Source organism: Muntiacus reevesi, chromosome 17, assembly GCF_963930625.1.
Source record: "Muntiacus reevesi chromosome 17, mMunRee1.1, whole genome shotgun sequence".
NCBI lineage: Eukaryota > Metazoa > Chordata > Mammalia > Artiodactyla > Cervidae > Muntiacus > Muntiacus reevesi.
Window position 1 is genome coordinate 29176997 of NC_089265.1, and position 288358 is coordinate 29465354.

A 288358-nucleotide genomic window follows, 5' to 3' on the forward strand; every position below is an offset into this window, starting at 1 on the left:
CCTTAAAGTCAGAATAACCTGCATTGAAGCTGGATTAAACTTTAAATTACTGTTCCTTTTTTGATTTTCTTATCCAGCTGCTCCCCTATCAGACCTTATCTTTTTTAATTTTATTTTTTGTTTACTTCCCTCCTTTTATTCACACGTTCATCTGAGAAGACTTAAGCTCTTCCAGCTTTAGACAATAATGGCTTTTAGAAACTGTAAAGTAGTTACAAGAGAAGAGTTGCCCAAGATTCAGAAGCATGTGTATTATGTATATGTGTATGTGTATTATGTGTATATGTATTGTGGAGCATGTGTATTATGTGGCCAGTGTCTTCACTCTAACTTGGTTATGAGACTAAAACCATTCCACACTGCTCTAACATCCTGAAGAATCATCTGACAGGGAGAGAGATGGATGCTGAGTTGTCAGATCAAGGGAAGCAGCATCATTCTAGCAGCATCCATTCTGGTTTAAGCCTTCCACTGTTAGGGATTTGAGGTTACATGATATACTTTACACTCATAACTGATGTGCCTGGAGAATTGGTATTGAATTTATAACATCAGCAGAACAGAAAATGTGATGTATTTTATGCATGTCAGTAAAGGAATGAACTGTTCTTGTTCTACAGAGAATGGAAATTGGAAGTCAATCACTCTTTGTATTCCAAAATAGGGTCTCAAAACATTTTAAAACTTTCACTTAAATTGTTAGGAGGCCTGGAGCTATTAGTTAATCTATCTTCCAATACCCTGTTTAATATATCACTGAATAAATGATGTAAGTTGTCAAGGGATGAATGATCAACTAATAGCTCTGCTAGTAACTGATTTATTTTTCTTCAATAAAATTGCATAAACCAAAAACAATTAATACAATCTGTATGTATTTTTCTCATTGCTTGAACATGTATTGTGTCAGTTGTATTAAGTACTTTCATATCTATAAACAATGCTTTATTTAATTTTATATCCCTTCAAGTTGGGGTTTATTAACTGCACATATAGCCTTTTCTCTGCCCATAATGACATGTATTTAGAGGTTTTATTGAAATATATTTCCCTGATTAACTACCTCCATATATTTAAGAAATTGATAAATTTGAAACTTTCCAAGGAGAAGGGAACTGGTTAGATAGAGCAAAATGACAGAGAAATTCACCATCGGCCCTTTTCTACATTTTTAATTTTGAAGCAGATTTTTTAAATCATAAAACTAATGCTCTGGAATAATAGGAAAATGCATGGAAAAAATAATGGTTGATTATAAAAGTGAAATATTGTTAAAGGAGACAGTAAAATACAATGGTGGCAACATTAATGGGGAAGCTGGGTAGAAAAAGATCAAATGAAAGCATTCTAGCCATTACTGCAATTAAATTAGCAATAAATTATATTTTTTAGTTTGAACATATTTTTGAAACTATGAATCACATACACAAATAACTGACAAGTCAAGTGGAAATTATAAAATATACAGAATAAATAACAAAAATTAAAATTGAAAAACTAGAAAGAAAACCTATAGAAGATAAAAGAGCAAAACAATCAGAAACAGAGCAAAACTGATAAACTAGTAAAGAGTCAACTGAATAAAGAAGCAAATTTTAGAGCAATTTATTTGAAAATGTCAATGCAATCAGAAAATAATTCAGTAAATCAACCAAGAAAAATAGTTTATACAAATAACAAATTTTAGTAATTAAAAGAAGCATGGTTCACATACAATGAACAATTTTATGTCAAGAAAACTTCAGACAATGGAAATAAAAGTTCTCTTCACAATACTTATTAATGTTGACTTAGAAAGAAATTCAGAAACCCTGAATCATCAACTACTAAACAATAGGTAGTCAAATCCTCTTGCCTTACCATGTGCCTTTGCAAGATAATCTGTTTCAGTATTTTTAATAAATCAAAAAAGAAAGAAGGAAAAGTGTGAAAGAATAAGAGAGGGAGGTAAAGCTACCTAATTCATTTCATGAGACTAACGTTAAAAACAGGCAGTTGTAATAAATAATAAACTAACCTCACTTATGAATACAGACATAAACATGTTAATATAATAGTAAGACTCAACAGTAAACTCAGAATAATAACAATTTATCAGAATCATATAATATATATGATAATGATATGTGGGTGCATTCCTAGTCATGTCCAACTCTTTGTGTCCCCATGGACTATAGCCTGCCAGGTTCCTCTCTCCATGAAATTTTCCATGCAAGAATACTGGCGTGTGTTGCCATTTCCTACTCCAGGGAATCTTCCTGATCAGGGATCGAACCCACATCTTTAGAGTCTCCTGCATTGGTAGGCAGATTCTTTATCACTGGTTTATTTCAGCTATATAGCTGCTGCTGCTAAATTGCTTCACTTGGGTCCAACTCTGTGCGACCCCATAGATGGCAGCCCACCAGGCTCCTCTGTCCTTGGGATTCTCCAGGCAAAAGAGATGCCTTTACATTATAAAATCATTAACTGTGATTTGTATTAAGGGAGTAAAGGAAAAAACCTCAATTGTCTCTATTGATGCAAAAACAATCAGTTGATAATATTTTACACACATTCACAATAAAAATTCTCAGAAAACTAAGAGTAGACTTCCTTAGTCTAATAGAGAATATCACCAAAAATCCATGGCAAGCATCACATTTAACATAAATCAGGAAAAGATAAGGATGACCCTACAGCTATTCAGTAATATACTGAAATTTCTAACCAAAATGAAAAGACATAGAAAAGTAAAGATAAGATGCATTATTTGTAGACAACATGAATGTCTACCTAGAAAATTCAAGAAAATCTATAGATATTAATAGAATTTGTAAGTTCAACAAAATTGTTGGATATAAGATCAGCAGACAAAATCAATGATGCTTCTAATCACTATCACTAACCAAATAGAAAATTTAATAGAAAAAAATCTCATTTATCATAACAACAAAAACATAATATGTTAAAAAATAAATACAATAAAATATATGCCTGATCTTAATGAGGAAATTACAAAATGTTGTAGAAAGAGATTAAAAAGCCTGGAATTAATAGCAAGAAATGATGGGCAGAAATAATTGGCATCTTATGACAAATACATACAAATTCTAATAAAAATTATTAAGCAATCTATCTTGGCACTTGACACACTTTTACTAAAAGTTTTATGGAGGCAAAGCCTAAAGGCTAGCCAAATACACTTTGACAAAGTGGAACATTTACATTGAGACATACAAATCTATATTGTTTGATAAATAGTACTCTCAGTACTATACAAATAAATGGGTCAATGAAACAGTAGAAAGCTTAGAATTATCAAGGAGGCCTAATATATGATGAAAATGTTACAAATCAGTAGAGGAAACACAGATATAGCAATACATAGTACTGGAACTATCGGGTTGCCATATAGATTAAAAAATAAGAGTAACTCTCTGCTACAAAAAGCAAAACAAAAATGCTTCAAATGAAAAAAAACAACTAAATGTAAAGATACATACACATTTTTTAAAACCACAGGAGGAAAATTATCTTAGTAATTTGGATCAAGGAATGGTTTATTAACCAAGATACAAAAAGCCCAAAACCTTAAAGAAAGATTGGTATACATAAAAATTTATGACGTCTAAACTGAAAACTACCCAGGATATAATGATAAACTTAAAAATGTGACAGATGAATTATATTTAGTATCTACACCTCATGGTGACTACAATAAGAAGACCAAAACAATAAAAAGCCAAATAGGAAAATGATCAATTCAGAGAAAAGAAAACCCAAAGCCTATAAATACAAAATATTCATCTTCTCTAGTAATCAAAAAATACACATTTAAGCATGATACATTTCACATTCATCAGACTGACATGGAATTCAAAGTTGACAGTATATAGTATTGATGAATTTGTTGAAAATGGAAGCTATCATATATTTCATGAAAGATATGAATAATTCAACCATTTAAATATAACTGAATCACTCTGTTGTACAGCAAAGATTGGTACAACACTATAATTCAACTACACTTCAATTAAATAAAAGGAAATTTATCAATATCTAGTAAAGGTGAAAAACAAATTTCCTATGACCTAGCAATTTGGCTTCTAGGTAAATATTCTCCATAAACAAGGAAATAAGCCCAAGAAGGTTGGGAAGGGAAGACTAAAGGAAATCGGTCCTGAATAGTCATTGGAAGGAGTGATGCTGAAGCTGAAGCTCCAATATTTTGGCCACCTGATGTGAAGAACTGACTCATTGGAAAAGACCCTGATGCTAGGAAAGATTGATGGCAGGAGGAGAAGGGGATGACAGAGGATGAGATGGTTGGATGACATCACCAACTTGATGGACATGAATTTGAGCAAACTTTGGGAGTTGGTGATGGACAGGGAAGCCTGGCATGCTGCAGTGTATGGAGTCGCAAAGAGTTGGAAATGACTGAGCAACTGAACTGAACTGACTGACCTCAGGAAGGTCCCCTGGAGGAGGGAATGGCTGCCCATTTCAGTATTCTTGCATGGTGAATTCCATGAACAGAAAAGCCTAGCAGGCTACAGTCCATGGGATCACAAAGAGGCAGACACAAATGAGCAACTTACACTATCATTTTTACATTTGTGAATGTTGTTTATAATAGTACATCTTGTAAATGCTTCAAATCTCTACTGTTACAAGCCAGGATAAATAAATTTAATCACAATTAAAGTGAATAGCTGAGAAAAGAAGAAAAGCAAAAGGCAAGGAGAAAAGGAAAGATACATCCATTTGAATGCAGAGTTCCAAAGAATAGCAAGGAGAGATAAGAAAGCCTTCCTCAGCAATCAATGCAGAGAAATAGAGGAAAGTATTAGAATGGGAAAGACTAGAGATCTCTTCAAGAAAATACAAGATACCAAGGGAATATTTCATGCAAAGATGGGCATAAGAAAGGACAGAAACATTATGAACCTAACAGAAGCAGAAGATATTAAGAAGAAGTGACAAGAATACACAGAAGAACTATATAAAAAAGATCTTAATGACTCGGATAACCACAAATGTGTGGTCTTTCACCTAGAGCCAGACATCCTGGAATGTGAAGTCAAGTGGGTTTTAAGAAGCATCCTATGAACAAAACTAGTGGAGATGATGCAATTCCAGCTGAGCTATTTAAAATTCTAAAAGACGATGCTGTTAAAGTGCTATACTCGATAGGTCAGCAAATTTGGAAAACTCAGCAGGGGCCACAGGACTGGGAAAGGACCAGTTTCATTCCAATCCCAAAGAAAGACAAAGACAAAGAATCTACTAACTACCGCACAGTTGCACTCATCTCACAAGCTAGCAAAGTTGTGCTCACATTCCCAATATCTGTTGGATCATAGAAAAAGCTAGAGAACTCCAGAAAAACATCTACTTCTGCTTCATTGACTACACTAATGCCTTTGACTTTAGTATGGATCACAACAAACTGAGGAAAATTCTTCAAGAGATGGAAATACCAGACCGCCTTACCTGCCTCCTGAGAAATCTGTAAGCAGGTCAAGGAGCACCAGTTAGAACCGGACATGGAACAACAGACTCTTTGGAAATTGGAAAAGGAATATGTCAAGGCTGTATATTGTTACCCTGCTTATTTAACTTGTATGCAGAGTACATAAAAAACTAAAGATCTGGTCCCATGGGCCAGATGATGGGCATCTGGTCCCATCACACCATGGCAAATAGATGGAGAAACAATGGAAACAGTGACAGACTTTATTTTCTTGGACTCAAAATCACTGTAAATGGAGACTACAACCAAGAAATTAAAAGGTGCTTGCCCCTTGGAAGAAAAGCTATGACCAACCTAGACTGCATATTAAAAAACAGAGACAAGAGTTTGCCAACAAAGCTCCATTTAATGAAAGCTATAGTTTTTCCACTCGTCATGTATGGCTTATGAGAGTTGCCCCATAAAGAAGGCTGAACACTGAAGAGCTGATGCTTTTGAATCGTGGTGCTAGAGAAGACTCTTGAGAGTCCTTTGGACTGCAAGGAGGTCAAACCAGTCAAACCTTAAGGAAATCAACCCTGAATATTCTTTGGAAGGACTGATACTGAAGCTGAAGCTCCAATACTTTGGCCACCTGATGCAAAGAGCTGACTCAGTAGAAAAGATCTGATGCTAGGCAGATCTGAAGGCAAGGTGAAGGGCATGACAGAGGATGAGATGATTGGATGGCATCACCATCTCGATGGACATGAGATTGAGCAAGTTCCAGGAGTTGATGATGGACAGGAAAGCCTGTTGTGCTGCAGTCCATTGGGTCCCAAAGAGTTGGACATGACTGAGCCACTGAACTGAACTGAAAGTGAATAAGCAATTCACATCTCAAAATATAGATGTTTATAGGATGAAATATATGTGAATATATGAAAACAGAACCTGGGTATGCTTTGAATTCATGAAAGGATTAGTTTTGGGGGCAGGTCAAGAATTTTTCTCCACAATGGGAGAAGAAAGGTTTCATCTTTGTAATGGCAAATCACTTAGATTATAGCAAAATGGCAAAAATATCATCATTTGCTAATTCTGCGTATGACTAACAGAGTATTAGATTAGGCCCTCCAGAAAGAAAGTGGAAAATTGCTATCTTCTTCTGGATTTCATATACTGAATTCTTATGTTGAAACAGCTCTCCTTCTTCTGAGGAGCAATTTTAGCGTTTTGTTTTTAAATCAGTTCAGTTCAATTCAGTCGCTCAGTCGTGTCCGACTTTGTGACCCCATGAACCGCAGCACTCTAGGCTTCCCTAACCATCACCAACACCTGGAGTCCACCCAAACCCATGTCCATCAAGTGAATGATGCCATCCAACCATCTCATCCTCTGTCATCCCCTTCTCCTCCTGCCCTCAATCTTTCCCAGCATCAGGGTCCTTTCCAATGAGACAGCTCTTCACATCAGTGGCCAAAGTATTGGAGTTTCAGCCTCAATGTCAGTCCTTCCAGTGAACACCCAGGGCTGATCTCCTTTAGGATGGACTGGTTGGATCTCCTTGCAGTCCAAGGGACTCTCAAAGAGTCTTCTCCAACACCACAGTTCAAAAGCATCAATTCTTCGGTGCCCAGCTTTCTTCACAGTCCAACTCTCACATCCATACATGACCACTGGAAAAACCATAGCCTTGACTAGACAGACCTTTGTTGGCAAAGTAATGTCTCTGCTTTTTAATATGCTGTCTAGATTGCTCATAACTTTCCTTCTAAATTTAAATTAATTTTGTTGAGACATAGAGGCTAATTCTAGAGATTACTGAAGAAATAGAGGCTGAAAGTCATCAGTTAGAAATTAATATTAAACATTTCATTCTAGCTTTTGGAAGTTTAGTATAATAAAAAAAAATAAATATGCTAAGCATATTTTTAGGATCTATTCTTTCATACCTATAGTGATAAAGCCTTTTCCTATGTCTATATTAATACAAAAATAGTAACGTATACTGCACTACAACCACATATTTTGCTAACTGTTTACATGAAGCTTATCATTTAATTCTCATAACATCCTATAAAAATACACTTTCATCACAGTCTTAAAGATGAGAAAACTATTCACATCTGTGAAATGAAGATGCTAATAGCTTGTTTATAGATTTGTTGTAAAGATTGAATTGATGTATATAATAGTAGTTACACATAGTAAGTTATTTATATTACTGACTTGAAACAAGGAAATAAGATTTAGAGAAGTAAAAAACATGCCTGAATGCACAATACTAGTCAAACTAGTGAGGAGTGGGATTAAAAGCAATCAGGACTGATTGACTATGCCTATACACTCTTAGGAAGATCACAGTTAACCTCTTTGCTCTCTTAGTGCATAACAATGAAATAACAATGTTTATTACTCTCACAAAGACCAACTATTTCATTTAAAGATATACATAATGTTGGTGAGGTTTAGAGAAGCTAGCCACTCGTTATAAGGAGTATAAACTGGTATGATTTCTGGCATGGGAAATTTAACAATCTCTACCCAGATATAAAACTCACATATCTTTTGACCCAGTAATTTCCCTTCTCATTTTCAGCTTTTATTGAATAGCAAATGCACAAAGATACTGACTACATCATCATAGTACTAAAAAGACTAGAAAGAAACATCAATGGTCATCAGTGACGGACTGTTTTTAAAATATGGTACATTCATGCAACAGAATACTCTAACTAAAAGAATAAAACAGACCTGTGATCCTGATATGAAATTGTTTCTATTGTATATCACAAACTTTTAAAAAGCAAAATGAGAAAGAAAATATAAAGCATACTAGCATTTGTATGAAAATCATAAATATGCTTATCTATATATATGTGTATCTGTGTGTTTGTGTGTATGTGCTTAGTCAAGTTTGACTCTTTAGGACCCCTTGGACTGTCCCATGAGATTTCTCCTCTGTCCATGAAATTTCCAGGCAAGGATACTGGAGTGGGTTGCCATTTCCTTCTCCTTTATATATATATATATGTATATATATATATCTTTTATATATATGTATCTTTTTTTATATATACATATATCTTTTTATATACCTTATATATATACCTATATATATGCCTTATATATATACCTATATATATGCCTTATATATATACCTATATATATACCTTAATATATATATATCTTTTATCTATAAAATGCACATAGAAAACTAAGTATAGGCGTGTCCTCTGAGGTGAAGAACCACACAAATAGAAATCAAGGATGGGAGGAAAATGCACTTTTAATACTACACTTTTTTATTACTTTCAGTGTTTACCATGTGCTGAGTCAGCTACCCAACGCCCGAGGTCAGGGGCAGCGGCCGAGAGGAGCAACACCACGTCCAAGGAGCGGCTGAGCGCGGGCGCAGGAGGGCCGAGAGGAGCCACTCCACGTTCAAGGTCAGGAGGGGCGGCCGTGAGGAGATACCCCTCGTCCAAGGTAAGGAGCAGAGGCTGCGCTTTGCTGGAGCAGCCGTGAAGAGATACCCCGCGTCCAAGGTAAGAGAAACCCAAGTAAGACGGTAGGTGTTGTGAGAGGGCATCAGAGGGCAGACACACTAAAACCATAATCACAGAAAACTAGCCAATCTGATCACAGGACCTCAGTCGTGTCTAACTCAGTGAAACTAAGCCATGCTGTGCGGGGCCACCCAAGACGGACGGGTCATGGTGGAGAGGTCTGACAGAATGTGGTCCACTGGAGAAGGGAATGGCAAATCACTTCGGTATTCTTGCCTTGAGAACTCCATGAACAGTATGAAAAGGCAAAAAGGTAGGAGACTGAAAGAGGAACTCCCCAGGTCGGTAGGTGCCCAATATGCTACTGGAGATCAGTGGAGAAATAACTCCAGAAAGAATGAGGGGATGGAGCCAAAGCAAAAACAATACCCAGTTGTCAATGTCACTGGTGATAGAAGCAAGGTCTGATGCTGTAAAGAGCAATATTTCATAGGAACCTGGAATGTTAGGTCCATGAATCAAGGCAAATTGGAAGTGGTCAAACCGGTGATGGCAAGAGTGAACATTGACATTCTAGGAATCAGCGAACTAAAATGGACTGGAATGGGTGAATTTAACTCAGATGACCATTATATCTACTACTGTGGGCAGGAATCCCTTAGAAGAAATGGAGTAGCTATCACAGTCAACAAAAGGGTCTGAAATACACTACTTGAATGCAATCTCAAAAACAACAGAATGGTCTCTGCTCATTTCCAAGGCAACCATTCAATATCATGGTAATCGAAGTCTATGTCCCGACCAGTAATGCTGAAGAAGCTGAAGTTGAACGGTTGTATGAAGACCTACAAGACCTTTTAGAACTATCACCCAAAAAAGATGTCCTTTTCATTATAGGGGACTGGAATGCAAAAGTAGGAAGTTAAGAAACACCTGGAGTAACAGGCAAATTTGGCCTTGGAGTACAGAATGAAGCAGGGCAAAGGCTAATAGAGTTTTGCCAACAGAACGCACTGGTCATAGCAAACACCCTCTTCCAACAACTCAAGAGAAGACTCTACACATGGACGTCACCAGATGGTCAACACTGAAATCAGATTGATTATATTCTTTGCAGCCAAAGATGGAGAAGCTCTATACAGTCAGCAAAAACAAGACCAGGAGCCGACTGTGGCTCAGATCAGGAACTCCTTATTGCCAAATTAAGGTTGAAATTGAAGAAAGTACGGAAAACCACTAGACCATTCAGGTATAACCTAAATCAAATCTGTTATGACTATACACTGGAAGTGAGAAATAGATTTAAGGGACTAGATGTGGTAGATAGAGTGCCTGATGAACTATGGACGGAGGTCCATAACATTGCACAGGAGACAGGGATCAAGACCATCCCCATAGAAAAGAAATGCAAAAGGCAAAATGGTTGTCTGAGGAGGCCTTACAAATAACTGTGAAAAGAAGAGAGGTGAAAGCCAAAGAAGAAAAGGAAAGATACACCCATTTGAATACAGAGTTCCAAAGAATAGCAAGGAGAGAAAAGAAAGCCTTCCTCAGTGATCAGTGCAAAGAAATAGAGGAAAACAACAGAATGGGAAAGACTATAGATCTCTTCAAAAAAATTAGAGATGTCAAGGGAACATTTCATGCAAAGACAGGCTCAATAAAGGACAGAAATGGTAGGGACCTAACAAAAGCAGAAGATATTAAGAAGACGTGGCAAGAATACACAGAAGAACTGTACAAAATAGATCTTCATGACCCAGATAATCACAAAGGTGTGATCACTCGCCTAGAGCCAAACATACTCAAATGTGAAGTCAAGTGAGCCTTAGGAAGCATCACTATGAACAAAGCTAGTGGAGGTGATGGAATTCCAGTTGAGTTATTTCAAATCCCATCCTGAAAGATGATGCTGTGAAAGTGCTACACTGAATATGCCAGCAAATTTGGAAAACTCAGCAATGGCCACAGGAGTGGAAAAGGTCAGTTTTCATTCCAATCCCAAAAAAAGGCAATCCCAAAGAATGCTCAAACTACCGCACAATTGCATTCATCTCACATGCTGCTAGTAAAGTAATGCTCAAAATTCTCCAAGCCAGGCTTCAGCAATACATGAACCGTGAACTTCCAGATGTTCAAGCTGGTTTTAGAAAAGGCAGAGGAACCAGAGCTCAAATTGCCAACATCCGCTGGATCATCAAAAAAGCAAGAGAGTTCTAGAAAAGTATCTATTTCTGCTTTATTGACTATGTGTCTTTAACTTTGCCTTTGACTGCCTTTGACTACTACTTCTGCCTTTGACTGTGTGGATCACATTGAACTGTGGAAAATTCTGAAAGAAATAGGATTATCAGACCACCTGACTTGCCTCTTGAGAATCCTATATGCAGCTTAGGAAGCAACAGTTAGAACTGGACACGGAACATAAGACTGGTTCCAAATAGGAAAAGGAGTACGTCAAAGCTGTATATATTGTCACCCTGGTTACTTAACTTATATGTGGAGTACATCATGAGAATCACTGAGCCAAATGAAGCACAAGCTGGAATCAAGATTGCTGGGAGAAATATCAATAATCTTAGATATACAGATGACACCACTCTTATGGCAGAAAGTGAAAAGGAACTAAAACCTCTTGATGAAAGTGAAAGAGGAGAGTGAAAAAGTTGACTTAAAGCTCAATATTCAGAAAACTAAGAACATGGCATCTGGTCCTATCACTTCATGGCAAGTAGATGGGGAAACAGTGGAAACAGTGACAGACTTTATTTTTTTGGACTCCAAAATCACTGCAGACAGTGATGCAGCCATGAAATTAAAAGATGCTTACTCCTTGGAAGGAAAGTTATGACCAACCTAAGTAGCATATTAAAAAACAGAGACATTACTTTGCCAACAATGGTCCGTCTAGTCAAGGCAATGGTTTTTCCAGTGGTCATGTATGAATGGGAGAGTTGGACTGTGAAGAAAGCTAAGCGCAGAAAAATTGATGCTTTTGAATTGTGGTGTTGGAGAAGACTCTTGAGAGTCCCTTGGACTGCAGGGACTTCCGTCCATCCTGAAGGAGAGCAGTCCTGGGTATTCATTGGAAGGACTGATGCTGAAGCTGAAACTCCAATACTTTGGCCATCTGATTAGAAGAGCTGACTCATTGGAAAAGACCCTGATGCTGGGAGGGATTGGGGGCAGGAGGAGAAGGGGACGACAGAGGATGAGATACTGGATGGCATCACTTACTCGATGGGCATGAGTTTGAATAAACTCCGGTAGTTGGTGATGGACAGGGAGGCCTGGCATGCTGCGATTCATGGGGTCTCGAAGAGTCGGACATGACTGAGCGACTCAACTGAACTGAGTCAACAATGTGCAATATTTAAAACATAAAACACAACAACCACTTGTGCACAATTGCACATAGTATCATTATTTGTTTAAATGCTACATGGAAATACTCTGTATCTAAACTCAGCACTGCTCTCTTTCCTTTCCCAAAGTAAGACTGGAAAATACTGGCAATGTATTGAGTTTGTCTCTAATGAGGTTGGGGGAAGTTGCTTGGAGCTGGGGTAACCCAGGAAGGTGGAGCAAAAAGGGCTACTGCTTTCCCTGTATTAAACAGGACATGAATGGGGAGAACAGTGAAATCTCCCAGGAATTTGTTTGAAGTTTAGCCTAGAGTTTAGATAACTTAAAAAAAAAAAAAAATGAAAGGACAGATAACAACATTGCAACTTGACACTGGTGAGGCACCAGGTCTGGAAATAGCATCTGGGTAAAAGTGAGCAAGTGAAGGTATCCTCATGGAGAGCCTTCTTTCATGACTTGTAGCAGGTCTTTATGTTTCCAGATGGTTTCAACAAAAATACCAGACATTCTTGAGAAATCTAGAGCTAGGAGCTCAAAAACCAGAGGGCTTGAAACTATACACCAAATAGCCTTATTCACAGTACCTGATATCATGGAGAACAAAATCAAAGGCCAAGGAGAATTTTGTGAGCATCCCAGCTTCCTTTGTTCTGCTTCAAGTGAAAGGGATGAGAGTGGGTGGCATAGAGTTGATGTTTCAGAACCCTAGATGATAAGGGTCAACTGCAGAAGGGGTACTTGATACCATCTGACACCTATGCTGGCATGGCTTAGGGAAACAGTGCTTTCCATAATGAAACCATCTTCCATAATAAAGCATGCAAAATCAATCATATATTTCTTTCTTACTGCTTTTAAACTTGCCACTACAAGAAAAAAAAAAAAAAAAGAATTTCTAGAGTAGAGAACAAAGATATCACACCTTAATTTGGAAGTCAGAGAAAGATCAATGATAAATAATTATGATAGGACTGTCGGGCATTTGACTGTTCCTAGAAAGTAAAAGGGCTTCCCAGGTAGTACAGTGGTAACGTATTCTCCTGCCAGTGCAGGAGTTGCAAACGACATGGATTTGATCCCTGGGTCAGGAAGATCCCCTGGAGCAGGAAATGGCAACCCGCTCCAGTATTCTTGCCTGGAAAATTGTCTGGATAGAGGAACGTGGCAGATGACAATCCACAGGGTCACAAAGAGTCAGACACAACTGAGCAACTGAGCACTCACAGAGACAGTAAAAGTTAAACATACTGTTTACACCAGTCCTGGAATATGTGATACGTTTTGCATGTACATGATATATATTGTATAGAAACCTGATCTTTGGTGAAATCCTACAAAGATTTCATCTTGTCATTATGAGAAAAAGCCAACCATAAATCATAAAGGAGGGCTGAGGAGAAGAATGAAAAGCAAGTTAACAAAGCCATTCTTAGAGTTGGGGGAAAGTAGTTTGTAAAAATAAAGCTTAAGTAAACAAACAACCTTAAAGACCAAGCTTTTAACTTTCCTGGTAACTTAATATATTTGCTGATGAAACGCATGTCAGTTGATTTTTCTTCCTTTTCTTTACAAATAATCTGGTTGATCTTCATCATTTTCCATCACTTCTTAAAACTTATGTGACGACAGTTTCTCAGGCTCACTTTATTGTTGCTTGGGAATTTTCTTGATTTATATTCACTTTTCAAAGAAATTAAAGAAACTTTCCAAGAATTATCCCAGACCCTAACTTATTGAACCATCTGCTAAATAAATTTTACTTATCAAGATCCTCTGTTTATTCTTTTATGATGCTACACTGAGTTGACCAGATTTATTATTTTTCTCAAAGAAACACAAACTGAATTTTAACAGATGTTCTCATGTTTTAATTTTCAGAGTTTGCAATCCCCACTTGACTTTAATGATTTCATTCAATAATCCTGGCATTTACTGGATATTGCATGTTCTCATGCTTGTTTTTTCAGCTCTAAACCACAAGAGTACTGGAAAGGAAAGTCTGTGAATCAAGTTGAATGTGGGAATGGAATTCTCAAAGGCCAATGTGCTCAGAGTGAGGGAACAGCCCCTTAAGTGGGGAGTAGGAGCTGAGGAGAGACAGTAAACAAGAAAACAATTCAAAAAGTAAACTCTCCACTTGGAATTTAGCAACTTGCCCCTTCTCAAACAAATTCTAAAATCTCTTTGACAACTATAACTACCTTTGATTATAAATAATGACATTTTGTCTTTACTAGGGATTTGCCTGACAAAATCTGAAATGAATATATATAGTTTAGTAATACAGATTCTATTCTTAAGTCAGACCAAGTCAGATAGTCATCTAGAAGTGCAGATAGAATCTTTGTAGTCTTACTTCTGTTTCCTTTTTAAAAATTTTTTGTGCCTTTTCAAGGTTACTTTCCATTTACAGTTACTACAAAATACTACCTATATTTCCCATGTTGTACAATACTTCCTTGAGCTGATCTTACAACCAAGAGTTTGTAGCTCCCAGTCCCCCACTCCTACATTACCACTTCCCCCAGTAGCTACTAGTTCGTTCTCTAGATGTGAGTCACTTCTTTTACATTACATTCACTAGCTTGTGGTATTTTTCAGATTCCACAAATAAGTAGTATTCTACAGTGTTTATCTTAGTCTGATTTATTTCACTTAGCATGGTGCTAACTTCTGTTTTCAATGTCAGACTCTTCAAGCAGAACTAAACAGCCTGTATTTCCTTATATCAATGACTCAGTATTATATCTGTTTTTATTCTAATGCTTTGAGGGCTTGGCACCAAATTTATAAGCACTATTAAAAACTTAAATAAAATATTTATATCCCTACAGGATTTTTGTGCTCAGGATTCTGCTGTGATGGAACTGATTTATGGGAATCAAAATTAAAATTCATGCTTGAAATAGTATGGTACAGCATGGTATAACAGGTATAAAATATTGGAATTATCAATTGCTATAAATTGATGTTCTAGAGTTTATCATCTAATATACATTACAGTAATCACCTAGGAAAGGTTTTTATTGCATAGGCTTTCAAGCTATTGCCACATTCTGAATCCAAGATTGATAGAATTAGAAACACAGTTGAAAGAATACAGTAATTTTTTCTAGAGAAAAAAATGAAGAAAGGGGAGAAGACATTCTAATCATTTCATATCCTCTTCTCTCTGATTCAGACTTAATTCTTAGATACACTGTGGTCTGCTTTATTCTTTCCTTTTTTCATTTTTCTTTGTCAATCCCACCACTCCTTCTGTATCCCACCAAAACATGGTACCTTGAAAACTTGGATAAGCAACTTGGTTCTGAAATTCAAACTGAAAAACACACAAAAAGACTTTGGAAGATAAAGGGCTTCTAAGACTTTCAGTCATTCAAAGCAATTTGTGCTTAAGCGAAATGTATTTTTTTTTTTATTTTTTTTTGCGAAATGTATATTTAAGTGTTACTTTTTTCATCTATTATTTGAGATGACCTGCAGTTGTTGCTGTTTAGTTGTTAAGTCATTTCCAACTTTGCAACCCTATGGACTGCAACATGCAAAGCTCCTCTGTCCTCCACTATCTCCCAGAGTTTGCTCAAATTCATGTCCATTGAGTTGGAAATGCTATCTAACAATATCATACTCTGCTGCCCGCTTCTCTTTTTGCCCTCAATCCCAGCATCAGTGTCTTTACCAATGAGTCAGTTCTTCGCATCAGGTGGTTAAAGTATTAGAGCTTCAACTTCAGCTTCAGTCCTTTCAAAGAATATTCAGAGTTGATTTCCTTTAGGATTGACTGGTTTGATCTCCTTGAAGTCCAAGAGACTCTCAAGAGTTTTCTTCAGCATGATATTTTGAAAGCATCAGTTCTTTGTCACTCAGCCTTCTTTATGACCCAACTCTCACATCCATACGTTACTGCTGGAAAAGCCACAGCTTTTTCCACAGCTGGAAAAACCATGGTAAACCAACACTTTACCATGTTGGCAAAGTGATGTCTTTGATATTTAATATGCTATCTAGGTTTGCCATACCTTTCCTCCAAGGAGCAAGAATCTTTTGACTTCATGGCTGTGATCATTATCTGCAGTGATTTTGGAGCTCAAGAATATAAAAATCTATCACTGCTCCCACTTTTGTCCCTTCTATTTGCCATGAAGTTATTGGATCAGATGCCATGATCTAAGTTTTTTGAATGTTGAGTTTCAAGTCAGTTTTTTCATTTTCTTCTTTCACCTTCCTTAAGAGGCTCTTTAGTTCATCTTCACTTTCTGACGTTAGAGTTATATCATCAGCATATCTAAGCTTGCGGATTATTCTCCCGCCAATCTTGATTCCAACTTGTGATTCATCCAGGCCAGATTTTTGCATGATGTACTCTGCATATAAGTTAAATAAGCAGGGTAACAATACACAACCTTGTTGTACTCATATCCTAATTTGAAACTAGTCAGTTTTTCTATGTTTGGTTCTGACCATTGCTTCTTGACCTGCATAAAGGTTTCTCAGGAGACAGGTAAGGTGGTCTGGTACTATCATCTCCTGAAACATTTTCCACAGTTTGTTGTGATCTGCATAGCCAAAGGGTTTAACATAATCAATGAAGCATTTATGTTTTTCTGGAACTCCCTTTCTTTCTCCATGATGCAACAAATGTTGGTAATTTGATCTCTGGTTCCTCTGCCCTTTTTGAATCCAACTTGTACAACTTGTACATCTGGAATTTCTCAGTTCACATACTACTAAAACCTAGCTTGAAGGATTTTGAGCATAACCTTGCTAATATGAGAAATGAGCACAATTGTATGTTAGTTTGAACATTCTTTGACATTTCACTTCTTTGGGATTGGAATGAAAACTGACCTTTTCCAGTCCTGTGGCTGCTACTGATATATTGACTGCAGAACTTTAAGAGCATCATCTTTTAGATTTTTCAGTAGCTTAGCTGCAATTTCATCAACTCTACTAGCTTTGTTCTTCATACTGCTTCCTAAGGTCCACTTGACTTCACACTCCAGAACATTTGGCTCTAGGTAAGTGGCCGCACCATTGTAGTTATTCAGGTCATTAAGATCTTTTTGTATAGTTCTGCTGTGTATTCTTGCCACCTCTTCTTAATGTCTTCTGTTTCTGTTAGGTCCTTACTCTTTCTGTCCTTTTTCATGACCTGTCTTGCATGAAATGTTCTCTTGGTATTTCCAATTTTCTTGACGAGATCTCTAATCTTTCTCATTTTACTGTTTTTCTCAATTTCTTTGCATTGTTCATTTAAAGGTCTTCTATCTCTCATTGCTGTTCTTTGGAACTCTGCATTCAGTGGAGTGTATCCCATTCTCCATTGCCTTTCACTTCTCGTCTTTTCTCAGCTATTTGTAAGGCCTCCTCAAACAACCACTTTGCTTCCTTGCATTTCTTTTTCTTGGGGATAGTTGAGGTCACTGCCTCCTATAAAATGTTACAAACCTCCATCCATGGTTCTTCAGGTACTCTGTCTACCAAATCTAATTTCTTGAATCTATTCATCACTGCCACTATATAATCATATGGGATTAGATATAGATAATACCTGAATGGCCTTGTGGTTTTCCCCATTGTCTTCAATTTAGGCCTGAATTTTGCAATAAGAAGTACATTATCTGAGCCACAGTCAGGTGCAGGTCTTGTTCCTGCTGACTGTATAGAGCTTCTCCAGCTTTGACTACAAAGAACATAATCAATCTGATTTTGGTATGATCTGGTGATGCCCGTGAGTAGAGTTGTCTCTTGGGTTGTTGCAAAAGGATATTTGCTATGATCAGCATGCTCTCCTGACAAAACTGTGTTAGCCTGTGCCCTGCTACATTTTGTACTCCAAGGCCAAACTTGCCTGTTATGCCTGATATCTCTTGGATTCCTACTTTTCCATACCAATCCCCTATGATGAAAAGGATATTTTGGGGCAGGGGGGAATGTTAGTTCTAGAAGGTGTTGTAGGCCTTAATAGAACTGATCAGCTTCAGATTCTTCAGCATCAGTAGTTGGGGCATAGTTTTGGATTACTCTGATATTGAATGATTTGCCTTGGAAACAAACCAAGATCATTATGTCATTTTTGAGGTTGCATGCAAGTATTTCAGACTCTTTTGTTGATTGTGAGGGGTCCTAAAAGATGATGCTGTTAAAGTGCTGCACTCAATATGCCAGCAAATTTGGAAAACTCAGCAGAGGCCACAGGACTGGAAAAGGTCAGTTTTCAGTCCAATCCCAAAGAAAGGCAATGCCAAAGAATGTTCAAGCTACTACAATATTGCACTCATCTCACATGCTAGTAAAGTAATGCTCAAAATTCTCCAAGCCAGGCTTCAACAGTACATGAATCATGAACTTCCAGATGTTCAAGACGGATTTAGAAAAAGTAGAGAAACTAGAGATCAAATTTCCAACATCCTTTAGATCATCAGAAAAGCAAGAGTTCCAGAAAAATATCTACTTCTGCTTTATTAACTACGCCAAAGCCTTTGACTGTGTGGCTCACAATAAATTGTGGAAAGTTCTTTTTTTTTTTCAATTATTTTTATTAGTTGGAGGCTAATTACTTCGCAACATTGCAGTGGGTTTTGTCATACATTGACATGAATCAGCCATGGAGTTACATGTATTCCCCATCCCGATCCCCCCTCCCACCTCCCCCCCCCCCCCCGACCCGATTCCCCTGGGTCCTCCCAGTGCACCTGGCCCGAGCACCTGTCTCATGCATCTCACCTGGGCCGGTGATCTGTTTCACCATAAATAATATACATGCTGTTCTCTCGAAACATCCCACCCTCACCTTCTCCCACAGAGTCCAAAAGTCTGTTCTGTACATCTGTGTCTCTTTTTCTGTTTTGCATATAGGGTTATCATTGACATCTTTCTAAATTCCCTATATATATGTGTTAGTATGCTGTAATGATCTTTATCTTTCTGGCTTACTTCACTCTGTATAATGGGCTCCAGTTTCATCCATCTCATTAGAACTGACTCAAATGAATTCTTTTCAATGGCTGAGTAATATTCCATGGTGTATATGTACCACAGCTTCCTTATCCATTCGTCTGCTGATGGGCATCTAGGTTGCTTCCATGTCCTGGCTATTATAAATAGTGCTGCAATGAACATTGGGGTGCAAGTGTCTCTTTCAGATCTGGTTTCCTCAGTGTGTATGCCCAGAAGTGGTATTGCTGGGTCATATGGCAGTTCTATTTCCAGTTTTTTAAGAAATCTCCACACTGTTCTCCATAGTGGCTGTACTAGTTTATATTCCCACCAACAGTGTAAGAGGGTTCCCTTGTCTCCACACCCTCTCTAGCATTTATTGCTTGTAGACTTTTGGAGAGCAGCCATCCTGACTGGCGTGTAATGGTACCTCATTGTAGTTTTGATTTGCATTTCTCTGATAATGAGTGATGTTGAGCATCTTTTCATGTGTTTGTTAGCCATCTGTATGTCTTCTTTGGAGAAATGTCTGTTTAGTTCTTTGGCCCATTTTTTGATTGGGTCATTTATTTTTCTGGAATTGAGCTGCCCTAAAGACTCTACCAGAAAATTACTAGAGCTAATCAATGAATATAGTAAAGTTGCAGGATATAAAATTAACACACAGAAATCCCTTGCATTCCTATACACTAATAATGAAAAAAACAGAAAGAGAAATTAAGGAAACAATACCATTCACCATTGCAACAAAAAGAATAAAATACTTTGGAGTACATCTACCTAAAGAAACAAAAGACCTATACATAGAAAACTATAAAACACTGATGAAGGAAATCAAAGAGGACACAAACAGATGGAGAAACATACCGTGTTCATGGATTGGAAGAATCAGTATTGTCAAAATGGCTATTCTACCCAAAGCAATCTATAGATTCAATGCAATCCCTATCAAGCTACCAGCGGTATTTTTCACAGAACTAGAACAAATAATTTCACAATTTGTATGGAAATACAAAAAACCTCAAATAGCCAAAGTAATCTTGAGAAAGAAGAATAGAACTGGAGGAATCAACCTGCCTGACTTCAGACTCTACTACAAAGCCACAGTCATCAAGACAATGTGGTACTGGCACAAAGACAGAAATATAGATCAATGGAACAGAATAGAAAGCCCAGAGATAAATCCACGAACCTATGGACACCTTATCTTTGACAAAGGAGGCAAGGATATACAATGGAAAAAAGACAACCTCTTCAACAAGTGATGCTGGGAAAACTGGCCAACCACTTGTAAAAGAATGAAACTAGAACACTTTCTAACACCATATACAAAAATAAACTCAAAATGGATTAAAGATCTAAATGTAAGACCAGAAACTATAAAATTCCTAGAGGAGAACATAGGCAAAACACTCTCCGACATAAATCACAGCAGGATCCTCTATGACCCACCTCCCAGAATATTGGAAATAAAAGCAAAAATAAACAAATGGGACCTAATGAAACTTAAAAGCTCTTGCACAACAAAGGAAACTATAAATAAGGTGAAAAGACAGCCCTCAGATTGGGAGAAAATAATAGCAAATGAAGCAACAGACAAAGGATTAATCTCAAAAATATACAAGCAACTCCTGGAAAGTTCTTAAAAAGATGGGAATACCAGACCACCTGACCTGCCTCTTGAGAAATCTGTATGCAGGTCAAGAAGAAACAGTTAGAACTGGACATGAAACAAGAGACTGGCTTCAAATCAGGAAAGGAGTACGTCAAGGCTGTATATTGTCACCCTGGTTATTTAACTTATATGCAGAGTACATCATGCAAAATGCTGGACTGGATGAAGCACAAGCTGGAATCAAAATTGCCAGGAGAAATATCAATAACCTCATATACGCAGATGACACTACCCTTATGGCAGAAAGCAAAGAACTAAAGAGCCTCTTAATGAAAGTGAAAGAGGAGAGTGAAAAAGTTGGCTTCAAACTCAACTTTCAGGAAACTAAGATCATGGCATCCAGTCCAATCACTTCATGGCAGATAAATGGGGGAACAATGGAAACAGTGAGAGACTTTATTTTTATGGGCTCCAAAATCACTGCAGATGGTGACTGTAGCCATGAAACTAAAAGAGGCTTGCTCCTTGGAAGAAAAGCTATGATCAACCCAGACAGCATATTAAAAATCAGAGACATTACTTTGTCAACAAAGGTCCATGTAGTCAAAGCTATGGTTTTTCCAGTAGTCATGCATGAATGTGAGAGTTGGACTATAACAAAAGCTGAACACCAAAGAATTGATGCTTTTGAACTATGGTGTTGGAGAGTCCCTTGGACTGCAAGGAGATCCAACCAGTCCATCCCAAAGAAAATCAGTCCTGAATATTAATTGGAAGAACTGATGCTGATGCTGAAGCTTCAATACTTTGGCCACTTAATGAGAAAAACTGACACACTAGAAAAGACCCTGATGCTGGGAATGATTGAAGGTGGAAGGAGACGTGGACGACAGAGGATGAGATGGTTGGATGGCATCACTGACTTGATGGACATGAGTTTGAGTAAACTCCGGGAGTTAGTGATGGACAGGGAAGCCTGGCATGCTGCAGTCCATGAGGTCACAAAGAGTTGGACATGACTCATGAGGGCTTCTCCATTTCTTCTGGGGGATTCTTGCCCACAGCAGTAGATATAATAGTTATCAGAATGAAATTTGCCCATTCCCATCCATTTTAGTTCATTGATTCGTAAGGTGTCAGTGTTCAATCTTGCCATCTCTTGCTTGACCAACTGGTCCAATTTACCTTGATTCATAGACCCAACATTCCAGATTCCTATGCAATATTGTTCTTTAAAGCATCAGACTTCACTCTCACCACCAGACACATCCGCAACTAACCATCATTTCTGCTTTGGCCAAGCCACTTCACTCTCTTCTCACTGGAGCTCCATTCTTTCTAGAGCTATTAGTAATTGCCCTCCACTCTCTCCAGTAGCATATTGGACACCTTCTGACCTGGGTGGCTCATCTTCAGGTGTCATATCTTTCTGCTTTCCCATCCTGTCATTGGGGTCCTCTAGGCAAGAATACTGGAGTGGGTTGTCATTTCCTCCTCCAGTGTTCTATGTTTTGTCAGAACTCTCCACTGTGACCTGCCCATCTTGGGTGCCCCTGCATGACATGGCTCATAGCTTCATTGAGTTATGCAAGCCCCTTCTCCACGACAAGGCTGTGATCCAGGAAGGTGCCTATGGTAGCCAGGTGAAAGATGTTTTTTTTAATTTATGATAAAACATTAGTAAAGTGAATCTAATTTTTATTATTCCAGGAATAAAAGGGTCTTATTGATTAATAAAAGCTTCACAATATAAAAGAATAGCTCAATATGTCCAAAAGAAACTCAATATATATCACATACATGCAGAATATAAAATGTAACTGACAAAAAAATCAAGGAAAAGGGGATATTTTCTGAACATAATGTAGAACAGCTATCTTACATCAATTGCCAAAACTATCATTATGATGAAAACTGAGAGGCATTCTCAATAATGAGGAAAAAAGGGCCAGGGTATGTGCTTCTTTTTCCTCTTGGTCAAGATCCTACCAGGAGACAGATGACACACTCGGACTGGATACCAGGTCTAGAGAAACACCAAAGGATTCTGCAGCATCCTAAATGAGCAGCAGTAGCAAGCCTGAGGCCACAGACAAGGCTGAAGGGGCAAGTGGAGGGATGCTTTATCAGACTGGGATAGGGTAGCAATGTGGAGAGGACCCCTGACAGGACCTGCTGCCTTTGGCAGGACATGAGTCAGACAACTAAGCTGAGAGGGAGTTGTGAAAATAATCACCTTCTCACTTTCCTGCCACTTTCATTTCCTGCCAATGCCCTCGTTGGCTGAATCTACCTGGAAGCCACGAAGCAAGGGAGCCCTGATCAGAGCAGGCTTCCCCTCTCCCTAGACACGAAGCAGGGTGCAGAGCTGGGGGAGGTCTCTGAGGGTGGCGAGGAGATTTAAGAGACATATTCAGCACACCCAGCTTGCCAGGTTATATTCTAAGATGTGTGTATAGACACAGATGAGAAATCTGGATACAGAACATGAGCTTTCAGTGACCACATTTACTGTTTCTCCCTAATCTCGAAACTGCCCTTTAGACAAACAAGGGGAAAAAAGGATTCCAATTACAGTGGCAGCAAAAATCATAAAATACCAAAGGACATGAAATGTACCAAAACATGAAATTTGAAATACATAGAGTAAATAAAAAGCACTCCTTGAATAAAAGGGAAAGGATAACATATTCCTCAATTGGAATATTGTGAAAATATCATTTTGACCCAAATCAGTTTTAGACTTGACCCAATCCCAATTAAGTTAATAAAATTTTTTAATTAAAATTTATTTTTAAATGGTTTTGAAAGAAAACTGGCCATAAAAAAAACTCTAAGATTTTTTATAGATTATTGAAGAAGGTACTCACCCACTCAATTGGGAAACTTGATAAAATAGTATTCTAACTATGAAATACACATTTTACTAATTAAATTAACAGGGTTTCCACCTCTCTCTGTTTTAAACATCTGGTGCAAAGTCAGCTGTAAAAAAAAGATCATTCTTATAGCTGCTGAAAGTGTAAATTTGTGTAAACTTTGTGAGGTATAATCTAGTAGTATGGAATAGAACCTTAAATATGCCCATGCCCTTTGACCCAGTAATTCGGTTTTTTAGTATTTTATCCACAGAAGGCAATTAGACCACATAGTGATCCATAGACAAATATTCGTAGCATTAATAGCTTTGTAAAGTAAACAAAATAAATATTCAGTAATATGGAATTCAGTAAATTATGGAACTATTATGTACTAAAATGCTACATAAACTCTAAAGGCTTTTGTTGAAAAATATTGGATAGAATAAATTTGTTTCAAAAAATCATCTCTTTTAACTAAGCATACACAGGAAAATTGTGGGTCTAAGGCAGAGAGATGCACCAAAATGTTAACATCCAGTTTTCCCTGGTGGTTAGTTTCGAATAATGTTACATTTTCTTCTTTTTCACATTTGTGTTGCTTAGATTTTCTGTCTTCACGAGTTGTTTATGTAATCAAAAGGAAGGGTGTGTGTGTGTGTGTGTGTGATTTAGAAAATATTTAATTTTTAATGATTAAACTGCTAAAATTAAAACTCATTCAGGCCAAAGTATAGTGTTACTGTACACTGCTAATGTCCAATGCATATATTTTTATAAAAGTAGGGAAATCAAGTAGATCCTAAATGAAGAAAGAATTTAAATTAGAGGGAGAAAAATTATGCAGATGACAAAATTTCAGTAGTTTTAAAATAAGGTCAATTCTGTTAATGATCCCCTAGATAACAGCAGGACAGAATTATTTTACATAACAAGATTTCACAAATATAGGAACACAATTTCCTTCAACTCTTTTTCAAACAATTAATAAAGAATTAGTAATAGGAACACAAAACTAGCCAATCTGATGACACAGACCACAGCCTTGTCTAACTCAACGAAACTAAATCATGCCGTGTGGGGCTACTCAACACAGATGGGTCATGGTGGAGAGGTCTGACAGAATGTGGTCCACTGGAGAAGGGAATGACAAACCACTTCGGTATTCTCGCCTTGAGAACCCCATGAACAGTATGAAAACGCAAAATGATAGGATACTGAAAGAGGAACTCCCCAGGTTGCTAGGTGCCCAATACGCTACTGGAGATCAGTGGAGAAATAACTCCAGAAAGAATGAAGGGATGGAGTCAAAGCAAAAAGAATATGCAAGTGTGGGTGTGACTGGTGATAGAAGCAAGGTCCGATGCTGTAAAGAGCAATATTGCATAGGAACCTGGAATGTTAGGTAAAGCTGAGCACCGAAGAATTGATGCTTTTGAACTGTGGGGTTGGAGAAGACTCTTGAGAGTCCCTTGGACTGCAAGGAGATCCAACCAGTCCATCTGAAGGAGATCAGTCCTGGGTGTTCATTGGAAGGACTGATGATGAAGCTGAAACTCCAATACTTTGGCCATCTCATGCGAAGAGTTGACTCATTGGAAAAGACCCTGATGCTGGGAGGGATTGGGGGCAGGAGGAGAAGGGGACGACAGAGGATGAGATGGCTGGATGGCATCACCGACTCAACGGACATGGGTTTGAGTAATCTCTGGGAGTTGGTGATGGACAGGGAGGCCTGGCGTGCTGCAATTCATGGGGTTGCAAAGAGTTGGACACGACTGAGTGACTGAACTGAACCGAACAGAACTGAATAGGAACTGATTAATAAGGGAGCTATTCAATAAGCAATACTACTTTCCTGGTACAAGGTCACTGGCATAAATTATAAAAACCTATTTTCACAAAGCATACACTTAAATATATCTGCTACTAGCATAGAATTTTACAAATGGAACAATGAAAGAAAATGTATGTGTATAAGGGGATATTGCAAACCAATCAGAAAATGCTAGATTATTAAATAAATAATGATGGATAACTTACTTTGAAAAAACACAGTGTTATATGATCACCAAACTTGTTTTCAGGTGCATTAAATATCAAATAGATAAAATAAAAAACCAAGAGAAACTAAATATGTAAAAAAATCTTTAGAAAATTAAAGTAGTTTCTTTTTTGTCATAAAATAATTAGAAAAATCATCAAGGAAAATATATAGGAATTATAAAATTTAAGTTTGGTTTTTAAAAGAACATAAATCTCAAGTGCAAAATTAAAAAAAGAAACCCATTTATTACAAATCTAGTAGATAATGGACTATTATCCTTTATGCATAGAGAATTCTTCAAAATTGTAAGAACTCTAATAATCCAAAAAAATATGGACACATATATGGTATAAAATGACAAATGTCAAACCTCATTAATAGACTGGAAACTAAGACAAACATAAGATACTTTTTCTCTTATCAAAGAGTCAAAGTTAAAAGTATATATAATATCAAATGTATGTTGGCAGAAACTAATTTCAAGAAAAAGTATAAAAACAAATTACATTTCTGTAAAGAAAGTTGGCAACATACATAAACTTTTAAGAATATCCATTCTTTGAGTTCTATCTTGGGGAATTAACCATAGGAATTATTTAATATACATTAAAAACATGACCATTCACCTAGCTTTACTCATCAGTCTGAAAATTAGAGTATCCACACTATGCACAATAATAAAATAACTAAATATATTATGATATTTCCACATGATGGATAATTAAATTGATGTGAAATTGAGATTCCAAGAAATGTTAATGAAAATAGCTACAGGATATGCTAAATGAAAATTCAGGATTCAAAATATGTGTCCAGCAGAGATGATCTCCTATTTTCACACATGTATGCATATGGGACTGAAAAAAGTAAAACTAATGGTTCTTGAGCACTTACAATATTCTAGTCATTGTTCTGTTTCACAGTCTGCAGTTATCAATATATTGCCTCTCAGCTCCACATTTACCCTTTTTGTCTGCTCTGTGAAAAAGGGACTAGGCCCTTGAAACATTTTTGCTTTACCATCTGTCACAACGTTAAGCTTTGGCAGTAGAGGGTGCTAGAGAGAGGTTGCTGTGGAAAAGGCTTTGACCTCCCGTTTCATAGGTTTCTCTAGCACCTAGGTCCTGCAATACATTTGAGCGGTGGCATCCCTTGGTACCTGCCCTTTCCCCAGCCAGTTTTGTAGCCAAGCTTCCTGTGAGACACTCTCCTGTGAAAATCTTACATGATCACAGGGGACCCTCGAGTGCAGATTCCTGGCAACTTCTGCTAATGCTTCACTGTGTCACCAAAGAACGTTCTCTTCCATTCTTGAGCCACAACCTGGCCCTCTTTAATAAGGTTGGGCTGAGAGAAGGGTATGAACTTTTTCTTGAGAGCTCTAATGAGGATTATGTCATTTAATGCTTATAAAAACTCTAGGTAATAATTATTACCTCTATTTTCTTACAAATGAGACAACTGAGACATATTATAAGATCATGTAGATAAAAGCTAATGAGACTAGAATTTAATCCGAGTACTTTGGCTCCACTATGCTATACTAACTTCTTATATTTGCAACCATTGTGCTATTCTAACTTCTGAAATATTTAGTATATTCACAGAGATATATAAAAAGACATTGAAAGGAAAAGCAGATACATGTAAATGATAGCTATCCCGAGGTGGTGAATATCGCATGTCTTATTTTACTCTTGGAAAATTTCCAAATTTCTTTCAGTATGAAAATACTAATTTTAGAATCAAAGCCTGGACATATTTAGGTTAAGAACAAAATTCTGAGCAATTCTCCCTGGATCAAAGATATTTCAGTCTTTCTAAGAAGCCATGCTACCAATACAAAAAAGTGCAGGGTCTGAAACAACTCTGATAACCAAAGTGAAAGTTGCTCAGTCGTATCCAACTCTTTGTGACCCCATGGGCTATTCAATCCAGGGAATTCTCCAGGCCAGAATACTGGAGTGGGTAGCCTTTCCTTTCTCCAGGGAATCTTCCCAACCCAGGGATCGAACCCAGGTCTCCCACATTGCAGGTGGATTCTTTACCAGCTGAGCCACAATGGAAACCCAAGAATACTGGCATGGGTAGCCTATCCCTTCTCCAGCAGATCTTCCCAACCCAGGAATTGAACTAGGGTCTCCGGCATTGCAGGGAGATTCATTACCAACTGAGCTATCTAACAACCAAAGCCACTCTTATTTCTACATTTTTACTTCACGCCCGCTCCTGTTGTACGGGTGCTATATACATCACTAAAAACAATTCCAATCTTCCCTAAGCCCTGTGCTTATAGTCCATTAAACAACAAGGCAAGAGTAACTATACCTAAGTGTTAATATGCATAATTATAATTCTATATAAATAAAAGACATTCATTTTGGTTATTCCTGGCCTGTCTCCAGTATGTGTCATCCCCCACCATACTATACAGCTAGCATTATCAGCAATGCAGATCCAATTATAATAGTACTCAGGAAGCTAAACTATGGCCGTTGTTTCTCAATTCTAAGTTATGTAAAGTTATCCATCACTACCCAGGGAAGTCTGTTTTAAAAAAAACAATCAGTTTGTCCTGATCTATAATCATGCTTGATAACTTGTTCTCTCCTTTTCCATTTACTGTATTACAAACGGTGACATTTCTCCTTTTTATTCCTGAAATACAGTTCCTTCATGGGACACCTGCCAGTCTGAGAGAATCAGTCTCCTAACATGTCTGGTATTCTTACGCCCCAGAATGTTCAGTGTCAACACAAACATCATTTTATATTTTATAAGAAAAAGAGCAGTATGCACTTTTCCTGTATATTTCAACACATATTCTGTCAGCATCATTGGAATAATTATCTCTCAGATATTAGCAAAATGCAAGCAAGTCTCTTGGTACATTCCCTCTTGGGAGCCCTGGCTAGTCAGGTAAGATGCCTAAATATCCTGAGACCACCATGCTGGAGATTCCATGTGTAGATGCTCAGGCAACAGTGCCTGGGGAGCTCTGCCTTCCAGTCATCTCTGCCAAGGAGACAGACATGCAAATGAAGCCACCTTAAACCCTGCAGACCATCCTACTCGTTGAGGACTACTGAGGACTCAGTATTCATGGATGCGGAACAGAGTAACCACCCAGGCCAGCTGGAATTCCTAGCCTACAAAATCATGAAATATTAAAAAATGGTTGTTGGTTAAGCCACCAAGTTTGGAGATAGTTTGTTATACAGCAAGGATAACTAAAACTTTCCTCTCTAACTGAAGACTGGTAGTTTTAATCTTTAAGCACTTCATGACCGTTTTAATGTCAGCAACTCTAATATGGTAGATCTCATGAAAATTCTACCTTCAACAGAACAAACTGGGGTGCAGAGACATTGGTTCATCAGGTGAAGTAGAATTAAAGAAAGTCCAGCTTGACATTTTATTAAGTGAATTTAGAGTCACTTCAACTGGAAAAATACCTCCTGACAGAAGAAATAGATTCTTCATAAAATGAAGGGTGAAAGTTCTATCTCTGTGGACCTTTATTTATATAGAATAAAACACAAAGACATTTCTCCAGGGTGAGGGCAGGGGAGGTGAAGGAGTATTAGGAAAATAGAAAAGTTCAAAGAACATTAGGCAATTTATAAGTTTATCAGATAACAAAATTCCTAATTTCTTCAAGTTCTTTGTTTTTTGTGTTTTCCCTAAGAAAGCAATGTGTTTCTTGCTACTGCCATCATCACTATTTCATACTTGAATATGTAAGATGAAATCTTACCTCTGAAATTGAAGATAAGAAATGTCAAGAGCTGTACTGGAACATGAGCTATCATCTCCATCTGAATTTGAAAGATGAGCTCACTAGAATCCTTATTTAAGAATACAGATCATTGCTAATACAGATCAAGAACAGTATTATTCTTCGGAGGGATGATGCCCAAACCAGGCTGTGCATTAGAATCGCCCAGAAAGTTTTTCAAAATAACTTTTTTCAAAAATTCTGATGTGGAATCTGAGAATGTATATATATGTATTGAACAGGACTCTGTCAGTGTAAAAAACAAAACAAAAAACAAGCAAAGTTTAAACAAAAAAAAAAAATAGAAAATGCAACTTTCCACTGTGGAACATGAGGACTTAGTTTATCACCAATTTCTTTCCCCTCCAAGTCTCCTTGAACTCCTCTCTCATACTTTGCAGTATAGTTTAATAGTCAAGGTTTCTGCAAGCTATGTAACTGCCTTTCAGACATGAGCCATGTGAGTACTCATTTTTAATTCACACACAAACTCTCTCTTAGAAGTCTTTATCTTCTCTGTTTGTTCAAATATATTGTCTTCAGTGAATTTCATCTTTTTTTTTTTCCTTCTTAATTATTTGTCTTTGTAAGTCAGACGTTATCTTGGACCTCCTTTTGCTTCTGAATCGGTCTTTTACTTTCTGGCTCCCGTTTCTTTCTCTTTTCTTATTTATTCCCTTAAATATGAGATCAATGGAAGATAATATTTTGAGACATGGCTCACATGAAAACTATTGTTAAATACCCTTCTAACATACGTTGAATCAGTTAAAGAGCTAACTGAGTTTAGAATTATAGACTGGAAATCTCATTCTCTTAGAATTTGAAGGCTAATCGCCTTTGTCTTCTCCCACACAGAATCACTAATGCTTAAGTTCCATGCCATTGTGATCCTTGATATTTTATATGAAACATCTTTTCCTCTTTAGAACTTGTAGACTCTTATCTTCTAAATTTCTGAAATTACATAATGTGTGTCTTGGTTTAGGTCTGTTTTGATCCATTTTGCTGTCAGGGGACTTTAGAGTCTGAAAGCTCATGAACTTTAGTTCTGGGAAATTTTCTCAGATTATTTATTTAGTGATTTTCCTCCCTCTATTTCTTTTGTTCTCTATCTTTGCATCTCTGATTACTGTAAATGTGGACTTCCCAGACTGATGCTCTTGTTTTCTTATCTTTTTCCAATTATTTTCCATTTTTTATATGTGCCTTATCTCCTGGCAGATATCTTAATAATCAAAATGTCTAATGCAGTTTTTCATTTCTACCATTGTTTTAAAATTCCAAAACCCTCTTTGCCTTCTCTTTTTAAAAATCATGTTATTTTTTTATGGATGAAATCTTTTTTTTTCTTTGAACTTTAAGTGGGTTTTTCCTTCTTTGTTTTTACAATTTCCTCTTTCTATGTGGTTTCTTCCAAGCTGTTTCTTATTCAATGTGTTTAGGTTTCTGTCTCATGTTTGAGGTTTCCTCAGACATTTCATTTCTGTATCTCTCTAGTGAAAATTATTATGACCAGTCACCAAGTAATTCCGTCTTCCCACCTGTTAAGAATAAGTAGAATAAATGACCTGCAAAGGCAGCTGCCAGCAATTCCTCTCATTGCTGTCTACATCTCCTCCCTCGAAAAAGACTGACCCACATCGTGCAGCAGATGTGATGGCAGTTTCAGACATAGGCCTTAAGACATTGGAGCAACCTGAGGTCCATCAACATGGATAAAGAAGATGTGAGATATATATATATATATATACATGTAATGTTATTGAAGTACAGTAATTTACAATGTTGTGTTAGTTTCAGGCATATAGTTATATATATATATATATATGTGTGTGTGTGTGTGTGTGTATATATACAAATGAATATATATATTCATTTTCAGATTCTTTCCATTACACATTATTGCCAGGTATTGAATATAGTTTTCTTATACTAGGGGTCTTTGTTGTTCATCTATGTTATATATAACAGCATGTATCTGTTAATCTCAGAATTCTAATTTATCCTTCCTCTCCCTTCCATTTTGGTAACCAAAAGTTTGTTTTCTATATTTGTAGGTCTATTTCTAAATAAGCTCATTAGTGTTATTTTTTTAGGTTTCACCTATACATGATATCAAATGATATTTTTCTTTCTCTGTCTCACTTCACTTAGTATGATAATCTCTAGGTCCATTTATGTTACTGTAAATGTCATTATTTTATTCTTTTCTGTGGCTGAGCAATAGTCCATTGTATGTATGCTTATGTGTGTATATATATATAATGTATATACATTATATATTATATATTATATATAATAAGTACAAGAGGTAGGCTTTGGTGTTTAAGAATTTTATCTTATATACAGCATCATATATATATATATAAAACATCTTTTTTATATATATATGTATATATTTAAGGTGGCCTTAGGCCATCACATATATATAAAACATCCTATATATATAATATATATATATAACATCTTCTTTATCCACTTAATGGAACTCAAGTTGCTTTAATGTCTTGGTTATTGTAAACAATGCTGCTGTGAACATTGGGTTGCATGTATCTTTTTTGAATTAGAGTTTTCCTCTTTTCCAGATATATGCCTAAGAATGAGATCACTAGAACATGTGGTAGCTCTATTTATGGTTTTTTAAGGAAACTCCATACAGCTCCCGACAGGCCTGTACTAATTTGCATTTTCATCAGCAGTGTAGGAGGGCTCCCTTTTCTCCATACCGTCTCCAGCATTTGTTATTTGTGCACTTTTTGGGGATGGTCTTTCCTACTGGTGTGAGGTGATACCACACTGGAGTTTTGATTTGAATTTCTCTAACAGTCGGTGATGTTGAGCATCTACAATAGTTTGTCTTAATTTTTGTTATTAAAAATTTAGAGAGCACATAATACCAATATCTTTAGGAATTTACTTTAGATTGATTGGAGTTCTCAATAAAGAATTTTCTAACATTGTGCTTAAGAACTATTAGTACTCTAATAGGTCAGGCTGTTATTCTGGAAGCTGAACTGAGAAGACTGTTGTGTATTAACAGTTATTTTCTAAGTCTTCCCTTTAATATCTCTATTTTCAGTACAGTGTCCTGGCTCTCAGCTCTACCCCACATTCCCCAGGCCAGAGCCCTTTGGTCCTACTCTCCACAAACAATAAACTGCCTGTCTTCTGCCATGATGGGAAAGAGGTAACAGTCCCAGCTTTGTGGAGTGGGGCAGATGATGGGAGCTTGCTTCTGCTACAAGGTATTTTCTTACTATTTTTATGCTGTTTTCCTCTCCACAATTCCCAGGTGCCCAAGTCTGCAAGAAAAATCAAGCATTTTTATAACTTGCCATCTCTTTTCAACTTACAGAATTTTGCTATTGTTGTCTCATCTCCCAAAAGCCCCCAACATATTTACTTCCATTAAATAAAAAGAAGTATTTATGGCTTCTTTTAATGTGGTCATATCTGTTTACTCTCATTTTTGTGTGGTTCAGAAATGGAGTGAAATGTGCGTGTTCTTATTAAATGTTTTAAATTAGAAGTTCCATATATTTATCATTTCATATGCATTAGCATTATCAACTTTGCTCTTAAAAATATGGAAATCTTTATTAGAATTCTGCCTAAATTCTAAATTAATATAAGGCACAGACATGATGTTGAGTCTTCTTATTTAACAACAAAGCATAACTATCCATTTATTCAAGTCTTTTAATGTGTATCAGTCAAGTTATATAGTCTTAAGTATATATATGTCTATAAATCCTTATCCCTAGTTTTTAATACTTTTGATTGATTTTATAAACAGTATCTTCCATAATATTTACTCAGCGATTGAGTTTGGGATAGTAATTTTGTAATTGATCATGCTATTTATGAAGCTTTGTTCAGTAACAGGAATATTTTCACCTAAGAGGCAGGAGAAACTCCCATCTCAGAGACAACATAGATGACATCTGAGAAATGGTAGACAAGTTATAGGGATCACGTTATAAGTTTTCCTGTCTACCACACTTTATAATGCTAAGCCAAAGATACTAGAATTCACTCTCAGAATTCCACTGTGGTTTCTTGGTTCTTACTTGCTGCAGGGTCTATGACTTGTGTTTTCTTAGATCTTTCTCAGGCATTTTACCATAGCTCATGTGGAATCTTAAGAATATCTCTTATTTCCACAAGAGAATAATATGCTTTTTCTCCTAGCCCATCTGTGAGAGCCTGTTTATTTGCAGATATAAACTAATTGGAGAAACAGGAGCTGAGGAAATTATAATAGTCCCTCTCATGTCATGTAGCATTGTGCCTGAATGAATACATGACTCTTCCCATAAAGAGGTGCAGTCTCTTTTCACTGTCTCCCTAGTGTCCAGGTTATACCAATTATTAAACAGTTAGAATAGACCCCTTCTCAATCCACTGTTCACTGTCAATCAGTTGTTGATTCTGGATCATTCTGCTACATAATCTTCCTTTGGTGGAAGGAAATGGAGCCATTTTGAATGTTTCATGAAAGCATCCTTTCTGGTGGCCATCAAGATGACAAATGGTCTTACTGCTATTTTACTAGGCCAACTGTTAAAAACACCACTGTAATTTTTTGAAAAACACTTACTATCCAGAAGACATCATGGTGCATTCTTGAGACTAGCTAGTTTATTACGTAGCTGCTTCCCCCATCTCATTATTGCATACTAGATCTGAATTCAAAAGAAATAAATACATGACTATTTAAAAATAAAATAGAATAAAATCATATTTTACTCCAGAAGTTAGCACCTTAAAAAATCTTTTGTGCTTATTTAACCTGCTATGTATTTTATCAGAAATTTTGCCGTGTTTACTATGATAAATGCTGAAGCAGTTATTATAAGATTATTTTTGTGCAATAGTAAAACTATTTTAATGTGTTGTAATTGCAGAGTCCTCTTAGCTGTTAAAAATCTCAAAAATGATAGCATTATAATCCCCGGTCCTACATAAAGGGCCATATTCTTCCCAAGATACTAATGAATAAAGTGGAATAGTACTTGAAAATGTGTACTCAGGGAAGAATATAACCTTTTAAAATTGCTTACAAATGGAAATCCATGCACTAGAATTGCCAAAACAATTTCATCACAACTAAAACTAATTTTCTATTCTTGCAGACACAATTATAAAAATATCAAATAAAGTCCAAATAGCAAACTTAAGATACATTTTCCTAATTTAAAGTTCACATAATAACATGAATGGTACTCCATAAACTATTTCTCTAACACAGTAGTTTTCAAACTTTCTTATAGAGGTGAACACTTACTTCAAATAAAAGTTTACCAAGAAGATCAGCTGATATAAAATAGAAGCCTACCCAACAAACACTCTGACTCCAAAAATTTTATTAGTTGTTTTTTCAGAGAGGTCCATGAGGCATTTCAAAGAAATTGTTAATGCCCTTGAGACACTTAAATCCACAGCTATCTCATTTATTAGATGTTTACAATTTTAAAAATATTTAATAATTCTGAAAGTAGAAGAACCCTAGCAAGGTTAATGGTAGAAAGGACTAACAGAGACACACTCCTTTATTCTCTTACCAAAAATAGCCATCTAGAAACAGGGAAGTAGACTAAAATAGGTATGAAGACTCCACACAGGTCCACAGAGACCTAAGTCTCTTCTCTCTCCTTTGCCATCATTGGTGTAAGCTACCACCCTCAAGGTCACTGTGTGGTCCAAGGTGGCTGCTAGATCTCCCCCCATCTTACCTTTTTTCTCACAATAGAAAGAAAGAGGAGATAAAGCACAAAGAGCAAGTATACCCCAGACATCTATCTGCCTTTAAGCACTCTTGGCACAAGTTCCTCCCAATAATTTTTACTTACAGGTCCTTGGCCTGACTGTAGACACTTGGTCACACTAGCTGTGATCTACTTTTTCACAAGTCAGGTCTGTAAGTTTGATTTTTATAACTTAATAACCTACAGTCTATTAAGTTATCCTGTTACCATTTCATGGTGGCTAAAAGAAGACAAGAAACTCTTGGGTTTTATTAATCATTGCACAGCATTTTCCTGTAGAATACCCTGGTCCTTAAGTCCCATGGGAATTATGCCATGGGCTTGGATGACTGAGCCATGGGTTGCATTATTACAGGAGAAGAGCATGAGGTTTGGAAAAATGCAACATTTTATGGCAAGCAGTAAGCCAGCCTAGTTTGCTCTTGGCCCTATTTGCTGCAAAAGCAGCCCTGAAAAATGGTCTAGGTCAAGAGCTGTCAGGACCTTGCATTCTTGGCATACCCAGCAAGAATGCGCAGGGCTCATGGTGGACTGCCTCTCCCAACAAACAATACCATCCTGAAAAAATTCAGGCTTCTGTCACCAATGGAGAAGGGAGGAATAAAGGTGGATACAAATAAGTAATGCCTATAGTATAAACTATTTTCTGAGATATCTGTTTTATATAGTAATATTTATTTTAACAAAGCTTTACATAACCCAATATATTCTAAAATAGTATAATAAAGTGTTTCATTATAATCTAGAATTCTGGCTAGATTTTAAATGGTACCTAGATACTTTGAATAAATATAGGAAAGATATCACTTTCCTAAAAACCTTTTGATCCAGGAGGTATATAATTTGGCGTGAGAAGTTTTTGTGCATGTATTTTCCCTTTATTTTGTGGGAAGGGATGGTTTTGCAGATGCCTTTGAGGTGAGCAGAGCAGAGAAATTGAGAAACTTAATAGAAATATTAAGAAACATCATAGAGAAATTGAGATGGCACCTCCTCATGTACCTAACCTCACTAAGTGGTTTAGAGTCTCTATCCTTCAAGGTATTCCTACTTCCTGTCTACTGTTTATTTGTTTATGCCATTTGTTTCCTGCTGGAACCATGACTGATACTACATATGTCAAACATATTTCAGTACCAGGGTCTTTCCTTTAGATGACCTCTAAACCTGGATATCTGTAGTATTTGTTTTCTTACATTATTCAGGTTTCTGTTCAATGTTATTTTATCCAAAATGTCTCCTAGACCACACTATCAAAAGAGACCTCTTGCATCTCTACCCTTCCTCTCTTATATTTGGATTCATTTTTTGTCATCCCACTTACTACCACCTGACTTTTTAAAGATCTATATTTTTTGTCTTATTTTTGATGGGTTTTCTTGAGAACCCCATGGTTCTCAAGTATGAAAACAGTATGAAAATGCAAAATGATATGACACTGAAAGATGAACTCCCAAGGTCAGTAGGTGCTGAATATGCTACTGGAGAAGAGTGGAGAAATAGCTCCAGAAGGAATGAAGAAGTTGAGCCAAGGCAAAAACAATGCCCAGTTGTGGAAGTGTCTGGTGGTGAAAGTCAAGTCTGATGCTGCAAAGAAAAATATTGCATAGGATCCTGGAGTTTTAGGTCCATGAATCAAGGTAAATTGGAAGTGGTCACACAGAAGATGGAAAGAGTGAACATTGACATTTTAGGAATCAGTGAACTTAAACGGATGGGAATGGGCAAGTTTAATTCAGATGACCCTTATATCTACTACTTCGGGTAAGTGTTCCTTAAAAGAAATGGAGTAGCCCTCATAGTCAACATAAGAGTCCAAAAGGCACCACTTGGGTGCAATCTTAAACATGACAAAATGATCTTGGTTCAATTCCAGGGCATAGTAATCCAAGTAATTGGATCACTTGGATTACAGGACAGGAAAGCCTGGTGTGCCTCTGTCCATGGTGTCACTAAGAGTTGGGCATGACTGAGTGACTGAAAAACAACATCTGCTGATGGCCATGTGTAGAGTCATCCCTTGCGTTGTTGGAAGAGGGTATTTGCTATGACCAGTGCGCTCTCTTGGCAAAGCTCTGTTAGCCTTTGCCTTGCTTCAGTATGTACTCCAAGGCCAAACTTGCCTGTTATTCCAGGTATCTCTTGACTTCCTCCTTCTGCATTCCAGTCCCCTATGTTGAAAAGGACATCTTTTTTTGGTGTTAGTTCTAGAAGGTCTTGTAGGTCTTATAGCACCATTCAACTTCAGCTTTTTTGGCATTAGTGGTTGGGGCATAGAGTTGGATTACTATGATATTGGATCACTTGAATTACTTGGATTCCAATGTTAGGAACCTCCATTCATACTTCTCAGGCACTCTATCAGATCTAATCCCTTGAATCTGTTTGTCACTACCACTGTTTAATCTTAAGGGATTTGACTTAGGTCATACCTGAATGACCTAGTGGTTTTCCCTACTCTCTTCAATTTAAGTCTGAATTTTGCAATAAGGAGTTCATGATCTGAGCCACAGTCAGCTCCAGGTCTTATTTTTGTTGATTCTATAGAGCTTCTCCATCATCAGCTGCAATGAATATAATCAATCTGATTTTTGTATTGACCATCTCATTTCACATCTAGCAAAGTGATGCTCAAAATTCTCCAAGGTAGGCTTCACCTAGCCTAGCTTGATGCTGTGGTATTGGAGAAGACTCTTGAGAGTCCCTTGGACAGCAAGGAGATCCAACCAATCCATTCTAAAGGAAATCAGTCCTGAATATTCATTGGAAGGGCTGATGTTGAAGCTGAAACTCCAACACTTTGGTCACCTGATGCAAAGAACTGACTCATTTGAAAAGACCCTGATGCTTGGAAAGATTGAAGGCGGGAGAAGTGAACAACAAAGGATGAGATGGTTGGATGGCATCACTGACTCAAAGGAAATGAGTTTGAGTAAACTCCGGGAGTTGTGATGAACAGGGAGGCCTGGCGTGCTGCAGTCCATGGGGTCACAAAGTGTTGGACACAACTGAGAGATTGAACAACAGCAATATTTTTCTTAACTATCTCCCCACACAAAGGTGACCCACTTGCCCCAATTACCTAGAATTTTCCCCATTTTAATACTGAAAGTTCTGTATCAAAAACAAAATCATAAAAACAAAAAATATCTCAGTACTGAAAGAATGGCTCGCCTGACGTCATGGTCATAAACTATCTGTGTGACTGTTCTCCAGCATGAGTGTAGGTGCAGAGTAGGTGAATCACAGCCACGGTTAAAGCATTTTGTGGAGCAATTATGATAGTAGGGTTTTGGTTATCAAAGGTATATGCAGGAGTGATTATAGTCTCTGAACTTTGATCTTATTTGTAGACACTATAAATGTATTTTCAATTTTTAAATGACCAACAGGATATTATAAAACATTACAAATATGATGGCATAAATAATTAATGAAGGAAATAATTGGGGGCTGAACTGAAAGTCATTGATACGTTCCTTGTATTTCCCCATTACTATCACATCCCATCCCTTTCTTATTTCTACCAGCTCATTTAATAAATTTGAAAGGAAATGTACTCATTAGATTTTAGATAACTTAGGCTCTATATTTATTTACACATTAGATGATTCCACCAATGAGTTCATGAGGGCAGGGATTTTTTTTTTTATTTAATTTTTAATTGGAGGATAAATTGCTTTACAATGTTGTATTGGTTTTTGCCATACAAAAGTGCAAATAAGCCATTGTTGTTTAGTCACTTAAGTCGTGTCTGATTCTTTTGCGACCCCATGGACTGTAGCCCGCCAGGCTACTCTGTCTATCGGATTTTCCAGACAAGAATACTGGAATGGGTTGCCATTTCCTTCTCCAGGGGATCTTCTCGACCCAGGGATTGAACCCACATCTGCATTGTCAGTGGATTCTTTTAGCGCTGAGCCACTGAGGAAGCCCTTAAATTTTGATGGCTGTGGGATATTCTCTTGCATGGACAAAACATTTACTTCAGCACCTCCTTACCTTTGGATATTTTGTTAGGTTCTAATTCTTTTCCTGTTTATAATAAGGGTGCACTGATCATGTGATTCCATATTTCATCAATATCTTAGTTTATTTTCTGAGAACAGATTTCATATTTGACATTAGAATATATAGATTTCAGTATTTTTTAAAATGTCTTAAATTGGGTACTTTACAAAAGTGATAATTAAAATGCATGTGTGAATTTTTCGGAGACACCTGTAATGGGCAACCATTTATTAATGTATTTTATTATGATGATGAAGGATATGAATTAGATTAGTCATATGTTTTAGGAGATTTCACATGGGGTCTTATCAGTGTGAAATTTATGAAATGTATGAGTATATACTTAACAATTTGTATAAAATACAGCACAAAAAACTGTATAGGTCAAGGTGAGAAATAAATAAATAACACCTCAGCACTAGTCGAACTGTGACACTTGCTTGTCCACCCCCACAACAGGATGCATGCTCTTTGAGAGCAAGACATTGTTTCCCTGTTGTCCGCTTCCTCAGGGACTAGACTAGGGCCTCACATTTGATAGGCAAAAGATCAGTATTTGTTAAATGAATGCATGAACACGTGTACCAGATTGCTGGGAAATGGTTGGTTGGCAGTAATCTCCAAAAAAGCTGAAATGAGCATAGAAGTCAATGCAATCCTCATTTCGCGCAAGGGAACAGAAAAATTTAGAGGGTCTATCAAGGTCCAGGAAAGAAACAGAACTTATGCCAGCTGGCTTAATAAAAAGACTTTTGCATGAAATATGAGTTACAAGTATATTGGAAAAGCAGACAAACCAAGGTGGGGATGGTGAGACCTCTCAAACATTAGCTAAAACAGTAAGTCTCCAGTGTGCCTAAGGGTGAAGAGAAAGAAGGCAGTGTTTACCAGAACTCAAGAGCATGACGAATGGCAACCTCTGTATCCATCCAGAAGGATCAGGAATCTACAAGGAACAAAGGCACTGCCTGAGGCTGCCCAAAGCAAAGAGAAAGAGGGCAGAAACCTGGTTTCTCCCATTTTTTCTTTCCTTCCAATCTAGAATTGAGCTGGTATCCAGTTGGTCACGGATATTGTTTGCAGACAATATTGTTGCAAAAATATTGTTTGCAGAGATGGGTAAGAAATGTATCTTTTGCAGTTGCATACAAACTTTAGGATTATGTGTTCTATTTATGTAAAAATGCCATTGGAATTTTGATAGAGATTAGATTGACTGTATTAAGAGATTGTTTTGAGTGGTTTGGACATTTTAATGATACTGTTTCAATCCATTAGCATGAAATATCTTTCTATTTATTTGTGTCTTCTTCAGTTTCTTTCAGCAGTGTCTTAGAGTTTTCAGTACCAGTATTTTACCTCTTTGGTTAAATGTTTTCCTAGGTATTTTATTCTTCTTGATGCAATTATAAATGAGACTGTCTTCTGAATTTCTCTTTCTGATAGTTCACTATTAGTATACAGTAATATAATTGATTTTTATATATTTATTTTGTATCCTACAACTTTACTGAATTCATTTATTAAGGCTAATAGTTTTCTGGTAGAGTTTTTATAGTTTTATTTACATAATATTGTGTCATGTGCAAATAGTGACAGTTTTACTCCTTCTATGATTTGGGTAACTTTTATTTGTCTAATTACTCTGGTAATGGCTTCCAGTACTATGCTTAATAGCAGTGGTGAGAGTGGGCATCCTTGTCTTATTTCTGATCTTAGAGGAAAAGTTTTCAATTTTTCACTGTTGAGTATTATGTTAGCTGTGAGATTGTCATATATGGCCTTTATTATACCCAGGTACATTTCTTCTACACTCACTTGTTGAAAGGTTTTATCAAAAACAGATGTTGAATTTTATCAAATACTTTCTCTGCATTTATTGGGATGATCATATCATTTTATCCTTCATTTGGGTTGATATGGTATATCACATTGATTAATTTGCAGATGTAGAACCATCCTTACATCCCTGGAATAAGTCCCACTTGATCATGGTGTGTGATCCTTTTAATGTACTGTTAAATTTGATTTGCTAATACTTTGTTGAGAATTTCTGCATCTATATCCATCAGGAATATTGGCCTGTAAATTTCTTGTTGAGTCCTTGTCTGGTTTCGGTATCAAGGAAATGCTGACGTTGTTTGGAAGTGTTCCCTCATTCTCTGTTCTGGAAGAATTTGAAAAGGATTGTTATTAATTTTTCTTTTAATGTTTGGTAGAATTCACCAGTGAAGCCACAGGGTCCTAGGCTTTTGATTTAATTTTTGATTTAGTCTCCTCACTAGTAATAGGGCTGTTTAGATTTTTTATTTCTTCATAACTCAGCCCTGGTCCATTCCTCTTGAAATAAACCCAAATATTAAAATCCCTCCTTTCTGTGTCTTTTTAAGCCATGCTACCAACTCCATTTCACCACATAACAAGGACTAATTGACCATTAAAAGCAAACTGTGGTAACTGGGTGCTGTTTGTAGTAACTGCTTTGTTTCTGACCTATTCTTGCGCTGTTCCAATTTCTTCTCTGCTCCAGTTTCTATCCTGTTCCTGATATCCAATCGTTTCCTGTTTGTTACCCCGCTTCTGCCTCTGGATTTCACATTATACTTACTTTTCAGGCTTCAGTCAGTCATGGCATTGGTATTTGTCTCCTTCCACTTGAGGATGCTTTGATGAACTGATTATACTCTAACCTTGCTGTACTCAGTATTGAATTTTTTTTGCACTATACTTTTGTGTCTAGAGAGAAGGGCAATTGGGCAGACCCTACTAAATGTAATTTTTATTTTGGAGAACAAATACAGAATTAGGAAAATATCTGAAAAACATTAACAAACAAAACCAAAGTCCACAAAGATACATGCAAGGATGATGATGCTGAAACAATCTTTGGGAATACTGTTTATAAGTAATGCAATTTCCATAAACTTATAAAAGACCAGACTGCTTTCTTCAAGGTGGGACTACTCTAAAGGGTCATTTTAGTTTCAGAGCAGCCTGTAGAATCTACCGAGGGTTTAACTGACATTCTATAACATTACCACCTCCCTTTGCCCAGTCCCACTTCTGTCAATACCCCCTCATCCAGATGTCGATCCCAAGGGCATTCCCCAATAAAATATATGATTTCCAGGGTATTTGAATGATAGCAAAATATATATATTTAAATGTTGCTTTGGTTGTTAAGATGATGTTAGTGTTGATTATAAGGGCGCATGGTAGTGGAGATGACTGTGAAAATGGTGGTAGTTATGGTATTGGTAATAGCAGAGGTGGTGTAGGGAAGTGTTGACAGTACAGTCCCTGCTGTAAGTAGTATGTGTAGTATGTGTAGGTATTGGGACATCATTGGTGGGGACTGTGAGAAGTCCAGAAATCCAAAATAATAGATCACTGGTTGTAGAGATGACGTTCAGTTAGGAACTGGGCCAATTTTTATAAGCAACAGATAGATACGGGGCACATGATCGGCGGAAGCCAGATTTTTGGTGAAAACTGTTGTGAACATGGCCATGTGCCTAGTCACTCAGTCATGCCCAACTCTTTGCAATCACATGGACTGTAGCCAGCCAGGCTCCTGTGTCCATGGGGATTCTCCAGGCAAGAATACTGGAACGGGTTGCCATGCGTTCCTCCAGGGGATCTTCCCAATCCAGGGATCAAACCCAGATCTCCCACATTGCAGGCAGATTCTTTACCATCTGAGCCGCCAGGGAAACCCAAGAATACTGGAGTGGGCAGCCTATCCCTTCTCCAGGGAAACTTCCCGATCCAGGAATCAAACCAGGGTCTCCTGCATTGCAGGCGGATTCTTTACCAGCTGAGCCACCAGGGAAGCCCTGAACATGGCCATAGAAAGGGACTAATATTCCTGTACTTTTTTGATGTACATATTATCCCCGATATACATGATGCACATGTGTTTGCAGTCAGCTCTCTCTGGCAGGTGCATTCCTTCCCCTCTTTGCCTCAGATCCCTAAGTCTGGGTCTGGCCAAAGGCTTCCAAAAAAAGCCTCAAAACAAAGTGCAAAAAAAGCCATTTGCACTTGACCTCAAAAAGAAGAGACAGAAGGTCTTGTCCTGAAAAGATAATTTCCCTCTACTTTTTTGGTCTTTGAGATTTACAAAGTTGATGATGTTCTTCTCCATCTTAAAGCCCTTTAGCAGCCCTCTAATGCCTTTACAGAAATGCTAATGAGGCCTTGTCTGCATGGACAATACAGCCACATTGGTGTCACTCATGTCTACCTGCCTTCCCCTTTGCGATATGAGTATCTTGGGAGCAGGACCTACATCGCCTCTGTTCCTGTAAGGAACTCAGAGTGGGGCTTTTTCCACGTACTTAGTTATCATTTACTAAATAATGAATGGCAGTCATCCACTTATCACCTAATCCCTACTGTGGTCAAGGATATTCATTACTTAAAGTGAAACAACAGAGCAAAGGATATAAATCTACTTTAAATAAAATGAGACATTTTGTCCAGTGACCTGAGCTCTATATCCTACTTGTCTTTAGAGTGAACACAGAACAGTTCTTAATCTAGTTCCTCTTTCTCTTTCAAGTTTACCTGATATGTCTAAGCCAAAAAACCCTTTGAAATGTGTCGGTGAACTTGCCTGCTACACATACATAATTATCATATAATACACAGTCCCACATATATGCCAATTAATCTTTAAAAATTTTCTTATTCTAAAAATGTTAAATAGTATACTAAGTGTACTGAATATTGTTCATGTAAGCTTTGTCTTCACATGTTGTCAATCATATTATAAGTAATATAATTGTAACATAAGATAAAAGAGAAAACCCTCAAACTTATAGTTGATATCAAATATAAGTAAACCTGTACTTATTGAGTAGCTTAGACCAATTTTTCTTCAATCATTGAACTATTTAATAAAGACTATGGCATGTAACACAGAGATAAAGAGCCAAAATTCAGAGAATATTATGAAGAGGTAAAGCCCTGCAAAATTTGAAATATCTCAACTATTCCTTTGAGATAATGTTACTGATGGGTTAGTTTGCTCTTGTCAAATTTTTCACCTCACCCTTTTCAATTTTGCAATCTTATTACTGAACCAAGATTACTAAGAATATTCCATGTTCATTCATTTTATAAACCTTTTTAGAAAATATAATCTCTATGTTCATTAAATGCATCATACTTGGAAAACAAAGATAAGACCTTTCATAGGTGAATTATTTAGTCTACAGATAATTTAAATCCTTTGCTTTATCCATGGATAAATATTTTTTAATTTCAGCTATCATGACCACACTGAGAAGATTAAAAACTAATAGTGGGAAGCAAAGACTCTAAAAGGTATGGGTGATAATATAGATGCAGCACATAGTTTAAAGGTGTTTCACTTTTCTCCTCTTCATCACTGTTCTTCAATTTCCAACTTCCCCTAGGTAAGCACATATTTTTAAGCTATAAATGACAAAGCAAATCTCATAACTCACTTAATATCTATATAATGAATTAACTTGGTAGTTGACCTCTGGCTGACATTGCATTTTTAAAGGGAACTTGTGGGATGGGTGGAGAACTACATCTCAAAGCCACTAGTACTTTTTTGTATTTGCCTCTAAAATATAGATTTCATAAAATCTGCTTATGTTGTTACTTTTTAAAAAGATGCAAACAACTTTAGATTCTATTAGAAGAAAAAGTAAAGTACAAATTCCATTTGGATTATCTAATATTCTTGATTTCCATAAGTTAAAATATATAATTTAAAAATTCTATCAGGTGAGGAAATGTATGAGAATTTTGAGGGAAAAAAATAGCAGTGGAGGGTACTAGTTACTAAAATACAATATAAAACTATATCAGTTAATAAAATTGATATTGATGCAAGAAATGAGACAAATGGGACATATTAAAGCAACATATCCTATAAGATGTGACTCTTAATATGGGATAACAGGATCTGTATCATTGTTAACTGGGATATTTTTGTTGTCTTGAAACTTTTATGAAGTCCCAATCTCAGGACCCTAGGGATATCTGATTCACATATTCTAAATGGAAGAACTAGATACATTCCCCATGGCACTTACTAAGAATCAACACAAATCCTGATATACTTCACTTATTATCTATTTTCAAAGCCATCAAGTAGGAATTCATAGGGGTTTTTCAAAGTGAGGCTTTCTTTGGAGACAATTGTACATTTGGTAGAAAATACTACACATTTCTCTTCTATTGCTCATACTGGGCAAAGCCATACTTTTTCAACAGCTCCCCAGACAAGTGAATGGAGTTTCAGGAGAATTACTCACCAATTCTGATTTGTCTGAACAAAAATCATGTCAGTTGCTTAGTCCTGTCTGACTCTTTGCGACCCCCATGGACTGCAGCTCGCCAGGCTTCTGTGTCCTTCAACAACTCCCAGATCTTGTTCAAACCCATGTCCATCAAGTTGGTGATGCCATCCAACCACGCCATCCTCTGTTGTCCCCTTCTCCTCCTGCCTTCAATCTTTCCCAGCATCAGGGTCTTTTCCAAGGAGTCAGTTCTTCGCATCAGGTGGCCAAAGTATTGGAGTTTCAGCTTCAGCATCAGTCCTTCCAATGAACACCCAGGACTGATCTCCTTTAGGATGGACTGGTTGGATCTCCTTGCAGTTCAAGGGACTCTCAAGAGTCTTCTCCAACACCACAGTTTAAAAGCATCAATTCTTTAGTGCTCAACTTACTTTATGGTCCAACTCTCACAGCCAAACATGACTATTGGAAAACCATAGCTTTGACTAGACAGACCTTTGTCGGCAAAGTAATGTCTCTGCTTTTTAATATGTTGTCTAGGCTTGTAATAGTTTTCCTTCCAAGGAGCAAGTGTCTTTTAATTTCGTGATTGCAGTCACCATCTGCAGTGATTTTGGAGCCCAAGAAAATAAAGTCTGTGGAGGGGAGGCATTTCCTCACACAGACTGGATGTTTCTGAGCTGTGAAAACTTAAGTCTGGTCTGGTGCTGCTTTTAAAGCAGAGTGTGGTGTGAAAATCTTTTAGGGAACTTGATCGGGGCTCTCCACAGTGTGAGAAGTATATCATAGAGATGAGAGCCTGATTATCCCCTAGAAAAGTTTGAATGTGACAGGCTGTCTTGAATTGCCTGAGGTGGCGGGTCCAAAACCCATCTATAGATTTGAATGGATTGGGGGTTTGTTTGTCATAAGGACACCTTGGAAAGTAATGTTTCTAGACTAGCCCCATTTTGAAAGGCTTTCTCCGAAGAACTTCCTGCCTGAATGAATGGACCCTAGGAGGAAGAGGCTGTAGAGAGTGTACCAGGAAAGCAGGAGATGACTGGGAGTCTTAGGAGGTTGGCAGGAATGTACATTATCTCTAAACTGGGCAGAGGTCCAGGAATCCAGAGTGGAGGAGGTCTTCAGATCACTAAATCACCCCTTAAGAGATGGAGTTAGTCTTTGGCTACCTGCCATGGAAGAGAGTTTTCAACATCTGGCCAAGTAAAAAAAAATTGTTTGTGCTCTTTTTTGCCTTATTCCCAGCTTTTCTTATCCTTAACTTGGACGAGCCAGAAATAGCAGTGAGTGAATGGAGAGGAAGTAATGAATAAAACCGAAACCATCCAACTACACCTTGAAGCAAAGAGAAGATACTTTAAATTGAATGTAAGGTAAAATTTTTAAAAATTCATTTGGTTGGGAAATTTTAGTACTTGAAAATAAGGTCTATTCATTAATACCCCAAATTGGCCATAAAAGCCACCAGGCTCCATGACAGTTTTAAAATATGCCTTCAAATTCTTTGGCATTCTTCCTATGAAGAGATAGAGTCTCTGTCCCTTCTCCTTGTACCTGGTGAGTCTTTGTGACTGTCATTATGAATGAAACATGGCAGAAGCAGCTCTGGGTGACTTCTGAGCCTAAATCAGATAAGGAATGCCCCTGGCCTTCTGGCTTCTCTTGGACACTTACACTGTGAGCCTTCAGCTACAATGGAAGAAGTCTGGCCATTCTGAGGCCATCATGTAGAGAGGTTACATGCAGAAATAATATTGAGACAGAGATAGCAAGACAGAAATAGAGGTTCACTGAACACAGGGTTACAACAGAAGAGGTGAGTGAAGTGAGTATGGCATTTGCCTTGGCACAAAATTTAAGTGGGGATACCAAAAAAACCTAATAATCAAAATAAATCATATTTTAATGCAATGTTAAAAAATAAATTGAGGTAAATAATGAATAAAACATCAGAATTTTAAATAAGGACAGGATCAGTATTCCTGATTATTCCTTTTGCCTCCAACTTCAGTATGGCTCACTCAGCAAGGCTGGTACTCATATGATTAACTACAAAGGACCCAAGGCAACTTTCTGGGGTGATGAAAATATCTGACATCTTGATTTGTTGGTGTCTATATAATTATCAAAATGGGTTGAAATGCACACTTGAGATGTGTATATTTTATTGTTTGTAATTATACCACTCTCTATTTGTGTATAAGTATTTTGAATTGTGAATAGACATGTAATCTAATTCAGTCTAAGGAGTGTTGAAGGGATGCTGCAGGAGGTGTGAGGGACAGAGTTTAATTAGTTTTTAAAAGCAGGCAGGCACATTGGATGGTCTGTGAACAGCATTGTCTGTGTGTGTGTGACATCTGGGACTGCCCTGTTTACCTAGCTGCCAGCCTGAATACGAAGCTGACACATGGAGATGGGTGGGGTCAAAAGAGTCAGAGCCAAAAGGGCCCAGCACCCTAACTGATCTATGCCTGATTACTGGGTTTCCACTGGACATGAACCAGCATCCATTTTATTTAAAAGTCAGTTTATGTTGGATTTTCTATTACAAAATCAGAGAGACACACAATAAAAGCAATAAACAGAAACAGGAGGCAAGAGGAGCCAGTGGTGGGCAAAAGTTGTGAGTCAACAGAAGTAATGAACCGAGCATCGTAAACAGAACCTACCACTTTCCAGGCACTGTGCTCCCATAGGTTGAAAGACAGGCCATGAGACAGACAAGATCTCTGCTCTCCTGGGTTTTATAGTCTAGCTGGGGTTGGGAGATAGGAGGGAGGACAGTAACCATTTTGGATACTTAAAAGAAAGTAATACAGGGTAATGTGGCATGAGAGAAATGACTGCTTCTGTTGGAGCAGAAGAGAAGCCTTCTTCACAGAGGTGACATTTGACCCGTGACCTGAATGAGGAGGAGATGCGAGCTGTCTGAAGCTCTGAAGAAAAATGTTTTCCGGTAAAGATATAGCAGCACATTCCCAGAAGACAAGAAAGAGATGAAATAGTAGAAACTCCCTAAGAACTTTAATGTACACTTGGAGGTCTGCTTAAAATGAAAATGCAAATTCAGAATTTTGGGGTGATGACTGAGATTATGCATTTCTGACAAGCTCCTAAGCAATGCAAATATTTCTGGTTTACGGACCATATTTGGAGTAGCAAGGCCCTGCAGAATTGCTCCCCAAAGTGTGGTCTACAGCTTGGTCCACATTGACATTTCAAGTTACTTGAATATCTTTATGTTAATTTGATATTGATGCAACATCCAAGCATATAATCACTTTTTTAGTAATCCATTTTAAACACAATGGGCAGTGAGACACTGGGAGTTTAAATTGCAAAATGTGACTCTGCATAGATAGTTTGAGAAACATTACCCAAGAGCCTACAGTGCTACAGCTGGGGAGAAATGCATCATCTTCTATAACTGCTAAGAAGCTGGAAACTGCGAAGAAGCTACAAAAACTGCAAAGAAGCTGGGAACAAGGTACGATGGAGAATAGAAATAAAATGTCAGGTGCAAAAAATGGGGATTAGGACAATCAACATTACCATTATCACCACACATATGCATAAAGACAGACAGACAGACACACACACACACACACAAAGCTTCCATACAGAACTCCTGGCAGCCAGGCATCTATCATCTATTTCTCAGATAAACACCCAGAAATGTCCTCTGTAAACATTTCAATGACTATAAGCCGAGACTTCCTCCTTCTGGAAATTAGGGTCTCCTACGTGCTATTTCCTCAAAAGTGAAACACATGGGTCAAGAAGGCTTCTCAAGGATAGAGGCTAGAACTGTTTATTGCCTCTCTATTACATAGATCAGAACATTAAGGATCACCAGACTTTCAAGGAACCGATTGAAAATATTTTCAGAGGAAGATGGAAAGCAAGAGAAACAGGGAAAGGACTACAGCGAGTCATAATTGTGGTAGAAACACAGAGACTGAAAGAAAACCTGGTCTGTAAAGCTACAACCTCTGAAACAAGCTTACATTTTTCTCTGCACGTTTGTAGTATAACCAGAACTATATCACATTTCTCAGTGAGTTTCACCTATGGAAACTCTTGTCTTTCCCATATTCCTAGCTATTCTTTAACAACTCCCACTAGATGACGGAACCCAGTGTGTTCCTAGGAAGTTGAAAGTACTGCTTAGATCACTGTGAATGGCTTGATATGTATATTTTATCAGTTTGAAAGCTTTTAGTTGCAAATAACAGAAGACACAATTCATACTAGTTTAAGAACTAAAGGATATTTTTTGTCTCATGTAAATGAAAATAGAAAAGCAGGCATGGACTTCAGGTTAAGTGTGATCTAGTCACCCAGTGGCACTCTCAAAAACACAAATCTTTTCTCTATTCTTTCCGTCATCACAAAGGAGGTGTATTACCTAAAACTTATGATATGACTTAAGCAAGTTCTCATTATGATTATTGCTTATTTATTTTGACTTTTTTTTTTGGACAACTGATTTATACTCTAATAGTATACATGATGCAGAAGAAATACTTTACAGGAGAGAGATTCCAAAATGTCATTCTAGCTGGTATAAACTTGAGTCAGATTATTTGGATGTGTTCCACCCAAAACACAAGCTCATCCTAAAGCTTTCTCCCAGCATTTTCTCACTGCACCATAATTCTGTGGGTCCATGAGTAAACAGAGTCAAGGTCAGATGGTCATGACCTCCCAATGCCCTTTCTTTCTTCCTCTGAAAGATAAGACCCAGTCACACACACTGTATGTTTCAGTGCTTCTATTCTTCTATAAACAGTTTGTTATATGAAGAGAGACAGATTACTCTACATGTTCTCAAAAGAGATATAATTTTTACATTTTTCACATGCCTGGCATTCTCTCTCAGCCATTCTTTCCTCCTAATGGATTTCTTGTAGACATATATTTATTATCCTAACATTCTTCTTTTTTCAGTCTTGTCTGTTTTCAATTATCAAAAGAAGTTAAAGATTGTTTAAAATAGCCTATTTTTTCTAACATTGAACAAACAGAAAAAAAAAGTATTCAAACTCATTTCTTTTACTTGAGAAACTAGAGGCCAGTTAAAACCATAAAGTTATCCAGCCAACACTGAATATAAAAACCTTTCTGCAAACTATAATAAATAAAAAAAGAATATTTGTTATATATTAGCTAATCCTTAGGCAGGAAGAGATGTAAATACATCAACTAGTTTGCACTTAAATGGAGCATTATTAGCTAGTAAGAGACACAGCTGTTTAAAGATATGGAAATAAACCATTGGCCTACATTTAGAATTCCTCCAAAGTCATTTAGTCCTGGGGAAAGGATCTGGTTCACACAATGCTGACCTGGGGGCCCTGTAGTAACATCTACCAAGTGAGGGAGGGACTGGACGACTGTCAGGAAAGCAGAACAAAGACTATTTTACCTGGGTGATAACTTTCTATCTTGATGGATCGAACATGGGATTTCCAGGATCTCTTTCTGGCAGACACTAAGGGTTTTGAGGAGACAAACTGGATCTTTCGCCAGTATCCAAGTTTTATATACTTAATTGATATTTGTATCAATACTTGTTAAATTATATTAAAAAATCTGGTTAATACTGGAAGGCCACAGAATTTTTCCCTTACAAAATTGGTCTGAACATTATTCAGATTTGATATAAACAAATTAGTGTGCAGAATGCTTCCCTAGGAAAACAACTGGGATGCAGACAATGTGCCTAATTCCCTCATCATCAGATCTGAAGACTGTGCTTGACATGAAATAGAAAGAATAGAAAGAATTATTAATCCATACACAGGAGTGAGTTTCAACCCACCTCACAGAGGAGAGCAGCTCTACTTTATCTGCTTTATACTTGGGCTTTTTCTGTAAGATTTTAATTATAAAAACATTTTTTAAACCAGTGCAATAAAGCACACTGTTTTGTTACTACCAGAAAACTTGTGTCTGGGTTAGAACAAGCATAAGAGAAAACAGCAGTAATAATATGGGTTTACTTCAAAAGGAGATGATCCTGAGTGGAATCATCCCAGTGCTGGATAGTTTTATGGAAGAAGCAATGGAAACAAAATGCCTTTTTCACCTCTGATGTGTTACCATTTAAGGTGGGCATGTACAATTTGTTTTGCTAAAATGGGACTAGAATGACAGTGTCTTTTAAACCAAACCATTACTTTAATCTCATGTATACACTTGCAACAAACCAAAATATTAAATTTGTGTACGCTTGAAATCCCATTTTGCCTTTCAAGACTCTCAGAATACCTTTAGTAGCTAGTTATGGAATCATTTTCCTTCTGTACTTCTACAAACTAGTATTTCATGCACTTTCTTTACATCTGAGAATGACCAGATTTGGAAAAGGACAAATGGAAGGGCTTTGCTCTTCAAACAGGAGGAATCATCTGGAATTTTTAAGCAGTAAGAGAATTCTTTCCAAATGGGATGCCTGGAGATGACTTTACGGCAAGAAAACGAAAGTTATATAGATAAATCATGCATTTTTGCATTCATGTATTTAGCCCATGTCAACTGAACACTAATTAGGTATGAAACATTTTTCTGTGCTCTGAGGATAAAATGGTGATGTGGGCACTTCTGTCAAGTAGTTTATGGTCTAAGAGAGAACAGAAAGATTGCATATATAACTAAATGCATAAACTAAATGTATAATTACAGAGTAGGATGAGTACTATGGAGCAAGAGTATAGATAAGAATGTATCTCAATGAGTTTATCCTAATTATGGGAAACATGGAGTAAAGTCCATGGCATTGCTATTCACCGAAATACTGAACTGTGAAAGATGGCCTGAGCAGAAATATCATTGCTCTATTTTGAGTAATCTAGGTCTGAGACAGCTATACAGGAAAGTCAAATAAACACTCAGATAGATGAAGAAGTCTGGACTGAAGATAACAGTTTAGGAATCCTTAACCAATAAATGATAAGCTAGAGGTGAGAATGAACTGACTTAGAGATAGAATTAAAAAGAAAACAGGGCCTATCATTGAGGCTTGAGGAATTCCATTTAAAGATTAAGGAGCGATTAGTTGGCAAAGAATATTGAAGAGTGGTCTGACAGAGGCAGAGCAACTTTGCAGCTAGTAAAGGTGATGATTCTGGGTCCTTCTTTTGTCTGGGAAAAGCCCTAGCAACAGGTTTACATGGTCACATAATTTAGTAAAATTTTCCCAAGAAGGGTATCTTTGTTTTTCTTTTCTTAAAGCAGAGTCTCAAACTGTATGAGCGTCAGGTCTCACACATCTGCCCCTAAGAGGAAGGCGTAAAACCAAGAGAAGGTGAAGGCATGGAAACTCAGTGGGAGGGGAACAGTTCAGGGAGAGAATGTGCAACAGTTACGGATGCATCTGAGAAGACAGGAATAGGAGGCGAGAAACATATCCACTGGATTTAGTGGATGGAAGATCACTGTGTCTCTAGAAAAGTCCCTTTAGTGCCCTGATGGGCCAGGAAGCCAGATTCAGTTAGTTGGTTTCCACAAACTTAAATGTGAAGGAAAAGGGGAAAGTGTGGTAGCCGATGAGAAAGGAGCTGCTCAGCAAGGCTATTTTCTTTTTTCTTTTGTCCCTCCATCCTTCCCTTTCTTTTTCCTTCCTTCCTTTCTCCCTCCGTCCCTCTCTCTCTCCTCTCTTTCTTCCTCCTCTCTGTCCCCTTTTCAGAATGGTGAGACCTGAGCGTGCTGATTGAAAGGTTATACAACACAGAGGTGTGCTGAAGAAACAAGGGGAGACTGTAAGCTGAGATGAATTTTCCACTTATTTTATCTCAGCTTTTATTATCAAAAATGCAGAGGAAATGAATATCCATATACTATGAAAAAAATCTAATCAGTATTTTTATTTCGCTGGTGGGAAAAAACCAGACAGATTCATAATGTTAATGAAAACACAAGGGCCCTTGGGCTGAGGACACTCTCTCCACCCAGGGCACTGAGGTCACTTCACTCAATTCCTAGTCATTTGCAGGCAAATGTTCTGTTTTGTAGCTTTCTGAAAATATCCATTTAAAAACTCAAACCAATTTCCCCTTGAAGTCTTGTCTATTTTGTAACCTATTTCCCCTCAAATAGTTGGTGAATATTGTAGAAATATATACAAATCGCTTTTTAAAGACACATCAAAAATTACAATTCTGCCAAAGAAAAACAGATCTTTAATTCAGGATATTAAATATATTCTTTAAACATTTTAATTCGGCTTCTGAGTATCCTATGATGTATGCCCTAATGTTACACTTATGTATTGAAAAGGGAGCAGTTTTCTTTCCCAGACAAGATTCCTGGGGCTCATGAATTGAGGATTTCAGAAAGATAATCTTAACCGGCACAAGATAGAAATGAATCTGCTTTTTCTGGCACCTTGTAATTCTGAAGCCTTCTTGCATTCTTTTGTGTCTTTTAGTTCGACTATTGTCAAAAAATGGACATTGATGCGCTAAAAGTTAGTTTTTACAAAGTGAGATTAGCCCCAGGCATCCTCATTAAAGTGCTTCTCATCACTTTAACAAGGAGAGAGAGAGAGAGAGAGAGAGAGAGAGAGAGAGAGAGAGAGAGAGAGTGTTTGTTAGTCGCTCAGTCGTGCCCGCCTCTGTGACCCTATGAACTGTAGGCAGTCCACGGAATTTGCCAAACAAGAATACTGGAGTGGGTTGCCATTTCCGTTGGGATTAAAAAGAAAAAAAAAAAAAGGTTCTCAGATTTAGAAATAGGGCCTACCAGTTCCCAAAGTTTGCCAGATTCAGCAAATAAAATCAAGGCTGCTCAGTTAAATCCGAATTTCAGATAAACAGTTTTTTAGTTTACAGAAAGTGAAAGTGAAGTTGCTCAGTCGTGTCCGACTCTTTGCGACCCCATGGACTGTAGCCTACTAGGTTCCTCCGTCCATGGGATTTTCCAGGAAAGAATACTGGAGTGGGTTGCCCTTTCCCTCTCCAGGACATCTTCCTGACCTAGGGATTGAACCCAGGTCTCCCGCATTGTAGGCAGATGCTTTACCGTCTGAGCCACCAGGGAAGTGTACCAGAATTTAGTGTATAAGAATATCCCAAATATTGCCTGGGGCAGACTTGTGCAAATGCACGCTTCTTTTTTTAAAACTTGACATTGCAATTAAACGGGGCTTTCCCTCAGCAACCTCGCGGAGCCCACTCCCTACATCCCAGCCGAGCGCCCGCCGAGCTGGTTTAAACCCCGGGCCGGCCGGCTGGGCCGCGCCCCCTGATTGGCCGAGGCGCGCCCGCCGCCCCGCCGGCCGCAGGCGTCACGCAGCCCGGGCGGCCCGAGCCTCGCGGCCGCCAACGCCGCCGCCTCCGCGGCAGCCCCGGTCGGCGCAAGTGCGGCGCGCAGGGGGAGGGGGCGACGGCGGCTGAAGCTGGCGTCGGGCCGCCGGGGCCGGGCGGGATTAAGTTTCTCGGTCGCGCGGGAGCGTCTGTGCGCGTCCATCCCGAAGCTCCTCGCCGGGCCGTTACTTCGGGACAGAAGAGAGCAGGCGAGGCTCCCCGCGTCCCCACCCTCCGCCCCTTTAGCGTTCCCGCCGGGGGCGGCCGTCGCGAGCCGGGTAAGCGGCGCCGGGGCCCGGGCCTGGAGGCCGGAGCGCGCCCCCGCGGCCTGCGCGCGCCCCGGCTGGGAAGGTGCGCGGGGGCCGGGGGCCGGGGGCTGGGCGCCGGGGCGGGCGGCCGGAGGGGTGCGCTTGCCCCACCCCGCGCTACCGAGAAGCCGCTGCTGCTTTGGCTCTTGAGTGGGAGTCTGGAAGTTTCCTTTGCGACTCGCCGGGTTCCCGAGCGGTCGTCCCGGTTCTTTCAGCCACTTCCCTCCTCTTCTGCTCTTGTTGACTCTAAGAGGCTGAAAAGTTTCATCTTTTCGGTCGCCTGGAAGGGCATAGTAAGGGTGCCAGGGAGGGGAACCCCGGGCCTGGCACGGGCGCCTGTTGCTGTTCGCGGCGCTGGCCGCGCCCCAGGCCGGACGCCCACTCCATCGCTCCGCGAGGGTGGGCAGGGGATGGGGATGCGCCCCTAGACTGGCGATCCTCGCCTCGGCTGCAGCGGGGCACCCAGAACGGGCGGCTCACTGGTACCCGCCCCCATCTTCACCCCTCCCCCTAGCGCCTGTGCCCTTAACATCTCGTGTCCGCGTTGGTGGGAGCATTTTGCTGTCGCCTCCCCCTCTCTGCCCCCTACGCCCAGCCCGCGCCAGTGGGGCGCCTTTGTCTGCAATTTCGCAGCCTCGGGATGCCGGATGTTTCTAGGGAAGCGCTGCTCTGAATACGCTGTGTGTGTATGTGTGTGTGTTTCACCGGTGGTGATGATGTAAATTCTTGCTTGCATTCTTACAGAGGCACAAAGGCTGGGCTATTCTTTCCTGTAGATCGCGTGGAAATTCAAGCTGGGACTGCGGGGAGGAGGGGCCGTGCGCAGGCCTGAGGTGGCCGCCGCTGCCCAGTGTCCGGGGGCGAGTCGAGGGCGGCGGGACGTCTCTGTCCATCTCCGCGGCTGGGGGTGCTGAGGTCGCTCTGCTAGGGCAGAACCTGGGTATGGGTGCTCTGTGCCTTGGGCGGAATGGGAGCGGGTGGCAGCTAGTGTTTCAGAGACACCAGATGAGAGGACCTTACCTTCACCAGCCTTGAAGGAAACCTCTCCAAGTTCTTTGGATGTCGAGAGGGGAATAATCTGAAAAGTGGCCCAACTTGCCATCCGGTTTTGTTGGACAGGTGTGGCGTAAACATTCCTTTTTGTGTTTCTCTGGACATTTCCCATTTAGGTTGCCTTTTAAGAATAAATAACATCTAGTCTGCAAAACTTACAAGGTGATGCAGTGGGATTTCAGGATTACATGCACATTTGGGTGTAGGTGACTAAAGTGAACTTTTTATAAGAATTGCATCATCTAAATTTGCTTAATACTTGCTTTAGCCTTTGGTAGAATTTAGGCAAAGAGGTGAATTAAAAAACCCCACAAAACTTGAAGTTAGTTCCTTGGCTTGATTTCTAATGCAGTGCAAAGCTCAAGATGAATGCACCTGCACCCTTGCCTGAGGGAGGGGCTGGAAGCTTTGGAGGGTGGTGGAGGTAATTTTGTCTGGGATGCCCAGATTTCCTGCTTGCTAATGGGCTAGTTTACAAATCGGCGACATTTATCTAGACTGAGCAGTATTGCACACTCTGCTCCTCCAGTTGACAGGAGGATCCTTAAAAGCAGAGATATGTAAACTTAAGGGCCATGGGTCAAATCTTTCTGCTGCAGCCTGTTTTTTTCCCCCTAAAGTTTAAGAGCTTTGGATAGTTTGTACACTTTTAAATGGTTGAAAAAGGCAATCAAAAGAATAACATTTCATGACATGTAAAAATTATATGAAAATCACGTTTCAGTGCCCATTAAGTTTAATTGGAGCACAGCCAAACTAATTCCTTTTTCTGTGATGCATCCTTACTGTTGGTATCTGCTTTCACAGAAGCAGTGACGTAGTTGACTGGTTGCATAGTTGAGATAGAGATGGATAGCCTTCAGAGTCTGAAAAGTTTACTGTCTTACTCTACAGAAAAAGTTGCCAGTCAAGATCAGGCTTCAGAAATATTGCTTACATGCTCCCTCTTGTGATGAGTGTATTGTTTAATTTCATTGCCTTTAGGTCCTGTTCTGGTATCCTAGGAACTAGCAGACTGTTCCCCAATAGTTGGACAAGTTAATGTGTTGGATTTTCTCATTTCCATGTTTCACTCTCAAATCGTTTTCTTAACCTTTTGGCATCTTTCTTGTTTAGAGTCTAGCCTAAAGTGGGGTTTCTGATTAGCAGAAACTATATATTTAGTTATGTTGAGTTTAATAGAGATAGCTATATCTCAGGGTGCTCTGCAGTGAGATCTGGTGACTTCTAGTTACTCTGCTACCTGAGCAGTTTTGAGAACTGTATCTTTGTTCATTTATGTAGAGAGAAGCAAAGGTTAGGAGGTGTCACAAGTTCCTTTCCTCAGGCAAAAGGTAGTTTGGGGGGCTCCTTGACTCATCATCGGTTGTCTTGCCTACCTTATTTGTAAAACAAACAAAAAATCAATGAAGTTTATCTCAGTGTATTACTGCTAGATTGCACACATGTAATACCTTCCCTCCGATTTCCTTGGCTTTTTTCAGTATCTCTTTTCCCTTCGCTTGTTTCTGGTTTCCTTTCTTCCTTTAACATACTGCCTCATTGTATTGCCTGAGCCCAGGGCTGGTTGTTGCTGGGGAAGGGAGAGGTGGAAGTCTGATTTTGTTGTGTTCCAAATTTCTGGCATGTAGGCAGTGCCCTGTTTGGTCCCTGCCGTCCTCTTTGCATGTCAGGTAACTTTTGAATGCATATATATGGTGTCAGAGTAGAGGCTGTCCCCAGAGTTGACTACATGTCTGCCAAGCTTGGTGCTCTGAGATATTTATGGAAGGCCTTGAAATGTAATTTCACATTGATTCAGGTCTTTAGCTGCTGTGGTGGAGAGGCTTTGCTTTCTAAAGAAATGCCCCCATTGTCTAGGGTTTAGATTAAGGGATTTGAAGCTGGAGAGTAGCAGTGAATTGCCTGGAAGATACTGTCCTGTGTTAAGAGCAGGTGATTTTCTCCAGGTTACATCTGAAGTCTGATGTCATAGATTTGACTCAGATTGAGTTGCTCCATTTTGTATATTTACAATATGCACAAAGCCCTCTGTGCTTTTCATAAAAGGTCTTAGGGCAGAGATAACATATTGGATTGGAAATGTCCCTATATGTTAGTAGAGCAAGCTACACATCTATCAGCCAAAGATTTTGTAGTTGAATGAAGAAGTAAACACGTTCCCGTACAATTTAGGACTGCTTGATGGTGCATGTGAATGATGATATAGCACCAGTTGTATTTTGTAAACAGTCATATGTGCCTTAAAACACATTTGGCCTAAAGTAGCAGTTCACTTGATGTTGTTATTAATGCATTGTTACATAACATTATCAACCCCATATTTTAACAAGAATGATACTATTTTCTCTTGTAAATTAGTTTCCTGCATAAAAGAGCATCAGTATAAATACAATTGGAAATGACATGTAGTATGGTAAAGTTGATACACTGTGCTTAAATAATGATAGTGGGATTCCACAGGGGTGGGGGCTTCCCTAGTGGCTCAGACAGTAAAGAGTCTGCCTGCAGTGTGGGAGACCCGGGTTCAATCCCTGGGTTGGGAAGATCCCCTGGAGAAGGAAATGGCAACCCACTGCAGTATCCTTGCCTGGAAAATTCCATGGATGAGGAGCCTGGTGGGCTATAGTGCATGGGGTCACAAAGAGTGGGACACGACTGAACATCTTCACTTTGATTTTCCACATGGGTGGATAAGAATAAGGAGATGAATTGTTTCTAGATAGAGAAAACGGATATCCTTGCTTTCCTGTGAGACACTTCCCAAGAAGGTCTAAGATAGTCCTGCATTGAGTAGATAGTAGCAGATTAGGAGATAGGAGGAACTGGATTAGGCCCTGGAGAGAGCACCAAATAAATACAATGTTCCAGAAGATTACTGTTACATTCTGAAATACTGGAGGTTAGAACTTCAGCATATACATTTGGGGGGAGGCACAGTTCATGATAGATTCTTACAGACACTGTAAGGCTCTCTCAGACTGTAGCTGTAAACTCGTGAGACCTTGAAGAGCTGGACTGTTTTGGAGTCAGGCAGGGAAGCCCTGTAGGAGGCTACTGTAGTGGTGTAAGTAAGCATTTCTGTGGTAATTTGATATTTGGAAAGAAAGGAAAACTGTTATGTGAGGAAAAAGGTATCTTCTCTTTGGTCTGAGGCCACTCGTTTTGTCTCTTCTGAGGTTCACTGGGAAATTGGCCTTTTCTTTTTGTAGACAGAATGAGTTTTCTTTTTAAGTGTTTCGTTAAAAGCATCAGTTTTCTTAAAATATTTATTCTCTCACAAAATGAATAAAACATTAAATTTGGCAAAGATGAACTATTAGCATTGTCAGCATCTCGTGATGGTTTTGGAGTGTGAGTAAAACAGTATAATTTGTTATTTAGATTATAGTGGCCTGACAATTGTGTGTATAGCCTGTGCACATTTTGTGGTTAAGTATTTGGCATAGTCTTTTTTCCCCCCAGAAATTTATTCTCCATTTTGAGAAAATATAATTTAAAAAGTAATTTATATCCTATATCATAAAATAAAAACTTTTTTGAAGTGATGAAATTATGTTTGTTAGAGAAATGTTAAAGCAGTTCTTCCAAATTTGGAGAGCTTCGTTTTTTTTAAAAAAGGTAAAACAGTACTTAAATTCCGGCTTTTTTTCTTCTTGCCTATGGTGGTTAAATTGGTTTGGTCTAGGAATTGTTATCTTTATTTTCCTTTTAGTTTTATTTACATCTGCAAAATCAGCATTCATTATTATGCTGTTATAAACCTCTCTACCTCCATATCTGAGGTGCTGTAAATAAATGCAGGAGGGGAAAGTGAAAAGTGAAACACTTGTAAGAAAGGAAAAAATAGAAACATCAGTTACTAGACAACAAAAAAAACCAAAAGCTTAAGGAAAAACCTATTTCCTTTGTGCTGATGATTTAATGTTGACAGTAAGAATATGTTTTGGAATGCTTTTCATTTACTCTATTAGTTATGTTTTAAAACTAGTTACGGTAAAATATATAAGATAGTTTTTCTTTTTGTAACTTATTTTGATAGTTAAGAAAGCACATTGAAAAATATGGGTGACATAGATAGGTGCAAAGAAGCTGAAAACTTAGCTATTGTTCTCTCACCTAGGTGCTACCCCTCCCTAAAACACAAGTATTTTGTGAAATGAGGACGCCCAGCTTGTTGATATACAAATGAACAAGTACAACTGTTGATCAGTAGTTTTCACTAATTGTCATTCCTCTCAGTGAGGATAATTTGAGATTATTAAACATCCATACATTTGAATTGACATTAATAGCATCCGTTAGAACCAGTGACTCTTGACTGTTTAAGGAGGTATAATATGGCTGAGCACCATGTGGACACAGGACACCAGTGGAGAAGGCATGTTTAAATCCTGATCTGGGCTTAAAAGTAAATGTTCTTATAGACCATAGTTAATTTTGGATTAACTTTACAATTAGGTGGGCCCTAACAGGCCTTGCTTCAGGGACCTAGCTGAAGAAAATGATAATGGGAATCTGTTATCCAGTGCTCATAAGACATCACTAAACTGACAGAACTGTGGCGACAGAACCATAAATACTAAAGATTATTCTGCAGTTGAAAGGGTCCTCTCTGATCTGTACAAGGAATGGCTAGCTTCTCTTGTATGTTGCTAGCTCTCCCCTTCACCAACAGGTCCAGTTTGTCTAAGGCTTTACTGGATAATGTTGAAAAGGTTTAAGTCAAGTATCTCCCATCCTCCCTGCATCCACCCCAGGCTTTTGAAGGTAATTTGTTTTTTTAGTAAGTCAAACATGAAGTCTGCCTCTGGGCAACATTTATTTCTGACTGTCGCGCTGGAGGGGGCCTCATCTATAGGACTCAGTGTAGTTTTGACTGACATTGACCCCCTGCTTGCTACTTCATTCATGATTTATCCGGGAGTGGTGAATGTAGTCATGCTGTTCCCTTTTAGAAAAAGTACAGCACTGAAATGTGCCTTTATACTGATTAAATCTGCAGAATATACATATATATATGTGTGTGTATTCATCCCTCTTATCAATTCAGCTCAGTCGCTCAGCTGTGTCCGACTCTTTGTAACCCCAAGGACTGCATATGCCAGGCTTCCCTGTCCTCACCAACTCCTGGAGCCTACTCAAACTCATGTCCATTGTGCTGGTGATGCCATCCAACCATCTCATCCTCTGTCGTCCCCTTCTCCTCCTGCCTTCAGTCATCCCAAGCATCAGGGTCTTTTACAGTGAGTCCGTCCTTCGCATCAGGTGGCCAAGGTATTGGAGCTTCAGTTTCAGCATTAGTCCTTCCAATGAATATTCAGGACTGATTTCCTTTAGGATGGACTGGTTGGATCCCCTTGCAGTCCAAGGGACTCTCAAGAGTCTTCTCCAACATAGTTCAAAAGCATTAGTTCTTCAGTGCTCAGCCTTCTTTATGGTCCAACTCTCACATCCATACATGACCACTGGAAAAACCATAGTTTTGACTAGATGGACTTTTGTTGGCAGAGTAATGTCTCTGATTTTTAATATGCATTTTTAGGTTCATCATAGCTTTTCTTTGAAGGAGCAAGCATCTTTTAATTTCATGGCTGCAGTCACCATCTGCAGTGATTTTGGAGCCCCCCAAAATAAAGTCTGACACTGTTTCCATTGTTTCCCCGTCTGTTTGCCATGAAGTGATTGGACCGGGTGCCATGATCTTAGTTTTCTGAATGTTGAGCTTTAAGCCAACTTTTTCACTCTCCTCTTTCACTTTCATCAAGAGGCTGTTTAGTTCTTCTTTGCTTTCTGCTAGAAGGGTGGTGTCATGTGCATATCTGAGGTTATTGATATTTCTCCCAGCAATCTCGATTCCAGCTTGTGCTTCATCCAACACAGCATTTTGCATGATGTTTTCTGCATATAAGTTAAATAAGCAGAGTGACAATACACAGTCTTGGCGTACTCCTTTCCTGTTTTGGAATCAGTCCGTTGTTCCATGTCCAGATCTAACTATTACTTCTTGACCTGCATACATTTTCTCAGGAGGAAGGTCAGGTGGTCTGGTATTCCTATCTCTTTCAGAATTTTCCACAGTTTGTTGTGATCCACACAGTCAAAGGCTTTGGCATAGTCAATAAAGGAAAAATAGATGTTTTTCTGGAACTCTCTTGCTTTTTCAATGATCCAGCGGATGTTGGCAATTTGATCTCTGCTTCCTCGGCCTTTTGTAAATCCACCTTGAATATCTGGAAGTTCACGGTTCATGTATTGCTGAAGCCTGGCTTGGAGAATTTTGAGCATTACTTTGCTAGTAAGTGAGATGAGTGCAATTGTGCGGTAGTTTCAGCAGTCTTTGGCGTTGCCTCTCTTTGGGATTGGAATGAAAATTGAGCTTTTCCAGTTCTGTGGCCACTGCTGAGTTTGCCAGATTTGCTGGCATATTGAGTGCAGCACTTTCACAGCATCAGCTTTTAGGATTTGAAATAGCTCAACTGGAATAGCATCACCTCCATGAGCTTTGTTCATAGTGATGCTTCCTAAGGCCCACTTGACTTTGCATTCCAGGATGTGTGGCTCTAGGTGGGTGATCACACCATTGTTTTTATCTGGGTCATGAAGATCTTTTTTGTACAGTTCTTCTGTGTATTCTTGCCACCTCCTCTTAATATCCTCTGCTGCTGTTTGTTCTATACCATTTCTGTCCTTTTTTGTGCTCATCTTTGCATGAAATTTTCCCTTGGTATCCCTAATTTTCTTGAAGAGATCTCTAATATTTCCTATTCTATTGTTTTCCTCTATTTCTTTGCACTGGTCATTGAGGAAGGCGTTCTTATCTCTCCTTGCTATTCTTTGGAACTCTGCATTCAAATGGGTGTATCTTTCCTTTTCTCCTTTGCCTTTAGCTTCTCTTCTTTTCTCAGCTATCTGTCTATAGTCATAGCCATATATCTATCAATATCTTTGTCTGTATAAACAGCCCTCCTAGGCCTGGATTTTTCTCCCTAGGCTGCTCTGTTAAATTCGATGAATATCTGTTGGGTGCTAAACTCAGAATGTTTAGGCTCTCCTAAACATCTCCTAAACATGGGGAGGGCTTGTGTAAATATTTTACTGAGATTAATGTAATTCGTAGTTCACATATGATAAATTTCACGTATTGAAATTGTATAGTTTGTTGCGTTTTGGCCCTTGTGAAACCATCCTGGCAGTCAAGACTGAACATGTCCATCCCTGGCAGTTTTTTTTCTCATGCCCCTTGGGAATTCTTTCCTGCCTCTCCTACTTCCCCATCTCCAAGTAACCACTGATCTGCTTTCTGTCACTATAGATTAGTTTGCATTCTCTGGAGCTTTAAATAGATGGAGTCAGACAGTGCGTTCTTTGTGTCTGACTGTTTTGACTCTATTTTGGGTTCATCCGTGTTGCCTTTTCTTGTGGTTTTTTTTTACTGTTTATTGCTGAGTATTAATTCATTGTATGAATATACCATTCAGAGTTTTTAATAGTTCAGGATTCTCTTATACTTCATTGTCTTGTAGTGTGCTTGTTTGGTTTCAACTGTGTTGGGTCAGACTTTTGTATTTGATAGTTTTATTCTATCTTCTTGAATTCCTGTCTCTTAAGATCAACATAAAATCTGAATACCCGTATTTAATGTTCGCTGAAGCTTAAAAATATGTAAGTTATGTTTTGTTTAAAAAAAAAAACCTGGTAAATTGTGAAATAAAATTTTAAATTTTTCTAACTTTTGACTGTGTCAGGTAATTAAAAAAAAAGTTGCATGAGCATTGAGGCTTTCAACAAGCTTTTGTATATGACGTTGTGAAGTCACTCTTAGTATTGAGCCCCAAGCTTTATTCCAGAGTGCTTGTCTAGTTCTCCTGACCCTTTTGCATGTTTTTGGTAGTTCTTATAATGTTTGAAAGATTTATTGGTTACTTCTTTTGACAACTTTATATGACCATCATATAGTGAATTGGATAACAAAGGAGTAATCTGTTGCCTGAGTTATCCAAATAATTGCCCCCCAGTGTATGTTACACCTAAGATCATTGGGCACACCAAGAATTGGAGAAGGGATGGTCATTATTTTTTTGAAAACACATTATTCTTACTGGGGTCATTCAGATTTCTCAGGTCATTTTTAGCATTTATATGTTTGTTGCTACTTTCTTATCACTTGATTGAAATTATGTGTAACAACAAAATCTACAAACCCCAGAACAACACCATTTAAAGCAGGTACACTCTCTGGATTATTACGGAAGTAAAAGTTGGTTTATCATCTTAATTTTAACAGCCCTTTGAGTGCCATAGTAAAATACAGTTAATGTATGTGATTAAGTAGTAGATGGGTTAATTAAGAAGCAAGTAGTCATGTTTATTGAAAGAATAAGGTCTTTTAAATTGTTTTTAGAGAGAAAATACAAGGTTGTTAGGATGGCCTTAGTGAGTCCTATGGAATTACATAAAGTAACTAAATAGTGTAGCCTGTTATAATTATCTCTGAATTAGTAATTAAGGGATTGAATTGGCCCACACTTACTTATCTTATATGGCTGAGGTTTGTGTTTGAGTAGGTTTATATTACTTTTGACTTCTTTATATAATTTTCCCTTATCTGAATAACTTGGAATCTGACCAGCATGATGTAAATTATCTTTTCACCTGACTTTGCTCGATGTGTCTTCAGCAGTGTAGATTACCACTGCCTGATGAGCTTATGAGCTGGGTTAGAGAGTGGCATCTCTTTGCTGTCAGAGGGATACAGCATTCTCTCTAGAGAGTTTTTAGTACAGGTTATGAAAAACCTTGGTTTCAGTTACTGTGGAAAACTTTAATTTATTTTGAGTGTTTGCATATTCAGTTAATGGAAGATCTAGAGGTGAATTCATTTTGGTTTAGTATGGAGGTAAATAAGAGAGCATGCACACTGATTTTTTAGGTTTTTTCCCCCCATGTTTTGCATGCGTGTCTGCTCAGTCGTGTCCAACACTTTGTGACCCTGTGGACTGTAGCCCACCAGGCTCCTCTGTCTGTAGGATTTCCCAGGCAAGAATACTGGAGTGGGTTGCCATTTCCTCCTCCAGGGGATCTTCCCTAGGAATTGAACCTGTCTCCCTTGCATTTCTTATGCTGGTAGGCAAATTCTTTACCACTGAGCTCCCTGGGAAGCCCAGAGTTTTCATATATGTAGATATTATTTCATCTTGGATCTGGCTGAAACACTTTGATTCCGCTAGGATTTTGAATTTGTTCTTACAAATAATTGTTTGATGTCTAAGATATTTCGATCTTCTATATTTAATTTGACTTTATTAAGGTTATCTTCCATAAGTCAGGGGCTTCCCTTGTGGCTTGGCTGATAGAGAATCCACCTGCAATGCCAGAGACCTGGGTTCGATCCCTGGGTTGGGAAAATCCCCTGGAGAAGGGAGCGGCTACCCACTCCAGAATTCTGGCCTGGAGAATTCCAAAGGGTTGCAAAGAGTTGGACTTGACTGAGTGACTTTCACTTTCCATAAGTCATTTGTGATCACATTAGGTATAGGAACCAAAGTGATGTCAAATGTGATGTCAGTGAAGACCCTTATTTACGGTCAGCTAAATAAACAGTAACCTGACCTAGAGTGTTGGCCCTGGTGGGAGTTTTGTAAGTACATGTTGAGAGTGATAAAGCATGAAGAATCCTTATTTCTAATGGATTTTTACCCCAAAGTAATTCTTATATTTTATTTTTAAATGTCTGTTTCCCAGAGTTCCAGCCTCTGTTTCCTTAAACTCTATTTTCTCCCAGATTAATTTTCTTTATCTTCAGCAACATCTTTAGGCCAATGATTCCCTGATTTATACTTCCAAATTTTTTTCTCCTTAGATTCACTTATGTAATTGATCCATTCTTTCAACAAATATTTATTGAGTGCCCACTTTGGGCCAGCTACTGTTTCTGGGACTGGTGATATAGCCCAGTGAGAAAAAGAAATCAACAATATTTAAAAAAACAAAAACAAAAGTTCCTACCCTCATGGAGCCTAGATTCTATTATTTCCTGTTTTCTAGACATATCAAGCTCAATATGCCCCAAAGGAATGCATTTCCACCCCTTTCCTCTAAGTGACATTTCTTTTTCTGCTCTTTAAGCTTATGATGCTCTGGTATTTTCAGTTTCCCAGATTAGAAATGCTGAGAGTAGACCTCTGTTGCTGTCATTCACTCATTACACCTGTCCCAAACACACAATTAGTGCTCATTGATCTTTTTAATACTCTCTAACGTGTGTGTCTGTATCACCTCTCTTGTTTCTTGGCATTAATCTTGCTCACATTTCTGCAACCCCCCCCGCCCCGTGGACTGGGCTGGTTTTTAACAACCTGACGTCTGTTTGTACTATTATTAATTCTTTTCTATTTAAAAAAAAAATCTTTCTTTCTTTCTTTGGCTGTGCCAGGTCTCGGTTGAGAATTGTGGGATTTTTTCTTAGTTATGTCGTAAGGAATCTTCAGTTGAGGCTCATGAACCCTCGGTTGCAGGATGGAACCTGGGCCCCTTATATTGGAAGTGCTGAGACTTAACCACTGAACCACCAGGGAAATTCCTAGTTCTTTTCTATTTTTTTATGAACTATGTAGCCTATTGCCAGAATGTTTTTTCCCCCAGAAAATAAATTTTAGTGACTCGCCCCTCTTCCCTGCCACACCTTGTATCTAGAAGTCACTGCTCTCCCCTGTAGGCAAAGTCCCACGAAGGCCTTGGAAACGTGGCTTTCCTCTGCCCTGTCTACTGTGGCAGCCTTGTGCTACAGAACCATTGTCATTAAATTATGTGGTTTTCTTGTCTTAGCAGGTGTCTTTCCAGTTGTAAGAGATGCCATTCCCTCTCCTGGCGTGGGTGGTTCAGTGGTAGAATTCTCGCCTGCCATTCCCTCTCCTGGCTGTCCCTCATATCCCAAGTTGCAAGTCTTTCAGGACGATTCACATGTCACATTCCCAGTTTTTTTTTTTTTTTTTTTTCTGACTCATTCTGATAGCATTGGATTCCTTTTACTCTCCCTAAATTTAGCACATCTTGTGGCAGTGTAATTATGTACTGTTTTCTACAAAATTGAGAGCTCGGCAGCAAGATACCTGTCTTTATTTTTCTTTGCCATATGATTTAGTGATAGAGACAGACAGTACAGTTTGTTTGTTTTTGGGGGGGGAGCTTAAAGTTTATAGAATTTAGGATGACTTTCTTAAAAAAAAACAATTATGAATGCAAAATTAGATGTGAAAGTGTGTATTTATTTGTATGAGAACGGAAGTATCTGGTGCAGGTATCTTTGTGCTGAATCTGCCTCTGCCTTATGCCTAGGGAAATGTAAGTGCTTATTTAAAACTTGCTAAAATAGTGCTGTGTGTATATAATGTTTTTATCGTTGTTGATTTTCTTAAATTAGGGATAGGAAACAACAGCATCAGTTAGTCATTCTGATGCTAATACTGTTGATAGTAATAATAATGCCTAATACTTCTATAACTTCCCGTTTTCTAAGCACTTTCACATACTTCATCTCAGGGAGATTCTGATAACTGACTCAAAGGATAGTGACTCAAATGTAATGAGTTTTACTGTGTTTGGGTACAGGAAGGTTGAGTTGCAGTTCTTCCTTTGAGATCAGATTTCACATTGGTGGGGAGATGATTCAGTTCCTCTGGGCATCTGTGACCTTAGTCAGCATGCCCTCCACCTCCTGTTAGCCTGGCAAATGCTAAGGACTTTTCTCAGGGCTTTCTAACCTGCTTTGCTGTCTTTCAGCTTTCTGTTTCTTCCCCCTTTCAGCTTCCTCACCTCAATATTTCTTCTTCCTTTCTTCCTGTTCGTTTATCTCTGTCTTGTCAGACACCACATCTATTCCCTCTCTGTCTGTCTCCTCTGGTTGGTAACTTAACACTTTTTTAAGTGTCAGTTCTTTGACTAAGCTGAATTTTGGATTACAAAATTTTGGATTACAAAATTCTTTGGGTTCATTTCTACTTTTTGAAGTATTTTAGAGGGAGTGATTTGGGGGATCTTCAATAGTACAAAAAGTACGTGTATTTTTCAGCAACGGGAAAGCTGTCCTAAAGCTACATGCTTTATTTACTACATAGGTAAGACATAGTGTAACTTACAAGACCAAGGTCAGAAATGATCAAATTTTCACTCTTGAAGAGTTATGTCCAAATTGGAAACAACAAACACGCAGTTCAGTTCAGTTCAGTTGCTCAGTGGTGTCTGACTCTTTGCGACCCCATGGACTGCAGCACGCCGGGTCCCGGAGTTTACCCAAGCTCATGTCCACTGAGTTGGTGCAGACACTCGAAGACAAAATAATGATAGCAGCGGCTTTTGTATGCCTGTTTCTTCCAGGCATTTTGCATATGTTATTGTTAATGCTCACTTTACAACAGCAGCTCCAAAAAGTTAAGTGACTTGCCCAGGATCTCACAACTAGTAAAATGATGAGTGTTTTTTCAAGAGAGCCTTATAGTAGCAGTTTGGGACCTCTGAAAGCCTGGCTGTCTGAGGCTACTTATCTGAAGGTAAGCAGCTACTTTCTTTCCTGTAGTAGTATTATTAGAGCACAGAGCTATGATTTGGTGGAAAGCACTTGGCTTTGATGTCAGTCAGACTCAGATTGGCTTTTAATGTTAGCTCTGATGCTTACATACTTCATGAATATAGGAGAAAATACTTGAATCTTTCAGCCTCAGTTTTCTTACTTGAAAGTGGGTATATCTAATATTGAGCTATTGGTAGGATTAAAGGTATGTATGTTTGGAAGCACATATACTATGTTTAAGAAGATGGGGATATGTGACAGCTATTTCATAAACAGTTTCATTTCAAAGAGTAAAAATAAATGCCAGTTCATTGTCTAAAAAACTCACTTGTGGAAGAGTTGTTATTATAGTAGATGCAACAGAAACCAGTTCTTATATACAGTTTTACTATCAGTTGTTATTGAAGAGCATGTTTTAACAGTCTTAAATGACAAATTATTGGCTTAGTTGTGGATTACAACACACCTACATTTTAAATGTTCCAGTGGTGAATATATATTTGGAAACCTTTGGCTCTTGAAGGGAATATTTGGTGGTTAATTTTTATCTGAGCAATAAAGTTGCTTTTAAAAAAAAATTCCACAAAATGATATGGAAAATTAAACAGTTCATTGTTTAGGGAGTTTATTAGACACCCAATCTAATGAGTAAGGTTTTTAAGCTTATTATTTCTCCCTTTTTCTTCTGCCCCTATATCCTCTTGTAGATGAATTAAGACTACCTTCAGTTGAAACTTTCAGATAGTTATTGATGTTTTATTATGTAAACTTTACAGTGCCCCTGCATAATAATGGCTATAGAAATAGGATTGCTTAATGAAAGGTCTGAGTTATGTGATCTTGGGAAAGTTAGTAATCTCTTTGCCCTTTTACTCCATATCAGCAAAATAAGGTATTAGCAAGTTGTTTTGCTAAAAGGTCACAAACTTTTCTGATGTCATTAAATATGATATTTGAAATTATAAAGCATTAAAATTGCAAGAATGCATTAATTTCTTCTGCCAGCTAAACTTAAGGGTTCTAAATGTTCCATGACAAGTATTGCAAAGAATGGACTCAGAGCAAGAAAGCATGATCTCTCATGAACCCTTCTCAGCACAGCAAAGGGTTGGGACTGAGTCACCGTGGGCGCAGACCTCTAGTCACCACAAGCATAGTCCAGTAAAGAAAAACAGCTCCGTTCACTCACACTGCGGTATGCCATTTGAAATTTGAGGCTGCCCCTTTCTGGTTAAAGTTTGTAAATGTTATCTTTGTTTCCATCCAAATTCAGCAAAGGGAAATCATGAAAGCCACAGACTGAAGTTAGGAAGTACTGATTGATGGGGAAAAATAAAAAATATCTAATTACATTTAGTATTTATAGCTAAATGATAGCTAAGTGGTGATATGATAGATGGTGTTTCATAATTTTTGTAGAAAAGATTCCAGAACAGGAAAAACCGTTTGGGAACGGTGGATGTAGAGTTCTTTTTTAAATTATGGGGCAAAGCCCTTGGATGACCTTTGATGAAGAGCGTGAACTAGTTGGATGGGAGGTAAGTCGAACCAGCATGGTTGTAGTATTCTGACCTTCCACCTCCTAGTTCCACAGTGTATCTGTGTTGTAAAATTTGTCTGTCTGTACTGTTCCTTCGTACTTTCCCCTAAGGAATCATTGAGTCACAACTGACAGAGCCATCAGTGGTTTTGTTACATGCCAGTATTGTTGCTGCGATCTCACAAGCTCATCTCTGAGAGGGCAGCCAGGGACGACAGAGCTTGGTCTGTCACCTCTTGCAGTTGGGCAGTCCTCACGCAGAACGGGCTGGCAGCTGCTGGCCGGGTTACAGGGTCCTATGGGGATGCTTTGTGTTTTCGAGCCTTTTCTAAGCGCCAGGGACCCCGCTGGCCCCGCCCGCTGGGGCATTGCTGCATTCCAGGCAGGCAAAGGGCTGGAGGCAGGCGCCCTGGGTAATTTCTCTGGTGGATCGGTTGCCTCCTGGAGGGGTGACCCCTGAGGATGCTGTGGCGGAGGTAATCCTTCTGTCTGTCCTCGGCCTCGCTCAGTACAGTGATGTGGCTGGAGTGGGTGCTGTGTGAACGGTCGGCTGCCTCTGGAGTCTGATGAGGACCAGGGGTGTTGCCTGCAGGGGCAGCCCTTGGAGGAATTCCCCTGCCTGCTCTGTTCAAGAAGCCTGCCCGCCTGTTGGTGCTCGGCTCTCAACACTGACAGTGAGGTGGCAGTCAGGAGCAAACTGCCCACCAGCCTGAATTCCTGAGTTTAGCCAGGGGATGAGAGAACAGAAGAGGTTAAATCTTTATTCTCAGAATCATCTAAATCTTTTCTCTGTGTTTGGTGTGAGTTGACTTGGGCAGAGGGTCCCTTTCCTGTAGGAATGATTGTTTTAAGGGAGAACAGTATGGATGGAAAATACATAAAAATGGTTGCCCAGAGAGAAGGTATTGGAATCTCTAGTTCTCTAGCAGTGTGTATGTGTGTGTCTCCTTGCTTGTTCTTGGAAAAAAAATATGGATGATGGAGGAGGAAGGAAATGAATATAGTTCAATGGAATATAAACTTAATTGGTTTGTAGTATATTAAAAAAAAAAGTCCTGCCTTTCAAAAAGTCAATTGAGTAATAAAGCAGCCTGAGGTTCTAATCCCAGATACACTGCTGATTCTTATTGTTTAAATTGTTACACTTATTTTTAAAATTATAGTTCACCAAACCTTAGCGAATTTGTATTTGTCTGTGCCCTATGTGTTTTTTAAGGCTGCTTTCAACCATAAAATTGACTTCATCTTTGAGTGTGAGCAGTAAATAAGGAGCTTGACTCAAAAGCATCACAAAATATAATTTGTGTGTGTTTCTGGAAGTGGATATAAATCTGGTAAAATGTCTGTATAAAATTAGTATCTTTGTGCTTTTAGGAAATCTGCAGTTAAGGACAGAACATGTTTTACTTTTTGAAAGGACAATGAACCTTTCACTTCAGGCCAACAGTCTTAAAAATAAAAGGAAGTAGCTTTCAAAACCAAAATAAAGTTAATGAACATTAAATAAAGTTAATGTTTGTTAGTATAAACACATTGTTGTGTAAGTGCGTCTGTAAGTGACTAAGTAGCCTAATATCTATAAGTATTTTCAGTAGGTTCTTTTCTCCATATTAGTAAATTCCTAGGAAAAGGAATGAGATAATTATTATTACCAGAATTTGTTTAGAGTATGTAGATTCCTGATCAGAGGAATGATTATAATTTATGTATGTCCAAATGTGGATTAATATGCCACTTGCCCATATTATAATTTTAGCTTAAATATATTATGTGCCTGTTCATAATGTTGAATCATCATTTACATAAACATGAAAGATACATTTTCTTTCAACTGAAACAAATTTATATTCATGTTCTCTCTTGGGTTGACCCATCATTTCCAGTGGTGGGGGTTTTAGTTTGCTCTGCGTGTATGTTCGGAAGTAGAGCAGTAATAGTCATTCATCACTTCCTGCCCTGCTGCTCAGCCTCGCTTGGAATTAGCTAATCCGGGGCCATAGTTCTGCTTCTAAGGCTCTTACCTCACAGGGCTTGGTAAAACTAGAAGCAGTGTTCTAACATCGGAAAATCAGAATAAATTTGTTTTTAATGATACAAATGCAGATTCCTTATGAAATATTACTTTTGAAGAAACATTTTCATGATATTTCCTGTCATTTTGTGGGGGTTAAGTGATCTAGCCTGAAGAAATTATCTTTCTGGTAGCACTTACCAATAGTAAAACATTTTTCCAAGTAATTTAGTAGTTCAAGGTGAAGTCTTTTTTTGTTGGGGAAGGATGATAGGGAGAATTTGAAAAATATTGTGAATAAAGAAGGAACTAATCAGCTCTAGTCCCGTCCTCCAAAATTAGGTAGGTATTAACATTTTCACATGTTTACTGTCAATCACTTATTTTTCTATATTTTTGTTATGAAAACTGTATAATGTACATTTTATGTTGTGTATATTATAATGAATCCTCATGTATCCATTATTCACTTTCAATAGCCACTGTTTCAGGTCCAGTCCTGTTTCTTCTGGGCTCTGCCATTTTTTGGAAGAAAATACCGTGCATTTCACCACTTTATCCATAAATATTTCAACTGAAGTAATTTTTACACATATAAGTTTAAAACATTCCAAAATTATAGTTTCCATAAAAAGGTAGAGAAAGCTAAAGTCATCTTTTGACCTCTCTCTCCTCAAAAGCTACCACTTCCATCTGTCCACTCCTAAAAGTAACTATAACTGTAATTGATTTTAGAATGTGTCCTTTTATCAATAACTCATTGTTGTAATGGTGAAATCACATAAATACCTTTTTATGTGTAGCATATATTATTATTCGATATATTAAAAATTGTAGGTTGACATCAGACTGTTTACAACTCTCATTTTCATTTTTGAGATACAGATTGTGAGCCTGTTCTACAGTGAGTCTAACCCATTTATATTTATTGTGAATGTGGATATCTGAATTTATTTCATTCCTCTTTTTTTAATGATGCTTTTTCCTTTTTTCTTTATTTTCTCTATTCCCAAACTCTCTTAGATTGCTTGAGTATGGTTTGTTCCATCTTTTTTCCTCCTGGTTTATAAATTGTAACTTCTGGTGTTTTTTTTTTTTTTTTTTTTTTTAGTGTTTTACTTTTAACATACATGTTTGGCTTATTTTTCTAGTGGAGTTTGAAGTGAAAGTATTTCTATTCTCCTTTGACTAGAATATTTTAGCCAGAAATATTTTCATTACTTGTAAATGTTTTCCACAGTTACTATGGTTTCATTTATAGAATGAAACCTTGTTAGTCAGATCTCACATTCCTTTATCAACAGTAGATTTATAATTTGTTTGATTTAAACCTGATGACTTTTCTCAGACTCTGATCAGAACTGAATCCTTTACAGTATTTTATTCACCTGCTGTAGTAGAAGTTCCCCATGCTTTGTTTTTTTGAAGTAACTATCTCTCTTGTAAAATTCTTAATTGTCTCAGTTTTCATATTAAAGTTGTATTTGCTTGTAAGTTCCCTCAAATCTTTATTGGAAGTAGAGTATCCCCATGAATTAGTTAAAGGAGGAAGGGTTCATCTTAAGAAAGATGCTAGTTTATTTGGGATGTGATAGTATGATGCTGTACCTAAGCAGAGTGTAATAGGTGTGTTTGATTGGAACAAAGAGAGCCTCGTACAGATTACCTCTGGCAAAATGGAGTGCACTGTAAAAATGGATGCCAGTGACTATTTCTTGGGGACCAGTTTTACTTTGTTTTCCTCTCATTAGCTGTGTTGGTTCTTCTGGGCAATACTTGCCTCTCTCCTAATGTCAGCTGTGTTCTTCTGTCTCTGTCCACTGATTTGTTTCTGTCTCTCATAACTCAAGCCTGTGTGTGCCCCATCTTGGCTTCTTCTTTCTTACTCATGCTTCTTCTATCTTTTCAACTCTAGCTCCACTGCTACTGCTGCTAAGTCGCTTCAGTCGTGTCCCACTCTGTGCGACCCCATAGACGACAGCCCACCAGGCTCCCCCGTCCCTGGGATTCTCCAGGCAAGAACACTGGAGTGGGTTGCCATTTCCTTCTTCAATGCATGATAGTAAAAAGTGAAAGTGAAGTCGCTCAGTCGTGTCCGACTCTTAAGGACCCCATGGACCCCATGGAGGAGCCTACCAGGCTCCTCTGTCCATGGGATTTTCTAGGCAAGAGTACTGGAGTGGGTTGCCATTGCCTTCTCCAATTGGTTTATTCTTTCAAATTCTCAAGAGAGAGACTCTAGCCTAGTTTTACCTCATAGGTCAGCAGTTAGATTGTCTTCCATTGAGTGAGGAGCCCACCCTTTGCTTCCCTGGCTATGGTTGGAGGAGAGGGGCATAGCATAGTGTGAAATGGCATATTCCTTGGAGCAGGGGCTGTGGGAAGGTTGCAGTCTGCAGTAATTAGTTCAGGGTGCTATAAATAATGCCATAGACTGGGTGGCTGAAACAGTAGAAATTTATTTCCCCATTGCTCTAAAGGCTGGGAAGTTCACCTTCAAGGTCTAGCGGGGTTTGGTTTCAGGTGAGAGCTCTCTTCCTGGTTTTGTGGATGGCCACTTTCTCTCTCTGTACTTTCGATGAAGAAACATGCCTTTTCTTGTTGCTTGCATGTGATGAGAGGGAGAAAAGGAAGGAGGGAGAGGAACGTAGATATCTCTTTGTCTTATAAGGTTTTCCGTCCTCTTGGTTTAGGACCCCACCCTTATAACCTCATTTAAACTTGATTATTTCCTAAAAACCCTGTCTCCAAATATAATCTCATTGAGGGTTACAGCTTCAGCATATGAATTTTGGGGGTCCAGCAGCAGCAGCAGTGTTAAAAGGCACTGTAACACTCACTCAGCCTTTTAAACTCTTGATCAGGACAGAGCTTTATTTCTAGAACATCATATCACTTGCTATTTTTTTTTTTTTAATATTCTCAGTCTTGATGGTGTTAATATTACCATCTAATCAGTAACTCAAGCAGGAAAGCTGAGATTCTTCCTAGCCTCATCTGCCTTATCTTCACATCACCAGATCCTGTTGCTTACAGCTCTGTTCCTTAGATCTGTCTCCCATTTTCATTTACTTTTCACTGTCATCTTTTTGAAAATGCTTCTTAACTGGTCTTCTTGCTTCCAGGTTTTATTTCTTTTATAGATCTTCCACACCCTCACCAGAGTGATCGTTCTAAACCAAAGATTGGCTGTATCTTTGAAAAAGAAGCTGCGGTTTCAGATAAACTCTTCCTGAGTGGGACCCCGGGCCCTCAGTGATTTACCCAGTAGCCACTTCTGTAGCCCCCTCACCTCTTCTTTCCTTGTCCTTCAGGCCCAGCCCAGGCCTAAGTGCGTGCTTGCAGTGCTCAGAAGGTCCTGCGCCCTCTTGCCTCTGTGTGGGGAGCCCTTCCATCACCCCTTCTGGCCTGTCTCCCACCTGTTTTTTAAAATTCCATGCAGGGGTCGCTGCCTCCAGGAAGCTTTCCCTTTTCTCTTCAGTTTGGGTTTGATGGCATCTCTCTTTTGTATTCTTATTATTTCCAATGTCTGTTTACTTTTTTTTTCCCTTCCACTCAGTTGGCCCATGAGTTCTCAGACTGTGTCCTCATTCCTCTGATTCCCCCACCCAGAAACATGCTCATCACGTAGGCACTCTGTGAGTTGCTAAATCAATAAATAAGAGAGTTTGAGTTCTTTTGTAAGCTTGTGACCCCTCTCAGCATATTCATTTTGGACAGGTAATTTATCTTTCCATTTTATAAAGGAAGGGTGAGACCATCAATCATTATTTGACTTATGTTAAAGGCAAGGTTCCTGGATACTAGATTTTCTTTGATTTGGAAGAGCAAAAAAGAGTGAATAAATTCTATTATTATTGAAGGAGTTTGGAGAGATTCATAAATGTCAACTTGAAAAGGAAGATTTTGTTCACAAATGCTTTTCTGATCAAGCCTGTAAAAATGAGGGAGAAGTCCTACAGAACAGATGCTAAAAAGAGCTGACTGTTTTATGTTGGATGATTGCATGATGCTGGTGGGTAGTTGGACATTTTTGTGCTCTTAGAGCAGTAGTTCAGTAACCCTAGAATATGAATTATGACTGCCGGTGTCAGTTTTTCTGTTATGGCCAATTGACTTTATGACAAACTGCCTACAGATGACTATAGCCTTGCATTTGTCTGCTAACTTCAGGTAGTGCTGAGACAGCTAAGAATGAGGCGAATGCTAAATTTAAATGCATTAACGGATGCTGAGCAACTTTGACAAGCCGCGAACCATTGCAGCAAGCTCTTCTAATGGTGTACTCCTTTTACAGTCAAAATAGTTAAGATATCTAGAAAATTGTATGCATTTGGGGCAGTTTCTGTTAGTAGAATTATTTTTAGCATAAGACATTTTCACTTGTTAGTTGCCATATAGTCTGTATTGGGCAAGAATGATTTGTTTTATGTTTCAAGTACTGATTCTCAACTACACAAAAGCTGTGCCTGCACATTACCAGTACAACTTGTTGAAAAGTAAAATGATTCCTAATTAATCAGTTTCTGTTTCTAAAAGAAATGAAAGAAGCTGTTTGATTTTTATCCTCAATTGGAACTAGTGTTGTCAACCAGTTGTTGGGAAAATCAAAAGGTCACAGCTAAAATCATTAAGAGGATTTTTAAAGGGTTTGTCATTAAAGTTCTGCAGGCAGCATAGAGTCCTTAGATTAAAAATTGTTTTTAAAATTTGTATTTTTCCTAAGCTAATATGTACATAAGTAGGCTTGCCAGATACAATAATGGATCCCTGGTTAAATTTGAATTTCAGATAATCAACAAGTTAGTGTTTAGTGGGATTATAGCCCAAGTATTGTGTGGGATATACCTGTACTAGAATTTATTCATTTATCTGAATTTCAGATTAAACTGGGTATCCTGTATTACTATTTGCTAAATCTGGCCACCGTATACTGACAAAAAATTTTAAAATTCAGAAGAAATGCAGCTCAACATTTTCTTCTTTTGTTCTCCACCTCTTGACATCCAACTATTAGTGTCTTTGGAAAGCATGCAGGAATAGTCTAGGCTTATACATATATATATAAGTGCTCGCTTCGGCAGCACATATACTAAAATTGGAACGATACAGAGAAGATTAGCATGGCCCCTGCGCAAGGATGACACGCAAATTCGTGAAGCGTTCCATATTTTTCCCAAAACAACAAAGTAAATGACAACGGGACCACACCTATCAATAATTACCTTAAATGTAAATGGGTTGAATACCCCAACCAAAAGACAAAGATTGGCTGAATGGATAAAAAAACAAGACCCCTATATATGCTGTCTACAAGAGACCCACCTCAAAACAAGGGACACATACAGATTGAAAGTGAAGGGCTGGAAAAAAATACTTCACGCAAACGGAGACGAAAAGAAAGCAGGAGTCGCAATACTCATATCAGATAAAATAGACTTTCAAATAAAGGATGTGAAAAGAGACAAGGAAGGACACTACATAATGATCAAAGGATCAATCCAAGAAGAAGATATAACAATTATAAATATATATGCACCCAACATAGGAGCACCGCAATATGTACAGCAAACACGAGTATGAAAGAGGAAATTAATAGTAACACAATAATAGTGGGAGACTTTAATACCCCACTCACAACTATGGATAGATCAACTAAACAGAAAATCAACAAGGAAACACAAACCTTAAATGATACAATGGACCAGCTAGACCTAATTGATATCTATAGGACATTTCACCCCAAAACAATCAACTTCACCTTTTTCTCAAGTGCACACGGAACCTTCTCCAGAATAGATCACATCCTGGGCCATAAATCTGGTCTTGGAAAATTCAAAAAAATTGAAATCATTCCAGTCATCTTTTCTGACCACAGTGCAGTAAGATTAGATCTCAATTACAGGAAGAAAATTGTTAAAAATTCCAACATATGGAGGCTAAATAACACGCTTCTGAATAACCAACAAATCATAGAAGAAATCAAAAGTATGTATAGAAATAAATGAAAATGAAAACACAACAACCCAAAACCTATGGGACACTGTAAAAGCAGTGCTAAGGGGAAGGTTCATAGCATTATAGGCACACATCAAGAAACAAGAAAAAAGCCAAATAAATAACCTAACTCTACACCTAAAGCAATTAGAGAAGGAAGAAATGAAGAACCCCAGGGTTAGCAGAAGGAAAGAAATCTTAAAAATTAGGGCAGAAATAAATGCAAAAGAAACTAAAGAGACCATAGCAAAAATCAACAAAGCTAAAAGCTGGTTTTTTGAAAAAATAAACAAAATTGACAAACCATTAGCAAGACTCATTAAGAAACAAAGAGAGAAGAACCAAATTAACAAAATAAGAAATGAAAAGGGTGAGATCACAACAGACAACACTGAAATCCAAAGGATCATAAGAGACTACTACCAGCAGCTCTATGCCAATAAAATGGACAACTTGGATGAAATGCACAAATTCTTAGAAAAGTATAACTTTCCAAAACTGAACCAGGGAGAAATAGAAGATCTTAACAGAGCCATCACAAGCAAGGAAATCGAAACTGTAATCAGAAATCTTCCAGCAAACAAAAGCCCAGGACCAGATGGCTTCACAGCTGAATTCTACCAAAAATTTAGAGAAGAGCTAACACCTATCTTACTCAAACTTTTCCAGAAAATTGCAGAAGAAGGTAAACTTCCAAACTCATTCTATGAGGCCACCATCACCCTAATTCCAAAACCAGACAAAGATGCCACAAAAAAGGAAAACTACAGGCCAATATCACTGATGAACATAGATGCAAAAATCCTTAACAAAATTCTAGCAAATAGAATCCAACAACATATTAAAAAAATCATACACCATGACCAAGTGGGCTTTATCCCAGGAATGCAAGGATTCTTTAATATCCGCAAATCAATCAACGTAATACACCACATTAACAAATTGAAAGATAAAAACCATATGATTATCTCAATAGATGCAGAGAAAGCCTTTGACAAAATTCAACACTCATTTATGATTAAAACTCTCCAGAAAGCAGGAATAGAAGGAACATACCTCAACATAATAAAAGCTATATATGACAAACCCACAGCAAGCATCACCCTCAATGGTGAAAAATTGAAAGCATTTCCTCTGAAATCAGGAACAAGACAAGGATGCCCACTCTCACCACTACTATTCAACATAGTGTTGGAAGTTTTGGCCACAGCAATCAGAGCAGAAAAAGACATAAAAGGAATCCAGATAGGAAAAGAAGAAGTGAAACTCTCGCTGTTTGCAGATGACATGATCCTCTACATAGAAAACCCTAAAGACTCTTCCAGAAAATTACTAGAGCTAATCAATGAATATAGTAAAGTTGCAGGATATAAAATTAACACACAGAAATCCCTTGCATTCCTATACACTAACAATGAAAAAACAGAAAGAGAAATTAAGGAAACAATACCATTCACCATTGCAACAAAAAGAATAAAATACTTAGGAGTATATCTACCTAAAGAAACAAAAGACCTATACATAGAAAACTATAAAACACTGATGAAAGAAATCAAAGAGGACACAAACAGATGGAGAAACATACCGTGTTCATGGATTGGAAGAATCAATATTGTCAAAATGGCTATTCTACCCAAAGCAATCTATAGATTCAATGCAATCCCTATCAAGCTACCAACAGAATTTTTCACAGAACTAGAACAAGTAATTTCACAATTTGTATGGAAATACAAAAAACCTCGAATAGCCAAAGTAATCTTGAGAAAGAAGAATGGAACTGGAGGAATCAACCTGCCTGACTTCAGACTCTACTACAAAGCCACAGTCATCAAGACAGTATGGTACTGGCACAAAGACAGAAATATAGATCAATGGAACAGAATAGAAAGCCCAGAGATAAATCCACGAACCTATGGACACCTCATCTTTGACAAATGAGGCAAGGATATACAATGGAAAAAAGACAATCTCTTTAACAAGTGGTGCTGGGAAAACTGGTCAACCACTTGTAAAAGAATGAAACTAGAACACTTCCTAACACCATACACAAAAATAAACTCAAAATGGATTAAAGATCTAAGTGTAAGACCAGAAACTATAAAACTCCTAGAGGAGAACATAGGCAAAACACTCTCCGACATAAATCACAGCAAGATCTTCTATGACCCACCTCCCAGAATATTGGAAATAAAAGCAAAAATAAACAAATGGGACCTAATGAAAATTAAAAGCTTTTGCACAACAAAGGAAACTATAAGTAAGGTGAAAAGACAGCCCTCAGATTGGGAGAAAATAATAACAAATGAGGAAACAGACAAAGGATTAATCTCAAAAATATACAAGCAACTCCTGAAGCTCAATTCCAGAAAAATAAACGACCCAATCAAAAAATGGGCCAAAGAACTAAACAGACATTTCTCCAAAGAAGACATACAGGTGGCTAACAAACACATGAAAAGATGCTCCACATCACTCATCATCAGAGAAATGCAAATCAAAACCACAATGAGGTACCATTACACGCCAGTCAGGATGGCTGCTATCCAAAAGTCTACAAGCAATAAATGCTAGAGAGGGTGTGGAGAAAAGGGAACACTCTTACACTGTTGGTGGGAATGCAAACTAGTACAGCCACTATGGAAAACAGTGTGGAGATTTCTTAAAAAACTGGAAATAGAACTGCCATATGACCCAGCAATACCACTTCTGGGCATACACACTGAGGAATCCAGATCTGAAAGAGACACGTGCACCCCAATGTTCATCACAGCACTGTTTATAATAGCCAGGACATGGAAGCAACCCAGATGCCCATCAGCAGATGAATGGATAAGGAAGCTGTGGTACATATACACCATGGAATATTACTCAGCCGTTAAAAAGAATTCATTTGAATCAGTTCTAATGAGATGGATGAAACTGGAGTCCATTATACAGAGTGAAGTAAGCCAGAAAGATAAAGAACATTACAGTATACTAACACATATATACAGAATTTAGATAGATGGTAGTGATAACCCTATATGCAAAACAGAAAAAGAGACACAGAAGTACAGAGCAGACTTTTGAACTCTGGGGGAGAACGTGAGGGTGGGATGTTTTGAAAGAACAGCAAGTGTATTATCTAGGGTGAAACAGACCACCAGCCCAGGTGGGATGCATGAGTCAAGTGCTCGGGCCTGGTGCACTGGGAGGACCCTGAGGAGTCGGGTGGAGAGGGAGGTGGGAGGGGGGATCGGGATGGGGAATACATGTAACTATATGGCTGATTCATGTCAATGTATGACAAAACCCACTGAAATGTTGTAAAGTGATTGGTCTCCAACTAATAAAATTATATTAAAAAAAAAATAACAAAAAACAAAAAAGTCTGGCATCTAAAAGAACACTAACTGTTTTTAGAAAGGTCTCGGGCTTGACTAAGTCTTCTCAGCCTTAAAGATGATTTCAAGGAGATAGACTTCTCATTCAATATAAAAACAAGTGCCCCGCCTTTTCTCCACTCTGATACTCAAAGACTAAGGGAAGTACAGATATCAGTTACGTTACATATGTCCCACTGGTTTTCCTTTCTGGGCAGAAGAGCAAAGTTGTCTAATTGCTTCACTGGAATATGTATTCCCATAGGCTTCAGTGAAGATAGTAAAATATTTTTGGATCTCCAATCTGAGAAGATCAGGAACATTTTAAAGTATAAATAATCTTTATTACTTTAGAATAGTCCTTTAGGAGTCTGAAGGTCTGATCTCAGACTCCTGGTGTGCAATAGGCTGAAGCCTACCATGGGCTTCACAAATGAAAAGTGTACCAGCTTAACAGGAATCCTGTAACCCAGCACAAGTCGAGGGTCAAAGAGACTGAGGCCCAGGTTGTAGGTTTAAACCACATACTTGTTTAGTGAGTGTTTGCTGTCTCACACTGGCCTCCTTGTAGGAATTATCTGTGCAAGTTCAGAAGTAAGTTTCAAGGTAAAGTGACAGAAGGGCAAATATCCTCAAGAACAGAGGCCACAAATCAGCTTCCAAGGATTAAAACCTATTTTCAGAAGAAAGGAAAAAATAGTGAGAGAAGAAGTACAACAGAAGTAAATCCTGACAATATTTCCTCATGGATACTTTAAGAGAAGGCAAGTTCTATTTTAAAAATTTAATTATTTTTTAACAATAACTTTTTTTCTTATGCTAGTCTACTTGTTTCCTAACCATAAAAACATAACTGGCAGTCATATTTAATGGTATTAATGGTATATAATGACTATATTTTTCTTCGACGTATCTAGGAAAAAAGAGGGCAGTAGGAACAATTGCATAAGAAAGCAACTACTAGACTGGAACATAACTTTTAATGTAATTGATAATATATAATCATAGATGTAGAATTAATGTAAACAAATGAAGTACTAAAAAAAAATCCAGGCTAATGAAATTCCAGATAAATTTCAGATTCCTGGATTCCAACACAGAACTTTAACCCAACTTAAAGAATTCTATACATTCATAAATAGTAATTACTGACTGTTGCTAATTATCATGTCAGAAATGTATAGTTATACTAAAAATCATCAGGTTTTTGATTGTTTAGATAATGTTAATATTCTATTTGCCAAAGATCCATGTGTGCTGATATAGCATATAGGCAAAATATATTTCAAAATGTTTTTAGTTTAGAATATTTTAAGGAAACTTGTATAAATAGACAAAATCTTTCAGACTTTTGAAAAACCATCAGTTATAACTGATTCATTCCACTGGATAAAATTTCTATCAGTTTAAGATTTCACTAATTCAAGCTAAAGTGGAATGAGGTTCTTATTTTGATACTGGTAGTTATTAATTTTATTGTATATTACTATTCTTATCTCTAAGCATGGACTGGTGACTTGTTTTTCCACATCAGATTCAGTTTTGAGAGCAAATCAATGATCTTAAACTTCTTAAACAGATTGATATTTCATGTACTTTGTGTGATCAGCAACTCTAATCATAAGCAAATACAAAATAAAAATAAACCATGTAGTAAAATAATTTCCCAAATCTTTAAAACAAAACAAAACAAAACAAACAAACCAAAAAAAAAATTTATGATAAGGGTTTCTCTGAAAGAATAAGCAATTCTACTTCCGCATAACTGACTCGTAGGTGAACTTTTGGATGCTAGGGTTTTTCACAATTGAGAACTATTTACTCTGTGCTTTCTCTGCAGACTCATCATGAATTAGTGGGCCTCTGAATCCATAGGCCAACCCCCATCCCCCACCAAGCAATGAATACTATTTATCTTTCGAAGTTAATTTTTCATAGAGGAAAGAGCATAGAACTAAATTTTATTGTGCCTACCAAGCACTCGTGTAAATAATTTTACTCTTTCAAACTTTATGAATACCATTCACTTGTAATTATAGATTTCAAGTTGAGAAAAGACAAATCAGTGACATAACAAGGGTGTAGAGCTAGTAAATGGTCAGGCTGAAAGTTTAACTCAGGTCATCAGATTCCCGTGTCGATGCCCTTTGATTACCGTCACACTTCCTCCTGGGCGGTTGCATTAACTACATGTTATAGTCCTGGACTTCCTTCTGTTGGGGTATCTTTCCATTTGTTTGTTTGTCAGAAGTTAATAATTTTTTGAGAGAGGACCTAATAATGCTCTTTTATGAAGGATTCTTACATTGTCCTTTAAGATCTTCCAAATTTTCCCTGTGAAACCATGCAAGGTTTGGCATTGGAATGCTCCTCTACATGTGGTCAACAGTAATCATAAAAGCAGAGAGGTAGGTGTTTTGCAGTAAGCTGGAAATTTGTATGTTTATCTCACTTCTCATAACATACCCAAAGAGTATGTGTGTTTTCTAGGAAACTGAGGTTCATATGATAGGCCCCTTGTTCAAGGCTGTATCACTCTTAATTCCAAGTTAGAGTCAGTGCTCTTTTTTCTTGACTTTTTATCTTTCTGAGTTAAGTTTTCACAGGGGAAAGGGCATAGAATTAAATTTTATTGTGCATACCAAGCACTCATGTATATAATTTTACTTTTTCAAAACGTTATGAGATTTTCTAATACAAGTGTCAGTACTTGAGCTGTTTGACTATTTGAAATGGGGTCATTTTAAATTGTACATCCTACCTGGCTTAAGAAATGTCAGGAGGTGTTATTCTCAGAGTTTACACAGAGGTATGTGCAGGCATTGATGGTCTGTGCATCTGCTCCTGCATACCAGATTCTTCCTTTTCTCCCAAAGGCATTCTTTCTCAAACAGAGGGGAAGCTTGTTCCTTGGGAGAAGTCCCCTATCTCATCTTCTAGATGAAAAGTGAGGATGTCTGATTCTGAATTCCTCTTCTCCATTGAAGGAATGACCCACGGACTTCTGATGACTCAGGGTTTTCTGCAAGGGACAGGATCAATATAACTTGAAGTCAGTTGTACAAAACTATTGGACAGCAGAGATTCAGGATGGGTTAGTGATGCGGGTATTGTCAATGGAGACCTGCATCCAGTACTAAACAGAGTTTAGATGAGTATAGTCAGAGAAAGATGAGATCTGTGTGGGTTGAAGGAGTTTTTTTGAGTAGGGGAAAAGATTATTGACAGGAGGGTATTTTAAAAATGTAAAATATCTTTTGAATGTTGTGCTCTCCTTTATTCAGTTTTTCATCCATGGTTTAATATATCTTGTACTCACTCACTGATTGAGCATCACAGTTCATTTCTTAATTGGTGTGTCTGAATTGTCTTCGCAGTTAAGACTAGGAACATTCAACGGCAGGGTCATATCTTCTGCTTTTTATCTTAAAAATATTTTCTTTTGCCTACAGAATTTCTCATTCAGAGCCCAGTAAGCTCCTTCCACTTTGGTTAAGGATCTGTAAGTGAATCCAGAGTTACAGTGGTCTCTGTTGAGGAGCTTTTAAGGAAATACTTTGGATACTTCTACCAACTTATTTGGGGCTTCTCAGGTGGCTCAGTGGTAAAGAATCTGCCTGCCAATGCAAAAGATGTGTTTGATCCCTGGTTTGGGAATATTCCCTGGAGGAGGAAATGGCAACCCACCCTGGTATTCTTGCCTGGAGAATTCCATGGACAGAGGAGCCTGGAGGACTACAGTCCATTGGGTCCCAAAGAGTCAGACATGACTGAGCAACTGAGCACCAACTTATTTAAAATATATTTTATGCCTTTTACCTTATTATACAAGTATTACCTGCAAATACAAGATAATTTTGAATAAATCCTAAAATGAATACATTTTTTTTTTGCCTATACAGAAAACTATCTTAAGTTATCTCCACAATATCTTAATGGTCAGAGGAATCATAGTAGTATCAAGTCCTTTTTAAAATATTTAGTTTTAGAATATAACTTTAAAGTTGTAAAACATAACCATTTCATTTTCCTTTCTCCCTAGAGTTCCATTGTAGATGTTGGTTTATAATCATTCTAAAGAAGAACATTGAAATTTGGAAAAAAAATGTTAGAAACTATAGGTAAGACCTATTTCTCCCTGTTTTGATAATGATTTAAATTCCTTCCATTGGGAATATGTTCTGCATATTAAGATTCTGTCTGTAATAACTTGGTTAGTTTTTTTTTATCCACTATCATTGTACTAGGGCAGTGTGTTTTGATATTTAGATGATTTCATATGAAGTGTTATGAAAACACATCATTTATAAGCAAAAGTTAAGAGCATATGAAATGTTCTACCAAATATGGGTTTTAAGAAAGCTTAATGTAAACCTAGTTCTGATTTATGAACTCAGTTCTGGTTAAAGCTTGTTTCTGGATAGTATCAGAAGTGTAACAATATTTTTAATACTGAAGGTCATTGCCTATGTCTTACTTTTACTTTACTCTTGGCAGGTTAAATAATACTGAGCTTTTAAGTTGGTAAAACTGTTATAATAATACCGAACAGGTTGACCAACTTGAGTGACAATTTATGGCAGTTTAATTTCTGCAGTAGATAATTTAGGTTGAAATATCCAACAAATTTTCTACACTTATGTGTTGATCTCCTCCTTGCCCCCCTCCCATACACATACTGTACTGCTCTTTAGTATTAGAGAAGCTGGTTTATAGAACTGATTTCAGGTATGTCAGGTAAGGAGCATCCAGTCTCATGGTCCCTTATCTGACACTGCAGTCTTCACCTTTTCCAGGGATCTCTTTGGGTGTGATTATTGGAAGGTATTGGAAGCTGTCTGTGATGCCTTGATGATCATGACTGATGCCTTGACACCTGCAGGTTTTGAGGGGTAGCGGGAAGTGGGTGGCAGGAAAGGTGGAGCTGTTTTTGTAATCATGAGGATCGTTATTGTTGACTTTTGTTCCTGCTACTATGACCATAAAAAAGAATGCATGGGTGCACATTTCCTGCATCACCTATTTTATACTAAAATCACACAGAGTAAAGACTAATAGTTTACACAGGAAAGTTCCTCATAAGAAAGTGGGCAGCAAAGGGGAAATACAGAATTATTTAAACCATTACCTTATAATCTTCATTTTGTAAGTTTTTACTGAGTTGTACACCTTTCACAAATTGACGTGAGAATCCATACTAGATTTAGTTTTTGAGATACCATGGGAAATATGACCTAAAATCAGTTGTTAGGCATACCTTTATTACTGTTTGCTTTTAAAATTCTGCATATGAGTGTTTAACTTTGTGCATGAACTCATGGTCAGCATTAGTTAATATTTTAGTTTCTCCATTCCTGTGTAAACATATTTTTCCTATCAAAAAATGTCTCTAGTGATAGTTCTCACTCCTTTTTATTACTATGATATGGCTAATATATTTTAATAGATATCATTGAGAATCTTTAGGGCATATATCTGAGCACTCTCCAGTATTTTTAAAAAATTGTAGCTTCACTTACATGGAAGGGAGAGAGGGAGTGAGAGTGGGATTTTGAGAGATGTTTTACCTATTATTTGTGGTAGCATTTAACTGTCTAGAGTCTTGCATGTTAGATGTTAGGATTATTAAGTATACACTTATGGAAAATACTAACTTTGGCACCTTTGGACCTTATACAAGGTGATTAATAAATTGTATTCAGTTTTATGCTTATGTACATGTGCTATTTAATTTGGAGGAAAGACATTTCAAGCATTAAAAAATTGTGTTTTTGAAGGAATATGTGTTATTGTAATATATTTTCAAGTAAATGCAAAAGTATATAATGCATTGCCTCTTAATACATGAAATTGTTCTATTTTGGATGTTATAATTCATCAGTGACATTATTTACCTCTACTTATTAGTTATATTTCTCATTTTTCTTATATATACATTTTTAATAAAAAAAAGAAATAGCATTTATAAGATCACAGAATGGTTTTAATTAGTTTTTATAAAAGAGTTGAAATAGCTGGTATTAGAAGCATGTCAGATATGCATCATCTGAATTTGTTTCCATACTTACAGTTAGTTGCGTATACCATACACTATAACCAGTTGGTTGTTTTTAAACACACTTTCTTATTAGAGGCTTCAAGGTTTGAAGAATGTATTTAGAGTAACATGTTTTAGTCCCTTCTTTTTTCCAAGTCGATTTTCAGCTCTCCCAAGAAATAGTGTTAGAATTTCTATAAGCATGGTTTGGTGCCTGTCTTTTGAATCCTGTTACTGACTAATGCTGCCCTTTGCTTTAGACAAAAATCGGGCCCTGCAGGCAGCAGAGCGCTTGCAGGCCAAGCTGAGGGAACGTGGGGATGCCGCAAATGAAGACAAACTGAACCTTCTCAAGTCAGTGCTGCAGAGCCCGCTCTTCAGCCAGATTCTGACCCTGCAGACTTCCATACAGCAGCTGAAAGACCAGGTAAGACGTGGTGTGTACCCACCGGAGGCCTGGATCGCATGGCACAGAGCTTGTAAAGTCTCCTGTGTTTTCTGAAAGGCTGATTTTTATATGTGTGAATTAATTGTTAATGAAGTCATTTAAACCTCCAAGTGAGACTTCGTATTCAGTGTGGCTCCCCACCCTGCCAGGCCCTCAGTTATTTTCTTAATGGTTGTGGCTGCATATTGTAAATGATATGACATTGTGTTGAAAGCTGTGGGAAAATGGAAGAATGAGTTCCTGCAGGAGAGGAAGATGATAGAAATATGTTCAGGGTGGATGGTTGTAGCTTGGTTTCCGTCATCACTGTGACTCATGGTTCATGTGATTGTGCTTATTCAAATTCAGACATTCAGCACACTTACAAGATTTCAGATGAGCCTGGATTTGCATGTGTAATCATGTATGCAAGGAAGGGAAATCACCTCTATATTGACAGTAGAAGGAATAATTACATTGTCATCAGTTAGAGGAATTGCAATTCTCACTTCTAAAAAGAGTGTAAGTAGCGATTGCTCCCATGACAGCATCAGATGGTGATAAACATTAGGACTTCTAAATGTAAAACAGTGTTTATTTCTGTAAAAATTATGAGCATTAAAAAGTCCTACCGTTTATATTAAAATTGAAACATAATGCAATGACAGAATGAAAACTGAAGTCAGATGGTCACTGAACTTACTTAATGCAATCACCATTTCTCAGGTTTTTAAAAAATAGTTTTTAAATGGTTCTTATCCTCACAAGGTTTGAAGTTAATCTAATTATGTCTTCAGTCCAAGTTAATTATCATTCTGATGTTTTTAGCATTAATCTAATGGTTATGGATGACTGGCTAGCCAATATTTTGCCTTAAAAGTTTAACATGAAACCTGAAAACTAGTTTCATAGTTCAGTTGAAGAACAGCTTCAATTAACAACAACAAAACCCCCCAGATCTGCCAAATGGAAAAAGAACAATAGTAGCAATAGAGAAGGAATTTGTTAAATGTCATATAACTTCTTAATCTAGTTATTTTAGTGCCCTCCCCCAAATTAAGTACATAGATCAAGAAGAATCTTTAAAAATATTTCCCTCAAGTGAATTTGTACCTAATGATTTTAAAAGTTATGATCATGAATTAAGAAAAAGAGGTGGTTTCATTATATATAATTGTGCTTTTTTCCTTTGTAAATTATTGAAAAAATTGGTTTCAGGTACTCATTTTCAGAATGAATTGGCATTCTTTTGGAGAAACCAGTATTATGGATATTAGTATAATTATGGTATAGAAAATTACCTGGTTTTTAAACAATGTGAAGATGTTTTACAAATACCTTCTCCCCTTATTGTATTATGTGGAAATATGACTCGAATGAGAGGGAAAGTTGAAAGAAAAATTACTAGTGATTGTGGTAGGAAATGCTGTCGGTCCAGTGAAGCAGCTGTCAAAATGTCCCTGCTGTCTAGTCTGATGTAAGGGGAATAGCTTTTGTGCTTACCAGGTCTGCTGAAAGGAAGGGAGAAAAAGGACTGCTTGTTGTTGAGCTTGTTTTACCCTTTCCAAATGGAACTAGGATATGGGATCTAAAACTATTTGGGTCCCAGGTAATTCAACTTAAACTTCTTTGGAAATTGTTGAGGATAATATTATGGAGCCCCGTAGTCTAGGGCTACAGACAGGGTGATCTCATTAATGACAAATGCTATTATACAGTTGACCCGTGAATAACCTGGATGTGAACTGTACAAACTTGTATTTTCTCTTCCTTATGATGTTTTTAATAACATTTTCTTTTCCCTAGTTTGCATTATTTTAAGAATATGGTATATAATATATATAACATACAAAATATGTGTTAATTGACTATGTTATAGGTAAGACTTTAGTCAGCAGTAGGCTATTAGTAATTAACTTTTGGAGGAGTCAAAGCTCTAATACTTGGATTTTTGACTGCATCATAATTGATGTCTCTCCCCACTCCTCACCCTTGTGTTGTGCAGGGGTCAACTGTATTTCAAGGCTGTGATGTTCGTGAATTATGTAGGTGTGTTTGACGTGACTTTCCTGTTTTTGGCTCATTGGTCTCCTCTTCAAATACTGAAAGGGACTGTGGAAACCATCTGTTCATCCCCTGCTGATTATAGCAGATTAGTTTAGAGAGTGGAGCCAGGGGTAGAACTTGGACTTCTTGGCCCCCAAGGTACAGACCTTTCCCTCATTTGACCCTGAAGCTTGTCTCATCTCCCCCAGACCAAGGTTAACAGAGCCTCTGATGCCGCGAGTTTACTGTCCGTTGAAACCATAGATAATGTCCCGCAGTAGACTCTTCACTTTACTCTCCATTCTTTACCAGTTCAAAATCATTTGTTAATTTTTTTCCCTTGCCAGACTAGAGAAAATTTTCAAAAGCTTGTAATATTTTCTGTTTTAATGTTAAACTTATATATTCTAAGTGCTATCATGTTAGATTTAAATTTTCTATATCATTTACCAACTGCTAATTTATTACTGTTTGTAATTTAATATTTAAGTAGTGCATCTAAGGAGTGAACTTTGTGCTTTTAATCCAGTAGCTATACAAATCTGATGAATGGCCAGCTTTTATTTATTATCTTTCATCTAAATTGCATTTTCAAGTATTTAATTTTATATGCATGATAGGAGCAAGTTATTGTCTCCGTCTCTTTTAGTATTACTGGAAAGTTTGACCCCTTTAATTTTTCTCTGCCATCATTTTGCCTTTTAAAAGCAAAGGGAGGGAATAATTGAAAAGCCCAAGGTATATTCACCATATGGAGAACATGATCATATTGTTGTATTAATGACAGATGCTAACATGGCTTGTTGAATTAAACCTACTATTTTTTTCCCCTCGGATCCTTTTCACTACTTCTTTTCAATAATGTTTAATTTTTCCAATTTGCTTCTTCAGTATTAAGACAGCCTTTAGAAATCAAACTGTTTCCCTTTGGCAAATTAAACACTTGACAGGTGTGTAACTGAGAGGGCAAAAAAGCCATGCCCTGAAGGGATGTGCTATTTAAATATTGTCAAAAATATTAACAGGTCTGAGAGTATAATTGATGCCTCTGTTTAGCTCTGCCACATTGTGTATTGTTCTAACCACCAGCTAAAAGGATGTGTGCTATTAAACCTGAATAATCTCTAATAGCTCCAGTTCATTTCCTATTGCATGAGTCCTGTTTAAGTGAGGGGGGTGGATAACTGTGACTTTGTGTCAATGATCTGTCAAATGCAAATTCTCAAGTAGTGTCCTCACTGTCACCTAGTCAGCCAGGCTAATAACTGCAGGGCTTCATACATATTCATGACAAAAATCCAACTCTTGTGGAGGAAATAAACACGTTAGCAATTTAATAACAGAAACTTGTCAGACGAGAGGATATTTGATTAGCATATTTATTCTGTGACGTTTGTCCAGCCCAATATAGGTGGATTCTACTTTCATGATTAATTAATTGCCTTGCCTTCTGAATTGACTAAGGGTACTAAGTAAATGTCTTTTTATCTTGAGTTATTTGTAGGAAAACTATGACTTAAAATTATAAACTTTATTAGAAAGGACTGATACTTAAAATTGTCATTGCTGAGATTTTTAAAAATTATGGTTACAGAGACCAGTTCTAACATTGAAGAAATGATGTGGATATCAGGCTTACAAAAGCTGCTGATCTGGAAAATTCGCCTTGGGGCACAGTATTCTATAGGTTTCTCCTCGTCAGGGATTTCCAGCCTTTTTGGAGTATGGCACTTCTTATTTTGTTGTTGTTTGATTTCCAGGATCCTGAGTTTGTTCACCTTTCTCACAGGGAAGTGTTGGCTTACCTATATATCATCTAGATGCATATGTATATATACACAAAATTAAGACAGATTTTTCTAGGTTTTTCTTTGGAAATTTTATGAAATCTCTTGGAATTATTGGAGAGACATTGATTTAACATAGAACCAGTATTGGAAATTACTGTTCAGTGTGGGTTAGAGTAATTCAGTCCTTTTTTATTTTTATTCTCGAAAAATATGGTCTTAACGATATAAAAGTCGTGGTTTTATATTTCTGTGTTTCTAAGTTTTATCTGTTCACATTCCCGAAAAAAATCTGGGACAACTCCTGAGGGCAAAACATCCTAATAGATGATTCAAAGGTAAATCTAAATCAAGATCAAATAAAAATATTAGAGAACTAGATATACCAAGAATCTTGGGTGGCTAAAATTGAGTATATAATTTAATTCTCATTTCCCAGGACAAAGGCAAAAAAGAAGCAGATGATTGTATATTGCTCAATATGAGACATCATTCAATAAATCAGATTTCCCCTTGGCAATGGGAAGGTTATGGGAGCTCATTTTTTTTTTTTTAATAGAAAGCTTATAACCATTTAGTGATAAACCTTTATTGAACACTTAAAATAAGTAAACATGCAATGAATAAGTAAGATGGAGATTCTGCCTCTCTAGAGGGAAAGAACATATATAGTCTTTTGTCATTAAATAGAAAAATAAGCTAAGTGGTGTAAAAGGAAGAGGAGGAAATTACTAACTTTGACTAGAGGAAAACTTTACATTGGAGGTGACATCAAAGATGGGTTTTGAAAAATGAGTAGAGTTTTCTGTAGAGATAGAGGGAATTATTTCCGGTAATGGGAAGAGTGTTTACAAATGTAGAGCTGTTCTCAGTTCAGGGTCATTTTACATTTTCTCTCCAGGGACCACTGAGCAGTGTCTGGAGACACTTTAGATGGTCGCAGCTTGTGGGTTGGAGGGGCGGGACAATGCTAGGGGCATGTAATGTATGGAGTCCAGGGATGCTGCTCACATCCTCAATACAGAGGACAGCCCCTCAAATAGGGAATTGCTGGGTTTAAAGAATCTTCAGTGCTGAGGCTGGCAAATCTTGACAGAGAGTCATGGATATACCTGTGTTATCAGAGCAGTAGGATATGGGAGGCTATTGATAGAAGAGGAAACTTTGGAGCCAGACTATGAAGGCTTTAGTAAGGTTTTCTGTTTTTTCCTTTGTGTTTTTTTTTTTATCATCATTGCCCTTCTGCATTCAGCTTTCCATATCAATTTTTTTGTAACAAGTTGAAGTTGTATCAACTTTATCTCTTAACTATGCTATTTAATACAATATTTTAACAATTATTTATTTTTATTTCTGCACATTTTAAAGACTGTAGTGAAAAACATACAACATAAAATGAAGGTAAAGGTTTTAATGACATTTTGATGGATAAGACCCTCACATATAATTGTAAAATACATGAATCATTCTTCAAAGGGCTGTTTCTTTCATCTTTTGAAGTCTGAAGTACACTAAGGATACACACTAATTTAGTAATGGCTTTTCTGCTAAAGCATGCATGAGATAATGTACCCCATGTATATTTTTCTGATCCTCTGTCTTAAAACAAAAACATACTTTATAGAACCTAGAGAAGCTGGCAGGCAGTTGTACTTCAGAGTTTTATGTGTGTTAGTTGCTCAGTTGTATCCGATTCTTTACCACCCCCATGGACTGTAGCTCGCCAGTCTCCTCTGACCATGGAATTCTCCAGGCAAGAATACTGGAGTAGGTTGCCATTTCCATCTCCAGGGGATCTTCCTGATCTAGGGATCGAACCTGGGTCCTGCACGGCAGGCAGATTCTTTACTGTCTGAACCACCAGGCACGGACAGTGAACTTCAGAAGGTCACTTTCAAATACCTGAGATCAGCAGAGGGTATTAGATGGAACATCACCATGCTGGGGCCTGCCCAAAGAGCCGCTCTTCTGTATTTGTAGGACTGATAAATCAAGTTCATGGCCAAAGTGTTGAGGTATGCTGCTTTTAAGCAGTAATATCAGCACCTCTGATGCTTTCTTGCATTTATGATTTTTAGATTGGTGAAAAGTTGAAGATTTTGATAATTGAGCACTTGATGGCTCTGTTTTGACTTAGGTAATTAATAACCCCCCACTATTTTGTGTAATTCTTGTCTCAAAGAGCAGAAATGCCTGTGTTTCCTCAGCCTGAGTTATTACCTATATAAAAGATGAAAACGTAACCCTGTGTCGATGGTTTCTAATTTGAGACTGAAATGAGGATGATTCATCTGCAAGCTTGCTGTCAGGAAAAGGGAATGACTACTGTCTCTCAAGAATGCTTAAGTTAAATTACGACTTGGTGTGAAGGGACGGGAATGGAGAGAAAGAATATATGCCTCAACCCATTAACAAGAATTATCTAGAAGTCAAATAGAATTCTTCCCAGTTGCTGTTGCCTGCAAAAATGAAAAAATATTTTTCTTACCCTTAAAATGGTTGTACTTTTATGATCGAGCATTACAGCAGCCTAACAGGAAAGTGTCTGTTAGACTTCAATGTACATTATCTAGGAGAAGTTACGAGAGGAGTTGAGTCTCATGTTTTTGCATTTACCATAAAGTTTATTTACTGTCAGAATTTCAAATACTTTATTTTTGGTACAATAACAGCTTTTAAATGTTTGTTCCTTTAACTAAAAGTTTGTAAATATAGAGCCTTTGAAGGGACTAAAATTCTTGTTTTATCTTGGGCAAGAAGGCAATGTTCAAGCTTTTTATACAGTGCTGGATTAAAATGCAACACCATCTTGCCATTGAGTATGCATGTGTGTCTAAAACAGCAAATGGTGCTAATTGTATGGTGTTTTTGTGACAAAGTTAAATGGTCTTTGGAGAAGAGGGAAAAAAATAAGAAATTTACTGAGTATAATCTAAATCAGTTTTTTAACCCACGAGTTTAGAACAATAGAGGTTGATTTGCATTTGAAGTATGGCAACAGTAAGAACAATTCCTTTTAGGAAGCTCTTGTGTGCTATGGACTCTGTCTCATTTATTCAGTCCATCAGCTTTTTGAGGTGGGGTTTCTCCCCACTTTGTCCAGTGAGGAAATTGGGGCTAAGAGAGATTTTATCTGGACCGTACAGTTATTCATTGATAGATTTAGAGGAAGAATCTAGGTCTGCGTGACCCTGAAGCCAATGCTTTTTTTTTTTTTTCCCTTCTAATTTGCACTTTTTTCTAAATCCTTCGTTCTATAACATAAAGGAAAAATAAGTTTAAAAAAACAGTTAATATAAATCTTTTGTAAATTCACATGTATTAAGATTTGCTGTTTCCCTTGAAGTATCCCTCCTATATTTTAATCAGAAATCCTTTAAAATATAAACCAGAAGTTTCATTCTGCTTTTATTTATAATTAGGCTAACTTTTAAAGTAAATGGACTGGTTAGAGTAATATTAAGATGGAGAGGCAGCATGGTAAAGTAACATCAGTCTTCATGTGCCCATTTCCATATATTTATACTTGTCTAGAGGGTTTTATTTTTATTTTTCTCTAAGCAGACTGTGAGCAGTGAATCAATTTTGTCTTCTAGAAATGTGGGACTGGTAGAAAAAACACTGCAAACATTCTAACATGTCATTTGTCTAAATTTTCAATTTCTAAAGTCTGTGGTGACATTTGAAATAAAGTTAATTTTTATACCTTTGCCCCTTTAATGTAGAAAATTCCAGCATACTTTGATAAGAATATTATTTTTGGTCAAGCTACATCCTTTACAGTCTTTTCCTTTGGAAATTTTGTTAAGAAAGCACAGAAGTGTTGAGATTTAAATAAAGGAAAGACATTCTGTAAATACACATCAACACACATGCCTGGACTAGTGTTGTATATGCTGCACGCCACTGCGCCATTTGTTCTTAACAAGCATGAAAAGGGGCTGTAGAATTCATTTGTTTGGAGGTTTGTTTGGAGTCCATTTCCCACTTTTGGGATAAAATCCATGACGCATTCATCTTTGAATACCTTGTCCCTAACATGACACTTAACTCAGACTCAGTAAACAATTTCTTAACTAATGATTACATGAGTGTTCTTGAATATTCAGAACTGTTGTGCATTAATAATTTGTCTTTCCTTGTTAGAGAACTAGTTTTTAATATCAGTAAGCTAGCCAAATAACTAAAGTTACTTTGAAGACCCCCCTCCTTTTTCTCTTGGGAACCATATTAAATAGATATATCACTCATCATTCATCATCATCATAATTAACTTGGAAGGAGCTCTTCCATGTTTCATCATTACGACAGTGCTATCAAGCAGAGGATAATATTTTCCTCATTTTGCAGAGGGGTGATGGAAACACAGAGAGGTTAGGTGAGGGAGTTAGTATTTGCATGCAGGCAAGGTGACTTCAGAGCTCAGGTCTTAATCACAAAGCTCTGTTGAGTTTTGTTTCACTGTCCTTGTAAACAGTATAATGAACATAATTTAAGGAATTCCTGGTTATCTCGAGGCCTTCGTTTTGATTATCTGCTCTCAGTTGCTGGTAGTGTTGTAGTGTTGTTCAGAGACAGACAGTGATCTTAAGCTTGAGTTTATTTCTTCAAATGAAAAAAATATACATTCATCTTGACTGAGCCCCTTTTTGCTCCTCCTTTAGTTGTAAAATGGGAGCTAAATAGCATGGATATGAAAAATGTAAGGCCTAAGCCCAGTGTTTACCAGGAGCTCAGTAAATACCAGTTCTCTGCTTATTGTTTCCTCTTCATATGGAGATTTAAAGTTCTAAGGCAGTCGCTCCCCGTTTTGTCTCATGACCCCATTACATTCTTAAAAATTTCTAAGGACCTCAAAGAGCTTTTGTTTTTGTGGTTTTATCCATCAATATTTATATCAGGTTAGAAATTAAAATTGAGAACTGTTGTAAATATTTAGTAGTACAGAAAAAATAACAGTAATAAGCCCATTACATTTAAAAATTGGTGAAAAGAGTGGCATTGTTTTACATTTTTGCATTTCTCTTTAACATGGCTCAGTAGAAGATATTGGATTCTCATATCTGCTTCTGGATTTGATTTGTTTGGATTTGTTGTTTTAGTTTATGAATATGAGAAAATCTGGCTTCACATGAATATGTAGATGGAAAAGGAGAGGGGTGTATATAGCCTCCAGACAGTTGTGGTTATCCTTATTTGATAGGGCACCAAAACTCTTGTTAGTTTCTTAGAGGCTAGTTGCAGTGTGGAATCTGAAACCAAAACAGGGAACACTTCCCTGTGCTTTGAATTTTTACTTTCATTACCCACGCATAATTTTATATTACATTGGTCATTCGGAAAATTTGAAAAATAGAAAAATTGCGCTTCACCTTTCATTACCTAGTATCAGAAAATTACACTTGCTGGTATTGCTTCTGATCTTATCAATAGAGTCTTTAAATGATGGAAAAGTGTCAAGCCCAGGTTGGCCGATGCAAGTTTTTCAAAATTCTTAATTTTTGCTTGAAAGCTCAAATGTTACTACGGGCAACAATTACTGTCAGTTGTTTTCTTTGAAGTGTCAGGCATACTTTATTTTTGAGAGTGTCTGCCATATACCAAAGTCTGTATAATCTGTTTTTGGATTTAAGTCATTTTTTCAAGTAATACAGAGTGCCCATGAAAATAATAGCCTAGTTTAGCTTGCAACTCAAACAATAGTACTTTTCTCGTGACAATTGTATTTTTAATACATGAGAACTACTTCATATCTGCTTACCACTTTGAAACACAGAATTTTAAAAGGCATGCTTTTAAGTCAATATTGAATAAAATGAATAGTTTTTACTAATTCAGTATTGAATAAAAGTGATAGTTTTTACTACTACTACTTTACTACTGATTTACTTTTGAATCACACACAGAAAAGGACTTTTGTATGTGATTCTGTGGAAGGGGAATAGACTTGTTCTTGCGAAGAAGAGCTGAAAATGATTAGTTGCCCTTTTGTCACAGCCTTCTACAGACACCTGTTTTATTACTGTCCCATCCCCTAGAGCCGAATGTCTTGAGCATTTCAGGTGCTATAATAAGTATTCCAACGAAGGAAAGGAAGGTCTCTTAGAAAATGTAAAATTATACAGTGTTTTGTCTGAAAGCCCCCCTCCCCCCAAGCTCCTTCCCTCCCTTAAAACTCGCTGCTCCATTTTGTAACTTGTTTAGTTCAGGAACTCTGCGCTACTTTACGTCCAAAATAGTCTCGTCACATTAAGCAAATCTGCTTTGAACATGCAATTCAATTTCTTTAATTAGCTTTAAAAATAAGGATCGTTAAATCAGAGTGCCACCATCAATTACTGTGCTAGGGTTTGCCTGTTCAATAATGCATCAGAGTTGTGCTCGCCTCAGTATTTCTCTGAAAGATTTATGGAAAAGGAGACCTCCCCTCTCTTGGTTCCAAACTTGAGACAGAGCTTTATTATGTATAAAATTTTCTTTCCTATTATTGCTGCCATTTTAGATGCTGCATTTCATTGAATACTCTCAGGATTCTAGCCCTCTTTGCATTTCATATTTGGGATCAGTTCCAGAGAGTGTTTTACAGCATTTTTGTAAATTCACAAGAAAATAAGCACTTTCCTTGCTCTGCATGAAGAAAAGACAAGGTGCGGAAGAAAAAAAAAAGTCGCAGTTCTGTGAGGCGCACCTGTTACGGCAAAATCAGAGAATGCCTTGCTTCTTAGTTTTCACTGTGTTGAGGAGTAACAAACAGAAAATTGGGAAATTGAACTAGCGATATATGTTTATAAATTTGTTTAAAGTTTAGCTAAAACTGGGATTGTAAAAGCAGTGGTCATTTTTCTTGCTTAATTTAAATAATATATTTTAGCTTGTAAATGATAGAAATATAATATTCATCAAATGTATATAAGTGTTTGGGTGATTTTATTCTCATTGCTGTACTGTGAATTCAGATTAAGTCAAAATAACAGGACCACAAATTAGGTTTGGGTAATCTATATAGTAATGCTTTGGGAAATTCAGTTTGATCCTAAGCAATCATTTTCTTAGACAATTACACAAGTATTTCTGGAAAGATTGATGTTTGCCATTAAATAGAGCTAGTAATGTTAACTTTTTTTCAGTTAACAGCCTAAAAGGGATAGATAAAATGTAAAAAGTCAGTATTTCAGCATTTTGAAGTTGTTTTAGTTAAATGAATCTATATATTTGAAAATTTTCTATTGATCGTTTTGACTAACTTTGGAATGATGTTTATTTTGAAGAATAGTATATTTATTATTGAAAATATAATAAAAAGAAGTTTATAATTTAAAAATCTTACAAGTATATCAGCCTTGAACCAGGGTGGGTCAAATACCTTAGTATAAAAGTATAAGATAGTGTAATGATTGTTTTTTCTTCTAATATGATGTACAATTAAATGACACGAGTTTTAAAAATTTATAATCTTTAAGTTACAGAAATTTAGATGTGCTTCAGTGGTTAAGATATGTTTGCTGAGGATTCACCTTGACTTGAGCACTTGTTAAAAATTTATTTTGGGAATGGGAATTAGCCTCTTGAATCTATATCAAACCTGTGGAAGGTAATCTATCACAGTAATAGAGTAAACTTCATCTTCAGATATCCATTTCTTCATCTTTCCTTTGTTTATGGTAAATGCTAGATAACTGAACTTTCAATTCAGTTTCTGTCAGAAAAGATTCAGCTCGATACACAGAGGCTATTCCTAACCCCCCCATTTAGGAGAGGTGTCTGTTTGTATCATTCATTGGGGCACCCAGGTTCTCCGCTCTGATTGTAACACTTACTTTGTAAACTTTAAAAAATATTAAGAAAGCACATATTCAGTGCAATCAAAGGAAAATTACATAGCTCAAGGATTTTTCACAAATTGAATGTAGAAGTATAACCCTTTTCATAAATCACAGTGTAGAAAGTTACAAGCACTCTATAATACTCTCTGTTCCCGCAGTCAGTCCTAACAATCCCAAAGGAATCACTTAGTTTTTCCAGGCTCTTTCAGTTATAGTTGACATATATTGTTGTATAAGTTTAAGATGTACAACGTGATATTTGAAATATTTGATACATGTGTACATTGCAAAGTGATTATCAATGGTAAAGCCAGTTAATACGTCTGTCCCCTCACATAATTAGCCATTTATATGTGTGTGTGGTGAAAACTTTAAAAATCTACTGTCTTAGAAGCTTTCAAGTATATAATACAGTATTGTTAACTGTAGTCATCATTGCTGTACGTTAGATCCTGGAATTTATTCATCTCTTACCTGAAAGTTTGTACCTTTTGACCAACATTTCCCCATTTCCCATACCCTGCAGTCCCTAGCAACCACCAGTCTACTCTTTGTTTCTATGAGTTTGGCTTTTTTAGATTCCACATGTAAGTCAGATCATGCACTGTTTTGACTTCCATCCCATAGATAAGTATTTGAATTTTGTATATTACAGTCTGAGTATATATACTTTTGTACATGGCTTCTTTGTCTCCGCTTAGTGTCTGTGAGATTCATTTACTTGTTGTTTGTAGCTGTCTTTCATTTTTCATTGCATGAGTACACTAGAATATATTTTTCCTTTCTCCTGTTGACTGTGAAAGAAAGTGAAAGTGAAAGTCGCTCAGTTGTGTCCGACTCTTTGTGACCCTACGGACTGTAGAGTCCATGGATTTCTCCAGGCCAGAGTACTGGAGTGGGTAGCCTTTCACTTCTCCAGGGGATCTTCCCAACCCAGGGATTGAACCCAGATCTCCCACATTGTAGGCAGATTCTTTACCAGCTGAGCCACAAGGGAAGCCCAGGAACACTGGAGTGACTAGCCTATCCCTTCTCCAGTGGATCTTTCCGACCTAGGAATCGAACTGGGATCTCCTGCATTGCAGGCGGATTCTTTTACCAACTGATCTGTCAGGGACTGTTGACTATAATTTTGCCTTTTCCCCCCCAGTTTTTGACTGTATTGTAAATAAAACTTCCACAAATGTTCTAACGTGTATCTTTTGATATTCACAAGTGTGCATTTCTCAAGAGTGAAATTTCTGAGTCTTAAGGTATATATTCAACATTTGTATATTCTGTCAGGCTGTTTCCCAAATCAGTTGTTGATCTCTCCTTATAATGTATGAAAATCCTCGTCTATATCACTGCCTTTACTTGCTACTGCCAGCTTTAGTCTTCTTCCCCCCTTCCCCTATTAACTACTCTAGGGTATTTGTAGCATCACATTATTGATTTAATTTGCAGTTCTCAATAATGTTGAATACCTTTTCGAATGTTTGTTGGTCATTTAGAAATCCTCTTTTGTGGAATTTCTATAGAAGTCTTTTGCCCACTTTTCTGTTTTGTCAGTCCTTCTCTTATTGACTGACAAGGTTTTTGTTTTTTTTAAATATATTTTGAATACAACTTTTTTGTTGAACATATGTATCACACCTGTCTTTTTCTGCTTTGTGTTTTGCCTTTTGACTCCCATAATTGTATCTTTTGATGACCAGGAATTTCAAAAATGTATAATGTCCAACTCTAAAACTTTGCTGGAGGTTTATCTATTTTATTAATCCATTTCTTCCAAAAGACCAACTTTTGGCTTTCTTGAATTTTCTTATCGTAATTTTTAAAACTTTTCCTCAATTCTGGCTAACCTATGTTATTTTCTTCCTTTTTCGGGTTTTGCATATGTTCTCTTTTAGCTTTGTTAGCAATATGCTTAGCTCATCGTGTTTTACGCTTTCATTTTTCTAAATATATTCATTTAAGTCTGAATCTTAAGCATTGCATTAGCTGCATCCCATAATTTTGATTTGTTGTATCTTATCATTTGATTAAAATGTTTAATTTTTAATATAGTTTCTTTTACCCATGGTTTACTTAGAATGTATTGCTTAATTGATATGCCTTGGTTTTCATGTTACCTTTCTGTTATTGGTTTCTAGCTTACTTTACTGTATTCAGAGGTCTCTATTTGAGGTTTGTTGACGCTTTGTGAACTGCCTATAGTCTATTTAGATACACATTTCTTTTACATTTGGAAAGAATTTAACATTCAGCAATTGTTGAGTGTACTGTTCTATGTATGTTAATTAGATCAACATTATTTAGAATGTTTCCTTATTGATTTTTTTTTCATTCTGTCAGTTTCTGAGAGAGACGTGTTATAAATTCTAATTATGATTGTGGATTTGTCTATTTCTCATTTGCCCTACCACTTTTCTAAAATTTATTTTTTAATTGAAGGATAATTGCTTTACAGAATTTTGTTGTTTTCTGTCAAACGTCTCCATGACTCAGCCATAGGTGTACATATATCCCCTCCTTCTTGACCCTCCATCCCATCTCCCTCCTCATCCCATCCCTCTAGGTTGATACAGAAACCCCTGTTTGAGTTCCCTGAGACAGACAGACTGAAACCACAATCACAGAAAACTAGCCAATCTGATCACATGGACCACAGCCTTGTCTAACTTAATGAAACAAAGTCATGCAGTGTGGGGCCACCCAAGATGGACAGGTCATGGTGGAGAGATCTGACAGAAGGTGGTCCACTGGAGAAGGGAATGGCAAACCACTTCAGTATTCTTGCCTTGAGACCAAGAGAAGCAAGGTCTGATGCTGTAAAGAGCAATATTGCATAGGAGCCTGGAATGTTAGGTCCATGAATCAAGGCAAATTGGAAGTGGTCAAAGAGGAGATGGCAAGAGTGAATGTCGACATGCTAGGAATCAGCGAACTAAAATGGACTGGAATGGGTGAATTTACCTCAGATGACCATTATATCTATTACTGTGGGCAGGAATCCCTTAGAAGAAATGGAGTAGCCATCATGGTCAACAAAAGAGTCCAAAATGCACTACTTGGATGCAATGTCAAAAACGACAGACTGATCTCTGTTCGTTTCCAAGGCAAACCATTCAATATCACGGTAATCCAGGTCTATGCCCTGACCAGTAATGCTGAAGAAGCTGAAGTTGAACGGTTGTTTGAAGACCTACAAGACCTTTTAGAACTATCACCCAAAAAAGATGTCCTTTTCATTATAGGGGACTGGAATACAAAAGTAGGAAGTCAAGAAACACCTGGAGTAACAGGCACATTTGGCCTTGGAGTACAGAATGAAACAGGGAAAAGACTAATAGAGTTTTGCCAAGAGAATGCACTGCTCATAGCAAACACCCTCTTCCAACAACACAAGAGAAGACTCTACACATGGGCATCACCAGATGGTCAACACCGAAATCAGATTGATTATATTCTTTGCAGCCAAAGATGGAGAAGCTCTATATAGTCAGCAAAAACAAGACTGGGAGCTGACTGTGGCTCAGACCATGAACTCCTTATTGCCAAAATCAGACTGAAATTGAAGAAAGTGGAGAAAACCACTAGACCATTCAGGTATGACCTAAATCAAATCCCTTATGATTATACAGTGGAATTGAGAAATAGATTTAAGAGACTAGATCTGATAGATAGAGTGCCTGATGAACTATGGATGGAGGTTAGTGACATTGTACAGGAGACATGGACCAAGACCATCCCCAAGAAAAAGAAATGCAAAACAGCAAAACGGCTGTCTGAGGAGGCCTTACAAATAGCTGTGAAAAGAAGAGAAGGCAAAAGCAAAGGAGAAAAGGAAAGATACACCCATTTGAATACAGAGTTCCAAAGAATAGCAAGGAGAGAAAAGAAAGCCTTCCTCAGCGATCAGTGCAAAGAAATAGAGGAAAACAACAGAATGGGAAAGACTATAGATCTCTTCAAGAAAATTATAGATACCAAGGGAACATTTCATGCAAAGATGTGCTCAATAAAGGACAGAAATTGTATGGACGTAACAGAAGCAGAAGATATTAAGAAGAGGTGGCAAGAATACACAGAAATATACAAAAAGATCTTCACAACCCAGATAATCATGATGGTGTGGTCACTCACCAAGAGCCAAACATCCTGGAATGTGAAGTCAAGTGAGCCTTAGGAAGCATCACTATGAACAAAACTAGTAGAGGTGATGGAATTCCAGTTGAGCTATTTCAAATCCTAAAAGATGATGCTGTGAAAGTGCTGCACTCAGTATGCTAGCAAATTAGGAAAACTCAGCAGTGGCCACAGGACTGGAAAAGGTCAATTTTCATTCTAGTCCCTAAGGAAGGCAATGCCAAAGAATGCTCAAACTACCATACAATTGCACAGTAAAGTAATGCTCAAAATTCTCCAAGCCAGGCTTCATCAGTATGTGAACCATGAACTTCCAGATGTTCAAGCTGGTTTTAGAAAAGGCAGAGGAACCAGAGCTCAAATTGCCAGCATCCTCTGAATCATTGAAAAAGTAAGAGAGTTCCAGAAAAACATCTACTTTTCCTTTATTGACTATGCCAAAGCCTTTGACTGTGTGGATCACAATAAACTGTAGAAACTTCTGAAAGAGATGGGAATACCAGACCACCTGACCTGCCTCTTGAGAAACCTGTATACAGGTCAGGAAGCAACAGTTAAAACTGGACATGGAACAACAGACTGGTTCCAAATAGGAAAAGGAGTACGTCAAGGCTGAATGTTGTCACCCTGCTTATTTAACTTATATGCAGATACATCATGAGAAACACTGGGCTGGAAGAAGCACAAGCTGGAATCAAGATTGCTGGGAGAAATTTCAATAACCTTAGATATGCAGATGACACCACCCTTATGGCAGTAAGTGAAGAAGAACAAAAGAGCCTCTTGATGAAAGTGAAAGAGGAGAGTGAAAAAGTTGGTTTAAAGCTCAGCATTCAGAAAACTAAGATCATGGCATCTGGTTCCATCACTTCATGGCAAATAGATGGGGAACAATGGAAACAGTGACAGAGTTTATTTTGGGGGGCTCCAAAATTACTGCAGATGGTGACTGCAGCCATGAAATTAAAAGATGCTTGATCCTTGGAAGAAAAGTTATGACCATCCTAGGCAGTATATTAAAAAACAGAGATATTACTTTGCCAACAAAAATCCATCTAGTCAAGGCTATAGTTTTTCCAGTAGTCATGTATGGATTTGAGCTATAAAGAAAGCTGAGCACTGGAGAATTGATGATTTGATCTGTGGTGTTGGAGAAGACTTTTGAAATCCCTGGGACTGCAAGGAAATCCAGCCAGTCCATCCTAAAGGAAATCAATCCTCAATGGTCACTGGAAGGACTGATGCTGAAGCTAAAACTCCAATACTTTTGCCACCTGATATGAAGAACTGACTCATTTGAAAAGACCCTTGTGCTGGGAAATAGTGAAGGCAGGAGAAGAGGATGACAGAGGATCAGATGGTTGGATGGCATCACTGACTCAATGGACATGAGTTTGAGTAAACTCCAGAAATTGGTGATGGACACGGAGGCCTGACGTGCTGCAGTTCATGGTGTCCAAAGAGTCAGACATGACTGAGCAACTCAAGTGAGCTACACTTTGCTATATTCACTGGTTAGCTCTAGTAATTTTCTCATAATATCTTTAGGATTCTCTTGGTATAGTATCATGTCATCTGCAAACAGTGAGAGCTTTACTTCATCTTCTCTGATCTGGATTCCTTTTATTTCTTTTTCTTCACTTGATTGCTGTTGCTAGGACTTCCAAAACTGTGTTAAATAATAGTGGTGGAAGTGGGGACACCCTTGTCTTGTTCCTGATCTTAGGGGGAATGCCCTGCCTGTTTTGAGATTATCTTTTTAGATTGCTAAGATTGTTTTTTCTTGTCTATTGAATTGACCCTTTGTCTCTGGGGATTGTCCGTTTTTGTGTACAGTAGTGTTTCTTGAAATCTGCTTGTCTGATGCTAGTTTTGTTGTACTAGACTTCTGTTGGTTAATTGAAGTGTGGTGTATTTTTTTTCATTCTTCCTACTTCATCTTTACTGTATCTCTTTTTTTTTTTATTAATTTATATCTTTGGTAATCAGTATGCATTTGAATTTTATTGTGTTATCCAATCTGACAGTTTTAGTCTTTTGGGTATTTAACTCCTTCATATTTAATTATTGATAAATTTGACATTTTTGTTTTCATATTCTTTTTTGCCTGTTTTGTATTAGTTAAGTTTTTAATATCATTTTATTCCTATATAGCATGTTATTTATACTTAATCTTATTATTCTTTTATTGGTTAGCTTAAAGATTATAGTCAGTATCCTTGACCTATTTGAGTTAACCCTAAAAAGCTATTTTGATTCTAATTATAGATTCACAGAAAATTTTCAGTATGGTGTGTGTGTGCGCCTCACCAACTTTCTTCCAATGGTTGCATCTTAGTAAAGTATCATACCACAAAACTGGTATTGATAAAATGTGTGTTAATTTTTAAAATTTGTGTTGTTTTCCCACTTGTATAGATTTGTGTGACTACCCACCGTCTGAGTACTGATCTGTCTGGCACCACAAAGATCTCCCTTACGCTGCCTTTTATATCCAGCGTATATTCCACACCATTCCTGACCCTGGGATGGAGTATATGTATAGTGTATGTATATAGTTTATTTCTATGTATATAGTTTGTAATCAACTAAAGAATATTAAAAATGTAATCATAATGTATGTGGCTGTTTGATACTGTCTGTTTTCACTCAACATGATCCCTCCAAGTTATTGTGCATTTTAATATTTTGTTTCTTTTTGTTGCTGAGGTTTATTCTGGCTATGAGTGTACTTACTGGGGGATATTTTGTCTCCAATATTTTACTCTTATCAATGGAGGTACTGTGAGCAATTTGGTACATGTTTTTTGTGGACATAGATTTTCATTTTTTTCATTTCTCTATAGCACATGTCCAGGAGTGCCATTACTGGATCATTTGGTAAATATACAGTTTGTTTCGGAAACAGCCAGACTGTTTCCCAAAGGGACTCTACTGTTTTACATTCTTTACATCTCTCCACATCCTGATCATTGTGGGCCGTTGTCATTATTTGTTTTTTATTTGGTTATTCTTTCAGGCATAGAGTGATACCTCATTGTGCTTTTAATCTGCATTTCTTTAATGGATAAGATGCTGAACACCTTTATGTTCTTACCTGTCATCTCTGTGTCCTCTATGGTGCAATATCTGTGTCTTTTGTTCATTTTTAATTGAATTTTTTAAACGTTTGAGTTTTGGATTTTCTTTATGTATTTTAGTTCTGACTTCTTTGTCAGATATACATATCCTTAACTTACTTGACTTGACTTTAGTTCTTTCACTACTTCCTGGAAAATGAAAGGAATTTTAATATATTTCCACCCCATTTATCCTACTCCTGTCTTTTGTGTAATTGTTCATGTAGTTTAATTCTACGTGAATTTAAAACTTCACAAGTTTTAGATTATGTGTCGTAACCAATTTCTGTTGTTTTACTCGCGTTTTAAACCCTTTCCTATGCTTTTCAGTGTTTTCTGCATTCGGGAAATTCCATCAGAGGTCATTTTCTTTCTGCCAGAGAATTTATTTTGGTATTTATTTTGTCCCAAACTGAGACAATGCTTTGTGTGTGAGTATGTGTGTGGGGGAGTTGTTCTGAAAATGTTGAGCTGTCAGTTCTTTAAGATTTTTCATTTCTCTTCTGTCTTCCGTTCATTTGAGAAGTCAGATGTCAGCTCTATTCTTCTTTGAAGATAAGGTCCCTTTTGCTCCAGTAGCTTTAAGGCCTTCCCTCTGTCTTGGCTCTCAGCTGCTCTCCTCTGATGTACTGTGTAGACAGCCTGGAAGACGGACACCAGATAATCTGTACTTTCTGGTAATTGTGCTCTTGTACGATAACCTTCTTGAGTGTGGCCTGGGCTTACTGATTTACTTCCAATGAATAGAGCAGATCTGGCACTTTCTTTTTGATCTTTTAAAGTGTTTTTTTTTTTTGTAACAGCAATGTTCTGATTGATCTCAGAGGAAGGGTTATTCTGATATAGTTATTTCCAGAGGGTTAGCTTAATTGTTTTTAGAACTAAGGAGAATTCTTGTTTTCTTGGAATGCTGTTACAGAAGATGCAGCTCTGTTACTATACCTACAAATAAGTGGTTTGCTGGGTGGAAAAGATGCTGTCTTTTTCTCCTGTAACATATATTGACTGATGCTCAGAGGACTAAACACTTGTTTACTCAGGTATTTTCTTGTCTGTTTGGTTCTGTAAATATAGATTTATTAAAAAAAAAGTCATTTTAGAGTTGCTTATGTGAGTCATAATTACTTTTATATTTGTAGGGTTCTATCATGTATAAAATATATGATGAGATATTTTTCTATAAAAACTTATTTAAATTCTTTTGAAAGACTACATAGATGACTTGATAAAACAATTGTTGGTGATTTGGTTGTGTTAGATAAAACTGTGAAGAAGAAAGATCTCATAAAATGTTCTTTATTAAAGTTGTTTCTCATGTGTCCATGTACTTGCTTCACCTTTTAAAGAGAGAGTGACTAAATTTGAAAAAAAAAAAAAATCATATTGTATGAGTGTGATTTATACAAGAAAGAAGATGCGGACCTCCCATACATCAAGGCATTTGTAAATGGCTGTGCATGTGTTTTGCGCTAAAACAGTGTGCTTGGGTTGTATAATTGTCCTTTGTTATGATTTTTGCTTTATCTGACCTTTTAGAGTAAGTGAACCTTTTGCTGGCTCTCACTGTGGCTTGTAAGAGAGCCTCTTCCTATCCTAAATACTGAGAGGGTATTTCGTATTACCGTTCACAAAGAATTTGACAACTTTTTAGCTGAATACCTTACGTAATTTTCACGGAACATATTTTAGGTGTTGGCACTAATGAAACATCTCTTAATTAAATTAATACATGTTTATTTAGTAAGAACATGAAAGACCTCTTTAGACTGAAATAACCAAAAGCTAAACTGAAAACATAATTATTTGATGACTCTTGTTCATCTACTAGTAACTTCCCCAAATAATACAGATTGTATATCTGTGTATCAAATCACCAGATAGTTGTGTTTTCTTCTGCTTATTTTATATTGTATAAACCAAGATGGGAGTCAGGGCCTTTATATTAACCATCTGTACTGTGTCTGCTGTGAACTGACTAGTCATGTCAAAGAAGACTCGTTCCTATCCTTCCAGGAGATTTTATTTCAGAAAACCATTTTAGTAAAGCTGTAGCAGAGTTATAGCTGTGCCATGGTGTTTTTCCCTATGGGAATAAATTTTCAAATTTAAAAAGACGTCTTTTATATGATGGTATAATTAAATTCTAGTTTTTACATATGTGATCTCTTTGCTTTTACATTTATATAGACCTCAGTGGCTGGATGGAGATAGGAGGAGTCATTGTCATTGGTTAAGCCTTTAACAGATTTGGAGAAGACAGTCAATATCCAGTATCATATAGCTTTATATGTATATATAACTTCACTCTTAGAATGCCTTCACACCTTGTCTAACATAGTTTTCAGAGCTTCTTCACCAGTTAACTTCACATAGATAGACTGTTTGTTCTTATAACATGACTTGTTCATTCTAGCTCACTGTAGCAAGGCTCCAATTATCTATTCCCTATGCAAACATCCCATTGGTATTAGGTCTTGTGTGCGAGATCCTCAGCCTCTCACAGATTTCATGATCCTGTCTGCTTCAGCCTGTACAGTGTATCTTCTCCTGGAAGACTTTATTGAAGTTGCCATGCTCAGGTTTAAAAAAAACCAGGTTTGGTGTAAGAAGCTTGTTTTCAAAAAAATAATAATTGATCATGTCTGCTGTAGATTTTAAAAGAAGTGTTTGAAAGAATTCCCTGAAGCTTCTTCCTCAAGCACATTGATCTCTTTTTCATTTGTCTTCATAGATAACCAACCAAATAATTGTGATTGTTGGTAACTATGGTGATTTACTGAGTCTCCTGTTTTATTTTTCAGGATAGGTAACAAACTCTTAGGCATCAATTGACGACATATTGTGAAATATTTTGATTGCTTCTGTCAGTAGAATCCATTTACTAATGTCTCCTTTCTATAAATTAATATCTAAATGATTGTTTGCTCTGTGTATAATACAAAGATGACAGGAAAAGGCATAGGTCATAATCTACTTACTAAGTGACTTTGTGTAATCATCTGATGTGTAAAATGGAAATAGTGATTCTTAGAAGTTTGTTGGGCAGATTAAATCAGAGTAGACCCTTAAAAATTGGATAAACATTTATTCTGTAAATGGATATTGAATGCCAGCTCCATGCAAGACACTAACATAGAGAATGAGGATACAGTAGAGAATAAAATAGTCAGATTTTATTGATCCACTCGAGTATTCTATGTTTTAGTCTGTCTCTACAGATTGGGATGGAAGCTACTTAACAACAGAGAACATGTAGGTGATAATAAGCACCGTGAGGAAAAACAGGGCAGAGTCAGCTCATGGAGCATAATTCTGGGATGCGCTGTCAGGGAGCCTTCTCTGAGGTGATGATGTTGAGTGCACTTGGATGAAGTAAAGATGTAAGCATGTAGATACTTGGGGGAAGGATGTCTAGCCTTGACGGTTAGAGAGAGAAGCTTGGTGGTTTGAGGAACAGTGATCAGTTATAGCTGAAGCCAAGTGTGTGAAGGACAGAGTGCTGATGAGTTCAGAGAGTGATCCAAAAATGTCATTGATATAGTCTTTCTTCTGATTAATTATAAATAAAAAGTTATATTCCATATACTTTATATGTATATAAAATTAGGTCTGGTTGTTTGCACTAGTTGAATGATTATTTACCTTAATGAAATATTATTATTGTTTATATTCATTATTATTTAGCATTAATATGTTAATATCATTATCATTTAATTTGATAGATAATATTTAGCATAATATTTGATAATATATTAGTTATTATTATTAGATTATTTAATTATTATTAATTATTAGATTATTATAACAGGCACATGCAAGTAACTAGAATTTTTTTCCAAAATGGAATGATCTTTTTTGTTGTTGTTTACTAATGTTACTGTACCTGGAGCTAGCCATACTGTGAAATTTAAGGTCACAGTCCAGCCTGGCAGCTCTGCCCAAGCTTGTGACATAAACAGCAGCGAGTTAAGCTCCAAACACAGAGCTGGTAGGACGAGTCCACACAGGACCACTCTCACTTTTGACACCAACTATGTATGTTGAGGAGGTTCCCCAAACCACCCATAGGTTCAATAATTCATTAGAAGGACCTGTTGAACTTACTAAAAGCTGTTAGACTCATGTTTGTGGTCTGTTATGGAGAAAGGATACAGGTAAATAATTAGCATAAGAATGAGATGCATAGCGCCGAGTCTGGGAGCATTCCTGATGTGAAGCCTCTGTTTTCTTCAGGAAGTATTCTCTTCCCAAATTGGTGTGTAACAGCTCGCACAGAGTGTTGCCAACCCAGGAAGCTCACGTGGGCTTGGTGTGTACATATTGTGGCGTCATTTCATAGGTGTGATTGATTGCCCATGTGAGATGATTTAGTTTCAGAATTTGAGTGGATATCATGTGGCCTTGGGGCCCACCGTGAAGAACAGAGACACTTCTGTCATCTGGAAACATTCCAAGGATTTAGAAATTATTTCTGTGAACTAGAGACAAGGGCCAGGTCTCCCTTTGGGAAAGACCAAATTCTTTACTGCATAAGTTGTTATGAAAATTCGAGTAATATAGTAAGTAAATGTCTCCCTGGATTCCCATATCTTGGAGACAACTATTGCTGTATTGGTTATTTAGTATATATTGTTCTAGGTGTTTAATAATTTTTTGAGTGTATTTTGCTTATTGTTCATTAACTAGGTTTTTTCACTTAAGAATATATAGATATATGTGTTTTTGTGTGTGTTTGAACAAGTATCTTGAAATTGAATGCTAATTTTTTTCACCTAATTAGTGTTTAAAACTTTTTCCACTGAAAAATAGTGCTTCATTGAACTTCCTTGCATGTATATCTTTGTGTGTTTTTCTGATTTTTCTTCTTGAAATAGAGTTGCTGGATAAAACAGTGGACATTTTGAAATTTCATATGAACTTCATTATTACCCCTCTTGGGATGATTTCTATGAGGTAGCTTATGAAATATCAGAATTGTTAATAATCTCCATATTATTCTTAGGTAAATATTGCAACTTCAACAATTTCAAATGTCGAGTATGGTCACATCCCACATCTCAGCCCAGGTGTAATTCCTACTCTACAAAATGAATCATTTTTGTCATCCCCAAATAATGGAAATCTGGAAGGTCTTACAGGATTGGGTACTGCACATATCAATGGGAAACCTGCTTGTGATGAATTTGATCAACTGATCAAAAATATGGCCCAGGTAAGAGCGTTTGTTCCTGTTAGTTATGATAGAATGTGTCCTGAATAATTTGAAGAATACTTGCATATTTATATTACATATGTTAAATATATACTTTAAACATATTATTATTATAGAAAGTATAGCAACAATGTATTTTGTTTCTATCTTTTATAAATTTTATTACATTTTACTGAGCAACAATATAAAGTATATCTTAAATATATACTATGATATATATTCTTATTTATGAAGACATTTTTAACATTGAAAAAATTAGAATGAAAAGGATGTAGATTTCATGTAAGTTTAAGTGCTTCAGGGATTTTTCTAAATGAAGGTTATCTTAGAAAAAATTTAAAAAACTTTTAAACAGATTAATGCCACTAATAAGACTATGACTGCAGTAGCTGGCATGTATTTATATTCTGTGCTTCTTTTTCTGGACAGGGTCGCCAGATAGAAGTTTTTGAGCTCCTCAAACCTCCATGTGGAGGCCTTGGGTTCAGTGTGGTGGGACTGAGGAGTGAAAATCGGGGAGAGCTGGGTATATTTGTGCAGGAGATCCAGGAGGGCAGTGTGGCCCACAGGTGAGACTGTCACTGTGACATCTCTGTTTTTGATATCACATTCACAAGGTGCTGCTCACCCTAGGAGAATTTCAAGAAACAAAAATGCCTAAAAGCAAGAACAATATAAAATGTTATTAACCAGTTTTTAGAAATCATTAACATTGCTACAATAACAAGAAAGTCCTTTGAAAGCAGAGTAATTTTTAAATATAGTCATGACTTAATCACTTTTTAGTAAGGAAATAAAAATTTGAGTAGGATATTACTCCCATTGTTTTTAAACAGGCTCTTTTTGATTAGATTTAAAAATTATAGAAAAGCATTCAAGTAGTCTATGATAATATGAGCTGTATTTTATTAATATGCTCAAAACAACAAGTAGGAGCTGTATTTTATTAATATGCTCAAAGCAAAAAGTAAATATATACTTCTTTGCATTCATTTGTAGATGATTATAGCAGTACTAAAATACAACATATAGATTGAATGAGTAGCTAAAAAGAAGGTGGCTGTTAACTGGGAGTGGTTGACTAGGGTTAGGTCAGCTGGCGCCAAAGCATATATATTTTTCCCTTCCTTTTTTATTGAGATATAATTGACATGTAGCACTGTGTAAGTTTAAGGTGTATAGCATCATGATTGGACTTACATACATCATGGAGTGATTATCATGTTAGATTTTGTGAACAGCATCTCACATAGAACAAAATTAAAGAAATAGAGAAAAAATATTTTAGGAGTACAATTGCAAGAAAAACCTTACATAGTGTGGACATTAGAAAATAGAATTAAAAATGACCTGAAAATGCGTGCCAAAGAAGCAGTCATTTTCTTGAGCTCTATCAGTTATCTCCTATCCCCCTTTTCATTGTTAGAGATGGAAGATTGAAGGAGACTGACCAGATCCTTGCTATTAACGGACAGGCACTTGATCAGACAATTACCCATCAGCAGGCCATCAGCATCCTGCAGAAAGCCAAGGATACCGTCCAGCTGGTTATTGCCAGAGGCTCATTGCCTCAGCTCATCAGCCCCATAGTTTCCCGATCTCCATCTGCGGCGAGCACGCTGTCAGCTCATTCTAATCCAGTGAGTACATGAGATTTTCAAGGGGAGCAGAACATATATTTCTAATTCTTTAACTTTTTGCACAGGTTTGCAATTCCTGTAGGTTCTTTGTATTTCTTGGGTTTTTGCCTTTTTGTTCTTCTTTCCCTTCTGAGCATAGAATATATTTTATGCAATTATGATTAAGTTTCTGGCTTCCAAAAAACTTTTATTTATGTAGCTTTTTAACTTGAATTCATTCCTAAAAAAAAGAAAAAAAAAGTCCCTTAAAAAATTGACTATCTGTAAACAAATAAAATCTTGATTTTACTTTTTAAGTTGTTAGAGTTAGCTACCAGTGACTTTAAGAGGTCATTTAATTTGGGGGCTTCCCAGGTGGCTCAGACAGTAAAGAATCCTCCTGCAGTGCAGGAGACCTAGGTTCAATCCCTGGATCAGGAAGATACACTGGAGAAGGGAATGGCTACTTACTCCAGTGTTTCTGGAAAATTCCACGGAAAATTCCATGGACAGAGGAGCCTGGCGGGCTACAATCCATAGGGTTGCAAAGAGTTGGACATGACTGAGTGATTAACACTTTCTCACTTAACTTGAAATCTCATGCAACAAGATTTATGTAGAAGAAATTTTTAACAGCTAACATTTTTTTTCTCTTTTTCTTTAATCATCTCTTTTTAAACTCTTCAAAGGATCTTGCCAGTCTGTATCTTTACCTGGTTAATAGAGCCACTATAATGATGTATTGATAATTTTAAGAATGGTTATATCAACAGTAGTAACAACCTGTTGAAAGAGAAGTGTACTAAATAAAAGGAACCCTGTTAAAACTCATTATATGTCTGCACTTATTTAATACTAATCACAAAATAATATTCACAGAAATCTCAACTACAATAAAAATTTTAGTTTTCAAACTCATAGGAGGGCTTTGTTTTCAGGCTCACTGGCAGCATGTGGAAACTATTGAATTGGTCAATGATGGTTCTGGTCTGGGGTTTGGCATCGTAGGAGGAAAAGCAACTGGTGTGATTGTGAAGACCATTCTGCCTGGAGGTGTAGCTGATCAGGTAAGTTATTCCAGCAGGTATTTTATGTCATATCCAATAATACAGCTTCATCTTGTATATTTCTGTCAGAAAGAAGAAACTTTGGCTTCAGATAAGGTCACATTCTTTTGTTTTACTGGATTTGTTTGTAAAATGATTTTCTTTGACTTGGGGTGAAATGCATTTCAGAAGAAACCTTGATTTTCATTTACAGTTACAAACAGTGATCATAAGACTTTCAAACCAGAGAGTAAAGCTCAAGTTGTGATTTTTATCATTTTAGAGGTATATATTCTTTATTTATTATTGTAAGTCATTTTTACAAGCCTATTTATCTATTTGATAGCCACAGGGTATTGTGGAAAAAAGAATATTTCATTACTGAGAGGGAAAAACAAGAGTATGGCCTGTTTTTTATTACTTAGAGTAGTTCATTCAGCCATTGCCATTTATGCTATATAAGGTTGTTGGGATATATGTGAGAAAATTATAAAGTTACTAATTGTGATTTATATTTTAATTTGACAAGTTCTGGTGTCTTCTTTGTCTTGATGATAACGTTTTGTGTATGAAGCTATTTGCTTTTGCATGTGTATTTGAACTTACTTAAGAAGTCAGGGTCATCAAATATTGTTCATATTGGTAAATGAAATGCAAATTTATGGGCAACCTTAAATCAGTAGAGGTATTGAGAGTAACTCAATAGTATGTGTGTTTTCTCACTTTTAAATATTAGCCAGTATCAAGCACTATCCCGTGAAATCTCTCTAATTGACAGACTTGTGATGAATAAGCTTTCCCTTCTGTATAGAGTTGCACTAATACTGTAGGTACTTGCCACATACCACTTTTAAATTCAAATTTGAATTTATTAAAATTAAGTAATATTATCACCTCAGCTCTTCCATAAGATGAGCTATATTTCAAGTGCTCTAGAACAACAGGCCCCAACCTTTTTGACACCAGGGACCATTTCGTGGAGGACAGTTTTTCCACAGACTGGGGTGATGGGGATGGTTTCAGGATGAGTCAAGTGCATTACATTTACTGCGCACTTTATTTCTAATCTAATGCTGCTGCTGCTATGATAGGAGGTACTGGTTCTCAGCCTGGAGGTTGGGGATCCCTACTCTAGAGCACTATGTTGCTTGTAGCTGCCATGTTGGGCATTGCAGAACGTTTTAATCACTGCAGAATGTTCTTGTGGACAGTGCTTGTATGGGGGCTCACCAGATCGCTGTTCGCTTCCCTGGTCTGTCTGAATTTACATCTTGCAAAGATTTCATCTGCAAGCGAGTCCTTTAAGGATATTTATCTTTGAAATGGCAAGGCAGAAAGTTGTGATATTAACTCAGAGCTTTTTTGTGGTTCACACTGTATTTTGAGTAATATATGTTTGTGTAGTGAGTTATACCTCATCTTTCAGTTCACTTCCGTTCAGTTGCTCAGTTGTGTCTGACTCTTTGCACCTGATGGACTGCAGCCCGCCAGGCCTCCCTGTCCATCACCAGCTCCTGGAGCTTACTCAGATTCATGTTCATCGAGTCAGTGATGCCATCCAGTCATCTCATCCTCTGTTGTCCCCTTCTCCTGCCTTCAGTCTTTCCCAGCATCAGGGTCTTTTCAGATGAGTCAGTTCTTCACATCAGGAGGCCAGAGTATTGGAGTTTCAGCTTCACCTGGTGGCATTTTCTCTCTTTTACTTCCCTCAAAAAACTCACAGAAAGGCTAGTGCTTTCCTGCATTGAGTGTGTAGAAATCAAATTGAAGAGCTCATATCAATTATTGACTTAAGTAATAGTTATGAATTTTGGTTACTTATATCATATTGAGTGATGTTAGGATGCTTCAAAAGAGAGTTAACACTACAACACATGTTTAATGTACCAAGAATTCACAGTATGGCTCTTTTTTGTTATTATTCCCATTCTCTCATTTAGAGTTTCTCTGATGAATTTAGTAATAATGACAACAAGCTGACTAACCAATTCCTTTTTATTCAGCATGGGCGATTATGCAGTGGAGACCACATTCTAAAGATTGGTGATACAGATCTAGCAGGAATGAGCAGTGAGCAGGTAGCCCAAGTCCTCAGACAGTGTGGAAATAGAGTGAAGTTGATGATTGCAAGAGGTGCCATTGAAGAACCAACAGCACCTACCTCTTTGGGCATCACCCTCTCCTCATCCCCAGCTTCTACGCCAGAAATGCGGGTAAGGATATAAAAACTTAATGGGACAGTGATGTTTATTTAGAAGCTAGATTTATTAATGTTAGTGTATTATTGCTAAAGAATGGAACAAAATTCAAATGTAGTATGTTTCAGCACTAATAATAGTTTTTTGAATAGGAATACTGTCTCACAACTGAAAGATAGATTGCTTAAAATTCTAGATTAATGTTTTGCATTTTTCTCTAAGCAGCACTTTTATGAGGATAAGTGTTTTGAAGTATTAATAAATTTAAATGAATTATATGCTACTAATACTTAAAATGTTTTATTCTATATTTTTCTTATTTAGAAGGTCTTCTGTAAGGTGGGTTGTAAGTTCTAATTCCCTTTCAACAGCTTGCTTCTTAGTGTCTTTTGGAGGGTAAGGTGGATGAATAAAACTTACTAAAACCTTTTAATATTATTGTCTTAAGGTATGTCATTTGTAGTGAGAAGTCGCTATTCTTGACCTAGTTACCTAAGTTTTTTAGACACAAGTTACGCTTTCAGGGTTGTAACAAAAGTTGTATTTGTAGAGCATTCCATCTTTGTTCTTAACTTGATCTGCAAAAAGCTAGAACGTTTCAAAATTATTATAGTGTGATGTTATCTCAAATCGTTAAAGTCACTCAATATCATGGATTAAATATCAACAACATGATTTTATCCAGAAATTTCTTGAATATTTAAGAAGAGAATTATACTCACTTTCTATATGTTTTCTAGCAAATTCTAGTTCCCCATTCCTTTCTTGTAGATCTAAAAGCAGGTTTTTTTTTCCTATTACAGTTTTTTTCTAGATAGTTGCTACAAATTCCTTTTTTATTATTCTAACCTCCTCTACAAGCCCTTTAAAACTTTATTAGAACACTTGAAATTTCCATGATTCTGTTGTTTTTAGGATTGTGTTTGGTTGCTATTTTTTGCAGGGAGAAAAAAGTAAAGAAAGCCTGTTTATGAAAGTATTTAAGTGGCATTCTTTTGTGGTAAACAAAACATTTTATTCAGCAATATATAAATGAATGCAATACCGAAAACCACTTGATGTAATTGAAAGCTTAGAAAAATATCTATTCTGTGCATAGCATCATTTCTGAAGCTTGTGCCCCTTTTAAAACCATTCGATAGTCAAATTGCCACCCTCTAAAATAGCACTTGCATAAGTCTTATTAAAAATAGAAAACACATTTGTTACAATTGAAGCAGATTTCATCCTGTCATTTTCTTGTAATTATCTAAACTTTAAACTTTTGCTAAGTTTGCATAGATAATTATGTGCAATGAAAAAATAAACTTTACTATAAAATTATATCTCATTTAGGTGACTATCAGTGAGATATAGAGTATGCTTAAAGAAAATCAGGAAGCATTACCAGCTAGCCCCATTCTGCCTGTCTAGTCAAACCATAGCCTTCTTTCTTTTGTGATCTTCCTAGAGTACTTTCTGGAATCTGCTGACACCACACCAGTATATAATACCAGCAACTTATTAATGACTTACCGCACTAGTCCATTCATGCTTTTTTCAGGGAGCCCTGCCCTTTAGTCCAGTATATAATAACAAGTCTACATATTAGAGAACGCTTCTTTCAAATATCGTTCCAGGGTGAAGGAAATCAGCATGGAAAGGCATGCTTCCCTTCTAGCTTTTCATATTGAAGTTTAAATTTATAAAGCAAATACAAGGACAGTTTTAATTAATATTTGGCACCTTTCACTGGCTTTCAAAATAACCATCAGTCTATTAATATTTTATCTGGAGGGACAGGTTCACCTTCATGATGTTAGAATCAGCTTCCAAGTTAAGACAGAAATAATGGCATGTCTTGAGCAGGCAGTGTGGCCCTTACATTCTAAGAGGATTTGCATACTGTGCGTCTTTTAAGAGCAGGGGCTCTACGTTTGAATTCTTCCTCTATTAAGATGGTTCACTGTGAGTCCTTGGAAGAGTTTATGTTCCTCAGTTTACCCAGATAAAAACTGACAGTAATTCTACTTGCTTCATAGGCTTCTTCTAAGGAGTAAATTAATTGAGACATAGCAAATGTCTGTTATATAGAAACTGCTCAATGAATGTTAGCTGGGCTTTTTCTTTTTCTTTTTTTTCTTTTTTTGGCTTTTTCTTATTCCTGAGCAAAGTGTTGCTTAGAAAAAGTCAATGACAAAGCTAGATTTGAGCTTGTTAATGTGGATTCAAAGCCTGACTTAACTCTATTATATCCTCTAACTTCTTCAAAAAGGAAGGTAAGCCACTCCTGAAAATAGAATCTGTTAATAAGAAACTAATTTTTTATGATTTTCATAAAAAACCAATAATGTATTTCTCTGAAGAGGGTGTTCAGCTTTACTCCTGACATTGCTTTTGAGTAAAAATGTGATGCTGAGGCCTAGTTGTCAAGATTGAAGGAGTCATTCCTAACTGTAATTCTTTAGCAGAGTTCTCTAAGAACTAATTACATCATACCTTTTCTAAATGAAGAGTGTGGCTTGAGAAAGCTTGTTTTGTTTGTCTGTGTGTTTATTTATATGTGTTTTTTTTTTTTTTTGTGAATTGTATTTCAGGTTGATGCTTCAACTCAGAAAAGTGAAGAAAGTGAGACATTTGATGTAGAGCTCACAAAAAATGTCCAAGGACTAGGAATTACCATTGCTGGATACATTGGAGATAAAAAATTAGGTAGTTTTTAAACATTAATATTTTATTTCTTTTATCTTGGCAATTACCTCTAATGTCTTTGTCTTAGGAAATACTGAATCAACATAATATATTTTCATGTGTCTAATGATATATTTTCATGATAAACTAATGGAAATCTTCCTTTGGAGTAGTACAGGTGATTGTGATATTTTATTTCACATAAACAAAACCATTGTCTTTTTCTGTAGCCAAGGTTTCTACTAGTGATTTTGTTTGTGTGGTTTGTTGGTTTACATCTACTCAGAATTAGGACTTTATTTTTAGGAGAATGGAGGATGGGTATTCTTCGAGGTACTTTGTAAATAGTAAAACAAAACAAATTTGTTTCTAATCTTAGAACCTTCAGGGATCTTTGTTAAGAGCATTACAAAAAGCAGTGCTGTGGAACATGATGGAAGAATCCAAATTGGAGACCAAATTATAGCAGTAAGTAACACATTTAATGACAGCTTTGTTAATTTTCATGGTTGAGCGATCCATTCTCCTGGTTTATACCATTTTGAGAGCTACAGATAGCTCTGTACTAATTTAACCTTACTTTCGTGATTTGAGTTGTCATCAGTATTACTTATTATATTATTAGGTGAAAGTCAGCATTGGATAGAAGGTTTATTGATGTCATTTCTGAAAGTGGGACTCTTTCTTGAATAGCTTCTGATAGATCTGATTTCTGGTTTCAGTGAGTTTGGTACATTAATAATCTTTCTTATATTTTAGCTGCAGATACTCTGAAGATAAAGACCATACATTATAACTTTTAGTGTATTTGAATCTGAATTTGAGTTGTGTGCACTTTTTAATATCAGCAGAATTGACACTATTTTTGTTGGCACCATGACCAAGGCTTCTTTAGCTGTAAGAGTATAAAGAGTAAAAGAAATAGAGCCAGACCCTCTTAGTTAGATCAAGGCAGCATTGTTTTCCTAGTAACATTAGTATGTATGAACATTTAGCTATTCAAGGTAGTGTAAAGAGAATCCAGCTTTCAGTTCTGTGTTCAGTTGTAAACTGACCTACCCTAACTACTTTTCAGAACATGAATCCAAGACACCCCGCATCAAGGGCTTTCTTAAATAAGTTTAAGAAAAGCTTGCTGGGATACAGTTTCTTAGGGATTCACAGTACACATTGAAAAATAAAAAACTGAGTTTTCCAATAAAGAATCTTGTTTAACTCTTTTATTTCAGAGATTCCTAAACTTTTGTAATCATGGGTTCTTTCTTCCCCCAAACATATTAATATTCTCTGTAGTAGATTTGGGGAATACTGATTTATCTTAATATGCACTTGTTTATACTTTAATGAAGTCTTGATTTTCCCCTTGAGATCTTAATAATAGTTAGAAAATAGAATGTTAAGATAGAGGAGTCCTGTTCACTGCGGCATTATTCACAAGAGCTAAGATGAGTAAGTGACCCAGAGTTCCATCTGCAGATAAATGGATAAACATGTGTTACATACATACAGTAGAATATTATTTAATCTTATAAAGAAGAAATTTCTGTTACATCCTACAACATGGATAAACCTCGAGAGCCTTATGCTGAGTGAAATACTGCTACTGCTAAGTCACTTCAGTGTGTCCGACTCTGTGTGACCCCATCCATGACTGAGTGAAATAAGCCAGGCCCAAAAGACAAATACTGTCTGCTCCGACTTAGATGCAGGATCAGAAGTAGTCATGCTTATGGGAACAGAAAGTAGAACAGTTATTGTGAGGGGCAGGGTAGAGGAGGAGATGGGGAACTATTGTTCAATCGGTTTAAAGTTTCAGTTTGCAAGATGAAAATATTCCAGAAACGTATGACAACGTGAATATACGTAACTCTACCGAACTATACACATAAAAATGAGTAAGATGGTAAATTTTATGTTTCTGTGTTTTCTTTCACAACTAAACTAAAAGATAGAGAGATGTCCTTTATCTGTTTGTGCCCTTTGCTTCTACATTGCAACTCCCTGACTTTGCTTGATCTTAGTTCCATAAAACTCTTAACTACACCTGTTCGCCTCTTGAAATCTGCTCCAAAGATCAAGTTGTGCATGTCACATAAGCTGACCATATTTTGTAAAAGAGCTTTCCTGTTGTATCTCTGTTTTAACATACAGTGAAAATTAGCTACTTTTTTTTTTTTATTTTGGAGGAAAAAGAGGAGAGAGTGAATATAATATATACATACTCTAAATCTATATCTGATAAAGAATTAAAAATTGAATACATAGTTAATTGGCCCCTCAGGCTATGTATTTTAATCCAATAGAATGCTTTCTTAAAAATCAGCATTCTTGAGCTAAAACTCAGGAGAACATACAATTTACTCACTTAAAGTATATGATTCAGAAGCTCTTAGTATGTTTATAGTTGTGCTTTCATGATCACAGTCAATTTTTGAACAATTTCATTACCTTTAAAAGAAATCCTGTCCCATTAGCAGTTACTCCCTAGTTCTTAGATCCTCCCTGCCCTGAACAACTACCAACCTACTTTCTGTCTTTTTAGCGTATTCTGGACATTTAATGTAAATAGCATCATTCAATAAGTGATGCTTTGTGATTTGCTTCTTTTGTTTAGCATAATGTTTTCAAGTAGGTTTGGACAAGGTCCATCTATGTGTAGCATCATCAATTCTGAGTTTCTTTTTTTAGTTGAGTAATATTCTATTGTATTAACATACCATATTTTATTTATCCATTTATTAGTTGATGGACGTTTGCGTCGTTTCCACTTTTTGGCTATTATGGACAATGCCACTATAAACATTCATGTATAGATTTTGTGTGGATATAGGTTTTTATTTCTCCTGAGTGTATACTTGGGAGTATAATTGCTGGATCATATACCTCTATATTTAACCATTTAGTGAGAAGCAGGATTCCTTTACCTACAATATTGAGATAAAGAAACTTCCCTTGTATGATTTTTAAAAAAACCAAATGAATTATTTATTTAAAATACATAGTATACTTGGTACATAAGTATGGTTTAATTAATTAAGCAGATATTTATTGAGGGTCTGAAATGCTTACACATGTAAGTCTCACAAAAGCTTCCCTTCAAATTTGTTATTATTTGCATTGATTTATAACTGGGACCTCATATAATTTTGCTTGGACAAGATCAGTGCTAAAGGAGATTGTTGACTCAAAAGTGGAAGCACCTTTTTTCTGAAGTATTGTCTTGCTTTCAATAAAGTCACTGTCTTTGCTCTCATCATTGTTATGACTTTTTATTTTTTAGCAACATTCTCCTACTTCACAGTTAGAAGCACCTTGGTTTTTAAGAAATACCATGCGGTACTTTGATCATGCCGTCTTTTCTTTACATAATGAACTTTATTGCTATTTAGTAGATAAAATCATACACATTTGATTTTTCTTAAACTGCATATTTAAAGAATTGAGTGTAAAATGCCGTCAGTTTGCAGTCTTCTGAGAGATGGGCAGGAAGGTTCTTCACACTAGTTGTTCTTCATGGCTGCTATCTTTCTTTTTTTTTTCAATTTTGTCTTGGCAGCAGCTATTTTGAACTATAATGTTTTTATTTTTTAATTACTGAAGTGAGAGAATTAAGAAATTATTTCCTATTATTTAAGAATGTATTATTTTAAAAAATTAAAGTCTTTTATTATAAGTTTCCCGTTTTTTGAATTATGCTTTCTTAACCCCTAGGGTTTCAGTGTAGGTATTACAGGGGCGGGGAATAGAGAAAATGAGACTTTTGCTTTACTACATAAGAATTATTTATTAAGGGCACTCTTATTTTGTAGACAACCAAACTTGTCATTAGATAAAGTCATATATTCATTTTTTTCAGATTGGTATACAGATATCTTTGATAAAAGCAGTATAGAATTATGTATCTGATTTAAAAAATGTTATACAGGAAATGTATTGTGAAAAGAAAATATGGAAAGGTATCAGATGTTGCCTTTACTATTTTGTGACTTTGTTAATAGTCTCAATTTCCCTCTTTGTATATGTGTATAATTATAGGCTGTGTCGGAGGAGGGCTTGGCCAGCTAGATTGAGTGTACTGAGGAGCTGGCTTTTCCATTTGTTCTAACTAGGATTTCTCCCCTATAATTATTCATAGCAGTATCTACACTGCCCTGCCATCTCCTCAAGATGGCACCCAGACAGTTTACTGTCACTGTACCTCGTTCCAGAGCGCTTTTGTCTCCGCGACAAGTGGGTCTGAAGCAGCCTTTTAGCTGTCTTACTGTGATAATGAGGGACGGGAGCTGGACTGAGCCCTCATTCGGGTTTCAGTGCTTTGTCCCATATGTATGATGTGTGTAATTATGTTGAACAGAAAGTGCCTCCATAAGGCCTGGGGTTGTTATGTTTATGAATCACTTCTTCATTTTATTAATAATAGTACCTCTTGAAATCTGCTATTAAATCAAATATTAATAAAAGTGTCTGAGTAACTTTTCAGTACAAAGCGCCATGCACTGTAATTTTGGAAAAGTAGGTACCATTATTCTCACATTACAGATGAAGATACTGAGAAATTTTGAACCAAAGTCTAGGATTAAAAGTCTGTAATTATTCCATTATAGCAATTTCTTCTGTGCTAGTACCTACCATCTGTGAGATTTGAGTAAGGAATATATTTTTAAATTCAGGTCATCAGGTTTTGGGGGGAAAAAAGGAAACATGTTTTTTCTTTACATAATGAACTTTATTGCTATTTAGTAGATAAAATCATACACATTTGATTTTTCTTAAACTGCATATTTAAAGAATTGAGCTGTAAAAATCTATTGCACATGAAAACTTGCAGCCTAAGTTATGTGCATTTTAAGAATTTTTATGGCACCTCAAAGTTGAGATTTTTGTGAGATTTTTCTCTATTGCTACCCTGAGAATAAATAACATATTTATTTCTTTTAGATTAATTTTTGTCTTTGAGGTCTAAAGAACATTAAATTTGAACATGGCTTAAAAAGCTCTTCTAATAGAAATCACTCTTAATACTTTACGATTTAACATTTCAGAAAGTTTCCATGTATCTGTACTTAGGATTGTATTAGTTTATACCTTTTTATTATTTATTTAGTTTAGAAATATACCTGGTATGTGTAGTTGTATCAGCACATATGGATCTGTCATAATATACTTGCTGCTGCTGCTAAGTCGCTTTAGTCGTGTCCGACTCTGTGTGACCCCATAGACGGCAGCCCACCAGGCTCCCCCGTCCCTGGGATTCTCCAGGCAAGAACACTGGAGTGGGTTGCCATTTCCTTCTCCACCTCTTGTTCATGGAGAGGTATATTGTTTATAGTGGTTTGCTATTATAAACAACTGCGTTGCATACCATTTTGTATGTCTTTTATGAACCAAGACTTAAAACATAAGTTTGCTGTAATAGTACTATTTAGATTTGAATTTTACTTATTACTCAGCACTAAACCTTGTATGCCACATTTTTCTCACTTGGGAGTTTTAAATCTGATTAATCGCTCAGTCAGCTAGTGTTTTTTGAGTAAATATCATAGGAAGAGAATGTGTTGGTAGACTTTCATAAGCTTTTCTCTCTGAGAACCTCTTATGTTGCCTTTGCACACTTGGACATTTTGGCTGGCAATAACATAGACTTCACATAAAGAAGACTTGGGGGGATGGTCTTAAAACAGCCTTTTAAAGCTTGTCTTTAGATGTCTCTCTTATCTTCTATAGGAAAAGGTCTTCCTTTTCCCCTGGAGGAAATCTTGGTCAAGTTACTATTCTCAGAGAGTAAAATGTCCTATGGCCAATCAGGATCACCAGATACAGCTCCAGTTCAGTAATTAAAGATTTCCCATCCTAAATGATATTCTAATTTCAGCCCCCACCCTGGCCTGGCAGCAGCCTACTATGAACTGGTAGAGTTAGAGTGTGCACTCCTAGTCTGTCTTCCATTCCGAGCTTTCCGTTTCCTCCCTCCCCTTCTTGTTGTGCCTGCCGACCCTTACCAGTGTGAAGGGAGAGAGTGAAAGACGGCAGGGCCCTGCATCCCTGACTGGCACTTCTGTAAAATGGTCTTGCTCTGTGAGCCTGGCTCATGCTTAAATGCGACTATCACTCAGGGTTCCTCCTTGGGTTCCTGGGAGACCCTATTAGAGATATTTGACTGAGCGTTCCATGACAGATGGTGGATTTTTCATCTGACTGACTCTTCTTTCCTTTGGCTGCAGTTTCTCAACATCCTGCTCCATAAATTCTCATTTTTGGGCACCATCATTCCCTAGGGATACTCTTGGGTAGGTTTCAAGGTGGCCCCAGCCTGGCTTTCTCGTGTGTGTGTGTGTGAGTGTGTGTGTGTGTATGTGTGTGTGTGTGTGTGTGTGAGAGCCTGGCTTTCTCGTGTATGTGTGTGTGTGTGTGTGTCTTTCTCGTGTGTGTGTGTGTAGGGATACTCTTGGGTAGGTTTCAAGGTGGCCCCAACCTGGCTTTCTCGTGTGTGTGTGTGTGTGTGTGTGTGTGTGTGTGTGTGTCTTTCTCGTGTGTGTGTGTAGGGATACTCTTGGGTAGGTTTCAAGGTGGCCCCAACCTGGCTTTCTCGTGTGTGTGTGTGTGTGTGTGTGTGTGTGTGTGTGTGTGTGTGTGTGTGTGTCTTTCTCGTGTGTGTGTGTAGGGATACTCTTGGGTAGGTTTCAAGGTGGCTCCAGCCCCAGCCTGGCTTTCTCGTGTGTGTGTGTGTGTGTGTGTGTGTGTGTGTGTGTGTGTGTCTGTGTGTGTGTGTGTGTGTGTGTGTGTCTTTCTCGTGTGTGTGTGTAGGGATACTCTTGGGTAGGTTTCAAGGTGGCTCCAGCCCCAGCCTGGCTTTCTCGTGTGTGTGTGTGTGTATGGTCCCCTTCTGATCTGTGCCCAGACAGAGTCAGGCTGTCAAGCAGTTTTCTCTTGGTTCACTGTCAGAGCAGTTAAAGAGCCTCACCCTTAACCTCCTGATAGAGCTAAACACAAGGTACTTACTGCATCCTTCCTTACAACACGTGACACAGCTCTTTTGACTTGTGGTCGTAGGTTGAACATCTAAGTGGGGATTTATGGCGCTCTTCTCTCTAAAAAAGCAAAGCAACCTCCTCTTGAGTCTTTGTTCATCTCTAACAGCCCAGCCCTTTAATGCCCTAAATATGTACAGATTATAATTCCAGACTGCTTAAATTTCTGCTTTGTGGTCTTCTCATAACACACTTTGGTATAAGATTGATGCTATCAGATGCTATGTTATGATACTATAGGATAACATCATAGCATCTCAACCATAATTTCCGTTTTCATATATGTTACACTGAGTATAAAATGTTGGGTTTGTAATTTCTTTCACAAGTTATCTGCTCACTCTGTTTCCTAGAAGCTAATGGACTTTTTTCTTCTGATTTTTGAAATCCAAGAATTTAATCAAGATTTGTCTGGGTGTTAGTTTTGTTTCTAGTTTTTCATATACCCCTGATTTATAGAGTCAGATTTCTTTATCTCCTCATAATTTCTTGGATTATGTTTCCTCAGTTATTCCCTTCTCCCTTTAATTTTTTGTAATTATATTGATTTTCTGTATCAGCCTTAATATGTCTTCAGTCTTATTTCCCTGCTCATTTTTATCTGCCTAGTGTCATCCTCTGAAAACATAGGAAAATTGCGTATTCCTATCTTTCTTTCCATGACTTTGTACAGTATATAAAATGCTGTTGATGCATTTACTGTAATAGTTTTCTTTTTTGGTAGATACTTGTCCTTCTTTGTATGTATTCTCTCCACTTCCATAAATACAATGAGAAATGAATCTCTTTGAAGAGAAGCTTCATAAAATATCTTTCTGTTCCCTGCAGTGACAGTTTCATTGGAAGATATTTGTACTCATGATTCAGGGCACACATTTTCTTTCAGACTGTGGTATTCTATTCCTGTTACCTTTTTCCCCTCAGAGATCTCAGTGAGAACTATGCTTGTGCCAAAGGGGAATGAGATAGATTTTTATACAAACAATTCGGGAATTGCAAAGCAAGAAGGAAGGAGAACGTTTAAATTTACAAGTCAGTTTCACTAATCAATTAATAGATATAGAGGAAACCAGGAAAGCAGGATGAAGAACGTTGCGTGTCTGTACTGACAGATTGTTTTCCCTGTGTGTTGTGGAGTTGGTTGGGATTGTGTGTGGATGCATCTGTGTGCCTAGTGCGACTTCATTGTGTGTATATGAGTCTGTGTGGTGTGTGCTCCCAGCTTGGTGTGACGCCTGGCACTTGATTGGTTTTTGGACTCACCAGTTGGACTCCACATGTACCTTCTGACAGCCTCCTTTTAATGAAAGACAGTTGTTGGATTTTACTGATGTTTCATCCGACAGACCAAACAAATTGTTGCCTCACATGTAGAGATCCACCTGCCCTGCCTTCAATCTGGTCATACTCAGACCATTCCTCATAGAAGTTCCTCCAAGTTACTGGTATAAGGACTTCTTCCTTGGTTTACAGTTTTGTTTTAGTGTTTTCTCTGTTGTTATATTTTAATTAGTCTTTCTAAAAGGGAATCAATAAGGTAGAGGTGGGAGGAAAGAGGAGAGAGTTAGTCACCTATGTTCAAGTTGCCATTTAGCACAAAATTATCCTACAAAACTTAACTTGCAGAGTATCAGAGGTCTCTGATACTGATCATTTCAATCAGAGGTCTCTAGATTTTTTATTGACTATCCCCACTGGTAAAAAAAAAAAAAAAGTCTATTCAGTGATCAATCAATCTATAACCTATTCCTTTCTCCTTCCTTTTTTCTCCTATGTATTTATATATGTTATATGATATATTATGCATCTTGTTTTATATATGTATTATATTTTGTTTTATATACAGAGTTAATATATGAATTATATATATGTGTATATAAAACAAAATGAGATTTAAAGATATATTTAACTATGAATTTTATTACATTCTTCCAGAAACCTCTTCAGTAAAGGTACTTCATCTTGGATACCACTGATAACAGGTCTTATTGTAGTTCCCATTCATTTAGTAAATATTTGAATGCCTACTGTGGTCAGCACTGTGCTCAGAAAAGCGTGATACTTACATAGCCATTTTACAGCTATTTCACAATTCAAAAGGTGTGTCAGTGACTTTGAATTTCAGCATTAATTTTATTGTACTACTTTTTCAACTTTCCAAATTTTTCCTTTGAAAATTTTATGTATTTTAAAAATTAAGATGTTATAACCTGCATTTATTTATTCAGAAATATAATTTGCTTCACCAGTAAATCTTTGCCATATGAGCCAGTTTCCCATTTGTGAATATCTACTGTGAAAACAGCACTGGTCTTGTTGTGTTTGTGTGTGTGTGTGGCTGCATGGCTTGTGGGTTGTGTTCTCCGCCCAGAGGTGCCTGAACCTGGGCCATCAGCAGTGAGAACACAGGGTTCTAACCACTGGACCGCCAGGGAATTCCCAGCATTTTGTTTTGCTGACACACAGAACCTGTCCTCTTGGAGAATGCAGTCATAGACCAAATAATGCTGGAAAACATAAAATTAAATTTCTGATAAGTGCCGTGAAGGTGAATTGGTAAAGGGGGCTTTAACTATAGTCAGGGGCATCAGTAGCTTAATTGTGGAAATAACTATTGAACTAAGCAGTTACGGGCTTTTTCTAAGTGAATAGATTAGAAGCAGTGTGGGCTGGAGAGGGCTGTCCAGAGAGTCTAGACCGAGGGAACTGGATTTGCAAAGACCTCACGACTGAAAGGAGTGCTGCAAGTCAGAGAAATGGAAACGATCCTCTGGAGCTGGAGCGCAGAGAAATAGGATGCTGCAGGATGAGGTCAGTGATGCAAGGTGGAGTTGACACAGGCCATTCTAAACCACATTGAGAATTTGGAGCACATCTTAAGGATTGTTCCTGTAAGGCAGGGTGGGGTGATAGGATCATATCTGTAGTTTGCGAAGATCACTGGGGCACCCTCAAGTGTTTTATCATTTGTGAACATGAAAAAGGAAAAATATTTTTTGAAGAGGCAAAGATATAAAAAGGAAGGTAGTTTCATCATCTTTCTTTGGAATTTGTCAGCACTCCCAATGATCACTTTCTTCACTATCTTCTATACCTCTGTGTCCTACTTAGGATTGGTTTCCAAGCTTGACTGTGTTTTAGGATCTCTTGAGAAATATAGAAGAATATTTTAAGAGATACAGAATCCTGGGCCTCACCCGAAGACCAGCTGGCTTATAATTTCTAGAAGTGAGACTTTAATTTATATTAAAACAAATGAAATACTCATGCGTGATTCCAGTGCATCTGAGCTAGTACTGGTCCACGAACAGGTGTCAGCCCACTCCCTAACTAGGGGAGTACTCATTCCTAATTCTGTTCTCACTGAGCAGCAGTAACTGTGTGTTTCATGGAATGGTATATTTTTATTTTTACCGTGTCTTGTTCTAACCGTAGGTAGATGGCACAAACCTTCAGGGCTTTACCAATCAACAAGCAGTGGAGGTATTGCGCCACACGGGACAGACTGTGCATCTGACGCTAATGAGAAGAGGGACCAAGCAGGATGCTGAACCAGCGTCACGGGAGGACGTCACAAAAGAGGTGGCTTTGTCTCCTGTTACTGCAAATGTTAGCAAAGGTGAGGACACGTGAGTCTGATTTTTCAGTTAGACTCATATCAGTTTTTTTCTAATTCTAAAATCATTTAAAGAGCAACTTAGTTGTAACTATTCATTATAAACCAAGTAAAAAGGGATTTTAATACAATGGGGATTAACTGCAAACAGAGATTTGTCCATTAACTGTAGAAACAACTTCTGAATGAAGCAGATTTCTGTCCTGTTTTCTCAGTCACCACTTCTCATTTGGAATCATGTAGTCATTTGCCTTTCTGTTGTTGCCTTACTTTTGGATGTCGTTGATACATTTTCTCTTTAGGGGGAAGTTTGTTCTTCCTGTGAGCCCTGTAATGTTTCTAAATTGTCCAGCCTTTTCTTGAAGGAATCAGCTTTAATTCAGTGTTTAGGCTTGACTAGCTCAGTTGGTAGACCATGAGACCCTTATTTCCACATTTAGAAATGTCTTTCATAAGTGTTTGTACATGAACATCTCTGAAAATTACCAAATTCCCACGTAGCTTCCTGATGTAAGCATTTATTCGTAGAAGTCAGGCTGTTGGTTTGAAAGTGTGTTTCATTTCTCAAACTGTTGACCATTTATACCACACACTACTAATTGCAGACCAGGAAACAGGGAGGCAAATCCAAGGGGAATTTTATCACTTCTTTGTTCCATTAGCAGGAGAACTTTCCTGTAAGTACCAGTGATTGTTGAAAACTTTATATACAAAAAGTTAGCTCTCATCTAGGTGTTCAAATAAAGTGGAGTTTGAAAAAGTCAAGTTGCTCGATTATATTATAGGCCTAAGTGCTAAAATCTTCTTCTCTTTAAGATACTTATCAAGAAGATGAAGATTCTTTATCTCTGAGGAGAAACACCAGCATATTACCAATTGAAGAAGAAGGTAAACACATGGAACCAGGTTATTATGATAATTATTACTTTTTTTTTTTAGAAAAATGACTTTTACAAATGTGGTTCAACCTCTGTGGATATATTATAAATTATTAGAAAAATAACTTTCAAAAAAGACTGTTAAATCCTTGTTCATAGATGTGATTAATTGCTCTAGTTGATTAAAATTGTTTATTTATAACTGGCAGATTTTCTTGCTGAGTCAGTCTTCTCTTCTTCATTTTTTTAAAACCAGAACCTTTAGAAATCATCTGTTACATACACGGTTGATTTTCAGTCCCCTTATTTCTTAAGATAGAGCCAATATGTCTCTTATTGAACAAGCAACAGTAAAGTGTTAAAGCATTTAAAAAATAAACATAAAAAATGAATCTTTAAAGCTTAAACTCTCAAATGAAAGTATGCCTATTTTGGGGGCTTTTTCCTCCAAATTTTTTTAAAATTCTAAATTTTGAAAGGAGTTATACAGAGAAATTATTAAGCCTTTCTGAGATTTCTGTCTCTATACACCTAGAATTCATCACACTGCTTAAAGAAATTTTAAGGCAGCATTGTTATACATAATTATGTCAACATGTTGCTGCCGTCTTTCTAGACTGGATGGTCCATGCTTCCTTGACCTGTCATATTGCTTTAGGTGTTTGACAAACTAAATCCACTGAACAAAGCCCAAGACAGATGTCTTTATGAGAATTCTGCCCTTCACTAAAATAGTTATACTGAAGCACTGCAGTTCGTTAAAACATTAGCTCCTTCATTGTTAAGTATTTTTCTTGCTGAAAATTGTGGTTTAACTTTTTTGTTTTAAGTGAATATCTGTGTTCACAGTGATATCCCAAGAGTGAGATATATAGGATTCTCAGGTGTTAATCACAGTCTGCGATTTTTACACTAGGAAGTGTAGGAATTATTTAGGATAAAGTGAATACAGCAAGTGCTTTGTTGTTCAGTCACTCTGTGATGTCCGACTCTTTGTGACCCCATAGACTGTAGCATGTCAGGTTTCCCTGTCCTTCACGATCTCTCGTAGTTTGCTCAAGCTCATGCTCATTGAGTTGATGATGCCATCCAACCATCTCATCCTCTGTCGCCTCTTTATCTTCCTGCCCCCAATCTTTCCCAGCATCAGGATCTTTTCCAATGAGTTGGCTCTTGTGCATCAGGTGGCCAAAGTATTGGAGCTTCAGCATCAGTCCTTCCAATGAGTATTCAGGGTTAATTTCCTTTAGGATTGACTGGTTGCTGTCCAAGCTACTCTCAAGAGTCTTGTCTAGCACCACAGTTTCTGGAAAAGGATTAAAACTGTTTCAAAGCATAAAACTTGAGATAGTAGATGGAGTGAGGGTAGTGGATGGTCTTAAAGGCCCAACCATCTGTTTTACTTTGGTGATGTGCATTGCGAGTGAGAGGGTCTAGACTTTGGGTCAGGAGTCCCACAATCTTTTTAAAATAAAGGAAAAAAAAAATCTATAAATGATTCTAATGCATCTACTCAAGTGCTGGTCCTCAGACAAGGAATAAGATACCGTTGCCTCTTCCACATAAATTTGACTCATTGTGTGAGCCTGGGCAAGTCATTTGACTTCTCAGTAACATCAGAAGTTTGAACTTTAGGGTTTTTTAAATATGTCTGGAATCTCATCTTGGGGCGTTTGGGAAAGGGGGGAACATGGAGGGTTTTTGTAACTGTAGATTGGTTGAATGAATATAAATCTTTTATTATTAGCTTACAGATTCCCTACTTTCTTTATTCAGAATCTCCCCCTCCTTGAACGCTGCTCACTGCTCACTTGTGTAACCACTGCAGAATCAGAGAAATGGGATATGGGAGGAGGCGGTACCAAACTGACCCTCCTGTTTTTAACTCTTATCAGGTTGAAACATTTCCTATAATCTGTGTTCACTCCTGCACTTTTATCCTCTCAGCATTGAATACGCATTTGAAGAGAAAACACTCATTTTGGGGGGCTAGTCTCCAGATTTTTAAGGAAATACATAGTTTACTGTTTCTAGTTTCTCAAAGTTTCTCTGAATATTATTAATTTAAAGCATAAAAAACCTGTAATAGGCCTGGAGTGAAAGCCCATTCATTCCACTAACAAGGAGGCAGTTAATGAGATATCTGAATTTTAGACTACTCTTTAAATTTGAGAATTGAATGCTAAAAGTGATGTTTAAAATCTAATTTAGGGAGTAGTGCCTTGTAAAGATTTTTTTAAAAGACAACCATTATGAGTAAGAAATATGATGGCATGAAAATCCTTGAATATTACTTGAAAATTATCCTCAACCAGTTTATTTTGTTTTAAATCGGTATTTGCATAATGGTTTTGTGAATTTCTTCACAAAATAGATTTCACTTTCCTTTTTTTTTTTACCAATTAGTACAATTCCTATTATAAGGTTTTAATTTAATGTACATTTTCCATTTGTTTCTTCTTTTTTATTTATATTTTCTCATTGTACAGAGTACGAGGAGTTGCATATATTATTTGTTAATTTCTTTTGTTTGTTTTTTCTGAGTCATAGCATGTTCCCTTCTGTACTCTGTAGAACCAAATGAAAGAGATTAACATAGAAGGCAGTATAGCTTTTTAATAGTCACTAGAGGATCATCAAGTGAATCCTAGAGCTACTTGGAGTCCTCATTCTTTTAAATAAAAGCTGTATAATATATGGATACTTTAATTGAAATATAGTTAAGAACTAAAAGATATCTCTTAAAAGAGGATAGTCTTGGAATATACAGTTCTAAACTGAATTATTAAAGTGTTTATAGAAATAAGAGTAAATCATGTATTAGGACAAGAGCCAAACTTCTTATTGTCATGTCAGTTCTTCCTCAGTTCTTGTCTCATTTCAACAAAAAATTGGTATGATGGACTGAAGAGTTTAAAACAACAGACAGTTATATCTCAGTTCAGCTCAAGCAAACAGATCTTTTATCAGACAGACACTCAGAAGACATGGGAGCAGGTTGACCCCAAAGGAGTTATCATCCTCCTCCTGATTCCTCTTGGCTTCCCCCTTTTATTACTTTCTGTCTCCTCCTCTTGGTTATGCCCGGTGCAAAATGCAAAATAGGGCTCATGCTCACCAGCAGTCAGTGAAAGTGAATGCAAATGGGCATCCCCTCAAAGCCTATTGACAATTGCAAGTTATGTAACAGCAGGCTATGTTGTTTATGCCTTCCCATAGTTCAGTCTTTTGTCAGATATATATGTGTGTGTGTGTGTGTGTGTCTGTGTGTGTGTGTAGAGTATTTATGAACCCTTAATGGGCTTCTTCCTAGCTACCTAAGGTTACCTGGAGAAGCCCCCGTGGTTAGTGTGCCTTGGACGCATGTGCAAGAGTTGGAAAAATCTCTGTGGTTATTTTGTAGCATATTCGTGAGCTCCCCCCGGGTGTGTCTAGGATGGGGTTTAGAGATCAGCATGCATCCTTTTCAGCCAGGCAGCCCGTCATTGCTCATGCCTGACTTCCTACCTAACAGTATGGCAGACAGGTTCTCGTCGCTGTGTCCCCGGCACAGAAGACAGACACGGAGGTTTGTGTGGTGCGTCACTAATTGTGTCCTCTCTCCCGTTAGTGTCAGCTGACAGAGAGGAAGCAGAAGATGCTCAACAGCAGGAGGCTGCCCTGCTGGCCAAGTGGCAGAGGATGATGGGGATTAACTATGAGATAGTGGTACGTTGGCTTCCCCTCCCTAACTTCCCAACTTGTAAACTGTATTTGAGCAGGGAGTTTCTGACAGTAATAAAGATGACTGTGGTAAATAGTCAAAGATGACTATTGTAAATAGTCCTAGAGAAGTTGCAAACACCAGGGTTTTTTTCAAAGACCTAAATGTGCTGATTCAGATATTAAAAAATTCAAGTTGGAGAAAGTTGGATAGTAAGTAGCCAAGGTGCTAAAGTACATGGAATGGGAGTTTTAGAACTTATAATTCATCACTGTTTCTCATAGTAGTATATATTATATGGGTAAAAGGAAGAGTTTTTCAGATTCTCATTCCTGGGATTTATGGAAAGAATCAGAATAGAATGACAGAATTTACTTGAAAATAAAACAAAAATCATCATGACCTAGTACAGAATTGTAAAAAGAACTTTTCCCTATTTTATCATTTTTGATGATAAAGAATCTTTATCATTCTTATGCTCTTACTCTTCTTGAGGGTTTTTAGTCTGCATGCTTTTTTCATTTTACTTAGGCCATAGTGAACATTTTATGTTTATTTAACAACTTGCATACCTAGAGTAGCAGTTGTGATCTGCTGTTCTAAAACGTGTTTTAATGAAGTGGACATTGATTGTGAATCTTTAGGTATATACCAGCAAATTTCAGGAATTTCAAAAGGAACAATAAAATACTTGGTTAGGTAAAAATTTTCATATTGCTTATGATATTCAAGTAACTCTAGATTAAAGATGATAAAACACAATAGATAATTATATATAATATTAATAAAAATAACATTCACTGAGTACTTTGTGTCAAGCAGTATTCTCAGTGTGTCTTTTAATCCTCATTACAAAGTTGTTTTTTTAAACACTCAGTTTGTGTCAGATAAGATTTGAGTAAGTACAGCTGTGACCACCATTTTAAATTGAGTCAAGAAAGAAGACAAGCAAGTCCAGCTTAACTGTGGTTAGTTTAGCATGAAACGAGCGTTGGGAGGCTCCTTTGTGGGTGGGGTTAACGTGGCTGGCATGCATAACGGAGGCTGCGCTCCTTTGGGTCACACTTGAGCAGTAAGTGCACGCTTTCACTAGCCACTCCTCACAGAGGTCAGAACGGAGACTGTGGACTCTTAACTGCCCTTTGCCTACGTGTTATTTTGGTGGCACTTCCAGTAGTGTATCAAGGGTGAAAATTTATTATAAGTCAGAATGGACTAAGCTATTTATAGGCCCTTATCAAACACAGGTGAATATGACATGTCTGGATTTACAGTTCCTTCCTATGTACTTACGCAGCATGAATGAAGCTATAGGAGCAGTGGGGTAGTAGAGAGAAGGATTGATGGATGTTGTAAGTGGGGACATGGACGGCTGCATGGAGGAAGTGATACCTAAATAAGGAATTGAAGGATTTTGTCAAGAATAGATTTAAAACTCAAATAATGCAGCTTCCAGTATTAACTCTGCGCTCATTATCATTAAGATTTGAAAAAGATCTTTTATAATTAAACAGTATTTTTCTCAGTCTCTCTATCATTCAGTTCCCTTAACTATAAAGGGGATAAAGCAGATCATCTTTAGTATACTTTCTGATTTTAATATTATAGTGACTGGACTGTCTGTAAAAATAGTGATTTCCTAATGTTCTTCGTTATTTAGAGTAACAGTCAGAAATAAAAAGTTTACTCTCCTGTTTTAAGCTTTGATTCACTTTTAAAGACAAGTGTTGTCCCCTTGATACAGTTTACGGTCCAGAGCCTGGGCCGTGGGTTCAGACTGCTGAAGTTCCAAGTGCTTTTGCTAGCTGTGTGACTCTATTGAAACTGATCTCTCAGAACCTCATTTTTATAAGTTTGGAAGCAGGGATAGGCATTGTACCTATTTATGAAAAGTAAGTGAGATAGTTTGCGTGATGGGATTAGCATAGTCCTGGCACATGGAAGGTGGTAAGGGTGTGTCTTTCTGAGTGTGGTTTGAGCTCAGGCTTCTGATTTTATCAGTGGTCCTCTGACTACCCTCCATCTGGTATCGGCATCTTAGATAGCACAGAGTGTCTTGGAAGCTTGCACCTGGCTGCTTCCTCTTGGTTTGTGTTGGTTCAGGAAACTAATAGACATCAATGCTCTTTCCAAGGCAAAACGCTAAAGGTTTGCAGCTTTAAATTAAGGTTTTTGAAGTTTTTGTGAGAAATTTGACCTTCTGGGGGGTGAACATAAAATACATATACAGAAAAAGAAAAAAATGAAAGAATATTAAAAATTGTGATGATATTTCTCCTTTCAGGTGGCTCATGTGAGCAAGTTCAGCGAGAACAGTGGGTTGGGAATAAGTCTGGAAGCAACAGTAGGTCATCATTTTATTCGATCTGTCCTCCCGGAAGGTCCTGTTGGACACAGTGGGAAGCTTTTCAGTGGAGATGAGCTGTTGGAAGTAAGCAAGCTATTCCATCTTTCCCTTCGTAAATAAAATTCTGAAAAGGCTGTGGGAGGCTTAATGTGGTGAACAATTAAGTTCTTATTTTAAGTTCCTCCTCCAAAGGGTACTTGAGAGAGACACACAAGTAAAACTTTACCCAGAGCAGAAATTTCCAGTCTGTATGTACGTTGATCCTCAGACCTAATTCCATGCATGGTTTTTGTTTGTTTTAGGTCCAGAGAATATAAAAACTGTCTTTACATTTTTTTAAACATTCAATTTTTAGAATAGGTAATATATTCATGTTTCATAATCACATATAAGACAAAGATATACTGCAGTGAGTAGTGTTTTTTCTGTCCCAGCACTTCATTAGGTGTAGCTGCTTATTATTGGTTCTATTAAATCTTTCAGATATCTTTAATGAATATGTAAGAAAATTTGAAATTATTAATTTATCCCACTTTTTAAATGTATTAGTATATAATAAAATACATTCCATTTTTTATCTGGAAGTTTTTCATTTAATGGTGATATATCATTTTAAAACAAGCTTTATTCTTTGGGAACAATTTTGTTAATTCTCCCTTTCCAAACTGTTACACAGGCATATTGGTGAAAGCTAGTGATCTTTCTGTGAGTACTTTAGAAGGTCCAATTCCAATAAGACTGTAGTGTTGCATGTGAATTATTTTAGGTAACACTACTACAGATCCAGCCATAGTTCTGAGCATAGTGCAGCTATGATCATCCCTTGAGTACAGTTTATATGAATGTAATAAAGTATTGCTTTGATAGGAGTGGTCCTGTTAGGAGGTGTTCTTTCTTGGCCAACTTTTCTTTTTGCACAGGTGAATGGCATAACCCTGCTCGGGGAGAATCACCAGGATGTGGTGGCTGTTTTGAAAGAGCTGCCTGTGGAGGTGACAATGGTGTGCTGCCGTCGCACCGTGCCACCTGCCGCCCCGTCGGGGCTGGAGAGCCTGGACTTATGTGACATCGAGCTAACAGAAAAGGTATCAGACATGCAGATGTAGGAGACTGATCTGAATGTAGAATGGGAAGGCTATATGGCATTTAACAATTTTTAAGCCTTTTTTTTTCTTACTTGGTGCTGATTTCCTCACAAATCCTGTGGCATATAGGATAGACTTAGGAGTCAGACAGACCTAGGTTTGAATCAGGCTTGACCCTTACTCTCTCTGTGACCATGGGCAAGTCACTTCATCTTTCTGAATCTCACTCTTCTTGAGGTAAAATATTAGTCTTTAGGTATTATTGCAAAATAGGTGCTTGAATAATTTATTCACAGGATGCCTGTGAAATGGACACTTGCCCCATTAACAGGAGATTGAAATATGAAAGTAGTGAGTATATAGTACATATCTAGTCAGATACTTTTGTATAACCTCCCCAGCTCAGTGATTGTCATGTGGATGATAAGAATAGGGGAAAATAAGAAACATAATGCCAAATTCTGTAGAAATCAGTCTAGCACCATACATGTCCAGATATATTTTATGTGGTATAAATGGGATTATTACAATAAAGCAGGTGGACGGATTTGCATCCATGGTTCTACTGTGCAATAATTGTTAAAAAAACAAAGATAACATTTAAAGTAGCATTTCATCATCAAAAACATTTTTCCTATCTAGTGTTTTCAAGAGATATACAAAACTGAATTAATCTAGATTCACTGTAATATATTTGACTAAAAGAAGCTAATGTTTGAACCCCTATTTTTGTGCCAAGTGCTTTTTAAATATTACCTTACTTTATCCACAAAAATTCTTTGAGATGGGTAACTGTGAAGCCCAGGTTAAGAATGCAGCTCAAGGCAACAGAGATAAAAGAAAATTAATAGAGGAAGTCTTCAAGCCAAGGCCAATGTGTCTTCAGATATCGTCTTGGCACTATGCATGTTAATTTATTAATGAAATAATCCCGTGCACAACTCACAGGATTTTAGAACCCTTGTCTGCTGAGTATGCAGAACTTATACATACAGCCATTACCTCTTGAATTGTTCTAATTTATCATAAGCATTCTTTTTCTTTAATATCAAAAATAACTTTACATTTCTTTTTCTAACAACAGATGTGATTCAGACGCTGATGAAAAAGGTGAAAATCACACAGAATTATGCTGCTAAGATAGAATCACTATATATTTTTATGGAAGCTCTTTGAACCATACATTTTAAGTGCCTATTACAAGTTAGGCTATTTCTAAGTTGATATTTTAATTCATAAAGGTTTCTTGATAAACTGTTGCTGCTCATATGTGAGTGCTATATTCTGGACAGATGCTGGGAATCTCCCTTTTCCTCGTAGCATTGGTATGTACATCTGCGGATCTAGTACATCTGAAATAAGAGCTGTCTGGTCTGTTTATCCAGCCTCACGTAGATCTAGGTGAGTTCATCGGGTCCTCGGAGACAGAGGATCCTGTGCTGACTATGACTGATGTGGGTCGGAATGCAGAGGAAGTTCAAGGACCTTTGGCTATGTGGGAAGCCGACGTCCAGAACATAGAGCTGGAGAAAGGGAGCAAAGGACTTGGTTTTAGCATTTTAGATTACCAGGTAAATATATCCTACTTTTAGCAGATTTTTTTTTTTTAAAAGATAACAGACGCTAAACACATATTGTTACTGGCAGAGCAAAAGTAGATAATACTTTAGAGTCATCAAATATGTATTCTTGTTTCTAGTCTTTCAGAATAATAATTCATAATAAGATTATTACTATAAAGCATTTCTTTTGACATTGAGTTTTTTGAGCTCTTTTATATTTCAACTCTCAGAAATTTGAAGATTATGCAGAATACTTTCTAGGAATATCATAGAAATACAGTTTTTCTGTTTCTTTGGGGAATATGCCTAAATTGTTTTTATTTCCTTGCTCTTAATGGATGGTTCATATTTGAGTGATAAGACAGAAACTATCAAATACTTACTTCTTTTGTCTGAAGTGAATGATAGATATATCATTTTGCACATATTGTAAATTCTTGTATTCTTATTAGTTAACCAAGCTTAATGAATAATCTTGAATGAGGTCAGGTCAGGTGTAGCCTGGGTCCTGGTGCTGAGCTCTGGGCTGAGTTACTGAGGGGAGGCGACTGCTGGTCTGATGGAGTGCAGCTGCTGCTCCTCATAAATTAATGCTGAGCTGGAAGCCTGTCTCAGATGACTCCAGAGAGTTGTATTCTTTCTCAGGCATGGTTCTGGAGTCTTGTTCTAATAATAAGGTTGCTGTGTGTCAGAAAACACTGCATTATCAACTACTATATGGCCTCCTTCTGTATTTCTTCATTCCAAAAACAAGCCCGTTCCTCAGAACGCTCACATCTATTGACGTTCCACAATAGTAATAGCCTGTCAGTAAATGCTGCTGTTAATAATTCATGAATCTCAGATGATAGTTATAAAATTGGACAGTGTGTCAATAGCTGAAGTCACAATTTTAAATTTACCTATAAAATTTAAAAGATCTACTTGGGAACCATTGAAAGTGGGGATGCCATTGTTTAGGGTGGATTCTTCCTAAACTCTTTAAAATGGAGATAGCCTTCACCCAGATAACTCACTGGAAGTGTTGTATGGAATTTTTAAAAGACACTTTGAAAAATTTACCCATCCATTACAATGCAGAGAGTGCAACCTATAATAACATTTTTAAGTGTAGAAAGAAGTTGCCTGCTCTTTGCTTTCTCATCCTATCAGGATCCAATTGATCCAGCAAGCACTGTGATCGTCATTCGTTCTTTGGTGCCTGGTGGAATTGCCGAAAAGGATGGGCGACTACTCCCTGGAGATCGACTCATGTTTGTCAATGATGTTAACTTGGAAAACAGCAGTCTCGAGGAAGCTGTACAGGCCCTGAAGGGTGCACCATCAGGAACTGTTAGAATAGGCGTTGCCAAGCCTTTGCCTGTAAGAATTCAGATTCTATTGATTTCTTTTTATTTGCAAATAAAAGTGACTTTCAATCTTTTTGCTTCAGGTATTTTCATGATTGAATCATGATTTTTGATACTTTTCATCATCATGGTTATTGGCTCCATGAATGTAAAAATTTAATTTTGAGTGCTTCCCTGGTGGCTCAGAGGTTAAAGCGTCTGCCTGCGTCTGCCCACAATGCAGGCAGACCTGGGTCCGATCCCTGGGTCGGGAAGATCCCCTGGAGAAGGAAACGGCAACCCACTCCAGTATTCTTGCCTGGAGAATCCCATGAACAGAGGAGCCTGGTGGGCTACAGTCCACGGGGTCACAAAGAGTTGGACACGACTGAGCGACTTCACTTTCACTTCTAATATTTTTTAAAAGGATAAAGGAAAGAAACAGCCAGGAAGTTCAGAAATAAATTTAAAAGTTAATGTTCTGTGGTTTACTTTTAGCTTTTTTTAATTCAAAAATAAAGTCATGATCAATATAGAAAAAAATGTTTTTCAAAGAAATAGGCTTTAAAATATCTATACCAGTAAGTTGACGTATTAGAGAAATTAATAACAACAGCTAACAGTGGAATCTTCAGTTATAGAGGAAGAAATAGAATCTCTGTCAAAGTGGATTAAGCCCCAGTACTCTATTGACTTCAAAATATTTGTTGTATAATTACCGCATAACAAGAAATTGAACTTTCTAATTTAGATTCATCAGCCTGTAGCTCTCCTCCTGGGAGGGAATAGCATTCATGTTATTAATTACTGCAATATAAAAACAACTAATAAATTGATGCTACATAATGTCAGTATGATTATGGGATACAGTGATTGCAACATAGCACTTATCATTGAATTACAATGAAATATTAGAGATGGTCTCACTATTTGTGTTTTTTTCAGTGTATAAATATATTTTAAGTGAAAAAGACAAATAATATTCTCTCTTAAATAAACATAAACACATAGATATATATGCATACGCATTGAATAAAAGTCTTTTGACTTTGTCAAAGAGTTTGTTTAGATTGTAAGCTTGTTGATGTATTTAAAATGTTGAGTAGATTTTTCATGCTCTGCTTTTTGTTCCACAACAAATTTTGGTAACCTGTGAAAATGTATTTATGAAACCAGGAAGAAAGGAAGGGAAGAAGAAAGAGAATATAAGCAAACCTCAAATGAAACCAGGATTGTAGGAATCAGAACAAGGGTTCAGTATGAAGAGTGTAAGAATGAAGATGAGCATTATGGGACTCTACATATTTATTAAGATTGACCATACATATGGTTCTGGTCTTTCTCTTATACAGAGAAAATGGCAAACATGATCAATACATGTGTTTTACTGCCCTTAAGGGAAAATTGTGCCACTTAACTCTGAAGCAGTCTTTTTTCTTCCCTAGCTGGTTCCAAAATAAGTTTCATTCATTAGAGTATTTAGTATTTCAAATTGAATATGCATTGCAATTGTGATAAATCTCATTTATATGAAGTCAGTTTTACTAAAAATTAGGCTCATATGTGTGGGCAAAGAAGATAAACATTTTTTTTTCTCTGAAATACTTTTGCACATATTGGTGATACAGGGTAGACAAGACAATCTAAATGTTTTAGCCTGTTTTTCCCTGATATTTAAGAAGATATTTAAGAAGAATGCTAGGTTTTCCATCACTGTGATCATGTGATCATGGCTATAATTTGACTTCTCAGGAGTACAATATAAGTGTGTTGTATACATACAAAGTTGGTGGTGTATTTTAAGAGACTTCATTGAGAGTTTACTAAATGTCCCTTGTCAAAGAAATTAACATTCTTTAAAATAATCAGGAGTGCAGTGTAAGTATATTGTATACATATAGAGTTGATGGTGATGGTTGTATTTTGAGCCATGCTAAATTAAGAGACTCCATTGAGAGTTCGCTAACTATCCTTGTCAGAGAAATTACATTCTTTAAAGTAATATTCTAGTAAGGAATGACAGAGCGATATTGGTCCTCCTTTTTAATGTTTTCTTTTTCTGCAGATTCTTCTATGTCTTAACACCTAAAAGTTGCCTTATTTCTGTATTTAGAAGTCATTGTTCAACTTGAGTATTTGGTAGGTGACCATAAGTGACCAGAAGACTATTATAATGTAAAAAATTGTTGATTTTGATAATCTTTTTGTAAGAAGGGTAAAGAAATTCGTAGAAAGGCATTCTCATCTAGCAGATGATGTTGGTATTGGGATAAGCATTCTTATTGTGTCTTAAAATATAAAACTGTTCAGTATGAATATTTATTATATTTCTTGCTCATCATTTATGTTAAAGTCGTTTGTTTATGATGACTTTATAACTTGAAAACATATTTGAAAATGTTTCAATTTTTCCTCCCCCCCTTATTTTTTTCTCCCCTCTCCTCTATTTTCCCTTTCCCTCCCTCTTTTCTCTTCTCCCTCTTTTTCATGAACTCATCCTCAAACACTGAACTTCATTCTCCCTGCAGCTGTCCCCAGAAGAGGGTTATGTTTCTGCTAAGGAGGATTCCTTTCTCTACCCGCCACATTCCTGCGAGGAGGAAGGGCTGGCTGATAAAGCCCTCTTCAGGGCTGACTTGGCTCTGGTTAGTTGCGCCTTGGCTTATCAAGCTTTCTTTCAAAATCTTACATGTCTTATTTTTGCTTTTCAAAGCATTCTGAAGTTTTACTGTATTCTTTGTTCATTATCTTTTGGAAAACTTAACATTTTATTTTCAACTTCAGTAGTTCTCACAGTTCAAAATGAGAAGAAAAGCAAACCATTATATACCTGAAAAATGTTGAATTTGTGGGGGAAATTCAATTAGCAGTGTATTATGTCAGAATGTAAAATTAATCTTTACATCATACCAAAAGTTTTTAGAGCACTGTTTGCTCTAAAAACGTACTTGAGTATCTCTAAGCATTCTTTAACTGTTTTCAGTATTCATTCATAGATCAGTTATTTTACATTCCTTTTTATGATGTAACAGTTATATTATTTCATTAGATATTAATAATATGAAAGTCACATACATTGGTTCACTTATGGATTAAGAGCACAAAAGCTTCCAAAAGAGGGAATGTTCATGTTTTCTATGAATACATGTTTGTTAGCATTATTGATTTACTAGAAGCTTTTACATTAAAACTTTGTTTTTACTTGATCTATATAAAATCTTTCACTGTAATAACTACACTTAGGGACCACTGGAGGCCCAACTTTGTTGGGTGAGTACATGGTTCTTGCTCCTGAGAACCTTATGGTCTGGTAGAGGAGCCAGTGCTATGTTAATACTTAATAAAGTATAAAACTAAATATCAGATATAAATATGCATATGACATTTATACAAGTGTAAAAATTACACATCCTATTCCTAGTACTTCTACCATTAAAGCCCGTTTCCTGACCTAAAATTTTTTTGGAGGGCTGGGAAGCATTCCTCAGTGTGACTAGAAAGGAATATTTTAAATACTTGTCTTAGTGGTGTTGGACTAGTGGGAGGTTTCAAATCCGTGAAATTCTCCATTAGGTGTTTATAACTAATTGTACACATCTGGCTTTGATTCTAATAATCCTGTCGTTGAAGGATACGGTTCTTGTTATTTTTCAATTGCCAGCTCCTGAATCAGCCATTTGGAAAGTTTTGGTGTATATTGCAATGAGTACAATAATTTCACTTTGTAATTCCAGGTAACTGGAAAAAAGTATTTTTTTAAATTATAGAAATATTTAAACTTAGAATTGCTCCAAGCCCTTGTTTGTTACCTTTTGCCCTTTCATTGATGAAACAGAATAACCCTCTATGCTCGCACCAGTTTGTCTTTGTTCTGTTACAGTTAGTTTCTGATGTGTTGAAGAGAGTGAAGAGGTCCTTAAATAAGTCCTTAAATAGAAAATAGGATAGACCAAAGAATGATACCAGTATGCCCTTTAGTGTTAGAACAGAATTCCCATCTGATATTATTGTTTTTATTCCTAGGTGAACGCAAGTGATGCAGACCTAGCAGACGAATCTGCCTTTGAGTCTCAGTACTCCCCTGACAATGACAGTATCTACTCCACTCAAGCCTCTATTTTATCTCTTCATGGCAGTGCCTGTAGTGATAACCTGAATTATGGCCCCTCCCTCCCATCTTCTCCTCCCAAGGTACAAAGGAAATACCATTTTATTTATGAGAGAACTTACTTCCCAGAGATCATTGCTAATGGGATTCTGTGGGAGTGGCATGTTAAAGACCTTGTGTTTATGCAGTGATGACTTCACTCTTAAATTAAAGTGCAGTTTCCTTTTGGTAGTGTTAGCTGGATATCTCGCAGACTCTGAGGGATTCTTTAAATCTGGGTTCTGTGATACAGTGTGATAGATACAAGATTTCAAAACTCTGATTAGGATTTGCATATTAGACAAAAATTTTAATGAAATGTATTTCTTAAATTGTGTTTTTGGTAGTGTCTGCTTTGGAAAAATTACAAGAGTAACTTTATTTTCTGAATGGTTTTAAAACTGATTTCCGTGGAAAGTTGGATAGTAAAATAGTCCTTGCATTAGTTTAATACTTATTATCTAAGTTGAACTTAATGCCGTCATTTATTTTTATATAAAATAATGCCAAAGAATATGTAAAAACCACAGTGAATGGCAAAGAATGTTTAAGTCACTGCAAGTGAATGAAGAATTTAGCTACTGTATGATATGTCTGTGCCATTGACATTTTCGGAATAGGTTACTGGTGTAAGTGCCTCACCCAACTCTATTCATTTTCTTGGTGACACACTCTATAATTTTTTTTTTCATTTATTTAATTTTTTTCTATAATTTTTAATAAGTAACATTTTATAAAGTTTATTCAGTCTTTTGTGTGTGAGATGATATATCACTGTTTCAATTTGGATTTCTGATTGCTTATGAAGTGGAACAGGTTTTCATATATTGGCCATCTGGTTTTCATATCCACCAATGGCATCTTCATATCTTTTGGTCATTTTATAATGGAGTTGCTTGTCTTTCTATTGATTTCTTGGACTCATTTATAAATATTTCCTAGAAATTTAATAGACAGAGCAATTCAGTGTATATTTACTTATGAGTGTGTATGTGAGTGTATATATTTTGAAAATCTGAAAATGTGTAGGAATGATTCCTTTAAAATTCAGGAAAGAAGTTATTCTTGGAGAAAAAAAGAAAGCATGGAAAGTTGGTTGTATCTGTAATATTGGTACGTTATATCCTTTTAAGAAGAAAGAGAAATTGAAGAAAATATGCCAAAATATTACTGTATGTTAAATCTGGGCAAAAGGTTCATATAAGGATATATTTTCCTTATTTTTCCATGTTGGAAATATACTGTAAATAAACATAATCAATTCAGTAAAAGATTGGATAATAATTCTTTTTTAAGTATGTGAAATATATATTTTCCACATAAATTCAGTAGGAAGGGAATCTGTATTTATAAGTCAGTTGGAAAGTAGAATTTCGATAGGCCTTGGGCAATTTTCCTCCTTTGCTGATTAACAGGAATTTTTTTGGCCAGAACATTTTCAAAGCATTTTCTCTTATGTTCAAGGTGCACCTGTTATCCTCGCAAATGATGCTGGGCAATCTCCTTGAATTGGTTTGCAAGGTATAATCTTGAATGGAGCAGCTGCTCCTCTCTCACAACACCTGAGACTATCTGACTGAGTCCTGTCTGGGGCATGTTCATTTTTTTGTGGCCCCAGGGCTGGAAGCTGAGTTCATCTCCTAATGGCATCTTCTGATCTGCTGCATAGCACACTCCTTCTTGCCAGTGGGACATATTGCATTGTTTAACTTAGTAATTGTTACTTAACGGGATTACACAATGTGCATACTGAGAAGCATATATTTTACAGGGCGAATGCTGGCTATGCACAGTGCAACATATTGGCTTACTGAAGTTTGTTTGCCTCTTTTTTTTTTTTTCCAAGGCAGTTTACTCTTTTGTTGAAGCAAATTTTGGCAAGCTGGCCTATCAACTGAAATATTTAAACTACAAAACAACAAAGGAGACACTAATGAGGGTGTTTTAAAACACATTGTGAAACTCCTGTGTGATTTCAGTTTTCTTAGAAAGCAGGACTCTGTGTATCGTGGTGCATCTCTGCCACTTTTTTGGCTTGTTTGTTTTTGTATTTGTTTTGCGGCATTTTTTTAGTACTAAGATATTTTGCTGGAAAATTGAAAAAGTTAGATTATTCATTCATCTTCCTATTTCTTTGCATTAAATTTATTTTAAAAAGACAAAGTGACAGTTTGTTTGTTAGAGAACTTTGAGCCGACCATTTTTCTTAAAGAAAAGTGAGCTCATTTGGGGATTCTTTAATTGAAAAAATCTTAGCACGTAATCTTTAAGAAAAAGAGAAAATCCCCATACTGATTTGAAAGAAGGGGAAAAGAATGAAAGGATCTCATTGATTCCTCAGATTTTTGACTTTGCTAATGATGTAATAATCTTTGCTAAAGATGTAATCTTCTTAAATGGTGACTGGAAATGCACAAATGAGTTTACCTGTTTTCTTTACCCTGATGAGAAGGCTCTGCCCTTTGCCAGGCATGCTGCTGGAAGCTCTAAGGGCTGGTCACCCAGAACAGGGTCTTATTATAGAGGGAGGCCTTCTTCCTAGGTCCAGGGTCTGGACCTAGACCACTGCTTAGCATAGCACTGTAGGGATACATTGAAGCTCCTCTGCTTAGAATTCTCCCATTTGGGGGATCATGCTGCCTTTTTTTTTTTTTTTAAATAAAGGAATGTGTTTGCTTAATTTGATTAATAATCCCTAATCATTTAGGGACTTAGGGGAAAAACATTACTCAAGAATCTGACAAATATGACCGTTTCCATGGTATTTGGATTAATAGAGTCAGGTCACTGAAAGGTGTACATAAAAGGCAAGAAGCTAGTTGGTTTTCTTATTCTTTTAGGTTTTAATTTTTTCATGAGTATTTTTATCCACTTTTCCTTCTCACCTCCAAAGACATAACAGAATGCAGAAATAATTGTTTTAGAAACTTACTAAATACTTGTACACTTTCGTTTTAAAGCTCAATATGGTTTTGTGGGAGAAGATACTTTTTCTCTATTTTGACTTAATAGTCCAGTCAATAAAGATTCAGTAGCTGTGTAATGCATTTCCTCCTGCTTCTCTTATCCACACGCCCATGCCCCACACTCCCTAGTGCACCCGCCATCTCTCTCCTTGCTCCAGGGATGAAAAGATTACCAGTTTGGTGCATATCCTGCATTCCTGAATGTTGGTCCCCCAGAAATGCAGTCGATTCTATTGCAAGTGAACTTCATGTTTGTCACCATAGAAACCTGTCTTCATACCTTACAAATCAAACAAAACCAATGGATTTCATGATTAAAAAAAAAAAAAAATCAGCATATTCGTAGGAATAAATCTCCACTGGTGTCATTCTGTATCATAAAATATTGCCACCTTCTCAGTTATGTTTTAAATCTTGATACCAGTTTTTATTGTGGAGAAAGGGTTAGTCTCAAAAACTGATTACATCACTTATAATCAAGATAATGAGAGTGATTGTGGAAATCCTAGTGACAAAAACTGAGCTAGCAAAGGTACAAGAGATGTTACCTTCTCTCAGTAGGGTGAGAGTACAGATAGTACAGCAAGTGTACCTTATCTCAGAAAGAGTGGGGGTGCAATGCAAGTTGGAGTAGCTGTCCTTCTGGTATATTCTTCTAAAGTATAGAAAGATTTCTGTGGTAGACTGATTATCGAAACAAAAAAGCAGGTTGTGTCCACCCAATGCTCAAGTTTTTATCTTGTCTATGTAAATATATTCTCTGGGTAGATAATGTGCCTAAGTATAACATTAATATGCATTACAGTATATTTTCAAGTATAATTGTCATTTTTATTTAACCTTCCCCTCATTTTCCCTAAGAACGTAAATGTGTCAAGTGGAGGAACTTATTAAGGTGGATTTTTGAAAGATTCCAGTTTAGATACCAAGTTGTACTGGGAAATCGTGGTTATTTTTGGACATCTTATGAGGGAAGAACTGCTTTTCTTTTAGATCCATAAGACTTTTAAAAATAAAACTCATTTGTTGTTCAGCAACCAGAAATGTTTCTGAAGTAGGCGTGTGTTGTCTGCTGTGTGGATGAGCTCTTTCTTCATATGTGTCAGTGTTAACTCCTTCATGAATAATGCATGGAGATTTCTGTTACATGGTTTATAGTGAACCCCAGCTAACAAGGGCAACTTGACCTCTTTTCCCAGTGGAAAGTAGTTTTGATTGCCACCTTTATTTGAGGAGTGGTAAGGATGATCTCTGCTAATTATTATGATTAATTTAGAAATACAGAAGCTAACCACTATTCTAGTAAGTATTTTGTGTTGTTTTTTTTTTTTTTTTTTTTTGGTAAGACTAAATGTTGGTTGTGTGAGCCAACAGGTTATTATTTAGGTTTTGGGAGTGTGGAGGATGATACTTTCCTATCCTTTGTTTCTAAGGATTTTAAAGATGTCAGTTGCTTGCATGATTTTCCCACTTGCCTCAATTCTTTATACCAGGAATGTTTGATAATTCCAGAGAAACAGAAAAGTGATTGAACAAAACAAGTGTAATAAATTGTGTTGAAACCATTGAGTGCCAATTTAGAAAAAAAAAAAAAAAAAAGAAAAGGATGCATATCTCACACCAAACTCTGAAAAATAAATCTAGATGGGTTAAAACTGTATCTGAAAACAAACCATTTACAAAGTTGGAGAAAAATACTAAAAAGTATTTCATTTATTCTGTGCAGAAGGATGACTTATTAAACAGCATATAAAACCAGAAGCATAAAGAAATTGACCAGTCTGATTGCATAAATAATAAAGAATTGCATAATTCTTGATTACATAAAGCATTAACTTTTACACGTGTATGTATATGACATATACAGACTTAAAAGACAATTGACAACCTCAGAAATACTTGCAGTATATATCACAATGACTCAGAATATGTCAATGATGACATATTTACTGACATTCTCTCTCATGTTAAGGTATAAAGATACCTCAAAAAATCAAGTAGGAATATACTATTTAGTATTTAGATTAGTTTAATTTTTAAAAATGGATGTGAATATGTACATATGTGTACATGTGTACTTATACATATATATTATACAGATACATAAAAAACTCTGATGAATAAACACCCAACTAATGGAGCCATTTGTTTCTACTGAGGAAAGGACTGGCAGAATGAGCAGTGAAGGAAGACTTTCATACTGTAATCTGTGTGCAGTATGGTCCCAATGATTTTTGATAATATATTCATACACTGATTTTATACTTTAAAAACATCAGTAAAAGGATTGAAGGAACAGTTGATACATTTATTCAACAGCAGTTCATGGGGCAATACTTGTCCAAAGCACAGAAGTGATACAATATATGTATTGTAAGTAGATAATATATATTTATGTAGAGCTGTAGAATTTTAGAATTTCATGGAATCCTTGAAATTGTTTTACATAAAGCCGAGATCAAACCAGTCAGTCCTAAAGGAAATCAATCCTGAACATTCACTGGAAGGACTGATGCTGAAGCTGAAACTCCAATACTTTGGCCTCCTAATGCGAGGAGCCCACCTATTTAGAAAAGACTCTGATGCTGGGAAAGATTGAAGGCAGGAGCAGAAGGGGACGACAGAGGAGATGGTGGATGGCATCACCAACTCGATGGACTTGAGTTTGAGGAAGCTCTGGGAGTTGGTGATGGACAGGGAGGCCTGGCATACTGCAGTCCATGGGGTCGCAAAGAGTCAGACTCGGTTGAGTAACTGTCAACAACAACAAAGAGAAGTTCTTTGATGTTATTATTAATGAAGAGCCTGGATTGGAATCTACATCTTATGACAACTTTTCTTAGTACTATTCCTTCTGCTGCAATTTGCAGAGTACTCAAGAAAAACTTCCCTATAAAAATATGGATGGTGTGACTTTCTGTTTGACCACATAAATACCTACAAATCCCTATCCAAATAATTTTTCTTGGAGGTTCTTGTAAGTAGAGACCTCTCAATCAATGTCATATTCTTTATATTCTGAATCTTAGAACGAATAAGAATTTCAGAAAGATTTGAAATGAACTACTTTTTAAATGAGATTTAGAAAGATAAGTTATTTACTTTCCTATGTATATGGAACTCTGAATAATTTTATTTGTGAGTATAACAAAATATTGTATCTTAATAAGCTTAAGTACTAGTATATTGTAGTATGACTCAGTAGTAGATGTATGTTTTGCAGGAAGAGTACACGTATTTATAAAAAGAAGCATATGCAACATATAAGCTGAGCAGTGAGTTTGTAGATCTGCTAATACTTTTTGAGTAATAATTATGCTGTGTTTGTTTTTCACTAAATAGGTTTTCATTAAGATCTTAGGAAATGCATTGATAGAATTCTGGCCATAATTTTTGTTTTTGCTCTTTAATCATCAGGATATTACTGAAAATTCCTCAGATTCAGTACTTGATCTGCAGATGTCCTTGGAGGAGCTATATGCCCAAAATCTCTTGCAAAGACAGGATGAGAGTCCGCCTTTGGTGGACTTGAGCATGGGGCCGGCTTCTGGCTTTGCCGTGAATGACTATACACCTGCAAATGCTATTGAACAGCACTATGAATGTGACAGCATCAGAGCGTGGACTGAGTCTCACCTACCCAATGAAGTGGTATCAAGTGCAGAGCTGAATTCTCCTGTGCTGACTGATTCGACTGGAAAGGTGACATTCTAAAGATACAGTCTGTTTTTTTGTGTGTGTGCGATGGTGAGGTTGGGAGCAGTGAAGGGTTAGCTTACTCTGGCTTCTCTCTCCATTTGGAGCCAGGGCTCTCCCAAGGCTCAGAGTTTCAAAAGACAACCTATGAACTTGTTGTGTAAGTTCTTGCTGAGTAAATTAAAGCCCAACCAGCTAGAGAATAAGGGTGATGTTGAAATCATACTCCAAAGTCTAGTTCTCCTTTCCACGTGACTTATTTTTATTTTCTGACAGGGCTCCAAGTTCTTAATTCCACAAGGTTCCCTGGCGTCTGCTGCTGAGTGTGTCATGCTCCAAAATGCACCCAGAGAGTCGTTCGAGAGGACTATTGCGATAGCAAAAGGCAATTCTAGCTTAGGTAAGTTTCTTTTCCACATACCCCTTCCGTCCTAACCCCCTTGCCAAGAGGAAATGTTGAACATAGAGTCAATACTTTTAACTGTAGATAAGAAAATAGATGTGATAAAATTTACCATAGTTTTAATGTTAATTCTTTTTGTACTCACTATTGTTATCTGAAATGGTTAACAGGTTTATTTCAGACTACCTTAAATCCCTCACTGTCTTATTAACTATCTAAAAATATTCACAAGCCTCATTTCCATTCAAGTGAAAGATATACAAATTGTGTATGAGACAGAAATTCAGGAAAGGAATTCTTAGAAAATGAGAAGTCGGCAACTTGGAATTCTAAATTATTTGGAAAAGTAAATTATTAATTTCTTCGAATGGTACCAGTTATGCATGCATTAGTTTGTATTTAATTTCTTTCATTCACTGAAATAAAGACTAAAAAGACCGTCAGCTGTGTCATTACCAAAGCATTAATGTAATTCTTCGACATTCCTTCCCAGGTGTGAGGGTTTTCCACCCATAAAAGATCGTGACTGATTAAAAATCTCAAGTCTTCTGATTTGGGCAAAGAAGACTGCCTGTAGAAATAAAATCCTAATTACACTAGCTAAAATTATTTCAAGGCAGCTCACATTTATACTTCTTTTGACTTAGGCAGTGACGTGATTCAGCTCTGTGTTTGGTGCTCAGGACTGAAAATAGGGTCAGGAATCATTTCCCCCAGAAGCCTGATTGCAGTCTAAGACTCTGTGGTTAGCTCTGTGTCAGAGGTCTTCTTTCTCTTAGGATGTAACCAGCCAGTACCCTTTATGTTGGTATCTATGGTGGGATTTGGTTTCCTTGTTATATTTGGGACTTGGCAGAGGAGTCGAGCAGCAACACCACTGTAGCTGGTGATTGGGATTCCAATCTGTCTCCTAGATTTTGTTCCGTTTGGTGGTGGCTGGGTCCTATCAACAGTAGCTAAAAGGAGAATTGTAGCAGGGACTTTCTCGTTGGTTATAATATCACTTATGTATTACATTTAATAGAATGATACAAAACTTAAGCTACAGAACTTTCTCTAATCATTAATTATGGGATATGTGCTGTAGACAGCTAACTGTGACAGAAGTATTTCATCTGCTAATGCAGTATTTGTGAGAGCATGTTACTTGGAACACTAGTTCTGCAGGATGTTAACGGGAGTTACACTTGGGTTCCAAGTTTGGGATGTGATAAACTTAAGGAGACAGGTGTTTCTGTTCGCATCACTCAGTAGCTTTGCACTTATGCCTTGTGTATCTGTAAGAACATGTTCCAAAATGCAGCATTTCTCACACATCATTGGCCACAGAACCCATTTTTAAAATTAACTCATAAGACAGAAATTTTGCAGAGCCTGTATGAGAAACCCTCTTCTAGCTTATGTATTTACTCAACCTTCAAACATTATTTCTGTATTCTGGCCACTATTCTAGATACCATGATGTAATTGTTTTCTTCAAGGAGCATGAGTTTAAGAGGGTTAGACTGACCGACTTACAGGACCCTCATTGCATTAACATATCATACCTGCTATGAGTGACATTCACACAGAGAACGCTGAAGGCTTAAGTGAAGGAGAAGCAAGCCCTCCTCTCTGAGTTTGGAGGAATTTAGAAAGATATTAAAGAAAAGAAGATGTTTGATTTCATCCTGGAAAAAGAAATAGATTTTACCACCTAGTTGAGACACTGGAAGCATTGGAAGCTGCTAGAGCCAAGGCAGAGAATTGTGAAGCATCCCTGAGTTTGGTGTGGATGAAGTGTGGCACAGTGGAGGGTAAGATCAGAGTTGATGCCGAAGGAGTGACAAAATTTGTTACATTTAGTTGGTGGGGTGATATTATTTGCACACATATGTACACATAGGTGTAGTGACCTTTGAAAAATTTAATTGACGATTTTTGATAGTTCTGTTGTGCATTGGCTAGTTACGTTGTATTAGAATCTGAAAGGTGAAGAGCAAAGGTAAAACAGTAGGAAGGAAAGTGTTACCTTTTCTTCACTGATGAAGTACTGGAACATAAGCAGACTCAGGAATTTCTCTGGAAGAACTCAGCCCTTACAAGGTGGAACCAGAATTCAGGCGAGAATCTTTCTCTGATTTTTTGCTCATCACACAAGTCACCTGAGTCCTTAAGTCACCCAAAGGCTGTGTTAGCAGTGTTGTAATAACAAGCGTTATTTTGAAGCTGAATTGCAAGTTTGCATTTAGCCTTTAGAAAGCGATGTATTTGTGGATTGGAGTAGAGATGCCTTTTAAAATATATTCTGTGCATTTTCTTCTGTTTTTCTTTTGTACTGTATTGAGCACTTTGAAAGGAACATTACAGGTGCTCTTCTCAAAAAGTTCTTTGAATAACCCCAAACGTGGACATTATCCGCATTGTTGAGATGAGTAAACTGCAGACCAGTGTGAGGTTAAGTCCGTTGCCCAAAGCCACACTGACGAGAAGTGCTGCAAGTCAGATTTGGGACCAGTTGTCTGTTTCTGCAGTAGATGGCTTAGACTGTTGTCCTGTACATCTTTCAGGACAAAACTGAGAGATCTTACAAGTTGCAACCAAAATCCAGTCTGTAGATATTACCTTGAAGTTGTTGAAACCTAGAAGTGATCGTTTGGTGAAAGGAAAGTATAAGCTGAGCTAACTGATGTCAACCTCTTTTTTTACTATGGTTGACCTGACCTGACAGCTTTCATAACGGGGAGAGTCATGTGTTAAATCTGCTGTTAAGAAAGAATTTAGAGATCATGTTGGCCATAGCCTGTGAAAACTTGTCCCGTGTCTGTGGCTTGCTTTATTGTAGGATGCGTGGTGCTGGTGAGAACAAGATGATGGGTGAGATTCCCAGGATGGGCCACTGAGTTAAATTGTGTTTTGTAGTCTTGCATTTTTTTTTTAAACTATAGTTGTCTTGTGGGACTTGGTAGTTAACATGGCAGCATTAGGACAAACCAGAGTGCTTATTGAAACATTTCAGAGCCAGCCTCTTTGCTCATAAGAAACCCACCTCGTTTGAAGAATTGTCTAAACTTGTTTGTTGGTTTATGATAACCAGAGGTGTTTCCTTAATGACAATATACTTAAAACTCATTTGTATGAGTCTTAACAGAATCTTTTAAAGTATATTTGATTAATAGCTCATTTCTATCTGCATATGGTAACTAGAAGTCTGGGTGGCTCCTTTCCAGGCATGAAATATCAGGCTGGGAACATATTGTAGTCAGGATCGTTTCTTTAAAAATATTTGAAATATCATGTGTAATGTGGTATAATTACAGTTAATATTTGGGCTTCCCTGGTGGCTCAGATGTTAAAGAATCTGCCGCCGATGCAAGAGACCTGGGTTTGATCCCTGAATCAGGAGGATTCCCTGAAGAAGGGAATGGCAACCCACTCTAGTATTCTTGCCTGAAGAATTCCATGGACAGAGGAGCATGGTGGGCAAACAGTCCATGGGGGTCCTGAAGAGTCAGACACGACTGTTAGAGAGGATTTCTTTCTTTTAAAATTTATAAAAACCTAAAAATGAGCTAGTGGCTTCTCTCAAAGACTTTGTAAAAACCCTTATCGACTTACATCTCTCCTTATATTGTTTAATCATATAATCTTGTTTTGAAAGGAACTTTTAGTACTTGATTTTAAATGAAATTATATTATTGTATGTAAATTTTAAAATTTCAGTCAGTTCAATTCAGTTCAGTCGCTCTGTCATGTCCAACTCTTCTAACCCATGGACTGCAGCATGCCAGATATCCCTGTCCTTCACCATCTCCCTGAGCTTGCTCAAACTCATGTCCATTGAGTTGGTGATGCCATCCAGCAATGTCATCCTCTGTCGTTCACTTCTTCTCCAGCCTTCAGTCTTTCCCAACATCAGGGTCTTTTCTAATGAGTTGGCTCTTCACATCAGATGGCCAAAGTATTGAAGCTTCACCTCCAGCACCAGTCCTTCCAATGAATATTCAGAATTTATTTCCTTTAGGATTGACTGGTTGGATTTCCTTGCAGTTCAAGGGACTCTCAAGAGTCTTCTCCAGCACCATAGTTCAAAAGCATCAATTCTTCGGTGCTTAGCCTTCTTTATGGTCCACTCTCACATCCATACATGACTACTTGGAAAAACTGTAGCTTTGACTATGTGGGCCTTTGTTGAGTAAGTAATGTCTCTGCTTTTTAATATGCTGTCTAGGTTTGTCATAGCTTTTCTTCCAAGGAGCAAGCATCTTTTAGTTTCATGGCTACAGTCACCATCTGCAGTGATTTTGGAGCCCAAGAAAATAAAGTCTGTCAGTGTTTCTCCATCTGTTTGCCATGAAGTGATGGGACTGGATGCCATCATCTTAGTTTTTTGAATGTTGAGTTTTAAACCAGGTTTTTCACTCTCCTGTAGTGAAAAAGAGTAGTATGGTGGTGCTGTAAACAAAAACGGGGAGGACAGATGGTGAAATGAGGGACTAGGGAATAGGGAATAGTAAATAGGGAATTCAGTTTTATACTTACTAGGGCTGTTTCCTATGAATCATCCAGAGACCTTGTCAAGAGCACAAGTGGATATCGAAATCTGGAGCTATTGAAGTTCACATTTGGAAATGATGCAGTAATAGGTTAACGTTTACATCAGTTTAATTCAGCTGACTACTGTACATTTAGGCACTGTGATAGGCACTGCAGATAAGACTTGAATACAAGCTTCTTAATAATTCTGTTATGCTTTTTAAAAAAAAATATTTTTATTTATTTTTGTTGGTCTTCTGTGGTGGCTCAAATGGTAACGAATATGCCCGTGATGCAGGAGACCCACGTTTGATCCTCGGGTTGGTAATATAACCTGGAGGATAATTCCTTTAGAGTGTTGTGTTGGTTTCTGCCTTACAACATCATGGATCAGTCATAACTCTGTGTGTGTGTGTGTGTGTGTGTGTAATGAATCAGAACTGTATATGTATCCCCTCCATCTTGAGCCTCCACCCAGTTCCACCCCTCCAGGTCATCACAGAGGCTGGGCTTCCTGTGTTATGTATCAGCTTCCCAGAAGCTGTCTGGGAAGTATGTATGTGTCAGTGCTACCTTCTCAATTCATCCCACGCACTGTGTCCACAAGTGCATTCTCTATGTCTGTGTCTCTGTTCCTTCCCTGCAAATAGGTTCATCAGTACCATTTTCCTGGATTCCATATATATGCTTTAATATACTATATTTATTTTTCTCTGACTGACCTCACTCTGTATAACAGGTCCTAGGTTCATCTACCTCACTACTGACTCATATTTCTTCCTTTTTATGGTTGAATGATAACTGCATTTTATATATGTACCACAGCTTCTTTCAACTTCTTTGTCCATTCATCTGTGGATGAACGTCTAGGTTGCTTCCATATCCCAGCTGTTGTAAATAGTGCTTCATTGAACACTGGGGTATATGTGTCTTTTTGAGTTGTGAATTTCTTAGGATTAGTGGGATTGCTCACTTATAGGATAGTTTTAAAAGAAATCTCTGTACTGTTATAGTGGTTGTATCAGTTTACATTCCCCATAACAGTGCAAGAGGGTTCCCTTTTCTCCACATCCTCTCCAGCTTTTATTGTTTGTAGGTTTTTTGACGATGGCCTTTTTGATTGGTGTGAGGTGGTACCTCATGACAGTTTTGATTTGTATTTCTCTAATAATGAGCAACGTTGAGCATCTTTTCCTGTGTTTATTGGCCATCTATATGCCTTCCTTGGAGAAATGTTTGCTTGGGTCTCTGCCCATTGTTTGATTAGGTTGTTTGTTTTTCTGATATTCAGCTGCATGAGCTACTTATATATTTTGGAGATTAATCCTTGTCAGTTTTCTCATTTGCAATTATTTTCTCCCATGCTAAGAACTGTCTTTTCATCTTGTTAAGTTTTCTTTGCTGTGAAAAAACTTTTAAGTTTAATTAAATCCTATTTTTTTGTTTGTTTTTATTTTCATTGTCTTAAGAGGTGGGTCAAAGAGTTTTATAGTGTCTAGCCTTACATTTAAGTCTTAGTCCATTTTGAGTTTATTTTTGTGTATGGTGTTAGGGAGTATTCTAATTTTCTTCTTTTACATGTAGCTGCCCAGTTTTCCCAGCACCACTTATTGAAGAGGCTGCCTTTTCTCCCCTGTATATTTTTGCCTCCCATAGGTGCGTGAGTTTATCTCTTGGCTTTCTATCTTGTTCCATCTTTGGTTTGTATTTATGTTTTTGTGCCAGTACCATACTTACTTGATGACTGTAGCTTTTTAGTATAGTCTGAAGTCAGCAAGGTTGATTCCTTCAGTCCCATTTCTCTAAGATCGTTTTGGCTGTTTGGGGTCTTTTGTGTTTCCATACAAATTGTAAAATTTTTTGTTCTAGTTCTGTGAAAATTGCCATGGGTAATTTGATAGGGATTGGCTTGACTATGTAATCCCTATCAAGTTACCAGTGGCATGCCAACTCAACATCCAAAAATTAAGATCATGGCATCTGGTCCATTACTTCATGGCAAATAGATGGAGAAACAATGGAAACAGTGACAGACTTTATTTTCTTGGGCTCCAAAATCACTGCAGATGGTGACAGCAGCCATGAAATTAAAAGATGCTAACTCCTTGGAAGAAAAGCTATGACAAACCTAGGCAGCATATTAAAAAGCAGAGATGTTACTTAGCTGACAAAGGTCTGTCTAGTCAATGCTGTGGTTTTTCCAGTAGTCATGTATGGGTGTGAGAGTTGAACCATTAAGAAAGCTGAGCGCCGAAGAATTGATGCTTAGGACTGTGGAGTTGGAAAAGACTCTTGAGAGTCGCTTGGACAACAAGGAGATCAAACCAGTCAATCCTAAAGGAAATCAGTCCTGAATATTCATTGGAAGGACTGATTTGAAGCTGAAGCGCCAGTACTTTGGCCAACTGATGCAAAGAACTGACTCATTAGAAAAAACCCTGATGCTGGGAGAGACTGAAGGCAGGGAGAGAAGGGGACGACAGAGGATGAGATGATTGGATGGCATCACCAGCTTGATGGACATGAGTTTGAGGAACTCATGGGAGTTGTTGAAGGACAGGGAAATCTGGCATGCTGCAGTCCATGGGTTGCAAAGAGTTGGACACAACTGAGTGACTGAACCAAACCGACTTTGGTAGAGATTGCATTGAATGTGTAGATTGCTTTAGATAGCATGTGCATGTGCTAAGTCACTTCAGTCGTGTCTGACTCTGTGAGACCCTAAGGACCGTAGCCCACCAGGCTCCTCTATCCATGGGATTCTCCAGCCATGAATCCTAGAGTGGGTTGCCATGCCCTTCCCCCAGGGATCTTTTCAACCCAGGGATAGTCATTTTAACAATATTGATTCTTCCAATCCAAGTACATGGTGTGTTTCACCGTCTGTGTCCTCTTTGTATGCTTCTTTGTATCAAGTTCACCAGTATGGTATTTAGCACGTAGAAAACAGACAGTAAATATGCCAAATGAGTAAATGATCTAGAAATAAGGTAATGGTAGAGTTTCTTAGAGAACTGATTTTTTACTTGTAGGCCTGCTCTGTATTCTTTCATATATGTAAGAGATGAACTATTATTATAAAAATGATTTGGTACTATCAAAATATTTTCCCTCAACTTTCTGTGTAAGTGGAGACACATCACATAGGCTAAGTTGCATTCACTCCGCAGTGTAGACCCTGTTTCATCTCTAACATATTTAACATGGAGTGTCTAGATAAAATCTCAGAAACATTTCTAAATTGACTTTAAAAATATTTGAAACTCATGTTTTCCTTTCCTTTTGATTGTTTTTACTGCTTAAAAAGTTTTGTTGTCGTTATTCAGTTGCTCAGTCTTGTCCAGCTCTTTGCGACCCCATGGACTGCAGCATGCCCGGCTTCCCTGTCCTTCACCACCTCCCAGATCTAGCTCAAGCTCATGTCTGTTGAGTCGGTGATTCCATCCAACCATCTCATCCTCTGTCTTCCCCTTCTCCTCCTGCCTTCAATCTTTTCCAGCATCAGGGTCTTTTCTAATAAGTTGGCTCTTCCCATCAGGTGGCCAAAGTATTGGAGCTTCTGCTCCAGCATCAGTCCCTCCAGTGAATATTCAGTATTGATCTCCTTTAGATTGACTGGCTTGATCTCCTTGCAGTCCAAGGGACTCTCAAGAATCTTCTCCAACACCACACTTTAAAGGCATCAGTTCTTCATTGCTCAGCCTTTTTTATGGTCCAAAGCTTAAAAAGTTACTCTTGTTCTTTTATATATAATCTGTAGAGATTATTAAATTCAAATTAAATGAATTTGAAAGTCATGCTTTTTAAAAAAATATTTTATTAAGGTGTAGTCGATTTACAATTTTGTGTTAGGTTTTAGTTTGCAGCAAAGTGGTTCAGTTATAAGTGTACGTAATAGTTTACATTTACTAATTCCGAACTCCCAATTCATCTACGTACCACACCCCCCGCCCCTTGACAACCCCAAGTCTGTACTTACTGTGAGTCTGTTTCTTTTGTAAATAAGTTAATTTTTGTCACATTTTAGATTCCACATATAAGTGGGATCAAATGGTATTTGTTTTTGTCTTTCAGACTTAACTTAGTATGATGATCTCTCGCTTTATCCTTGCTGCTGCAAATGGCATTATTTAATTTCTTTTTATGGCTGAGTACTATTCCATTGTGTGTATGTGTTTGTGTATGTATGCGTGTATATACATGCACATACATGTACATGTACACACATATATGTATATATGCATATGTATATACATATATGTGTGTATACATGTATATACACACATACATACACAAACACACACACCACATCTTCATCCATTCATCTATCTTTGGACATTTGAGTTATTTCTGTGTCTTAGTTATTGTAAGTGGTGTGCTGTGTATTATAAATGGTGTGCGTAAATCTTTTTGAATTAGTTTTTTCCAGATATATACCCAAGATTGGATTGCTGGATCATATGACAGTTCTGTTTTTTGTTTTTTGAGGAATCTCCATAGTGTTTTCCATAAGGGCTGTACCAGTTTGCATTTCTATCATCAGTGTGGAGGATTCCGTTTTCTCCACATCCCTTTCAGCATTTGTTATTTGTAGACTTTTTAGTGATGGCAGTTCTGACCAGTATGAAGTGGTACCTCATTGTATCCATTTCATTTGCATTTCTAAATAATTAGCAATGTTGAGATCTTTTCACATGCCTGTTGTCCATCTGTATGTCTTCTTTGGAGAAATGTCTGTTTAGGTCTTATGCTCTTTTTTTGATGGAGTTGTTGGTTTTTTGGTTGTTATAGTTGTATGAACTGTTTGTATATTTTGGAAATTAAGCTCTTGTTGGTCTCATCATTTGCAAATATTTTCTTCCAGTCCATAGGTTGACTTTTTGTTTATGGTTTCCTTTGGTATGCAGAAAGCTTGTAAGTTTGATTAGGTCTCATTTGTTTATTTTTGTTTTTATTGCTGTGGGAGACTGTGAAAGTCATGTATTTAGCATGTGTTTCTCTTTTTCCATAGGAATGACAGTAAGTGCTAATAAAGATGGCTTGGGGGTGATTGTTCGAAGCATTATTCACGGAGGTGCCATTAGTCGAGATGGTCGGATTGCTGTTGGGGACTGCATCTTGTGCATTAATGAAGAATCTACTATCAGTTTAACCAATGCCCAGGCACGAGCCTTGTTGAGAAGACATTCTCTCATTGGGCCTGACATAAAGTAAGTATCATTTGGGCCATAGTTTGGCTTGGGAAATAAAGGAATTTCAATCTGTTAATCAGAATTTTTTTTCTCAGTGCATACTTCTTTTTGATATACAAAAATGATCATATATTCAATACTAATCACTAAAGAATTTGACTATTCCTGAAAAGTTATTGATTGCATTGATTGTAGACTTTAGAAAAGTGTATCGGCAATCAGTAACAATACTAACAGTACTGAAATACAGTTGACCCTTGAACAACACAGGTTTGAATTTCTCAGGTCCAAATATGCATAGGCTTGTTTCAGTAAATATGCAGTTGGCTCTCTGTGGGTTTTGTATCCTAAGGTGTAGCCAACCTTGGATCCAAATTTCCACCTAAGATTGATTTAATCCGTAGATGGAAGACTTGTGGATACAGAGGGTCAGCTGTACTCTGGCATTTCATATACAAGGGATTTGAGCATCCGTGGCCTTTGGTATCCAAAGCACCTGGAGCCAATCCCCTACAGGTACCTAGCAACAACAATATCTCAAAACAACTTTGCCTTCCATTATTATTTTTAATTTTCCAGTGATTTCTATAAAAATCTTTATACAAGATATGAGATCTCTTTTATTGAGCAGAATGGTCCACACTTAGGAACTTACATAGAAGTTTGGATTGGCCTCAATATAGTAAATTGCAGTACCTAATGATCTGTATGAATACTCCCAAGTAAGCCATGGAAAAGATTGTATAGAAGCAGTCTGACCCATAATTTACCCTTTGTTGAACTGCTTTTCAACCCATATAAGAGAATTCACAGAAATGCTGTTATGGTCTGATGGTAGCTCATGCAGGCTAGTTTTGGAAAAAGAATTTAAATGTCTCATCATCCCATCGTGTACTAAAAGCATGTCATATATGTGGTTTGTTTTTTAAATCACTAAACATTTCTTGAGCCTGCATAAAAATCACTACATAACCTTATTGTCACACCTCAAGAATGTAATAGCTTGCCTTTTTTTTTCCTCTGTCATTAATAATTGAATATTTGCATTTAATGTGTAAGGGATAAAGTAGTAAAATAAGAATTCAAAAAAAGATTGTTTACTTTAAATTGATGTGATGCATACTAGTATGGGAGACTTTTTTGTATTATATGGTCTTACTGCATTCTGTACTATTATTTTATAAAATACATATTGGTAGAGCTTAGGTAAGAAAGATTGTACCTAAAATCTGTTTTTCATTTTTCCATTGATAAAAAAGCAGAAAAATACTTTCTGTTTAGTTTAGAGTGGGTTCTGTTGTCTTATAAAAAGGAGATTTTTATTTTTAGGGTGGAATTTCACTGATGGGCTTTCATATTTTTAATACCTTTTTGGCTTTTATTTTATAATAAACAGATCATCAGGTCATGTGACACTCCCGTGGTTATTTTATTAATCATGCAAATAAAGGTGAAGATCATTAAAAATTTCAGTGCCCCTACAGTAAATGAAAGAGAAATGTTAAGTGCTTTCCTCACCACTTGCAGGCTAGTGTCCATTCCTTTTCCTTCAAAGATGAATGATAAGGATCTACATGCAGTCTCTTTATTTTAGAGGTAATCTAAACAGATGACCTCATGACTGAGCGTTTGATTTATTGTGTGATAATGCATGTCTTATGTCATGAACCCTTATGCAAGTCTTCTGTCCACTTTTTGGCACTCTTGAGTGCTAGAATTGGTACTTGGTTTTAACTTTACCTCTCAGTTGTAAATGTACCACAGAACTTAAAAACTGGCCAGAAAATAAGACCACTGTGACAATGATTTAGCTTAAATCTTGTACCTAGTCACCTCTAGAAGAGCTGAAAAGCTATCCAGTATGTTTTCAGGCTACAATCTTTTTCTCCTGTACTGTTTTGTTTTGATTTGTTTTGTTGTTTTTTTTTCCATCCTCTGGTGTAGCACCAGAATTTACCCATTTATGCCCTCAGCAGGTTTATTATGACTGTAAAGGGTATCTAGAAATCCATAAATATCTAGAGATTTAGAAATAATTGCTTTAAAATCCCAGGAAGTAAAATGTAATGTAGTATCTTACATTTGAAAGAAAAATAAGAAAAATCCTACAACCTTCTCTCCTCTGGAAATCAGTCTATCAGTCATTCTTTCTTACAAGTTCACATGGGTGCATACAGACACACGCTCACAAGCACACCCACAAATCACCTTGATTTCTACTCAGGTATACTATTAAAGCTGTGATTTACATGGCTATAGTTTTGACTCATTGGGTAAATGATAAAAAGAAATGAGAATAATAGAATCCTTTTTCAAGTAAATGTATCAGATGATAAAACAAATAGTCATTTAGATTGACCAGGGCTGAGCAGCATGTTCCATACATTTTACATGAAGTGGTTTTGGCCCTTTCTTCTCCCTTTTACTTGCTTTCACAACAAAAGGTTTAAAATTACTTTGAAAACTATATGGGTGATTTCTCCCAAACCGAAACTCTAATCCTTTCATTACTGTGAATGAAACCATGACTTTAAGTGCCAGTCAAGTGTTATAGTCATTGCCTTGATCTAGGCTCCATCCATGCCTCTTTTTGTTTTCTCATGAGGAAGCTGGCTTAATCTGGGTTAGTGGTGGAGAAATGTATTGTAGGTACTTAATAAAAAAGTACTTTAATTGTTTCAATTGCTTAACCGATTGGTTTTAGTAAAGCATTGCTTATTGAGACAATGAACTGGCTTTCTTTTTTGCCGTTTAATAGCGATGGCTAGGAACTGAATGTGTGTGCCTTCGTGCATGCCTGGGTAGATAATTTGTGTTTCAAGAGTTCAGAAACAGCCAGTTGAAGTTCCAGGTTTCATTATTTTCTATGGAAAACCAGATGTGAAACCTCACCAGAATGCATTCTGTCTCACTTCACACTCTACCTTGCCAGGGGCGCTTATATTTCTGTAATAATAGCCAGGGTTCTGTGCTTCTCGGCAGCTGCTTGTAACATCTGCCAGATAATTACCAAGCTGAATCTGAATTCACCTGCCTTAACCTAAAGTGTGGGATGAATTCCTGATCAAGGAATAAAAGATTGATTGCAGTTACATTTTTCTGTGCTTGTTAATAATTACTGCTATAGACACCAGTAAAGAGCAGATGCTTTTCTGGGGGAGGTGTAGATAGGAGGGCTGTGGAAAGGGGAAGAAACAACCAGGAGCACCCACTTTTAACTACATATGTATGCATCGCACATTCAGCACAAGACACTGACATTTGTTAACACCATTGTAAAAAGATGCCGCGGCGTATGCTTCACATTCTAGATTCTCCGCGGCACCTGCTGACGATTGAGCCCCCTTTTATGTGTGAGTATTGGTGATTCAAAAGCTCATTATGGCTGTGTGTTACAACTTGTCTGTGAAAACCACTTCGTGCTTTTGTAACATCCCTATGTGGGGCTAGATCCAGAGAGAGATTCAGTGTATATACATTTTCCTTTTTTTTTTTTCTTCTTTATATAAGAGCATATTTCCAACAGAGCTATGAGATGGTTACATTTTCACATTGCACTGGTGTTTGTGAACTCATTTGAAAATCATGTTTTCCTACTACTGAAGCTTTCTAGCTCTTTTGTTAGGGGGTGATCACCTCTGGATTAATAACTGTCACATTTCAGCATCACTAATGCTGTTCTGTTTTCTTGTACTCCATGTATAACCTAAGGTTAGTTTTTGCCTTTGAGAATTTTTAACACTACTCTCAGAGAAGCCGTTTTAATGTGTTTATGCAGTTCAGTGTGTGTTTTGGTGTTCTTGGTTGGTGTCTGGAGGTTTTGTATGACCGTGTGACCAGGTGTGTATTATAATTTCTGTGCATGGGTTAATGCACTGTGGGATGCTTGTTCCAGTGCCCCTACTGTCTGTACTGGGCTAAATATGTGAACACTGCTTTCTTTCTTACCGCCCCCTAAAATATCAGAAAAATATTTCTAAAAGTCTTCCTTAGTAAACCTTAACACCTTTGAACAAATACAGAGAAGAATTCATTTTCAACAGTGTCTCGGATAGACGCATCTTTTCCTTCTCAAACCAAACTAGTATTTAATTAAAAAATTAAATACTTTGAACTGAGTATTCTTATTTTTCTTGTGTTCTAGTCTTTTTACCTCACCTAGCTTTTTTTCTCTTAAGGTTTTATTTATATGAGTTTTACCTTTACTGAACCTTCAGAAATAATTTCCAGATATAATTCAGAAACAATTTTCTTGAATAGACTTTTCAAATTTATGTTTTATATTTATTTTTCTTTGTATAAAAGACAGTCTTCTTTCCAAGTACAATGTGTTCTGCATTTTTGACTCATTATTTTTGAAGGGATAAATGCAGATTTGCTATTCAATATATTTTTGTTACACTGTGGAAGCAGTATTTTTGTAGATGAATAAGTAAAGTAGGGCCAGAATTAGAATACAGCTCTCTCACCCACACTAGTCCTAAATCACTGAATTATGTTGTGAAAGTGTCACGAAGTGTCATAAGGGTGCTGGCTTCTGCCAGAATGATTGGATGTTGGGGCCAAGCTGACTGATGGCTCTGTTAGAACATGGTTTTACGTGTGTGTTGCGCGTCTTGACTTACAATAGCCTCATCAAAAGTGACATCGTTTTGTGATTGGGGATATGGAGATCTGTTAGTGGGTGATTTACCGTACCAGAACACTCCAGAGAAGCAACAGAACTCTGTCCTCTGACTTCAAACCTAAGCAACCTCACAGAGTGAATGCCTTTTATGGAATCACCAGTATTTATTATATATCCTCCTCACTCAATAAATTATGCCATTAGTATACTTCTATTATTATATTATATTTTTATAATATGAAAGGTAAGCCTTTATCTTTGCCCTCCAGTACTAAGATCTTGATACTTATTATCTTCATGTGTAAGCTATGTTTAGCCAGCATAATAGTCTTCATGATTTTTGTGTTGCGCATTTTTGATACATGCTTTTGTTTCTTTGCACAAATATCCTGAAATGACTTGAAGTCCTTTCTCTCACTCGCCATACCATGTATGAGTTTGAAGATCCGTAACAGACTGCTTCAACAGGTGTATCAATTATGTAGCCTCTTAGGACAGCAGTAAACTTGAATTTTCAGTCATTTCTAAGCATTATAACTACAGTGAGCAACTTGCTCAGTGCCTTCCACATTATAGGCGTTCAGCCAGCCAGCACTTGCTGAATTAGTATGTGACCATTCAAGTGTCAGGCTTTTTCTCTGAAACCAAAATGAACATAGACATTGCTACATATTAGTAAGAGGATCTTTCTCTGCACTGATAATGGTTTAACTCAGACTTAATAGTTAATACTTTAATAAAGCTAGGATATGATTACTGATAGTACTTGTTAATGTCCATAATTACTTGTGTTTTATGGGAGAATGTAATTTTGAATGCCCAGTGTTTTAGTAGAGTTTACCCTGTTTGTTTCTGCTAAGGCACCCAAAAATCTTTGGAGAAAATAAATGTTATTACTGAAAATTACTTATCTAAGGATTTCTAGATCTCTTTAATGTAAAAAAAAATTGCAGTTAGTCTTCTTATTTGGAAATATATATTATGCTGTTTTCCTCCCCCATATGATTATTGGTAAACAGATAATTATCAGCAACCTTTAAATTTTTAATTTCTGTTGTTATTATTGCCTATAGAATACTTGATTGTTTTGAAGTTTAGAGTCTCTACTGAGTAAGCCGATTTAAATGAGTTGTGTGAAAAAGTAGAGATGAGGGGACAAAATAAGTTTATTTCATATTTTGGAAGATTCTCCCAATAGGCAGAGCTTTGCTTTCATGGACTGTGTCTTGTTCCAGAATTACTTATGTACCTGCAGAATATTTGGAAGAGTTCAAAATAAGCTTGGGGCAGCAATCTGGAGGAATAATGGCACTGGATATTTTTGCTTCCTACACTGGCAGGTAAGTCTGCTATGTGAATGATCCATACAGCAAGTTATAAGGAAGAGTTTTGAATCCAGTGTCATGGAGGCCTAGCGATGAAAAAGACTGAATTCTTTTTCCCTCTTTCAAGATTTAAAAAAAAAAAATCACCCCCCTTTCCCATACTACTGGACTTCCCCAGTGGCTCTGTGGTAAAGAATCCACCTACCAAGCAGGAGATGCAAGTTCGATCCCTGGGTTGGGAAGATCCCCTGGAGAAGGAAGTGGCAACCTGCTCCAGTGTTCTTGCCTGGGAAGGCCCGTGGGCAGAGGAACCTGGCAGGCAACAGTCCATGGGGTCACACAAGAGCTGGACATGACTTAGCAACCAAACAGCAGCAACCCATAGTATAAGGAGTGATCACATATTGTGGGAAATTTGGGGAAAATATGAAAAATCAAAGCAAGAAATTAAAACTGTCTTCAGTTGTATCAGTCCATACACCACCGTCAGCTTACTGAGTTTTGGGGAATTTATCTCAGATACGACTATGGTTTCACTCACTCCCTGGAACCTATAATTTGTACGGTATTGTATCACTTTTCTCTGTCATAAATGTTTTCAAATTATTTATTTACTCATTAACGTACATACAGATTCACAAACATTTTTTTGACCATTCTTCTTTTTTTTTTTTAGTTGGAGGCTAATTACTTTACAAACATTTTAATGGTTATATTTCTACTCTTTTGGAGTATGTTGAGCTGAACGTCTCTGTGTATGTACAGGTTAGGTAATGGAATGTTTGGCTTTTTAAAGCCTATTTATACACAGTGTATTGAGGACCTTTGAATAATACAGGAAATACAGTTTTTTCCTCCCTTAGGAAAGAGAAAAACTAGATTTTGATGTTGCTGCTGAGTTTAGCACAAGGAGAGAAATAATGTCAAATTGCCTTTCTGGAAAGAATACACTATACATTTTCAGCTGTGGGCCTGTTTCTTCCCAGTTACATTAGCAGCTGAGTAGCAGATTTCTCCTTAAGCATGCTATAAAGAAGAAATAGCTTTGCAAACATTCTGAGGTCTGTTCACAAAAGTTCTAACAACCCATAACACTCTGGTGTCCAGTGACTCTGCAGGCATTATAACATCACATCACTCTTCCCTCTGCAAATTGTATGTGGCTACAGCTATGCAGACAGTGTTAAAGAAGGAAAGGTTTGTTATGTGTTTAATAAAGGGAAGGAATGTCATGGCCCAAAGGGCCCCTTGAATTTTATGGGAAAAAGAGTATTCATTCCACCCTTTGCAAAGCTCAGCCATACTTCTCTCTAGAATTTCCATCTTAGGGCTAATGACATGAATTGATTACAGCTACCTGGTACTTCCTCTTAAAAAGATAGATGCAGTAATTCCAGTGTCCCTCTGAAATATCATTTCACATGGCTTAATTAGAGAATATGACAAGATAACATGATATTCTTATGAAATTCTGAGGCCTTAAAAGCACTCAAAATGTTAATATTAAAACAAAAAAGCCACTTTCAGCATGTTGGTTCTCTCCTAGCACATAAAGGAAAAGGGCCTGAGCTGTCAATGCTGTGAATAACTGTTTCCCTGCAAAAAAGTGTATTTTCTGTTAATATAAGGATGCTCAAAACAAAATCTGTCTGCATCCTATTTTCCTCCCTTAGGAAAGGCAGAAACTAGATTTTGATGCTGCTGCTGAGTTCAGAACAGGGAGAGAAATAATGTCAAATTGCTATCCCAAAAGGAATGCACAATACATTTTCAGCTGTGGGCCTGTATTTTTTTCAGGTATAATAACAACTGAGTAACAGATTTCTCTTTAAGCATGCAGGAGGAATCAGCACCAGAGAGATTAAGTTACTTACTCAAGTTTCATAACTAATGGGTGGAAGAATCAAGGTTAAATGCACATGGTCGGGCTCCACGTTGTTAATCGTTGGATCCAAAAAAAGAATTGTGCTAACCCTGTATATGTGGGGCAGTGTAGCATGGAGTTTAAGAGCTCAGGTTTTAGAGTAAACTGGCCTAGTCAAGTCTCATCTCTGTTCCTTTACTGTGTGACTTTGTGCCAGTTTCTGGCATCTTAATGCACATATAAAGAGTGTTACTTGTTATAGTTGACAGAAACTTACTTGATATTCAACAATCAAACATGAGTGCCGAGAAGTCTAATTGATTCTTGGCTGAGTGAGTGTAGGGACACAGAACAGGTTCATTCTGTTGAGGCGCACACAGCTTGAGTCCTGTAAACCCCGCCTGAGGATGGATAAAGAATAATCAGCACATTTATAGGAACGTATCTGGGTTAGTGAAATGGCTCAAGATTGGACAGTCATCTGAAGAGAATGGGACTTTTTGTATGAGAAGACTCCAGGTATTTGTCATCTTACAGCTCACAAGCCAGGAGCTTATGATGCGATCTGTGTGACCTGCATCTGAGCAGCTCCCCCTGCCTGGGCTTTAGGGTAATAACTGGATATTTTAGAGAAGGACTCTTTCTTACTTCCCATTCCTCTCTCTATTCTGTACCCACTTTTTCTGTCATATTCTCCCCAGTGGTATTTCCAGAGGATTGGGCTCTGCTTCCCCCCACTGTCTTGCACCTTGCAGATTGAGGTTCACTCAGACTATTTCATTCTCAGTCAACTTCTTAACATCATTTTGAAAATCTTTCTTTGGCTCCATTCCTGACAGTCCTGTCCCACAGTCAGGCTGATTCTCTGCAAGCCCAGCCTCATCCAGAGTCTCCTTCCTCAATTACAGAAGGAGAATTGCGTCACACGACCGATAGGTAGGAACCAGAGGCAGGTGGATTTCCCTTTGACAGATGAAAAGCACAGATTTAACTTTCAGGTCAAAGAGAGAGTGAGAGGTTCTGGGAGAGCCCAGACAGTTGTTTGGCAGAAATGTTGGGAAACACATTCAAGCACAGATGGATTATTAGATTAGATGACTTCTGATCTCAAGGTCTGAAGATGATATAATTTGACAGAGTTCAGTATTCCTCTTGGGGGAGAATGGATATAACTTCAACATATGCTATCTTCAGATTTTTTTTCAATTTCTGTAAGTATCAGCTGCAAGTATTTATTTAATTAGAGTTTTTAAAGCTTCCTCTATTTTAAGAAGAATATATTTCTTTAGAAATCCAATTTTTCTTAACAGCGTAAGACCATGCCATAATTGATTTTAAGCATTCTTTACTGTCCTGACAGTACCATGTATTGATGCAAAGTGTACCTTTGGGAAAAACCAAATATTTTTGGACAAGATTATTATTTTGCAGTTATATTTATAGTCAGTTAAGAGATTGGACACATTTTGTTAACATGCTTGGCATTTGGCAAAATCTGAATTCCTCTAGAAATTGACAACTGACCTTGGACTCAAGTGCCTGTAAACTGCTTCCCGTAAGAACACTGTGGCTGGCTCCTTTGGATGGGCAGAATCGGACCATAGGCGTCTTTCATCTATCTTCAAAAGGTGAAGGGAAAGCCCTGGTCCATCCTGAGGAGGTAGAGATGCTGCCCTCCTCGCGTTCTTGATGTTCAGCTCTGTCAGGCCAGGGATCCAGTGGGATTGTTCAAGCTTATAACACACATGGGTGTCTACCTTCTCACACATGGGAAAAATTTAGGAAAGTAGTTCTTAAAAATTCTGGCCTTTCCCCATTCTTTTCATTCCCTTCCTTCCTCTGTCCATGTTTCATTAGGAAAGAAAAAGACAAGACAAGACACTTCGTGTTCTGCTGTATCTCCTGACTCATTTATAGTGCTCTGTACTCAGTCATTCAGTTGTGTCTGACTCTCTGTGACCCCGTGGACTGTAGCCTGCCGGGCTCCTCTGTCCAGTGATTTCCCAGGCAAGAATACTGGAGTGGGTTGCCATTGCCTTCTCCAGGGGATCTTTCCAACTGAGGGATCGAACCCACATCTCCTGTCTTAGCAGGCAGAGTCTTTACCAGTGTGCCTCCTGGGAAGTTCAGGTAGAGGAGATTGATTCCAGAAAGAGGCTTTTATTTTATGTAATCAGGTTTTATTTTCCCTTTAATGTAAAATATTATATACTTACTAGCCAAGTGTGGTGGAAATATGAAGCAGTTCTGTATTTTTAGCCAAACCAATACTAAAGTACCTAGAAGACAGCCTGTGTGGTTTTACTAGGATGTGGAATACTCACTGTCTGACTCTTTACCAGAGACATTCCGGAGCTCCCAGAGCGAGAAGAAGGAGAGGGGGAAGAAAGTGACCTTCAAAATGCAGCCTACAGCAACTGGAATCAGCCTAGGCGGTAAGGACTATTTCTGTCTTCTGCCTACTCAGGTTTAAAGATAGAGAGGGGTGGTTTCAAGTACTAGATTACAGCTTGCTACTGTGACTTTGAGCAAGCTGTTTAATATCACTCACCGTCCATTTCTCTTTGGCAACAGTGGAGAAGATAGTCTGTTAACACTAATATGTACTTGAGGATTTGGAACATAGTAGGGACTAAATAAAATTGACTAGAGAAAATTATGCATAGGTAGTTGGAATATTTTCTGTAGAGTTTATCTTAGGCAAATCACCAAATGTTAACTTGAAATTTTTCCAGTATTTGTAGAAAGTAGATATTCAAACACATGTATTCAAAATGTGTGTGTGAGCATCTTATCATAGGCTGTGGTTATTCTAATCCATGATCTTTCTAGAATGAATTTCATTTATAATAGTAATGATGACTTTCCTAAGTCTACTCATATATACCTCTGTATATCACTAAGGTGTATTTTCCTGTTCTGAGTAGAAGATTCAGTTTAGTAGGAATTTACTGAGTTCTGATTATTGACAAGATGAGAGGCAGATAGTTTTGTAAATAACAGGGAAGTGTAAGACATAAATCCTGCCTTTAAGGAAGCTACTATGTATTGATTTAGACAAGGTGTAGAGAGACATAAAATAATGAAAGAAAAATGTAAGATATTTTGCATTAAGGGTAAAATATAATCAATGGACACTTTCTCTGAACAGATTTAAAGTTGACTCTCAGAGAGGTGCCTTTTACATATTTATTAACTATTTATTCTATAATGAATAAATAAAATTCTCAAGATAGAAAAATATCTACTCTTCTGATGTGTAATACAGTTTGATGATTTGCCTAGCTCATAAATGAACTTTAGGCTGCATCACCTTTAAACATTTTCTAGGTTGAATCATGTTCAAAGTATAGGAAACCTTTTATGTTGCTTTCATAAGAAACAGCATCTCCAGCCAAATAAAATGACTTTTTGATTTGAATTTTTTAAAAATTATTCAGACTGCTTTAAAAAATCAAAGTCTTTCTACATTATTGCCCACATTGAGAATAGAAGTGCTAGATTTGTAGCAGAAAAAATATTGTAAGATGTTGTGTGCTCAGTCGCTTGGTCGTGTCTAACTCTGCATCCCCGTGGACTGTAGCCTGCCAGGCTCCTCTGTCCATGGAATTTTCCAGGCAAGAATACTGGAGTAGGTTGCCATTTCCTACTCCAGTTATGTTAGGTTTTTTTGTTTATTTGAAGATAGAGGCAGAAGTAAGTTAGATGGAATTATAACTTTAGATGGAATTATAAATACTAGATGGAAATATATGTATATACACACAGACATACAATGGAATATTATTACTCAGTCATAAAATAGTGATATTCTTTCATTGGCAGCAGCATGGATAGACCTAGAGGCTATTTTGCAGGGTGAAATAAGTCAGATAGAGAAATCCTGTATTTTGTGACACATATGTGGACTCTAAAAAATAAACCAATGTATATACAAGACAGAGACAGACTCACACATATAGAAAATGAACTAGTGGTTACCAAAGGGGAGGGAAAAGGCAGGAGGGACAAATTAGGGGTGAGAGATTAAGAAATATAAACTATTATGTGTAAAATAATAAGTAACACAGACATACTGTATAGCCCAGGGAATTATGGCCATAATCTTATAATAACATCTAATGGAGTTAATCTGTAAAAATTCTGAATCACTGTACTGTGTCACTATACTTCACTTAAATAAAACATTTTTGAAAGAGTAATTGCATTTTTAATTGAAAAATACAAAAAGTAGAACCTATAACATTTGGGAGAGAATTTAATATCATAATGCACTTAAAGTCCTTAGTACAACACTTGGTACACAGTGAAGACTTAGTCAGTGGTTGGTCTCAGCAGTCATCAGCGTCTTCTTCGTTATTATTCATACCAGAGCAGGTGAAAAATGTTGAGCACAGGGATGATTATGAAATTTTCTTATGAAGAGAAATTGGGTACAACTTCTGGACCAGAAGATTTTTATACTTTTATTCTCAATTTTAACCTTCACATCACGCTAAGTGATGTCTCTAATGGTGGTAGCTAGTTTACTGAGAGAGTATGTCTACAGATTCTGTAAATCTTAAAGAAAATAATCTGCCCTCACTAACCATATGGACTCCCTCAATTTTTTTTAGGGGAGAAGTTCATAGAAGTTCATGAGGAAGCTTATCAAAACAATTATAGCTTTTAGTAAATAAGGAGCAAATGTCATGAATATGCTTTACAGCATTAGAAACCTGCTGGACATTCTTTCATGCAGTCAAGAAAAATTTGTAAATAACCTGTGTTACACTTTTATTTTGCATGTGATTTTCATGTGCAGGATTATATCATACTGTGCATATCATTTTCCAGCTTGCTTACTCTTAAATGAATGTCTCTGTACACTATCGTGTGGATACAAACATATCTAATTCATTCAATTTACTTGTGGCAGTGCCTTTCAGTATATGAAAATGGCTCAGTTTATTTTCAGATTGATATTTGAATAGTTTACAGTTAATTATTATAATAATCCTGTGCAGTAAGTATATTTTCTTACACATTTGGAGAATTTGTCTAGATATGTATTCCAAAGGAAAATTGCTGAGTTGTAGATTTATTTCTGTTATTTACTAGAAGTTGTCAAATTGCTTTTTAAGGTGGCTATACCAATTTTTACTTTTATTTCCAACATATGAGAGCTTCCCCCCCCATATCCTTGTTACCACATCATGTGATCATCTTTAAAAATGCTTTTATCAACCCAGTGGGTAGAATATGGTACATTGAGCCCAGTTACTCTTAGCAAACAATGTGTAAGCATGATAGATTGATGTGCTGGTGTACAGGTTTGCTTATTTGTCGTATGAATTGAGTATTATACCTTGTTGACATTACTTCAGTAATCATAGTTATCATCATCATCATAAGAGTAATCAGATTTATTGATTGCTTTACTAAGTTGTAAAACTCTGTTTTGCCCATGACATACATTCATGAATTTAATCCTCACGGCAGCTCTCTGATGTTGGGGCTCTTGTTTGATCCATTTTCCAGCTGAGGAAAGGAAAAGAGAGACTAAGGGAGTAAAAGACGGTCACTCAGTTGTTAAGTAGAAGAAGGGCAGGAATTGAGCCCACAGAATCTTGGTTCAGAGTTCAGGCAACCTGGCCTCAGAGCTCTATTTTACCTTGATTTTATTAATTTCACTTTTTGAAAATCTGTGTTCTCCAGAAAGGCTGACATTTTCTGTAAAACCAGCTCTGCACATGTTCTGTACAATTTTTCTTTTATGGGTTTCTTATTTTCTTTGGCAACCCACTCCAGTACTCTTGCCTGGAGAATCCCATGGAGGGAGGAACCTGGTAGGCTACAGTCCATGGGGTCGCAAAGAGTCAGACACGACTGAGCGACTTCACTTTCTTTCTTTTTTCTTGCTATTTTCTTAACATGGAATGTTGACCGTGCTCTGCTTCATGAATCCTGGGTTGGTTCCTCAGTGCTGGGATCATTTTGGCGGCTCTGTTTTTGGTTATCTGCTCTGATGTTTTGAAGAATTACAGCATTTCCTCTTAGGACTGGATCTAATACCACTTTGCTGTTTATGCTACATCCTGAGGAGGCACGGGGTACTGGTATCCAAAGGCTGGTTAACCTCTGTGCCTCTTCCGTTTGTAAAATACAGTGACAAGAGCATCCACCTCACAGGAGTGACTTGAAAATAAAATCAAAGTATATGGAACTCACTTGGAGAATAAGGCTGAATACATAAGCCCTGAATGAGTTTTTGCTGCGACTGCCATTTTTAGTGTTCAGAGAATCATGAGAACCATTCTCTAACATATATCAACTGCTAAGAATCTATGAGACATTTTCTTTCATGCTTTTATTTTTTTCATTTTTAAAAGAAGAGGGAATGAGTCCCACCTGTATTCTGGATTCTTAAGTATTAAAGACAGTGGCTGACTCTACTGACTTTACTACTTTGCTGTTTTACCTTAGAAATCAAAAGAAATTGGTTCTTGTCTTTCACAGAATTCCTAGAATGAAAGAAAGTGATGAAAAGAATTTTAACTAGTTTAAGCTTTTCTCACAGGTTTGTTAAGATAAAGAATCATAGTGAGATCCCTTTAAACTCAACCACAGACCTCTAGGTCTTAGATTTCTAATTAAAAAAAAAAAGTGCTGACCAGAGAAAAGAAATGTTTCCTCACCTGCCTCCTGTGACCAGTTTTCCCTCCTCTCACTTGACTGTGGTGCTTTTTTCCCCCAGTCTTTTCTTACCGGGACCTCCCTCAGCACCCGGGAGTCTTACCTCCAGCCGTTCGTTTCCTCTGGGAGCGCGTCACACGTCAAGGTTGAGGGTATGCAGGACCAAGCTTTTTTCTCCCGTCTGATGTCCAGCATCGCCTCCCTTCCTGCAACTTAGAGTAGAATGCAGAGTCTCATTACCTGTCTTCGAACCTTCTACTTGGTATCCCTGTTTGCTTCCAGTCAGCTGAGCCCCTACATCTTGGCCAGACACCTCGCTGCTAATCACCTTATCCTTGTATCCCGGCCTTTTCATGAGACATGTACTTTCAGTTCATCCATGGTTCTGACTGCTGTCTACAGGTATTAGGTATGAGTTCGTGTGCTTATTACGTGGGTGGAGGAAGTACATTTAGGGCAGAGGCAGTGGCAAGCGCCAAGGCCCCAGGGCGGGAGTTGAACCTCAGCAACAGCGAGAGGATGTGGTAGCCGGAGTGGGAGGAGGAGAGTGGAGAGCTGAGGAGGATGTGTTTGGAGATGGTGATGGGCTCAGATCACGGAGGACTGTGTTAGCGACCACTCCTCAGGCCCCGACTGTTAGCTTCTAGGTCCGTGTTGGCGAGGCAGGCTGCTGCAGAGGTGAGCTTCTCCTTTAGTCTATACAGAAACGGTCTCTCTCTTAACTGGGTTGCTAAGCTTAGAAGCTACCATCTGTTGGAGTGTAGCTGAATTTTTTAATGTCTGCAGTATTAGGGCCCCTGGAAAATGGTCCTTTTATATCCATTTGTGCCACAGCCTGGAGTATGAGCCTAATATTAACTTGTAACAAATCAGTTTCAGAATTATATTATTATGAGTATTTATCAGACCCTATAAAACACTTAATTGGAAAAGTAATTTATAGTGATTTTGTCTTACTATTGGTAAAACCTTAACAAATTGAGCAAATGATATTTACAAAACTTTTATTCCTTTGAATTTTTAAAAATGTTTTTAGTATTATTATTGTTTTTAACCATTTGAAACACTTTTAATCTTGTAGGTTCGTGGCATAAAGTGTGTTCACTTTGCTTTGTAATCATTACTGCCATTCACCTTCATCTCTGGAACTTTTTTGATCTTGCGAAACTGAAACTCTGTACTCACTAAATATATTTCCCCCTCCTTGCATCATCTAGCAACCACTGTTCTGCATTAGTCTCTGTGAATTTGACTATTCTAGGTACATTGTATAAGTGGAATCATATAGGATTTGTCCTTTATTTCATTTAGCATAATGTTCTCAAAGATGATCTATGTCTTAGCATGTTTCAGAATTTCCTTCCTTTTTAAGGCTGAATATTATTCCTTTGTATTTATATGCCTTTTGTTGATTTGTTCATCTATTCATTGGCACTTGGGTTGCTTCTACCTTTTGGCTTGGGAATAATATTTTATTGTGAATTCTGAATAATATTTCTGTGAACATCCTATACATGTATGTCTTCAAGACCTTGCTTTGAATTCTTTTGGGTATGTACCCAGGAGTGGAATTGCCAGATCATATGTTAATTCTATTTTTATTTTGAGGAATTTCTATACTGTTTTTCCATAGCAGCTGTAACATTTCACATGGGTATGAACAGTGCACAAGGCTTCTAATTTCTCCATAATTTGTACAATTTCTCCCTGCCCAACTTATTTTCTGTTTTTTTTTTTTTTTGGCATTAGCCACCTTACTGAGCGTGAGGGGGTATTTCTTAGTAGTTTTTTGTTGTTGCCCTGGGTCTTCATCGCTGCGCGTGGGCTTTGTCTAGTTAGAGCAAGTGGGGGCTGCTCGCCAGATGCGGTGTGTGGGCTTCTCCTTGCAGTGGCTTCTCGTTGCAGAGCATGGGCTCTGAGTTCACGGGCTTCAGTAGTGGCAGCACGTGGGCTCATAGCAGTGTTGATTCACCTAATGGTTAGTGATATTGAGCATCTTTTTATGTGCTTACAGGACATTTGTCTGTCGTCCCCAGAGAAATATCTAGTCAAGTTCTTTGCCCAATTTTGATTGTTTTCTTTTGTTGTTATCATTGAGTTTTAGGGGTTCTATGTATATTCTGGATGTTCATCCCTTATCAGATTTGTGGTTTGCAAATATTTTCCCTTTCTTTGGGTTGCTATTTTACTCATTTGATAGTACTTTTCGATGAAAAAAAGCTTTTACTTTTGCTGACGCCCAATTTGTCCATTTTTAATTTGCTGCCTGTGCCTTTGGTGTTATAGCCAAGAAATCATTGCCAAGCCCAACTTTACGAGGCTTTCTCCTTGTACTTTCTTATGAGACTTTAAAATTTTCTTTATTTTTTATAGGGTTGAACTTTGGCGAGAACCAAGCAAATCCTTGGGCATCAGCATTGTTGGTGGACGAGGGATGGGGAGTCGTCTAAGCAATGGTGAAGTGATGAGGGGCATTTTCATCAAACATGTTCTTGAAGATAGTCCAGCTGGCAAAAATGGAACCCTGAAACCTGGAGATAGAATAGTAGAGGTACCTTCCACTTAGCTTTCTGTGCTAAAATTACTCACCTGGGCCATCCTCTTTACCAAGGGAATCATCATCTTTACACTGATTCAACACTCAAGTAAAATATGTTTGTTGTTAAAGAATTTCTTTCTTATTTTTTTGTTTCCATCCATAATTTTTATCTTCAGTATATGATGACAAATTATATATATATTGATAGGTATTTGGAGGTATAACCAACTGTTCTAAAAAATGTTTGTGCTGAGATAAATTACTAAGTTCAGTTAAAAAAACAAAGCATATTTCTTGGAGAATAATTAAATTGTTTAAAGTATGTGTACACACACAAAATGTATACATCACAGTTGAACCCTCAAATGAGACTTTATTTCAGGAAATACCTAAATGTAGTTGGATAAGATTTTTTAAAATGAGTCCTTTTGGTAAAGTTTTTTATGCTAATATCCTCATTACCTTTTATAGAAAGGTCTCCCCACCACCCCCACCAACCCAAGTTTGGCTTTTCCTCCGTATCATTGCTTTGCCCATTCCCCACTCATCACCGAGGGCTGTGTGTATGAGTATGCACGTGTGCATTGGTATGTATGTGCATGTATGTACACGTTTTGTTACATGTGAGAGAGAAGCATTTGGTCAAATTGTATCTAATCCCTTCATTCAAAGCTAAGTTTAATATTTTATGTCTACTCTGCTCACAAGTCACTCATCATTCACTCAACAAGTATTCCTGGAGCGACTGTTGCATTCCAGGTGCTATAACAGGCTCTGGGCATCCCACAGTAAATAAAACATCCAGCCTGCCTGTCAAGTGGGACAGACCTGACAAGTAATCAGGTCACTTCAGAATAGTGTGATGAATTATTTGATTAACATAAGCATAGTTTTAGTAAATGTGTAGAGGAAGGTCAGCAAATCGTGACCCAGATTTGCTGGGTTGTCAGGAGGTAGAGAGTCAATTAAGAGAGACAACTTCCAAACAAAAACCAACCGATCACTTTGTTACTATAGCAACCATTATTTTTACTTTGTACAAGTGATTGTCTCTCATTTTCTAAGTCCATATAACTTACACACTAAGATGCCTTAATTGTGTTTAGGGAGGTGGTAAAATCAGCCACAGCATGAACATTGTGGGTGTTGATCTGTTGTTTAAAGTATATGTATACTGGGAACTGACAGAAGATTGAGACTTGAGAGAAAGCAAGGGCTCTGTCTGCTTTTTCTTTTTCTTCTTCTGACCTTTTATAAGGAAGAATGATGGGTTTTTTTTTCTCTCTCTTCCTGTGTCCTTGCTCTTAAATGATACCTTAGCCCCATGTTAAAGAATTCTTTCTTCATTAGAGTACTACATGAAATTTCTAGTTTAAGTTTGTCCAAGGCAATTTATTTTATGAATACTTGACTACTGAATACTTTTGACCTAAGTAGAAAAATTAAGACATGTTTATAATTATTTTGAGAAAGAATTAATCATACTTTGCACCAAAATGTTGTTTTAATGTATCAGTAAAGTTAAACACCCCTTTGAAATTGAAACGAAGTTTTTTTCCGTGTGCTAAAATACTGCTCAGTGGCAGTTTCTTGAATGCTGTTATGTGCAGGGTCCTTTTTCAGTAAATAAGAAAGCCTTAGGCCTCTGTGCTCCTTGGAATTCTCGAACATGACTCTGCTAAGAATCTCTGACAATCTGGAGACCTGTGAAATATTCCTTGAAAAGTATACAGTTCTTTGGATTTGAGCAAAGATATTTAATTTTCTGTTACATTTTCCCACTAATGAAATATATACTAAACATATATACTTTTATTTTGCAAAAAGTTAGAAGCCATTTTTAATATGCACTGAAAGAGATGTTGCTGTTTCATCTAAGTATCAACCTGAGAGAAGTTTAAAATAAGATACAGTGTATAATTATTTTAAAGGTGGTAAGGTTCTTCGCAGAGATCTAATAATTTTATTTTTCAGAATCGTGTCTACTCCGATTTTGCTGTTTTCATTGTATGTATCATTCTCTGGCAGCTGCAAATGCTAGAAGTATACCAGTATCCTTAGTTTTCTGGCAGGATTAGCATTTGGCCTTTCAGACTGTTTTCCTTCCTGTTCATGTAGTGTGTAAGCTGAGCTGATCATCACCCAGACAAGCCGTGGTCAATAAAAAGTTCCAAAATAACTTTCATTCTCAAGCTATTTATACAAGATTTGCTAACAAGTAAGCACAATTTCTTGGCTTCCAACTCATGTCATGTCTACTGCAAAGATTCTTTTGCCAAACGAACCTTACCATAACCTGATTTTTCTGTACATCAGAATTTTGTTTTTAACTTCAAGCTTCCCTAACAGAAACACGCAAAGCATCACACACCCACTTCCCAGACTGCTCCGTGATGACTGGGAAGAAAGTTTGTACGGTGACTTTTATGATGGAAACAGCGCTACTAGGCCGCTCCCTTGTATTATTTCTCTGATGATGTGATTTGTCAATTTAAAGGAAGAACTGGGCAGTGTAAGGGAAGTAGAAGCAGAGCCTTCATTCTAATTGATTATTATTTCAGTTGCTTTTTGGAGACATAAATCTGTGTCCAAAACAAGGGACCGCACGTCTGCTGGACAGATGAAAAATTCTGGAGCCTCACAAGTAGTCTTCAATTATTTTTGAATCTGAAAAAGATTTTTTAGGAGCCTCACCCAGGATTCTCAAAACTCCAAATCGGCAAATTGTTCTGTTGTTCTGTAGCTTCTTAAAATGTTAAGCTGAGGCCTTCCATTGCAGGTGGATGGCATGGACCTCAGAGATGCAAGCCATGAACAAGCTGTGGAAGCCATTCGGAAAGCAGGCAACCCTGTAGTCTTTATGGTACAGAGCATTATAAACAGACCAAGGGTAAGCGCAAAGGGCAAGGTAGGCGTATCCAACAGTGTTCAACTTGGTATCTAACGTATCCAGGGCCAAGTTGTTTCTAGGACCCGAGATCAAGCCTTGAAATCTCAGGCGACTTTTAAAAAGTTTGGTTTGCTTTTTTTTTCCCCATTGAGTTATCCTGAAAATCCTTCTACCATGTATAACAGACACTTGAAGTCTGTTGAAAACACATAGAAGTAGGATTCACTGGTGGCCCATAGGCATCTAGATGGATAATCATTAGTTTCACTATAGTCGTAAAATATGTAAGTTGTTAACAAGGACGTGGTGGAGTTATTCAGGTTGATGGTCTGTGATGTCTAGTCAGGTCTCTGAGAAATTAGAGAGAGTTCATTTTCTTTATAAATTCAGAATTTCTAGTATGCAATCTGTGATTTCCTGTGCATGGTCTTTAATGCATCTGTCTATCTTAGGGGACATTAACTTTGCATATGATGGATTTTTTTGTTTGTTTGTTTAAGCTGTACATTTATATCCTCAGAATTTCATACCTGCTGTTTCCCAGCCACCGTCACTGAATAGCTCTCATCACTGTGTAGCCCCTGGTGGACAGAGACCTATTAATCCATTTTACTTTTGGTTATTGCAAGTGAAATGGCTTTAAAAATATTTTAGAAATCTAAGCACATCCAGTGCATGTTGTTGATGAAGATACTAAGAGAAGCTTTGTATATTTGATAGGTTGCCAAAAATGAACATTATGCCAATAGTTTAAAACTATTTTTTCTATATCTTCTTTATGCCTCAGTGGAAAAAAAAAATGTTTTTTCTTCCCCTGTGCAGTAGCTCTTAAACATACTGGGCCTTAGAAAGTTCTTGAGATTTACTGAGAAGTTCGCGTAGCATTTCAGCAGTTTCTTAGAAGTCCTGAGGCTCATACAGGGTCCACTTCTGGATGTAAGAATCTCTGTCATACTGATTCTTTTTGATATAACTGCTTATTAGCTTTTAGGGTTTGTTGTCTTTAAAAAGAAAATATTAACACATGTAAAAAAAGTGAAAAAGATCATCTGAAATTTAAACTGTGTAATTTTATTCATACAATATATTTAATTTTAATTTTTAAAGTTAAAACTTTAAGATAGCAATGTCAAGTTACGGAGGAAGCAACATAGTGAAAAGGTTTTTAGAGATCAGTAAAAGAAACTTTTCAACATTCTCTGCCCCAGGAAACAAACAGATTTATCTTGTTGGTTTTTCCTTTGGTCGTTGTGACAGGTGAGGCTCTGGTCTGAGTTCACTCTAAGAAATGAATTAGTAGTTCCTAATGTAAGCAGTTATATTCACATTTGCAGTTTTTAATCATTCAGTTATTTATTGTTAGGTGATAATTATCCATTCAGATGAGAAAATCTGCCAAATGGTGGGACCAGATCATCCTGCATTCTTTTCAAATGCTGTTCAGTTTGTTTAAATAGCTACAGATCTTTCATTTGTTTCCATTTGCTATGTTAAACATAGACACAGCATCATGATGTTGGTAAATGGCTGTTTAAGTTAAAGCTGTTTTTTGTGTGTTTGGGTGGGTTTTATTCTTTTTTTATTTTTACTTTCCAACTTTTGTATCATTTAGGACAGTACTACAAACTGCTGAGTCGGATTCTCAGATTACTTTTAAATATTAAACTGCAAATATTTGTTTCAATGCCAAGTTGCATTTTCTAATGTGCTGGGAAGATATTTTCTCATGCGCCTGGAAAATATTCCTGTTTTATTATCTGAGGTATAATGACACCCGATTATTCCAGAATAAATCTTGCTTAGAATGACATGTGTAGTCACATGATATGTGAAAGGGTTTAGGACCTGATACCCTAAAACAAAACACCTTGGCATACTGAATATTTAAATAGAAGTTATTTGAGAAAAGGCAGGTGCTAGAAGGACTCTGACCTCTCCTTTCTCCCCTGAAGCAAGTCATAAGACACTCCTGAGAGATCTTTGGGAGAGGCGCGTCCTTACCTCTAGATGAGGAGGACCCCTGAGAGGAATCTGAATGAACAGGCCTTGCTAAGTTTTCCACAGTTAACTATGCTTAGCTCATATTTTCCCCAACTTTCTACTCTTCATCAGCCCTCCCATAAAAGCACTCAGACTTAACCATTTCTTCTGGTCTTCATTGCCCAGTAGAGGCCCTGTGTCACACAGAACTTAGGTTACATCAGTATGCATGTTTTTTTCTCATTAATTTGTTGTTTGTTACAGAGATTCAACCAAGAGTCTTAAGATGGGTACAGGAAAGATCTCTTTCCTCCTCTACAGTAGTATTTTGCTTCGGGAAATGAGAAAAAAAAAATTGTATTTAAAATGAGATATTGGGCTTTCCAGGTGGTGCCGGTAGTAAAGAACCCACCTGCAAATGCAGAAGACATGATGCAGCTGCAGTCGCTGGGTCCAGAAGATCCCCTGGAGGAGGGCATGGCAACCGCTCCAGTATTCTTGCCTGGAGAATCCCATGGACAACGGAGCCTGGCAGGCTTCAGTCCGTAGGGTTGCAAAGAGTTGGATATGACTGCAGTGACTTAGGACTTCCCCAATAGCTTAGTGGGTAAAGAATTTGCCTGCAATGCAGGTAGATGTGTGTTGGATCCCTGGGTTAGGAAGATCCTCTGGAGAAGAAAACGGCTATGCCCTCCAGTATCCGTGGCTGAAACATCCCATGGACAGAGAGCCTGGCGGGCTACAGTTCATGGGGTCACAAAAGTTGGATACAACTTAGCATGCACACCTTAGCACAGTACAACAAAATGAGATATACTTAGTTTTCAGTAATTTACTTATCTGTGGAATTAATCATGTCTCCAGGAATCTATAGGGAAAAATACCATAAATACTTAGGAGTTTTTTGGCCTTCTCTGGAGGCTCAGTGGTACAGAATCTGCCTGCCAGTGCAGGAGACGTGGGTTCCATCCCTGGGTGGGGAAGATCCCCTGGAGGAGGAGATAGCGGCCCAGTCCAGCATTCTTGCCTGGAGAGCCCCATGGACAGAAGGGCCTAGCAGGCTGCAGTCCATGGGGTCGGTCGCAGAGTCAGACACGACTGAGCGACCAAACAAGAGTCTCTTAATGGTAAATGTTTTATTTGTGGATATAATAGAGTGTCAAGAAAATCTTGTACATAGACTGAAAACTAGTCAGTGTTTTTAGCTCTTCAACTGTTCAAGAATTAGAACTTCCCAGAACTAACCCTGATAATTCCACCGGTATGATAGTTCACATTTCAGTCTGACCACATTGTCATATTAAGGGGTGGGCCCCACTAATTTGGGCCAGATGATGAGTTTGTCTTCCCTGTGCTTCTTAGTTAATACAATTTCTATTTTTTATCAGCCCTTGGAACTATAAACACGTTTCGTCATTGATTTTTTAAGGAGAAATACACTCTCCCTACAAATCCTTCCCTAATAATAGAATGTTCTGCTATTTCATGTGCTCTGCTCACTCTGTACTTTTATATTCTCCTTTCAGGGCCAAATTCTAATCCTGTGTGAGCTGCAAGTTGAAAAAGCAAAAAGCAAAGCCAAACAAACAAAACAGAGCTCTTTTCAAATATTCCATTTCTTGTCGTCATTGTTTTGATTCATCTTGTTCTACAGAATTATAAAGGAAATGTAAAACCTTACAATTCCATGTATGAGGATTAGACATAATCTACCTTCCATAACATTGAGTTATTTTGCCTAGGATGTGCTTTTAATCTCTGCCTGGTCAATTCTTCCACCTTAATAAATTTTTTTTTTTTTTTTTTTTTGCGTTTGTGATCTTCCCCTTTGTAAAGCAGGAGTTGACATTTTAAATAAAAAAGCAGAGGGAAAGTTGAGATGAACAGAAATGTCAGCGTGCCCATTTCTTTTGCCCATCTTCCTTCTGTAGGAAAAAACTTTGTAGGAAGAGCAGATTGAAAGGGTGATGTGGCATAAGCTTTAGTATAGCAGTACTGAGTGAGGGTTGTCTCTGTAGAGGGCAGGGTGGTGTCACATGACAACCTCTTCCTACTCTCGATGCTCGCCAGTAGGGCTTTTTTATAGAGAGAAATAACACAAACAGTTAATTAGAGCCAAACAGAATTTTAAATGTCTGCAATTTCCTCTGAAAGAGTCAATAAAAGAAAAAGCAGTGTGAAAAAAAAATTTATTGTGCTAAGGAAATTACTTTTTTTTACTATGAAAATGCTGCATTCTCCTTGGCAGTCATCCTGCCTGTAATATGTATATTCAACACCAGTAGTCCAAGCTCAGGATATATCAGGCGAGCCACAAGACCTATGTGAACACTCTAAGGCGGGACTTCAGATATTACCCAGACCTCATAAATTCCCCAATAAGATGGGAAGTTTTATAGGAAATTAAAAATAGCTGTCTGTCTATATTTTGTGGTGTTCCTAGCACTGTAAAAAGTGGGCAGAAATAGAGAACACCACTATAGGAAGTGGTTCATTTCTTTAAAAATTATTGATTTCCTTGTTTAAATAATACTATTGATTGAAGCAACCTTAAAACCTAATCAAGGTATAAAGAGACTCCTAACTGGGAAACAATAACAGAACACTGAAGATTACCAGTGGACTAGAAGACACATGTTTAATTTGCATTCTGCAACTGATAGACTCTTATTTTTTTTTTTTTTTTTACCAAAACAGCATAATTTGCTTCTAAGTATAAATAAAAAAAACATTTATGGTTTTTAATATTGAAGCATGTTTACTGATATGCATGGAACATATGTTAATATAAGTGGGTGAAATATATATGCTTATCTGTTGGTGATCATGACAACATTCAGTGAAAATGAAAGAAATTTGGGGCCAGTTTGATAGACTTGCTTCCTTATGTGTTCTGTGGCCAGATTTAGATTTGAGTGTGGATTCACATTGCTCTAGGACACACTTAGTTCTCGACTGTTTGATAAGATGTTGTTAATGATGATATCTGGTAGGATCTGATGTCACACAGTTACTGAAATCAGTAATTACTTTGTCCTTATAATGGAGTTGTTGTAAATGCATTTCTCCTGCCTCAGCACCTCTTATGTTTCCTTTTAGAAAGCCCCTTTGCCTTCCTTGCCGCACTGCCTTTCCCCTAAGTCCAAGCTCAGCAGCACTAACCCATTTGCTGGTTCTCTACAGTTCCACGCTGACAAGGTTGGATAATGACCATTGTCTTGCCATTGCCTTTTTCCCATGTTCTGTTCTTTGTTGCTACTGTGCCTTTGTCCCAGTTCAGTGTTGACTGAATTTGGGCAAGGAAAGAAAACAACTGTGTGTTTGGAGTGGGCATGCAAATCCTTTCTTAAGCACATTTTCTTGTCAGAACCTATTCATTTTTATAGCTGAAATTAGATGGCCCTTCTGAAGAGTAAGGGAAAATCGTGAGTCCACTGCCCTTTTTATATTTTGGTATGAATTGAATTTTCAGATATGTAAATTTTTGTTAGTTGCAAAACATACAAGCTACTTTCATACATAATTTCTCTAAAAACCTTGTAGTAAGTCTTTCTCAGACTTATACAAGGTGGTCCTCAAAGCTCTTCCTGAGTTAATCAGCCCACACATAATTGTGTGTGTGTGAGAATCTGTTGAATATTCATAAAGGATGTCCATGTAAATGCCTGATCAGGAAGCAGGGAACTGTTTCCACAATTGTAAATCTATACTTGGATTTGTCATATTCTGATGAAATTATAAATCCAAAAATGAAACAAAAACTTAGGAGAATTTGTATACTATAATTTGATTGTGAAAGGAGAAAAGCTGTTAACAATTTTTTTCAGGGAGCATTTTATGAATATTCATTGGGTTTTCATGTTATTGTAATACAGATAATCAAAGATGCTGTATCTGAAGGAATATGTTTTCTGTTACTGTAGGCATTACAGAATTCAAGTAGAGTTCTCTTCCGTTGTTCCCCAACTAATCCTTTTGCTCCCACACCATTTAAGGTTTGTCTTAGTGTGAAGTTCTCATGAGTCAGTGAGTGTGTTACAGTGTGCTATGCGTGTACATTATACTTGTGTGCATACATGGCATGGAGTGATTTCAAGTACACTGCATTTTTGCCAGTGAAGGCTGAATGGTCTTCATTAAAGAATTGTGTTTTTGTGGATGAATTTTTAGAAGTCAACTGCAATCTAAATTCCACAATCTCAATAAGAATGAGAGTATCAGGCATAACAAAATAGAACACTTATTTCCTTTTTAGTAAATGCAGACTTATATTGACTTTATGATTAACCAGCTATGTTAGGGCAACATTTGCATTTATTCACAGTATGAAAATATTCTGCCTAAGTAAGATCCTGAATAGTTTTTAGACAAGTGAATTTTGTTTGTTCATTTGTTTTTAAGGAAATAACAGCTCAGGAAAGTTATGCAGAGAGTAAGATCTATAAAATTTGCCATCTGTAAATTTATTAAAATTATGACAAGTTTAAGTTAGACTTGATTCTACTTTTTCAAAATGAAATGGGCTTAATTCATGCTTCTCAAATTTTCCATTGTTAGTAAATTTTTTAAAGAATTTTAATGAGAAAAATTCTAAATTACATGTTTCTCCCTACCTTAGTATCATTACTGACCCTTCTGGATCAAATGAAGTTTTTTATTTGTTTGTTCTTATGTATTTGTACATTGCTTTTTTGAAAGTTTTATGGCACAGCACTTGGGAAGATAACAGGGTTCTGTTGCCACTGGTAGATTTTGTCTGTCTGGCCAATGGTATGTAAACTAAGCATTTTAAATACAGCAGATTCTGTGACTTGAAAATTTGTTGCCCATCCATTAGTGACTGTCAATCAGCTCACCTGTGCTTTGCCAGAAAAATAGTAATTCATGGTTACCAGGACCATTTTGTGGGTAGCTTAGAGTTCTGAAGTAGTGTCTGAATCATTAAAGAAAGATCATATCCAGCGCCCTGTGGTTTTATTTTTAGGTATATTTTGACTCTTAACACCATTGAATAATTTCTAAGTATTTGTACATTCCTTTCATTTACTATATTCTGTAAGAAGTACTTTTAATCACATTTTTTCCCAGATATACATGTGTAAAATAAAATGAGGCAAATCAGAGGGATTTTTGTATAGGAAAAAAAAACAGAGAAAGAAGGAGAAATGTAGGCTCAAGGCATCAGGGACAGCCTGACACCGGGGTTGGAACTTTAACTGGGTGTCTGTGACCCTTGTTTTAGGTCCTCTGTGTCTTATTGTAGAAACTGGAGGAGAAAACATTACAGTGGAAAGTGCATTGGGTAGGTTAAAAATTAAGCAAAGAGAAGTCTAGTTTCACTAGGTTATTCTGAACAAAATCTTTCTCTTCTCATGGCCTTGGCCTTTAACCTGTAAAGTGACTTAAAGACGTTTCTAACTCTAATCTGCTTGAGAATCTTTAATATAAAACCTTGACCCACTATGTTTCAATTAAGAAAAGGAAAGAACCTGATGATATCAAATCCTTTTTTTTTTTTTTTTTTTTAAATTAAGACTTGTAGACTTAAGTGACAGCAAACATACCAACCAAGCTTTGGGTTTTTATGAAGTATTCAACCCTGTTTTTCCATTTATGTCTAGGGCTACCTTGGCAAGCGGCTGGTGGTTTTGTCCCTTAAAACCAGCCCCTCAGATCTGAATTTGTGTGCTCTTTGCTAACAAGCAGTCACCCTGGTAGAGGCTCCTGCATGTGCAGTGCTTATTTCATGAATTTGTTGAGTCGTATGGAGAGAGGATTCAGGTAGCAATAGAAATATTTATATGTAATCTCACTAACAAGCTTTGAACTGCTTTGTTCAATTACATGATTAACTTCGATACTTTGTTTCCAGTTTCTTGGAAGACCTTTTTAGACTTCCACAGTCTTGTCCAGATGAGTTTTGAATGAGAATTTTTTTTCCCAAAACACGAAATTTGTACAACTTTCCATCTTCAGTTATTTAAGCCTGCAAATTGAGTAATTCTTCACCTAAAATACCATGTAATCGCTTAATGGATTATGCTCTGAACATACTGATTTATTTAGTGTATTTAAACTTTACCTGAATCCTGTCTGCCATTTTTATGTATGTGTATCTTCCCATTATTTGATATGTTAGATATTTTAAAGCTAATAGTTTGGTTTCTGATGTTGCAGTCTTACTTCTTTTCCTTGAGTTTTCCTTCCTTAGACTGCACAAACCCACCGCATTCTTCTTGTTCCCACAGGTACCCAGTCAGGCAGAATCAGAGTCAGAAAAGCCTCCTCTGTGCCACTCACCTCCACCCCCGCCTCCAGTGTTGGCAGAAATGAGTGGGGATCACGCTATGTCATCTGCAAATGAAACCTCAGAAGATGTGGATGAAGAGGATGAGTTTGGTTACAGCTGGAGTAAGTTGTCTGTTTCAAATGCATTGACTTGTAAGAGGTATCAAACTGTTCATAGCTCTGGGTCTCTCAAGGCTTATGCCTCAGATGGGTAAGTACATTTCAACTTCAGTTACACGTAGTGCAGTTTTGTGTAGACAAAAACTAATTTTGTTATACTTGAATATAACACACATTCCTGAGGCACGAAATCACCTTTCTTCTGTTTTTTAAATCTGCAACACTGTTCAAGCCCACTTTGCATTTTTCTGCAAGTTGAGGTGGTCAGGGCACTCTGTCAGAAGCTGTACTGGATCCGCCCTCTCATGGTTTCCAATAGAGCATCACCCCTTTTAGGCCTCAGATTCTTCATTATAAAATCTATTTGTTGTTGCTGTTTCAACAGCCTGGAATTTAGGTATTTCTGTACTGACACGGTAACATAGTGTAAGTGTTGAGATTAAAAACTTGGGGCATTGGGAAGTTGGTTAACGACCTCTAAGTTGTAGCAGTGTGGTTATCCCCCTTTTTAAATGTGCTTTCTGCCTCAGATTGCTAAAGGTTAATTAGTTAATGTCTGAGCACGATGCCTGATGCACAGGAATCATTTGAAGGCAGTTGTTAGGATTATGGGAGTGTCTCTGTTTCCTAATGAAATAAGCCATTTTACAGAGGTTAGCCCAAAGTTATGTGTCAGTGCTTTAAAAAATTTCATTTAAAAAAATGTAATTGTTTTCCTTAAGAATACTGTGGTATGTGCTTTGGGGAAGTACAGAGTATAAAATTTGTACTGCTAGATTGTAGAAGGAGTCAGGAAATGGCAGTGTATGAAATTGATGCAATTAAGAATTAATACAGAATGCATTACATTAACCCCTTAGTAAGATTTTTCTAAAGGATGACTTGTAAAGTTTGCAGTTTTCTTAGTTTTATTTCTAATGAAATTAGAATATTTTGCTAATCCATCAGACTGGCCAGAAAGTACTCTGAGGAAAACATGAAATGGAATGTTTCAGTTACCTATTATCATATTCCAAGCCACTCCAAAACTTAATGGCTCAAGAAAACAGGTTATTAGCTCCCTCACGTGTCTAGTGGTTAGTATTAGCCACTGGCTGGTTGGTCATCTGGGCCTGGGACACCTACCAGATTACGGAATAAACTCTACCTTTTGAACATGGGAGATGAGAGATAATGAAAGGTCTCATTTAATGAGAACAGGTACGTCCATGTGCCCTGGTTGGATGGCTCTGTGCGGTAAGAAAACCCATTCCATCTAGTCTGGATCTGTGTATCCAGCACCACCCAGCGTGATGCAATGTGCAGTGTCCGTGTGGCTCTGGGAGAAAAGTTTCCTCTGACCATGGAAGACAATCCTCTGGCTGTTCTATTCTCTGTAAATGATAAAGTAGCTTTCTGTTTTAATCAGAGTCTTTGGAGAGCTTATTCACATGATCACGTGGAACACTTCTTTGGGTCTGCTCACCTCAGGTGAACTGATAAGTCAGACACTGTACTCTCTGCATCCTAGAGGCAGAGAAGCTACTCAGAATTTGGGTGCTCTAGGAAACCAGTCTTGACGCCCAGGAGGCCAGTCTGTTTAGCTTTCCTTAACTGCTAAGAATTTTGGTACAGTCAAGACCTTATAATGCCATTCTCAATAACCTTCCAGAGTAAAGCATTTGGCTGTGAATTATCTCTTACTCCCTGTGGGTTTTTTTGTTCTTGTTGTGTGCAGAAAATATCAGAGAACGTTACGGAAACCTCACAGGCGAGCTCCACATGATCGAACTAGAGAAAGGTCGTAGTGGTTTGGGTCTGAGTCTTGCTGGGAACAAAGACCGATCAAGGATGAGTGTTTTTATAGTGGGGATTGATCCAAATGGAGCAGCTGGGAAAGATGGTCAACTGCAGATTGCAGATGAGCTTCTAGAGGTAAGTTCTAATGACAAACACTGCATTTACTCCCGCTGAATTGGTGTGACGGAGCCATCAGTTTCCCGAAAACCCATCTGGGTCTCATATGGTGACTGAGAAAACTAGCACTCACCTAATAACAAAGATGCATTACAGCAAATTTGGCTCGAGACCAAATCTCTACTAAGTACCACCCATGTTCCCATTAATTTCCATTAAAGGTTGTGACCGTGCAGCACCAGAAAAAAATTTTGCCCCAAGACAGTAATAAAGATCACACTTCAAAAATATTTTTTTGTTTGTGCTGCATTTTTATTAGGAGCTTTTGAAAAACCAAATGACCAATCACGCCCCTGTAATGAGACTGATCACTGGACCTTCTAGAAGTTGAATCCCTCATGGCAGACTTGATGGGGGTAGATTGTTGTGGGGTTGAATTTAAGGCTAAAAAACAAAAACAGTAATTCAGCCCACCAAGCAAAATAAACTTGCGGACTATACGTTTATAGTGTTTAGAATTGTGTTTGCCTGATTTTTTGACCTTGCCTCCGATAGGCTGGGGTCCAAGTGTCTTTACACTGCTTTAGCACATTTTCCCATGCCTCCTGTGTTTCCCTCTTTGCTGGGAATGCCCACTCAGCAGGGGCTAACTGACAGGATAACTGGCAGTTTCCACCAGGTAGTATGCTGCGTAAGCACCTTCCACTGCCTGAAACCTGCATATACCAGCACTGCTTCTCCCAGTGGCCTACCCCCAGGCCTTGAGTTCTGATGTTAGCTGTGAACTATGATATTCCGGCCTTCCCAGGATGATCTGTGCTGATCACAGGTGCCTCTACAGAGCCCTTGCTTGTACAGAGTACTCTGGAAGCTTCTTGCTGCCTGGATACTCTTCTGTAGTCAGTTCAAGTGATGCCTTGTTAGTCCATGGAGATCAGACTACATTCATGGAATTTTAATGTTGGCTTTCAACATGAGCTTTTACTTAACTCAGTATCAAAGTCAGGTTCATGTTCTGGGAAAGAATACATATGTACTATTTTAAAGGAAGGAAAAAAAATTTGCTTTTCATTTGATTGTTGTTGTTTAGTTGCCAAGTCCTATCTCACTCCTGTGAGCCCATGGACTGTAACCTACCAGGCTCCTCTGTCCATGAGATTCTTTAGGCAAGAGTACTGGAGTGGGTTGCCATTTCCTTCTCCGGGGAATCTTCCCAACCCAGAAGATCAAACATACATATTCTGCATTGGCAGGCATATTCTTTACCACTGCACCACCAGGGAAGTCCTTTTCATTAGAAAGGATATGAAAATTTGTGAAATTAAAATTCTGGGCTCAATTAATATTTATTTCTCATAGATCAATGGTCAAATTTTATATGGAAGAAGTCATCAGAATGCTTCATCAATCATCAAATGTGCCCCTTCTAAAGTAAAAATAATTTTTATCAGGTGAGCATTTTCTTTTCCTGGTTTGTAAATATTTTTCCTTAGCCATTCAATTCTGATTCTTTTGAATAAAGATGAAACATATGCAAATGTGTAAGTGTTGTAGTTCCAAGTCTTTGTGGCTACAGAATTTTGTCTAATAATCCGAGTCTTCAAGCTAAAGAATGAAAATAGTATGAATGGTCATGATATTACAGGTTAGTGCTTTTTTCCTTTAGAAATAAAGATGCAGTGAGTCAGATGGCCGTATGTCCTGGGCATACAGTGGAACCTTCACCTGCTACCTCAGAGAATCTTCAAAATAAGGAGGTTTGTAGCTTATATTTGTTTCTCTGGGGAGCTTTAGTTTATGCATCAGTTATTAATTTAGCTAAAAATTATAGAGCCCTTTCAGGGTTATAAGAGAGAAGTAAATTTCTTGATCCCCTTGATCCCCAATATGTTTATAGCCTAGTTTATAGAATACTCATGTAAATAAGCACTGCTTACATGAAGCCTAGTAGTAGAGCCTGTCAAAGGAATAATGAAGGTAGAAAAGGAGTTGACAGTTTTACCTCTGGGGAGAGAATGGGAACATAGGGGAGGTTGGACATGAGGTGTACATTGAAAGTAGATGTCTTGGGGGCCGTAAACATTGGAAGCAGAGAACATGGATTGAGGAATGGGCTGGAGGCTCTGGCAAATGCAGAGAGTTGATAACTGCAGAGCCCTGCTGAGCAGTGGGAGGCAGGGAACAGGTGGGGTTAGAGCATGAGGATCACTATGCAGACCTTGTCTTTTAGGCTATATCTTTGCAGACTCAAAGAATGAAGATTATTTTTAACAACTCTGGAAATGGTACAGAGAAAAATCACAGGTTACAGGACAGAGAAGGGAGTAAGAGAATTAGAGTAGTTCATGGGATAGATATGAAGGACCTGAACTGATGCCCAAAAATAAAAGAGAGAGAGAGAAGAAATGGTTGTGTCAGGTCTTTAGAACCCAAACAGATATTACTTCATCTCTAACTAAATATATTTGGTGAGGAAAAAAGACTGGTTGAGAATGTATTTATCCAACAGATACATTCACTTACACCAGGTACCATTTGGGGGCTGAGCATAGGCTGCAGAATGAAGCAGACGAGATGTAACAAGCTTCCAGATGTCTGATTTGGTGACTTAATAGATGATTAACTTTTATCAGAATAGAAAAGGTAAAAAAGAGGAGCAGGTGTTTATTTGAAAATAGAGAACTTCCTCTCTGAGGCAGTTCAAGAATGAAGTGTCTATTGGAAAGCCTGGTAGAAGCGCTCATGGGGACGTTTGGTCTGGAGTTTAGAGATGAATCCGCATCGATGCCAACTTGGGAGCCATGGGAGCTCAGGCTCTGTCTGTGGAGGACATTTAGAGAAGATGAGTGCTGAGGTCAGAAGTGTGGTATCAGCTGTAAGGAAAATTGACAGGTCCAAAATGAAGAACCAGGCGGGTGGGTCACACAGCAGCTGAGGAGGGCCCCATTGAGAAAGGGTGTATAGCACAGCCTTGAATACTGTGGGGGACTCAAGTGAGAAGGTGAATAAAGAGAGTTCATTGTATTTGCCAACTAGAAGATTATTAGTGATTTTGAGAAAGCAAATGGTGGATAAGAAATTAGGAAAGAGAAAGCAGTGACCAGAGGGTGACATAAATTTAAGAGAGGTTTGATGAAAGTTTTGTGTTTACTTTGTTTAGAATGAGTAAAAGGAGATAGAGATTGAGAACTTAAAATTAGAGGAAGTATGAGACCATCAGTGGAAAAGGTGTAGAATTGGAAGCACTCTTCCCTAAATTAATATCTAAACATCAGGCTTTTCTGTACACAAGATGCACAAATCATCGTCTCATGCTGGTGAACTGACTCACTGATCATAATGGTGAGCTGAATGAGTCAAGTGGTTTTTCAAGATTGTGAAGGAGAAAATTTTATTTTCATATGAGTTTTACCAAAAATGTCCATCAAGAAAATGGATTTTAATAACTTTCAGGTAAAACATTTAATAGCTCCTACATTCCCTTGATGTCCAACACAGTAACACAGTGAACGGCGCCTCTGCTGGTGGTCTGTATGTCAGTACTTGCACTGTTCGGAGCTGGGTTACTACTCGGCATCATTGTAGAGTAAATCCATGCAGTCTTGTGAAGCATTTTACGTTTCTGTGCTCCAAAGTAATTGCTGTCTAATCACACCTCATTCACATTTTTAAGATATAATGTTCATAAACGTCATGAAGTATTAAAATTATAATGCTGGAATACAGCATATGAAATCATGTCAGTTAATTGGCCCCTTTGAGGCTTCCCTAGTGGCTCAGCAGAAAGTACTCTACCTGCCAATCAAGGGACATGGGTTCAGTCCCTGCATCAAGAAGAGCCCCCAGGTTAGGAAATGGCAGCCCACACCAGTATTCTTACCTAGAAAATCCCATGGACATAGGAGCCTCGTGGGCTGCAGTCCACTGGGTTGCAAAAAGTCAGGCACACTTAGTGACTAGACAACAACAATAAACAACTATTCAGTCAAGCAAAACTACATAACATTTGCCTATTTTGTCACTTCTTTCCCTCTGTCAGGCTGAACCGAGTGTTCCTACTTCTGACGCAGTTGTTGACCTCAGTTCATTGACGAATGTGCAACATTTAGAACTTCCTAAGGTAAATCTGCTCTGAATTGGACTGAAATGAGGTGACAACCTTGGCACTGGTGTTCTGTTTCACTGGTTCCCAAAACACGTCTCTGCAGACCAGCAGCATCAGGGTCAGCGAAGAGCTTGTTAGAACTGCAGGGGCTTGGGCCCAACCTGATCTCCCAAAGGAGCAGCTCTGGGGTGTGCCCGCAGCTCATGTTTTAATAAGCCTCTTCCATGATGCCAGTGGGCACTAATGTTTGATAACCATTGTGCTAATTGATACTTGAGCAGGGGCCCAGCTTCTCCTGCCTTTATGATTATCCCAAGGTATGACATTTAGCGATCTCATGTTTGATTTATTTACAAGGACTTGCTATGGACGAAATTAAAAAATTAAAGAAGCAAGTTATAGGCTTTGTCCTTTGTCAGACCAAAAGCCCAAATGCCTAGAAGTCTCACTGATAGGCATCGTTGAGGTATTTGCTTTTGCAAAGATCTGAACCTTGGATTCAAGTGACCACTTGAAAGAGGTGGTTTGTTGAACGGAATCCTGTAAATGATTTTAGGTGCTGCAGGCTCATGCTGAAATGCCCGTGGACAGTGGATGAACAGACTAGACAGAAAGAGCAGTGACATGCTCAGGGAAGAGGAGAGGAAAGGAGGAGGTGGGATGGAGGGACGGAGGGATTTCACATGTAATGCTACAGCAGGAAGGAGTGCTTCCCTCCAAGACTCCCCAGCTCCAAGGCAGGGCACCAGAGGCCATCTGACTGGGTTGAATCCTATTTCATCAGCTACAGACTTAACACATTTTGTGATCTTGCTTTGCCTCCCTTTTTCTACCTATAAATTGGAGATGATAGTCTTATCTTTGATACTGTAATTTTAAAGGTTAAATGAGTTGTTTATAAACTGGTGGGCATAATGCCTGATATGTGGTCAGAGTTTGTTAAGCCCTTAGTGGGAAAAAATACTGATTCTTCTTGGTTTATTTATTATTTTTTAAATAAATAACCCTGTACAAAATGGATTGCTCTGATCTTCTCGTATACATTTACTGAGGAAACCAGATCTGAAAGAGACATATGCACCCCAATGTTCATCACAGCACTGTTTATAATAGCCAGGACATGGAAGCAACCTAGATGCCCATCAGCAGACGAATGGATAAGGAAGCTGTGGTACATATACACCATGGAATATTACTCAGCCGTTAAAAAGAATTCATTTGAATCAGTTCTAATGAGATGGATGAAACTGGAGCCCATTATACAGAGTGAAGTAAGCCAGAAAGATAAAGACCATTACAGCATACTAACACATATATATGGAATTTAGAAAGATGGTAATGATAACCCTATATGCAAAACAGAAAAAGAGACACAGAAGTACAGAACAGACTTTTGAACTCTGTGGGAGAAGGTGAGGGTGGGATGTTTCGAAAGAACAGCATGTATATTATCTATGGTGAAACAGATCACCAGCCCAGGTGGGATGCGTGAGACAAGTGCTCGGGCCTGGTGCACTGGGAGGACCCAGAGGAATCGGGTGGAGAGGGAGGTGGGAGGGGGGATCGGGATGGGGAATACATGTAACTCTATGGCTGATTCGTGTCAATGTATGACAAAACCCACTGAAATGTTGTGAAGTAATTAGCCTCCAACTAATAAAAAAAAAAAATGAAATACATTCAGTAAAAATGATAGATTGAGAACAGAGGAAATCAGAAATTTAAAAGTCAGCTTTTTTTTTCATTTTTTCCTAAAATACTTCCACTAAATTTTCAAAACTACAGAGAAAATGCTATTTATAAACAATACACATTTACTTTCTCCATAATAAACATCTTTGATAAAAAAAAAAGAAAAGCTGTCATGGGCAGTTTGTGCTGTGGGTAAAGGGAAAAGAACATAAGTAATTAAAGCTTTTTTCTGTCAAAAAGTCCATACATGTCCATTCCAGCATCCCTCATTCTGTTGCCATGTTGGAGAGAGTCCTTTGAGACAGCAAGGGAGAGGGGACAGGATATTTTAATGCAAATCTCTGAATTTGTGTAGGTAAACAACCAGCAAATGCCCTCTGTACTTAGTAAAGTACTTTTCTGACCACAGTTAAGTAAATAGACTATAATAGAATCAGATATCAGAATTGAGTACCTATAGTCATGGTAGATTACAGAGTATTACTTATATTAATACAAGTGAAATATTTCTTTGTGGTACTAGGAAAGAATATTGTGTGCAATATCTGAAATAGAGGGTAACTCAGTTATTTACTTGGCTTTGACATTGGAATTTGTCAGTGTGGTAGCACATTGAACTTCCTGTTCATCGTATCTGAGTCTTTGACCACTAAATCAAGGTTTGGGGTTTCAAAATTCTGGTAAGTTTGGACACTTTATGTGAAGTCAATTTGATTATATCCTGTAGAGTTATAGGTAGAAGGAATATATGCATGATAACAACACTTTCGTATAGTGTATCAGGCTTTCAATCCTTTTTACTACACTTGATCCTCACAGCAAGATTTTAGTTGGCAGCTATTATTATTCAGGCTTTTGGAGATAAGAACTTAGAGGTTTAGAGATGTTAAGTAATATATCCAGATTTCCAAATCTAGCCGGCAAGTATATTGTAGCTGAGTTCCGCTTACCCTAAATCTGTGTAATTATCTCTGTATCATGCACATGAAAAGAGTGGTGGTAGGGAGGATGAGCAGTGACAATCTGGAATGTCATCAAGCATTAATCATCTCTGTCAGCAAAGCAGCAGTGTTCGTAGTCTTTAAAATGATGATGGAGCTTTACCTCGATGCCATGATCCTAAAAGTCCAGTGGCAAGTGTGGCTCTCAGGTAAATTTCTTTCTCTCATGCTTTCTGTCTCCCTGGATGCAAACTATAATGAGGAAAGTTGTTGGCTCTAACCAGAATGAAAATATTCACTACCCTATGGTAAATTTTATTCACATAAATGTTAAGAAGAGGTAAAAGCCAACATTATGGAACATCTGGTTTTGATAAAAGAAAGGATGGAAAATATAGCCAAAGTAGGTGTAGCTCTTCTAGCCTTGGCAGGTTTTCAGGGTAAGTCTTTGGACTCATGAGTTGAGAGCATTTTCACTCTGTATCAAGTCAAAATCCAAGTCTTTGAAGGAACCAGTCTGGATTTCCAGCCCCAGAAAGCACAGAGCGTGAGCAGTCAGGGCAGCCTGTCTGCTGAAAGAGAAGGGATAGTAGAACAGGCATGCAAGGACTGGTATTAGTGGTTATGTCTAAGCCAGAAAAAGGAGGCAAGAATGTGCTTTGGTTTTGAGTCACTTAACCAATTACACAGAACTGAATTCTCAAACATACATTCATTAAGTTATTGAATACGTTTTTATTTTCTGAATCTATTGATAAAGTGACTAGAAATATGTTACTTGGTATATGTGCTGAAAAGAAAAGACCCTGATGCTGGGAAAGATTGAAGGCAGGAGGAGAAGGGGACGACAAAGGATAAGATGGTTGGATGGCATTACCGACTCGATGGACGTGAGTTTGAACAAGGTCCGGGTGTTGGTGATGGACAGGGAAGGCTGGCGTGCTGTAGTCCATGGGTTCACAAAGAGTCAGACACGACTGAGTGCTAGAGATACTAGACATAGGGGAGGAATGAGAACATTTGAATATTTGATGGAGGAGAAATTTAATCTCACTAAAGTAATTCAAAGTTTGCTTAAGAAAAGGGGATTTCTAAGAGTGGATTTTAGAACACCTATAATTGCTTTTCTAGCCTTTGAGTAAGAAGATGATGTTCAGAAGTTTTGGTCACATACCTTTCTGTTTGGATAAATTTCATGTTTCACATTTCCTGTGTTTCTGTTTTTGCTTCTGTAGGATCAGGGGGGTTTGGGCATTGCCATAAGTGAAGAAGATACACTCACTGGGGTCATCATAAAGAGTCTAACAGAGCATGGGGCAGCAGCCAAGGTGAGGCCTCCCCCTTCTTACAGTCAGAAAGTGGTGAGGAAGGGACTTCTGTCTCTAAAATCACTCAAAAGTTTCCATGTTTCCATCTAGGATGGACGGCTGAAAGTTGGAGATCAGATCTTGGCTGTAGATGATGAAGTTGTTCTTGGCTATCCTGTTGAAAAGGTACTTATCTGAAAGAAAGCAAATGCTGCTGTGAACTCATCCTTGGAAATGGCTAAGTGTGTGTATGTGGGGGGCAGTCAGTCATGGGAATCAGAACTGTGTAGCTATATTAGATATCTGCAAGGAAGAGAAGAAATTTGAAAAGTACTTAATTTCTATTTTCTGTTTTCTAATTAAGATGATGTTAGTTGTTTCTTCTGTTACCTGATAAATTCAGTGTTCAGTGGGCATTTTTGATAAATATAATTTCTGTTTTCCTATATTAAAACTTGAAACTTCTAAACAAATGTCAACTTAGTATTAAAACCAAAGGAATATTTTTAATGAATATTTGCTGCCATGTTGTTTTTGTTCAGGAACTAAGCTATGTCTGTCTCTTTGTGACTCTGTGAACTACAGCACACCAGGCTTCCCAATCCTTCAGTTATCTCCCTGTATTTGCTCAAACTCATGTCCCTTGAGTTGGTGATACCATCCAATCATCTCATGCACTATCGCCCTCTTTACCTCCTGCCCTAAATCTTTCCCATTGTCAGGGTCTATTCAAATGAGTCGGTTCTTCACATCTAGTGGCCAAAGTATTGGAGCTTCAGCTTCAGCATTAGTCCTTCCAGTGAATATTCAGGGTTGATTTCCTTTAGGATTGACTGACTTGATCTGCTTGTTGTCTAAGGCACTCTCAAGAGTCTTCTCCAGCACCACACTTTGAAAGCATCAGTTCTTCAACACTCAGCCTCCTTTATGGTCCAACTCTCACATCCATACATGACTACTGGAAAAACCATAGCTTTGACTATAAGAACCTTTGTTGGCAAGGTGATGTCTCTACTTTTTAATATACTGTCTATGGATTTGCTCCTATAAATATCCACTATGTATATTGCTTTATAAATAGATTTTAAGACTCAGACACTAAATTTGTAACTTTTATTGTGGATAAATAGTTATATATGCCTGAGTTTCTTCCTTCCCAAAAGTAATCTTAATACTGTACTTACTGGGACTTTCACTTTAGCCTTTCATAAGTGCTAGGAAAAAAAAACCAAAAAACAAAACTGTGTTTCTTTGAGATTTGGTGTGCCACTGTGTCTATTTCTACAGTGGCCAGCAAGAGGCTTAAATCACTTTAAAATTCAGTTTGTGTTTTTTTGGAGGAAAATTGCTTTACAGTGTTGTGGTAGTCTCTGCCATGCATCACTGTGAATCCATCATAACTATATATGTATCCCCTCCATCTTGAGCCTGCCCCCCGCAGTTCCACCCCTCCAGGTCCTCACAGAGTGCCAGCCTGGGCTCCCTGTGTCATGCAGAAACTTCCTGTTAGCTGTCTATCTTATAGAGGATGGTGTAAATATGGCAGTGCTACGTTCTCAGTGTCTCCTAACCTCTCCTTACCCACTGTGTCCACAAGTCCGTTCTCTATGTTTGCTTCTTTACTTCTTTCCTCTAAATAAGTTCATCAGTCCTACTTTTCTAGATCCCATGTATATGCGTTAGTATATGATATTTGTTTTTCTGGCTTACATCACTCTGTATAAGAGACTCCAGGTTCATCCACCTCACTACAACTGACTCAAACCTGTTCCTTTTTTATGGCTAAGTAATATTCCAGTGTGTGTGGGTATGTGTGTGTACACTACAATTTCTTTATCCATTCATCTGTCAATGGATATCTAAATTGCTTCCGTGTCCTAGCTATTGTAAATAGTGCTGCATTGAACATTGGGGTACACGTGTCTGTTTGAATTGTGGTTTTCTAGGGGTGTAAACCAGTAGGGTGATCGTTGGGTTTTATTTCTGGGTTTTTATCTGGTAGTTTTATTCCCAGTTTGTTAAGGACTCTCCCTACTGTTCTCCATAGTGGCTGTACCAACTTACATGCCCACCAACAGTGCAAGAGGGATCCTTTTTCTCCACATCTTCTCTGGCGTTTTTGCTTGTTTTTTTTTTTTTTTTTTTTTTTTTTTTTAATATATATAATGTCCATTCTGATTGGTGTGAGTTGATACCTCATTGTAGTTTTGATTTTCTTTTCTCTAATAATGAGCTATATTGGTCATCTTTTTATGTATTTATTGGCCATCTTCTTATATATCTTCTTTGGACAAGAAGATATCTTCTTTAGGTCTTCTGCCCATTGTGTGATTGGACTGTTTTTGTTTTTCTATTGTTTAACTGTATGAGCTGCTTGTATATTTTGGGGATTAATCCTTTGTCAGTTGTTTCGCTTGCAATTTTTCCTCCAATTCTGAGGTTTGTCTTTTTATTTTGTTAATAGTTCTGTTTGCTATACAAAAACTTTTAAGTTTAAATAGGTCCTATTTGTTTATTTTTCCTCTCTATTTCCAGTACTCTAGGAGTTGGGTCAAAGAGGATCTTGCAGTGATTTATGTCAAAGTGTGTACTGCCTATTTTCCTCTTAAGAGCTTTATAGTTTCTGGCCTTACATTTAAGTCTTTAATGCATTTTGAGTTTATTTTTATGTTCGGTGTTCTCATTCTCTCACATGTAGCTATCCAGTTTTTCCAGCACCACTTTTAATAATTGTATAGGTCTTATTCTTTAACCCACATGTGTATGTTTTTAATGTTCCATTTGGCTTGATCCTTCTCTTGCATAATTTTCTTTTTCTTGCTTTTATATAGATGTTCCCATTTTATTAAAAATGTTTATGTAAGCTGCTTCAGTTTGTATATAGAAACAGAAGTGGTTCAGTTCAGTTGCTCAGTCATGTCCCACTCTTTGTGACCCCATGGCTTACCTGTGCATCACCAAATCCCGGAGCTTACTCAAACTCAGTCCATCCAGTTGGTGATGCCATCCAACCATCTTGTCCTCTGTCATCTCTTTCTCCTTCCACCTTCAAACTTTCCCAGCATCAGGGTCTTTTCAAATGAGTAGGTCATTCACGTCAGGGGGCCAAAATATTGGAGTTTCAGCTTCAGCATCAGTCCTTCAGTGAATATTCAGGACTGATTTCCTTTAGGATGGACTGGTTGGTTCTCCTTGCAGTCCAAGGAACTCTCAGGAGTTATCTTCAAAACCACAGTTCAAAAGCATCAATTCTTCAGCGCTTAGCTTTCTTTATAGTCCAACTCTCACATCCATACATGACTACTGGAAAAGCCATAGCTTTGACTAGACAGACCTTTGTTGGCAAAGTAATATCTCTGCTTTTTAATATGCTGTCTAGGTTGGTCATAGCTTTTCTTCCAAGGAGCAAGCATCTTCTAATTCAGTGACTACGGTCAATATCTGCAGTGATTTTGGAGCCCAGGGGAATAAAGTCTGTCACTGTTTCCATTATTTTCCCGTCTACTTGCCATGAAGTGATGGGATGGGAGACCATGATCTTAGTTTTCTGAATGTTGAGCTTTAAGCCAACTTTTTCACTCTCTTCTTTCACCTTCATCAAGATCTATTTAATTCCTCTTTGCTTTCTGCCATGAGGGTGGTGTCATCTGCATATTTGAGGTTATTGGTTTTTCTCCTGGCAGGCTTGGTTCTAGCTTGTGATTCATCCAGCCTGGCATTTCACATAATGTATCTGCATATAAGCTAAATAAGCAGGGTGACAACATACAGCCTTGATGTACTCCTTTCCCGATTTGGGACCAGTCTGTTGTTCCATGTCCAGTTCTAACTGTTGCTTCTTGACCTGCATACAGATTTCTCAGGAAGCTGGTCAGGTGGACTGGTATTCCCATCTCTTTCAGAATCTTCCACGGTTTGTTGTGATCCACACAGTCAAGGGTTTGGCACAGTCAATAAAGCAGAAGTAGATGTTTTTCTCTAACTCTCTCGCTTTTTTGATGATCCAGTGGATGTTGGCAATTTGATTTCTGGTTTCTTTGCCTTTTCTAAGTTCAGTTTGAACATCTGAAGTTCATGATTCACATATTGTTGAAGCCTGGCTTAGAAAATTTTGAGCATTACTTTGCTAGAGTGTGAGATGAGTGCAGTTGTGTGGTAGTTTAAACGGTCTTTGGCGTTAGCTTTCTTTGGGATTGGAATGAAAACTGACCTTTTCCAGTCCTTGGCCACTGGTGAGTTTTCCTAATTTGCTGGCATATTGAGTGCAGCACTTCAACAGCATCATCTTTTAGGATTTGAAATAGCTCAGCTGGAATTCCATCATTTCCACTAGCTTTGTTCATAGTGATGCTTCCTAAGGCCCACTTGACTTCACATTCCAGGATGTCTGGCTCTAGGTGAGTGATCACACCATCGTGATTATCTGGGTCATGAAGATCTTTTGTGTATGGTTCTTCTATGTATTCTTGCCACCTCTTCTTAATCTCCTCTGCTCTGTTAGGTCCATACCGTTTTTGTCCTTTATTGTGCCTGTTTTTTCATGAAACGTGCCCTTAGTATCTATAATTTTTTTGAAGAGCCCTCTAGTCTTTCCCATTCTGTTGTTTTCCTCTATTTCTTTGCACTGATCACTGAGGAAGGATTTCTTCTCTCTCCTTGCTATCTTTGGAACTCTGCATTCAAATGGGAATCTTTTTCCTTTTCTTCTTTGCCCTTAGCTTCTCTTTTCTAAGCTATTTGTAAGGCCTTGTCAGACAACCGCCTTTTTGCATTTCTTTTTCTTGGGGATGGTCTTGATCACTGCCTCCTGTACAATGTCAGGAAGGAACCTCTCTCCATAGTTCTTCAGGCATTCTGTCTATCAGATCTAATCTCTTGAATCTATTTACCACTTCTGCTGTATAATTATAAGAGATTTGATTTAGGTCTTACCTAAATGTTCTAGTGATTTCCCCTGCTTTCTTCAGTTTAAATCTGAATTTGTCAATAAGGAGTTCATGATAGGAGCCACAGTCAACTCCTATTCTTGTTTTTGCTGACTGTATAGAGCTTCTGCATCTTTGGCTGCAAAGAATGTAATAAATCTGATTTCGGTGTTGACCATCTGGTGTCCATGTGTAGTGTCTTCTCTTGTGTTGTTGTTAGAGGCTGTTTGCTATGACCCAAAGTGGGTAAAGCACCTCATATTCTTCTAAGGTTGTAAGGATCCAGAGAAATGAACAATATTAATTAGAAATGTTAAAAGTGAAAACCCTTTCTTATATAATGAAGAATATAGTCTGAAGTAGACTTTTTGGCCTTAATCAGTATCAGGAAATTTAAAAAAAACTAGAAACTGCAGCCATTCTTTCTTGACCTCTCGAGTCCTGACAGGGAAAAAGTTTGCCTCTGACTCTTCTCTCAATCATAGATGTTTCCAATTACAGCTATCATAGTGGCTTTTTTGTGTGTAAGTCTACTAACTTGCTTTTAATTTTATTTCTCCACGCCAACACCCTGCCAGTTTATTAACCTTCTGAAAACCGCAAAGACAAAAGTGAAATTGACGATTCGTGCTGAGAATCCAGACTCCCAGGCTACTACTCCAGTAGCTGCTACAGCCAACGGAGAAAAAAAGAGCTGCCCCCAGTCTCCAGTGGTCCCACCGTCTAGCTCTCCAGAACCAGAGCCCATGCGAAGTAAGGGCTGCTCTCCTGCTAGTTCTGCACACGTGGCCTGTTCAAACTCGGTATCTAGTCCCTGCTTGGGAGCCATCTGCCTGTATGTAGTCCACTGCCTGATAGGCCGTAGTCCGACAGCCTTCTGGTGAAAGGATGGTATAAAGAGAAGGGATCTGGTGCTGTACATGAACCAGCCATAGAACCTTGGTAAACCCATCCAGCCGCTCTGAGCCTCTGCTCGCCCATCTCTAAGACAAAGGAGTGATGCTCTTTGCTCTCCAAGGATCTTTTGCTAAGAGTATCTATGACTCCAGGTATCTTACTAATACATGAGATACCTCATTTTTTACGTTCCTTGTTTATACTACTGAGCAAGTAATGTAACTTCTTAGAACGTCAGTATTCTCATTTTTAATATGGATACCATGATACCACTTCATTGGTAGAATCAACTTTGCCTGGCATTATATCAGACTCCTAAAAGGTCATTCATTGCCACATGTACACAGTGCATATGAGTTCTTCCTTTGGGTGTAAACAGCAGATACAGTCGAAGAGGACGAAGTAGATGAAATTGTTGGATGTGGAGCTTGGGATGCCAATGTCTCATGTCATTAAAATGCCAGTCTTGTACATTGAGGCAAATTATTCCTTTGAGGTTCTTTTTCAGAAAAATCACACTGATTTTCAGTAAAAGAGTACATTTCAAGCTTTGTGGCATTTTAAAAAAGTAGTTAAAAACACATTGGCTTTTTCTGCATTTGGAGAAAAAAAGCTCTTTTGGTTTCCAAACTGAAACATTCAGTTCTTTTGACAGGTTTTTAATGAAACAGCAGTATAAAACATTTATAATATAGTTGGTTTAAAAGTCTGTTTTTAAATTGAAGTATAGTTGATTTACAACGTTATGTTAATTTCTGCTGACTCAGTTGTATATATGTGTGTGTGTGTGTGTGTATATATATATGTGTGTGTGTATATATATACACACATTCTTCTTATATTCTTTTCCATTATAGTTTATCCTAGTACATTGAATATAGTTCCCTGTTCTATACAGTTGGACCTTATTGCTAAAAAATCTTAAAGTAATAAACATCTAATGGAAGTAATCCTTTATTTAGAAAGACTGCATAATTCTCTAAAATGTTAAAAAATATGGTAATTTTCTAATTTTTCAATATTAAGTTGATCCCTAAATAGCATTGTCTATAAACATATAAAATGCTAAATGGAAGCATAGCATAAAGGAAAATATCTTGCACCTGTTCTTACCATTTCAGGAGCATGAAACTAGTCTGCCTCTGATTCCTAAAAAGAATGTTTTCTCTAAAGCTAATCTATCAAGTATACCAGCTTTGTCTGAATATGCTATTTGTTATATGCTTTTTGCTATATCACCAAACATGATATGAAGGCTCTCATACAGCAGAGTATGAGATTATATTCTCCTTATTTTTTTCATAATCTAATCTTATTTATTTAATTTTGAGCATATATGCACCAGTATTTAATATTCAAGTTTATGAAACATCAAGACATAAAGAAACAAACTTCAGGTGGGGCTCACTTAATGTGTTATAAACTCAGATATGAAATCTAGTTGCATGTATGATTTGATTACATAAGGAGAGATGCTCTAGGGCAGGACGAAAAGAAAACCAAATCAGAAACCTGAAAAGCCGTGAGCGGCAGGCACCATGACCAGAATTACTGATGTCCTTTACGCTTTGTCTTCCCTGAATGTGAGTTAGGTTTCCTCCGCACATTTAAGCTCCAAGTTTTACGAATCATAGTTTCTTAAGACGTTTGTTTGGCTCCCATGAAACATAGAATATCAGAGTGAAACTAGTGGTTAAGTTCAACTCTGTTCTCTTTCCTTTTACCTATTATCTCCAGTAATTAAAGAAAAATGCAGAATAGTGCAGATGATAATTTACAGGTAATTTTGCACCCACTGCACTAAGGTAACAATGATGATGTCATATTTGTTGGATGGTTTTAAATACAACTAAAAGATTAAGGTGGGATTGAAGTCTTCTTTGTCCCCAAACTTGGGTCCATGATTCTGCTCCATCCCCCAAGGCAACCAGTGTGGTGAGTTTAATGTGTATGCTTTCTGATCAATTTTTATTTGCATTTCATTTTAAACTTACTTTTAGGTACAAGCAGGTCGTCAACACCAGCAATCTTTGCTTCTGATCCTGCAACCTGCCCCATCATCCCAGGCTGTGAAACAACAATTGAGATTTCCAAAGGGCGGACAGGACTGGGCCTGAGCATTGTTGGGGGGTCCGACACACTGCTGGTGAGGATGTAGCCAGAGATGCTCCAAATATGCAGCCTCTTCAGTGATTCCCTGCAGGGAAATTTCCATCAGCTGTGTGAAATGAAATACAAAGACTTAGAAAAGTGTATCATTTCTTGTTATTTTAATTTGTGGGGCAAATACTCATTTACTTTGAGTAAGTCAACACTGACTTAGTAATATTCCTTTATACTTGTGATTGTGCCCTTCAGGTTCAAAATATTTGTGTTAGTTTACCAGTTCCTGCCATATTTTAATTTTCTTTTTACTGACTGGATATCATTGGGTTAGACCCATACTGAGGAAACATCTGAAAAATTGGATAATTTATAGACAAAAATTTCTAATTGTCAAAAGTGCATTTAAAAGCCATTCATTCCACTTGTAGATAGGAAAGGTGAGGCATACCTGTTACTTTCATTTGTGGATACAAAAGGTGATGTGTATCTGTTATAAATAAGTGTGTGGGTGATTTACATATTTTATAAATTTTTTTTAAAATTCCCTATCATTTGAAAGAAATATGTTTCTTTAAGACTTACAGCAAATTGTCTTGTTATGCTTTTCTTTGAATTTCGACGCATGACTCACATATGGATGCAGTCCGTGTATAACCCTTATCAGTGTCTATAAGAGTACAGTGTGCTTTGACTGAATTTCTGCTCACCATTCCTAGGGAGGATGGGGTAAAGCATGGTTCGTTTTGTTTGTTTCCTTAGGGTGCCATTATTATCCATGAAGTTTATGAAGAAGGAGCAGCATGTAAAGATGGAAGACTCTGGGCTGGAGATCAGATTTTAGAGGTACAGAATGCTGTGCGTTTGACCTTTACCACAAAGGAAAGGCATCTGTGGGGAGGGTGGTCTATGTTTCTCCCCGCTGCCCCTCCCTTTCCTCTCTCTCCCCACTTCTTCCCTTTTCCATCTTTCTTCAGTTTACTCAACTCATCTACTCCCTCACCATCTGTGTCCCACTTCCATACAGGTAAATGGAATTGACTTGAGGAAGGCCACACATGATGAAGCAATAAATGTTCTAAGACAAACACCACAAAGGGTGCGCCTGACGCTCTACAGAGATGAGGCCCCATACAAAGAGGAGGACGTGTATGACACCCTCACCGTCGAGCTGCAGAAGAAGCCAGGGAAAGGCCTGGGGTTGAGTATTGTTGGTAAAAGGTATGACTAATCAGGGCAAAGGTGGTGATTTCTTGGAAAGGACTGAACTTAAATTTCTTTGAAGAGTACTAGCAGTAGTAGAATCTTTATCAACTGCTTGTATTCTGTAGGTGGCTATTGTCAGTCCATGCAGCAGTGGAACATCAGAAGATGCTGATTTAGACTTTTTAGTCAGTATTAAAAGATGCTTGCTCCTCAGAAGGAAAGCTATGACCAACTTAGGCAGTATATTAAAAAGAGGCATCACTTTGCCAACAAAGGTCTGTATAGTCAAAGTTGTGGTTTTTCCTGTAGTTGTGAATAGATGTGAGAGTTGGACCATAAAGAAAGTTGAAAGAAGACTGATAGGCAAAGATTTGATGAATTGTGTTGCTGGCGAAGACTCTTGGGAATCCCTTGGACTGCAAGGAGATCAAATCAGTCAATCCTAAACGAAATCAACCCTGAATATTCATTGGAAGGACTGTTGCTGAAGCTAAAGCTCCCATACTTTGGCCACTTGATGTAAAGAACTGACTCATTGGAAAAGACCCTGATGCTGCGAAAGATTGAAGGCAAATGGAGAAGGGGGTGACAAAAGATGAGATGGTTAGATAGCATCACCAGCTCAGTGAACATAAATTTGAGCAAACTCTGAGAAATAGTGGATGACAGAGGAGCCTGGTGTGCTGCAATTCATGGAGTCACGAGGAAGACATGACTTAGCAACTGAACAACAGCAACAATACAAAAAGGCATTTTGGTAATTTTGAGGACCTGCTGGGTGCCAAGAGATCCTTTAGGTTCTGAGGAATAGAGTTAAAGGAGGCATGAATGCTAACATCTGAAAACTCAGTTTGGTAAACGAGAATTAAATATATTCTTGCAACAAAGGAATCTATTAATGAGAAACAGAAACATATTGTGAGGAATCCATGGAAGCAAAGGAGAAAGGGATTGTGTGACCCTAATTAAGGGAAGTAGGTTAGGAAAACTGCTTTATAAAAAAAGTACCTGAGATGAAGCTAGAAGTGTGATATGTGAGAGGTGATCTAACAAAAGGGGAAGGAGGATATTCTAGAGAGAAGGATCAATATGACAAGAGCACACCATCTGAAGGGAACGGAGTGTAAATTAAGAGGCCTGGGGTAGCAGGTCAGTGAATTTACATAAATTGAATGCCTAATTTATTTAAATATGTATATATAGGTAATGTTAAAAAATATTTAATCTAGTAAATTCCAGCACAGTTATTCTAAGGATGGGAAAAGAGTATCAAACGATGAAATGACTTGTTTGAGGTCAAGACCTTGGCAAGAAGAAGTGATGCAATTAAACCTTACTCAGTGTTTCTACATGGTCATCTTTATATCTCAACAGGAAGTCATTGAGTTATTTATACTTTTATGAAAAGAAGGTTGGAATGAGTTTAATACTTGTTCATTTTGCATAAACCTATCTTGTGTGAAAGTTAGACCCATAATGATTTAAATGAGACATCACAGCAAAGGTAACGTAATTTTGAGTAACACATGGTTTTAGTTTGAGACACATCCGTTGTTTCTTTTAAGTAATGTTAATGATGTTGTTGATAATAGCAACATACTTAAATAGGCACAGGTCAATATCCATTCAAGGCTTCATTATGGTGTAGAAAGAACAATAGATTTTCCTCCCAGTGACTGACTCTTAAATCCTATTTTTGCCATTTAGTAGCTATGTGACCTATAAAATGTGTATAATAACCACTTCTACTCACAGTTTATAAGTTTTGAATAAGTATGCTTATGAAAGATATATTTAATCTATAAAGTATTATAAAGACATAAGATACTATTATTATACAAAGTTCTCAGTTTCACCAGTGTTGATAAAGCAATAAAACTTTTAAAGTCATAAAAATAGAAGTAAAAGTTTCAATTCTAAAGTGTTAGCCTTTCATTAAATAAGCATTGCATTCCACTTGGAAAAAAATCATAATGGTGATATTTAAAATCACACTTGCAGAAATGATACTGGAGTGTTTGTGTCCGATGTTGTCAAAGGAGGCATTGCAGATGCTGACGGACGACTGCTGCAGGGAGACCAGATTCTGACGGTGAACGGAGAAGACGTCCGTCACGCAACGCAGGAAGCCGTTGCGGCTCTGCTGAAGGTAGAGACCCAGTGCCGTGAATGGGTTATGTGTGACAGCGTGGGAGGAGGAGGAGCTGCCACATGCAGCAAGTCTTTATTTACTGTGTCCTCTCAAATAAGACATATGTTAGACGACATACTTCAGTGGTACATCTCTACACTTACGATCAGCTCTTTGTTATATGGTTATGTATTTATAGAACAGTGCTAAGTATTATCCCCTGGAGAAGGACTTGGCAACCCACTCCAGTACTCTTGCCTGGGAAATCCCATGGACAGAGGAGCCTGGCGGGCTGCAGTCTGTGGGGCTGCAAAGAGACAGACGTGGCCGAGTGAGGGAGCACACACAGTAGGAACTGTGAACTGAGCATCTGTGATCCTAGCAGATGTTTTATCATAAAGTGATTGTTACGTGGTTCTTCTCTTGAAAGAAAAGCACATATTCAGGCCACAAAAGAGAAAAAAAAAGTTTTCCTGTCAATTCACCCCGCCTCGATATTTATATCTGGATGTATTCTTATGACCTCTGGCATAAGGGGAGAGTCTCATACTGGCAGGGATGCTCCCACAAAGGCGGGAGATCAGAGGGGGCAAACAGGGTACCTCTGAAAGTCATGCTTTCTGGACTGCTCTGCCCCACCCTAACCCTTTACTGGGACAACTTTACTAAGTTGGACATCTTTATATTGACTTGGCCAAAAGTTTCATTCAGGTTTTTTTTGCACCATCTTACGGAAAAAGCCAGATGAACTTTTTTGCCAACCCAGTATTTCCCCAGAGATGAAGAATGCGGAACAGTGTTTGCAGATTTACCTGGCAGTACCTTCAACAGTTACCACTGTTGTTAATTCAGTAGTTATAAGACCTCCATCCCAAGGTATTGTTGCTAAGCTTAAATACGTATCACGTTGTGAAATCTCTTTCCTCCAAAGTGAATTCCGTGAAGAATCATTTGCTGATTGGAAAGGCAGCACCAGTCTAATTTTAAAAATGAGTTATAAAATACAGAATGATCACTTAAAAATACAGTTCTTGGAAATTTAGATGTATTTCCTATCAATTCTTATCTCATTGTTTTCCTTTAACTACCATGCATTTTTATGACCCCTAAGTATCGTTCAAAGTTGACTAGAAACCTCTTGCCATCAGAATCCATGTCACGTGGTACATGGTCAGTAACATGAGCATATAACTTGATGACATTATTTAGCAGCGGTGGATAATGTCAGGGGTCTCAGATTCTAGTCAGAACCTCTTCAGTCGTTAAGCTTAGCTTCACAGAGGGATTTCAGGTGAGCATGTTGTTGTTGACTTCTGGTTTGCATAGAACCTGATATGTACATATAAATTTAGTTATTAGTAAAGCACACTTAAAATATCATTTCTTCTTGGAGTTATTTTCAAAACATAAAGTAATTAGAGTTCTTTAAGGAGAAGTCGCTTCCTTCAGGAGATAAATTTAAAATGATAGTTAATTCTGTGAGACAGATACCTCTAAGATAGAGAAGGAGGCATCCATAATGTAACATGAAATCAGTTAAATCCCCATTTAAAAACCAGGTTGCCAGTATATAATGAGAGCCTTAAATATCCCTGTAGCTCTGCTATTTGTAACTGCTGCTGCATTTTGTTGTTTTGACTTAGTAATTCTTCATTTTAAAGTCTTGCATCAGTAATCCTCAGTATACAAAAAATCTTACGCAGCTAAAGTTCATTGCAGTGCTGTTTGTTATAATAGAAAAACTGGAAGCAACACAGTTGACAGTACTGCATTGTGTTTGGCATTTTGATGAGCATTGTACGTGGATTATTCTGTCACAGCAACGTATAATGATCTCTGTCTGTTTTTTAAAATGCAGAGTAAAAGACTTATCAAGGTAGACATCTGTTAAGTTCACACAGCGAGTAAATCACACAGACTGGATTTAAACCAGAGTATCCAACTCCAAAAAGCCAGTTCTCACCCACCTCATTTTGCTACTTCCACATTAGACTGTATAGCATTACTTGCATGCCTGTGATTTATTTGTAAAGGGCAACAGGGAAATTTTCCTCAATTCTCATTTGATGTTTACAGCAGTTCAGCTTAAATATTGCGTAATAGATCTATTCAGGTGCAGTGTGGCAGTAGAGAGCTTATGTTATCTGAGTACCTCTGCTATTGAATGCAGAGCGGCTTGTTGCAATAGTGGTTATTTATTGCTTTTGTTTTTTAAAATCCAAATTCCTTCACACATTTGGCTCTACATTAGTGTGTTGCATGAGAGAATTGGTGGATTCTCCATCTTTCTTTGCCTGGACAGAGACCCTCTCCATGTAAATCATAAGCTAGCAAGACAGACACTTGGTGTGGCTACTACTGATTGGTTGTTAAAATTTTTACTAGTTTTAATGCTTTAAAAAACCTCTTTCCCCAAAGATAGGAGCTTTCCTTGTCTATAGAAATTCCAAAGGAAACATGACTTTCAAGAACCCAGCCATAAAGAATAAAATGTAATCCTAAAGCTGACTGTAGTGTTCTATTTAAATGTTTCTGTCAAACAACCTCCCCCTAGTGTTCCCTAGGCACAGTGACCTTGGAAGTCGGAAGAGTCAAAACTGGTCCATTCCATTCGGAGAGGAGACCTTCTCAAAGCAGCCAGGTGCGTAGCTGTGGAATTCATCAAGGTGATGCAGTTCAGAGGCCGAAAGGAGTTCAAAGATGGCCTTTCCTGTCAATCTGCCCAGGGTCCTCTACACAGGCCTGGCAGCTTGGCAGAGCAGCTAAGGGTACAGAGTTTGAGAGATGGGAATGGGCAGGCAAGCAAGGTGAAGCTCTTAAGTAGTTTTTGAGTCATTCTGAGAAACTTAATCACAAGCATTCTTCTTTTCTGACATGATTCTTTTTGCATAATCTCAAAAATGAACCAATTAATATATTATAAAGCCTACCAAGATAGCATGTATTTAAGCTATTTTTTTAAGCTATTTTTATAGCTAACATTTATCAGTCACCATTCAGCTGAAAAGAATCTTGTGTAGGTGAACTGTACAAGCCCACCACTACATACAAAACACAGTGGTAACATGTCTGTCCTTAAAGACCTCACAGTCACCCCTGAATGATTACATTTGCTTCCTGTCCCCTGGCCCTATTTCTGCAGTTGTGTAAGTTTGCATCTGTGTGCAACTAGAGTAAATTTAGAGAAGATTAGCTTGGGTGAGATTATGTTGGAATCAAATTTTTTTACCTTTAATTAGTTATGTCACTGGGCACATTCTTCCTTAAAAAGAAACAAAACTCAGTGGAAACTCTTTATATTGATTGCCTTTCTAATTATTAAATGCCACTATTGCTTAACAAGTATTTCTAAGTGCATTAAAGTAATTATGAAATAAGTCGTACTTAAGGAATATTATTACTTCCCAAACTCTCTAAGCCAACTATTATGTCTTTGTAGATGAGTGAAGCCAGCCTGTCTTCATTCACTTTTCCACTTTCGGGATCCGGTACATCTGAGTTACTGGAAAGTAGTTCAAAGAAGAATGCACGTAAGATTGGATTGAAACGTTAAGCATGATTTACTGCATTGAATTTTGGCCATCAACACTGATTTTTTCCTCTGTTTTACTTTACCTCTAAAGCTTTCTTCCTCTAAATCATCCCAAACTCTTAATATAGGTGCAAAAATGACTGCCTGCAAAAATTGAGAGCAGCGTGAAGCAATGCCTATGGCAGCCATTTCCCATTTGATGTTTTCCCTAGGAGATCTGCTAACATTAGAATCAGTATTCTGTAATTTTTTTCTCACGAAGAAGATTGGTGTGTTTGATTTTTATTCCTGTTCTCCATTTAACGTAATAGCAATAAATCAGAAGATGCCATTAGTTGAAGCCATCTATTTTTCATAAGATTGCAAAAATTTTGATTGAGAAAATTAATATGATCCTCCTGTGTTTTAATTACATGAAATCATGATGCAGAGGGCTTTTTGGCTTGGAGCATTGGTTGAAAGTTGTTCAAATTGAAGAAGCTAACCATATGGCAGTCTCTGTTTGCAATGTGACTAATATTCTAGAAATTTAGGCACTTAAGTCCGTGGATTCTTTTTAATGTTTCCATGACTTTATTCCTCTCAGCTGTGCACATGTGTCTCTCTGTCTAAAACACATCCTGTCCTTGCCTCATTCAGAGTGGATTATGCAGTTGTATAAGCAGTGCTTGAAATAAAAAGGAAGATATAGGATGGTGTGCCACTTTTTCAGATGGGAGCCCCTCTGTAAGACAGACATAATCATGTGTGCTAGTAACTTTGAACACCCTATTTCCAAAAACATTGGGGTACCTCACTTAGTCCCATTTAGTTCTAGAATCAACTAAAATATAAACTATTATTAACATTAAAAATGTGTTAATGATCATATTTTTCTCTTGTTTTTTTTTTTAATTTACAGTGGCATCTGAAATACAGGGATTAAGAACTGTTGAAATTAAAAAGGTAACGGGGAGAGAGAAAATAATATACACTGATGGCTCCAAGGTCGTCTGCATATTTTTCTGTTGGCTGCCTTACTGTTTTATGGTAGCATCTGATAAAATATGTATTACATGCAGTGAAAATAGCACAATGTAGACTCTGCTGAATTTCCTTGCTTGAAAAATCATTTTTGGTATACCCTTCATTGCCCAAAATGGTATCAACGCAGTCCCATACAAAATACGCCAGGCCTCTCTAACTTCTTTTATGGATCAGTAAACCTTTGCCTTCTTCATACTTTCAGAAGAAGTTTCCCATTCTTCTGAAACAGATTCTTCTGACAGCTATGTACAACAGAGGAAAGAAAAGCAAATTTAAGTGCTGAGCACGCTTGTAGACACTTCACACCATCCCCTTTTCATTCAGTAGTCACTGCAGCTCTTTGTAAGAGGCCCAGTTATTTCCATTTTGTCCATGAAGATCTAGAGATTGACTGAGAGCAGTGGACTTCTTCCAGGTCCCAGCATTTGCTAGTGTGGGTTTCTGGCTTTGAATGCAGGTCTCTGTTGTCATCATTCCCCGTAACGTGATTTTTATTTAGCCTGTTGTGGCTTCTTTTACCTTCCGAACAGATGCTTAGTTTTCTAAGTCACATTAAGGACTTGTATCAGATAAATTAATGCAGTTTTCTTGGGCATCCTTTTCCTCCCTCAAGTCTAGAAGATCAGAATTAACTATAGAACATTGTGCCAAAGCCAATAAAAAATAACAGTTTGACCAGAGTATTCTGTGTGTCCCGTGGCAGGGGCCCGCTGACTCGTTGGGTGTCAGCATTGCTGGAGGAGTGGGCAGTCCGCTGGGTGATGTTCCTATATTTATTGCAATGATGCACCCGAATGGAGTTGCAGCTCAGACACAGAAACTCAGAGTAAGTTCTACAAAGTCCCCGGTAGCCTTAGCAAATCTGCCAATAGGTTTTATAAACCCTTTGCATTTGGCCAACTGTTGCAAGCAGTTTGAAATGTTTCTATCAGCTTTTAAATCAGCTAATATAGCTGCAACAGGAGTTGCTTTGAGTAAAAAATGAAGAAATTTTAAAAGAAGAATTTACTGTTGTAAGCAATTTGTCAGTAAATGAAATAGGATAATTTGCAGTTGTTTCTTAATATTTTTATTTGCTTGAAATCCTGTGGAAGAAGTTAAAGCAGAAAGTAATCTCAGAAAGTATTGGCAGAATGAAGTGAAATTATTTTTTTGAAGTGAAGATTTTTATTTACATGTCTTTTTGGTTTAAATGCTCGTTGTGCTGGTTAATTAAATTGAAAATTATTGTTTACGTTGCATTTATTTATCCGTTTTGCACAAGTTTGATGTAAATGTGATTTATAATGTGAAACTACAAAATTTGCTTCAAAATTGAGGGATTTTGCATATGTAGAGCACTATGATAGAATTTATGCTAACTGCCCAGTTCTGAAATCATGTGAATATTCCATTAGTAACTCAGTCTCTACACAGTAAAATCTGTATGGCCTCATGCCTTAAAATTGTCTTAAACAATGACCACTTAAGAAATACTGTGTAAATCATTAATGGTTCAATCTCCCTTTGATATGTGAATTTATGACTGGCACTTGAAAACTGATTGTACGGATAACGTGGGGGTTAGAAAAGTTTTCTCTAAAGGACCAGATAAATATTTTAGATTTTGCAGGGCTTATGTGTCTGTATTGCAGTTACCCAACTCTACCCTATGAATGCAGCCAAATAATTGTGTCTGGCTTACAACCAGATTTTACTTACCAAAATAAGCAGTGGGCCAGTCTTGGCCTGTCAGCTATATTTTGCCAACCCTTGACTTATAGTCACAGATAATGTGTATAATAATAATATCCAGAGAATTCTTGTTCACAAATGATAACAGATACAGTGTTCTCTGGGGGAAATGAAGAGAAGGGGAGTGTGGTTCCCTGCCCCTAGTCCCAAAGATGATAGAACATAGCCATTATGTGCAGCTTCTCTCTGTGGTTGCTGCTGCTAGGAATCAGAGGTTTCCTTGGTTATATTTCTGTTGATGATTAGCAGTATATGTGTGGTGTGGAGGCTGGGGAAGCAAATGGTCCCCCTCTCCATGGCATTGTAGCAGATGGCTATTTCTCTCCATCTCAGGTTGGGGATAGGATTGTCACTATCTGCGGCACATCCACGGAGGGGATGACTCACACCCAGGCAGTTAACTTACTGAAAAATGCCTCTGGCCCCATTGAAATGCAGGTAAGATTTTTATCCCAACTCTTCCGATTGTGGGTAACTTGAGGACACATGAGCTTTGATGTTAAAACTATAAAAATGATTAAATTTCCTGCTCGTATTTTATTTACTGTTTCCCTTGAACATAAATGATTACATTGAGAGTTCCAAGAAAGTACATAGGAAATACATTCTGTCACATTTTTTTCTCAATATATGTATTATTTCATACTTCGTATATCTTAAGGGGGGAAATTCACAGTCTTGGCAGGATATGATTAATTGCTGAAATTTCTAAAGATCTTTAGAAAACAGTTGCATGTGATACCATGTTTGAAAACATCAAGGAACTTGATAGAATTGAATTAGTAGAGTATCCTTTGTGTCACAGATACCTCTGGACCTTATGAAATTTATGTTAACAGAAATGATTCAGTGAATGATGAAATACACATTTTTAATCCCAGTGCTCTTTTTGAAGAAGAATTACTGATGTCTTCCTAGCCACATGCGCATGTTTTTCTGTTCATATTTCTTCTGTGTTCAGGTGGTCGCTGGAGGAGATGTGAGTGTGGTCACAGGTCATCAACAGGAGCCTGCCAGTTCTAGTCTTTCTTTCACTGGGCTGACGTCAAGTAGTATATTTCAAGATGACTTAGGGTGAGCTCACAGACTGTGGTTTGTATGTCCCTATGAGCCACAGAAAGGTGAAATGACGGGAGATGAAGTATAAAAGTTGAAAGCCAGGTGTGTCTAAGCTCTTTGAGTTTGGCATGGATTTATTTTATCAAAGACAGGTATGTAGGAAGGTAGGTAGGTGGGTAGATGACAGACAGGCATGTATGTGTGCTGCTGGTCTTTCTACATTTTCATCTGTTGAGTTTTTTGAAGAAATATTTTAGTCTTGGGGTCAGTCTATCCTTTTAAAAATTTCTGCATTGCCTAATCATTTAATAGATCATACTTTTGAGTAAATAAACTTCACAATTACCCAAAACTTGAGTACAAAAGTATTAGAATATAGAGAGAGGAGAAGAGAGGAGCATATTAGAATTTTTAAATTATTTGATGCAGCTTTTATTTTGCTTATCTGCTTTTGTCTCTGATCTTGGGAGTACTGATGTTTATGACTTATTCCATCTTAGTCCTCAGTGCTTCTTCCTTTCACTTTAGATGAACTGGAAAAAGAGCTGCTACAGTGTACAATGAGAACTTGCCATGAATATGTTAGGTTAAGGGTAGTATACATGGGTAATGGAATTAGGGTGTTAAGTAGGGCTTCATTAGATTATGTAAATTTAAGATATGTAGTGCAGCAGACACTGACAGTGGAAGCATCCCTAAATACCCATGGTGTTCTCACTGTTGGTGACACAGAGAATTATGTCAGCTTAGGTGGGTGTCAGATAACCCGCTGATTCATACAGATGCCTGTATATGCCGCGCGTGTGTGTGTGTGTGTGTACACATGAGATCTCGTGGCCCTTGCTTTCTTCCCTTTTCCGCAGGCCTCCTCAGTGTAAGTCTATCACACTGGACCGAGGACCAGATGGCTTAGGCTTCAGTATAGTAGGAGGGTATGGCAGTCCTCATGGAGACTTACCCATTTACGTGAAAACAGTGTTTGCGAAGGTAAGCTTTCAAATTTTAACTACCCTTTCCCCCCCTAAATGTTCACTAATAGTGGTCAGCAGCTGGCTTATTAGTTTATGGCCTGAGGTAATGCCAAATGGTCAACATTTGATTATTTTCTTGCACAACTCCCTGCAGGAACAGATCATTAAGTATTTTTGTCCAATTTGAGGTTTCGTTATATTTAAAGGAATATAGGCTCAAATTGAAGTTCTATGGGTGCTGTCAACAATATACATAAAATTCATGAATTTTAGACCATCAGGCCTGATTGTTTTCCTTTGCAAACAAGATGCATATAACTGAATGTCTTTTGAAAATAGGACATTTAAAATATATGTATGTTAAAGAGCCCCGGCATTTCTTTTTCTTTGCATTTTTTTGTTGTGAAATATAAAATAGGCACAGAAGAGTACATATAATACATATGCAGAATAGCTAAGATGTGTTTATTTTGCAAGTTTCATTTCATGAAATGGAATAGAAAAATAACTGCTAAAATTTTTGCCTATCCAGCAGCCCTGTCACCTACCACAAACGAGCTCTATGTAAAGGGATTCAGTGAAGAAAAGAAAACCATTGATATATAGTTGTAATCATAGAGCATCCTGTCGGATGGTAAGAATGTTTAGGATACAAGTTATTAAAACATTAGTGAGGCTGTTAAAGTAATTTAAACCCATATAATTATTATTTGGTGATTCATTGTGAAGACAATTTTTAGGAACTATAAAATTTGACAAAATTTCCTACAGGAGAAAATTCAGATTCTCAAAATTTTGCAGCACAAAGAAACAATTATGTTTAACCTACTAAAAGATTTCATTTAGGGGCTTTAGATTAATGTTGTCATTCTTTTGAGTGCTTACTTATGGAGGTTTCATTCTATTATTATTTTTTAACCAATATAAAGTGCTATATCTATAGCAATCTAACAATGAGCCTATTTTGTGAGATTTTTTTTAAAGCCATTGGTATGTCCAAAAACACAAATAGCATTTGCCAGTAAATAAAAGAGTCATGCAGTCCTTTTTCTCAGCCTTAGAACAGTTTATTTAAGGCATGCTAGTTAGAGCATATTTTAAGAATTTCATCATTATGGGTTCCTCATTAACTTTTCCATATTTTTTATCTTATATTTAATTGCATAATTGCCTACTGTAAGTATGCCTTAAGATAGGCAGTCTTCTACAGACAGTAGTGTCTGTATTCAGTCTTAATCATTTCGGGCCCACAAGGAACATGAAGACTCCATCTACGCTTGGGAAGTAAAGAATCAAGCAGCTTAAGCCGCCTTTTGAAAGCCACAGAAAGAATTAGGATTAGAGTTCGCATGACTTGGGCCTCATCCTATGCTTGTCAACATACACGTGGGCTTTTGTGGTCCTGCAGAACTCGAGATTCGGTGGCCCTCATGTCCTAGTCCTATAAAACCGCTTTTGTCCTACAAAACTGCTAATCCCTTGTTTTCTTTCTGTAGGTCTTCTTTACAGGATAAAAAATCTTGGATTCTGTGAAATCATTCCTACTAGGCATATTCCCAAATATTCTTTATTAATTTGAGTTCCCACCAACTGCTGTGCTGAACAGCCAAAAAAACATCCAACTAGTCTACTGACTGCTAAATTCTCTCTCAAATTGGAATCTCAGTGCTAAAGCCATTTAGGAGAAAGGCTTCCTTTGTGTCTGTTCATCATTGCTTAATGGCTGTGGAGCACCCTGGAGCACTTAGAGCAGTGTGTGTACACACGGAGCAATTTACATTCTTGTTTGGATCTTTTTCTATTGTGTAGCTGCAAGACAGCATTTTTTTTTTTTTTTTTGAGAAGTAAATAAGCCCACTTTATAATTGCAGGGAGCAGCCTCCGAAGACGGCCGTCTAAAGAGGGGTGATCAGATCATTGCTGTCAACGGGCAGAGTCTGGAAGGGGTAACCCACGAAGAAGCGGTTGCCATCCTCAAGCGGACAAAAGGCAGTGTCACTCTGATGGTCCTCTCCTGAATTTGCTGCCAGAATTGAGCCACTTCAACTTCTCCCTCACATCCCACACTATAAAGAGAGTGATCCTGCACATTTTTCCCAGGCTGCGTTCACTGGGCTCTTCAATACTGTAGGAAAAAAAATAACATTTAAGTTTGTTTTGTCATATGGAAATAATTTTCTTACTGACACCCTAGCATCACTTTCCCATTCTCTTTATATTTTGTGATGTAAACTCAAAGAGAAGGGCTCTTTGTTTGCATAGATGAAGCTGGTCTTTCTTCCTGAAGATACCTGACATTTTATAATCAGGTGGGCACATTTTAATGTGTGATCAGTGGTTAGTAGAGAAAGAAAAAGTCACTCAAAAGCTAACCAAGGAAAAGTGGCTTCATGAAATTAAGGTGAAAAATGAAAGTATAAGGAAGAAAATCTCAAGTTTTATGAAAATGTATTTTGTTAATCTACCTTCTCTCCCCACTTCTAGCTTAGAAAAGTTGTACTGAAAGTCTTTAAAAATTCTTTCAATATTTAATTATTTTAAATATTACTAAAACATTGCATCCGCTAGCTCTAATATATACATATATAGTTGTCTCCAAAAATGGACTTCATGATTGAGTAAAATAGCAGCAATAGGAATCAATGTCCCTAAGTTTGTAAAGAAACCACTTATTGCACATCTTGAGGTTCATTTTCATTTTTGACATATTGTATAATATTCCACCTTTCTATAAGTAAAATGATGGCCTCGTCCTGTATTGACTGTGGTTTCTCTAGAAAGCCTCCATGCTAACCATGCAGGCACGTGGAAGGGTCTCTGAATTGCTAGTGCTGGTATGAAGGGATGCTTTGCTGAAAATGTGTCTGTGTGCTGTGCAATTGGTTTTCAGTTAGTATTAATCTTAATGACAGAGAAAAAAGCAATTGTGTTAGTAATTATTTTGGTTGTATGCCATTAGTAAATTGATAGAAAAATTAAGGGGATTAACATAACTTCATTTCATTGCCTTATATTAACATCTTATAATACAATAGTTTAAGACTAAGGGAAACAGATGGAGCTGTTTATTGAGACAACTGGTGAGGAATTATCATGTGTTCATTCCCATTTTAGAGCGTGAAACTCCTACATTAGAATATATAAAGTCGTTTTGAATATTATCTATATTTGTAACAAAAGTAGTGTACAGATATTTTATTACAGCACTTTTGTGTAAATGCAGAATTGAAGTGAATAAATAAATTTCATGGTGCACCAAAAAAAAAAAAGCAGGCATATTATTTTTTTGTTCTTTTTGCTGGGAAAGAGCTTTATTGTTCAAAATTTGCAATTTAAAATTGGTTTTTATCATGTCTAACTGAACATATGGTGTCCATAGTTACAGTTAGAGGAACTTTGGACAACTGCATTATGAAAAGCTCAATGTTTTTTTTGCCCAGATTTTTTATGCTAAAGATTCATAAACTCTGCATAGAGTAGAGGAAGAAAACAGTGTTGAAGAAAGAGAGGTGTTATGCCTGTATGTGGTTTTCTGAAATGATATGAGTGAAACAGTGTTTTGAATTGTTCTTTAGAGGGGTCAAGAGCTAAAGCATGTTCAGACAGAAAAAAGTCATAATGAAAATTATTTTTAATAACATGAGAAATATGATTTGAACCCTGAGCAAGGTATTGGGGAGCCTTTGTTCTGCCAGTTCTTTCCCAATTAGCTAATGAACATATGCATTCCCTCTGATTTATCTCCTGTGTGAAGTGATAGGTTATTTTATCCCAAATCTTGTTATCAAGTTCTAAATAAAAATTCTGTGATTCTTAGATATACAAAATGAATGGATAGAGCTACTGCTGCTAAGTCACTTCAGTCGTGTCTGACTCTGTGCGACCCCATCCCTGGGATTCTCCAGGCAAGAACACTGGAGTGGGTTGCCATTTCCTTCTCCAGTGCATAAAAGTGAAAAGTGAAAGTGAAGTTGCTCAGTCAAGTCCAGCTCTTCATGACCCTATGGACTGCAGCCTACCAGGCTCCTCCATCCATGGGATTTTCCAGGCAAGAGTACTGGAGTGGGGTGCCATTGCCTTCTCCGGGATAGAGCTACACGTTGCAAGAATTCAGGAGATATTCTTTCCAACTATCTCTTGTAAACTGAGATACCTGATGCTACAAAACGCATTTCAGGATCCCAGTGACACAGTCACCTTCTTAGTCACCAAAGAAATGGCCCTTCATCATGAAGGCATGTCAGGATCCTTTCATGGCTGGCTGCTGGAAGCTGAGCCGCCCACTTTTGTGTTTTAACCTGCAAAGGTCTTACGGAGGCCACTCTATGGCATGCCCTAGGAAGGCAGCTTAACCAGTGAATATTGGCTTGAGTGTGTGTGAGCGTACCACAGTGACAGAGCCCAAGAGGTAACTGTACCAGTCTGTGTAGCGTTGCCCCCAAAATTACGTCTCCCAGGAACCTCAGAATGTGACCTTATTTGGAAACAGGGTATTTGTGGATGCAGTCAGTTCAGTTAAAATGAAGTCATGCTGGATTACAATAGGCCCAGAATTCTTAAGAGAAGGTCAAAGAGAGACATAAAGACATAGAAGACCATGTAACGATAGGGACCAACAAACAAACAAAAATATCTGCATCCACCAGAAGCTCGACGAGACTAGGAAGAATTTTTCCCTGGAGTCTTTGGAGAGACCTTGTCCCTCACTTTCAGACATCTGGCCTCCAGAACACTGAGAATAAATTTCTGCCGTTGTAAACCACCTCATGTGTAGTACTTTACAATGGAAGCTCTAGGACACTATAATCTTGGATGTTTTTATATTCTTAGCTACCATTGCTATGCCTGGCAAATAGGAGAGACTGTATATATTTTTATTCAGTATGTAGATGATTGAATTATAAGTTGTGGTTAATTTATGGTATTACCTTGTTTTAGTTAAGCTAGCTACGGTCTTTATATTGAATTGAAAACAGAAAGCAGTGGGAATGCCACTTAGGGGTGCGAAACACTAGGGGAAAGCGTCCCTCCTGAACTGCTATTAATTAACAAAGTCGAAGCATGTGGACGTGAAGAGAAGAAGGGAAAAAAGGAAGGAAAAGAATATAGATGCATCAGCATTAGAGCATGACAGAGGCTTATGCTTCTTATATTATTCCTTCTTGGAAACATAAGATTTCTCTGTGGGGAAGGAAAAAAGTGTTTGAACAAAGAGTTTGAAGACTTGAACATTATAGTATGAATGCCATATGCAACTCAAGACCATGCGCAAGTCATGATTGTGGTTTGCCTGTAATAGGTTCAGTATATTTGCTTGTGTGATTAAATCACATCGATGAATGCCAGACATCTCTGGTTTCTTTGTGACATCTTCTGAATGATGATGATGGTGACAATGATGATGTGTTTAATTTCAACATCTACTGATACATAGCAGCTGATGTTGCAGTGTGGTGTAGCAAGTCAGTAGAACCCATTTATCAGAATAGTGATGAAATTGGAAGCATGAAAGATTAAAATTCATGAAAGACAAGAAAAAGATTTTTTTTTCCATTTTAAGGCTCTTGATAAAGCAGATTTTGATTGATTCAAAGAAGCAAAGGAAGCTCTTCCCTGCTCTGAAATTACTGTGCCAAGCTGCCTTAGATCTGGTCATCTAGCTTACTGTCTGAGAATGCCAGACAGTGATTTAGTACCTTTCTTCAGATCTCCATCATGGTGAGTGGAGAAGTTGAAAGGATGCCTGCAGGGAGACAAGAATCAATAAGCTTTTGAGGTCTAGGTGTGGAAATGTCAAAACTATCATCACCTGCTTTCAGCAGCTCTGGTGTGTTCTTTCCTATCAGTGACAAGTATTCTGGAATGCATTTGATTTGTGCAAAGATGTTCCTCAACTTTGTCTACCAAAAAGTAATGTTTAACTTTGACTCTTCCTAAAGGGAGTTATTTTATTTTTATGGCGGGATTGGACTCTTACCTCAAGGAAAGAAAAAATGTTGACGGCAGGAACATTTCTAAATGAATAGTGTGGAGACTAGGAAAGCAAATGTGGTTACTGTGATTTTTGTATAATTGACCTTGCAGCTTTTTGCCTTCGAAATACGGTTACTCCATTTTATGTAAATTAGAAAAAACTATCATTTTTCTAGGAATCTTATTTATCATTCAAGTACTAATAAGTTCAGTCATAGGCCCTGTAAAGGATTTCTTTCAAGACAGTGACAGACGAATGGTAATGACCTCAGAATTCTCTCACTGAAAATGTTTCTTGATGTTTCAAAAAAATTACAACCATCATCAAAAAGGCAGCTTCTAAGAGGGTGCTTCAACTTGTTCATTTAATAAAGGACATTTTTCAGAAAGTTGTGTCATTTACTGATTCTTTGTGATCCCTTTTCTCGTCTTCCGACATCCTTCCCCTCCTCACATGTGTATTTTCTGAAATAAACAATTATCCTTGGAAAACCTACTTTTTCTCTTATTTTCTTATTGATGTATTAGAAGTTGTGATTTTTCACATGAGTCTACCCTGAAGTATTTGGCATTCAAAATTTCACTCTCTCAATTTCATTTCCCTAAAGGTCCTTTATTCCATTCAGTATAACTTAACAGATTTACCTTGCTTTGGAAAATTAGATAACTATTTAAACCATACATATGATAAGCTGTCAAGGAATGTGATGGTTATTGTAGTATTATATCCTGAAAGACATAGAGTAATGTAAATTCAGTAGCTTTCTTTAAATAGATTTGTTTTCATTTTTGTATAACCATGTCTTTTTTCTTCTGAAGTTGGAAGCAGAATAACATCACCAATTCAATGGACATGAGTTTGAGCAAACCCCAGTAGATAGTGAAGGACAGGGAAACCTGGCACACTCAGTCCATGGGGTCGCAAAGAGTCGGACAAAACTTAGCAACTGAGCAACAAAAATTTGAGTTGTTTTGCATAGAATCTTCATGGTGTTTACCATATCCTCATACAACTCTGCTATTAATTACTGAACATTTATCATGAAAATAGACTCCTGTTTAACTGAAGTGTGCTTAAAAGCAGAGTTGTATCTCACCACTTTAAGTGGAAAACCATGTTGTTTGCCATAAATTTTAGGGTAACTGTGAGCAAAAGCAATGTTATTAATTTGTCAAAATACCATTGCCTACCAAGGATGAAAACTTGAAGTCTACAGTCAGTGAGGGAGAGTTACAAATACTAGAATGGTGTTAATGACTCAATGGAGACACTCCTGGACTTAAAAGAACTGAAAGAAAAATAGCTTGTTCATAATGTGATTTAAAGTTTTCTAGTGCCTTGGCATTACGCCCTACAAAAAAAATCTCTCAATATACTATCTCTTTGGAAAAAAATGAATGGTTTTGCTTGTAAATTCCTTTTTAAAATGTAAAAGGAAGCCATTCAATTCCTATTTTAAGAGTATTCTTAGTTAATGAGGTTAAGATTTTGTTTATAAGACTTTCACTGAAATCAGAATTGGGTCATCACCTCCAGTGCTTTAGTATTGGCAATCTGAGTTTGAAATAAAGGACAAATGACATAAATTAATGGAGTAAAATTAATGTTGTGATAACATTAAATAAAGCTAATGTCTCCTGCACCTGGAGGGCGATGCAGATGGTAGGCATACCTAATTATGCACCCTGCTGCCTTTAAGTGTACTGATAAAAATCTCTCAGCTGAGTATAAAATATGTTCGTTCAGTGGCTCCAGACACATTTGAGTAAGACAGCAAGCGCAATACATAAAAAATATAGCCTAACATATTTTTTGAGGAAAACATGTAATTCTCTAAGTTGAATGATTAAATATTTGCCTGGTTTTTAAAGTAAATCATTCTTAGAGTCATAGTCTTTGTCCTTTCTGTGAATATTAGAATATATGTCAGTTCCATTAGGAAAAGATTTTCTCAGACTAGCTAGGAAGTAGTTTAAGTTTACATTTTTACTTTCTATGCATTAGTTATAAAGACAAATTTACAATAGAATCCTAAATCAGTTGATTTGATTTCTTACCCTAGGTACAAATTAGACTAGCCACATATCACTCAGACATGTATAAATTTGTTCAGTTGTTTAAGAAGTAGCTACTTTAGAAAACATGTCAGTAATAATTAGATAATTTTTTTTACTACAGGTATTTCAGTGCTGTCACTGAACTTTATAAAATTTATTATGTATTTTCTTCCTTCAAAGAATGTGAATTCTGGCTTTGTTTTGTTGCAGTTGGATACCTATGCATTTAAAAGTGCAACTTCCCAAGTTTTAGCTTCAGAATAATTTTTTAAATACTTTTATGATATTTATATACAACCCCTATTTTTCTTATAATTAGATATATGTTTGTAACCTATGTGCATGCTTAGTCGCTTTCATTGTGTCCAACTCTGCGACCTTATGGACTGTAGCCCACCAGGCTCCTCTGTCAATTTCTCCAGGCAAGAATATTGGAGTGGTAGCCATACCCTCTTCCAGGGCGTCTTCTCAACCTAAGGATTGAACCCTTGTCTCTTACAACTCCAGTATTGGCAGGCAGGTTGTTTACCACTAGTGCCACCTGGAAAGCCCATTTATATAACCTACATTTTAAAAATGGCAAGTAAAGTATTCTTCAGACACAGTTTTTATCAAAATAGATCTAGTGCCAGATGTTCATTTTATGATAAAGGATGCTGGCTCATTTTAAAGAAAAAAAATTCAGGGCTAGGGAGCATATAATTTCTTCATCTTTTGTTCTTTAATGTTAGGGCTAATGAATAAAGGAATTATACATTTTAAAATATTCATTTGTAATGTTTTTTGGCATCTGGATAAAAAAATGGGAAATAGGTTCAACTCAGTCATCTACATTTATTGTTAAGTACCTATTAGTCCTATTCAGTAGTTAATTTTTTTATAGCTTTTCCTTTCTGTATGTTACAGGTATTCATGTAAGTCATCAAGTCTCAACATCCACTTTAACTGCCTTGAATGAATGTAAGTCAGAGCTAATGAATGTCTTACACTGAAGGAGCTCTAGATTTCTCTGAAATCCATCATGGGCCTCTGGGTCTCAAGGCCTTGGATTCATTTCCTGGCTTGGTCCCAGACTGAAGGGCAGTTGACCTTTTGGAGTCTCTGCCTCCTTGACTGTAAAAGGGAAATGATAGCATCTTCCTCACAGCTTCATTAGTGTCAAATGAGATGATATATCTGCTCATGGTGGTGCTATGAGCAGATTGATAGACATATTTTTATGAGTAAATTGATAGACATATTTTTAGTATTTCTTAAGTTAGTGTAACTTCAGGGCTGCTATAATACCTGTAGTGAAATTGTCGGGGTCATCTAGAGTAGAATGTGCTGTCACTAGGCTTAAATTATATCCCAACTTTGAAATAAACTTGTCAAGTGTCCTCTCAGTTTCTCATCCTAGAAATGTCCTCATACTTTCTGTTAGAATGGAAAGCAAAGTCAGAAATTATTCCAGAAGAGCTGAGAACGGCATAATCTCATTGGTTGATGAAGCAAATGTGTCACTCCTTAACATTTTAAATAAGATATTTTGGTATGGGAGTTATTTAAGCCTAGTGAGAGGCTTTATCATCAGTCTGAGCCCCATCTCTTGCATAATAAGCAGAGTTTCTAATTTTGAAAGCAAATGGGAAGTTGTACAATATTCATCACCCCATAATCTCTCCTAGTCCTCTGTATTCAATTAATAGGAAAAGTAAAGTTTATTTTCATCTTCCTTTTTAGGTACAATCTTTCAGAAGGGAGGGAATGAAGAAATGAGCTTGGTAGACTAAACAGTCATCTAGAAGGAAGTTGGTGAGATCAGACTGTCAGATCCTCCTTTCTTGATATTATTTATCAAGTGATTGATACTGAACAAGTTGGGGAAATGTAAGGTGGAATATGCACTACTAGTGATTAAATGCTTTAGTCCCTTCCCTTCCACCACCCATCCCCCCGCCCCAAGGATTTAAGGAAATATTATTAGGTTTTAAAGAGGACTACTCCCAAGTGACAATCACAGTTGATTATAAAATCAGCTTCAAGGTGTATGAAGATCTGACTCTTGAAGGTTCACACTGTTAAAGATTGAGGTGACAGCCGAGAGAGTAGAAGCCTCTGTTTGGATCCTGCAGCATGCTTTTCTTTAGGTGTGATGAAGGGTGATGTTTTTCCATACTAGAGAGCAAATGACTAGTACCTGTAAGCCTAATTTCTAGGTTTGGACATTGGGAGGGCTAAGCCTATAAAGCATTCTCAGTCCCCACTTGTTAATAAAATGGTTTTTGGGTATTTACAAAAGAAATCATGCTTTTCAATTAAATATTGGTAAATATTGGTAGCCAGTTAAGAGCCAAGAATCATCTTAAACCTTTATAAGCTATTGAAATCCCAGTGAATGTATATGTTTATATCAGCTGTGCAGAAGTGATCCTTTGCAGGTAGATGAGCTCCTGAGAAAGTTGGGAATGGAAATCCTAAAGTGGAAAAGCGTTGGTAAGTTTTCCCTGATGGCCATGTATCACATATTTCTTGATACTTTGTGTTGATGTTGGGCTTCCCTGGTAGCTCAGCTGGTAAAGAATCTGCCTGCAATGTGGGAGACTTGAGTTGGGAAGATCCCCTGGAGAAGGGAAAGGCTACACACTTCAGTATTCTGGCTTGCAGAATTCCATGGACTGTATAGCCCATAGGGTCACAAAGAGTTGGACACAACTGAGCAACTTTCACTTGTGATGTTATTACTTAGAAAACTTAACTATTTTTCAAGTGAAAACAAGAAAAAATTATTAAAATATCTTTTAACTTTCCATACAGGGATTCCAAATACTAGAGAAGAATAGTTTAGTTGCTAAAGAATTTGAATCGGATTGTGGAAAATGTTCCCTACTTGAAGGAGAAAATAATGAAATTAGAGCCATAAGTCTTTCCTATACTAAGGCCAGATGCTTAGTTTTGCCAAATATATTTCTTAATGGGGATAATATCTTCCACCTAAGATTTTTAAAGTTGAAATAGGTAATAGATGTGAAAGTTTTTAGTCTCAAAGCATCAGTTCAGTTCAGTCACTCAGTCGTGTCTGACTCTGCAACCCCATGAACCACAGCACACCAGGCCTCCCTGTCCATCACCAACTCCCAGAGTTTAACCAAACTCATGTCCATTGAATTGGTGATGCCATCCAACCATCTCATCCTCTGTTGTCCCCTTCTCCTCCTGCCCTCAATCTTTCCCAGCATAAGAGTCTTTTCAAATGAGTCATCTCTTCGCATTAGGTGGTCAAAGTATTGAAGTTTCAGCTTCAACATAAGTTCTTCCAATGAACACCCAGGACTGATCTCTTTTAGGATGGACTGGTTGGATCTCCTTGCAGTCTAACGAACTCTCAAGAGTCTTCTCCAACATCACAGTTCGAAAGCATCAATTCTTCGGCATTCAGCTTTCTTTATAGTCCAACTCTCACATCCATACATGACTACTGGAAAAACTATAGCCTTGACTAGATGAACCTTTGTTGGCAAAGTAATGTCTTTGCTTTTTAATATGCTGTCTAGGTTGGTCACAACTTTCCTTCCAAGGAGTAAGTGTCTTTTAATTTCATGGCTGCAATCACCATCTGCAGTAATTTTGGAGACAAAAAAAATAAAGTCTCTCTGTGGACATAAAGTTTCCACTGTTTCCCCAGCTGTTTGCTAGTAAATGATGGGACCGGATGCCATGATCTTAGTTTTCTGAATGTTGAGCTTTAAGCCTACTTTTTCACTCTCCTCTTTCACTTTCACCAAGAGGCTCTTTAGTTCTTCTTCAATTTCTGCCATAGGGTGGTGTCATCTGCATATCTGAGGTGATTGATATTTCTCCCAGCAATCTTGATTCCAGCTTGTGCTTCTTCCAGCCCAGCATTTCTCATGATGTACTCTGCATATAAGTTAAATAAGCAGGGTGACAATATTCAGCCTTGATGTACTCCTTTTCCTATTTGGAACCAGTCTTTTGTTCCATGTCCAGTTCTAACTGTTGCTTCCTGACCTGCATACAGATTTCTCAAGAGGCAGGTCAGGTTGTCTGGTATTCCCATCTCTTTCAGAATTTTCCACAGTTTATTGTGATCCACACAGTCAAAGGCTTTGGCATAGTCAATAAAGCAGAAATAGATGTTTTTCTGGAACTCTCTTGCTTTTTCGATGATCCAGCGGATGTTGGCAATTTGATCTCTGGTTCCTCTGCCTTCTCTAAATCTAGCTTGAACATCTGGAAGTTCATGGTTCATGTATTGCTAAAGCCTGGCTTGGATAATTTTGAGCATTACTTTACTAGTGTGTGAGGTGAATGCAGTTGTGTGGTAGGTTGAGCATTCTTTGGGATTGCCTTTCTTAGCAATTGGAATGAAAACTGACCTTTTCTAGTCCTGTGGTCACTGCTGAGTTTTCCAAGTTTGCTGACATATTGAGTGCATCACTTTCACAGCATCATCTTTTAGGATTTGAAATATCTCAAAGCATAGATCATTGTTATTATATATTAGCTAAACCATACTTTTTTGATTAAAATTTATCAAATTGACCAGTCCTGTCAAAATAATATATTTTGTCATTTTCCTGTTACATAGCTCTAGAAATGTTCCTACTCATACAGTGTTTTATTAATGAATGAAAAATTTATATATGCACTCTTTTCCAAAAGTATGAGGTGGTGTATGTATTTAAAATTTGTGTTATGTAATTTTTAAAAAATTATTAATGATAAATCCATTAAAGGACAAACCCACACTCATTCCCAAGCATGATCTTTCCACCATTACTGTCTTGAACATAACCATTTACAGCAAATAGTTACATCATGTTGTTTTAATTTGTGTACCTTATGGGCTCTATTCAGTTCAGTTAAGTAGCTCAGTCATGTCCGACTCTTTGTGACCCCATGGACTGCAGCACGCCAGACTTCTCTGTCTGTCACCAGCTCCTGGAGCTTGCTAAGACTTATGTCCATTGAGTTGATGATGCCATCCAACCATCTCATCCTCTGTTGTCCCCTTCTCCTCCTGCTTTCAGTCTTTGCCAGCATCAGGGTATTTTCCAATGAGTCAGTTCTTTGCATCAGGTGGCCAAAGTATTGGAACTTCAGCTTCAACATCAGTCCTTCCAATGAATATTCAGGACTGATCTCCTTTAGGATTGACTGGTTTCATCTCCTTGTAGCCCAAGGGACTCTCAAGAATCTTCTCTAATACCATAGTTCAAAAGCACCAGTTCTTCAGTGCTCAGCCTTCTTTATGGTCCAACTCTCTCATCCATTCATGACTACTGGAAAAACCATAGCTTTGACTAGACCGGCCTTTGTTGGTATTGTAATGTCTCTGCTTTTTAATACATTGTCTAGGTTTGTCACAGCTTTTGTTCCAAGGAGCAAGTGTCTTTTAATTTCATGGCTGCAGTAACCATCTGTAGTGATTTTGTAGCCTGAGAAAATAAAGTCTGTCACTGTTTCCACTGTTTCCCCATCTATTTGCCATGAAGTGATGGGACCAGATGCCATGATCTTAGTTTTTTGAATGTTGAATTCTAAGTCAGCCTTTTCACTCTCCTCTTTCACCTTCGTCAAGAGCCTCTTTAGTTGCCATGCGACCTTGTGCCAGTAGGTGACTTCTCTGAACTTCAGTGTCCTCATTTCTGAAAGGAAGACTATGATGAATGCTTTCTAGGATTGTCATACAATATCTTTTCTTTAGTCCCCTCTTAGAAGTGTTATCCCATACAGAGGTGAGGGAAATCATATTAGCCTAGGAGTCTTACTCAGCAATGTAGAGAGAGGTGAGGGAGGGAAAGAAGGAAGGCAGGAAGAAAGAAAAAGTTGATTTAGAGAAAAGCAGAAGATCTTTAGCCCCAAGACTATTATAAAATTTCTACTATTGAATATGAAAGTTAAATATTTTCTTCCTCAGAGTCAATGGAAAACAAAAGGAGAAGGTCAATTACACTTTGGAGACAAAGAGCAGAATTTAGAAAATCTCACGTACTACATATAAATAAATACTAAGACCTCTTTAAGTACTTGGTAATTACAAATAAATGAATGATAGAATCTTTTTGGAACAGACTTGACCAGATCAAGGTAAAAGAAACCAAAAGTAATGCCAGTGGGCCCAATGCTAGTTTACATCTTCTGCAACTTTTTTTCCTTTTTCTTCTTTTCAAACTTTTAATTTAACTTTGACTAAGAGAATGGTGATAAATCATGAATATTTTTTCATCCTCTGAGGAAGTAGGAAAATTACACAAGGTTTCAAGGGGTTGAAGGGCAGAATGCTCCTGCTGTTTGTTCCTGCGGACATTGCTGAAACTTAGGGCCAATGGATGGTTTCCATAGGAATGCTTGGTATCTAGGTGGAAGCTGGCAGAATGGTTTTAACCTTTCCAGAATGTCCTTGAAGAAAAGTTACTTCTTCTTACTCAATTGAAGTTAGTCCCCAAGATAGTCTTTATTATCAAATAAAGAATATATTATGTGTATCTTATTTAATCAAGCCCACGTTCCACAATATATCAATCTGAGTACAGCATCTACTGGACAAACAGTAAATCTTCATAAATATTAGTACTAAGGCCTTGTTTATCACTTTGACTTCTACCTTAGGTAGTACTAATGATAATCAGAATAGTCTATTCCAATGGTACCAGTTGATACCATGCAGAGAATATTTCCCCTGTACTTTAGTCTGAACCATCTGAAGTCATCTGAGAAGCATCCTTAGAGGTGGCATGATGGAAAAGTGAAGTAAAGCCATAATCTAGGTATTTCAGTTTATACAGTGTAGATTATCTTGAAGTTTAATCAAAGTATTGACAAAATATTCAACACCTAGAGTTATAGATTTAATTTTTAATAAATGAGGTAGGAGTTGATAGCCAGAGTACTCTTTGGCCCACTCTTTTTTTTCACCTGTGTTCTGCATGAACTCGTTAGACAGTGAATGTCTCCTGGAAATAGATGATTGATTAGAGGTTCAGTGACTGTCGGGACATCTTCTGTAGTATCTTCCCCAGTCTTCCCTTCTCCCTCCACCAAACAACCCTCTCCTTTCAGTGAAAATATTTGTGCCCATTGGAGCAGTTCCCTTGCAATACCAACAGTGTTTCTGTCCTTGTGATTCTTTTCAGTGTTGTCTACAACTGTCAAAGATGATTTGATGCCTCTCTTAAATAGATAAGAGCTAAATTCCTGGAAATCTTTTAATCGTTGCCTTGGATTAAAAAAAGAAAAATGAGAAGGAGCAGTGACTACACACATTTCGTTGAGAAGTGTCATAACCTTAAGGACTCTGGTTAGTGAGACGAAGAGAGCTCATTGCTGTGGGAAGCTGAGGAGGGAAGGGCCATCTGGCTGTGACTGTCCGGGAAAACCCCAGTAACCCGTTGTTTTGTTACAAAGACTGAAGAACCACAGCTCATTCTCAGAATCGTTGTAACACTTCATCTAGAAGAAGTGCTCTCAACACCTTTTTGACAAATGAAAAAAATGAAGTTTGTGGAAGTTAAGGGATCAGACAGTTTCATGAAGTCTCATTATCTTTACTCTCTGATAGCAAAATGCACCGGCCCTGGTCACTCAGTCTTTTCTGTCCGTAGCTTATTTATCAACTTTTCAATCACTTTTGCTTTCCTGTCGGCCCTCTTCAGATTCCCAGTACGTATTATATGGTAGACTTGAAGTCTAAAGCTGGTTTTTATAACATGAGCAGTGGATGAACTATATTTAATGATAAGTGAGCTGTATTCAAAGAAGCACAGACTGGCAACTAAAATAATAACTGAAAGGAGACTTCAGTATTTATTTCATTTATATAACTTTAGGTTTATGCTCATTAAACTTTCTTAAAAATCTTTTGAATGATCTTTATCTTACTCCAGTCTTCACTCTCAAAGAAGGGATTGCAAATTCCATCCCCTCCCCTGCTCATTTCCTAGTCCTTTTCCCATACTACGTGCTCCATCTTCAGACTGGAATGGTCACGTATGCCTGGCAAGCAGGGCAGGTTGACCCAGGACTCCTGGCTAACCCAGAAACCCTACATAAACTCCTTGACTGTCATGGAGGGAAATGCAGAGTAGCCCATAGGAAATGAACTGGACCTCTAATTCTGACCATTCCTCTTGGCAAAATCATCTCATTATCTGGTTTCAACACATACATGAATGATAGCAAGCAAAAAGATAAAAGGAAGAAAGAAAAGAAATCTGTCTTCTTGGAAGAATGTATAGGGAAGGTTAGGTGCACTTATGGGAATTTAGCATAAACATGTAGTGAGATCGTATCTGGAACTGTGGAATATCTGTTTTTCTTTTTTTTTTTTTTTAATATCTGTTTTTCTATGCACTGCATAGCTCTCACTCCACTCCTTCTGCCCCTCACCTTTCTTTCTTTCTTTCCCTCTCTTACAAAAAAACAAAAAACATCCCCCCTCCCCAGCCCACAGTAAAATATAAGCAAACTCTCAAAGTAGCTGCTGGCAAAAATATTAGAGGAAGAAGTTTAAGTTCTTAATACACAGTGTTTTCATTCCCCAAAACTGTATCAGAATATGGCTGCTGAGGAAGAAGGAATAGAAGGAATTAAAGGCCTTAAAAGTGGGAAGCGGGGGACAGAATCGCCTGATGTAAGGACGCAGGAGCTGAGGGGAAGGCACTCGCTGCCCTCTTGTCCTTGAGTGAATGTCTCCCACTGACAGTTTGCTTGAATCCACCAGCAGAGCCCTGATTCTGACAGACACTCCAGGTCGTGGAACCGGAGGAAGGGGCGCTAAAGGACTTGGGTAGGTTTGGTGACAGGAGGGAAAAGTCTTACTCCCTGGCTAGGGAGACTGCATATCATTGTCAGTCACAAAGTTCTGTCAGAGGGGAGCAGGACCATGGCGCTTCTGCTTCTCACATGCAAACGTTGAAGTCCCCATACAAAGAGTATCTCTAACTCCTGAGTGACCAGCATTTCAGAATTTTGTGGAAGGAGAATAAGTGGAGATGAAGAGGATGGCGGTTGAGAATAGCATTTGGAACATGGTTTACCACTGCTCTAGCTGATGGTTGGCCTGGACACAGACTGGTTTGTTAAGGGGAGAAACTTCCCTCACTGAAACTTGAGATATAACCTGGTAGCACTGTCCTCCCACAAGGCAGTGCTCTGTGATCACTGAGGGTGTCTATCCCTGTTTTGTCAGGGTGTGTCCCAAGCAGAGACCAGAAGGGAAAGAGTTTACTTTCATTCTGCAATCAGCAGGTCAAAATGGTTATCTTGGCTTCTAGCGTGAGCTTGATTCAAAGCCCCACATCACATTTCCTGTCTCTTACGAAGACCTTTTATTGTTCTTGTCTTTGTCCTTGGCCTAGATTGTGCTGTTTTGATTTGCTCACTCATGTCCAACTCTTTCTAACCCCATGGACTTGTAGCCCACCAGGCTCCTCTCTCCAGGGGGATTCTCCAGGCAGGAATGCTGGAGTGGGTTGTTATGCCCCTCCTCAAGGGGATCTTCCCAAGCCAGAGATCAAACCCAGGTCTCCCACATTGCAGGTGGGTTCTTTACCATCTGAGCCACCAGGAAAGTCCCAAGATTGTCTGCTTGTGTTGTATTCTGCTAAATTTTTAAACAATTGACATAGAAAAACTAGTGTTTGGTATGTGTTAAATACCAGTGTTTGAAGGGGCTTCCCCTGTGGCTCAGTACAGAATCTTCCTGCAGTGAGGGAGACCTGGGTTTTATCCCTGAGTTGGGAGGATCCCTGGAGAAGGGAAAGGCTACCCACTCCAGTATTTTGGCCTGGAGAATTCCATGGACTGTATAGTCCATGGGGTCACAAAGAGTCAGACACGACTGAGCAACTTTCACTTTCAGGCTTTGTTAGAGGAGGAGGATAAGTCAAACACTTTTGCGGAGATCAAAGGAAACCTTGGATGTGCTCAAGAGCTCTGGAAGTCAAATGAGCTGGTTCTTTGTGAGTCCTGATTTTGCTTCCAAGTGTCAGGCGTCTGTGTTTTTTAAGCTTTTTGATCCATTTGTGTCACTAACATTACTCATTTGGACTAGTTGTGCAATCATGCCACTCTGCTCAGATGCATCTTAGGTGTTCCGCTGTGTAGAAACATGTCCATACTTTGCTTAGTATACAACTTGGCCCTGAGTTTTCCAGTCTGATTCTCCAGGTCTGTTTCAGAGAAGTGCTAGTCCTATCACTCTTGTTTATAATTTTCCAAACATGATTGGTATATCCTGGCCTCCATGATTCTATTAACACTTACCTTTTTCTGAAATAACCTTTTCTTTAACCTGTCCCTGGATTATTCATTCTTTAAGACCTAGCTCAAATCATTTATTCTTCATCAAGTTTTCTCTTTATTGAGCTAGTATGTGTTAAAGTGCTTCCCATAGCAAGTACTTATAACATTGATTATTGTTAATCAGAACTCATCTTTCTTCTTATGCTCATAAAATTTCATCTCTGTGGAGAAGGAAATGGCAACCCACTCCATTTTTCTTGCCTGGGAAAGTCCATGGGAAAGAGCCTGGCGGGCAGCAGTCCATGGGATTACATGACTGAGCACGCATGCATGCAGGGGATGGGGGGTGGAGAGGGACGGTGAAGGTGTTAGTCGCTCAGTTGTGTCCGACTCTGTGACTCCGTGGACTATAACCCGCCACACTCTTCTGTCCATGGAATTCTCCGTGGAGAGGAGTTGGTAGCAATAAACAGGTAAAACTTAAAAAAGCATTTTATCTCTGGCATAGAATTTTTTGAGTGTTACATATTACCTACTAAAAAAAATTCTGTGGTCTAAAAATAATTTGTTGGATCATTGGTTAAACTCAGTTAAAGATGTTTGTTTTATGTCAGGCTTCTCAGAATGCAAATATAGCAATATATTGTAAATCTTCACTGAGTGTGGGATGCCATTTTCTGAACCAAATTGACCAAAAATATCTGGTAAGACTCAAGTTCCAAGGAATACATTTTAAGGAAACATATCTCTACTCCACCAGACTTTGATCTGATAAAGTCATTTGGCTATATATTCTCTTCCCCAATAGATTTTAAGCTTCTGGCTGGATTGGGTCTCATTCAACATTTTTTTCCCCCATGAAATATTACATGTATCATATAACAGGCCATGTTACATTTTCTTTTTGAGAGAGAAAGATTTTTTTTTTTCCTAAAGGAATTGTAAAGGAGTTGAAAGCAAGGAAGGTAGAGAGGATGTGTTTATTATGTTTAAGAAATTAATTGAGTTGTGACTGGTAAAAAGGAAACCCTCTGTGCCTGTCCAACACACAGAGAGCATGGAGCTGGACAGGGAAATACTGGGTCAGCTTTTGGCTTGTCCACAAAGTTGCAACAAAGTAATTTAGCTGATATTACAAGATTAGGTTGTAGAGTACAAGCCAGTCCTTTTACAGTCAAATATGTTTCCAAGTTGGCTGCTCTTCCTTGGCAGTTCTTATGTATGGGTATATTTTAGTATTCCAATATCTACATCTTTCTAGGTTATTAAATTTGACCAAAACCTTGATCACATATTATGGATCTGGCGTGGGGTCATTCTAAAGTGAATACTAAATAAGAGGCCTGAAAATCCTTGACTTTCCATAAGATTAAAAATTTTAAATTATAGAAGAATTTAATCCACTGATATCATAAAGGAACTATCTTCAAAGTTACCAGCAATCTGTGGTTAAACTGGGACTAAAACTCAGGTTTCCTGACAATGAGTGGCTCTTTTCATTGAACACAAGTATTTAAATGTGATTTGAATTCTTTTTAAAAGAATTCAGTAGTAATGATAACCCAATATGCAAAACAGAAAAAGAGACACAGAAGTATAGAACAGACTTTTGAACTCTGTGGGAGAAGGTGAGGGTGGGATGTTTCAAAAGAACAGCATGTATATTATCTATGGTGAAACAGATCACCAGCCCAGGTGGGATGCATGAGACAAGTGCTCGGGCCTGGTGCACTGGGAGGACCCAGAGGAGTCGGGTGGAGGGGGGGTGGGAGGGGGGATCGGGATGGGGAATACGTGTAACTCTATGGCTGATTCGTGTTAATGTATGACAAAACCCACTGAAATGTTGTGAAGTAATTGGCCTCCAACTAATAAAATAAAAAAAAAAATAAAATAAAATAGAAGAATTCAGTACTTAAATGATTTATAATAATAGTATCTTCCCATATTAATTTCATTGAGGGAAATTAACCAAGTGTTAATCTTGTACATTTGAAATTGAAGCCAAGAAGATGAATGGATAATAGCTGATTATTGTCATTAATTTATTGAGCTGTACTTTCAAAAGTTCAGATATTAAACTATAAGACTTCATCATCATTACTGTGTAGAAATTTCTAGTAGAATGCTATCTGAAAGATAGTTCACATTCAGCTCTTTCTTTGACAGGAGTAAGCTGCAGATGAGCAACTTTTTCAGTTGCTGTTAAAGTTTATTCTTTCTCAGATTGTCTCTCTGAGTTGGCGTTAATTTATTTTCATCTACATTCTCCATGAAAATATAAGGCAAACCTCCCATCAGTATACTATCATTCTAGCAACTAAGTTTTGTGACAGATACAGAAAAACAAAAATAAGCAATATTGCATATATATGTATATATACACACATACATATATATTATATGGCTTCCCAGGTGGTGCTGCTGGTGAAGAGCCCACCTACCAATGCAGGAGACATAAGAGACAAGAGTTCAATCCCTGGGTCAGAGAGATCCTCTGGAGGTGAGCATGGCAACCCATTCTAGTATTCTTGCCTGTAGAATCCCTATGGACAGAGGAGCCTGTTGGGCTACAGTCCATGAACTCGCAGAGTTGGACACAACTGAAGTGACTTAGCATGCACGCACGCATATGTGTGTATATATATATATATATATATGATTTGTTTGGCTGTGCTGAGTCTTAGTTGCAGCACACAGGATCTTTGATCTTTGTTGCAGCATGCAGAATCTTAGTTGTACGTGGGGTCTAGTTCCCTGCCAGAGATCAAACTCAAGACCTGTGCCACTGTACCACCAGGGAACTCCTAACAAAATTATATTTTGATTATTACTGTGTTTATTACTGAGCCAAGAGCCCTGCATAAGCTTGATTAAATGTCTATGCTTGTTTGATAGTCATTGTGATATTAAGTTATAGAACAAATCCATTTTGTGGTAAATTAATATTTTGAGAAGTTTAAAAGCATTTGTGCATGTATAGTCAGTTGGAATCATATGTGATTATAAAGCTCATTCAATAAATGGAAATGCATTACAAATTGACAGGTTGAGATTAGCAATGAACACTATTAAGATATCTCAGTGTAAGTTTTTGAAAGTACAAGTCCCATTTAAAGGGAAAATTTAAGGATAAATACACTGAGGATTAGTGTACAACTTTTAGAGATACAATAATAAATGTAACAGATGAACTAACCTTACACCCGCACCTAAATATGAGGCTCACGACGTGAACATCAGGTATTTTGGTTTTGAGAACCGTTGCTGGTTCACGTATGTACTTACGGTGCAACAGTGACACCTCTGGGCCAGACTTATCTTACTTCTTAACCTTCAAGGTGTTAAAAAAAGTTAGATGTTTAAGAGAAATGGAGATAACTGAATCAAGTGTGTGGGTGATTGTGAAACTATGCTATTGAATTTGGGGGACAACTTTCCACCAGTGCCTTTTACAAAAGTGCTGACTTTGTGTTTGGAATGCTACCTCATGACTGAAAAAATGCAGACCAGATCATAAATATGCCTGATGGAATAAAATCAGGCTGTTCCTGATACTCCAAAAAATATTGCCAATTGGCTGAACACCTTTGTATTTAGTTTAAATTTTCAAAGAGAAAATAAACCATGAGAAGATAAGAAATCCGTGGAACAGTTTAATTTTTTTCCAGAATCCAGCCACTAGAGGGCAGGAGAGTCCATGCTACTTTGACTTGGACCTCCATTGCCTGCCCCATCCCTCAGACCCAGTCCCCGCTCTGTCTTCAGCCCATCGTTCTCTTTCTGAATAGATAAATGTGTTTTTCAGAAAGGGGACTCTTTCTTATTTCTAAAATACTGGAGCATTACATTTTCTAGAAACATACCTGAAATACAAGTAGAATATGAGATGCATCTTTTTCCAAATTTAAGAGTGTGATTATATTATTTTTGTGTCTATTAAAATTAGCTCTATTTTGACGTAAATACTTGGGGCAAAAAAAGGAGGGGGTATATCCACAGGCTTTTCTGTAGCTATTGAAAAAATTAATACAACATACTAGTTAATTCTTAAGTCAATTCTTAAGAAATCTTCCATTCCTGAAAAGTTAACTTAAAGTGAGAAAATATAAAAGTGATAAAGCCAAGCTCTTTGTATTCTTAATAAGAAACTCTGTCTGAAGAACATAAAATAATAGCCTCATGAAATAGTTGAAACTTAGAAGCCTAGATTTTCATTGATGTTATCATTGCATATAATTGCTAGAATTTGGAAGAGAAAAAAGGCTTTTTCAAATTTATTTTTCAGTTTCCTTTATCTTTCTCTGTCTTAACAAAAGCTTTTATCTTTGACAAAACAAAAGATTTGGCTGAAATTGTTCTTTGACTTAAGTTGAAACTGATTGTGTGAGTACTTACTTTGTGTTTTATCCAGTAAAGAAAGATCATGTTTTAATACATCACTGATAAGTTAAAATCATTTTTCTGGTTTCTGCTTCCACTTTTATCAGTGATCATCACTGCATTTGTCAACATTTTGTGCATAAAATTTCCTCTGCAGGGGAAAAGCATAAAGTAAACTTAGCTAGGATCTTTGGAGTAAAAATACTTAAATTTTTCATTTTAATTTAAATTTTTCTATGAACATACTTACAGAACTGATAGTTTTACTTGCTAAAGAATGGAATTCTATAGAGAAATATTTTTTGAAAAATATGAGCTTTCCTTAGAAAATTTGATTAAGTATGGTTAAACCTTCACCTGTACTCTTGAACAACTATTTATTCCCCTACACAGTACTGGGCATAGAGCAAATACTCAATTTGTTCAAGAAAAATTAGCATCTGTTGGTTGTATCTAAATTCCAAACATGCTGGGAACTCTTAGCCCTTCCTTATGGAAGTTAATAGTTTCTAGAGTAATAAATGTTCACTATTGCTAACTCTAGGATAAATTAATTTTAAAACTTGTATTTGTTAATTTTTGTTAAAGTTTCCCAATCTCCTCACAACAGTGCTCCATGATAAGTATTTTTTTCCAGTGAAAGTGAATTGGGTTATTGTGGCAGAGCATTGTAGAACAAACTTTAAGACTATTGCAAACGAACTGCAGTGTCTCAAAGACAGTGTTGTCAATTACTGGCCCAAGTGATAAATTTTCTCCAAATTCCCTGCATGTTGTCAGCAGGATTTTTTTTTTTTTTTTGGTAACTCCCATACATAGTTTTGATACTTTGCCCCTCCTGCACAAATTCACTATGTAAATTTGCAAAAGATTTAATTCTGGATGTGGCCTAGGACTTGACAGGCAACTTCCTGGAAAGACTTTGCAGTAAGAGCTTTGTAGACAAAAATCATCCTGGTTCAGTTTAAGTTTCTCTCTGGTGTGTAAGTCCATTACTCATGCAGTGGTTCCGTTTACATTGGCCCTTCTTAGGGAACTAGGAGGACATGGTGTTAAGGAAACAGTGCACACATATCAAAAGAATCCAGTCTTATTTTTTAACGAGATTCCTTGGGAGGCAGCCACCATGGATTCTAATACTTCTTTCTTAAAAAAAAAAAAATCCAAGTTAACCTCAAATATGCTATTTTGTTCTCCTCAGAGCGGAATAGAAATCCTCAGACCCTAAAACAGAACGTCGGTATTTCAGATATGAAGACCTGCATCTGTCAAGTACCTTTTCCGAAAATGGAAGCCTGTCAGAGCTGCTGTTCATCTCATGAAATTGCGGAGTTTAAATAAGACATTCTTATATGGCAATTATTCCTGAGGAAAGTTTTTTCTGAGGGTGAGGAGAGATCCTTTTCTTCCTCTCTGTGGGTCAGATTACAGTTAAAAGAGATACTTGATCAGATTAAGCTGGAAAGAGGGTAACCTGAGTTAACCCAGTATTTAATCCAGTTCAGCTAACATTGCAACCTAGACTACCACTTTGCCAATATTTCCTCTGTTGGACTTGAGAGCCAGCCTGCCCTGGAGAGCAAGCTTCAGTTAATCCTCTTCTAGGCTCGTAGTTCAGTCATCCCCTGGTATCTGTAGCATCATATCTGAGTGGCCTCCAACATTTTAGCTTTTTACACTAGACTCTGATTTCCTATCCAACCATTGTTTACTCAGAGCTTATGATGACTAATTCCCTCATTTCATTACAGAATTGAACATTTAAAACACTCATGTGATGGGAACAGTGGTCTCCATTTTACAGATGAAGAAAATAAAAAACCAGATAAATCAATTATCAATCTAAGGTCACACAGTTTAAAGGGCAAGAGTGAGAATCAAAGCCACATCTTTTGACATCAATTTCCATTCTTGCTTTGGCCAAAACTGTAGCTGTAGTTCCATGCCAAGGAGGGAAAATGGTATGAACTGGACTAAGTCAGGGTTTGAAGGCAGAAGCCAAGTTAAGAGTCATTGCTATTAATGGGAACCATTGCATGAACCCCCGCAGCCTTCTTGCACCTACAGACTTTACGCTGCCCTCAGTCACATCATTATAACTCGGAATGCGGCTGTTCTGCTAACGTCTTTAAACAGGAAGATTGCCCCATGATTCATGCCTAGTAAGTGCCAGTGATACTGCAGCTATTTTATAGAGCAGCTAAACAAGTTTCAGCAACCCAGATTTTTATCTGCTTCAGCTGAAAAGACCAGTTACATTTTAATCTCAGTGATATAAATGATTGTTTTGAAAACAAGCTGGTACATCTCTAGAAGGTTATTTTCAAACTTTCCTTTGATGCCTTTTATTCTTTTTTTTGGAATAAAGATGAATTCAATTACATTAAGTACAGAAAATTATGTAGATACACTGTTCACTATTGAATGGGTATTCTGGTCAGGATGTTTCATGGAGATAAGATGAACTGTAGCTGAAATCACCTTTAATAAGATATAATTTATATTCAATGAAATGTACCAGATTTACCTGTAGATTTTAATATGCTTTGATAAATTTTCGTGCCAATCATTTCCAGTATCCCCCAGAATTCAGTTGTGTCACTGTTCAGTCAAATTCCACATTTGCAAGTTACCACTCCTGTTCACAGACAACCACTGACTTGCTGTCTATAAAACCAATTAATTTTTCTATATTAGAATTTCATATGAGTAAAATTACATGAAGTATGTGTTATCTTTGTATCGACTTCTTTTGCTCAGCCCATCTGTGAGATATATGCTGTATGTTTCCATAGTTCATTTCTGAGTAGTATTGCATTATTGAGATGTCCAGTTTGTTTATTCATACCACTAGGATAGATGTTTGTTTCAGGTTTTCAACTATCATAATAAAGATATCAAGAAGATTCTTAAAAAAGTTTTTGTGTCCATATAACACTTTTATTTCTCTCTGGTAAGGCATAGATAGAATTGTTGGGTCACAAGGGAAATATTTGGATTCCTTCCATCAAAGCTTGAGTTTTAGTTTTAGTTGATATTCTCACCAAAATTTGATATGATCAGTCTTTTTAAATTGTAATTATTTAAATGGAATGTGTTGATGTTATATTCTGGTTTTAATTTACATCTCCCTAATGAATAACAATTTGGACAACTTTTCATGTGTTTATTTTCTATTTTATTTCTGTCTTCTTAGATGTGTCGCTCCATATCTCTTATGCACATTTTTTAAATGGTATGTTTATTTTTCTAATTACTGAGTTTTAAGAGATCCTTTATTTTATATGTAATTTCCCTCCCAGTTTGGATTTGTCCTTTCCTTCTCATCCCAGTGTCTTTCAAAAAGCAGAATTTTAATTTTGATGCAGTCTAATTATTCATTTATTCTTTTATAGGTCATCCATTTTTCTGTTTATCTAGAAATCTTTGCCTAACTCAAAGTCACAAAGATTTTTTTCTAATTTACTAAATGCTTATTAGATATGTTTATATTATGGTCAATGATTTATTGTCAGTTAATTTTTATGCAATTTTTATATTTTGGATGAGCTATGAATATGAGTTGTCTTTTTTTTTTTTTTTTTGGTGTGTGTATATTCAGTTGGGAGAAGGCAATGGCACCCCACTCCAGTACTCTTGCCTGGAAAAGCCCATGGAGGGAGGAGCCTGGTGGGCTGCAGTCCATGGGGTCGCTATGAGTCAGGCATGACTGAGTGACTTCACTTTCACTTTTCACTTTCACGTGTTGGAGAAGGAAGTGGCAACCCACTCCAGTGTTCTTGCCTGGAGAATCCCAGGGACGGCGGAGCCTGGTGGGCTGCCATCTCTGGGGTCGCACAGAGTCGGACACGACTGAAGTGACTTAGTAGCAGCAGCACTTTTGTTAAAAAGACTGTCCTTTCTCCACTGAATTAATTATCTTTGCACTTTTCGGAAAATCAGTTGTTCGTATACGTGTGACCTTATTTATGTTCTGTTGATCTATTTTGCTGTCTTTACATTTATATCACACTGTCTTTAAACTTTGGTAGTGTTAATCCTCCAAATCTGATCTTAATTTTCAAAATGCTTTTGGCTATTCTGGGAACTTTGCATTTCCGTAAGAGTTTTAGAATCAAATTTTTAATTTCTGATAAACAAGTATTTGAAGATATTGAATGGGATTATGTTGAATATGTAAATCAATTTGGGGTGAAATGACCCCTTAACCTCATTGAGTCTTTTGAACCATGAGCAAAGTCTATTTCTTCTTTATTTAGATTTCTTTGGTTTTTCTAACCAATCTTTTGCAGTTTTCAGAGTACAGGTCTTTTGCCTCTTTTATTAGATTTATTGCTCTTAAATTTTTGTTATTATTGTGATTGGTATTTTTTACATTTCAAATTCTGGTTTTTTTGCTTCTGTTATATAGAAATACAGTTGGTTTTATTGTTTTTGTGTTCTGCAAACTTACTGAACCACTTATTAGTGATGACAGCATTCTTTGCAGATTCTGTTAGCTTTTACATCTAGAAAATCATTTCATCTATGAATAAAAGAGTTTTATTTTTCCTTTCTAATCTGAATGGTTTCAATTTATTTTTCATGATTTATTGCATTAGCTGAACCTTCAGTGTAATATTGACTAGAAATCTTTGTCTTATTTCAAAGTGTTTAGTTTTTCACTATGTAGTATGAAATTAACTGTGAATTTTTTGATTTTGCCTTTTAGCCAGTTGAGTAAATTCCTTTTTTTCTAGTTTGCTGGGAATATATACCAGGTATGTTAGATTGTGTTCAGTGACTTTTTTGTTTCCCTTAAATTGGTATTTTTGTTGAGTTTATTAATATGTTAAAATACAGTTATTTTTATTTCCAAATGTTCAACCAACGCTGACTTCCTAGAGAAAAATAAATTTGGTTGTAATGTATTATAGTTTTAATATTTTATTTGACTCAACTTGCTAAAATTTTGTTTAGAATTTTTACATCTGCATTCATGAGGGATATTAGCATCTAGTTTTCTTATTAATGTCTTCATGTTTTGATGTCAGAGTAATGTGTTTCTCATAGAATAAATTGGGTAAAATTATCTCCTTTTCAGTTTTTTGAAAGAGTTTATGTTTAATGACAATATTTCTTCCTTAAGTATTTGGTTGAAATTATCAGTGAAGTGATCTGGGCCTGGAGTTTTCTTTGTGGATTGGCTGGGCTGTGAACTAATATTAATACACCTTTCATTCTCATAGGATTGAGTGGTCTATAAATACTCATTAGGTCAAGTTGGTTGACAGTGTGTAAGATCCTCTGTATCTACAGTAATGATGATCTGTTTATGTTCTTTTAATTTTGAGAGAAGGCTATTTCAGTTTCTTACTGAAATTATGGCTTTGTCTCTTTTTCTTTATAGTTTTATCAGTTTTTGCTTCATGTATTTTGAAGTCATTATTAGAATATTTAAGATTGCTGTGTCCTCTTAATGAGTCTATATTGTTTTGTTCTTTTGCATGTTTAGTAATTACTTTACTGTATATTGGACACTCAACATTGTAGTTTTCACATGGATCATGTTTACATAGAATTGAATGTTCAATTTTGTTGTTTTTCTTAAAACAGTGCTGAGCTTGGTTCTGACAGATAGTTACCTGTGAATGCATCAGCTTGAACTTTTAGAGTCTTACTTTTAAGCAGTCTTGGTCTTAAGCAATCCTGGGCTTAAGCAGTCCCAGGTGGTGCTAGTGGTAAAGAACCAAGCTGCTAATGCAGGTTGGGTTCAGTCCCTGGGTCAGGAAGATACCCTGGTGGAGAGTATGGCCACCCTCTCCAGTATTCTCACCTGGATAATCCCACGGATAGGGGAGCCTGGTGGGCTACAGTCCACAGGATCACAAAGAGTTGGACACAGCTGAAGCGACTTAGCATGCATGAGTCGGTCTAGAGTGCTTTTACTTGGTCATTCTCCTTCACAGAGCAAAAATTTTTAATTTTAATAATGTCAATCTTATCATATTTTCTTATATTTTTGGTGTGGTATCTACAAAGTCATTGTCAGACCCAGGGTCCCCTAGAAGTACTCCTGTGTTATCTTCTAGCAGGTTTATAGTTTTGCATCTTACATTTAGAATTATGATCCATTTTGAGTTATTTTTTGTGAGGAGTATAGAGTCTGTGTCTAAATTCATAGTTTTCAATATGAATGGCCAATTGTTCCAGCATCGTTTGTTGAAAAGACTTATCTTTTTTCTATTAATTTGCTTTTTTGGTGACAAAGCAAATGACTGCATATGAGTGGATCCGGTGTTTTTCTACATTTTACAAAATGAAATATAGTTAAGAAAAACACAAATTATCTATGAAGAGAAGGCTTCCATTTGTTAGATGATTGAATAAAGGTAATTTTGGTCCTTTGTTTCAGTAATCACTCCAAAGCAATGAGGATAGTGGCAGGCAAAGATTTTATCTTTGCTAACTGGAGGAGATTTTTTTAAACTCTAAATCACAGTATCCAGAAGAAGGATTGGGAGTTGTGCTGGTTAAACAAGGATGCCAGGAGGCACCTAGGTTTTCTATGTGGGGCTGTGAATCTCTAACTAGCTGGAATTCCCCAGAGTCAATATAGTTCCTAGGAGTAATTCCTTCTTTGGAAGAACAGAAATTGGTAATTGGACTAGTTGCACAACTTTCCTGAAAGCAATTTTATACTATAAAGAAGCACACAGACACACACAGACACACACACACCCACACTCAACTCTGTTACATAAAGTACTTCAATATCAACCAGAAAGAATTTTTCTTATTTTGGAATGCTAGTCTTTCATCCATGAACTTCCTTTTTTTGTTAATAAAGTTTTATTGGGAAATAATCATGCCCATTCATTTACCCATGGTCTGTAGTTGCTTCCATTCTACAATAGCAGAGTTGATTGGCTGCAACAAGGATAATATAGCTCACAAAGCCAAAAATATATACTATATGGCCCTTTCTAGAAAATGTTGCTTAGCCTTGGAATAAAGGGAAATAATGATAATCTCAAAAGCTATAGAAAAAGCTGTTGGTAAAATATCAAATATTTATAATACACGAGAAATCAAACCGTTTGTTTAAATAGCAGATGATAAAGTTGTTTCATTCAAAGATGATTAATATTTCTTTAAAAACTTTGAGATATTACAAAAAGAAACAGAGCAGCCAAAGAATATTGATAATTACATTGCCCTAAAACATGAAGATTGTGATTGTAGGCATAAATTTAAAATTTTAATGAAACACTTGTTTTTAATACATGGCATGGGTTCAAAGCAGAGATGTGAAGGCTCAGAGAGATCGCATTGTCCATAATTTTGATCTCAAGGAAATGGAAATACTAGAGACCACTAAAGAAATAAGTACCTTCTAGCTTCTTCATAGATTAGATACAATATTCATTTAAATATTAATTGAGGAGTACAAAAAGCCAGGCCTGCCCCCTCTAACTCCTCTTCACCTCCAACCTTGGTGTTATCCTCTCCTTCTGCCTAATAAAAGAAGCTGAAGTAATTCTACTCCAGTAGGTCAGTTGGACACCTATGTATCAGCATTGCTAAGACTGTGTGGAAATGTATACTTACAACAACAAAAGAAGGTGAGTCCTCTGTGTGTGCTTCGGTGCCCTTGTCTAAGCCTGTATCAGTTCATCACTTGAGGCTTGTTGAACATTGCACATAGCCTGGCTATGCAGGTGAGATGTCCGTCTGTTGAATTGTGGCGCAGAGTGTACCCCTAGGTGTAGCAAGCCGCAAAATGGCTTTAGGCTAGGGAGAACAGATATAGTAAAGGGCCTCAGAGAATTAGGGGGAATATTTGAAAGGAGGTTGCCAAGAAACAAGCACATTTTCTTGGGATGGTGAATATAATATTTTTTGATTCAGTAAATCCAAGTTTGAATAGAAGACTAAATCAGTTGTGTGACTTAAGCAAGTTACTCAGGCTCTGAGACCACTGTCTGTGAAGTGCAGGAGATGATGTTTGCATTGTCAGTTTTTGGCAGTTTTAATTGAGATGATGTTTGGAAAATACCTAGCACAGAGTAGCCAGCACTCAGGCTGCAGTGCCCACGGGGCAGCGTTCTAGGTGTGAATGGCGCCAGTAGCCACGGAACATGGAGGTCCTAGGCAGACAGCTGTGATGACTCTTGTTATTGCTGCTTTTAAATTTTGCCCAAAGACATCTCCAGCCAGTTCAGCCTGTGGACTAATACAGGAAAATTAATTCTCTGCTCTTTCTGTTTACTTCCTGTTACTTTATAATTTATAGAGGGTCTGAGTGTGTGAAAAGAGCTTAAACTGATAGACGAGGGTTCATGGTCAAAGCCCCATTATTCCTTAGCTAATTTGGGAAACTGAATCAGTTTAAAAGGTCTTCGGTTTCCTCATCTGTGAAAATAGAGAAGTGGACCAGATAACCTGTAACACTGTTTCCCCAATTTTTTGATTTACAGCTTGGATCCCATTCAGTCCTTTCATCCTGGTACAGTTGCCCACAGAGAGGAAATCTTGTTCTTAAAATGACAATGAAATTCATTGAACATGAATCCCCAGAGGGTAGGAGAAATGGGCCAGACTTCTCCTTCAAGTTTGTGGCATTTAGTCCTTGGCAAGAAAAGGAAGTTGTCAGACTAAAACTTGAAATATTCCTCTTCACTGATACAGTATTAATTAAATCTGCTTAATCATTTCTGCAGCTGTTTAGCAGAGATTTAGGCACAGAGAGCTCAGGGAGCAAGCAGATTGTGGAAAAGTATGAGAACAGCAAGGATGGAATCATGTTTACAATTAAAGTTGAACCTCCTCCCCATCCTTGTCCTCCTCATCCTTTTTCTCTTCCCTCTCTACTCCTCCTCCCCCTCTTACTTCCTCTTTTCCTCCTAATCCTGGTCTTCCTCCTCATCACCATCCTCCTCCTCTTTTTAATTTCAGAGAATTGAGCAGTGGTTCCAAGACCTTGGAGAATGGGCCGGGGCTCTGCCCCGTTGGAACATCACACAGTTCCCATCTCCCAGGGAGTTAACTCACAGTGGCTAATGCAGACTTGAGAACACGCACAGAAGCCCCTTTCAAAGGAAAGCCGTCACATCTACTCCCACTTTCTTAACAGGTTTTCTAAATCTTCAATAAGTTTGTGTTCACTGGAAATGAATGTCTGAATTTAGTCTTCAAAAATGTTCCTCCCGCTTTCCCAATCTGTGTAATTACTGTTTTTTTTTTTTTTTTTTCCTGAAGCCTTTCAAAATACTATAATTAACAGATTGGCAGATAACCCATATAACTGCAGTTAAGGCAAATATAGTATGCAGCTGTCTTTGCATTAAGTGATTAAATCAAATAGCATAGTTTTGAAGTACATTTATAAAGCATAAATTTACCTCCTGGCAAAACTGTCTTAAGTAACACACCCTGCACCATCTGTTCATTCAGTATTAATACCACATTTCCCAGGACGAGAGCTGTGGAGAGCAGAGCTACCAGCTGTGCAGAGTCAGGAGGCGCTAAGGGATCCTTTGGAATACTCAGCAACTTTCGGATCCCCTTATGGATGCTCACAGTGACTGTGCATCTGAAACACACGCATACACACCACATAACATATCGCGTGCCTGCAAGTACATACATTCATGCATGTGTGTGCACATGCTGTATACGCTCATGTGCACGCACATACACACACACCACCTCAATGTACAGATGACTGTATGCTCACTTTCCATGAATAAGACAATATATTGATATGATGTTCAAAGCATTCATTCAAGTACTTACTATTTCATTAAATGACTTATTCAGCAATGCCTTAATTCAGTGCCTCTTTGTGTCAGACTAGGCTCTAGGTATTAGAGGTACTCTGCTGAAGGGCCATGGCCTCTGCTCTCATGGAGCATACCATCTAGCACACAAGTCTCATTAATAGACTCAGTACAGTACATGGTAATGATTTTCAGTCAGGATAGAAACCCTCATTTAGGGTTTATTAAATCTGGTAACTGTAAATATTTCTCATTTCAAGGCTATGGGTACTACGTAAAAAGTTTTCAGTAATCAAAAGTGTATTCAGAACCTGCCATGAGTGACAGCAGATTTAGTGGACAAAACAGGAGAAAGATGCTTCCAATGAAAGAAAACTGACAGTGGCAGTAAAAAGAAATGCTAACTTGAATGATTCAGACTATTGTGCAGAGTTTAAGAGACATCCAGGAATAAATACTGAGACATGAGAAGCCTGAGTGGGTTTCACAGAGCAGCAGTGGCCAAACTTGATGCTCCCTGGCATGATCTGAGAGCCTTCAAAAATATTCATGGCCAGATCGCACCCCAGATCCATTAGATTAGAGAATCTGATGGATGGAGCTTAGAGAATTCTCTTTTTCATGTTTGGAGATAATTTTAATGAGCCCTATGCTGCAAGAAGTGGGAATGGAGCTAGATATCACATCATAGTATCATCTAGAGCTGTGCTAGCCAATATGTTCACCACTAGCCACATGTGACCATTAGAAATTAATTAGAAATAAAAGTCAGGTTCACAGTTGACTCACCACACTTCATATGCTCAATAATCATTTGTGCCTGGTGATTACCTAATTGGACAGCACAGAACATTTCCATCTTTGCCAAAAATGCTATCGGAATGTGAACTAGATGAATGAAGAAGTGCATAATAATATGAATGAACGCATGACATCAGTGGCTGTGGGAAGTGATTAGCTGCTTAGAGCAGTGGGAACTTGTGATAAAAAGTATGTGAGGAGGGTGGTAGGAGATGTTGATAGTGAAGGTCCCTCAGGTGGATGAGAATACTTAGATTTGAAGTGATAGCAGCCAGGGAGTATGCAAAGACTGGATATAGAAGAATGATAAAAGGAGAACTGTGTTAAAGGTAAAGGCCTGGCATAATCGAGGATGGATGGAAGAAAGAGTAACTGCAATTTGCAAAGCTAATTCAAAAGCATCCTCTTTTGTACCAGGCTTAGTCAGGAAGATGGGATGAAGACCTGGTCCGAAAAGCTAGAACATGTTTCACTCCATTTTTAGTTTTCTCTGGGAAGTAAGTCACTCTGAAACTAATGTAAGCTTTTAAAAAGTCATAGATAGGATGGATTCAAACTTGTCCATTTTCTTGCATATGCAAAGCTGAGCTTCCTAAGTCACAATTTACAGTTGAGAGGAATTGTATCAGCCATTCAGGCCAATTTTCTCATGTCATAAGTGGAAACAGAAGTACAGAGATGAGAAGTGAATTCCCTGTGGTCTCACAGCTAATGCAAGGCAAGCACTGAACCAGAGTGGAGATTTTCCAGTTTCCAGACTGGGGGTCCTCTTACATAGCACTTTCCAGATTTTAGTGTATAGTGAAATTCAAAGCCAATCACACACACACAATATTTTTCATGGAGTTTCAGAATAGAAGAACTTTGAGGAGGAAAGCAAAGAGTAGGAATAACCAGTGGAAAATTTAGGATCGGATATTATTGTTTTGTGAAGAAAAGTAGAAATAGGTTCTTAAATTTTGTGGTTTACATGAAACACCAAAGAATGGCAGTATCTAAGCTCACCTTTTATTGCTGTTGTGATATGATTGCTTCCTTTAGGGGTATCCATTATTTGACCTTTGAGGACTTAGCATTATATAAAATCTTATCTACCGGAGACTACTGTTACTCTCATGTGAGCCTCAATGCCTTGTAGACACCATGCTTTCTATTATTGCTGTTTAATCTGAAGAAAACAAAAAAAAAGATTTGCCTTACTAAAGTCTGAGTAACATAGAGCTGCCAGACTGGACTGTAAGATTCAGGCGGCAGAAGAAGGTATTCTGAGTTTTGTTTTATATCAATATTTATGATTGTATCAGCAGCTACATTTGATGTGCTTATAATTTATTAGTCATCTTTATCGGGAAGCAGAAACAAATTCTGTAATTCTCATGAATCACACATCCTCCAGGCAGTTTTTAAATCTAACTTTTGTTTACCATCACTTGTACTGAACATTTCTCATTGCAATTCATGGAGAAGCTGTTCACCGAAAACTGGTATCTGGCCCACTCCAGTATTTTCCATTTTATTAGTCAATGGGAGTTGGCTTTAAACTACCAAGCTTATAATTTATTCCCGGAACAGACGATTTAAACATTGTAGGATGTGTTCAAGCACAGCTCAAAGTTTTAACAAGGCTGTTCTCTTTATTTCAGAGCCCCTCCCTGTCAAGAAGGCTCTTGTATTTTAACAAAGAAAACACTCTTTTTTTCCCCCCTAGTATTCCTTTGAGTTAGAATGTGTATTGAAGCACTTTATGAGTAAAGTAGTATGGGGAACTAAAGTTAATCTCCAAGAAGGAAAAAAAATGGGAGGCTTTTGAGGTCATATAAAAATTAACTGAAAAGATGGGACAATTGTTTTGACAGCAGGTGGGATCTCTAAGCTGTTAATTAAGAGACTAACCATTAAGAACATGAAGACTCAGGTTTCCAGAGCTTTACTGATTCTTTTCTGGTATTTTGAGAAGTTTTGATTATATGGTACTATTTTTAAATGTCATTTTATAGCTTAAAAAATGACAGAGGAAGAACCTTAACAAAATGATCATCCTGAGGGGACAAGAGTAAAAACCACTGTATTACAGATTTTCATCTTACATAACTCCAAACTATTTCCCCTATGGACAAAAGCCCATTCATTATGAGAAGTGGGTGATATAATTCAACATGTCTATGCTAGGCCAACTAATAAATCAGGCAGGTTGGTGCCCACGGCAACAGAATGGTATCTTTAGCTGTTTGGATAAATAGATAGATGGACAGATAGAAGAATGAACCGATGGATAGATGAGCAGACAATATTAGTACTCATGTAAACAAATGTCACCCAGTGTTCATGTCAAATAGGAAAATACCAGGAAGAAACAAGAGAATTGCAAATTGGTAGATAGCCTCAATGATGACAGTAGAAATAACTCAAAGAACACTGTGGGTTCTTTCTGGCAGGAACTTAGTCTAACTTTACATCCTCCACATCTGTCAAAGTTCCTCTCATTCAGCAGTAGTTGAATAATGTTGGATAAAAGGAGGTAAAAGAAAAAAGGAAATGATGTGAAGGCTATCAAATTGCATTTCAGTGAATAAAAAATGGGGTATTTCTGTTAGAATCAAAAAGAGTCTTACTATCACAGAAGTAAAGAAAGTAGGGTGGAAATAAGGATTTTTAAAGATGTTATTCTGAAGTATCCTGTCTAGGAAGCCCTTAGGGGGCCTTGTTAAAGGGGAGGGATATCGGAGATAGGACTATAGGACTGGTAGAATGTGCAGGACCATGAAATAGGACAAGGCAGGGAGCATGGAGACCAAGGTAGTAGGTGCCGTTTCTAACCGAGGAGCCATGGACAAACCTTCTTCAGGACTCAGTTTTGTAGTAAATCCTTAATCTAACTTACCCTCTAGATTCTTTCCTAAGTCTAATGTACATTTTTGTAATCCATATGTTTCATTCCACAAGTCCCTTGTCTGATTCCCTAGAAATAAAGGTAATTATTTTCTCTTTGGGGGAACGTAGGCAGAGAGCAGAAATATTGGTTATCATTTTATCTTCAGTTATGCCATGTATGAGTTACAGTTTTTCTTGTTTCTCAAATGTGATTTTATTATATCAAACCCTGAAATGCTAAGTCTCCATAGGATTTCTTAAAAGTAACACCCAGGAAAAAAAATTGGGTTTGAGGCAAAAAATTAAAAGAAACTTATCTTAAAAATGTCAATATTTTAGTATGCATTTGAAACTACATAAGCAAAAGTGCCAAAACTTTTGTATTCTTTCCTTTTTAATAAAAATTGTATAATAATATTTTGCATTGGAATACATGATAGAACCTTGTGTTTCATTGGTTTAAGCTTTCAAATTGGGAATTTCAAGAATTTAGTGAAACACACCCTTCATCCTCAGGTTTGGCAGGCTGCAGTTTTCAAATAACAGTTCATACTCTCCATGCAATTATAGACTTTTTTCTAGATGTAGATTTCTTTTTAGATACATACAGTGATGCACAGAGGGCACAGCCATGGTTACCTATACCTGAATATTTATTTCTCTTCTGTAGGAGTCTGGAAACAAAATGTTTCTGTTGGTAGAAAATGACAACTGTAGATTAAAAGGGAGATGTTTCATAGGTCACAGGAGGCATGGTAAAGTGAACATGTGGCAGCTTTACCCCAATGTAGAAATATTTTGAAGAGAAATAGAAATGAAGTGAAATCTGCTAACCCAATAGTGGGTTTTAGTGGAAGAGAAAGGCTGAGGGGAAAGAACTCTCAGGAGGATCACATAAAAGGCTGAAGTGGGGGACATCTGCCTGGAGTTGGTCTTCAACAGACCAGTGTTACGGGGTAGTGATATCAACATGCAAAAATATGAAGAATGGAGCACTTTATCTTGTTGAGGAGGATCACTCTATCAGCTTGCAGGACTGTGTCCCATGTACTATTGGACTAGGAACTGTGCCAGGTGCATTTAGAAAAATTGGAATCTTCTGAATAGAGGTATTTTAGGTCCAGAAAATCTTCTATTGGTTCTGTTAGTATTCTTAATCATAACTCTATTTCTGTGGCAAAGGATTTTTATCTCTATTTTCCAGATAAAGGAGCTGAGAGAGAAAGCAGTTGAATGATGTTTCCCAGACCACACTGCAGGAATGTTACAGGGCAAAGGTTTAAAATCATATTAACATGATTCTTTTACTTTTTGCATGTTTACATGTATGTATTTTTCTTTTATTTGCATTTTCCAATAATTTTTGAAACCCATGTTGAAAATGTTAGAACCATAGTTGTAATCATGTCTTGGTGTTTTTGTCTGAGTCAGAATCTAATAAAATTCCTTTAAAGTTGCAATTTCTGTACTTCCCCGGTGGTCCAGTGGTTAAGAATCTGTCTGCCAGTACAAGGATACGGGTTCCATCCCTCTTTAGGGATGATTCCACATGCTGCAGGGCCTCTAAGCTGGGGTACCACAACCACTGAAGCTGAACTTTAGCGGCCAAGCTCTGCAACAAGAGAAGCCACAGCAATGAGAAGCCCATGCACCACTAGAGAACAGTCCAAACTGCCGCAACTGGAGAAAGCCTGCACGTAGCAGTGAAGGCCCAGCATGGCCAAAAATGAACTAAATAAATAGTTTTTGTAAAAAATGTGAAATTTCTCACTTCTAGGAGTCGGATGTGGTAGTGACAGCTGTGGGCACCAATGTGTGTGTCTCAAACACACATTGTTAAAACTCATCAGGAATGGTCAGTGGACCGTTTCTTAATACCATTCATTTGGAATCAGTTTGAAACTTACAGAAAATTTTCAAGACTTGTAAAGACAGTACCCAGATCCACTTACTGTTTACAATTTGTCCTATTTGCTTCTGTCTTACCTACCATCTTTATTTCAGTATTATCAGTTCACCCACCCAGCAATGACCTTTGCAGCATGTTTCCCCTCCAGTTCAAAATACAGTTAAGGATCACATATTTTGGATCCTTTACTTAAAATGTTTTTTTAGTCTCCTTTAATCTGAAACGGCTCCCAGGAGCAGAAAGACACTTGAATGAAAACTCTCAGAAAGTAATACAACACCATCCTTCTAGGGGGAGAAGCTGGGCAGGAAAGAGTTCAGAGTGGAGCTGGAGATTCCCATGCAAAATGCACTGACCACCTTCCCAGGTGTGGTAGAGTTTCCAGGGAAAATCCCAAACACCGTTAATCAGGGGTGATAATTTGTCTTTCTAAGGTATTTCAGAACACCCAAGGTGATATTTCTCCACATCGTTCATCAGCTGCCTTCTACCTCTGCTGTCTCTGGGATAATCTTCTCCCTGTGTGAAGGCTGACCTGGAGGGCAGTGGGGAACAGAATCCCACTGAACGAAGCACAGATGTTTCTGAGGATCTGTGTCTTCTTCAGCCAAGGGCTGCTGATGGGTATGTCAATGAAGGCCTCAAATTGAGGAAACTTTCATTGCTTGAGTTTTTCAGAGAAGAAACCATGACAAATTATTCCATCCACTTGATTTATTTGACTGTGCCAGGTCTTAGTAGAGGCATGTGGGATCTAGCTCCCTGATCAGGAATCAAACCTGGGTCCCCTCCGCTCCGAGCACAGAGAATCTCAGTCACTGGGCCACCAGGGAAGTCCTATTTTATCCACTTTAAAATAAACGAATAACAGAAGTGAGAAACTGATTGCAATAAATGATTGTAACGAAGTCAATCCAGAAAAGCATTTATTTGTGATTGATGAATATCTTCATCTTGTCTAGATAGAGGGGAATGACATGAAGTTCCCGATTCTCTCTCTTTTTGTCTTTCAGCATCAGGAAGAGGATCAATTACAGGAAGATGGAACACTCATAGGTGACTTTCTGCCCCTTCAACTCTGTGCTTTCCAAGGGTTAACCTTGAACTGTCTTTCTGTGGGGACCCAGGTTGACAGTCTCTGAGGACGTCAGTTATTATTAGAGTTAGTCATTCTCAGAAACAGAGCCATCAAAAGAGAAGTCCAAGGGAAGGAAATTAAAGTTCTTCGATTCCTGCTCTGGTCAGACATGGGACTAAAAGTACGATAGAGCTGGGCAATGGGGTTTGCCTACTCAGTGGTGGTATGAGTTGCAGTGTACCCTAGTCAGGGTTATCCAAAGAAACAGAACCAATAGGATGTGGCTCTTGTGATTACGGAGACTGGCAAGTCTGGCATCCACAGGGTGGCCTGGCAGGCTGGAGACCCAGGGAAGAGCAGATGTTTTCGCTCAACTCTGAAGGTCATCTGCTGGAAAACTCCTTCTTGCTCAGGGGAGGTCAGTCTCTTTTTCTTTTTCTTTTTTTTTTATTTTATTTAATTAAAAAAAAATTTTTTTTTTTATTAGTTGGAGGCTAGTTACTTCACAACATTTCAGTGGGTTTTGTCATACATTGACATGAATCAGCCATAGAGTTACACGTATTCCCCATCCCGATCCCCCCTCCCACCTCCCTCATCACCCGACTCCTCTGGGTCCTCCCAGTGCACCAGGCCCGAGCACTTGTCTCATGCATCCCACCTGGGCTGGTGATCTGTTTCACCATAGAAAATATACAGGCGGTTCTTTCGAAGCATCCCACCCTCACCTTCTCCCACAGAGTTCAAAGGTCTGTTCTGTACTTCTGTGTCTCTTTTTCTTTTTTGCATATAGGGTTATCGTTACCATCTTTCTAAATTCCATATATATGTGTTAGTATGCTGTAATGTTCTTTATCTTTCTGGCTTACTTCACTCTGTATAATGGGCTCCAGTTTCATCCATCTCATTAGAACTGATTCAAATGAATTCTTTTTAACATCTGAGTAATATTCCATGGTGTATATGTACCACAGCTTCCTTATCCATTCATCTGCTGATGGGCATCTAGGTTGCTTCCATGTCCTGGCTATTATAAACAGTGCTGCGATGAACATTAGGGTGCACGTGTCTCTTTCAGATATGGTTTCCTCAATGTGTATACCCAGAAGTGGTATTGCTGGGTCGTATGGCAGTTCTATTTCCAGTTTTTTAAGAAATCTCCACACTGTTCTCCATAGTGGTTGTACTAGTTTGCATTCCCACCAAGAGTGTAAGAGGGTTCCCTTTTCTCCACACCCTCTCCAGCATTTATTGCTTGTAGACTTTTGGATAGCAGCCATCCTGACTGGCGTGTAATGGTACCTCATTGTGTTTTTGATTTGCATTTCTCTAATAATGAGTGATGTTGAGCATCTTTTCATGTGTTTGTTAGCCATCTGTATGTCTTCTTTGGAGAAATGTCTGTTTAGTTCTTTGGCCCATTTTTTGATTGGGTCATTTATTTTTCTGGAATTGAGCTTCAGGAGTTGCTTGTATATTTTTGAGATTAATCCTTTATCTGTTTCTTCATTTGCTATTATTTTCTCCCAATCTGAGGGCTGTCTTTTCACCTTACTTATAGTTTCCTTTGTAGTGCAGAAGCTTTTAAGTTTCATTAGGTCCCATTTGTTTAGTTTTGCTTTTATTTCCAATATTCTGGGAGATGGGTCATAGAGGATCTTGCTGAGATTTATGTCGGAGAGTGTTTTGCCTATGTTCTCCTCTAGGAGTTTTATAGTTTCTGGTCTTTCATTTAGATCTTTAATCCATTTTGAGTTTATTTTTGTGTATGGTGTTAGAAAGTGTTCGAGTTTCATTCTTTTACAAGTGGTTGACCAGTTTTCCCAGCACCGCTTGTTAAAGAGGTGAACATAGATGCAAAAATCCTTAACAAAATTCTAGCAAACAGAATCCAACAACATATTAAAAAAATCATACACCATGACCAAGTGGGCTTTATCCCAGGAATGCAAGGATTTTATAATATCCGCAAATCAATCAATGTAATACACCACATTAACAAATTGAAAGATAAAAACCATATGATTATCTCAATAGATGCAGAGAAAGCCTTTGACAAAATTCAACACTCATTTATGATTAAAACTCTCCAGAAAGCAGGAATAGAAGGAACATACCTCAACATAATAAAAGCTATATATGACAAACCCACAGCAAGCATCACCCTCAATGGTGAAAAATTGAAAGCATTTCCCCTGAAATCAGGAACAAGACAAGGGTGCCCACTCTCACCACTACTATTCAACATAGTCTTGGAAGTTTTGGCCACAGCAATCAGAGTAGAAAAAGAAGTAAAAGGAATTCAGATACGAAAAGAAGAAGTGAAACTCTCGCTGTTTGCAGATGACATGATCCTCTACATAGAAAACCCTAAAGACTCTTCCAGAAAATTACTAGAGCTAATCAATGAATATAGTAAAGTTGCAGGATATAAAATTAACACACAGAAATCCCTTGCATTCCTATATACTAACAATGAAAACACAGAAAGAGAAATTAAGGAAACAATACCATTCACCATTGCAACAAAAAGAATAAAATACTTAGGAGTATATCTATGTAAAGAAACAAAAGACCTATACATAGAAAACTATAAAACACTGATGAAAGAAATCAAAGAGGACACAAACAGATGGAGAAACATACCGTGTTCATGGATTGGAAGAATCAACATTGTCAAAATGGCTATTCTACCCAAAGCAATCTATAGATTCAATGCAATCCCTATCAAGCTACCAACAGTATTTTTCACAGAACTAGAACAAATAATTTCACAATTTGTATGGAAATACAAAAAACCTCGAATAGCCAAAGTAATCTTGAGAAAGAAGAATGGAACTGGAGGAATCACCCTGCCTGACTTCAAACTCTACTACAAAGCCACAGTCATCAAGACAGTATGGTACTGGCACAAAGACAGAAATATAGATCAATGGAACAGAATAGAAAGCCCAGAGATAAATCCACGAACCTATGGACACCTTATCTCAGTCTCTTTTTCTATTCAGGCCTTTAACTGACTGAATGAGGGGCACCCACATTATGGGAGAACGTGTGCTTTATGCAAGTGGACTGATGTAAATGTTAATCTTATGGAAAATTACCCTCACAGAAACATCCACTCTGAATAGATTTTAGCAAAGGCATAGAGTCATGTATCTTATTTTTAAAAATTTTATACAACAAACAGCTCTTCTTTTTGCCCCAACAAATTTCACTTTGCATTTAGTGTATTTGTGGCAAATATTCTTCTTTTTTTTTCTTTATTGCTTCAGTTACAATCTTAATTTTACTATTTCCCCTCTTTATTTTAAATTATAAGTTTTCCATACAAATAAGTTGATAATATCATTGTAAAATCATTCATTTCAATTTAATTATAAATTAAAATTAAGTAGATATCATAATCATCTGTGGTGTTTTCTTAAGATAGTCAAATAACACGTTCCAATATTGCACTGGTGCATGGAAAAAAAATTGAGTTAAATTCATTGGCAATAACAAGCCATGTGCTTATATCTGATACTTGAAAGGATGCACTCATAGCTCACATACAGTGTAATTCAATATTTAATAAGATGTAATAGAGAAAAATGAAAGTCTGAAATGGTATTAAATTGAAAAGTAATTTGCACTGTGCAGTGATGGATATTTAGGTTGTTTCCATGGCTGTTGTGAATAATTTATAATAAACATGGGAATATATCTCTTCTAGATCCTGATTTCAATCCTCTTGAATATATACCCAGAAGTAATTCTATTTGTAATTTTTTGAGGATCCTCACACAGTTTTCCATAGTAGCTACACCACTTTCTGTTCCCACCAACAGAGTACAACTGTTTTCTTTTCTCCACATCCTCGCTGATGCTTGTTGTCTTTTGAGTTTTTTGATAATAACCATCCTTCTCCAAAAGAGACATACAAATGGCCAGCAGGTACATAAAAAGGTGCTCAGCATCACTGATCATCAGGGAAATGCAAATCAAATCCACAGTGAGACATCATCACTTTAGCTTTGGACCAAGACTTCACACTTTCTGGGAAGTCCCCAGCCAATGTCTGAGCGTGTGGTGGCAGGGGGATTCTAGAACCTGACCATTTTGGCAGGACGTGGTTACTCAGCTTTCTATCTGTAGTTTCTGTTTACTGGTGGAGATTTGCCTTCAGCAACTTCGCCCCATCCTGCCCCCTCACTGCTTTGCCTCCACAAGGGTCAGATCAGCACTGTCACTGGATGCCTTTTGTTACCCATACCTGCTTCCTGCTCCTTCCGGTCTCTGATGGACATCATCACCCCTTCTCCCTTGTTAAACATCTTGTCCCCAAATTCCCTTTTCATGTCTGCTTCCAAGAGACACAGTTCCTTAAGTTGTTTCCCTTTTATTCTGCTTTGTGATTGCTTGCAATATTTAGTATCTCCCACCCTTTCTTAGGGATGTTTTTAGATTCTCTGGCAGTAGAATCCCACATATTTCTACACACAACTTACTGAAATCTACATTGCTAAGTTTTATGTTATCAAGAAGTCTAAGATGATATATTCATGTCCTCATATCCTGAAGTCTCCCTTGTTTGCTAATAACCACAAATGTTTTATTTTTCTTTTTTTGTTATCTATATTTTAATTGTAGGATAATTACAATACTGTGATGGTTTTTGCCTTACTTTAACATGAATCAGACATAGGTATATACATACGTCACCTTCCTCTTGTACCCCGCTCCCACCTCTCTCCCCAGGTTGTCGCAGAGCACTGACTTTGGGTTTCCAGTGTCATAGAGCGAACTCCCACTGACCATCTGTTTTACATACAATAATATGTGTGTTTCAATGCTGTTCTCTCATATCATCCCACACCCCCCTTCCCTTACCACGTCCGAAAGTTCATTCTCTGTCTCTCCTTTGCTGCCCTGCTCATTGGATCCCCAGTACTGTCTTTCTAGAGGCCATACACATGTGTTAATAGATGATATTTGTCTTTTTCTGACTTACTTCACTCTGTACAATAGGCTCTAGGTTCATCCTCCTCATCAGAACAGGCTCAAATGCATTCCTTTTTATAGCTGAGTCATATTGCATTGTGCATATGTACCACAACTTCCTCACCCATTCATCTGCTGATGTCTAGGTTGCGTCCATGTCCTAGCTATTGTAAATAGTCCTGCAGTGAACACTGGAACATATATATATATATCTTTCAGTTATGATAACCACAGATTTTTAGCATTAAATAAATCAAGTGACTCTATACTTGTAGCCACTTTGCCCAGCCGTGCTCTTCTACAGATGCTGTGATTTAGCTGAGAGAGTAATTAAGTGATTCACCTCAACTTGCAAAAATTATAGAAAAAATTTCCATAATAGGTGAATTGCCTCAAGAGAATTTCTTCATTTTCATGACATTTCTAATCAGAAAGGATTGATCTTAACTCTAGACTGCTCCTTTACTAATCTTGTTCAATTATTTGCTAATGTCTTTAAGATTATTTTACTCATCTAAGGCTTGATAGACTTGCTCTATATATGTGATGAGTGCCTTCTCCTTGGGGATATATATTCCATATATACTGCAAAAAGCTATTTGCTAATGCTTAGATCAACAAGGAACCAGGTGACTGTAGAAAGACCATTAATTAATATGTATTTAAATATTCAATTTTATTAGCCTAGGTCATCAAGTTAACAGCATGCAGTATCAAAAGACATAAAAATGCTAATTAATAAAGAAAAATTAACTTTGATAATTTTTGGAATGTTTTTGAAAATATCCTTTTTTTTCCCCCTTGCTCTATCCATGGCTCCCCACCTTCCTCTTTCTTCATCCAAGTGGCTACTGCTCTGATTGTCTGTTATTCGATCAACAATTAACCCCAGGGAACAGAATATAGGATTTCCAAGGAAGGCATTATTAGCCTCCTTTCCTGCAGGCATTGTGGTGCTTCCTAGGAAGAGAAACTCAGATTAGCTACCAAAAGGTAAGATAGAGCTGGGGGGGTGCCTACTCAGACTTAGGTAGGAGGCAAGGAGGGTGGCAGTTTACAACAATTATACTTTATAGTCCTGAAAGGATTAAACACATACACACCCAGTTAATTTGACCCCAGGAGGCATGTAAGCGATTTTCTTCCCCTAAGTAATTCTGTCAAATGTATCCATGTTTTCATTAACTGCTGAAATAATTTTTTCTATTCATTGCAGGGTTATACTGTACTTTTTTGTGTTAATAAGTATTTATCCTCTTACTTTATACTATTACAGTCATTAACTGCGGTGTGTAAATGTGCTCGTTATTACTGTCTAACTTTTGTTGAAAAAAAGCACAATAAAGGAGTGAAGGTGAAAAAAACATGACATAAAAAGCATGCAGCCAGCATTTCCTGCCAAGTAGCAGGGACTGAATTCATGACATTTAGTTTCTGTGCCCAACAGCTATGTCCTGTGGTTTTATTGAAAGAGAATACTGATCAGCCCAGGGAGCACAATATTCTTGAGAACTGCACATCTTGGATTTGAAGAAAATGAGAAATTGGAGGGAAAAATATCCATGAGGTTCTTTCTCTCTCTTCTTCCTCCCTTCACTACCCTCCACTTGTTCTTTCTCTTTTCCTTGTTTTGTTTTTAATTGGAATATAATTGCTTTACAACGTTGTGTTAATTTCTGCTGCACAACAGCATGAATCAGCTACAAGTATACATATACACCCTCCCTCGTGAGCCTCCCTCCCGTGCATCCTACATCCCAACCCTCTCTGTGTTCAGCTCTTTGCGACCCTGTGGACTGCAGCACGCCAGGCCTCCCTGTCCATCACCGACTCCTGGAGTTTACTCCAACCCACCCCTCTAGGTCATCACAGAATACTAACCTGAGATTCTTGGTTTTTTTCTTTTTAAGGAAACAATTTAAGATACTGTAACTATGCACCAGAAAGGCATCAGATGTAATATACAGATGAGATAAAGTAGCTTCCTCTCAGAAGTATCCATTTGGAAAGTTGGTTACCACCCAGGGAAAAAAAAATGTACAACGTTAAGAACTAACCATAAGGAAAAGTGAAATTAAATGCTGGTAAGTGATACAAAAAGAATAAGCATTAAGGAGGAACAAATGCATGTATACATGGCTCAGTTACTTAAAAAAAGTCTCATAGCTGTCAAAGCACTTCAGGGATGTTGTGGATAAGCAATGTCTTGAATATGACTTTTTTTTTTGTACACAATATTTTAAAGGAAACAAAATCTGGGGATTTTGCAAGTGCAGCCTTTTCACTATGCAGTATGTTAATGCGTCAGATTGGTTGTGCTGTTGAACAGCTTGAGGGAATGGCAGTATTTTAATAATATTATGTGGTAACCTGGCCTTTATAAATCATCTTTGTTTACCTGCAAGATGGTATTAGCTTAAGTACAGAAATGTCACTTCTATAGATATGTATCCTCATTTGATTTTGTATTTGTATTAACAAAGTAGCATTAATGTCTTTTTTTAAGGAGAGGAATTAGATTTGGAGGCGAGGAATGATGACTATTGAAGAGAAAAACAGCTGTGACTCTGTAGGTGTGAAGGTTGAATGTTGGCTCCAGTTAATTCTTATCATTTTATATTTTTTTACCATGAGAAGGCTGGCTCAATTTCTTACTAGTTACAACTGAAAGGCAACAATAATGGAGCATCATGGAAGTATATCTGCTGTCCTGTTTCTTTGTCTTGAGTTATTCTAAAATCTGTCTCACACACATTATTTAAAGAAGGGCCATTGGGACAGATGGAGAAACTGAAGCATAGAAAGCTTAGCTCTGAGCAGTGGTTAGCTCTGCACTTACTTATGCTTCGTGCAGAGTGTATTAAAAGAAAATATACATGTTTTTACTCCATTTTAGTGTTTTCTTCTCTGCATCAGATATTTTCCGTATATGGTGATTGGTTTTAAAAATGCCTTCTGAATGTCTGCGGGAAGGTGACAGTGCTGGCTACCACACACCCCCTCTCGATAGCATCCCCTGCAGGAGCGCTGTTGTCAGTCTTGTCCACTACGATGAATTATGCATAACTGGAGGGTTAGTTCTTGGCATGGAAAAGTGCGACATGTTAGATTAAGATTAAATATTGAGCAGGCTTCTTCCTAGAGACATGAATCAAAGAAAGATGCTTCTTTTTCACCAGTGAGTCTGGAAGCTTCCTGTTGTGAGTCTCTGCAAAAGGACTCAGAAAGGAATGACCGTCGCAACATGGCACCGAACGCGGAGGACATCATGCCCCGCTCTGTCCTCCATGCAGGTTGGTGTCCTAGCAGCAAGGAGGTCCAGCAGCTCTCGGAAAGGACTTGGTGATCTGAATCTTTCTGTAACTCTGCTCCTCTTTCCTTGCGCCCTTTATGGCCTTTGTTTGAGTGGGGCCTGCACTGAACCCGCAGATCCATTAGGGGCAATTCTATAGCAAATTGCAACAGTAATGATGTCAGCCATGAAACTCAGAGGAAAACACCCCAAAGGATTCCCCTTTCCCCTCCTCACCCAGGAAAGGCCAGTGAGCAAGCACAGAAGGCAGCAGAAGCCTGCTGAGCAAAGATGAAGGACCCACTCAAAGCCACTCAGGTGGGCCTGGGAAGGGGAGAGAGGAAATACAATAGCTATTGAGCAAAACAACCAACCTTCTCTGGAAATATCACCTCCAAATTTAACTTGCATTTGCTGGTCAATTTCCTTATCAATTCCTTCTCACCCCCCCCCCCTTTATTTTGGTCACACACTAGAAGAGAATCAACATACCGTCCTTGCTTTTCCAAGCAGAGTAAACCATGCACCAAAAAAGAGGTTTTTTAGAATATGCCTGTTACAAACTTGACCCTCCCAAATGAATCCAGTATTTTCAAGACCCTGGACTGAAATCTCTCAGGCCCTTCTCCTGATATGGTAGCTGACGTTAAGCTCTGAGGCTTGGCTAAGGATGTCCTAGGTCATTTCTTTCTCAAGAATGGGCTTGCATCTGGGTGTTTATATCTCTGCAGACTAGAGGTTCCTTGGCAGATACTGGATTGCCATCTCTGATGGTGTTCCAGTGCCCCCTGAGGGCTTCTAAGTGTAATAAAAGCAAACGAAAATGTGACTTCATATGAAATAATTCACTGTGCAGGAACAAAGCTGAATATGGGACTCAAAGGATCTCTGGAGTAAAGATTAACTGCCAGTCATCAGGAAACCTAAAGTCATTTGAAATAAGAGGTGCCACAAGTCAGCAGACAGAAGCCATAAACACATACAATATTAATAAAGCAATTGCAGTAAGTGCTGTAACGTTCTGCTTAGCAAATCTCTTGCCACTTCAAGAAACATCTGTCTCCGCCACTAGAAATTACTGTTAAAAAAAACCGAACCAAACAAAACAAGCTGTGCTTTATGTTTAGCTTTTCATTCAGTATCCTGATCAGCCAGTCCACTGCCAAAGCTTCAATACCAATTTCATAGCCTATTCCCTGGGTTGGGTTTCCAACCAGTGTAGCCAATTGTACTTATCGTGAGCAGAGGAGCAATTAGCTGATGCACTGCATTGTGCAATCTGCCTGGATCCAATCACGCATAATGTCTCAGGAGGGTGGGGAGGAAATTCAAGTGACCAGATGAATCCCTATTTAACAGCAACTGGCTTGAGCCTTAGCTTCCCCAAATCCTGAAAGTTGTTGGCTCCTTATACATTAAAAAAAAAAAAAAAAAATTCATGTTTAATTACAGGGCACATGCTAGTTACTTTGATGCTAGTCAATAAAATTCAGACAGGGCTGCTAGAGGGAGGAGTCATGGCAGTGAATGCCCACCTTTTTCAGAAAACCAGCCTGAGCTGGGTTCTGTTCCCTGTTTAAACAGGAATGACATAGATTCTCTGAAAGTTTCCTTTTCCATATTTTAAGATAGGGAATTCAATTCCTTCCCATGTCACAGGGAATTCAAATAGAAACTTTTCGTGAAAATGCAGTGTATGGTGTACAGAGCTCTAACAGGGTAAAGATTTCCCAATACACAAGCTATGGAACATTTTATCCTGGAACAGTTAGCAGTTTCTTAGAAAATAGTTGAGAAGAAAGGCAACATCCCTAAGTAATCACTGACTCTTCTGTTGAAAAGAGACACAACAACAAGGTTGTGTGATTCAAGAAAGTGGGAATGAAGATTTGCTTCAATTATGAAGAAGATAAAGAGTGTAGTGGTTTCTTAAATGGAAAGTTATGACATAAGATAAAACTTCACACATCTGCTACTTGGGGTTGTAGATCTGGGTGAGCAACTGGGTTAAGAAACGTTTACTCCAGTATTTAAATTAGAACCTTTCAAGTTATGTAAGTTTTTTTTTTTTTCACATTTATCACAAAGTCCTGATTTAACTGACCACCAAATCCCTCTTCTTGTTATCTATGTCATAAAATGGGCTTCCTCTTATTATTCTCCTCAGTGACTTTGTTCAGGCTGTCTCCATTTTTGTCTAGACTTCAGTGACCTGCTGAACAATCTTTCTGCCTGTGGTCTCCCGTTTCTTGATATGTTCCCCAAATTGGTCAGAGTGTGTTTTTCTAAAATTCGTATCTGATGTATCATTTCCCACTGAAGTCTTCTGCAGGAACCCCGAACACCTAATGAACAAAGCCTGAGCTCTTTCAGTGGCCTGCCGAGCACTTACGATAGGGCCCTTTGCCTGACTTTTTGGTTCCATGTGTCCTCACTTCATACATGGTCCTTTCCTTCCAGACTACTTGCAGTTGCTAGAATATGACACTCTTTTGTGCCTGGCAACGCGTACTTCCTTTGTATGCCGTTCTTTACTCTTGTCCACAGACCAGTCACTTCTTATCCCTTCTCTTTAGCTTATTTTTATAGATAATCCTGGGTTGGGTTTGCTGGTCACTTCTCTGCACACACCAGCTTTTAGAGTACCATTCTTGGTGTATATGAGATACAGCATTGTAACATACTAGAAAGAAGGGGACTTTGGAATCAAACTTGAACTTAAGTCCTCGTTTATAACCTACATAGCATATCATTTATAGTCTTGGAAACCTAGTTTTATCATTTGTCAAAAAGGAATAAGAATACTTAATTTTTATGAGGATTAACAATAGCATGTATGAAATACACCATGCTATACTTGTAAGGGTTCACCATATAACAGCCACAATAGATTACATCCTAACTGCTTTGTTAACTGGCTTCTTCATCTTGTTTAAACAATGACCTCCTTGAAAAAAGGGATTATATCTTATTTTTTCTCGTTCATCAGTCTGGCCTCAGCATCTAGCAAAGAGCCTGGCACTTAGCAATTGTATAATACATATTTTCTCAAAAGATAAAAAAAAAAAAAGATATATGACTGGTGAAATCTCTTTGAGAATTTGTACTGTAGCAGGATTAGAAATAATGACATTGATAGTGTCTATAAATCTCAGTCATGTTTAAAATAGCATTTAATTTTATGGTTCCTGAGCTTTCTTATGCTGACAAAATAACATCTTTGGAAGCTGTTTCTTCTAGAAGGACAGACTGCTATCACCATGAAACAAAGGCCTGTATATAGCATAATCTCATGTTGACTTACCATCTTTCTTAGGTGGTTTGGATGGAATCTGATAAATGGCTCTGAATTTTGACTTCTAGTTGGAACATTGCATGTGAAGCAGAGAGTGGAAAGAGATAGGAGATGACCGGTCAATCAGAGGCCAGATGGAGGAGTGTGCTGCAGTTCACATTTATAGCATGGACACCCCCCTTTCAGGGAGTTATTGAAGGATTTAAACAAGGATGTGACAGAACCAGATGTCTGCTTTAGCATTTTATATGGAGAATGTGTACAGGATGATTCTCAAGGGAGTAAGTCTGAAGAGTATCAGTTAGGAGGTTGTTGAAAGTGGTGAAGGGCTGAAATAAACAGAGGTCGGACAAGCTTCAAGGTCATGTGACTTGTGCAGTCACATAAGAATGGCCCCCCACTTAGAAAGGTCCGGGGCTAGCTTTCATGCTCTGTTATCATTGTCTTGAAACTTTTAGTAATTTTCGATAAAAGGACCCAGCATTTTGCACTTGACCCTACAAATTATGTAACTGGTCCTAGCAGAGGTAATAGGAGGGAAATCATAATGAATGGGCAAGCACTCAGGAAGATAAGTGTTCTGCTCCTCTTTGCTTTTAATTTACTGATGTGTTTATTTATTTATTGGCTGTGCTGGGGCTTCATTGCTGCATTTGGACATACTGTAGTTGTGACAAGTGGAGGCTACTCTTCATTGTGGTGGCTTCTCTTGTTTCAGAGCACAGGCTCTAGGCACGCTGGCTTAGTAGTTGTAGCTCATAAGGCCTAGTAGTTGGGGCACATGAGCTTAATTGCTCTGCCACATGTGGAATCTTCTTGGACCAGGCATTTAACCTATGTCCCTGCATTGGCAGGCAGACTCTTTCCTGTATATGTGATTTCCATAGTGACCCGAGGGATGTGTGGGTGTTGGGATGAGTGGACTAGAGAAGATTTAAGAATTTGTTGTAGTAATATATAAAAGAGTTACTATTAAGTTTCTGTCCTTCAATAAGAAAGTTTGGACATCTTATCCAGGCATTAGATAGTCAGGATTGACAAAGGATAGAAAAAAGTATCTCTGTTCTTCTATCATTTGCTGATTAAAACATAAAATTTTATCTTATGCCCAAGTGGGATAAAAATTATATAAAGGATGTTGGAAGCTCAAGGCCAATTCCTTCTAGCCTGAAGGATTGTGACAGCAAGATATAAGAGAGAGGCTTGAAGGGGAGCGTGTCCTCCTGGCCTTTAGGTTCCCATGCAAGGCACAAGTTCACATGCCCTGAGAATGACATAGAGGCAATGATGACCGTGAGAGCCTGGATTCTGCATCTCAGCAGCTGTCATTATTTTTCTGGAAGACTAGTATTTACTCTCGCCCCGTCCCTCTTGCCAAACAAAACTCTCAAGCTTTGCTGCAGTATTTGACTTTGGAGCAGAAGTTCCAACACTGGTTGAGACTGGATTTCTTGACAGTCTGTTGTTGGGATGCTGCTCAGAGTCGAATTTAAGTGAATTAAAGAAAATAAAATGTGCTCTTTCTGTTACCTAAATATGAGGTTGCAAATTCATACCTGCTGCATAGACTAAAGCTAATGTCTGGTACTAAGAAGATAGAAATATTAAGATATAATCATTGCAAGAAGCTAATTCCCTCATCGGAGTAGTTTTAAATATCTGAGATCACATCATTATATTCCTTCCTCATGTGTAAGTTTAATAGACTTTTATATTGGTAGGAGTTGTACAGCCACAGTATATGTGAACAGTTGTTGTTGTTCAGTAGTTAAGTGTTTTTCAGTCCATGACCCCATGGACTGAAGCACTCCAGGCTCTTCTCTCCTTTGCTGTTTCCCAGAATTTGCTTGAATTCATGTCCATTGAGTCAGTGATGATATCTCACCATCTCATCCTCTGCTGCCTCCTTCTTTTGCCTTCAGTATTTTCCAGTATCAGGGAACCTTCCAATGAGTCAGCTCTTCACATCAGGTACCAAAGTATTGAGGCCTCAGCTTCAGTACCAGTCCTTCCAGTGAATATTCAGGATTGGTTTCCTTTAGGATTGACTGGTTTGATCTCCTTGCAGTCCAAGGGCCTCTCAAAAGTCTTCTCCAGCACCACAATTCGAAAGCATTGATTCTTCGACGCTCAGCCTTCTTTACGGTCCAACTCTCACATCTGTATAGGACTCCTGGTAAAATCACTGAAGCCACAAAATTAAAAGACGCTTACTCCTTGGAAATAGCTATAATAAATCTAGTTCAGTTCAGTCGCTCAGTCGTATCCAACTCTTTGCATCCCCATGAACCACAGCATGCCAGGCCTCCCTGTCCATCACCAGCTCCCTGAATTTACCCAAACCCATGTCCATTGACTTGGTGATGCCATCCAACCATCTCATCCTCTGTCGTCCTCTTCTCCTCCTGCCTTCAATCTTTCCCAGGGTCTTCAACCTCCCAGGGTCTTCAACCTCCCAGGATCTTTTCCAATGAGTCAGCTCTTTGCATCAGGTGGCCAAGTATTGGAGTTTCAGCTTCAGCATCGGTCCTTTCAATGAATATTCAGGATTGATCTCCTTTAGGATTGACTGGCTAGATCTCCTTGCAGTCCAAGGGACTCTCAAGAGTCTTCTCCAATACCATAGTTCAAAAGCATCAATTCTTCAGCGCTCAGTTTTCTTTATAGTCCAACTCTCACATCTATACATGACTAGACATTGTATTAAAAAGCAGAGACATCACTTTGCCAACAAAGGTCCATAGAGTCAAAGCTGTGGTTTTCCCAATAGTCAGGTATGGATGTGAGTGTTGGACTATAAAGAAAGCCGAGCACTGAAGAATTTATGCTCTCAAACTGTGGTACTGGTGAAAACTCTCAAGAATCCCTTGGAAAGCAAGGAGATCAAACCAATCAATCCTAAAGGAAATCAAGCCTGAATATTCAGTGGAAGGACTGGTTCTGAAGCTGAAGCTCCAGTACTTTGGCTACCTGATGGGAGGAGCCAACTCATTGGAATAACCCCTGATTCTGGGAAAGATTGAGGGCAAGAGGAGAAGGGGTCGACAGAGGATGAGATGGTGGGATGTCATCACCAACTCAATGGACATGAGTTTGAGCAACCTCCAGGAAAGAGTGAAGGACAGGGAAGCCTGGCATGCTGCAGTTCATGGGTCTCAAAGAGTTGGACAATGACTTAGCAACTGAACAATAACACCTAAAACCATAGGTTTGACTATATGGACCTTTGTAGGCAAAGTGACATCTCTTCTTTTTAATACACTGCCTAAAATCTGTCACTGTTTCCACTTTTTCCCCATCTGTTTGCCTTGAAGTAATGGGACTGGAAATCATAATCTTAGCTTCTTTAACGTTGCGTTCCAAGCCAGTTTTTTCACTCTCCTCATTTACCCTCATTAAGAGGCTCTTTAGTTCCTCTTTACTTTAGAGTGGTATCATCTGCATATTTGAGGTTGTTGATATTTCTCATGGCAGCCTCAATTCCAGTTTGTGATTCATTCAGTCCAGCATTTTGCATGATGTACTCTGCATAAAAGTTAAATAAACAGGGCAACAGTATACAGCCTTGATGTACTCCTTTCCCAATTTGGAACCGGTCTGTTGTTCCCTGTCCAGTTGTAACTGTTGCTTCTTGATCTGCATACAGGTTTCTCAGGAGGCAGGTAAGGTGGTCTGGTATTCCCATCTCTCTAAGAATTTTCCACAGTTGATTGTGATCCACAAAGTCAAAGGCTTTAGCATACTCAGTGAAATACAAGTGGTTGTTTTTCTGGAATTCCATTGCTTTCTTCATGATCCTGTGAATATTGGCTCTGGTTCCTCAAACTCAATGAATTTGATCTCTGGTTCCTCTGCCTTTGCTAAACCTAGCTTGTACATCGGTTCATGTTCTGCTGAAGCCTAGCTTGAAAGATTTTGAGTATAATCTTGCTAGCATGTAAAATGAGCACACTTGCACAGTACTTTGAACATTCTTTGGCACTGCCCCTCTTTGGGATTGGAATGAAAACTGACCTTTTCCAGTCCTTTGACCACTGTTGAATTTTCCAAATTTGCTGACATATTGGGTGCAGCACTTTAATTACATCATCTTTTAGGACTTGAAATAGCTCAGCTGGAATTCCATTACCTCCACTAGCTTTGTTCATAGTCATGCTTCTTAAGGCCCACTTGACTTCACATTCCAGAATGTCCAGCTCTAGATGAGTGACTGCCTTCGTTATCTGGGTCATTAAAACCTTTTTTGTATAGTTCTTCTTTGTATTCTTGCCACCTCTTCTTAATCTCTTCTGCTTCTGTTAGATCCTTACCATTTCTGTCCTTTGTCATGCCCATCCTTGCATGGAATGTTCCCTTGATATCTCCAATTTTCTGGAAGGGATCTCTCATTTTTCCTATTCTATTGTTTTCCTTTTTTTTTTTTTGCATTGTATATTTAAGTAGGCTTTCTTACCTCTCCTTACTCTTTTCTGGAGCTCTGCATTCAGTTAGTTATATCTTCCCCTTTCTACCTTACCTTTCACTTCTCTTCTTTCCTCAGGTATTTGTAAAACTTTCTTAAACAATCACTTTTCCATCTTGCATTTCTTTTTTCTTTGGAATGTTTTTGGTCACTGCCCCCTGTAGGGTTACAGCATTGGTCCATAGCTCTTAGGAACTCTGTGTACCAGATCTGTCCCTTGAATCTATTTGTCATCTCCATTATATAATCATAAGGGATTTGATTTAGGTCATACCTGAATGGCCTAGTGGTTTTCCCTACTTTCTTCAGTTTAAGCCTGCATTTTGCAATAAGGAGCTCATGAACAGTTATATATTGTTAAAACTGATACATTCTGTATTTCCTAACCCTAAACCTGTAAAATACAGTATTCTGTATTTCCTAACCCTAAATAGTAAAAATACTGTTTAGGTTTCCTAAACCCTAAACAGTATAGGGTTTAACATTATAATGCTCCTCCATACCTTCTTTACGGTATCTTTATTATAACTTTCCCTTTCATCTTTGTATAATTAAGAATTATTTGTTTTTATGGGATCCTAAAGGGAAATAGGAACTGCTAGGATAAGAAATAAAGTTGTTCCCACCTACCTAGTTCGTATACATTTGTGTGCAGTTCTTAGTACTTACAAAAATGAAGAACATCATCTCTTGCTGATAAAGGTATGAACCCATCACTTTTTTTTTTTATTAGTTGGAGGCTAATTACTTCACAACATTTCAGTGGGTTTTGTCATACATTGACATGAATCAGCCATGGAGTTACACGTATTCCCCATCCCAATCCCCTCTCCCACCTCCCTCTCCACCCGACTCCTCTGGGTCCTCCCAGTGCACCAGGCCCGAGCACTTGACTCATGCATCCCACCTGGGCTGGTGATCTGCTTCACCATAGATAATATACATGCTGTTTTTTCGAAACATCCCACCCTCACCTTCTCCCACAAAGTCCCAAAGTTTGTTCTGTACATCTATGTCTCTTTTTCTGTTTTGCATATAGGGTTATCATTACCATCTTTTTAATTTCCATATATATGTGTTAGTATACTGTAATGTTCTTTATCTTTCTGGCTCACCTCACTCTGTATAATGGGCTCCAGTTTCGTCCATCTCATTAGAACTGATTCAAATGAATTCTTTTTAACAGCTGAGTAATATTCCATGGTGTATATGTACCACAGCTTCCTTATCCATTCGTCTGCTGATGGGCATCTAGGTTGCTTCCATGTCCTGGCTATTATAAACAGTGCTGCAATGAACATTGGGGTGCACGTGTCTCTTTCCTCAGTGTGTATGCCCAGAAGTGGAATTGCTGGAACCCATCACTTTTTATATTAATTATTTTGTGCTTTTCAAAACTGTGTATAAGATTCTAGAGGAAGTGATGCCTCTCCATCTTGATTGTCCCAGGTGCCCAGGTCTTTTAAAGGCACTACACTGCATTTCTTACTGACAGCTCTAACATGGTTAGGACTAGTGTAAGATTTGCATGTAAACAGCTGCTTTTCTGATAGTTGGCCCACCACTCTTGAAGCCTACGTCAGAACCAGATAGCAGTTATTTTCTCCTTATTTTTGTAATTGGTTCACAGGCCTGTAAACACTAATATTAATAGCTATCTCTTATTTTTTGATTTTTACTTCATTTTCTTGATTGTTGAAATCAAATATTTTCACTTTTAAAAAATTAGGAAGTGGAAAAATACTTAGGAGCTTCCCAGGTGGCTCAGTGGTAAAGAATCCGTCTGCCAATGCAGGAGACTGGGGTTTGGTCCCTGGGTAAGGGAAGATCCCCTGGAGAAGGGCATGGCAACCCACTCTTGCCTGGAAAATTCCATGGACAGAGGAGCCTGGCAGATTACAGTCCATGGGGTCCCAAAAGAGTCAGACACAAGTTAGTGACTAAACAACAACAGCAAACATACTTGCTGCTGCTGCTAAGTCGCTTCAGTCATGTCCGACTCTATGCGACCCCATAGACGGCAGCCCACCAGGCTCTTCCATCCCTGGGATTTTCCAGGCAAGAATACTGGAGTGGGTTGCCATTTCCTTCTCCAATGCACGCACGCACACATGCTAAGTCGCTTCAGCCATGCCCGACTCTAGCAAACATACTTAATGAAGAATTAAAATTGTTTTTCATAAGCAAACTTTTAAGTTTTGGCCTGAATTATTTTATTTTTCCTATAAACTCATAAATACTTCCCATAAAAGTGTAATCTCTGCCTGGGATCATCCTAAGGGCTTTACCTTCAGTTAATTTTCACCTTGCTATGAATTTTGTAATTTTTAGCTTTTTTTGATGAGGAAACAGAGTCTCAAGAGTTGTTAATTTTCCCACTGTCGCATGGGAAATAAAGTCAGAGATAGGATTGGAACCCAGGATTGATTTGATCTGAACCAGGAAATACTAATGCCTTAGTTTGGGCTTAAATGGTACATATATTTTGTTATCTTTATTTTCCCATTAATATTAAAATACAATATTAAAATAAAAATAAATTTACTTTTCATTAGACATTTTAAAATATCTTTAATAACTATTAAGCATTCATTATATGGATGTTTCATAATTCATTCAATTAGATACTTTGTAAGTAATCTCCAGGGCATTCCCCAAACAGATCTAATCTTACAAGCTTTGTTGTATTGGTTTAACTTCAGTAAAGTCAGTTGTGTATATCTCTAATTGAGGGATGTTACTACTTATTCCAGTTAAATTTTAACGGAGATTTTCCAGTGCATTTAAGTTTTAGGAAATATACTGAGGGGATATTACATCATGATGGAAGAAAAACAGGAAGCACTCCGGTTTGAATCAGTGAGGGAGATGAACAGCAGTTCTGTGCTTCCTGACCCGCCCAGCAGATGGCGCCTTCACCGTGGAGACTTAAATTGCACCCTGGGGAGAGCTGCAGTTTTCCTTGAATCATTGTAATTCTGTAGACAGAAAAATTCCTTACCTTTGCAGCTCTTGTCACTTTTAATTTGGAAAGATACAGGACAGCATGTTAGAATCCAGATATTTCATGTACTGAAAATTGAAGTGAGGTTAGGATAAAGTGCTTAGAGATGTCTGAGAAGGGATGGCAGTTGGATTTCTTTCTTTGAAATGCACCAGGGAACAAGATTTTTGAAAGGAATGTGGGGCCGTCATAATTAAGACTTTGTTTTTGAGTTTTTACTTTCTGAACATTGAAGTATTTCATGTGTGAAGAAACACAAACAAGACCAAGAATAACCTGAGGCTGAAAACATTTGCAAAGTAAAATATGCCAGGTGTTTTCTTCTGTGTGGTGGATTTCTCAAACGCTCTGTACCCTCGTATTGTGAAATATATAATTAAAGTGGAATGAGAAATAAGAAAGATATGTGAAGAAAAGTAACTTTGTTTTTAACTTTCCATGATTTGAATATACTGAATTAAATTAACTAGACAACATGCTTTTCTATCAAATCTAGTCTGGAGATGTATTTAGACGCTAACAGTTAAATGGAAATTAATTTTTTTTGTTTTTTTAAAATAACACTTCTAAAACATTTGGGGAGTTATGGTTTTTACTTGTCATAAATAGGTACATTTTTTTCTAATGTCAGAAAAATTCTTTCTCAGACTTGAATTATTGAGAAGTTTTTATTTTATTTTCAAGGAAGAGTAGCTTAAAATGGATTGGATAATTTCCAAGATTTTTAAAAATATGTTCTGATCTAGCTTAAGACTGTTAGTGCATATTTTTCAAAGACAAGGCAATTTGGTAAAAATAAAAAAGCTTAGAAAATGAGGTTTTCTTAGCAAGAAATGGACTTAACAAAATAACTGTTTAAAAGCCTAGTTACTATATATTTGATTGAAACCAGTAAAATCAAAACAGGTTTTTTGATGGAAATTGAAACACTAACCCTGAAATTTATATGAAAAAGAAATGTACCTAGAATAACCAAAATTATCCTGAAAACGAACAAAGCTGAAAGACTTGAACTACCTGATTTTAAGACTTAACAATAAAACTATCATAGTTAAATTAATGTGCCAAGAATAGGCAGAGATCCTTGGAACCAACCATGTACCATCAATTTTCAACATAAAATAGTTAATTTTCAGGCAAAGCTTTATAATGGAGTAACAAGAGTCTTCTCAGTAATGTAGTCAGGCCTATTAAATAAACGTGGGGGTAAATGAACATTTACTCTTACCTCACACTATGTAAAAATTAATTCAACATGAATCATAGAACTAAACAAAAAAGCTAAAATCACAAAGCTCCTGGAAAATATATAACATCTTCAGAGCCTTGTGTTTGGGGAGTTTCTTAGAGGGGGCACTATATCAGAATTAAACTTCCATTTATTGAAAACCACTGTAGAGAATAAAAAGCTAAGCCACAGATAGGGAGAAGATATTTGCAAAATATATATCGGACTAATGATTTATATTCAGATTATGTAACTAATTCCTACGAATCAGAAAAAAAAGGATGCCCGAACTTTTAAATTGGAAAATATCTTAAAGAACTTTACCAAGGGAGATTCCTAACTGACCAGCAAGTATGTGAAATGATGCCCAACATCAGGAGTCATCAAGGAACTGCAAAAGAAAACCAAAACAAGATACTGCTACGCATACACTAGAATGACCAGAACTTTAAAAACTGGCCGCACCCAGGATTGGTATGGATGCAGAGCAACTGGAGTTCCCAATGTGGATTAGGATGGATCCTAAATTTAATAACGGGTGTTTTTGTAAGAAGTGGGAAATTGAATCACAGAGACAGAGGAGACATACAGGGAAGAAGGTCGTGTCAAGACCAGGTAGACACTGGAGTCATGTTGGCACAAGGCAAGGAGTGCCAAGAATTGCCAGCAACCACCAGAAGCTAGAAGAAGCAAGTAAAGATTCTTCCCCAGAACCTTTGGAGGGAGTTTGTCTGTGATAGCACATTGATATCACACTACCTGATTTCAGGAGTTCTAGATTCCTGAACTCTGAGACAATGCATTTCTAATGTTTTCATCTACCCAGTTTGTGGTACTTTGTTATGGCACTCATAGTAAATGAGTACAACCACCTTAGAAACTTAAGTGATAACCTTCAGTTCAGTTCAGTTCAGTCGCTCAGTCGTGTCCGACTCTTTGCGACCGAATGAATCGCAGCACAGCAGACGTCCCTGTCCGTCACAAACTCCTGGAGTTTAGTCAAACTCAGGCCCATCGAGTCAGTGATGCCATCCAGTCTTCTCATCCTCTGTCATCCCCTTCTCCTCCTGCCCCCAATCCCTCCCAGCATCAGGGTCTTTTCCAATGAGTCAACTCTTCGCATGAGGTGGCCAAAGTATTGGAGTTTCAGCTTCAGCATCAGTCCTTCCAATGATCACCCAGGACTGATCTCCGTCAGGATGGACTGGTTGGATCTCCTTGCAGTCCAAGGGACTCTCAAGAGTTTTCTCCAACACCACAGTTCAAAAGCATCAATTTTTCGGCGCTCAGCTTTCTTCACAGTCAAACTCTCACATCTGTACATGACCACTGGAAAAACCGTAGCCTTGACCAGACGAACCTTTGTTGGCAAAGTAATGTCTCTGCTTTTTAATATGCTGTCTAGGTTGGTCATAACTTTCCTTCCAGGAGTAAGCGTCTTTTAATTTCATGGCTGCAGTCACCATCTGCAGTGATTTTGGAGCCCCCCAAAAATGAAGTCTGACACTGTTTCCACTGTTTCCCAATCTATTTCCCATAAAGTGATGGGACTAGATGTCTTGATCTTAATTTTCTGAATGTTGAGCTTTAAGCCAACTTTTTCACTCTTCTTTCAGTTTCATCAAGAGGCTCTTTAGTTCCTCTTCACTTTCTGCCATAAGGGTGGTGTCATCTGCATATCTGAGGTTATTGGCATTTCTCCTGGCAAGCTTGTTTCCATCTTGTGATTCTTCCAGCCCAGCGTTTCTCGTGATGTACTCTGCATATAACCTTACACATATATATATCTACCTTGAAATGAAGTGTTAGTCGTTCAGTCTTGTCTGACTCTGCGACCCCATGGACTGTAGCCCGTCAGGCTCCTCTGTCCATGGGATTCTCCAGGCAAGAACACTGGAGTGGGTTGCTATTCCCTTCTCCAGGGGATCTTCCCGACTCAGGGGTCAAATCTGAATCTCTCATGTCTCCTATATTGGCAGGTGGGTTATTTACCACTCATGCCACCTGGGAAGACCTATCTTATGACTCAGCAATTCCACTTCTTAGTGTTTACCACAAAGACATGAAAGTATTTGTGTGCAAAAATATTTGTATGAGAATATTGATAGTGGCTTTCATTGTTATAACCCAAACTGGAAACAAGTCAAATGTGTAAAATAAGCACTATTCAGCAATAAAAAAAGAATAAAGTCTATAGCATGGTTGAACATCAAAAAACCAAACCAGACAAGATAGTAAAAGAAGCCAGAAACAAAAAGAGTATTTATGTTGTATGAGTCCATTTATGTTAAGGTCAAGGTCAAGCAAAAGTATTTTCAGGCAATAAAAATCAGACCAGTATGGGAGGGGTTGACCTGAGAGGGCCTGAAGGAACTGTCTTAGGTATTGGGAAAGTTCTGTATCTCCATTGTGGACACGTGGTGTTGTTTGTTAGTGTCTAACATTTGATATAACATTTATCAGAACCCACTGAGCTATGTATTTAAGTAGATGCATTTTATTAAATGTATATTATATCTCAACTTACCTTGTGGTTCAGCTGGCAAAGAATCCACCTGCAATGCAGGAGACCTGGGTTCAATCCCTGGGTTGGGAAGATCCCCTGGAGAAGGGAAAGGCAACCCACTCTAGTATTCTGGCCTAGAGAATCCCATAGACTGTATAGTCCATGGGGTCGCAAAGAGTCAGACACAACTGAGCAAATTCCACCACTTTAATATTTCAACAAATATGTTATAAAGAAACATAAATCTTGGAGCATTTTATCACATATGGTATTTCCCTCAATTTAAAAAGAGAAAATCATTTAATCTTATGAAAATGTTTATCCCTGTTCTGTTTTTGAAAGCTGTATTATCAAGTAATTTACTTTTTCTTCTCTAAGTTATCCAGTATACCTTGAATATTCAAACATCTGTCAGAGTCCACTTCTGTAAATGTTGGCAAAACCTTAGATTTCAATCTCCTTAATTGAAAGGATTCTCATAATTTATCAGGACATAATTTGCTATGTTAGCTATTTTGTTAGGAAGGAATAGGTCACTTTCAAGAGCCAGTCAGATGCAAAATGAAAAGACCTGTATTGCAAACTAAGAATGCACAGCTTTAAATAACCTTCAAAGTGTTCTAAGGCAATTTTCAGATGGGAGGAACAGACAGAATTTGGCCTGTCTGAGAACAAAGAACATACCACCTTCAGGTGGGCAGTATCCAGTTCCGGTCTGACAGCTTCTTGGCAAGTATTATGTATATCAAGTGCGACTGGAAGGAAAAGAGGACCTGAGGGGAAACGCAGCAGAAAAGTGGGGGCAGGAGAAAGACAGGGAGGCCCTTGGAGGGAACCCGCATTGCTCAGCTGCTTATGTATTTATGGTGCAGTGCCGGCGCCATCATGTGGTCATCAGTGGAATTTCAGAGGCCGAAACGCATTCTTTCCCCAATACCTTTGGAGAGTGGAATAAAAAATCCAAGTGTTCCCAAGAGTCTGAGAAACCTTGAGAGGAATATCACCCTATAATTCTTTTCCATTTAAAAACGAGAGGAATTCTTGGCATCTAAATTAGTAACACATCTGGAATCGTGTTTGCTCTCTGGTTATCTGTTATTTGCTCCTTCATTCATGGAGCATTTATTAAACACTCTGTGCCAGACACTGTACTAAGCAGGAGGAAAACAGGCATCGTGGTCTTATGGGGCAGACAGACCTGTGATAGAAACATTAGAGCAACCACACAAATGCTCTAATCAGGACTGAGAGGGGCAGTGCCTTTGGAATGAGCCAAATGGAAGCTTTTAATATTTGCCAGACTTCCTGTGTTACACCGCCCCCCATATTTGGTGTTATAATCTTATTCCCTGAAAAGCCTGTGTTGATCCTATTGCTTGTGTCATTTCCCATAAACCTTATAAAATCTAGCTATAATTATTGATATCTTGTTTGACTCAATAATTATTTGTTGAGATTCTACTATATACCAGGCACTATTGTTAGGTGCCAGGAGATGCAGATACAAAGGGAAAAGATAGGGAATATTTCTTATTTTTAAGCTTATGTGTGGGGAGTGAACTATTAAGAAAAAATATTTATATGTCATATATATATATGTATATACATATATATGCTATTTTCTTACTTTTGGCCAGTTTTTTGTTTTTATTTTCTCTTTCCCAGCCATGTTATCCATTCCCCACTTATTAGCTTGTAAACATTTATTTTAAACTGTTTCAAGTTAGTTTGAGATTTTTTAAGTCAAACTGCTTGATTTTTAAATTTTTGATTTAAACTTTTAAATCAAGACTTCTTTCTCAGGGGTTCTGGGAAACTGGCTGCACTTCTTATTGCTCAGAAGGGTTTCATTTATTTGTTAAGCTGCGAAGTCAGAATTTGGGACAAGACTTCTATCTTGGTTCTATTAAATGCTTCATTTGTCAGGTTTACTCTGTTTCTCCCAGCTGCTTTAGGGTCAGGCATGTAATAAACATGGACAGTCTCAGGATTTTATGATCAAAATAGCAAATTGTAAAAAAAATAAAAAAGAAAAATAAGTAGCAACTTGTGGGAAGCTGGCAGCACTGTGTACACTCCCCGCCCCTGCGCTCACGGCTGTCAGGGAGAGGACCACAGCTTCAGCCCCTCAGTCACACACAGACTAGGCTGTGTTTCCGTTTGCTCCAGCTTTGGGAGCCAGATCAGGGAAGGGAAGCTCTTCTAGTGACCTGACATGAAAGAAGATTGAAATAACCGTACGGAACTCACTGGAGGTGAGGGCCAGGAAGCCCAGGGTTTCCCCTTCAAACTGAACTAGCCTCCCCACCAAATTAAACAGCCCAGGGCCACAGCTTTCTTGGGGCTTCCCAGATGGCGCTAGTGGTAAAGAACCCGCCTACAATGCAGGAGACACAAGAGGTGCAAGTTTGGTCCCTGGGTCGAGAAGATCCCCTGGAGGAGGGCATGGCAACCCACTCCAGTATGCTTGCCTGGAGAATCCCATAGACAGAGCAGCCTGGCGGGCTTCAGTCCATGGGGTTGCCCAGAATGGACACAGCGTACGTGACTTAGCACGCACGCAGTGCCTCATGCCTGTAAGTCTTTTCAGCTTCCTGTTTGGCTTCTTTGGAAAGAATCTTCTGTTTAAATTTTTAGAGAGATTTTAAAAAAAAATTTGAAGCTAAATATAGACTATGTGTTATTTCATATAAAATATAATGGAAAAATTCTATGCTTTGGCAACTTCCTTATAGTTCCAGGAGTTTCAAACATTAAACACCAAACCAACCTTACACTCTTGATGAATTTCAAGGAAAATGTCTTTGGATTCAGAGTACCATCCAAGAGGAAAAAAAGCAAAATCTTTGGGGAAAAAACCTGTGATCAACAATGGAAAATATCCTTTTCCTATATCTCTGTATATTTACATGGCTTGGTTGCAGTTGCTAAAAGAAGGTACTGTCTACATACTTTTGATAACCAAACTGAAATACTAGAAAATTCTTCTGTGTATCTCTGATTCTAACCTTTAAGGACATAAATCTGATCTATGTATGCTTATACATAAGAACAGTTAGGTGTCATCAGAATTTTAAACATATTATTGTGTGCTGTGCTCATTTGCTCACTCATGTCTGACTGTTTGTGTCCTTATAGACTGTAGCCCACAGGCTCTCTGTCCGTGGAATTTTTCAGGCAAGAATACTGTAGTGTATTGCCATGCCCTCCTCCAGAGGATCTTCCCGACCCAGGGATCAAACCCACATCTCTTGAGTGTCCTCTGTTGGCAAGCAAATTCTTTACTGGTGACTATTAAATAAGTCCAGTAAGAGAACTGAATCCTCATTTTTAAATGCATATTTTAAATAGTTTTCAGACCTTAAAAAGTCACCCGAAAGCATGCCTTGCAATTTTATTTTTGAGGTCTTTGCATTTAAGACCTATGAATGAACTGTTTTACATTTGTGAAGAGAAATTGTGCTGTTCTTATCCCAGCATGCCTCTTCAGGATATTAACTGCTTCCCGAGAACCATCATTGGTCCAACCAATGAAGTGTCCTCACTGCACAGCAGAACAGAATGTACTGATGAGATACTCCTTGCCTTTGTGAAAGGCTGCTTGAGAGACAGATTAGCAGGCATGCATGCTAATGAAAGTGGTGGTTCACAGCCAGCTTCATTAAACTGTATTTATAATCTTTGCAGTTTTATTGTAGCAGTAGCTAGTGATATTCTAATGTCAAATAAATAGACTTTTTTAATTGAAAATGATTAGTATTCTCATGGTCATACATTTTTGGAGAACTTATTTCATTAAAATTTCCCTCAGTCTAACCCTAAGGTACCTGAGGCATCTGATGAAGGTCATCAATACTGTACACAGTTGAGATAGAATCTTCAGGAATAAATTCACACTTTCTCAACTCATCCCCCTGAACCTCCAAGTCTATCCCAGTCTTACAGAGTCTTGAATTGTCTTTAAAATCCCTTCCAAATTTTTGTTACTATAAGGGTCTAATTAATCAACTAGTACAAAGAAAATAATAGTTTTGTACACAAGGCAATGAATGATATAGTGTATTATGTTTTCATGAGGCTATTTTTCTGAGTCTGAATTCGAAAATCAAAATATCAACTGCATAGCAATAGCATTATTTACTCATTCTCATGAAGGAAAAGAAAGTTTGTATAACTGGACACTGAGAGCAGAACGTTATTTTAAAGATTATTGCTCTAGTTCATTGCTTTAAGTTCCTCAACTGTGTCATTTAATAACAGCAATAACCACAAGAAAATAATAACACTAGTGTGGTCACACTGTGTGCTAGATACCATTTTAGGCATCTCACACATACTGACTTATTTAACCCTTATCACAGTGTTATAAGGTTGGTATTATTGTCATTCCCATTTTATTGAGGAGAGAACTGAATCAAAGGAAGGAGGAGTAACATCCAGAGTCATCATGAGAGGAGGTGGTGGAATCAGGACAGTCTTGTCACCTGCCCTTCCTGCTAAATGGATCCTCCCTACAATTCCTGTTTGTAGGCTGAACTCCTCCTTCAACTTCAGATTGGGTTGCAGAATATCTTCCCAAACAGCCCACTGGATCATCAGATTCAGCACATTCCAGATGGAGTGGAGGATCTGCTCCCAGGTACCTGCTGCCTCCACCCTTGACTTCAATTGGCTGACTCACCTCAGTTGTGATGAAAATGCCGTCATCTCTTCCATTCGCATCAATGATGCCTCACTCACACTTTGTCTCCGCCAGTTCCCATGTTCTACCTGTGAGACACCTTTAGCATCTCTTTCCTCGTCCCCATCCCCAGGCTCCATTCTCTCCTAGGCATCTGCTTATTTTTTACCTGGACTTTTGAAATTGACCTTGAGCGGCTCTATCTTCTTTCTCTCTTCTCAGGGAATCCTACACACTGTACTCAGTGGGACTTAACTAAAACATACTTCAAATCATTCTTGCTGAGAAAATCCTAGTAGTTTGCCAATAAAATGCATAGTAAACTCCTAAACATTCCTCTGTAGGCTGTTCATATCATAACCTCAACCTTGTTTCCTTCCTCATTGCCATTTCATCCTTCTGTCTTTGCATTTCCTTTGTTTGCTTGTGAAATGTTAATCAGTTTGGTTTGTTATGTTTGATCCACCATCTCAGTACCAACCTACTGCTTCCAACTCACTGATGAGTGTTGTGTCTATCCCTGGTTCTAGAGAGATGTCCGCTTGTTTGGCCACATCTTCTTTCCTAATTTTTCGTCTCTCTCCCTTCCCCTTCATCCAGTTTAAATCTTGGTTCAAGCATTCTCACTTAGGCTAGAAAAATGTTTCCTAGCCAATCTACCTCGTTCTACATTCTCCTTTATTAAACCCACTCAGCGTTATCAGTATCAGGGTAACAGCATCAAAACACACACTTTTACCTCATCAAGTCTCTGTTCAAAAGTTAGAAGGACTTCCTATTTATTATAAATCAAATTCCAAAGAGGTTTCCTTATGGCGTAACTCCAGGGAACCCTATTCAGGTTTTATTCTACTGGAGTCTGCAGACTTCTTAGTTTAGCATTAAGCAGTGTTTTGAGAGCCAATACTAAAAATATTATTAGAACCACCCTCCACTCTCCCAACCCCTGCAATGCAGACACCACCACCAAGAAAGAAAGGATCACTGCGTTCTGTAGTGTACTGGGGAAGCACTGGGCCAAATATTAATAGGTTCTTTTTCTTCAAGGACTTTCAGATGTCTTCAGTGTTCCCATGTGTATTATGAAACTTCAAAAGAATCTCTATGGAAAAGGATTGTTTTTGTTTTCCTCAGTTACTCTTTGGTATTTCCCAGAGTTCTCTGACCTAGAGTTTAGGAAATCTTACCCCCAACCCCCATCCTTTGCTCCTTTCATTGCCCAGGTCCAAGGACGCCTCAGAATGGCCTTCCCTGACCGTTTTGGTGGAAGTTGTCATCCCACCCCTGTGCCATCCTCCTGTTTTATTTTCTTCATAATATTTGTCAAGATTTGATATGATTGTACTTACTGCTAGTCACTTGTTCATTTATCTTTTCCTCTAGCATGTAAGAGCCAAGGGAGCCAGTCTTGTCTGGTGTTACTCTCTCTCCACCTGGAATATTACCTGATGCACTTAAGAAAGTTTGTTTTTTATTTTCCCCTGGAGGAAATATATATTCCCCACCAAAAGCCTTGCTTGTGTCCATCTCCTTATTTCTCTACCTACCTAACTGAATTGAGGCTTATGTGGGCATGACTGAAATCAAAGTTTCTCCTTCCTGATGACCTGACTCATCCCAAATAGTATCTCTTCTACTGAACT

The 288358-nt window shown here is 37.6% G+C and overlaps 1 protein-coding gene and 1 non-coding gene across 5 annotated transcripts; both read left to right on the forward strand.

Annotated features, from left to right (window-relative positions):
• The first annotated feature begins 54954 nt into the window (after positions 1-54954).
• Positions 54955-226547, forward strand: MPDZ (multiple PDZ domain crumbs cell polarity complex component). Of its 4 annotated transcripts, XM_065908320.1 has the most exons (47): positions 54955-55210; positions 85224-85405; positions 85814-85892; positions 88069-88235; positions 112144-112353; positions 112783-112922; positions 113780-113993; positions 114911-115039; positions 117022-117231; positions 119793-119907; positions 120266-120354; positions 130350-130533; positions 131347-131436; positions 135019-135116; positions 137396-137542; positions 138379-138543; positions 139929-140114; positions 141258-141467; positions 143962-144078; positions 145457-145624; positions 151964-152248; positions 152519-152642; positions 162172-162370; positions 168215-168319; positions 172511-172603; positions 179217-179394; positions 182162-182272; positions 190501-190663; positions 192378-192574; positions 193916-194007; positions 194223-194313; positions 196596-196676; positions 200530-200622; positions 200713-200787; positions 206105-206279; positions 208424-208569; positions 209289-209372; positions 209554-209747; positions 211734-211881; positions 214418-214504; positions 215303-215393; positions 216297-216340; positions 217125-217247; positions 218489-218593; positions 219117-219229; positions 220078-220201; positions 222057-226547. In XM_065908320.1, the coding sequence occupies exons 3-47, from the start codon at positions 85877-85879 to the stop codon at positions 222201-222203; spliced, it is 6123 nt and encodes a 2040-aa protein (XP_065764392.1). In that variant the 5' UTR covers positions 54955-55210; positions 85224-85405; positions 85814-85876; the 3' UTR covers positions 222204-226547. The 4 variants fall into 4 exon arrangements, with proteins under 4 accessions (XP_065764392.1, XP_065764391.1, XP_065764390.1 ...); XM_065908319.1 differs by lacking the exon at positions 85224-85405; XM_065908318.1 differs by lacking the exons at positions 54955-55210; positions 85224-85405; positions 85814-85892 and having other exon boundaries at positions 88050-88235.
• LOC136148821 (U6 spliceosomal RNA) lies at positions 77481-77587 on the forward strand. Its single transcript, XR_010659585.1, has one exon. It is a non-coding gene; the product is annotated as a U6 spliceosomal RNA (small nuclear RNA).
• Positions 226548-288358: the final 61811 nt, after the last annotated feature.

Bases quoted from the DNA above. Each gene is read 5' to 3' on its own strand.
- MPDZ (XM_065908318.1), top strand. From the start codon at position 88,050: ATGCTGCCCTTTGCTTTAGACAAAAATCGGGCCCTGCAGGCAGCAGAG. The intron at 144,079-145,456 runs GTTAGTTGCGCC...TTTTATTCCTAG, and splicing joins TCAGGGCTGACTTGGCTCTG to GTGAACGCAAGTGATGCAGA. The intron at 206,280-208,423 runs GTAAGGGCTGCT...ACTTACTTTTAG, and splicing joins AGAACCAGAGCCCATGCGAA to GTACAAGCAGGTCGTCAACA.